The sequence below is a fragment of the Bos indicus x Bos taurus genome, chromosome 2, assembly GCF_003369695.1.
Source record: "Bos indicus x Bos taurus breed Angus x Brahman F1 hybrid chromosome 2, Bos_hybrid_MaternalHap_v2.0, whole genome shotgun sequence".
In the NCBI taxonomy this organism is placed as follows: domain Eukaryota; kingdom Metazoa; phylum Chordata; class Mammalia; order Artiodactyla; family Bovidae; genus Bos; species Bos indicus x Bos taurus.
Genome location: NC_040077.1, coordinates 10,401,975 through 10,690,332, shown reverse-complemented (window position 1 = coordinate 10,690,332; position 288,358 = coordinate 10,401,975). Strand labels below are relative to the sequence as shown.

General features: G+C 36.7%; 1 protein-coding gene across 1 annotated transcript; it reads left to right on the top strand.

Annotated features, from left to right (window-relative positions):
* Window positions 1-113,665: 113,665 nt before the first annotated feature.
* FSIP2 (fibrous sheath interacting protein 2) lies at window positions 113,666-261,431 on the top strand. Its single transcript, XM_027523038.1, is given in 24 exon segments — window positions 113,666-113,764; window positions 114,115-114,240; window positions 121,606-121,767; window positions 122,515-122,604; window positions 123,564-123,703; window positions 128,243-128,384; window positions 132,559-132,669; window positions 149,921-150,047; window positions 162,091-162,093; window positions 165,256-165,368; window positions 166,292-166,337; window positions 167,534-167,640; window positions 175,185-175,245; window positions 204,910-204,967; window positions 210,702-210,738; window positions 214,005-222,948; window positions 224,837-233,494; window positions 233,497-234,308; window positions 237,043-237,543; window positions 239,103-239,203; window positions 246,606-246,649; window positions 253,302-253,345; window positions 258,108-258,177; window positions 261,292-261,431. Coding segments are annotated over 24 exon segments (20,736 nt in total).
* The last annotated feature ends 26,927 nt before the right edge of the window (window positions 261,432-288,358 follow it).

The window sequence follows — 288,358 nt, the reverse complement described above, 5'->3', positions numbered from 1 at the left end:
TCAGCTTACTGGAAAGGAAATAGTGACTACTACACCAGGCAACTCCCCTTGGCTCACATGTTATTCAGGACACTACCTCATGGACTTATTACTTTTGCTATTCTACACACAAGTACGATGTAAACAGTTCACATATTGCTGAAGCCAAGCTGGTTTTAGAAAAGGCAGAGGAACCAGAGATCAAATTGCCAACATTTGCTGGATCATTGAAAAAGCAAGACCGTTCCAGAAAAACTTCTATTTCTGCTTTATTGATTATGCCAAAGCCTTTGACTGTGTGGATCACAATAAACTGTGGGAAATTCTTACAGAGTTGGGAATACCAAACCACCTGATCTGCCTCTTGAGAAACCTGTATGCAGGTCAGAAAGCAACAGTTAGAACTGGACATAGAACAACAGACTGGTTCCAAATGGGGAAAGGAGTATGTCAAGGCTGTATATTGTCACCCTGCTTATTTAACTTCTATGCAGAGTACATCATGAGAAACACTGCACTGGAATAAACACAAGCTGGAATCAAGACTGCCAGGAGAAATATCAATGACCTCAGATATGCAGATGACACCACCCTTATGGCAGAAAGTGAAGAGGAACTAAAAAGCCTCATGATGAAAGTGAAAGAGGAGAGTGAAAAAGTTGGCTTAAAGCTCAACATTCAGAAAACGAACATCATGGCATCTGGTCCTATCACTTCATGGGAAATAGATGGGAAAACAGTGGAAACAGTGTCAGACTTTATTTGTTTGGGCTCCAAAATCACTGCAGATGGTGACTGCAGCCATTAAATTAAAAGACGCTTACTCCTTGGGAGGAAAGTTATGACCAACCTAGACAGCGTATTGAAAAGCAGAGATATTACTTTGCCAACAAAGGTCTGTCTTGTCAAGGCTATGGTTTTTCCTGTCATGTATGGATGTTAGAGTTAGACTGTGAAGAAAACTGAGTGCCAAATAATTGATGCTTTTGAACTGTGGTGTTGGAGAAGACTCTTGAGAGTCCCTTGGGCTACAAGGAGATCCAGTCAGTCCATCTTAAAGGAGATCAGTCCTGGGTGTTCTTTGGAAGGACTGATGCTAAAGCTGAAACTCCAATACTTTGGCCACCTCATGTGAACAGTTGACTCATTGGAAAAGACCCTGATGCTGGGAGGGATTGGGGGCAAGAGGAGAAGAGGACGACAGAGGATGAGATGGCTGGATGGCATCACCAACTCGGTGAACATAAGTTTGGGTGAACTCCAGGAGTTGGTGATGGACAGGAAGGCCTGGCATGCTGCAATTTATGGGGTTGCAAAGAGTCGGACACGACTGAGTGACTGAACTGAAATGAGGATCTAAATATTTCATTAGTGACTTCTGTTATATACAATAACACATAAATATTTATTTTGTGAATACTTAAATGATGACTCATAAATCTTTCTCCACTTGTTTATCTGCATTTGATCATATTAAAATTAAAAATAATAATACTCATTATATTCCATACTCTATGCTAAATATTTGATATGTATAAGTTGGTATAAAACATGGTTCATGCTTTTAAAAATATCTTAATAGGAAAAGTAAAGCATGAGATGAAATAGAATTTAAATAAATGTTGAGTAACTTACATAATAGCATAAAAACCTTGACATACAAAAGATATGAAGTTAGGAAAATTTTTATTCTGAGTATAGGGGCCAAGGTAGGGTTAGAAAGGTAAGTGGGACCTAAAAGAATAGACATGATTTTAAGAGACAGTGAGGAAAGATTAGAGCTAGTCAGGGTTTTGTACAGGTTGAGTTATAGGTATTTCTAGAATACTCATAAAATTATGTGAATTAGGAATATGACATTTAAGCCTGGATCTTAGAGATTGAGAGGGGTCAATATGAGGTGCTAACAAAAGAAATGGGAATAAGGTATACTAGAGAACAAGAAAATGTAGATAAAATTTAGTCTTTGGGAAGACCTTTCAATGACCATGGGAAGGATGCTGACAACAGATGGAAATTCAAAAATCATAAAGAGAAGAGGAAAGTCTGGAGATGAGATGGAAGTTTCATGGGATGAATGCAGGCAAATCAAGGTAGACTGCACAAACAGTGAAGCAGGGCCAACAAAGATGTATAAAGATTTTGATAATTAGGAGAGCATGTTTGATTTATAAAAGAGTGAAGTCAGAGAACAAGCAATTAAGAGATAACAATACCACTGTTTAACCTGTTCAACATCTTATTGTTTGATAACCTCCTATGCATAAGAATGGTGATGATTCTTAAAACTAATTCAAATCCAAGAAGATTCAAGAGACTGTAACAGAAATTAGGGTTAGGGTTATAATAATTTGCACATACTGACATTTGTTTTCTAAGTGTTGCTCGTAAAGCCCTACGCATATCAACTTATTCATTCCTCCCAAATCATTATTAACACCATTATCAGATAGGTAAACGGAGGAACAGAGGCATTAGGTAACTTGCCTAATATCAGAAAAATAGTAAACAAAAAAGCCAGGAGAGTCAAACCCTCTGATTCCAGAAATCTATGAATTTAAGCAATAAATTGTGGCTTTTGTTGTTGCTATTGTTTTTTTTTATTTTACCTGTTTTTCATAATTTTATTGTTGATTAGTTCACAAAATTCAGTTTAGTTCAGTGACTCAGTCATGTCCGAGTTTTTGCAACGCCATGAACCTCAGCACACTAGGCCTCCCTGTCCATCACCAACTCCCGGAGTCCACCCAAACCCATGTCCATTGTGTCGGTGATGCCATCTAACCATCTCATCCTCTGTCGTCCCCTTCTTCTCCTGCCCCCAATCCCTCCCAGCATCAGAGTCTTTTCCAATGAGTCAACTCTTCGCATGAGGTGGCCAAAGTACTGGAGTTTCAGCTTTAGCATCATTCCTTCCAAAGAAATCCCAGGGCTGATCTCCTTCAGGATGGACTGGTTGGATCTCCTTGCAGTCCAAGCAACTCTCAAGAGTCTTCTCCAACACCACAGTTCAAAAGCATCAATTCTTCGCACTCAGCCTTCTTCCACAGTCCAACTCTCACATCCATACATGACCACAGAAAAAACCATAGCCTTGACTAGACGAACCTATGTTGGCAAAGTAATGTCTCTGCTTTTGAATATGCTATCTAGGTTAGTCATAACTTTCCTTCCAAGGAGTAAGCGTCTTTTAATTTCATGGCTACAGTCACCATCTGTAGTGATTTTGGAGCCCAGAAAAATAAATCTGACACTACACAATAAGAATAGTATTCCTGCATTCTAGGTTAAGTTCCTTAAAAACATGCTAAAGTACATCTATTTCTTATGTTGCTTAGACTAAACCTCCATTTTACCACCAAAATTCTCTTTGATAAACTGGAAGTTGAAATTTACATATAGAAGACCAAAAAAAAAAAAAGAAAGAAATTTACATATAGAAGAATGAAATTATAGTTTCAAAATTATAAAACAACTTGTCATTCTCATAAATTGATATTAATAACATATGAAGACAATTTAATTGAATTCAACTGACCTTGTTTATGAAACATTATTCTGGTAAAATCTATCATATTTTACAATGGAACATCTGGCAGGCTACAGGACTTTTATTAAATTTGGCTTTATCTAATACAAGGCATGCCAAATCTTCAACTTAATGAACATGGATGGCTGATGCCAATCATTTGTTCCATGAGAGCTGAGATATACACATTTATTTGGATGATCTGTGGCTATATGTCATCCAAAGAAAACAAGCAATGTCACTGAAGTGAAAATTGAATAAACTTATACATGTATATGTATGTATGTATAGATATCATTTGGAACTGATCTTATTGATATAATCTCATTCTATGTGTAATGAAAGGTACCAGAATAGTGAGAGAGTCAATTCCTAGGCAGGTTGATAAGAAGTCTGGGGTTCCCCAAGGGGAGAGGGGTCTGGAATTCTCAAGGAGGAGGAAAGGACAAACTTTTTTCCCTCTGCATTCCTTAGGATTGTATAACAATAATGTATCCTGCTTGAGGATAGTTTATAGAAAAAACCTTCTGGCTAATACTGTTATCTTAAAATGTAAATTACAGGAGTAGGTCTAGTAAGGTCTTTACAACCTCCAGACATCCTTTTGATTTGCTGTAATAAGTAATTAAAAAGTATATAACTCCATTGCTAACACTAGCAAGGGGGCACTCTTTCTGCCCCCTTCTGATGTCTCTGTCAGAAGCTTTCTCTATCCTTTTTATACTTTAATAAAACTCTATTGCACAAAAGCTCTGAGTGATCAAGCCTCATCTCTGGCCCCAGATTGATTTCTTCTCCTCCAGAGGCCAAGAATCCCAGCTTCTTTTGTGGTTCAGCAACAAACTTTCAGTAGGAAAATAGGAAGCAAATAATTGACAGAGGAAGTCCCTATGTAATTATAAATTGAGGAATTCTAGCCCTGGCACTGCTTGGCATTCTTCTGACATTCTGGAACAGAAAAAGAATGTATAGAGTGACAGTCATTCTGTCTGTGCCTTTCACCTTTGCCAATCTCAGAATGTTATCTCCTTATCCTAATATCCTACACATATTCCTCAACATAATATCTTTATGCCCTTTTAAGGCCATTGGAGTGTTCTTCTTTGTACAAACAAATTAGACCTCCAAATTATATTTTCTCCATAATCTTGCCTTCACTGAGTGCAGATTATTTTCCTTGAGACCAATATTGTAACAATATCAAGGAACAAGATCAGGGATGACTTGAGAAATCTTGAGGTTCAAGGCATTCTTCCTTTAGAGTTTTCATTTTCTTTCATATCAAGCATGAAGACCAATATGGATCACATACCAAATTAAATGTTTTTGTAATTTTAAACATGATTATAATACTGTTTTAAAATTATTTGCTATAATTTACTCATTTAATTTAAAATAATACAAGGCTTCCTTTTAGCAATCAGCTAGCATGCTCATAAATTCTTCCAAAATTTAAAAATCTAAACTTCAATATGCCTTAGAAAGTTGGATCATCAAACAAGCTTGAAAGTTCCAGAAAAACATCTATTTATACTTTATTGACTATGCCAAAGCCTTTGGCTATGTGGATCACAACAAACTGTGAAACATTCTTCAAGAGATGGGAATACCAGACCACCTGACCAGCCTCCTGAGAAATCTGTATGCAGGTCAAGAAGCAACAGTTAGAATTGGACATGGAGCAACAGACTGGTTCCAAATTGGGAAAGGAGCATGTCAAGACTGTATATTGTCACTCTGCTTATTTAACTTCTATGCAGAGTACATCATAAGAAATGCTGGGCTGGATGAAGCACAAGCTGGAATCAAGATTGCTGGAAGAAATATCATTAACCTCAGATATGCAGATGACACCACGCTTATGGCAGAAAGTGAAGAACTAAAGAGGCACTTGATGAAAGTGAAAGAGGAGAGTGAAAAAGCTGGTTTAAATCTCAACAATCAAAAAACTGAGATCACGGCATCTGGTCCCATCACTTCATGGCCAATAGATGGGGAAACAATGGAAACAGTGACAGAATTTATTTTCTTGGGCTCCAAAATCACTGCAGATGGTGACTGCAGCCATGAAACTAAAAGACGCTTGCTCCTTGGAAGAAAACCTATGACCAACCTAGACAGCATACTAAAAAGCAGAGAAATTACTTTGCTGACAAAGGTCCATCTAGTCAAAGCTATGGTTTTTCTACTAGTCATGTGTGAATTAGAAAGTTGGACTATAAAGAAAGCTGAGCACTGAAGAACTGATGCTTTTGAACTGTGGTATTGGAGAAGACTCTTGAGAGATCCTTGGACTGCAAGGAGAATAAACCAGTCAATCCTAAAGGAAATCAGTCCTGAATATCCATTGGAAGGACTGATGCTGAAGCTGAAACTCCAATACTCTGACCACCTGATGTGAAGAACTGACTCGTTGGAAAAGACACTGATGCTGGGAAAGATTGAAGGCAAGAGGAGAAGGGGAAAACAGAGGATGAGATGGTTGGAAGGCATGACTGACTCGATGGACATGAGTTTTAACAAGCTTAGGGAGCTGTGATGGACAGGAAAGCCTGGTACCCTGCAATTCATGGGGTCACAAAGAGTCGGACATGACTGAGCAATTGAACTGAACTGAAAACTTCAATATATTATTTTCAAATATGATATTCAGCCTCAGGAGCTATTTTCTGCTTTCTTTCTTGGTGTGACTCCCTTTTCTTAGTTTTGACCATTTTTCAGCCCAAACTCTTACGCTGACATCCTCAATATTGTAATTTTGCATCAAAGGACTTTTTCAGTAAACTTGGAACTGTAAAAGTTGTTCACAGCAAGAAATCTAAAATAAATGAGGTTTTTGTTGATGTTTCCCTTTTTGAAATATTGAATCCCTTAAACTTGATTTAAACTGATGATCTTTCAATGTCTTTAAATAATGTTTTGTTAAAAATCTGCCCAATACTTTGCTTCAAAAGAAGGGTTAGCCCCCAATGTGGTGTGTTTGTGCCTTTCTATTCAGGAATTTTAATTTTTCCTTTACATACACAAAACACTAATACAGTCAGGATCCACTCTGCATATCATGTTACATATAAATTTCTAAGTAATTAAGGCAGTTCTGAATACTGTCCTATTTTTACTACCATCATTGACTTTCCCACACAATGTTGTTTCTCTTTCACATGTATGTTTATTTGATTTTAGAGAATATACTAAACCTAGTATCATTTGCAACTCAGTTCCCAGAAGAAGGTAGATGATCATAACGATCTTGAATAAATAAGAGAATGTCTGCACATTCATCTTTAGTATAATTATCAAAATCTTAGGCTATTTGAGAGAAGTTTCCTTATCCATTCTCAGCAGATCAGATCAGATCAGTCACTCAGTCGTGTCCAGCTCTTTGCGACTCCATGAATCGCAGCATGCCAGGCCTCCCTGTCCATCACCAACTCCCGGAGTTCACTCAGACTCATGTCCATCGAGTCAGTGATGCCATCCAGCCATCTCATCCTCTGTCGTCCCCTTCTCCTCCTGCACCCAATCCCTCCCAGCATGAGGGTCTTTTCCAATGAGTCAACTCTTCGCATGAGGTGGCCAAAGTACTGGAGTTTCAGCTTTAGCATCATTCCTTCCAAAGAAATCCCAGGGCTGATCTCCTTCAGGATGGACTGGTTGGATCTCCTTGCAGTCCAAGCGACTCTCAAGAGTCTTTCCAACACCACAGTTCAAAAGCATCAATTCTTCAGCGCTCAGCCTTCTTCACAGTCCAACTCTCACATCCATACATGACCACAGGAAAAACCATAGCCTTGACTAGACGAACCTTTGTTGGCAAAGTAATGTCTCTGCTTTTCAATATGCTATCTAGGGTGGTCATAACTTTCCTTCCAAGGAGTAAGCGTCTTTTAATTTCATGGCTGCAGTCACCATCTGTAGTGATTTTGGAGCCCAGAAAAATTAAGTCTGACACTGTTTCCACTGTTTCCCCATGTATTTCCCATGAAGTGGTGGGACCGGATGCCATGATCTTCGTTTTCTGAATGTTGAGCTTTAAGCCAACTTTTTCACTCTCCACTTTCACTTTCATCAAGAGGCTTTTGAGTTCCACTTCACTTTCTGCCATAAGGGTGGTGTCATCTGCATATCTGAGGTTATTGATATATCTCCTGGTAATCTTGATTCCAGCTTGTGTTTCTTCCAGTCCAGCATTTCTCATGATGTACTCTGCATATAAGTTAAATAAGCAGAGTGACAATATACAGCCTTGACGAACTCCTTTTCTTATTTGGAACCAGTCTGTTGTTCCATGTCCAGATCTAACTGTTGCTTCCTGACCTGCATACAGGTTTCTCAAGAGGCAGGTCAGGTGGTCTGCTATTCTCATCTCTTGAAGAATTTTCCACAGCTTATTGTGATCCACACAGTCAAAGGCTTTGGCATAATCAATAAAGCAGAAATAGATGTTTTTCTGGAACTCTCTTGCTTTTTCTATGATCCAGCCGATGTTGGCCATTTGATCTCTGGTTCCTCTGCCTTTTCTAAAACCAGCTTGAACATCAGGAAGTTCATGGTTCACATACTGCTGAAGCCTGGCTTTTAGAATTTTGAGCATTACTTTACTAGCTTGTGAGATGAGTGCAATTGTGCAGTACTTTGAGCATTTTTTGGCATTGCCTGTCTTTGGGATTGGAATGAAAACTGACCTTTTCCAGTCCTGTGGCCACTGCTGAGTTTTCCAAATTTGCTGGCATATGGAGTGCAGCACTTTCACAGCATCATCTTTCAAGATATGTAATAGCTCAACTGGAATAACATTACCTCCACTAGCTTTGTTCATAGTGATGCTTTCTAAGGCCCACTTGACTTCACATTCCAGGATGTCTGGCTCTAGGTCAGTGATCACACCATCGTGATTATCTGGGTCATGAAGATCTCTTTTGTACAGTTCTTCTGTGTATTCCTGCCACCTCCTCTTAATATCTTCTGCTTCTGTTAGGTCCATACCATGTCTGTCCTTTATCGAGCTCATCTTTGCATGAAATATTCCTTTGGTATCTCTGATTTTCTTGAAGAGATCCCTAGTCTTTCCCATTCTGTTGTTTTCCTCTATTTCTTTGCATTGATCACTGAAGAAGGCTTTCTTATCTCTTCTTGCTATTTTTGGGAACTCTCCATTCAGATGTTTATATCTTTCCTTTTCTCTTCTCTTCTTTTCACAGCTATTTGTAAGGCCTCCCCAGACAGCCATTTTGCTTTTTTGCATTTCTTTTTTATGGGAATGATCTTGATCCCTGTCTCCTGTACAATGTCACGAACCTCATTCCATAGTTCATCAGGCACTCTATCTATCAGATCTAGGCCCTTAAATCTATTTCTCACTTCCACTGTATAATCATAAGGGATTTGAGGAGCTATCCCACATTGAAGGTCAGGAAGGGCGGCGGTGAGGAGATACCCCTCGTCCAAGGTAAGGAGCAATGGCTGAGCTTTGCTGGAGCAGCCGTGAAGAGATACCCCACGCCCAAGGTAAGAGAAACCCAAGTAAGACAGTAGGTGTTGCAAGAAGGCATCAGAAGGCAAACACACTGAAACCATACTCACAGAAAACTAGTCAATCTAATAACACTAGGACCACAGCTTTGTCTAACTCAATGAAACTAAGCTTTGCCCATGGGGCAACCCAAGACTGGCGGATCATGGTGGAGAGTTTTGACAGAATGTGGTCCACTGGAGAAGGGAATGGCAAACCACTTCAGTATTCTTGCCTTGAGGACCCCATGAACAGTATGAAAAGGCAAAATGATAGGATACTGAAAGAGAAACTCCCCAGGTCAGTAGGTGCCCAATATGCTACTGGAGATCAGTGGAGAAATAACTCCAGAAAGAATGAAGTGATGGAGCCAAAGCAAAAACAATACCCAGCTGTGGATGTGACTGGTGATAGAAGCAGGGTCTGATGCTGTAAAGAGCAATATTGCATAGGAACTTGGAATGTCAGGTCCATGAATCAAGGCAAATTGGAAGTGGTCAAACAAGAGATGGCAAGAGTGAATGTGGACATTCTAGGAATCAGTGAACTGAAATGGACTGGAAAGGGTGAATTTAACTCAGATGACCATTATATCCACTACTTGGGCAGGAATCCCTCAGAAGAAATGGAGTGGTCATAATGGTAAACAAAAGAGTCCAAAATGCAGTACTTGGATGCAGTCTCAAAAATGACAGAATAATCTCTGTTCGTTTCCAAGGCAAACCATTCAATATCACAGTAATCCAAGTCTATGCCCCAACCAGTAACGCTGAAGAAGCTGAAGTTGAACGATTCTGTGAAGACCTACAAGACCTTTTAGAACTAACACCCAAAAAAGATGTCCTTTTCATTATGGGGGACTGGAATGCAAAAGTAGGAAGTCAAGAAACACCTGGAATAACAGGCAAATTTGGCCTTGGAATATGCAATGAAGCAGGGGAAAGACTAATAGAGTTTTGCTAAGAAAATGCACTGGTCATAACAAACACCCTCTTCCAACAACACAAGAGAAGACTCTATACATGAACATCACCAGATGGTCAACACCAAAATCAGATTGATTGTATTCTTTGCAGCCAAAGATGGAGAAGCTCTATACAGTCAGCAAAAACAAGACCAGGAGCTGACTGTGGCTCAGACCATGAACTCCTTATTGCCAAATTCAGAAGTAAATTGAAGAAAGTAGGGAAAACCACTAGACCATTCAGGTATGACCTAAATCAAATTCCTTATCCATTCTAGAATTGAGTAATTTTCAGCTCATTGTCACACTAGGCAGAACAGCTATATTGATAACCTAGTTGAAATAAATTTTGCATTTAAAATGCCTCATTTTAAGAGATTTTTAAATTGTAATTTAGGGTTATGTCATAAACTCCAGGAGCTTCCCACATAAGTCAGTCAGTAAAAAATCTGCCTGCAGGGCAAGAGACATGGGTTCAATTCCTGGGTCGGGAAATTCCCCTGGATAAGAAAATGGCAACCCATTCCAATATTCTTGCCTAGAGAATCCCATGGACAGAGGAGCCTGGCAGGCTGCAATTTATGGGATCGCAAGAGTAGGACATGACTTAGTGCTTTCTTCTTCTTCTTCATAGACTCCAAAATATTTCTTAAATGCAGTTTAAAAAAAATTTACTTTAGGGTACCATTTACCAAATATTTTAAGAATACAATAATATATCAAATAATCAGGATGTAAGAAAAAGGATAGATATTTTTATAATCCTAGCAAAGTATTGTTTCTATGCTATATTTAGTAACAATAGAAATACTGTCAGATGTTTCTGAAAATATTTTAAGTATTTAATATATGTAAGTATTTAAAATATGTCAGATTCAGTATGACATAAAGTTATTTAGTGCTTTGGTATTTAAATGAGTAGCATTATTCTGTTTTGGTAATCAACAACTCATGCATTTTGTTAGGCTAAATTGATGCTAATAGAAAACAAAATCATTTGAACATATATAACTGACTGGCCCTAAAGAGAGAGAAAATGCTTAGTGAAATCATCATGGTTTAAAAAAAAATGATATTTAAGGAAACAAGAAGATAAATATAACTTTCACTGTAGGAGAGGGAGTAAATGATATTACATTCAGAGAAAAACATATAACAAAGCAAGCCCATGTTAAATACAAGTACACACATTTGAAAGAGTGGAGAGGAAAAAAAGGCTGAAAGTGGACATAAATTATATTTGCCATCTGAAGAGTTTTGATTTTTGAATTTTATAATGTTATGTAAGAGAAGTTACCAAAGTATTTTAAACCAGATGGCTGACATGATCTGATAAAATTTGAGAATTATTACTCTGACAACTATACATGAAGGGATGGCATTAAGAGAAAAAGAGGAAAGTCCAATTCAGATCTCATTTCAATAATCCAGTAAGCAGGAGCAGTAGAAATGGAAAGGAGTAGATGGAAGCAATTTGACTTGGTTCACTGCCAATATATGGGTGGAGGAAGAGAAAGATTCAGTAATGACTCAATTTTTCTGACAGGCAATTGAATACAAAATGGTACCATGCACTAAAATAGTAAAGCACTTGTAGCTATAGTTTTAAAATATAACCATTAGAGTTTGATTTATTAATTGGCAGAATAGGTTTTCAGATAGTTATATATTTTCAGGAACTGATTTTATGAGCCCAATTCTTTCATCTCCTCATATCTAGAAAAGCACTAAATTATTTCATAGTGATATCTGCTCCTCATTACTAGCAGAAACCTGCAAAAATATGTGCTTGATGGCATGAACCTCCCCTTCACTGAAATCACATATATACTGACCTTCTCCTCTCCAGTTGTTTGGAGCAATTTCTCAGAGCTATCTGAAATGCTGTCTCCCAGGTCACAGTCCTCATTTTTCTCCAAATAAAACTTAACTTGAAACTCTCACATTTTGCATTTTTTAAGTCAGAAATTATTACATAAAATTTATTTTCTAAAAGATTAGGAACACCAGATCCACAGATAATAAAATGCAACACAAACTTATTGTAAAATAACATATTTGGCAATAATTACATAAAGGTTAGATATTTGTTTTCAACATTTAATTCTGTATTACATACAAATTATGGAAGACCTCGCTATTTCAATACAAAGCTGATACCATAAATGCTGCTGCTGCTGCTAAGTCGCTTCAGCCATGTCCGACTCTGTGCGACCCCATAGACGGCAGCCCACCAGGCTCTCCCGTCCCTGAAATTCTCCAGGCAAGAACACTGGATTGGGGTGCCATTGCCTTCTCCAATGCATGAAAATGAAAAGTGAAAGTGAAGTCGCTCAGTCGTGTCCGACTCTTAGCGACCCCATGGACTGTAGCCTACCAGACTCCTCCGTCCATGGGATTTTCAAGGCAAGAGTACTGGAGTGGGGTGCCACTGCCTTTTCTCATACCATAAATGACCTTATCTTATTTCATTTTACCATGAGAAATAACATCATGCAAATGCCAGAACAACTCTAGAATATGACTACTGTTTGCATATGTACTTGTATAGTACATATACACACTATATGTACTATATGTCTGTTAGTTTTCCTTGACAGATTAACATAATGTCTCCAGCATATTCTGTTATGTGGCATAATGATTCTGGCATTCATAATCAAAGACCCAACTATGTACATATTTCCTTTGATTAAAAGCAAACAAAATCTACCTGTCAAAGCATTCCAGCAATATACTAATTGAATACTAAAATACTTGTAAATATCTTCCAATAATTTTTATAGTTATCTTGGCAACCCACTCCAGTAGTCTTGCCTGGAGAGTCCCATGGACGGAGGAGCCTAGTGGACTATAGTCCATGGGGTCACAAAGAGTCGGACACAACTGAGCGACTTCACCTTCACTTTCATTAATAAAACAGCTTTTCAGTTCCAGAAAAGTATATAGTTGTAGTCAGACTATAGTCTAGAATAATTGTTCAGTACATTTGTCTCATTATCTTAGAGTTTTAACCCATATTTTGTTACCTATATACCAACAATTGATTTGTCATAAACAGAAGAGTAATTGCAACATTGGTTTTTCTTGGCAATTCTTCATCGAAACATACCAAGATCAGCATGTTTTTCTTTAGCTCATAGCACAAATAGTTGACAAGTAGGGTATCTGTACAGAACTTCTTGCTAAATTTCATTATTTGATCTGATTTGACATAGGAAAAGTTGTTAAACCAGTGTGCTGACAAACCCTGCTTATGCTGTTGCAACTTTTAATCAACATCATAGTTAATATTCATCTGGTGTTCCTCAACTGTGTACCACAGGAGGGCATACAAATCATTATAGTTAACTGAAATCAGTTGATGACTTGGACAAATATTAGAAGTGATGCTTCTTATGGTGGTAATTTATGACTTGATCCACATTAAGAAACTTTTGAGTAATATTTTTCACTTGTGCAATGTGTGTGTGGCAAAAATTATTTGGTTATTTGTCATAGTACTTCTTCACTGCTTACCATTTTTCTGTTGTATATAATTTTTTTCACCTTTTAAATTCATTATTCAGTTCAGTTCAGTCACACAGTCGTGTCCGACTCTTTGCGACCCATGAATCACAGCACGCCAGGCCTCCCTGTGCATCCATCACCAACTCCCGGAGTTCACTCAGACTCACGTCCATCGAGTCAGTGATGCCATCCGGCCATCTCATCCTCTGTCGTCCCCTTCTCCTCTTGCACCCAATCCCTCCCAGCATCAGAGTCTTTTCCAATGAGTCAACTCTTCGCATGAGGTGGTCAAAATACTGGAGTTTCAGCTTTAGCATCATTCCTTCCAAAGAAATCCCAGGGCTGATCTCCTTCAGAATGCACTGGTTGGATCTCCTTGCAGTCCAAGGGACTCTCAAGAGTCTCCTCCAACACCACAGTTCAAAACCATCAATTCTTCAGCGCTCAGCCTTCTTCACAGTCCAACTCTCACATCCATACATGACCACAGGAAAAAACAGAGCCTTGACTAGACGAACCTTTGTCAGCAAAGTAATGTCTCTGCTTTTGAATATGCTATCTAGGTTGGTCATAACTTTCCTTCCAAGGAGTAAGCATCTTTTAATTTCATGGCTGCAGTCACCATCTGCAGTGATTTTGGAGCCCAGAAAAATAAAGTCTGACACTGTTTCCCCGTCTATTTCCCATGAAGTGATAGGACCAGATGCCATGGTCTTCATTTTCTGAATGTTGAACTTTAAGCCAACTTTTTCACTCTCCACTTTCACTTTCATCAAGTGGCTCTTTAATTCTTCACTTTCTGCCATAAGGGTGGTGTCATCTGCATATCTGAGGTTATTGATATTTCTCCCAGCAATCTTGATTCCAGCTTGTGTTTCTTCCAGTCCAGCGTTTCTCGTGATGTACTCTTCATATAATTTAAATAAGCAGGGTGACAATATAAAGCCTTGACATACTCCTTTTCCTATTTGGAACCAGTCTGTTGTTCCATGTCCAGTTCTAACTGTTGCTTCCTGACCTGAATACAAATTTCTCAAAGGCAGATCAGGTGGTCTGGTATTCCCATCTCTTTCAGAATTTTCCACACTCAATATGCCAGCAAATTTGGAAAACTCAGTAGTGGCCACAGGACTGGAAAAGGTCAGTTTTCATTCCAATCCCAAAGAAAGGCAATGCCAAAGAATGCTCAAACTACCGCACAATTGCACTCATCTCACACGCTAGTAAAGTAATGCTCAAAATTCTCCAAGCCAGGCTTCAGCAATATGTGAACCGTGAACTTCCTGATGCTCAAGCTGGTTTTAGAAAAGGCAGAGGAATCAGAGATCAAATTGCCAACATCCACTGGATCATGCAAAAAGCAAGAGAGCTCCAGAAAAACATCTATTTCTGCTTTATTGACTATGCCAAAGCCTTTGACTGTGTGGATCACAAAAAAATGTGGAAAATTCATTATTACTGCATTTAAATTTGTATTAATATTTGCATTATTATATTCCATTGTTATCTTTAGATGCATTATTATTACAATTTTATATTGAAATGCCAAAATAATGAAACAAATTAAGGAAAATACAGGTAAAAATGTTTAGATAATAGGAATGAAAATTAAATAGCCCTATGGTATTTCACCCATTCTACCTATGCAAATAAACTTGGTGAGGCAGTGAAAGTTTCTACATGTAGACTTCACAAAGACAACATTTATCTGAGAAGACATGTCCTAGGAACAAGGAGTAAGTATAAATGTGAAAAATGCATCATTTTCATGTTTCAATTCAGTTCAATTGCTTGGTTGTGTCCAACTCTTTGCCACCCCATGAGTCACAGCATGCCAGGCCTCCCTGTCCATCACCAATTCCCAGAGTTCACTCAAACTCATGTCCATCGAGTTGGTGATGCCATCCAGCCATCTCATCCTCTGTCACCCCCTTCTCGTCCTGCCCTCAATCTTTTCCAGCATCAGAGCCGTCTCAAATGAGTTAGGTCTTCGCATGAGGTGGCCAAATTATTGGAGTTTCAGCTTCAGCATCAGTCCTTCCAATGAACACCCAGGACTGGCCTCCTTTAGGATGGACTGGTTGGATCTCCTTGCAATCCAAGGGATTCTCAGGAGTCTTCTCCAACACCACAGTTCAAAAGCATCAATTCTTCAGTGCTCAGCTTTCTTCACAGTCCAACTTTCACATCCATACATGACCACTGGAAAAACCACAGCCTTGACTAGACAGACCTTTGTTAGCAAAGTAATATCCTATCTAGGTTGGTCATAACTTTACTTCCAAGGAGTCTTTAATTTTATGGCTGCAATCACCATCTGAAGTGATTTTGGAGCCCAAAAAAATAAAGTCTGACACTGTTTCCACTGTTTCCCCATCTATTTCTCATGAAGTGATGGGATCAGATGCCATGATCTTCGTTTTCTGAATGTTGAGCTTTAAGCCAACTTTTTCACTCTCCACTTTCACTTTCATCAAGAGGCTTTTTAGTTCCTCTTCACTTTCTGCCATAAGGGTTGAGTCATCTGCATATCTGAGTTTACTGATATTTCTCCCAGCAATCTTGATTCCAGCTTGTGCTTCTTCCAGCCCAGCGTTTCTCATGATGTACTCTGCATATAAGTTAAATAAGCAGAGTGACAATATACAGCCTTGACATACTCCTTTTCCTATTTGAAACCAGTCTGTTGTTCCATGTCCAGTTCTAACTATTGCTTCCTGACCTGCATATAGGTTTCTCAAAAGCAGGTCAGGTGGTCTGGTATTCCCATTTCTTTCAGAATTTTCCACAGTTTATTGTGATCCACACAGTCAAAGGCTTTCATGTTTAGGTTGTGTAAATCTAACCATGTCTTCATAACTGGCTATTTACTTCTGATTCTTGGCACTTGGGTTTTCCTAGAGCCAGTTTTTTGTTTGTTTGTTTGTTTGTTTCAAGCCAGAGATTTCTAGCTACATGTGATACACTAATTAACTTTAAATTAAATGTTTAACAATGTCATGGATTGAATAAAATGATATGACGATTTACAACAGACATTACTGTCTTGTCAGGAGAAATGAAGTTATGAACAACAGTTGTGAGCAGCAGTTTTTGGACTGTCCACCAAAGGTAAAGTCAGTCTGCCATAAATGCTTAAAATTTAAGTTAAAAAGATAAAGTGAAATAAGTTAAGCTCATGTTTAAGTATGAAGTATTAACTTTAATATGTCACCAACATATTTTTATTATATACAATCAACACACCCATAACTTTCACTTCAAGTTCAGGAGAAATAGATAACTTCTTAGCATGTAACAGCTTTTTCATATATATTCCAAATGTCACCTTTCAGGAAAGCAAAATATTCTCAATCCAATTTCAGAATAGCTATAAACACTGTAAAGACATTTCACTTTACAAAGTTGTAGAAAAGACTGACATGTCATTCTCAAGTCTGCTTAAGATTTTATGTTCCATGGGGTTTTCTCTTGTCTCTATGTGTGCACAGATCTCCATTGGCCAAGAACATGTGGGTAGCTTGGGCCCACTATAGTCTCTGATATGTATATACACAGTTTCTGGTCAACTCAGGATATGAGAATAACATCAATTTTGGCTAAGATATGGCTCTCTCACTTCTAGAACTCCCTATTAAATTTCCTAACAAATTCACTTGTCCACTGCTTGAGCCTAACAGAATCACAACCACAGGCTAGTGAAACCTACAGGTGTCCTGTTTGCTTGCCACTAAGATCACACTTTCGGAGAAGGCAATGGCACCCCACTCCTGTACTCTTGCCTGGAAAATCCTATGGACGGAGGAGCCTGGTGGGCTGCAATCCATGGGGTCGCTAAGAGTCGGATATGACTGAGCAACTTCACTTTCACGTTTCACTTTCATGCATTGGAGAAGGAAATGGCACCCAACTCCAGTGTTCTTGCCTGGAGAATCCCCGGGATGGGGGAGCCTGGTGGGCTGCTGTCTATGGGGTCGCACAGAGTCGGACACGACTGAAGTGACTTAGCAGCAGCAGCAGCAAGATCACACTTTAACAATGCTTCACATCAACTGAGCCTCTCCTAGCCGCAAAAGCAAGACAGTTGAAATGGTTTCACAGCCTGCCCCACCCCTGTCAAATAATTAGGCTGACAGGGACAGGTTGGGGTGGGAGCCACTGCTTTTACTGAACTTTACAAAGACAACCTAGATTTCAGCAGAGATTTGATGGCCAGCAAAATAGTTCAGATCATGCAAAATAAAGCTTACATTTGAAGTCAGATGTCAATGTAAACATATTTCCTTTATATTCAAAGCCATAATGGATATAACAGTTATAAAAGAATCAGTATATCCCTCATAAAATGGACAGAAACTAACAAACCATTTGTTTACTGTATGACTAGCACTTGACTCCTCCAAGCTACAGTCTTTTCATCTGTGAAACAGGCTTAGTATAAGCACATGGATTAAATATACAAATGCAATATTAATGAAAGACAGTATTTATTTAAAGTACTCTATCATGTCAAACTATAAACTGTAATCTCTCCTCAGAAAATTGTTTCCCCTAACTTCTAATCAGTTGTTTTCACTCTTCAGTTTCTATGTTGTCCATCATGACAATAAAATTTCAATAAAGACCTGATCAACAGTAATCATAGTAGATTACTCTGCAAGCCCTATAAACCATAGACTTATGTTACCTTTCTATTCTGCTATTCATTTGACATATGACATCATAGACAAAAATAGAAAATATATTAATAAATAGATTTTCTTTAACTGTTTCATTATGTAAATTTTCCCACATTTATTTAAAATAATACTTTCTGAATATGTACAGAATAAACTCTAATACAAAATTTTGAAACATCAGAAAATAATTGAAAATAACAAGCATCCCAAAACATATATCTGCAATAGAAATTATGAACATTATTTTGTTTTTAAACACTTGAGTTTTACACTGTGTTATTTTACAGTATCATAGTTTATTCTGATATTTTAGTTACTGTCTGGTAAAATTTTCTTTTCCATTTGCTTAAAATCTGCTTGCCATTCCTTTTTAAAAAAAATACTTTTAGGATTCTTCATCAGTTGTTTGTCAAATACCATATTTTTTGTTTAGAATAAAGTTCCATCAAAAATATGCTTAACTAGTGTATAAAGAAACCAGTAGTACAGTAAACCCCTTCAAAAGGAACTAGATAAAAGGAAGTATTTAGAGCACACCTCATTTCATTTTGTTTAATATACTGCACTTTGAAAATATTGGTTTTACAATGTGAAGGTTTGTAGCAACCCTACTTAGAGTAAACCTATTGGAGCCATTTTTTTTTTCCCACAGCATTTGCTCACTTAGTATCTTAATATCTTAATATCTCTATATCACTTAATATCTCTATATCACAAATTGGTAATTCTAACACTATTTCAAACTTTTACTTGTATGGTGATCTGTGATCAGTAATCTTTGATTTTACTACTATGACACTGAAGGTTCAGATGATGGCTAGCATATTTTAGCAATAAAGTATTTTTAATTAAGGTATAAACTTGTTTAAGACATAACTCAATTACATACTTTGTAGGCTATAATATAATCAGAACTTTTATATACATTGGAAAATTAGAAAAAAAAAATTGTGGGTCTCACTTTATTGTGATATTCGCTCTTTACTGGTGGTCTGCAAAGAGGTCCAAAGTATCTCCAAGGTATGCCTATGTAAAGGTTGAGGAACGAGTATTCAAGATTTTTAATTTACATTCAAAATAAAACCGTAAGTTTGAGGTTGTAATTTTCTATATTGAACAAAATCCAGAAATATTAACATCTCTGTGCTTCCCTGATAACTCAGCTGGTAAAGAGTCTGCCTGCAATACAGGAGATCCCAATTCGATTCCTGGGTCAAGAAGTTCCCTTGGAGAAGGGATAGACTATCCATTCCAGTATTCTTGGGCATGTTTCTTAATGGTAGGCTTGCCATACTTATCAAATAATATCTATTTTCAGTTTCCTTCTAAAACTGACATGCAACAAAATTAATTTCAAAAGATTAAAATACAATAGATGTATTCTTCGATCATCATGTAATCAATTAGAAATAAAAAACAAAGCATCTATAAAGGCACTATCTATAAATCTAACAATTTAATTCTATACAGCCAATTGTTAAGGAAAAATCTGCAAGTGAAGTGAAATCTCTCAGTCGTGTCTGACTCTTTGCAACCCCATGGACTGACTGTAGTCTATCAGGCTCCTCCGTACATGGGATTTTCCAGGCAAGAATACCGGAGTGGGTTGCCGTTTCCTTCTCCAGGGGATCTTCCTGACCCAGGGATTGAACCCCGGTCTCCCGCATTGTAGGCAGATGCTTTACCATCTGAGCCACCAAGGAAAATCTGCAAAGGACATTATAAAACTGTAGAAATTCAAAGATAATGAAAGCACAGCATACTACAAATTTTGGGACCATCTTAACCTGCACTTAGGAGAAAATTTATAGCTTTAACATACATTAAGGAAGTTTTGAAATAAAAAATATATATAATCTTTCATTATGGGAAGCTAGAACAATAAAAATTTAACTCCAAAATACAAATATATGCTGTCAACAAAATAAACAAACAAAAAAATCTCACTTTATATTTAAGATTGCATATAAACTGAAAGTTAAAGGGTAAAACAATATATTCTATGCAATGTCAATGAAAATAGAGCAGAGGTGGTTATACTTACATGAGACAAAATATATTTTAAGGCAATGATCATCACAAGAGAAAAAAAGAACTTTATATAATGATTAAGAGACCAACAGTATTGCTGTTGTTCAGTTGGTAAGTCAAGTCTGACTGTTTCATGAAACCATGGATTGTAGCCTAATGGGTTCCTTTGTCCACAGGATTCTGTAGGTAAGAATATTTCCTTCTCCAGGTGATCTTTCCAACCCAGAGATTGAATCGTGTCTCCTGAACTGGAAGGTGGATTCTTTACTGGCAGCCATCAGGGAGGCCCAATTCAACAGTAGTATATATCAAAAATAATCATAAAGATATGTGCACCCAACATCAGAGCATTTAAATATATAAAGCAAACATTGACAGAACTGAAGAAAAAACAGACAGAAGTAGATTAATAGTAGGGGATTTCAATATCTCATTTTAAATAGTGGACAGATCAATTGTTTTTAATTGCTTGATATCACTTTTGATTTCTCTCATTCACCAAGTCAATCTCCTGTACTTCTTTCTTTAGAATACTTTGATTATAACTGTGTGTGTGGAAGTGTGTGTATATGTCCCATTATTTCTGTAACTACCTGCTTGATGTGCTTGATATCCTCCCTCTAGAACACAGGCAGAAATCACCCCTAACAAGAAGTCAACACAAACCACTCAACCAACCTTTCCTTCCAGGGGCAAAAGCAGAAGGAAGAAGGAATGTAACCCTAAAGTTTGGGAAAAGGATAACTCAATTGGAGCAAGTTTGGAAAAAATGAAAAGACAGATAAACACAGCACAAATGAAAGAATAAGGTAGAAACTCACACGATCAAATAAATGATGAGGAAATAAACAATCTACTTGAAAGAGAATTCAGAATAATGGTAGTAAAGATGCTCCAAAGACTTGAAAATAGAACAGAGAAACAAGAAACAATTAACACAGTTAATACATTCACCAAGGACATAGAAAAAATAAAGAAACAGCAAACAGAGATGAATAACATAATTAATGAAATTAAAAATACTCTAGAAGGAACCAATAGTAGAATAACAAAAGAATATTAACACAAAGAAAGAATAATAACACAAAGAAAGAATATTAAAAGCAGCAAGGGAAAAGCAACAAGTAACATACAAGGGAAAACCCATATGATTAACAGGATCTTTCAGTAGAAACTCTGTAGACTAGAAGGGAATGGTAGGATATATTTAAAGTACTGAAAAAAAAAAATCTACAACCAAGATTAGTATACCCAGCAAAGATCTCATTCAAAATGTATGGAGAAATCAAAAGCTTTACAGACAAGCAAAAGTTAGAATTTAGCATCACCAAACCAATCTTACAACAAATACTAAATGGACTTATATAGCCAGTAAAAACAAGAGAAATGGAAGACCTACAAAAACAAACCAAAAACTATTAAGAAAATGCCAAAATGGACATATATGTCAATAATTACCTTAAATGTAAACAGATCAAATACACCAACCAAAAGATACTGACTGACTGAATGGATACAAAAACAAGATCCATAAAAATGCAGCTTACAAGAGACCCACTTCAGACCTATAAGAGACACATTCAAACTGAAAGTAAAAGGATGGAAAAAGATATTCCATATGAATGGAAACCAAAAGAAAGGCAGAGTGGCAATCCTTATTTCAGACAAAATAGACTTTAAAATAAAGAAATTATAAGAGAAAAAGAAGGACACTATATAAGGATCAAAGGATCAATCCAAGAACAAGACATTACAATTGTAAATATTTATGCACCCAACATAGGAATACCTCAATACATAAGGCAAACACTAACAGGCATAAAAGGGGAAATCGACAGTAACACGGTAATAGTAGGGGGGACTTTAACACACTACTTATACCTTTGGATAGATCATAAAAACAGAAAATCAATAAGGAAACATAAACCTAAATGAAACATTAAACCAAATGTACCTAATTGATATCTTCAGGACTTTCCATCCAAATGCAGAAAAATACACTCTCTTCTCAAGTGCACATGGAACATTCTCCAGGATAGACCACATCTTGGGTCACAAATCAAGGCTCAGTAAATTAAAAAAAATTAAAATCATATCAAGTTCTTCTCTGACCACAATGCTATGAGAATAGTTATCAACCAGAGGCAAAAACAGCAAAAAACACAAACTCATGGAGATTAAACAATATACTACCAAATAACGAAAAGATTACTGAAGAAATAAGAATGGAAATCAAAAAAAATTCTGAAACAAACAACAACAAAAACACAATGACCCAAAACCTATGGGATTCAGAAAATCAGTTCTAAGGGAGAAGTTTATAGCAATACAATCCTACCTCAAGAAAAGCATCAAATAGACACCCTAAATCTACATCTAAAGCAGCTGCAAAAAGAACAAAAAAAACCCCAAAGTCAGCAGAAGGAAACAAATCATAAAGATAAGAGAAGAAATAAATGAAAAAGAAATGAAGGAAACAGTTGCAAAGATTAATAAAACTAAAAGCTGTTTCTTTGAGAAGATAAACAAAATTGACAAACCACTAGCCAGACTCATCAAGAAAAAAAGGGACAAAGAACAAATCAACAAAATTAAAAATGAAAAAGGTACAGGTTACAACAGACAACACAGAAATACAAAGGATCATAAGAGAATATTATGAGCAATTATATGCTAATAAAATGGGCAACCGAGAGGAAATGGACATATTCTTAGAACAGTTCAACCTCCTAAGACTGAACCAGCCAGAAATAGAAATTGTGGACAAGCCAGTTACAAACACTCAAATCTAAACTGTGATTTAAAAAAAAAAAAAAGTCTCCCCCCAAACAAAAGCCCAGGTCCAAATGGCTTCACAGGGGAATTCTATCAAATATTTGCTGCTGCTGCTGCTAAGTCGCTCAGTCGTGTACAACTCTGTGCGACCCCATAGACAGCAGCCCACCAGGCTCCCCCGTCCCTGGGATTCTCCAGGCAAGAACACTGGAGTGGGTTGCCATTTCCTTCTCCAATGCATGAAAGTGAAAAGTGAAAGTGAAGTCACTCAGTCACGTCTGACTCTTAGCAACCCCATGGACTGCAGCCCACCAGGTTCCTCCATCCATGGGATTTTCCAGGCAAGAGTACTGGAGTGGGGTGACATTGCCTTTCCGATCAAACATTTAGAGAAGAGTTATATTCAAAAGCAGAGACATTACTTTGCCAACAAGTGTCTGTCTAGTCAACGCTATGGTTTTTCCTGGGTCATGTATGGATGTGAGAGTAGGACTGTGAAGAAGGTTGGGTGCCGAAGAATTGATGCTTTTGAATTGTGGTGTTGGAGAAGACTCTTGAGAGTCCCTTGGACTGCAAGGAGATTCAACCAGTCCATTCTGAAGGACATCAGCCCTGGGATTTCTTTAGAAGGAATGATGCTAAGGCTGAAACTCCAGTACTTTGGCCACCTCATGCGAAGAGTTGACTCATTGGAAAAGACTCTGATGCTGGGAGGAATTGGGGGCAGGAGGAGAAGGGAATGACAGAGGGTGAGATGACTGGATGGCATCACTGACTCTATGGACATGAGTCTGAGTGAATTCCGGGAGTTGTTGATGGACAGGGAGGCCTGGTGTGCTGCTATTCATGGGGTGGCAAAGAGTTGGACACGACTGAGCAACTAAACTGATCTGAACTGAATTGTCTATGTTCCTGAAACTCTTCCTAAAATTTCAGACTAAGGAACACTTCCAAACTCATTCCACATGGCCATCATCACCCTGATAACAAAACCAGGCAAAGACAAAGCAAAAAAAAAAAAAAAAAATTATAGGCCAAGGTCACTGATGAACATAGATGCAAAAATCCTCAACAAAATTCTGGCAAACAGAATTCAACAATACATTATAAACCTCATACATCACGATCAAGTTGGGTTTATTCCAGGGATGCAAGGATTCTTCAGTATACGCAAATCAATCATTGTGACACCATATTAACAAACTGAAAGATGAAAAGTATATGATCCTAGTAGATGCAGAAAAAGCCTTTGACAAATTTTAGCAACCATTTATAATTAAAACACTTCAAAAAAAATTGGGCAAAGAAGGAACCTACCTCAAGATAGTAATGGACATATATGATAAGCCCACAGCAAACATTATTCTCAATGGTGAAAAACTAAAAGCATTCTGTCTAAGATCAGGAACAAGACAAGAGTGTCCATTTTCATCACTATTATTCAACATAGTTTTGTAAGTCCTAGCTATGGCACTTAGAGAAGAAAAGGACAAATAAGAGGAATTCAGATTGACAAAGAAGGAAAACCCTTACTGTTTGCAGATAACATGATACTATACATAGAAAACCCAAAAGATACTATCAGAAATTACTAGAACTAATCAGTGAATTCAGCAAAGTCATAGATACAAGGTCAATACACAGAAATCACTTGCATTCCTATATAATAACAATGTAAAATCAGAAAGAGAAATTAAGGAATCAATCCCATTCACCATTGCAACAGAAAGAATAAAATATCTAGGGATAAACCTAACTCAGGAGAAAAAAAAAAAAAAAACTGTATAAGGAAAATTATTCACTAATGAAAGAAATAAAAAAAAAAACACATAAATGGAGAGATATTCCATGTTCCTGGGTAGGAAGAATCAATATTGTGAAAATGACTATACTATTAAACGCAATCTACAGATTCAATGTAATCCCTATCAAACACGAATGACGTTTTTCACAGAAGAAGAATAAAATTTTCACAATTCATATGGAAACACAAAAGACCCCAAATAGCCAAAGCAGTCTTGAGAAAGAAGAATGGAACTGGAAGAATCAACCTTCCTAACTTCAGACTATACTACAAAGCTACAGTCATCAAGACAGTATGGTATTGGCACAAAAACAGAAATATGGACCAATGGAACAAGATAGAGAACCCAGAACAAGAGAGGGAAACCAAGGTACCTATTGATACCTTATTTTTGACAAAAGATGCAAGAATATACAATGGGGCAAATACAGCCTCTTCAATAAGTGGTGCTGGGAAAACTGGACAGCCACATGCAAAAGAATGAAGTTAGAACATTTCCTAATGCCATACACAAAGATATGGATTACTCAAAATGGATTAAAGACCTAAATATAAGACCAGAAACTATAAAATTCTTATAGGAAAACACAGGCAGAACATTTGATGACATAAATCAAAGCAAGATCCTCTATGACCCACTTATGAGAGTAATGGGAATAAAAATAAAAATAAACATGTGGGACCTAATTAAACTTAAAAGCTTTTGCACAGCAAAAAAAAAAAAAAAAAATAATACAATCAAAGTGAAAAGACAACCCTCAGAATGGTAGACAATAATAGCAAAGCGTACAACTGACAAAGGATAAATTTTCAAAATATATAAGCAGCTCATACAACTCAGTGCCAGAAAAACAAACAACCCAGTCAAAAAGTGGGGAAAAGACCTAAACAGACATTTCTCCAAAGAAGACATACAAATGGCTAACAAACACATGAAATGATGCCCAACATCACTCTTTATTAGAGAGATGCAAGTCAAAATGAGGTACCACCTCACACCAGTCCGAATTGGCCATCATCAAAAAGTCTACAAACAATAAATGCTGGAGAGGGTGTGGGGAAAAGGGAACCCTCTTGCATTGCTTGTGGGAATGTAAAATAAATTGATACAGCCACTATGGAAGACGGCATGGAGATTCCTTAGAGAACTAGGAGTAATACCACCATATGACTTAGCAATCCCACTCCTAGGCATGTACCCTGAGGAAACCAAAACTGGAAAAGACACGTGTACCCCAATGTTCATTGCAGCAATATTGCAACAGCTAGAACATGGAAGCAACCTAGACGTCCATCGATAGATGAATGGATAAAGAAGCTGTGGTACATATATACAATGGGATATTACCCAGCCATAAAAAGGAATGCATTTTAGTCAGTTCTAATGAGGTGGACAAATCTAGAGTGTACTATACAGAATGAAGTAAGTCAGAAAGAGAAATACAAATATCATATACCGATGCATATATATGGAATCTAGAAGTATGGTACTGATGAATTTATTTTAAGGGCAGCAGTGCAGAAACAGACATAGAGAACAGACATATGGACACAGTGGGAGGGGAAGAAATAGAGGGTGAGACATATGGAGAGAGTAACATGGAAACTTACAATACCATATGTAAAATAGATAGCCAATAGGAATTTTCTCTATGCCTCAGGGAACCCAAACAGGGGCTAACAATCTAAAAAGGTGGGATGGGGAGGGAGACGGGAGAGAGTTTTGGGAGGGAAGGGACTTCGGTGTACCTATGGCTGGTTCTTATCAATGTTTGACAGAAAACAACAAAATTCGGTAAAGCAATTAACCTTCAATTAAAACATAATTAATTTTTTTAAATGTCAAAACAAAGAGTGAACAGAAGTCACCCAAATTATAATGAAAAATGGTCACAATTATACATTAGATAGGTAAGAAAAGGCAAAAAATGCTATATTAGTACAGACTTACAATATTATGAAGAAAAATATGTGTGTGCACAAACTTTATTTTAATATATTTGAAAACTAACTTCAATAAAATAACAAATGACTTGAAAGACAAATGTTTTCACATATGTTACAACAAAAAACAAGTTGTTAAAAGCCTGTTATTTAACAGAGAAATTAGAATTGGAAAAAAAAAAAAAAGGCTCTGACAAAGTAAACTCCAAGACTTGAGGAAGTCATCTGTGAATTATTCATAACATCTAATGAAAAAAATACAATATCAATAAAAATTATTTTAGAATACAGAGTAAGAACAATTCTCAAGTTATTTATAAGGATACACAAGTCTGTACAAATCTAATCAAAGACATTCAGTTCAGTTCAGTTCAGTCACTCAGTTGTGTCTGACTCTTTAAGACCCCATGGACTGCAGCACACCAGGCCTCCCTGTCCATCACCAATTCCTGGAGCATACCCAAACTCATGTCCATTGAGACAGTAATGACATCCAACCATCTCATGCTCTGTCATCCCCTTCTCATCCTGCATTCAATTTTTCCCAACATCAGAGGCTTTTCCATTGACTCAGTTCTTTGCATCATGTGGCCAAAGTATTGAAGTTTCAGCTTCAGCATCAGTCCTTCCAATGAATATTCAGGACCAATTTCCTTTAGGATGAACTGGCTTAATTTCCTTGCAGTCCAGGGGACTCTCAAGAGTCTTCTCCAACACCACAGCTTAAAAGCATCAGTTCTTTGGTGCTCAGCTTTTGTTATAGTCCAATTCTCACATCCACACATGACTATTGGAAAAACCATAGCCTTGACTAGATGGACGTTTGTTGGCAAAGTAATGTCCTTGCTTTTTAATACGCTGTCTAGTTTTGTCATAGTTTTTCTTCCAAGGAGCAAGCATCTTTTGATTTCATGGTTGCAGTCACCATCTGAAGTGATTTTGGAGCCCCCCCGAAATAAAGTCTGCCACCATTTCCATTGTTTCCCCACCAAGTTGCCATGAAGTGATGGGACTGGATGCCATGATCTTAGTTTTCTGAATGTTGAGTTTTAAGTCAGCTTTTTCACTCTCTTTTACCCTCATCAGGATCATAAACTATAAATCGATATAATTAATTATATTACCAAAATAGAGAAAAATACATTTGATCATTGCAAATGAAAACATATCTGGGAAAATTATACACCATTCATGGTAAAAACTTTTAGCAAAATAACAATAGAAAGGAATTTTCTCAATTTGATAAATATTACCTAAAAAATTTGCATATGATAGCATAAGTAAAAGTGAATTCCTTGCTCTACAAACAAGTATGTCTACGCCTTGGTGAGCAGTCCATCTTCTGGTTAAAAACCTATCTGCAACTTTTCAGGCCTATTTGTAGGCAATTACAAAGGCTTTTCCAGGTCCAAGAGAAAAGCTGCTCCCCACACAACAGACTATGTTCACAGTCAGCACACTGAAGTATCTGGAGAGAGTTACAGGCAAGGTTTCAGGCATCTCTGGTCAGTTATACTCTTCATATATTGCATTGGGCTTCCCTTGTGGCTCAGCTGGTAAAGAATCCACCTTTAATGCAGGAGACCTGGGTTTGATCCTTGGGTTGGGAAGATCTCCTGGAGAAGGAAAAGGCTACCCCCTCTAGTATTCTTGCCTGGAGAATTCAATGGACTGTATTGTTCATGGGGATGCAAATAGTCAGACATGACTGAGCAATTTTCACTAGCTGAGGCAGCTTCCTTCTAAAGTCTCTTTATCTGAGGAATTGGTCAGAAGTCTTCTTTCAGGCACTTCTGCCAAGATCTCCTTATCAAGAGGAAAAAAACTTGAAGGCACTTTCTCTACTGTGACCCAATACTTCTCTGCACTCCGAGTCCTACCTCTCATCTTTCCATTTATCCCAGAATCCATAAATCTGCCAGAGCTTTTTGCAATTGCTAAATATTTTTGAGACATTTTGGGACAATAATAAGTATCCTGTTCCTCATGATATTTCCACCCATTACTTATCTCATCTATTAATATTTTTTTCTGAAGCCCTTTTTACTTTAATATATCTTCAATATATGCCATGGTAAGTGTTAGTTTCTCAGTCAAGTCCGATTCTTTGCAACCCCATGAAATGTAACCCACCTGGCTCCTCTGTCCATGGAATTCTCCAGAGAACAATACTAGAGTGGATATCCAGGGAATCTTCCAGACCCAGGGAGCAAACCTGGGTCTCCTGCATTGCAGGCATATTCTTTACCATCTGAACCACCAGAGAAGCCCCAACATATGCTATAGTGTTTTTTCTATTTTCTTAATCCATTATGTATTTGTTATACTTTTTCACCTATTAAATGTGATTCTAGTTTTAGAAAAAGTTTATCTATCTTTCCCACTTATTTATTCAATTATTTACACTAATCATTATTTCAGTTCAGTTCAGTTCAGTTCAGTTGCTCAGTCATGTCCGACTCTTTACGACCCCATGAATCGCAGCACGCCAGGGCTCCCTGTCCATCACCAACTCCCGGAGTTCACTGAGACTCACGTCCATCGAGTCAGTGATGCCATCCAGCCATCTCATCCTCTGTCGTCCCCTTCTCCTCCTGCCCCCAATCCCTCCCAGCATCAGAGTCTTTTCCAATGAGTCAACTCTTTTCATGAGGTGGCCAAAGTACTGGAGTTTCCGCTTTAGCATCGTTCCTTCCAAAGAAATCCCAAGGGCTGATCTCCTTCAGAATGGACTGGTTGGATCTCCTTGCAGTCCAAGGGACTCTCAAGAGTCTTCTCCAACACCACAGTTCGAAAGCATCGATTCTTCGGCGCTCAGCGTTCTTCACAGTCCAACTCTCACATCCATACATGACCACAGGAAAAATCATAGCCTCGACTAGATGGACCCTTGTTGGCAAAGCAATGTCTCTGCTTTTCAATATGCTATCTAGGTTGATCATAACTTTCCTTCCAAGGAGTAAGCGTCTTTTAATTTCATGGCTGCAGTCACCAACTGCAGTGATTTTGGAGCCCAGAAAAATAAAGTCTGACACTGTTTCCACTGTTTCCCCATCTATTTCCCATGAAGTGATGGGACCAGATGCCATGATCTTCATTTTCCGAATGTTGAGCTTTAAGCCAACTCTTTCACTCTCCTCTTTCACTTTCATCAAGAGGCTTTTGAGTTCCTCTTCACTTTCTGCCATAAGGGTGGTGTCATCTGCATATCTGAGGTTATTGATATTTCTCCTGGCAATCTTGATTCCAGCTCGTGCTTCTTCCAGCCCAGCATTTCTCATGATGTACTCTGCATATAAGTTAAATAAGCAGGGTGACAATATACAGCCTTGATGTACTCCTTTTCCTATTTGGAACCAGTCTGTTGTTCCATGTCCAATTCTAACTGTTGTTTCCTGACCTGCATACAAATTTCTCAAGAGGCAGGTCAGGTGGTTTGGTATTCCCATCTCTTTCAGGATTTTCCACAGTTTATTGTGATCATTATTCCATTATTTATCATTATTTATTTTACATATTATTCAAATTGTTTCAGATTTGGCCCAATTTGAGAGCCACTTCAAGATTATATATGTGTGCATTTTAAATGTCCACATCATAATCCTGATATCTTGATATTAAAAGTCCAAGCATTTTTTCTAAGTCCATTTGTTAGAAAAATTTTAATTTTTACCTTAAAATTTTAAAGTTTTAAATTTGTCTTAAAATTTTAAAATAAAGCTCCATAAAACATTCTTTTACAAAATGACTACATCTTTTAAAAATAGATACACTTTATTGTGGAGAAGGCAATGGCACCCCACTCCAGTACTCTTGCCTGGAAAATCCCATGGACGGAGGAGCCTGGTAGGCTGCAGTCCATAGGGTCGCAAAGAGTTGGACATGACTGAGCGACTTCCCTTTCACTTTTCACTTTCATGCATTGGAGAAGGAAATGGCAACCCACTCCAGTGTTCTTGTCTGGAGAATCCCAGGGACGGGGGAGACTGGTTGGCTGCCGTCTATAGGGTCGCACAGAGTTGGACACGATTGAAGCAACTTAGCAGCAGCAGCAGCAGCTTTATTGTGTAAAAGCCTTTACTTTTTTGGCTATGCAACACAGCTTCTGGATCTTAGCTCTCCTTCTAGGGATATAGCAGGGAGTCCTAACTACTGAACCACCAGACAATTCCCCTAACGGTCTTTGTAATCTACTTTATGTGACATCCTGAGAGCAGTTACCTTGCTGAGACCTGTACACAATCATTTCTAAATAATAGAGATTCAATGGATAACTGCATTTTAAGCTAATAAGAATAAATTTATCCATAGCAAACAAATGTTAAAATTTATAAACGTTTCAAAGATTCTCCAAATCCTCATTGAAACTGCTTATCTGTAATTTGTTTCAACAAGATTATTTCTTTTCTCATGTATGTTAGTGCCTGAGTGAGTTTTAATATTACTTATGCTCAGTTTTACTGTTTTAACTTTTATTAAAGAAGCTTAATCAAGTGCAATAAAAAATCCCTGATTGTAGATTTTTTCTTTATTAAAAGCAAAGTGCTGCCAAGAGTCTGGATGAGAACTATGGGGTATTATATCCAACAAGAAATCTATTTTTTAATAAAAAGGAGGCTCTTGATAAACTCTATGCTTGAAGCAAATTTCAAAAGCATTTGCTATAGCCACAGAGCCTTTTAATTCCTTAACACCCACACATAAATCTTAATAATGTCCTTCTTGACTATAAGTTTTAGCCACTTCACTGAAAAGGAAATGGTTTAATATCTACATCATAAACTTAGCAAAAATATATTTAAATATGTAGAATTTAAAATCTTCTAGTTAATAAAATATTAAGCTCATCAAATATTTCAATACTTACAATTCTTAAAATGTCAATTTTTTCTGTTTCCTATGTAGCCAAAGGTGATTGTCATAAAAAATTCTATGGAGAGCAAAAGGAAATGCTTGGATAAAATGAACAATTCTGAAAAACATCTTAAATAATTATGAATCCTCCAAGTATAAATACAGAGCTGTTGATAATTTAACGAAGGCAAACATCAGTTTTAAATTTCCATAAAAAAAATTTTTTTTAAAAGACTGTAATTAAAGCCTTCTCATAATGTACATATTTCAATTCTAACTAGAGAGAGGGCAAGGGAGAGAGAGGGCAAGGGAGAGAGAGGGCAAGGGTCACAATAATGCTGTACATAGTTATCATGCAGGAAGATATTTTGTAGAATTTATTCCAACCCAGTTAATATACTTTGAAAGAACTAGTTCCTGCTTCTATACTTTGCTCTTTCAGTACTTGGTCTGGTCCACAATATGCAATAAATATACTTCTACAAAAATTGTTTTCCTATATTTTATTTGTAAATCAAGTATACTAAACAATGAAAAGAGTGGCTATTATTGATTATTTTAAGTCCATTTAAATAAAATTGAATTTTAGAAACTTTTAATATAAATTCCATCATAACATAGCATTTTACTCTGATTAGCTAACGAATGTTTGCATTTGTTGATATGCAAATAATCTTCTACTTATTTGAAACTTAAAAGATTTGATTTCTGGTTAAAGCAGATATAAAAATGATCTTCATATTCACTGTCCTTTCCAAAAATATGGACACTACATTAAAACATTAAAATCAGAAAAATCGATTCCACTTTCCAAGGAGCAAAGGTATAGTCTTATTGTATTGGCTATTTCCTACCACATAATCCATTAGTCCAAAGTCTAGTAGCTTAAAACAACAAGCATTTATTGTCTCATAGTTTCTGTGGTCAAGGATACAAATACAGCATAGCTGAGTCCATTTCTTCAGGATATCTCAGAAGGCTGCTCAAAATGTAGGCCAGGACCTAAAAAAATTTACATAGGATTAAGCTAGCCCAGTTCTCACCTGGAAAATCCCATGGATGGAGGAGCCTGGTAGGCTACAGTCCATGGGGTCTCACAGTCAGACATGACTGAAGCGACTTAGCAGCAGCAGTAGCAGCAGAATAAAGGAAAATTTTAATTTCCTCAGGAAAACAAAAAGCTGAAAAACAGCCTCAGAAGGGTCAAGTTTGTCAATCATTGGTTAATTAACTGCCAAAACAAAGTCCAACAATTTTTAAAGAAATACTTGTAATATAGAACTTGAAAACATAAAATACATAACAATAAAATTGACCATCTTATTAAAAATAATTGTACATTCAAATAAAGAAATATATCACTAGGAGAAATGAAAAATAAAATGAATCTTAAAAAGTAATTAGAAAAGATTTGAAGTGGATTTTAATACATTTATTTTAAATATGCCCAGGTATTTCAAGTATTTATTAATTTAGTATAAATAGAAATTAAACAAGAACAAATAAATATTTCTACATATGAAATAGATTAAATGGGGGAAAGAGCTTGTTTTACTTAATAGTGGATTACAAACTGTAATACACTAAATTTAAGACATAGCAAACAAAAGGACAAGGAGAAAAGTATCCATTAGCAATTGACCTGTTGTATTACCAAGCAGTCTAACATACAGGTAACTGGTACCTCAGAAAAGGGAGAAGGGAAGTAGAGAAAAATATTTAAAGAAATAATGACCAGCATTTTTTCTCAAATGTGTGAAGCACAATAAAACCATGGACCAAAAGTAAAATCAGGATCTACCACATAAATACATGGAAACTCACAGGAGTTAAACGTCATAAAGTGTAAAAAAGTGACAATCAAGTCTTTAAGTAAATACATTTTTTCTTTTTTAAAAATCATGATAAAAAACACATATGAATACACTTCATGTCAACAATGTTGCTGCATATTACAGGATTTCTCTCTTCTAAAGGCTTAATAATACACCATCGTATGTGGGCTTCTCTGATGGCTCAGCGGTAGAGAATCCACTTGCAATGTGAGAGATGCATATTCGACCCCTGTGTTGGAAAGATTCCCTGGAGGAGGGCATGGCAACTCACTCCATTATTCTTGCCTGGAGAATCCCATGGGCAGAAAAGCCTGGTGAGGTACAGTCCACAGGGTTGCAGAGTCAGACACGGCTGTAGCAACTTAGCATACATGCATATACAACATACTCTTTATCCATTCATCTCTCAGTGGACGTGTAGATTGCTTCCATCTCTTGGCTAGTGTGAATAATGCTGCAATTAACCTGGGAGAGCCAATATCTTTTGGAGATCTTGATTTCAATTCTATGGATATATATTCAGAAGTGAGATTTCTTAGTCATATGATAGTTCTATTTTTAATTTTGGAGGAAGATTTCCATATATTCCCACAAATTATGTACAAGGGTTCTAATTACTCAACATCTTCTCCAAAATTTATTTTGTTTTTCTTTCTGCTTTTGTTTTTGATTTTAGCTATCCTAACAGGTGTGAGGTAATATCACATTCTGGTTTTAATTTGCACTTTCTTATGATTAGTAACTTTGAGCACCTTTTCATATATCTATTAGCTATTTGTGTGTTTTCTTTGGAGAAGTGTCTGTTCAAGTTCTTTGCCTATTTTTTTTTTTAAATTCAACTTTCCATTTTATTCAAAGACATTAGTCCTTTTATTCTAGACATATATGATCTGTTCTTCATTATCTATCACCTTATCTCGCTGCTTTCTAATCATATCTTCCATTAGGTCAAGCCTATTTTCGTGTCATTTCTGTCAGAGGACTTGCTGGTTTAAGGTTTTGGTTGTGCCCTGTCTTGGATCCTGGAATTTTTTCTTCTCTATTTCCAACCAGTGTGAAGTTCTGTGATGATCTATACAAGGTCAGCCTTGCTCACCCTTGTATTCCCAGTGACTACTGCAGTCCCTGGCATACACGAGGTGTTCACCAAATGAGTTAGCATACTGGCCTTTACTAATATACTTCTCTGTTGTGGATTGTATATCTCTTCTTTGACTGTCTCCTTTCTACAGTAAACTTTTTTTTTTTCTCCCAAATCTTCCCACCCTCTCCCTCTCCCACAGAGTCCATAAGCCTGTTCTATACATCAGTGTCTCTTTTGCTGTCTCGTATACAGGGTTATCATTACCATCTTTCTAAATTCCATATATATGCATTAGTATACTGTATTGGTGTTTTTCCTTCTGGCTTACTTCACTCTGTATAATAGGCTCCAGTTTCATCCACCTCATTAGAACTGATTCAAATGTATTCTTTTTAATGGCTGAGTAATACTCCATTGTGTATATGTACCACTGCTTTCTTATCCATTCATCTGCTGATGGACATCTAGGTTGCTTCCATGTCCTGGCTATTATAAACAGTGCTGCGATGAACATTGGGGTACACGTGTCTCTTTCCCTTCTGGTTTCCTCAGTGTGTATGCCCAGCAGTGGGATTGCTGGATCATAAGGCAGTTCTATTTCCAGTTTTTTAAGGAATCTCCACACTGTTCTCCATAGTGGCTGTACTAGTTTGCATTCCCACCAACAGTGTAAGAGGGTTCCCTTTTCTCCACACCCTCTCCAGCATTTATTATTTGTAGACTTTTGGATCGCAGCCATTCTGACTGGTGTGAAATGGTATCTCATAGTGGTTTTGATTTGCATTTCTCTGATAATGAGTGATGTTGAGCATCTTTTCATGTGTTTGTTAGCCATCTGTATGTCTTCTTTGGAGAAATGTCTATTTAGATCTTTGGCCCATTTTTTGATTGGGTCATTTATTTTTCTGGAGTTGAGCTGTAGGAGTTGCTTGTATATTTTTGAGATTAGTTGTTTGTCGGTTGCTTCATTTGCTATTATTTTCTCCCATTCTGAAGGCTGTCTTTTCACCTTGCTAATAGTTTCCTTTGATGTGCAGAAGCTTTTAAGGTTAATTAGGTCCCATTTGTTTATTTTTGCTTTTATTTCCAATATTCTGGGAGGTGGGTCATAGAGGATCCTGCTGTGATGTATGTCAGAGAGTGTTTTGCCTATGTTCTCCTCTAGGAGTTTTATAGTTTCTGGTCTTACATTGAGATCTTTAATCCATTTTGAGTTTATTTTTGGATATGGTGTTAGAAAGTGTTCTAATTTCATTCTTTTACAAGTGGTTGACCAGATTTCCCAGCACCACTTGTTAAAGAGATTGTCTTTAATCCATTGTATATTCTTGCCTCCTTTGTCAAAGATAAGGTGTCCATATGTGCGTGGATTTATCTCTGGGCTTTCTATTTTGTTCCATTGATCTATATTTCTGTCTTTGTGCCAGTACCATACTGTCTTGATAACTGTGGCTTTATAGTAGAGCCTGAAGTCAGGTAGGTTGATTCCTCCAGTTCCATTTTTCTTTCTCAAGATCGCTTTAGCTATTTGAGGTTTTTTGTATTTCCATACAAATTGTAAAATTATTTGTTCTAGCTCTGTGAAGAATACTGTTGGTAGCTTGATAGGGATTGCATTGAATCTATACATTGCTTTGGGTTGTATACTCATTTTCACTATATTGATTCTTCCAATCCATGAACATGGTATATTTCTCCATCTATTAATGTCCTCTTTGATTTCTTTCACCAGTGTTTTATAGTTTTCTATATATCGGTCTTTAGTTTCTTTAGGTAGATATATTCCTAAGTATTTTATTCTTTTCGTTGCAATGGTGAATGGAATTGTTTCCTTAATTTCTCTTTCTGTTTTCTCCTTATTAGTGTATAGGAATGCAAGGGATTTCTGTGTGTTGATTTTATATCCTGCAACTTTACTATAATCATTGATTAGTTCTAGTAATTTTCTGGTGGAGTCTTTAGGGTTTTCTATGTAGAGGATCATGTCATCTGCAAATAGTGAGAGTTTTACTTCTTCTTTTCCAATTTGGATTCCTTTTATTTCTTTTTCTGCTCTGATTGCTGTGGCCAAAACTTCCAAAACTATGTTGAATAGTAATGGTGAAAGTGGGCACCCTTGTCTTGTTCCTGACTTTAGAGGAAATGCTTTCAATTTTTCACCATTGAGAATAATGTTTGCTGTGGGTTTGTCATATATAGCTTTTATTATGTTGAGGTATGTTCCTTCTATTCCTGCTTTCTGGAGAGTTTTTATCATAAATGGGTGTTGAATTTTGTCAAAGGCTTTCTCTGCATCTATTGAGATAATCATATGGTTTTTGTTTTTCAATTTGTTAATGTGGTGTATTACATTGATTGATTTGCGGATATTGAAGAATCCTTGCATCCCTGTTTTTAATGGGTTATTTGATTTTCTGCTATAGAGTTGTTGTTCAGTAGCTAAGTCATGTAACTCTTTGCAACTCCATTGACTGTAGCATGCCAACTCCTCTGTCCTCCACTACCTCCCAGAGTTTGCTCAAATTCAGGCCCATTGAGTCGGTGATGCTATCTAACCATCTCATCCTCTATAGAGTTGCATGCCTTACGTATTTTGTATATTATTATCTTAATAGATACATGATAGCAGTTTAGTTGCTAAGTTATGTCCAACTCTTGCAACCCTGTGGACTGTAGCCTGCCAAGTTCCTCTGTCCATGGGATTTCTCAGGCAAAAATGCTGGAGTGGGTTGCTATTTCCTTCTCCAGGGGATCTCCCCAACCTAGGGATCAAACCCAGGTCTTTTGCATTGCAGGTGGATTCTTTACCACTAAGCCATTAGGGAAGCCAACAGATATGCAGTTTACGAATGTTTTCTCCTATTCTGAGGTTTGCATTTTCACCCCTTGACTGGTTTCCTTTACTAGGCAGAAGATGTTTTTTGATATGATGCAACCCCACCTGTCCATTTTTTGCTTCTTTTGACTGTGCTTTTGATTTCATATCTAAGAAATCACTGCCAAGACGAATGACATGGAGTTTTGCTCCTGTTTTCTCTTAGGAATTTTATAGCTTCAGATTGTGTGTTTAAGTATTTGATTCATTTTGAGAATTTTTTGTATGATGAAAGATAAGGATCCAATTCTATTCTTTCATACATGCATATCCAATTATGAAAATGCTATTTGTTGAAGAGACAATTCATTGCCCATTGTATATTCTTGACAATTTTGTTGAAGATGGTTGACTGTGTATGTGAGGATTTTTTTTTTCTATTATGCTATCTGTTATGTTCCATTGGTTGGTCTGTATAGTAGTACTATACCGTCTTGCTTACTGTAGCTTTATAATGAGTTTTTAAATCAGGAAGTGTGAAATGTCTGACAACTGTGTTCTCCTTGCTCAAGATTTTTCTGACTGTTGATGATTTTTGTGGTTATATATGACTTTTAGAATTGTCTTATATATATTTTAAAATTCCATTGAAATTCTGATAGGAATTGCATTGAATCTATAGATCACTTTGGAAATTTTAACAATGTTAAATCTTCTATTCCATAAACATGGGATATTTCAATTTATTTGTGTTTCAGCAATGTTTTGAAGTTTTGAATGTATAAATCTTATACTACCCTGGTTAGGTTTATTCCTAAGTATTCATTCTGTTTGGTGCTAGTGTGAATAAAACATTTTTTTTCTCATTTTCCTTTTTGAATGTTCATTGTTAGTGCATAGAAACAAAATTGAATTTTTACATTGATTTTGTAACCTACCAGTTTATTGAATTCATTTATCAATTCTAATGAGTTTTTTTTTTTTTTGATAAAGGTTTTACAGTTTTCTTTACAAATAATTGTATCATCTATGAATAATATTAATATTATTTCTTTTCCAGTATGGACCAATTTTATTTTTATTTTTCTTGCCTAATTTCTCTGGCTTCTATGGTTAAAAGAAAAAAAAAAAAAAAAACCTGGTAAGTATACATATCTTTGCTTTGTTCCTGAGCTTAGAGGAAAAGCTTTTAGTCATTAATCATTGAGTGTAATAACAGCTGTGAGGTTTTCATATGTATCCTTTATTATGATGGAATTTACTTCTAATTTGGTATTTTTATAATGAAAGGGTATTAAATTTTGTTAAGTGCTTTTTGTGCATTTATTGAGATGCACTGTGATTTTTGCCTTAGCACTTTAAGGCAAAACATATGTATCTAATTGATCACATATGTTCAACCATCCTTTCTTCTCATGGATAAGACACACTAGATTGTGATGTGTGATCCTTTAAATGTGCTACTGAATTTGTTTATTAATATTTTATTGAGGATTTTTATATCTATACAAATCAAGAATATTGTTTTTTGGTTTTCTTGTGATATCTTTTCTGGTTTTGGTAGTAGTAATTCTGGCTATATAAAATGAATTTTTAAGAGCTTCTCCCTCTTCAATTTTCTGAAAAAGTCTGAGAAAGACTGTCATTATATCTTTAAATGTTTTCTAAAATTTACCAGTGAAAACATATGGTCCTGGGCTTCTCACTTTTGTGGAGGTTTTTCACCAATGACTCAGTATAAAAATAATATCATTAAAATAGCCTAAATAAAAATCACAGTGCATAGAGAAAAATAGCTTGTATGTCTCACTAATAAAATAATAACCACGACAACAATGGAGTGAAATTGTTTAAGAATTAGAAGAAAAAACTCTATAATTCTATGTCCATGGAAAATACTGCACTAAAATAAGGGCAAATTTTCAACAACACAAAGCTGACACTATTTTGCTGGCAAAAAAAGCACTTCAAGAAATGTAGTAGGACAAAAATAAAAAAGACATCAGATGAAAACATGAAATTACACAAAGAAAAGGAGAATAATTAAATCATAAATATGTTGGTCAATATATTTTTAAATTCTCCTCATTTAACAGACTCAGAATATATTTCACTATATTTTAAAGAATTTGGAATCATATAGAGTATCTCAGATGACCATGAAACTAAATGAGAATTTAAAATCAGAAAGTATGTTAAAAATATTCAAATGTTTGCATGATAAACTATATATCATGTGTCAAAAAATAAACCTGAAGGAAAAATAGATTTTTTTTTTCAAAATGAGTGAAAATCAAAACCTGAGAAAATTTGTGGAATGCTAATAAAGCACTTCTTAGTGCAAAATTTATAGCTCTAACAATTTAAATAGAAAAAAAAAAAAAAACCCTCAGACCAATACCTAGGAGTCTACCTAAGAAAACTATAATAAAGAAGACTAAATAAAGCCCAAAGTAGAAAGTAAAATAAAGATGAGTCAAAATTAGTGAAAAAAAGTTAAATGGTAGAAAATATTCATAAAATCAAAAGATTTTGCTTAATTAGATCAACATAATTTATAAAACTCTAGCTGGACTAATAAAAAGTATAAAAATACAGATTTTAAAATTCAGATTAAAAATAAGCAATACTAGATATAATTCAGATATCAAAAATATACTAAGGGAACATTTGAACAATAATATGACAATAAATTTGATGATCTCATCAAAGATTTTGAGCTCATAATTTGTATCTTCTGTAAAACAATCCCAAGCCAAGATGCTAATTCCCTCAAACTAATTCCCTCAAACATTTAAAAATAAAAGTAATGTCAATCCAGTGTAAAATGTTTCAGAATACTGAATAGGAGCAATGTTTCCCAATTTATAAGACTAATTTTTTATTTAAACATAAATATATATGTGTATATATATATATATATATATATATATATATCCATTATAATACCAAAAACCTGCATCTCTCTTTAATGCATGTATAAAAAGTATTTAAGTACATATGAGTGAATTGATGGAGAAGGCAATGGCGAGCCACTCCAGTACTCTTGCCTAGAAAATCCCATGGATGGAGGAGCCTAATAGGCTGCAGTCCATGGGGTCGCTACGAGTCAAATGAGACGGAGTGACTTCACTTTCATTTTTCACTTTCATGCAATGGAGAAGGAAATGGCAACCCACTCCAGTGTTCTTGGCTGGAGAATCCCAGGGACGGCAGAGCCTGGTGGGCTGCTGTCTATGGGGTCGCACAGAGTCGGACACGACTGAAGCGACGCAGCAGCAGCAGCAGCAGAGTGAATTGAATCTAATAATATATAAAAATGATTATAAATGATGAACAAATGGAGTTTACCCAAGGTATTTGAGTTTCATTCAGTAATACTCAACAAGAACAAGTGATCATCCAATAAGGCAGATAGCATTCATAAGTCCAAGACAACCCAAATCGATGAATAATGTAATTTGAAATATATAAACAACATTCAGAGTTTGAAAGTTGTAAGCAATCACCAGAAATTTTGAACATTAAATGCCAGAGTTTAGCCATATCTCCAACAATTCATTAAGAAGACCCTTTCATCTAATCAGCAGTTAGAAGACAGAATTCCTTTATCAAATTTTACACAAAGAAAGAAAAACCTTAATTGATAATTAGTCAAATGCATTTGCAGAATTTAGTTCTTAATGCTATTTTTTGCTTTTTAACAGCTAAATGAGAAATAATCTACAAGCCTTAAAAATCCATCTACATAAACTGTAAAATTTAGAGTTTTAGTAGATTCACAGAGTTATGCACACATCATCTCAATCTAATCTTAGAATATTTTTAACATCTCCAAAGAAACACCATACTAATTTGCAATCACTCTTCATTCCTTTCCTCTCTACAACATAGGCCTAGGCAACCAGTAATTACTTTTCTATCTTTATACATTTGAGTATTCTGGACATTTTCTAGAAACACATCAGATAATGCATAGATTTTAGTGACTGGCTTTTTCACTAAGCATAATGTTTTCCAGGTTTACCCTGTGGTCTAACTCACTATGTCATTCCTTGTTATGGTCAAACACTATTTCGTTGTATGGATATATCACATGATGTTTATCTCTTCAATAGTTGATAAATTACTGAATTTCAATTGTTTCAACTATTTTTGCTTTATGAATACTGCTATGAACATTCATCCTAAGCTTCTGTGTGGATTTAGGTTTTAACTTATCTTGTGTAAACATGTAGAAATAATATTACTGGTTGATAGAGAAAGCAATGGCACCCCACTCCAGTACTCTTGCCTAGAAATTCCCATGGACGGAGGAGCCTGGTAGGCCACAGACCATGGGGTTGCGAAGAGTCGGATACGACTGAGCGACTTCACTTTCACTTTTCACTTTCATGCACTGGAGAAGGAAATGGCAACCCACTCCAGTGTTCTTGCCTGGAGAATCCCAGGGATGGGGGAGCCTGGTGGGCTGCCGTCTATGGGGTCGCACAGAGTCGGACACAACTGAAGCGACTTGGCAGCAGCAGCATAGTAACTATGACTATCATTTTAAGGGACCACCAAATTATTTTTGAAAGGAACTGCACCATTTTAAATCACCACCAACAATACATGAGGATTTCAAATTCTTCACATCCTCACCAACTCTTGTTAGTCTCTCATTTTAATTATAGCTATCATGGTGGCTAGGAAGTAGCCTTTTGTAGTTTTGATTTGCATTTCCCTAGTGATTAATCATATTGATCATTTTCATGTGTTATTAGTAATTCTTACTTTTTAAAAAAATATGTATACAATTTATTGTGGACAAAAGGACATTTTTTATGAATTCAGTTTTTCTAGATTTATTGAGACTTGTTTTGTGGACTAGAGTATGGTCTAGCCTGCAGAATGTTCCATGTGCACTTTAAAAAATGTGTATTTGTTGGGGGTGGGGGTAAGTTTTCTATTCATGTTTAGAAAACATATACATTGTTCAAGTCTAATATTTCCTTACTAATCTTATGTCTAGAAATTCAATCCATTACTAAAATGTGGTAATGGAAACTATTATTTTAGAATTCTCTTTCTCTTTTCAATTCTGTGAATGTTTGCCTCATATATTTGGGGCTCTGTTGTTTGGTGCATGTATTTTTATAACATATAATTTTGATGAATTGACCCTTTTATAAAAATGTTATATATGACTTAGTCTCTTGTAAAAGTTTTTGACTTAAAGCCTATTTTGTCTGACATTAGTATAGTCATTACTACTCTCATTTTGTTACTATTTGCATACTATTTTTCACTTTTTCATCTTGAATCTATTTGTGTCTTTGGTTATAAAGTTAATCTCTTGTAGATAGTATGGAATTGCATAGTTGTTTTTTTTTTTTTTTAATCTATCCAATCAATTTCTGCTTCTGGACTGGAGGTTTAATCAATTTAACTTAAAAATAATTACTATTAAGAAAGAATTTATTTCTGTCATTCTGCTATTTGTTTTCAACATGTCTTTCAACTTTTTTGTTCTTGCTTTACTCCATTAGTGACTTCCTTTTCTAAGAGTTTTATGGTGTAAAATTTACCTTCCCTCTCATTTCCTTTGGTGTTACTGTTTAGATAATTTCTTAACAGAGAACATGGAAAGTGGAATTCATAACTTAAATTTATTAAAACTAGTTTTAATTGATACGTAGCTTCAGTCAGTCAGTCAGTTCAGTTATTCAGTCATGTTTGACTCTTTGTGACCCCATGGACTGCAGTTTGCTAGGCCTCCCCGTCCATCACCAATTGCCAGTCCTTGCTCAAACTCATGTCCATTGAGTCAGTAATGCCATCCAACCATCTCATAATCTGTCATCCCCTTCTCATCCTACCTTCAATCTTTCCCGACATCAGGGTCTTTTCCAATGAGTCAGATCTTTACAACAGGCCAAAGTATTGAAGCTTCAGCCTCAGCATCAGTCCTTCCAATAAATATTCAAGACTGATTTCCTTTAAGATGGACTGTTTGGATCTGCTTGCAGTCCAAGGGACTCTCAAGAGTCTTCTCCAACACCACAGTTCTAAAGCATCAATTTTTCAGTGCTCAGCTTTCTTTATAGTCCAACTGTCACAACCATACATGACCACTGGAAAAACCATAGCTCTGACTCAAACCATTACTTTGCCAACATGGACCTTTGTTGGCAAAGTAATGTCTGTGTTTTTAATATGCTATGTATGTTGGTCATAGCTTTTCTTCCAAGGAGTAAGCATCTTTTAATTTCATGGCTGCAGTCACCATCTGCAGTGATTTTGGAGCCCAATAAAATGAAGTCTGTCAGTGTTTCCATTGTTTCCCCATCTATTAGCCATGAAGTGACGGGACTGGATGCCATGATCTTAGTTTTCTGAATGTTGAGTTTTAAGCCAACTTTTTCACTCTCCTCTTTCACTTTCACCAAGAGGCTCTTTAGTTCTTTGCTCTCTGCCATAAGGGTGGTGTTACTGCATAGCTGAGGTTATTGATATTTCTCCTGGCAATCTTGATTGCAGCTTGTGCTTCATCAAGCCCAGCATTTTTCATGATGTACTCTGCATATAAGTTAAATAAGCAGGGTGACAATAAGCCATACCTCTACAGGATACACTCAAACATTCAAAGGCAGGACTGGCTCAGTCTCTGTGAGGTCTCCTGGTGCACACAAAGTTTTGTTTGAGCCCTCCAAGTGTCTCTGCCAGGTAGGGGTTTGATTCTAAACACAATTTCACCCCTCCTAGCATCTTGCTGGGGTTTCTCCTTTGCCTTTGAATATGGGATATCTTTTTTTGGTGGGCTCCAACATTCTGCTGTTGATGTTTGTTCAGCTGTGAGTTGTAATTTTGGAGTTCTTACAGAAGTAGATAAACACATGTCTTCCTACTCCATCTTGTAAACACGTAGCTTCAATAGCATTCAAATATGTTTCCTATACAGTTCCACCTCCCATTTATTGTGATATTCACAAATTACACAAATATTCACAAATTCACAATTACAGTGGTAAAAAATCCACCTGCCAATAACTGGAAAATTCCATGGACAGAGGAGCCTGGCTGGCTACAGTCCATGAGGTCACAAAGTATTGGACACAATTGAGCAACTGAGCATGCATGCGTAGTGTGTGTGTATATACACTTTACAATTGTTGTTTCATGCATTTCCTTTAAAATAATATAGGGACTATAAACAGGAGTTAAAAAAACAAAATAACAACAATACTGGATTTTATATTTACCTATGCAGCTACTTTTTATCAGGTTTCTCTTTTATGGTTTTGATTTACTTTATAGTATCCTTTTATTTCAGCCTGAAGGACTCTTTTTAGTGTTTACTAGTACCAAACTCTTTCAGCTTTTCTTTTTAAAGTATCTTAATTACTTCTTCATTCCTTAAGGACAGTTTTTTCAAATATAAAATTCTTGGTTGACAATTTTTTTTCTTTTATGATTTAAAAAATATCATCCACTCCTTTCTGGTTGCCATGTTTATCATGAGAAATCTGCTATTCTATTGAAGATACACTGTACCTTTTTTCAAAGATTTTCCCTTTGTCTAACTGTAATGTGTTTTTGTGTGGATTTCTTTGGGTTTATTTTTCTCTGAAAGAGGGAGGAGAAGGGGATGATAGAGGACAAGATGGCAGGATGGCATCACCAGCTCAATGGACATGAGTTTGAGCCAGCTCCAGGCAATTGAGCAGGACAGGGAAGCCTGGTGTGCTACAGTCCATGGGGTCACAGAATCAGGCACGACTGAGTGGCTGAACATTTTTCTCTGATTTTTTTGAACTTCTTTATTGTGTAGATTAATATCCTTTATAAAATTCAGAAAGCTTCAGCTATTATATATTCATGATTTTTTTTCTGCTCCAATGCCTATTTTACACTTGGGATTCCCATTACACATATGTTGTCATGAGTAGCATGTATGCTCAATTGTGATCCACTTTTTGCAACCCCATGGACTGCAGCCTACCAGGCCACTCCGTCCATGGGATTTTCCAGGTAAGAATACTGGAGTGGGTTGCCATTTCCTTCTCCAGGGTTCTCCCTGACCCAAGGATTAAATCTGTGTTTCTCGCATCAGCAGACAGATTCTTTACCAACTGTGTGTCACCTGGGAAGCCCCTATGTTGGTATGCTTCATCATAATCCATAGGTCTCTTAGTCTCTGTTTAACTTTCCTTATTCTTTATGCTTTCCATTCCTCAGAAGAAATAATTTCAATTACCTATCCTCAAGTTCATTGATCCTGTATTATTCTATTAAGTCTATCCTTTTCCTGCTCAAATATGCTATTGAGATGCTCTAATACATTATTTTAGCTATTGTAATTTAAGGTCATTAATTAGTTTACTCCTTTTTACAATTTCTCTTTATTGACATTCTCAAAAGTTTATACATCATTCCCCTAATTTCCATTACATCTTGCCTATAGTTTTCTTTAACTTTTTGAACATATTTAGAAGTCAATTTATAGCCTGTAGTTTGTAAATCCAATCAGGGATAGTTTTTGTTACTTTCCTCTGTAATTTGGTCACATACTGCTTCTTTAAACATGTTTTATAAAATATTGTTTAAAAAACCAATATTTTCAACATTTTAATGTGTTATCCACGGAAAGCAAATTGTTTCTCTTCCTAAGGGTTTTCATTTATTTCTCTAGCTATTTGTTTAGTGATTCTTAAAGACTATTTCTCTAAATGTATGACCCTTGCCATGTATAATCTCTGAATTTTCTGCTACTTCAGCTTGTGTTCAGTTAATGGTTTGATAGATATTTCACAGAATGATAAAATGGAGAGAGAGAGAGGGAGAGGGAGGGAGAGGGGGAACTCTCAGTCATTGCAGATTGGCTCTGTACTGTGGGACTCCTTTGATTCTTAGCTGGGCTATTTATAACTCTGCTGCTGCTGCTGCTAAGTCGCTTCAGTTGTGTCCGACTCTGTACGACCCCATAGACAGCAGCCCACCAGGCTCCCCCGTCCCTGGGATTCTCCAGGCAAGAACACTGGAGTGGGTTGCCATTTCCTTCTCCAATGCATGAAGCTGAAAAGTGAAAGTGAAGTCACTCATTCGTGTCCTACTCTTAGCGACCCCATGGACTGCAGCCTACCAGGCTCCTCTGTCCATGAGATTTTCCAGGCAAGAGTACTGGAGTGGGTTGCCATTGCCTTCTCTGATTTATAACTCTACCATTGCTTTTACTTCTTAAGTGCTAGGCACTGAGACTAGCAAACAGGTAAAATCTTAAGATCCCCTCAAGTTTTTTATGAGTATGTGCATTGTCCCAGGCATGCACATGATTTTCCAAATTTCCCAGTGGACATGGGCACTTTTGAATTCTCTAATTTTCCAAAGAAACTCTTTCCTCTAGTTTATTTCTTGAGGACAACAAATTTTAGTTGTTCCATTGTTTGATTCAACTGTAATATTTTGCTCCAAGAAACTGTATGTTTTTATGTTGTTTGTTTACCTTAAACTATTTTTAAGAATCCCCATGACTTTTCTACACTGAGTGAGTTTTGATTTAGGCCAAAAAAAAAAAAAAAAAGATAAGCAACTTGAATCAGTCTTTTAGGAAGCCCCATATAGAATAAATAATTCTTTGATAATCAATTCTGCTCTGCTCCCTCTGTTTTCAAGAACCAGAGTTCTACATTAGAAACAAAAGGTACTATCTCCAAGCCATTATGATGAAGAGAAGGTAGGTAGGGCAACAGCAAGTAAAAGCACTACATTATTCTACCCTTTAAAGTTCCCTTTTTCTTGATTCAGCTATATACCTTTGACTATTTTCCAGAGTTCTAACAAAATTGGTCTACATATCTTGATTTTTCTTTTATGTTCTGGCAAGATGGCTTCTTGGAGTGTTCTACTCTGCTATTTTTACTGACATCTTCACTTTATTTATTTTTATTTTATTTTATTTTTTAACTTTACAATATTGTATTGATTTTGCCTTATATCAACATGCATCTGCCACAGGTATACATGTGTTCCCCTTCCTGAACCCTCCTCCTTCCTCCCTCTCCATACCATCACTCTGGGTCATCCCAGTGCACCAGCCCCAAGCATTCAGTATTGTGCATCGAACCTGGACTGGCGACACGTTTCATATATGATATTATACATGTTTCAATGCCATTCTCCCAAATCACCCCACCCTCTCCCTCTCCCACAGAGTCCAAAAGACTGTTGTATACATCAGTGTCTCTTTTGCTGTCTCGTATACAGGGTTATTGTTACCATCTTTCTAAATTCCATATATATGCGTTAGTATACTGTATTGGTGTTTTTCTTTCTGGCTTACTTCACTCTGTATAATAGGCTCCAGTTTCATCCACCTCATTAGAACTGATTCAAATGTATTCTTTTTAATGGCTGAGTAATACTCCATTGTGTATATGTACCACTGCTTTCTTATCCATTCATCTGCTGATGGACATCTAGGTTGCTTCCATGTCCTGGCTATTATAAACAGTGCTGTGATGAACATTGGGGTACACATGTCTCTTTCCCTTCTGGCTTCCTCAGTGTGTATGCCCAGCAGTGGGATTGCTGGATCATAAGGCAGTTCTATTTCCAGTTTTTTAAGGAATCTGCACACTGTTCTCCATAGTGGCTGTACTATAAGTGATAGGCTTGCGAGAAACAAATTCTCTTAGTTTTCCTTCATATACCAATTTCTCTATTTCATATTTATCAATAAAGGGTATTTTCACTAGATATACATTTAAAAATATTTTCTACTTTTTCTATCTTATTATATATATATTTATGTTGTTGTTTAGTTGCTAAGTCATGTCTGACTCTTTGCTACCCCATGGACTGCAGGCCATCAAGCTCCTGTGTCCATTGCATTTCCCAGGCAAGAATACTGGAGTGGGTTGACATTTCTTTCTTCATATAATATATATTATATAATAAATATATTGTGTATATATAGATACACACACACATATATTTCACTTGACAAGTTTTTTCTTTGAGTACTTTTGGCTCCCATGGTTTCAAATGTAAATTCACTGTATTACACTGAATTCACTGTAAACTGGGATTCTCATATAAGAAATTTGATATTTGTCAAAACTAATACAATTATGTAAAGTTTAAAAATAAAATAAAATTTAAAAAAAAAAAAAAAGAAATATATCCTTTCTTTTGGGGTGTTTTCAGAAACTTTTGTTTTTTAGTTTTCAGAAATTTAATTGTGATTTATTTCTGTGTGGATTTCCTTGAGTATAGTATTTGGGGTGTGTTCAGTTATTAAATCTCTAGACTGAAGTCATTTCCAAATATTGATTTGTCCTTAAGTTCACTGACTTCATCCTCTATAATCTATATTTTGCCATTGAGCCCAACCTGTGAGTTTTTATTTCAATTACTGTATTTTTCAGTTCTACTATTTCTGTTTGGTTATTTTTATTTAATTTATATTTTTTGAGAGATTTTCTATGTTTTATTTTGTTTCACTAAAATCCAGAGTTGTTTGTTGTAGCATTTTTATGAAAGCTGCTTTAAAATATTTGTAAGATAATTCCAACATCTGATTAAAATCAGTATTGATATCTATGGATTGTCTTTTGTCATTCATGCTGTCATTTTCCTGATTCTTGGTATAATGAATGATTTTCAAATGCATCCTTAATACTTTAGCCATTAGGATACTCTGTTTCTTATTTTTCTTGTTTTTATAGCAGGACATCCCCTTGGTGAGGTATAGCACACTGGCCTGGTGGTTGTGCATATTCAGATCCCTCTTAGATCTCACCAACTCTACTTCATCAAAAGTGAAGCACTTACCCATACTGTTGCATTGCTGATGGATAAGATGAAATTTCAGCTCCCTTTGAGTCAGCTGGATACCTTCCTGGTGAGAGAAGACACTAACTCATATATTATTGCCTTCTAGTTGAGATGTAATACCACTATCAACAAGGAAGGTGGAAGTGAAAAGATTACTCAACTGTTCTGTTGTTGCAGGTTGAAAGCAAAGTTTTTACCTCCTTTTTTGACCAGCTGACAGCTGGAGAAAATGGCAACTAGACCTTCCTCTCTCCTCATTTTTCTACTTCACTGATGTTAGTTGGTTGTGGAACCTCAGATATATACTGGATCCCAATTATACCAAAGGACTAGAGTATTGACTATTTCAATTTAAATAACTTTGTTCTGATCACTGACATCAAGTGTGTGTGTGTGGAAGCTCAGCTTGCCACTTGACTTATTGACATCACCATCAAGAATTGATCATTGCACCTTGAATAATTACAATGCCCCATGCTGTCTCTCTCTACTGCGCAATGAATTTTATATTATCTTGGGTATGGATCTGATGTTATATATGTATATTCATGTGTGTGTGTGTGTGTGAAACACTTATTACTCACAATAACATGTATATTGTGGTAGAGAAATACTTCCATAAAATTATCCTTCATTTGTCCTAATTTTGTCATCTAAATAACCAAAAATATCAACAGCTGAAATTTCAAATTTAGTCAATTAAAATATATATCTTAGGAGATCTCCATAATGCAAATATATTACTATAACTATATAGATAATGAATAAAATGAATTAAAACATTTATTACTTGCATATTACGGAAAATTCTTTAAAAACATCATGTACTATACAGCCACATGGGGGCAGTGAGAATCACTTCCCATATATTATTATGCACATTATATATTGAACACAAATACAGATAAAATCAAATGTGCATCATGCTGCACGGGCATAGCTGACTGCCTATATTACCATCACGGATGGTGAACTTTCCCTTTACTGTCAAATTAGTTTCAGGTATTAGATGTTATTAGTATCTCCAATAGTTCTGACTGGTCTAAAATTGAACTGCCTTTGGATGTAAATCTGTATCACTGTTTTGTTGTGATGTGATATTCCAGTATTAATACAAAATTTTGATAAATATAAACTCAAGTGTCATTTGATTACTAAAGACTCTCCCGTTTACAAGGTCACATTATAGTGGAAATAAATGTAATCATGTAGATGTATAATATGATAATTTTAATTTTGGTCAAAGAGGACAAATGTAGAACATCTGGATTTTATGTTTTATAATTCCCATCAGTCAATTATAGTACAGTGATCTGAAAACAGATGCCACTGAAGTCAGGCAGATTTCTCCAGCACTGAGTATTAACATGTAGGAATTTTAGCAATATAGAGTGTCAATCAAAAAGTAAATTCTGTATGATATTTGTCATTGTGCTACTACATAACAATTTTTAAGAACAGTTAACCTGATATTGCATTATGCCATATCAGTGACTGATATGCATTATATATATAACCAATTTTATATCCTAGTAGCTACATTCCCTGGAGAGAAAGAATAGTTATGTTTTCAGTGATTTTTTTTTTTTTTTGGCCAGATGGCAATTAAACGGTCAGAGTTTTTGGATGACTACAGAAACATCTGTTCTCATTATCGTCCTGCTTTCAACAATTCAGCTTGTTAGTAGATGGAGAAAAGTCCCATGTCTATGAGTTGTCTTCCATAATTGAGACTGTTAGGATTACATTTTCTAGGAATAATGTAAGAGAATCGGTAGCACCCATATTAAAAATGTATAGATTCATTAGATACAATTTTCATACCACACTACAAATGCTCATTGAATTAAATCCCTTATGCAAAATGACAATTGATCATTTTACAGCCTATAGAATGTGAATGCTAAAGTATATGATATTCATTGTAAGCAAATTATATATTGCAACAGAGACTAAAAAAGCAGAGTTGTACTGCTGCTACCATTTACCAACTAAGTTCAGTGTAATAAAAGATGCAACTCTTGAGCTAAATAATTAAGAAAATAAGCAAAACGCTTCCCTTACGAGACAGTTCAAGATATAATTCTCAATATTTCAGTGACATAAGTACTAATAAAACAAACAAAAAAAAAACCCTGCAATATTACTGGAGGATTTCATATTCTACCAAGATAGAATTGTTCCTTCCAATCCCTGTACAATTAAAACACCCTTGCCACAAACAAGCATAAGAAGACTATGATAGATGGAAAAAAGAAAATCAGTCTAGAGACCTCTAAGCATGGTGAATAACACAATGATGAGTTCCATGGATTTTCTCATCCTTTATACATATTCTGATAAAGCATCACAGACTATAGCATGTACAGGACAACAATAACAATTCTAGATAGGAATAGGATAATATCTTCCTAATGGCACCCCACTCCAGTACTCTTGCCTGGAAAATTCCATGGACAGAGAAGCCTGGTAGGCTGCAGTCCATGGGGTTACTAGAGTCGGACATGACTGAGCGACTTCACTTTCACTTTTCACTTTCATGCATTGGAGAAGGAAATGGCAACCCACTCCAGTGTTCTTGCCTGGAGAGTCCCAGGGACAGGAAGGCCTGGTGGGCTGCTGTCTCAGGGGTCACACAGAGTCGGACATGACTGAAGTGACTTAGCAGCAGTAGCAGCAGCAAACCTAAGGTAGCTAAAGGTTGTTTTTCAAATAGAACATGAAGGGGATTAATCTCAAAGTAAAAATGAAATTTCTAATTACCAAAAATAGTGCTGAGAGTGAAGAGGAAAGGTATAAACTTTGAAAATATATCTACAGAGCATAAGAAGTATAAATGACTTGTACTCAGAATATATGTCAAATCACTTTTTAATATAAAGAACTGCATAGAAACTTGGTTAAAATTTTGAATGAGTATGCCACAAAAGAACATATTGACTAAATAAATATATATATAAGGTATTAAATATCATAGTAATTAGAGATATGAAATTAAAATTAATACATTATATATCTACCAGAATGGCAGACTCACAACCAGTAGTTTGAAAATAATTTTACTAGATTTAACTAAAGATCTGAACAACAACAAATTATTTATATCTGAATGCAATATATTCATTTTCTATAAAGCTATGTGATGTTCCTCTTAAGTTGAACTCCTGAAACAAAGTTATTATTAAATGGGTTCTGATAAAACAGCTGTTATTAGAGCTAAAAATGACACCTTTACTTTGGATGCAATGCATGGCAGAAGTAAACTTTAAAATCATAAATATTTTCTTTCCTAAAGCAATTGCAACTGAATATCTGTAGCTTTCAATTAGTAATATAGTTTCAAAATAGAAAATCAGTCGATTGTACTGAACTCAAAGTATCATTTGCCTACAAGCTCTCCCTGAAAGTTTTTTTTTTTTTTTTTTCAATAAAGGGTGCCATATATAATCAAATATCACAGTCAAGGGAAAAAGTATTTTAAATGCTTTTGTTAGCATTCTAACTATACATTTTCAAAAAGAATACAATATCAAGCTTTGTAGTAACATTTTTGTTTTCTCCCTCTCAGAACAGCACTGTCAAATTATAGTTAATGATCCATTTTAAATCCCTCAAATTATAGAGTGAATGAAATGAGTTAATGTGCTCCATTACTTTTTTTTAACATCTCTTAAGTATTTTTCAAAGTTTTTTAAAAAGAAAATATGCTTCAGTCATATCAAAACTTATGCTCAACTTTTCCAGACAAGGGAGAGAGTTTGTTTTTTTTTTTTAATTTTATTTCTTTTACAGAAGATTTGAAAGCATAGATTATACATATCTATAAACATATCACTTGTTTTACCTCATTTGAATAAAGTTTATGTCAAAGAAATAAATCAAAATATCACATTTTGGAAATTAAAATGTTTTATAATAGGAAGTGATGTTGAATTTTATATGATTCTTTCAATATTCACTCTACTTAATTAAATATTAGGTTTATCATAAGACAACACTTCTCTAGTTTCATAGTAATTTCTATTGCAGATGAGTAGGTCTTTTGGTACTTGCCTAACACTGTCTGCAATATGGCAGAATTATGCATTCATAGGTATCAATTCACATTTTAAGAAAATGTTTAAGAGAATAGGAGCTCACTCATGGTTCTTAGGAGCTTCCTTCGTCACTCAGACAGTAAAGAATCTGTCTGTAATGCATGATACCCAAGTTCAGACCCTGGGTTGGGAAAATCCCCTGGAGAAAGGCATGGCAACCCACTCCAATAGTCTTGTATGGAGAATTCCATGGACAGGGGACCCTAGTAGGCTACAGTGCATAGGGTCACAAAGAGTCAGACAGGAGTGAGTGGCTAACATTTTCACTTTTCATGGTCCTTAGACAGTAGGAAGCTTCTGGTAGAAGCTTCTTCCTGGAAATTTAACGGCAGTTGCTTGGGAATGTGACTTCCAAAATTACAGGGTGATACCCTTTATGTCTACAAGATATGAAGGTGGAAGAACTGATTAATAAAAGGTAACACTGAATATTGTCACCATGTCATATATAATAGCCACACAATAAGCAATTTTTTAGAACTATTTAGGATCATAAAGCATATACCTATGGTGTCCTTTCTTTATTTAATAAATTGTTACTGTCAGTAAATTTGGTGAGGTGATGGATGTGTTAATTAACTTGACTTTGATAATTATTTCACAGTGTGTGTATATATATATATATATATACATATACATATATATTAAATCATCATATTGTGCATCTTAAATTATGTTGTACAACCTAAATACCAACAAGTTTTATTTATCAAGCATACCTCAATAAAGCTAGACAAATAAAAATTAAGTGAATAAATAAAACAAACACCGTTGATTCTTATAAAAAATAAATATATATTTAAAAAGTGCTTACAATCTGCCATTGCCGAGAACTAGCAAGGTATGTAACTGGAGTGATTTTAAAAAATGAAATACTTTTTGAAGTCTAGAAACAGAATTTTCAATAATGATTTAATGGAATTTTTCCCTTTTTTTCTGTGAATTAAAACTTGTGAAATATCTCTTATTTGAACAAAGCAGAAAACTTTTCTGAACTGTTTAAAAAAGAGACTAATATGTAGAATATTTTGGGGTTATTGTTAAGACAGTAAACTAAAGAAATTTAAGTATTCTCCTGCCATGAACATCTGGAAATCATACGTAAATCCTAACAAACATATTTTAAATTTGAATCTGATCTCACATTAAAGAAAAAGAAATTTTCGGTTTCCAGATATAAGGTGGAAGAATAGAATCTAGTGATGAAAGTAACTGACCTGAGGCTGCTCCTGTGTGAAGTCTCAGAGGATAGCAGTACACAGGACGAGAGGGTTCCATCCACATAAATACAGGACATTAGGCCTTGTGCACATGTAGGCAGAGGGTAGAAAATAAGATAGCTAAAGATAAGACTCCACTAGAAAATTACTAGAACTAATCAATGACTATAGTAAAGTTGCAGGATATAAAATCAACACACAGAAATCCCTTGCATTCCTATACACTAATAAGGAGAAAACAGAAAGAGAAATTAAGGAAACAATTCCATTCACCATTGCAACGGAAAGAATAAAATACTTAGGAATATATCTACCTAAAGAAACTAAAGACCTATATATAGAAAACTATAAAACACTGGTGAAATAAATCAAAGAGGACACTAATAGATGGAGAAATATACCATGTTCATGGATTGGAAGAATCAATATAGTGAAAATGAGTATGCTACCCAAAGCAATGTATAGATTCAATGCAATCCCTATCAAGCTACCAACGGTATTCTTCACAGAGCTAGAACAAATAATTTCACAATTTGTATGGAAATACAAAAAACCTCGAATAGCCAAAGCTATCTTGAGAAAGAAGAACGGAACTGGAGGAATCAACCTACCTGACTTCGGGCTCTACTACAAAGCCACAGTTATCAAGACAGTATGATACTAGCACAAAGACAGAAATATAGATCAGTGGAACAAAATAGAAAGCCCAGAGATAAATCCACGCACATATGGACACCTTATCTTTGACAAAGGAGGCAAGAATATACAATGGATTAAAGACAATCTCTTTAACAAGTGGTGCTGGGAAATCTGGTCAACCACTTGTAAAAGAATGAAACTAGAACACTTTCTAACACCATACACAAAAATAAACTCAAAATGGATTAAAGATCTCAATGTAAGACCAGAAACTATAAAACTCCTAGAAGAGAACGTAGGCAAAACACTCTCCAACATACATCACAGCAGGATCCTCTATGACCCACCTCCAAGAATATTGGAAATAAAAGCAAAAATAAGTGGGGAATAAAGCAATGAAAACAAAACTAACAAATATGTTGAGAGGACAGGAAAGAAAGAAAAAGAATAAATATGCAACATTAAATAGAGGTAGATAAAGAAGATTTATATACATTTAAGTTTAACTGTAAGGGGAAAAGAACAGTAGAAAAGCAAACAAAGGAATAAATGTAGAAAATATAATACTAGGTTTAAAAAAATAAAACTTAAAATTAAAGAGAAAAGGAAAAAACAAGGAATAAGAAAGAAAAAAAAAGTGGGGGAGAACTCCACATAACTGCAAAAGCTCAATGTAGAGGCAGAAGTTTATAACAAGAGTAAAAAATACAACTGAGAAAAAAATGCTCAAAAGCTTTGTTAGATTTCATAATGCCAATAAAATCAACAACTACAACGTGGGGTGGGGGAAGGAAAAGGGAAAAAAAAGAAAAACAATCGAAAAGAATCTACAAAACCAGTCAAAACATAACAATAATAAATATTTTTCTTGAGTCAAAAAAAAAAAAAATAAACAAATGGGACCTAATTAAACTTAAAAGCTTCTGCACAACAAAGAAAAGTATTAGCAAGATGAAAAGGCAGCCTTCAGAATGGGAGAAAATAATAGCAAATGAAGCAACTGACAAACAACTAATCTCAAAAATATACAAGCAACTCCTACAGCTCAACTCCAGAAAAATAAATGACCCAATCAAAAAATGGGCCAAAGAACTAAATAGACATTTCTCCAAAGAAGACATGCAGAGGGCTAACAAACACATGAAAAGATGCTCAACATCACTCATTATCAGAGAAATGCAAATCAAAACCACTATGAGGTACCATTTCACGCCAGTCAGAATGGCTGCTATCCAAAAGTCTACAAGCAATAAATGCTGGAGAAGGTGTGGAGAAAAGGGAACCCTCTTACACTGTTAGTGGGAATGCAAACTAGTACAGCCACTATGGAGAACAGTGTGGAGATTCCTTAAAAAACTGGAAATAGAACTGCCTTATGTTCCAGCAATCCCACTGCTGGGCATACACACTGAGGAAACCAGAAGGGAAAGAGACACGTGTACCCCAGTGCTCATCACAGCACTGTTTGTAATAGCCAGGACATGGAAGCAACCTAGATGTCCATCAGCAGATGAATGGATAAGAAAGCAGTGGTACATATATACAATGGAATATTACTCAGCCATTAAAAAGAATACATTTGAATCAGTTCTAATGAGGTGGATGAAACTGGAGCCTATTATACAGAGTGAAGTAAGCCAAAAGGAAAAACACCAATACAGTATACTAACACATATATATGGAATTTAGAAAGATGGTAACAATAACCCTGTGTACGAGACAGCAAAAGAGACGCTAATGTATAGAACAGTCTTATGGACTCTGTTGGAGAGGGAGAGGGTGGGAAAATTTGGGAGAATGGCATTGAAACATGTAAAATATCATGTATGAAATGAGTTGCCAGTCCAGGTTCGATGCATGAACTGGATGCTTGGGGCTAGTGCACTGGGACGACCCAGAGGGATGGTATGGGGAGGGAGGAGGGTTCAGGATGGGGAACACATGTATACCTGTGGTGGATTCATTTTGATATTTGGCAAAACTAATACAATTATGTAAAGTTTAAAAATAAAATTAAATTAAAAAAAAAAGAAATATAAACACACACACACAAAAAAAGAAATCCTAAGAAGAGTGGGTAGATAGAGAAATGTGGAAACTATTACAAGCTTCTCTATATCTGCATGAGCTATAGGTGAAAAGAAATAAATAGGATTGTCAGTTCACACCAGACATGCCCTGGACATAAAAGTTGGTCACTGAGGTTTGAATTCCTAATATGTCTGATGAAAGCAAACCAAAACCTACTATGGAGATACACTCCAACTCAGAGATAAAATTTACCAGAATAGAAGATTAATGTTTTCCAATGCAAAGAAGTATAAAATTTCAAGTAGGATAAATGAATAAAAATTCACAGCTGAACATATCTTATTGAAACTCCTTAACTTTTATTTCTGCCTTATTGACTATGCCAAAGCCTTTGACTGTGTGGATCACAATAAACTGCAGAAAGTTCTGAAAGAGATGAGAATACCAAACCTCCCTCTTGAGAAATCTGTATGCAGGTCAGGAAGCAACAGTTAGAACTGGACATGGAATAGCAGACTGATTCCAAATAGGAAAAGGAGTACTTCAAGGCTGTATATTGTCACCCTGCTTATTTAAATTATATGCAGAGTACATCATGAGTAACACTGGGCTGGAGGAAGCACAAGCTGGAATCAAGGTTTTTGGGAGAAATATCAATAACCTCAGATATGCAGATGACATCACCCTTATGGCAGAAAGTGAAGAGGAACTAAAGAGCCTCTTGATGAAAGTGAAAGAGGAGAGTGAAAAAGCTGGCTTAAAGCTCAACATTCAGAAAACTAAGATCATGGCATCCAGTTCCATAACTTCATGGCTAGTAGATGGGGAAACACTGGAAACAGTGCCTGACTTTATTTTGGGGGGCTCCAAAATCACTGCAGCCATGAAAGTAAAAGACTCTTACTCCTTGGAAGGAAAGTTATGACCAACCTAGACAGCATATTAGAAAACAGAGACATCCTTTTGCCAACAAAGGTCCACCTAGTCAAGGCTATGATTTTTCCAGTAGTCATGTATGGATGTGAGAGTTGGACTATAAAGAAAGCTGAGCACCAAAGAATTGATGCTTTTGAACTGTGGTGTTAGAGAAGACTCTTGAGAGTCTGTTGCACTGCAAGGAGATCCAACCAGTCCATCCTAAAGGAGATCAGTCCTGGGTGTTCATTGGAAAGACTGATGTTGAAGCTGAAACTTCAATACTTTGGCCATCTGATTCGAAAAGCTGACTCATTGGAAAAGACCCTGATGCTGGGAAAGATTGAGGGCAGGAGGAGAAGGGGACGACAGAGGATGAGATGGTTGGATGGCATCACAGACTCAATGTACATGAGTTTCAGTAAACTCTGGGAGTTGGTGATGGACAGGGAGGCCTGGCGTGCAGTGGTACATGTGGTCGCAAAGAGTCAGACATGACTGAGTGACTGAAATGAACAGAATTGAAAAATAATCATATAACAGGCAAGAGACAGAAAACCAGATAAAACACAGGCAAAAATTTTATCTAGAGAAAAAATTTTTGAGCATTATGAAGCCAAATATCTTTAAAATACTAAGATAGTCATCAAATCAAAAGAGAAAAGATCAAAATAAGGAGAAAAAATATACAAAAATAAATCCAAAACGATTAACAAAATGGCAATAGGAACAGACATATAAATATAAACAATTATCATAAATGTAAGCAGAGTAAGTCTCCAACCAAAAGACACAGACTGGATAATTGGATAGCAAAAAAAAAAAAAAGACCTGTATATAGGCTGCTTATAAGAGACTCACTTAAGATCTAGTGATGTATACATACTGAAAGTGAGAAAATGGAAAAATATATTCTACATAAAAGGAAATTAAAAGAAAGCAAGGGTTGTAGCACTTATATCAGACAACAGAGACTTTAAAATCCATACAGTTACAAGAGACAAATAGGACACTATATAATTATCAAAGAATCAATCCAAGAAGATACAACAATTGTAAATATATATGCACCCAACAGAGGAGCACCTCAGTATATGAGGCAAATGCTAACAAACATAAAAGGAGAAATTAACAGTAACAAAATAATAGTGGGGGACTTGAACACCACACTTACATCAATGGATAGGTCATCCAGACATAAAGTCAATAAGAACAGATGCCTTAAATGACACATTGGGCCAGATGAACTTAAATGATATTTATAAAGCATTCCACTCAAAAGCAACAGAAAACATATTCTTGTCAAGTGAACATGGAATATTCTCCAGGAGAAATTGCATGCGAGGCCACAAGGCAAGCCTCCATACATTTAAGAAGTTTGAATCATATCAAGTGTCTTTTCTGATCACAAACTATGAGATCAGAAATTAATTATAAGAAAAAAACCTGCAAAAATCATAAATATGAGCAGTTAAAAAAACATGTTACTAAACAGTCAATGGATCACTGAAAAAATCATACAGGAAATTAAAAAATATTAGAGACAAATTAGGACATAAACATGATGATGCAAAGTCCATGGGATGCAACAAAAGCAATTCTAAGAGGGCATTTTAGAGAAACAGAAGCTTACCTCGGGAAGTAAGAAAAATCTTGCAGAACAAATCACCTAATCTTATGCCTAAAGCAATAAGGAAGAGCAAAAAAACCCTCAAAGTTAATAGAAGGGAAGAAATCATAAAGACCAGAGCAAAAATAGATGAAATACAGAATAAAAAAAATTATACCAGAGATCAATGAAACTAAAAGCTGGTTCTTTGAAAAAATAAGCAAAATTGATAAACCTTTAGCCAGACTCATCACAAAAGAAAGGGACTGGTTTCAAATCAATAAAATCAGAAATGATAAAGCTACAACTTAAATCACAGAAATACAAAGACTCATAGAAGACTACTGTGCGTGCTAAGTCACTTCAGTCCTGTCTGACTCTTTGTGACCCTATAGAACATGGCCTAACAAGGTCTTTTGTCCACAGAATTCTCCAGGAAAGAGTAGTGGAGTGGATTGCTGTTTCCTACTCCAGGAGATCTTCCTAGTCCAGAAATTGAACCTACATCTCTTAAGTCTCCTTAATTGGCAGGCAACTTCTTTATCACTACCGCCACCTCGGAAGCCAAAAGACTACTAGATGCCAATCAAATGGACAATCTACAAGAAATTAAGAAATTCTTACAAAGTAACAATTTCCCAAGACTAAATCAGGAAGAAATAGAAAATATGTAGGGACCAATTATAAGTACTAAAATTTTGAATTTGTGATTAAATAACTAATAAGAAATAAATGTGCAAGATCAACTGGCTTAACACATGAATTCTAACAAACATTGAGAGAAGAGTTAACCACTATCCTTCTCAAACTATTCCAAAAAATTGCAGAGGAAGACATTTCTGAACTCATTCTATGAAGCCACCATCACTCAGGTAACAAAACCGGACAAATACATATCACACAATAACAAAAAATTAGAGGACAATTTCAATTATGAACATGGATGCAAAAATCCTCAACAAACTACTAGCAAACCAATTCCAATAACACATTAAAAGGATCACATACCATGATCAGGGGAGTTTACCCCAGGAATGCAAGGAGTTTTTAATATCTGCAAGTCCATCAATGAGATACACTATATTAACAAACGGAAGAATAAAAACCACATGATCATCTCAATAGATGCAGAAGTTTTTGACAAAATTCATTACCCATTTATAGTATAAACTCTCCACAAAGTGGGCATAGAGAGAACCTTCTTCAACGTGAATGTTAGTTGTTCAGTCCTGTCCTACTTTTTGCGACCCCATGGACTGTAGCCCATTAGGCTCCTCTTTCCATGAAGGCCATATTTGAAAAACTCACAGCAAACATCATTCTCAACAGTGAAAAATGAAAGCATTTCTGCTAAGATCAGGAAGAAGACAAGGATGCCTATTATTACCACTTTTATTCAACATAGTTTTGAAAATCTTAGACACAGAAATCAGTAGGCTTCCCAGGTGGCACAGTGGTAAAGAATCGGCCAGCCAATGTAGGAGACATGAGTTTGATCTCTGAGTTGGGAAGATCCCCTGGAGGAAGAAAAAGCAACCCACTCCAATATTGTTGCCTGAAGATTCGCGTGGACAGAGGAGCCTGGCAGGCTTATATAGTCCATAGGGTCACAAAGAGTCAGATGTGCCTGAGCACAAACACACATGGACAAAGAAATCAGAGAAGAAAAAGAAATAAAAGGAGTCCAAATTGGAAAAAAAAATGTAAAACTGTCACTGTTTGCAGATAACAAATGATAGTATACACAGAGAATCCTAAAGATGCTGCCCAAAACTACTAGAGCTCGTAAATGATTTAATAAACTTGCGGGGTAGGAAATGAACATACATGAATCTGTTGCATTCCTATACACTGAAAGCAAAATGACAAAAAGAGAAATTAAGAAAACAATTCCATTTACCATCATATGAAAAAGAATAAAATACCTCAGATTAAACCTACCTACCAGTTTCCTACCAGTTAGAACTGGACATGGAATGACAGACTGGTTCCAAATCAGGAAAGGAGTACATGAAGGCTGTATATTGTTACCCTGTTTATTTAACTTATATGCAGAATACATCATGAGAAATGCTGGGCTGGATGAGGCACAAGCTGGAATCAAGACTGGTGGGAGAAATATCAATAACCTCAGATGTGATGACATCACCCTTATGGCAGAAAGTGAAGAAGAACTAAAGAGCCTCTTGATGAAAGTGAAAGAGGAGAGTGAAGAAGTTGGCTTAAAACTCAACATTCAGAAAACTAAGAACATGGCATCCACTCCCATCACTTCATGGCAAATAGATGGGGAAACAGTGTAAATAGATACAGACTTTATTTTCTTGGGCTCCTAAATCACTGAGATGGTGACTGAAGCCATGAAATTAAAAGATGCTTGTTCCTTAGAAGAAAAGCTATGGCCAAACTAGATGGCATATTAAAAAGCAGAGACATTATCCTGCCAACAAAGGTCCATCTAGTCAGAGCTATGGTTTTTCCTGTAATCATGTATGGATGTGAGAGTTGGACTATAAAGAAAGCTGAGCACCAAAGAATTGATGCTTTGGAACTGTGGTGTTGGAGAATGCTCTTGAGAGTCTCTTGGACTGCAAGGGGATCCAACTAGTCCATTCTAAAGGAAACCAGTCCTGAATATTCATTGGAAGGACTGATGCTGAAGCTGAAATCCCAATACTTTGGCCACCTGATGCGAACTGACTCACTGGAAAAGACCCTGATGCTGGGAAAGATTGAACGCAGGAGGAGAAGGGGACGACAGAGGATGAGATGTTTGGATGGCATCACCAACTCTATGAACATGAGTTTGGGATGGACAGGGAAGCCTAGCGTGCTGCAGTCCATGGGGTCACAAGGAGTTGCACACGACTGAGAGATTGAATGAATTGAACTGAAACCTACCTAAGGGGGCAAAAGCATATCCCTGGTTGCTCAGTGGTAAAGAATCCACCTGCAATGTAGGCATCTCAGGAGACACAGGTTCAGTTCATGGGTCGGGAAGATCCCCTGGAGGAGGACATGGCAACCCACTCTAGTATTCTTGTCTGGAGAACCCCATAGACAGGGGAGCCTCGCTGGCTACAGACCACAGAGTTGCAGAGTTGGACACCATTGAGCAACTGAGCAGGCAAGAGCTGAGAAAACAAAAAATAAAAATAAGAGAAATATAAGTAAAGGAATGAAACTTTTGCCTGAATTATTTCCTTACTTTCAAGGAAGAAAAAAATTGTAACCAATTTTGTGTTCTACTTAATTGAAATATCTTAATGTCTTTATGTTTTTGTCTCACTTAAATATAGAACAATTGTTCTTTGACATATAAATATTATCCCTTTCTACACTAAAAGATCACTTATCAATAAGTATATATTGCTTTCATATGTTGCTCATTTATTTAGGAGAAGTGTCAGATTGTGTCTTGGTCTATAAAGGTAGTAAAAAATGCACTCTTCAGAAATTATTGCGTACCAGGTTTCATACTCATGGTGTGCTGGCATGCTTTGTTCATGTAAAATAGAACTAGTTTCTATTTTATTTCTTAACTGTCAGCAGGTGACAGTAATGTAAGAAAAATTTTAAGAAAAAGAACTTTCTTACTTCTTTTCTTGTAGGAGCCACAGTGATTACATATCATAGTGCAAAATTATATTAGTGGTATAAAATGTCACTCAACATTTAGCTGTAAACCACACAAGAGTTGGTGGGTCAACCCAGAGCCCAGAATTCATTTTCCTTTCTCCTTAGCAATGCAAGGATAAAAATATTAACTGTCACACAAATAAGAATGACAGAAGAAACTCTGATGTAATTTTTTGGTGATTAAAATTTCCCTTCTTAATAATCAATAGCCAGAAAAAGATAACAAAAAATAATGTATGTAAAAGTCCTTCTAATGCTCCATGAAACAACAGAGAATAACTTAGATTCTTAAAGGCAATAGAAAAGAGTTACTTATTTAGAATAGAAATATAGTCAAGTCGCTCAGTCATGCCTGACTCTTTGAGATCCCATGAATTGCAGCATTCCAGGCCTCCCTGTCCATCACCAACTCCCAGAGTTTACCCAAACTCATGTCCATCGAGTTGGTGATGCCATCCAGCCATCTCATCCTCTGTCCTCCCCTTCTCCTCCTGCCATCAATCCTTCCCAGCATCAGGGTCTTTTCCAATGAGTCAACTCTTCACATGAGGTGGCCAAAGTACCAGAGTTTCAGCTGCAGCATCAGTCCTTCAAATGAACACCCAGGACTGATCTCCTTTAGGATGGACTGGTTGGATCTCCTTGCAGTCCATGGGACTCTCAAGAGTCGTCTCCAACACCACACTTTAAAAGCATCAATTCTTTGGCACTCAGATTTCTTCACAGTCCAACTCTCACATCCATACATGACCACTGGAAAAACCATAGCCTTGACTAGATGGACCTTTGGTTTAGGCAGGGTTAATGTCCTTTACTTAAATACATATGTAAAAGAATCATTCACTTTTTTTGTTTGTTTGTTTGTTTTTAATTTTATTTTGTTTTTAAACTTTACAATATTGTATTAGTTTTGCCAAATATCGAAATGAATCTGCCACAGGTATACATGTGTTCCCCATCCTGAACCCTCCTCCCTCCTCCCTCCCCATACCATCCCTCTAGGTCGTCCCAGTGCACCAGCCCCAAGCATCCAGTATCGTGCATCGAACCTGGACTGGCAACTCATTTCATACAGGATATTATACATGTTTCAATGCTATTCTCCCAAATCTTCCCACCCTCTCCCTCTCCAACAGAGTCCATAAGACTGTTCTATACATCAGTGTCTCTTTAGCTGTCTCGTACATAGGGTTATTGTTACCATCTTTCTAAATTCCATATATATGCATTAGTATACTGTATTGGTGTTTTTCCTTCTGGCTTACTTCACTCTGTATAATAGGCTCCAGTTTCATCCACCTCATTAGAACTGATTCAAATGTTTTCTTTTTAATGGCTGAGTAATATTCCATTGTATATATGTACCACTGCTTTCTTATCCATTCATCTGCTGATGGACATCTAGGTTGCTTCCATGTCCTAGCTATTATAAACAGTGCTGTGATGAGCATTGGGGTACCCGTGTCTCTTTCCCTTCTGGCTTCCTCAGTGTGTATGCCCAGCAGTGGGATTGCTGGAACATAAGGCAGTTCTATTTCCAGTTTTTTAAGGAATCTCCACACTGTTCTCCATAGTGGCTGTACTAGTTTGCATTCCCACTAACAGTGTAAGAGGGTTCCCTTTTCTCCACACCTTCTCCAGCATTTATTGCTTGTAGACTTTTGGATAGCAGCCATTCTGACTGGCGTGAAATGGTACCTCATAGTGGTTTTGATTTGCATTTCTCTGATAATGAGTGATGTTGAGCATCTTTTCATGTGTTTGTTAGCCCTCTGTATGTCTTCTTTGGAGAAATGTCTGTTTAGTTCTTTGGCCCATTTTTTGATTGGGTCATTTATTTTTCTGGAGTTGAGCTGTAGGAGTTGCTTGTGTATTTTTGAGATTAGTTGTTTGTCAGTTGCTTCATTTGCTATTATTTTCTCCCATTCTGAAGGCTGCCTTTTCATCTTGCTAATACTTTTCTTTGTTGTGCAGAAGCTTTTAAGTTTAATTAGGTTCCATTTGTTTATTTTTCCTTTTATTTCCAATATTCTGGGAGGTGGGTCATAGAGGATCCTGCTGTGATGTGTGTCAGAGAATGTTTTGCCTATGTTCTCTTCTAGGAGTTTTATAGTTTCTGGTCTTACTTTTAGATCTTTAATCCATTTTGAGTTTATTTTTGTGTGTGATGATAGAAAGTGCTCTATTTTCATTCTTTTACAAGTGGTTGACCAGATTTCCCAGCACCACTTGTTAAAGAGATTGTCTTTAATCCATTGTATATTCTTGCCTCCTTTGTCAAAGATAAGGTGTCCAAAAAAAAAAAAAAAAGATAAGGTGTCCATATGTGCGTGGATTTATCTCTGGGCTTTCTATTTTGTTCCACTGATCTATATTTCTGTCTTTGTGCCAGTACCATACTGTCTTGATAACTGTGGCTTTGTAGTAGAGCCTGAAGTCAGGTAGGTTGATTCCTCCAGTTCCATTCTTCTTTCTCAAGATAGCTTTGGCTATTCGAGGTTTTTTGTATTTCCATACAAATTGTAAAATTATTTGTTCTAGCTCTGTGAAGAATACCGTTGGTAGCTTGATAGGGATTGCATTGAATCTATACATTGCTTTGGGTAGCATACTCATTTTCACTATATTGATTCTTCCAATCCATGAACATGGTATATTTCTCCATCTATTAGTGTCCTCTTTGATTTATTTCACCAGTGTTTTATAGTTTTCTATATATAGGTCTTTAGTTTCTTTAGGTAGATATATTCCTAAGTATTTTATTCTTTCTGTTGCAATGGTGAATGGAATTGTTTCCTTAATTTCTCTTTCTGTTTTCTCCTTATTAGTGTATAGGAATGCAAGGGATTTCTGTGTGTTGGTTTTATATCCTGCAACTTTACTATATTCATTGATTAGCTCTAGTAATTTTCTGGTGGAGTCTTTAGGGTTTTCTATGTAGAGGGTCATGTCATCTGCAAATAGTGAGAGTTTTACTTCTTCTTTTCCAATTTGGATTCCTTTTATTTCTTTTTCTGCTCTGATTGCTGTGGCCTAAACTTCCAAAACTATGTTGAATAGTAATGGTGAAAGTGGGCACCCTTGTCTTGTTCCTGACTTTAGAGGAAATGCTTTCAATTTTTCACCATTGAGGATGTTTGCTGTGGGTTTGTCATATATAGCTTTTATTATGTTGAGGTATGTTCCTTCTATTCCTGCTTTCTGGAGAGGTTTTATCATAAATGGGTGTTGAATTTTGTCAAAGGCTTTCTCTGCATCTATTGAGATAATCATATGGTTTTTATTTTTCAATTTGTTAATGTGGTATATTACATTGATTGATTTGCAGATATTGAAGAATTCTTGCATCCCTGGGATAAAGCCTACTTAGTCATGGCGTATGATCTTTTTAATGTGTTGTTGGATTCTGATTGCTAGAATTTTGTTAAGGATTTTTGCATCTATGTTCATCAGTGATATTGGCCTGTAGTTTTCTTTTTTTGTGGGATCTTTGTCAGGTTTTGGTATTAGGGTGATGGTGGCCTCATAGAATGAATTTGGAAGTTTACCTTCCTCTGCAATTTTCTGGAAGAGTTTGAGCAGGATAGGTCTTAGCTCTTCTCTAAATTTTTGGTAGAATTCAGCTGTGAAGCTGTCTGGACCTGGGCTTTTGTTTGCTGGAAGATTTTTGATTACAGTTTCAATTTCCGTGCTTGTGATGGGTCTGTTAAGATTTTCTATGTCTTCCTGGTCCAGTTTTGGAAAGTTGTACTTTTCTAAGAATTTGTCCATTTCTTCCACGTTGTCCATTTTATTGGCATATAATTGTTGATAGTAGTCTCTTATGATCCTTTGTATTTCCGTGTTGTCTGTTGTGATCTCTCCATTTTCATTTCTAATTTTATTGATTTGATTTTTCTCCCTTTGTTTCTTGATGAGTCTGCCTAATGGTTTGTCAACTTTATTTATCCTTTCAAAGATCCAGCTTTTGGCTTTGTTGATTTTTGCTATGGTCTCTTTTGTTTCTGTTGCATTTATTTCTGCCCTAATTTTTAAGATTTCTTTCCTTCTACTAACCCTGGGGTTCTTCATTTCTTCCTTTTCTAGTTGCTTTAGGTGTAGAGTTAGGTTATTTATTTTACTTTTTTCTTGTTTCCAGAGGTATGCCTGTTTGCTATGAACTTTCCCCTTAAGACTGCTTTTACAGTGTCCCACAGGTTTTGGGTTGCTGTGTTTTCATTTTCATTCGTTTCTATGCAAATTTTGATTTCTTTTTTTATTTCTTCTGTGATTTGTTGGTTATTCAGCAGGGTGTTGTTCAGCCTCCATATGTTGGAATTTTTAATAGTTTTTCTCCTGTAATTGAGATGTAATCTTACTGCATTGTGGTCAGAAAAGATGCTTGGAATGATTTCAATTTTTTTGAATTTACCAAAGCTAGATTTATGGCCCAGATGTGATCTATCCTGGAGAAGGTTACATGTGCACTTGAGAAAAAGGTGAAATTCGTTGTTTTGGGATGATATGTCCTATAGATACCAATTCACTTTGTACCAAAATTTTCACCTCTGTAATTCTAGTCTTTAGCCTTCTTCCAGCTGTTACCTCTGCTAAACTGACACAGATACTTGGAATGAGCAAGTTATATTAATATAGAAATAATACTTTATTAAATTTTGATGCATTATTTTTAATTACAATTAAATAAAAGAATATTTTTCTCTTTTTCATTTGAGGCCATGACCTTACTATGTCCCATTCCTTTTTCTAAGTCACAATACACTTACACAAAGTAATAATATAATATATATATAATATATAATAATATAATATATATATATAATAATATATATCCTTCTTGCCCCACACTTCCTTTATGATTTCTTTCTCTGCTAGCCAAGATATAAGAATAGAAAAAGATAAACATGGATAGCTTTCAGTAATGTAAAAAGTATTTTAACTACAAGTGGAAATTAATCTATTGAAATAAATTATTTACATTAGTCTAATTTTTCCAATTCACAGATATCATAACCTCCCTTGAGATAGAGAACTTAATGTGAGTGATCTACCTATACACTCATTTGTTTCCCATAAGCTTACTTTTCTCAAGAATATTTTTGTATGTATATAGTTCTAATAACATTTATTGTGGTTCAAGTTTCAGAGAATTACTCTAAGCTAATAGTACAGTCTAAGCTATTACATTAAAATTTTAATTGTACAATTTGATACTGTTATTTTGTCAAAATGTATGTTGCAACATAATTGTCCAAAATATTACTTTTAATGTTTAATTATTTCATGTACCATTTATTTTTGCAAATATGCTAAATAGATATATAATCAGAGTATGTACTACTATGTACCCTGCTTTGGCACTCAGTATTTTTCTAAAAATCTTTCAACCCTGCCACATAATCTGGATGATTATTTTAATGATCCTTTAGTTGTCCACTGATTTTTGACATAACTTTGATTGTCTCCTGGTGGCCCCAGCTATGATATAATTCATACTTGGTGATTTAGCACCACATTACAGTACCTCTGTGTTCACAGATTAAATATCATCATACTTCCCTATTTGTTGTTGTTTGGTCGCTAGATCAAGTCTGCCTCTTTGCGACAACATGGGCTGCAGCATGCCAGGCCTCCTTGTCCTTCATTATCTTCCAGAGTTTGCCCAAATCGATGGCAATTGAGTCAGTGATGCCAACCGACTATCTTGTCCTCTGCCACACACTTATCCTTCTGCCTTCAATCTTTCCCAGCATCAGGGTCTTTTCCAGTGAGTCAGCTCATCACATCAGGTAGCCAAAGTATCTGAGCTTCACCTTCAGCATCAGTCCTTCTAATGAATATTTAGGATTGTTTTCCTTTAGGACTGACTGGATTGACCTCCTTGCTGCCCAAGGGACTCTCAAGAGTCTTCTCCAGCACTGCAATTCAAAAGCATCAATTTTTTGGCACTTGGCCAACTTTATGGTCCAACTGTCACATCCATAATGACTACTGAAAAACCTGTAGTTTTGACTATATGGACCTTATCAGCAAAGTGATGTTTGTGCTTTTTAAACACTGCCTAGGTATGTCATAGCTTTTCTTCCAAGGAGCAAGCATCTTTTAATTTCATGGATGCAATCACCATCTGCAGTGATTTTGGAGCCCAAGGGGAAAAAAAAGTTGTCACTGCTTCCATTTTTTTCCCATCTATTTGCCACAAACTGATGGGACCAGATGCCATGATCTTAGTTTTTTGAATGTTGAGTTTGAAGCCAGCTTTTTCACTCTCCTCTTTTACCTTCATCAAGAGGCTCTTTAGTTCCTCTTTGCTTTTTTCCATTATAGTGGTATCATCTGTATATGTGAGGTTGTTCATGTTACTCTACACCATCTTGATTCCAGCCTTTGATAGTTCCCCATGACTTCAGGTTATTTAGACAATGCATTCATTCTGATTCTGCTGTCTTCAATTCTGTCAGTCTACACTCAGCCACTTACATTGGTTCCTTCCTATGCCCTATCACCAGAAAAAATCTGGAGAAATGCCTAGGTTCTTTCTTCCTAAAAAGTCAATGACTTGCCACAGAGTTGCAGATAGTAAGAAAGAACAAAGTCTTTCTCTCTCTTCTTACATGTAAAAAAAATTCTGGAGCTTTTTGTGTATCCAACTTGGGCTACTCTGCCTATGGGATTTTCCTGGCAAGAATATTGGAATGGGTTGCCATGCATTCCTCCAGGGAATCTTCCAGACCCAGGGATCAAATCTGGGACTCCTGCATCTTCTGTGCTGTAGGTATGCTCTTTACCTGATGAGCCATTGGGAAGCCCAGGTGCTTTTTCTTACTTTCTAGATTTTGACATGAGCAAGATAAGAGTGGAGTTAGCTGAGAGGAACTTTATGACAAGGATGGATAGATATATAACTGTCAACTGGTAGAAACTAAAAAAAAAAAAAAATCATTTAGACTAATTTACGGGGACTTTTAATGTCTTAGCCAAGTTGTATTGCAATTCTAACTTCATAAAAGTCTGTGACATCTGTGACCTGTGGCAATTGTGTCACTGCAGCAACCATAAGAAAAGACACATGACCTTTCATCCCCTTCATAAAGCTGTATTGAGAAATGAAAGCATTCACTTAAATTTGATACACAGATATAAAGTTTAACTGTCTAATAAACCAATAAAATCAGTATTTGTCATAAATTTCTTCATCATTGGAAGATTAAACTTGTCACAGATATTTCATTAGGGGATAAGGTCCGCAATACATTAGTCCCATTGTTTTATTTCTTAATCTTACTTTCCAAGTAGTGCTTTTTTTTTTTTTTTTCCAAGAAGTAATTCAGACTTTAACCATAAGGCCAAAGAGATCAAGCAATATTTCTTTTTTTTTTCTCGGTTGCAGAAAGTTCATTGACATTTATACATTTTAAAATATTACTCACCTTGCAATATCATTTAATAACAGTAAATCAAAGTACAGTTAGAAAGAGTGGGTTTATTTATAAGCTAGTGGTAGTAAACATATGTCCTTGAGAACATATTTTCAAAGGCCACCAATTACCAATCACTTTCAAAATTGCCTCGTACTATAATAATATGCCAAAACTTAATTTTGTTATTAAGATATTTCTAAAAAAAAGTAAATAGAAGTGAAAATGTGGAAGTGTCAGTCACATAGTCGTGTCCAACTCTTTGTGACCCCATGGACTGAAGCCCACCAGGCTCCTCTGTCCATGAGATTCTCCAGGCAAGAATACTGGCATGGGCTGACATTCCCTTCTCCAAAATAGAAGTGGACTGGAAATATTTTTAATTACATTTTTAAAATATTCACTGTGTTACTTATATTCTAAAACAGAAATAATCCTAGGGGAAGATTTAGAAACACCACATTTTGTAATTGCCAATCTCTTTTGGAATTGATACAAAATCAACAATATAATACCTGTAAGCAAGTCATTCATTGGTTTAACAAATACTTTTTGAATGATATTGTGCAACAGGTTCTGTTCTAGGTGCTATAAAGCAATAACAAACATGATAGATAGGGCTATGATCTCATTTATTTAAAGTAGACAATAAAGAAATTTATAGATAAATAAAATTGATCAGATTATAAACTTTCAATTATAGCTAATGTAAAGTAAGTCCCTACAATATTCAGCTGAATGTCATAGGGACTTTTAAGCAAGCAGATGTATAATAGTGATGTAAAGTATGATTACTCTAATTGCACAGATGAAAAAACAGAGGTATAGATATACTAAAAATATCAAGATGCTAACAAGCAATTGAGTCCTTTTTAAAACCTTCTCTTGTTTCTCCAAAACCCATAGGTGCTCTTTCTCTTAATGTTGTTCATGGCTGCACTCCCCAAAATTATAACCTTCTTTAAAGAAGATTAGCTGCCAGTTAGATGGGACAGCTAGTTCTATACCTGTTAATGGATTGAGGCCTTTAGAAGTGGCCTATAAAAAAATTAAAATGGTTAGCATTTGTAGCAGCTGTAAGAAGTTTTGTTGAAAAATTCCCTAAATTGCAAGAAATGAAACACCTTTTTCTCTATGGTCATTCAATACCCTTAAAGGTTGCTCATATCTGGATAATAGAAAGATAATAGGCTTAAAAAAGAATAATCTGGCCCAAAATACTGTCATTTGCTCCATAGAAGTTGTATAGGTAGCCCTCTATGAGCAAACCACATCACACCTTAGATCAGTGGTTAATTAACCATCTGAGTGATCCCCAGTAAAAACTAAAACTTACTTGCCCCCACCAAAAATTGTAAGTGCCCTTGATAACCTACTTTATGGAATATTAGTAGATTTCTGGCTCTACTATATGTATTATACAAAAAGGAGAAAGTCTAATTGCTAGTTCAGTTCAGTTCAGTTCAGTCACTCAGTAGTGTCTGACTCTTTGTGACCCCATGGACTGCAGCACGCCAGGCCTCCCTGTCCATCACCAACTTCCAGAGTTTACTCAAACTCATGTCCATTGAGTCGGTGATGCCATCCAACTATCTTGCCCTCTGTCATCCCTTTCTCCTGCCCTCAATCTTTCCCAGCATCAGGGTCTTTTCAAATGAGTCAGCTCTTTGCATCAGGTGGCCAAAGTAATAATTGCTATCCTTTTCTTAATTACATCCGTGTGAGTCAGAGTTCATATAAATGAGAAAAGCACTGCTAACAAATAGGTAAACACCCATGATTTTAATGGTACATGAGAAGTGATGACTGAAATATAATTCTGATCTTGAATTTACTGTATGGAAAATTGTAACAGAATAGCCAATAAAGTATATACAAGAATTTATAATAAACTAAGGACATATAAAGGTAAGTAAATTCAGTAATTCTACATAATTTTCAAGTTCACCATTGAATAATCCACCAATTAATGCAAACACTAGGTCAAGAAATAAACAACAAAACTACCCTGATTACTTATGCCATCATCACTTTCTAATTGCTTCATTTTATAGAAATCAGTCACAAAAAATACAGTCAGAACAAAAACCTGTTAAAAAGTTTACATAATTTTATATATGTATGTGTATATATATATATACACATATAAACACATGTACACATATACATATATATAATAAGTTTCACTTCACTCACAGTCCTTTTCACTTTAGATTTTTTTTTAAAGTAAGATTGACCCCAAACTGACATATTGAATGTCTAGATGCCATGGAGTTGAAGAAAATATACACATAAAATAGCTTAATTTTAGTAATTTTTTTTTCTTAAGCAGAAAGAAAACAAACTTTTTCATATTGACTTACCTGATTTTTCTAGTCCAGAAATAACTGCACATCTACCAGACACAAGAGAAAAGGAATGCTTTTCTTTCATATATCTGTTTATTGTAGACTTTAACTATGTTAAAAGACCTTTCAAATCTCAAACAGAGTGAAGCAAACAAAACATTGGTGCTGAGTTCATTAGCATTTAATGAATAACAAATTAGCTTGCCTGGGCTAGTAATCTGAATTAGTTTTCCTCCTGAGTTTTTCATTTATGTTATCTTCTTTCATGCAAATTAAGGAACTACACAAACACAATTAGATGTGGCAGCAATCTCTGTAGCAAGTAACAGGAAATGGGCTTTGCAAAATAAATTACAGATATATTTCCTCTTATAGCGCAATAATCAAATACTACATTTCAGGCACATTTCAGACTTTTTTCATTTCACCATCTCCTATGAATTAGAAAGTAGGTTAATACAAAGTAAATGTTTTTAAGAACATGAATTAAGTTGCTTTCCCTGGTCTATTTTTCCTTACAAATAGCTGATTTCATGAAGTCTTGGGGAAGAGGCGTGTTAAAAGTATTGCTGCTGAATCCATGGTTGCCCTCTTCCTGTAATTCACACGTTCACCAAGCCCAGGCTTGAGAATAACCACATCCATTCCCACTTGTCCATCTGATTTGGCTGCATACCCTCAATAGCAAAAGTTGGGTTCTTTAAACAAAAATGAAATTTGATTCCAGTTCTTCAGCAATAACCTTTTCAGACATAAATCGTGACTGCCTCATGGCACAACTGGGTCCAGGTGAAACTGCAGAGTAAGCAACATTTGCTACAGTTGCTGTAATATTGTTCCACTTCTGCAAAAACATTCAAGGTATTAAATTTACCTTAGTTGAACATTAACTCATTTACATGTGTTAAACAATTTAATCCTCCCTGTAACTCTGTGAATTAAAATGAACTAAATTTTAATTCAGAAGAGCTAAGTGAAAACAAATTACAGGAAGTAAATGATAGATCTAGTGCTTAAACACAAGTCTGAATAACTCCAAAAGAAGTACTCTTAACTCCTTATCCCATCGCCTGCCAGAAAATTGGGTTTTTCACAATTTCTTGAACATGGTAATTAGGACTGAAGGCTCACCTCATGACGTCCAATTCTTTAACTAGGTCAATGCTCTGGGTCTACTTCTTGATTTCTCCCTTAAGCCTAATATGCCTGTGACAACCAACATTAAGTCCTTCATTGCTGTAGTCACTCATTTTTAAGCTCCTAGTATAAGTAGGTTATTATTTTAGTACCAAAGGGCATGGCTTCTGTGCTAAAGTAGTTTGAAGTCCAGTGGGACAATAGATAGGTGATAAAGTTCTGGAAAATGATTAGTGTTAAGGCAAAACTATGCAGGGAGGCTTATGAAAAAAAGAATCTAATGTTTTCTACAAGTTTCTGCAACTTTCTAAGGGAGAAACATTTACATGGTGATCTGGGTCATTTCTTGGTTCAGCACCTTGCAAGTGTTATTTTCTTCAGTGACACAAGTGCAGAGCTCAATTCTTTTCTTTATATCAATACACACAAATCAAAATTAAAAAAAAAAAAACAAAAAACTGCTGACCTAATCCTGAATGTGAAGCTATGTAACTTGGTAAGAGAGAAGAAAGAGATAAGAATTAACTTAAAATAAAATGAACATTAATCAAACATTACATAACTTTGTCCTTGAGCGTTCTTCAACTAGTCTATATTGTCCTTACTATACCCCACTCTTTTTCTCTCTCTCTTTTCTTCTATTTTCCCACCACTCCCAGTTTCCTGTTCATTCTGTCAATTAGAAATCTAATAATATTTGAGTGTGCGTGTCTCCATAAAAGGCACTCACTCACCTTTTATCCTAAGTGAATATCAATTGTGTTTTCCAAAACAAAAGTTCTTTGGAATAAAACTGGTAACAGCTCCAGAAAATACGCAGGTAGGTAAAGTGTCTCAAAGGAGAGTAGAAAAACAAGACCAAGAGTAAATTTATAAGAGTTAATCTGTGTAAGGCTTATCTAAGTAAGAGGAGTTATCTAGGTAAGAAAAGGATAAAAAAATAAGCTTATAATCACTGATAAGTAATTTCTAATATGGTGGGTTTCACAGACCCCAAGATAGAAAAAAATTTCATGAAGGACAGGATGAATGAGCAAACTGTCACAGATGCTAGACAAATGAAAGACAAGAGACAAAATAGGCCATTGCCTCTGGCAATGTGACAGTTATTGCTGACTTCTGCAAGAAGAGTTTCAGTATTGTATGTAATGCGAGACAACTTTTATACAAAATTCAACCTAAAGATAAGTATTATTCTCAATGGAAAGGTCTTCCTTAAAAGCTCAGCTAAAATAAAAGAGCTCGGATAAATAATTTAACATAAATATATCTTAGTTTATTTAGTGTATTACAATTTTAAAGATCTCCATGTGTCAGATGTAAACAATCTCCTATTCCAAATACTCAGATAGTTTTTACTGATGGGTCAGCAAACGGTAAAGCCTCCATAGTTACTAAAAATCACCAAAATGTTTTAGAAACACAGAAAACTTCGGCTCAAAGAGCTGAAATAACAGCAGTCATAGAGGCTTTTGCTGTGTTTGGAGATGAGGAATTTAACCTTTATTCTGATTCTCAGTATATTGTCAGGTTGTTTCCACACATTGAAACTGCGTTTTTTGTCTAAAAATAAAACTACCATATTTCATTTGTTAACTAAATTACAGCAACGAATTTGGAAAAGAAATAAAATATTTTTCATTGGACACATTCGGGCTCATTCCGGATTGCCCGGCCCTTTAAATGCCTTTAATGATTTGGCTGACTTAACCAGAAATACAGTGGCTACTGTGAGGAGGCCAGAGCCTCTCACTCACTTCATCATCAATATGCTACTGCCTTAAGATATCAATTCCAAATTCCCAGAGAAACTGCTAGGGAGATTGTGCGTTCTTACTTATATTGCCCCACTGTTTATAATAGTCTACCTATGGGAGTTAACCCTCGCGGTCTCAAACCTAATGTACTCTGGCAGATGGATGTAACTCATGTCTCTTCATTTGGAAAACTGTCCTTTGTTATACCTTTTCTCATGTCATTATTGCAACTTCTCGTACCGGAGAGGCAGTTAAAGGACGTTATACAACATCTCTTTACTTGTTTTTCATATTTGGGCCTACCAAAAGCTCTGAAAACTGACAATGCTCCTGCTTACACTTCCAAGTCTTTTCAGGAATTTTGTTTACAGTTTCAAATTAAACACAATACAGGCAACCCTTACAATCCCCGGGGACAAGCCATTGTGGAAAGAGCACATCAAACATTAAAGCTTCAAATTCAAAAATTAAAAGAAGGGGAGTTTAAGTATAGCTCTCCCCATCAAATCTTGCAACATGCTCTTTTTGTAATAAATATGTTAAATGACGATTCAGCTGGAACTACTGCAATGCTTCGTCATTGGTGCCTGGAGCAATTAAATGCAAAACCATTAGTCAAATGGAAGGACCTCCTCTCCGGACAATGGAAGGGTCCTGACCCATTATTAATTAGCGGTCGAGGATGTGCTTGTATTTTTCCACAGGACGCAGATTCACCAATTTGGGTTCCAGACAGGCCAGGTTCGCGGCGCGCACTCGCTCGCCCCGCCCACCAGGCAGCCCTCGCCTCTGCGCCTCCAGCCTCGCCCCGCACCCTCCTCGCTGCACCCCGCGACCTAGAGCAAAGAAGTTTGTGCAGCGAGTGAGGGCCAGAGAGGAGAGCGCACCCGCAAAGTGCCGACCAGACCAGCGCGACGCCCGCCAGCAGGGGAGACAAGATAAACATCGAGATCCCGGCGAGACTGACAGGGCTGCTGCAGCATGAACTCCAACCAGAAAATAATTCTACTTATTCTGTTTTAGCTTGTCCACCCTCGCCTTATGTTTTCCTTTTTACTAATGACTCCAACAAACTTAATGTAGGCATGAATTATTCAGGTGGACCTAACGTAGTGACTTGTGAACAATGTATGCTTTCATCTTATTTAAACCCTCAATGTAATGTTTGCTCCTTTGTGGTGTTACAATGCCCATCCTATCTTATGGTGCCTATATGATAGCTATGGTCTTACTGTGTTACAACAACTGCAGGATTTAATGCGATCGTGACAGTTTGTGGTCTTACTTATTTTAAGAATATCAGCTTTAATAGCAGCAATTAGTTCTGTTACTGCGGCAGCAATATCATTGACTCAACAAGTGCATACTGCCCAATATGTTGATACCATGTCTAAAAATGTTTATTTAACTCTAGCAACACAGGAAGCTATAGATAGGAAATTAGAGATGAGAGTAGACGCCTTAGAAGAAGCAATTATGCATATTGGGATTGAGTTACAGGCTTTAAAGGTGAAGATGGCTTTGACATGCCACGCTGATTACAGGTGGATATGCGTGACATCTTTGAAGGTAAACGAGACAGATTATGAATGGGAAAAGATTAAAAATCATATCTCAGGTGTTTGTAACAGTTCTGATATTGGCCTGGACTTAGGGAAACTTCATAATCAAATACAGACCTTGGAACACTCTCAACTGGATTTTACCGCCGCTGGAGCAGCTAATGACTTTTTTCACACCATCTCTAACTTTATTTCTGGAAAAAATATTCTGTCTAATATCCCTAGTCTCTAATCCTACTTCTCATAATCATTCTTCCTTGTATTGTCAGGATTCTCCGGCAGAGCATTTGGAGGCTCGCGACTGAGCTGCATCTGGCTGTTTTAAGAAATAAAAAAGGGAGAGATGTTGGGGGCCAGAGTGAGGTACTCCGCCCATGGCAAAGGTCATGAGGAAGGAGGCTCGACATACGCAAAGGCGGGATCGAGCCTCAGGAGTCCCCCTGGAACTCCTCGAGCATCTACCCCCATAACCAGAGCCTGCCTACTTTACTACTTTGTGCTCTTACCTACACCTCTGACTTTACGGGGGGCTGTCCCCCACCACCTCTTTCGGAGAAGGAGTTAACCTAGAGCTCCAGTCAATAAAAACTCTTGGGTGTGACAAGAGTGTTTTAACCTACAAACTCCTCTGAAGGTTCTCTAGCCTGCCTGACAGGCTCGTCCGGCCACATGTGATTGCTCACAGCCTCCCAACCGTGAGAGGCACAAGATGCTTTAAACCCTCTAAAAACAGGTTCTTTAGAGAAGTTAGAAAACTATTAGTATAAATATAATGGGCTAATTAGAAATTGTGTTGGTGAAGGGTTTTTCATTTGTTGAGCCAATGTTTGTTGCTAAGTCTCCACATCCCCTGCCCTTACACACATTAATGAATATATAGAAGAAATAAGTATTAACCTTTGATATTAATCACGTTAGACCTTAGGCTAAGTAAATTCTTTCCTTAGCTAAAACCCACTACACCCTCACCCTGTAGGAATGTAACTTTATTTGGGTGGCGTCTGTTTTGAGAATAATCAGCCCTGGAGAAATAAGTGTCCTGATTGACTGACCGCTGTCACAAGGAGAGGGTCGTAAATTGTCAGCAGGCCCCCCTGGCCAGAAGATGATGTAACACCCCTAAGACCTCTGTATACATTTGTGTGAAGCACCTGACTTTAATAAAAGTCAGGACTGCTGTCCCCACGTGACTTTTGTATAACATCTTAGTGTATAAAAACAGACTCTGGAAAATAAAGAATTGGGATCAGTTTCTCGAAATACTGGTCTCCCCATGTCGCTCTCTCTCTCACTCTGGTTGAGTCTCCATCTGGAGCGCGGAACCCACCATGCTTACTAATTATGCCTGGGCTTCTAAGATCCAACTGGGGAGGCCTCAGTGTCTCCTCTCCTTCGGGAGAACGGAAGGACGCCTGCGGCCTACGTAAGTGGTGCAAACTTCTTGTCTTGAAGTTTTATTGGTCTCCCGCGTAAACCAAGCTACTCAGCCTCTTTTCTCCACTGAATTTTCCTACTGAGCTATCCTTATTCTATTACTCTTTATATCTTTAATTAATATCTAATTGAAGCTATTGTATCCTGATCCTGGCCTATGCCGTCTCTCCTTCGAATACCCTGGATCAGCTGGGGCTGGTCCCCGGCATGTAATAGTTTTCACTGTTTGTAGGTTGTACACCAGACAAGGGCACAAAAAATATTCTCTTCATCTGAAATAAAGAAATAATTTAATTCCCATATATAATTCCAATTGCTATTTTTAGAATAAAAACATCTTATGTACAATTGAAGCCGGGAAACTGTAATAAAAATTCCAATCATAAATACAAATGAAAAGAGGATAATTTATATATGTCAAATGATGAGTTAGTAATATTATGCACAATTGCTTTTCAGTCACTCAATCATGACTGAGTCCATCCTTTGCAACCCATAATTTGCAGCATGACAGGCTTCCCTGTCCTTCACCATATTCCAGTTTTCTCAAACTCGTGCTCATTGATTTGGTGATGCCATCCATCAATCTCATCCTCAGTCCTTGCCTTCTCCTCCTGCCTTCAGTCTTTCTTAGCACCAGGGACTTGTCCAATGAGTCGGTTCTTTCCATCAGATGATCAAAGTATTGGAGATTCAGCTTCAGCATTAGTCCTTCCAGTGAAAATTCAGGATTGATTTCTTTAGGAATGACTGGTTTGATTTCCTTGCTGTCTAAGGAATCCTCAAGAGTCTTCTCCAACACGACAGTTCAAAAACCAACAATGCTTCTGAGCTCAACCTTCTTTATGGTCCAACTTGCACATCAGTACATGACTACTGAAAAAAACATAGCTTTGATTATACAGACCTTTGTCAGCAAAGTTTTGTCTCTGCTTTTTAATACACTGTCCAGGTTTTTCATAGTGTTTCTTCCAAGGAGCAAGGTTCTTTTAATTTCATGGCTGCAGTCATCATCCACAGTGATTTTGGAGCCCCAGAAAATAACATCTGTCACTGTTTCCACTGTTTCTCCATCTATTTCCCATGAAGTGATGGTACCAGATGCCATGATCATTTTTGAATGTTGAGTTTTAAGACAGCTTTTTCATTCTCCTCTTTCATCTTCATCAAGAGGCACTTTAGTTCCTCTTCACTTTCTGTCATGAGAGTGTTTTCATTTGCATATCTAAGGTTAGTGATATTTCTCCCTGCAATCTTGATTCCAGCTTGTTAGAATTTTGCATGATGCAGTCTGCATATAAGTTAAATAAGATGACAATATACAACCTTGATGTACTCTTTTCCCAATTTGGAGCCAGTCTGTTGTTCCATATACAGTTCTAACTGTTGTTTTTTGATCTGCATACAGGTTTCTCAGGAGACAGGGTAAGGTGGTCTGGTAGTCTTATCTTTTTAAGACTTTTCCACAGTTTGGTGTGATCCACATAGTCAAAGACTTTCAAGTAGTCAGTGAAGCAGAAGTAGATGTTTTTCTGGAATTCCTTTGATTTTTCTATGATCCAACAGATGTTGGCAATTTGATCTCTGGTTTTTCTGCCTTTTCTAAACCCAGCTTGTACATCTGGAACTTCTTGGTTCAACAATTTTGGTTGAAACCTAGATTGAAGGATTTTGAGCATTACCTTGCCAGCATATTAAATGAGTGCAACTGGGTGTTAGTTTGAACATTCTTTGGCCTTGCCCTTCTTTGAGATTGGAATGAAAACTGACCTTTTCCAGGCCTGTGGTCACTGCTGAGTTTTCCAAATTTGCTGGCATATTGAGTGCAGCACTTTCACAGCATCAACTTTTAGGATTTGAAATAGCTTAGCTGGAATTCCATCATCTCCACTAGCTTTGTTTATAGTAATGCTTCCTAAGACCCACTTGACTTTACACTCCAGGATGTCTGGCTCTAAGTGACTGATCACACCATTGTGGTTATCCAGATCATTAAGATATTTTTGGTATAGTTATTCTATATATTCTTTCCACCTCTTATTAACCTCTCCTGCTTCTCTTAGATCTATACTATTTCTTTTATTATGCCCATTTTGCATGAAATGTTCCCTTGGTATCTCTAATTTTCTTGAAGAGATCTTTCCCATTCAATTGTTTTCCTCTATTTCCTTCATTGTTCACTTAAGAAGGCTTTCTTATATCTTCTCACTATTCTTTGAACTCTGCATTCAGATGGGTATATCTTTCCTTTTCTCCTTTGCCTTTTACTTCTCTACTTCTCTCAGCTATTTGTAAGGCCTCATCAGACAATCATTGTGCATTTCTTTTTCTTGGGAATGGTTTTGATCATTGCCTCTGGTACAATGTTACGAACCTCTGTCCATAGTTCTTCAGGCTTTCTCTCAGGTCTAATCCCGTGAATCTGTTTGCCACTTACACCGTATAATCATAAGGGGTTTGATTTAGGTCATATTTGAATGGCCTGGTATTCTTTTCCAATTTAAGTCTGAATTTTGCAATAAGGAGTTCACGGTCTGAGCCACAGTTAGGTCCTGGTCTTGTTTTTGGTAACTTCATGGAGCTTTTCCATCTTCAGCTGCAAAGAATATAATCAATCTCATTTTGGAACTGACCATCTGATGATGTCCCTGTGTAGAGTTGTCTCTTGTGTTGTTGGAAGAGGGTCTTTGCTATAGCTAGTGCATTCTCTTGGCAAAATACTGTTAGCCTTTGCCCTGCTTCATTTTGTACTCAAGGCCAAACTTGCCTGTTACTCCATGAACTTGACTTTCTACTTTTGCATTCTAGTCCCCTGTGATGAAAAGGACATCTTTTTCTGATGTTAGTTCTAGAAGGTCTTGTAGGTCTTCACAGAACCATTCAACTTCAGCTTCTTCAGCATTACTGGTTGGGGCATAGACTTGGATTACTGTGATATTGAATGGTTTGCCTCAAATTGAACAGAGATCATTCTGTAGTTTTTGAGACTGCACCCAAGTACTGAATTTCAGACTCTTTTGTTGACTTTGAAGGCTATTTCCTTCCTTTTAAGGGGTTCTTGCCCACAGTAATGGATATAATGGTCATCTGAATTAAATTCACCCATTCCCATTCATTTTAGTTCCCTGATTCCTAAAATGCTGATATACACTTTTTGTCATCTCCTGTCTGACCACTTCCAATTTAGCTTAATTCATGGACCCAACATTCCAGTTTCCAATTAAATATTGTTCTTTACAGCATCGGACTTTACTTCCACCAACAGACACATCCTCAACTGAGCGTTGTTTCTGCTTTGGCTCAGCCTCTCCATTCCTTCTGGAGCCATCTCTCCACTCTTCTCCAATAGTATATTGGGTACCTACTGATCTGGGGAGCTCATCTTCCTGTGTCATATATTTTTCCTTTTCATACTATTCATGTGGTTCTCAAGGCAAGAATGCTAAAGTGGTCTGCCACCCAGTGGACAATATTATGATTATATTTGTAATATAACATATTAATAATATTCATGATCATACCTGTTTATTAAGTGTTAATATAGATTATAAAAAGTATAACTAACAGAGGCTCTAATTCAACACCTATGTTTATTATCCATATATACCTCTGAGGGCCAGGAAGGGAAGCACATCCAAAGGAATCACTGTGGTCCATCCAAAGTGTCTAAGACCACTCTGGTTCTCCCAAGGAAGATTTATTTATTCTTTTCCGAACCTAGTTGTATAGGTGTCCTATCCTATTCTCCAGGATCTCATATGACTAGATGGAAAAGAATCCTGCAGGTGTTCTTTTAATTGTATCCCCTAGATTTGACCTATATATACTGGCATAAGTGGGTGTTTGAACCAAGAGTGGAAGATGACTGTAATAGGGTTGGGGCAGGAAGCAAGGGAAGGCACATTTATGTTGTCAGTTTCTTGAATATCCATACCTTTTATTTCTAACATGATTGCATTTATTATTAGAATATTTTAAAATTGTTATTCATGATTATTAATTTGAATAATTATTATATTTTATACAATATTAGGCTGCAATGGCACATAAGCTCCAGTGGCTGCGATGGCCTACAAGCACGGCCGAGAGGAGCTACCCCACGTCCGAGGTCAGGGGCAGATGCCAGGAGGACCCCATGCTCGAGGGGCAGCAGCCAAAAGGAACTACACCACATCCGAGGTCAGGGGAGGCAGACTAGAGGAGCTACCCTGCGTACGAGGTCAGGGGCAGCGGGCAAGAGTGCCAGGTTGCAACAGCTCAGGAGCAGCTGGGAGGAGCTACCCCACGCCAGAGGCCAGGGGCAGCAGCCGGGAGGAGCTACCCCAGGTCCAAGAAGCAGCAGTTGCCTGGGCACAGGAGGGCCGAGAGGAGCTACTCCACGTTCAAGGTCAGGAGGGGCGGCGGTGAGGAGATACCCCTCATCCAAGTTAAGAGAAACCCAAGTAAGATGGTAGGGTGTTGCAAGAGGGCATATGAGGGCAGACACACTGAAACCATACTCACAGAAAACTAGTCAATCTAATCACACTAGGACCACAGCCTTGTCTAACTCAATGAAACTAAGCCATGCCCTGTGGGGCCACCTAAGACAGGCGGGTCATGGTGGAGAGATCTGACAGAATGTGGTCCACTGGAGAAGGGAATGGCAAACCACTTCAGTATTCTTGCCTTGAGAACACCATGAACAGTATGAAAAGGCAAAATGATAGGATACTGAAAGAGGAACTCCCCAGGTCAGTAGGTGCCCAATATGCTACTGGAGATCAGTGGAGAAATAACTCCAGAAAGAATGAAGGGATGGAGCCAAAGCAAAAACAATACCCAGTTGTGGATGTGACTGGTGATAGAATCAAGGTCCGATGATGTAAAGAGCAATATTGCATAGGAACCTAGAATGTTAGGTCCATGAATCAAGGCAAATTGGAAGTGGTCAAACAGGAGATGGCAAGAGTGAACATTGACATTCTAGGAATCAGCCAACTAAAATGGACTGGAATGGGTAAATTTAACTCAGATGACCATTATATCTACTACTGCAGGCAGGAATCCCTTAGAAGAAATGGAGTAGCCATCATGGTCAACAAAAGAGTCCAAAATGCAGTACTTGGATGCAATCTCAAAAACGACAGAATATTTGTTCCTTTCCAAGGCAAACCATTCAATACCACAGTAATCCAAGTCTATGCCCCAACCAGTAACGCTGAAGAAGCTGAAGTTGAATGGTTCTATGAAGACCTATAAGACCTTTTAGAACTAACACCCCCAAAAAAGATGTCCTTTTCATGACTGGAATGCAAAAGTAGGAAGTCAAGAAACACCTGGAGTAATAAGAAAATTTGGCCTTGGAATATGGAATGAAGCAGGGCAAAGGCTAATAAAATTTTGCCAAGAGAATGCACTGGTCATAGCAAACACCCTCTTCCAACAACACAAGCGAAGACTCTACACATGGACATCACCAGATGGTCAACACCAAAATCAGATTGATTATATTCTTTGCAGTCAAAGATAGAGAAGCTCTATACAGTCAGCAAAAACAAGACCAGGGCTGACTGTGGCTCAGATCATGAACTCCTTATTGCCAAATTCAGAAGTAAATTGAAGAAAGTAGGCAAAACCACTAGACCATTCAGGTATGACCTAAATCAAATCCCTTATGATTATGCAGTGGAAGTGAGAAATAGATTTAAGGGACTAGATCTGATAGATAGAGTGCCTGATGAGCTATGGAATGAGGTTCATGACATTGTAGAGGAGACAGGGATCAAGACCATCCCCATGGAAAAGAAATGCAAAATAGCAAAATGGTTGTCTGGGGAGGCCTTACAAATAGCTGTGAAAAGAAGAGAAGTGAAAAGCAAAGGAGAAAAGGAAAGATATAAACATCTGAATGCAGAGTTCCAAAGAATAGCAAGAAGAGATAAGAAAGCCTTCTTCAGTGATCAATGCAAAGAAATAGAGGAAAACAACAGAATGGGAAGACTACGGATCTCTTCAAGAAAATCAGAGATACCAAAGAAACATTTCATGCAAAGATGAGCTCGATAAAGGACAGACATGGTATGGACCTAACAGAAGCAGAAGATATTAAGAAGAAATAGCAAGAATACACAGAAGAACTGTACAAAAAAGATCTTCACGACCCAGATAATCACAATGGTGTTATCACTCACCTAGAGCCAGACATCCTGGAATGTGAAGTCAAGTGGGCCTTAGAAAGCATCACTACAAACAAAGCTAGTGGAGGTGATGGAATTCCAGTTGAGCTATTTCAAATCCTGAAAGATGTGGCTGTGAAAGTGCTGCACTCAATATGCCAGCAAATTTGGAAAACTCAGCAGTGGCCACAAGACTGGAAAAGGTCAGTTTTCATTTCAATCCCAAAGAAAGGCAATGCCAAAGAATGCTCAAACTACCTCACAATTGCACTCATCTCACACGCTAGTAAAGTAATGCTCAAAATTCTCCAAGCCAGGCTTCAGCAGTACATGAGCCATGAACTTCCAGATGTTCAAGCTGGTTTTAGAAAAGGCTGAGGAACCAGAGATCAAATTGCCAACATCCACTGGATCATGGAAAAAGCAAGAGAGTTTCAGAAAAACATCTATTTCTGCTTTATTGACTATGCCAAAGCCTTTGACTGTGTGGATCACAATAAACTGAGGAAACTTCTGAAAGAGATGGGAATATCATACCACCCGACCTGCATCTTGATAACCTATATGCAGGTCAGGAAGCAACAGAACTGGACATGGAACAACAAACTGGTTCCAAATAAGAAAAGGAGTATGTGAAGGCTGTATATTGTTACCCTGCTTATTTAACTTCTATGCAGAGTACATCATGAAAAACGCTGGGCTGGAAGAAACACAAGCTGGAATCAAGATTGCCAGGAGAAATCTCAATAACCTCAGATATGAAGATGACACTACCCTTATGGCAGAAAGTGAAGAGGAACTCAAAAGCCTCTTGATGAAAGTGAAAGAGGAGAGTGAAAAAGTTGGCTTAAAGCTCAACATTCAGAAAACGAAGATCATGGCACCTGATCCCATCACTTCATGGGAAATAGATGCGGAAACAGTGAAAACAGTGTCAGACATTTATCTTTTGGGGCTCCAAAAGCACTGCAGATGGTGACTGCAGCCATGAAATTAAAAGACGCTTACTCCTTGGAAGGAAAGTTATGACCAACCTAGATAGCATATTCAAAAGCAGAGACATTACTTTGCCAACAAGGTCCATTTAGTCAAGGCTATAGTTTTTCCAGTGGTCATGTATTGATGTGAGAGTTGGACTGTGATCCAACTGAACTGAACTGAGGCATTTCAAATGAGGAACCTATATGCCAAAGGGTATACTGACATTCTCTCATCATATGTTGAAATACTAACCCTTAATATTAGGAGGTAGGGATTCTGGGAGATATTTAATCATGAGGGTTGAACCTTCATTATGAGGTTAGTGCCCTTACAAAAAGACACATGTAAGAAGTCATCTCTTTTTCCACCATGTGAAAATACGAGTAGATGTCATATATAAACTAGGAAGGGGATCTTCACCAAACACACTATTAGTCTAATATTAGACTCTTAGCCACAGAACTGTGAAAAATCAACTTTTGTTGTTTAAGCTACACAATCTATGCTATTCTACTGTAGTACTCTTAAGACATTCAGTATTATGAAAAAGACACATTGCTTAATTCTTTCCTTCTTATTTTTGTGTTTGACCAAATTCTCCTCAAACACCTGCAACCTTGATTTGACCATATTTTAGTCAGGCTTCTATCCTCTTACTAGACCCCTGAACTTTGTCCCACACTTGAGCTTAAGCACTGTAATGAAGATCAGTATCCTGTTAATGACACCTTCTGAAAATCAGATGACCACAAAGACTTGTTTTTTGTTCAGCTCTTTGATCATGCTACCTGCTCACCCTACTTCTCCATACCTAGTCTTTTCTTTTACGTTGTTTTGCTTCTCCCTATAAGAAAAGGGAATTCCCTTCTTTCTTTACTCTGAGACATTTGTAGATTTGCTCAGAGCATTCTCCCATTATCATAGTCTTTCTGAATACAATCTTTCCTTATTTAAATTTGGGCTTATTTTATTATGATATGCTAAAATATTCTGTACATTTTGTTGACCTTGGGCAAAGTTAAAAGAAATATTTTGAGGATATAAAAATGGTTTTATTGAAGAAAGCTTTCATTACTAAACTGAAATATTTAAAAAGATAATGGAATTCCCTGGCAGTCCAGTGGTTAAGACATTGCTTTCATGGCCAAGGGTGCAAGTTCGATTCCTGTCTATGAAACACAAATCCAACAAGCCAAGTGGTATGGCAAAACAAAACAAACAACAAAAAATAGGAATTTTAGAGTGTAAATCAGCATTTTAATGTTGATAAAAATACAACTAAATAATTCATTTGAACTATTATTGAGTATTTGCAATGAGACAGAAAATGTATTGCATGCGTCCAAATACTTTATTGCCTTCATGTTTCCCATTAACTCCATGCAAGTTTAACTCATTTTCTGAAAGAAGGAAATGAAGATCATGGATACAGGAATGATATATTTTGGCCAAGGTCACACACATAGCAGGAATATGGACAGTTGTCATTTGAATGCAAGTCTCATGATGCCAAACCAAATGTTGTTTACACACAACAGCTGCAGCACAAAACCTGTACACTATTTGATTATAAATGAAAAGAAAAAAATACTCTCGGCGTAATATTGAAAACTGAACACTTTCAAAGTCACCAAGAATATTACAGATTTTTTTTTTCATTATTAAACAAACCAACAAAAAAACAGTAAGGACACAGGGAATTCTCTTACCATATATATAAGATGAGGTTACTTATGGATATTTTGCAATTTTTCCATTTCCTAATGGTATTCAAGAGAACTGAGAATCTTACCTTAAGAGTATGAAGTGTGTGTGTTTTTTTTAATATTTATATATTTTAATTGGAGGCTAATAATTTTACAATATTGTGGTAGTTTTTGCCATACATTGACATGAATCAGCCATGGGTGTACATGTGTCCCCCATCCCGACCCCCATCCCACCTCCCTCCCCATCCCATCCCTCTGGGTTGTCCCAGTGCACCAGCTTTGAGTGCCCTGTTTCATGCATCAAACTTGGACTGGTCATCTATTTCACATATGGTAATATACATGTTTCAGTGCTATTCCCTCAAATCATCCCACCCTTGCCTTCTCCCACACAGTGCAAAAGTCTTCTTTATATCTGTGTCTCTTTTCCTGTCTCATGTATAGGGTCATTGTTACCATCTTTCTAAATTCCATATATATGCGTTAATATACTATATTGGTGCTTTTCTTTCTGACTTACTTTGCTCTGTATAAAAGGCCCTTGTTTCATCCACCTCATTAGAACTGATTCAAATGTGTTCTTTTTAACAGTTTAGTAATATTCCATTGTGTATATGGACCACAGCTTTCTTATCCATTCACCTGCCGATGGACATCTAGGTTGCTTCCATGTCCTAGCTATTGTAAACAGTGCTGCAGTGAACTTTGGGGTACATGTGTCTCTTTCAATTGTGATTTCCTCAGTGTGTATGACCAGCAGTGGGATTTCTGGGTCATATGGGAGTTCTATTTCCAGTTTTTTAAGGAATCTCTACATTGTTCTCCATAGTGGCTGTACTAGTTTGCATTCCCACCAACAATGTAAGAGGGTTCCCTTTTCTCTGCACCCTCTCCAGCATTTATTGTTTGTAGACTTTTTGATAGCAGCCATTCTGAACAGCATGAGATGGTACCTCATTGTAGTTTTGATTTGCATTTCTCTGATAATAAGTGATGTCGAGCATCTTTTCATGTGTTTGTTAGCCACATGTATGTTTTCTTGGGGAAATGTATATTTAGTTCCTTGGCCCAGCTTTTGATTGGGTCATTTATTTTTCTGGTATTTAGCTGCATGAGCTGCTTGTATATTTTTGAGATTAATTGTCAGTTGCTTCGTTTGCTATTATTTTCTCCCATTCTGAAGACTGTCTTTTCACCTTGTTTATAGTCTCCTTCATTGTGAAAAAGGTTTTACATTTAATTTAGTTCAGTTCAGTTGACTTGCTCAGTCGTGTCCGACTCTTTGCAACCACATGAATCGCAGCACGCCAGGCCTCCCTGTCCATCACCAACTCCCGGAGTTCACTCAGACGCACGTCCATCGAGTCAGTGATGCTATCCAGCCATCTCATCCTCTGTTGTCCCCTTCTCCTCCTGCCCCCAATCCCTCCCAGCATCAAAGTCTTTTCCAATGAGTCAGCTCTTCACTAGAGGTGGCCAAAGTACTGGAGTTTCAGCTTCAGTATCATTCCCTCCGAAGAAATCCCAGGACTTATCTCCTTCAGAATGGACTGGTTGGATCTCCTTGCAGTCCAAGGGACTCTCAAGAGTCTTCTCCAACACCACAGTTCAAAAGCATCAATTCTTTGCCTCTCAGACTTTTTCACAATCCAACTCTCATATCCATACATGACCACAGGAAAAACCATAGCCTTGACTGGACAGACCTTTGTTGGCAAAGTAATGTCTCTGCTTTTGAATATGCTATCTAGGTGAGTCATAACTTTCCTTCCAAGGAGTAAGCGTCTTTTAATTTCATGGCTGCAGTCACCATCTGCAGTGATTTTGGAGCCCAGAAAAATAAAGTCTGACACTGTTTCCACTGTTTCCACATCTATTTCCCATGAAGTGATGGGACTGGATGCCATGATCTTTGTTTTCTGAACGTTGAGCTTTAAGCCAACTTTTTCACTCTCCACTTTCACTTTCATCAAGAGGCTTTTTAGTTCCTCTTCACTTTCTGCCATAGGGTGGTGTCATCTGCATACCTGAGGTTATTGAGATTTCTCCTGGCAATCTTGATTCCAGCTTGTACTTCTTCCAGCCCAGCGTTTCTCATGATGTACTCTGCATAGAAGTTAAATAAGCAGGGTAACAATATACAGCCTTGACGTACTCCTTTTCCTATTTGGAACCAGTCTGTTGTTCCATGTCCAGTTCTAACTGTTGCTTCCTGACCTGCATACAGATTTCTTTGAAGGCAGGTCAGGTGGTCTGGTATTCCCATCTCTTTCAGAATTTTCCTCAGTTTATTGTGATCCACACAGTCAAAGGCTTTGGCATAGTCAATAAAGCAGAAATAGATGTTTTACTGGAACTCTCTTGCTTTTACCATGATCCAGCGGATGTTGGCAATTTGATCTCTGGTTCCTCTGCCTTTTCTAAAACCAGCTTGAACATCAGGAAGTTCACGGTTCACATATTGCTGAAGCCTGGCTTGGAGATTTTTGAGCATTACTTTACTAGCATGTGAGATGAGTGCAATTGTGAGGTAGTTTGAGCATTCTTTGGCATTGCCTTTCTTTGGGATTGGAATGAAAACTGACCTTAGGTCCCATTTATTTTTGCTTTCATTTCCACTACTCTGGGAGATGGGTCATAGAGGATCCTGCTGTGATTTATGTTAGAGAGTGTTTTGCCTATGTTTTCTTCTAGGAGTTTTATAGTTTCTGACCTTACATTTAGATTTTTAATCCATTTTGAATTTATTTTTGTGTATGGTGTTAGAAAGTGGTCTAGTTTCATTCTTTTACAGGTGATTGACCAGTTTTCCCATCACCACTTGTTAAAGAGATTGTCTTTTCTCCATTGTATATTCTTGCCTCCTTTGTCAAAGATAAGGTGTCTATAGTTGTGTGGACTTTATCTCTGAGCTTTATGTTTTATTCCATTGATCTATATTTCTGTCTTTGTGTCAGTACCATACTGTCTTGTGACTGTGGCTTTGTAGTAGAGCCTGAAGTCAGGCAGGTTGTTTTATCCAGTTCCTTTCTTCTTTCTCAAGACTGCTTTGGCTATTTGAGTTTTTTTTTTTTTTTTGTATTTCCATATAAATTGTGAAATTATTTATTCTAGTTCTGTGAATAATACCATTGGTAGCTTTATAAGGATTGCATTTAATCTATAGATTGCTTTGAGTAGTATACTCATTTTCACTATACTGATTCTTCCAAACAATGAACATGGTATATTTCTCCACCTATTTGTGTCATCTTTGATTTCTTTCACCAGTGTTTTATAATTTTCTATATACAGGTCTTTTGTTTCTTTAGGTAGATTTATTCCCAAGTATTTTATTCTTTTAATCACAATGGTGAATGGGATTGTTTCCTAAATTTCTCTTTCTGTTTTTTCATTGTTAGTGTATAAGGATGCAAGGGATTTCTGTGTGTTGATTTTATATCCTGCAACTTTACTATATTCATTGATTAGCTCTAGTAATTTACTGGTGGAGTCTTTAGGGTTTTCTATGCAGATAATCATGCCATCTGCAAACAGTGAGAGTTTTACTGCTTCTTTTCCAATCTGGATTCCTTTTGTTTGTTTTTCTCCTCTGATCCTTGGCTAAAACTTCCAAAATTATGTTGAATAGTAGTGGTAAGAGTGGACACCCGTGTCCTGTTCCTGACTTTAATGGAAATGCTTTCAAATTTTCACAATTGAGAATGTTTGCTGTGGGGCTGTCAAATATGGCTTTTATTATGTTGAGGTATATTCCTTCTATTGCTGGTTTCTGGAGGGTTTTTATCATAAATGGATGTTGAATCTTGTCAAAGGTTTTCTTTTCATCTATTGAGATAATCATGATTTTTACCTTTTAATTTGTCAATGTGGTATATCACATGGATTGATTTGCAAGTACTGAAGAATACTTTCATCCTTGGGATAAAGCCTGCTTCATCATGATGTATGATCTTTGTAATATATTGTTGGATTCTGTTGGCTAGAATTTTGTTGAGGATTTTTGCATCCATGTTCATCAGTAATATTGGGCTGTAATTTTCTTTTTTTATGGCATCTTTGTCTGTTTTTTCCAGTAGTCATGCATGGATGTGAGAGTTGGACTGTGAAGAAAGCTGAGTGCTGAAGAATTGATGCTTTTGAACTGTGGTGTTGGAGAAGATGCTTGAGAGTCCCTTGGACTGCAAGGAAATCCAACCAGTCCATTCTAAAGGAGGTCAGTCCTGGGTGTTCTTTGGAAGGATTGATTCTGAAGCTGAAGCTCCAATACTTTGGCCACCTCATGCGAAGAGTTGACTCATTGGAAAAGACTCTGATGTTGGGAGGGATTGGGGGCAGGAGGAGAAGGGGATGACAGAGGATGAGATGGCTGGATGGCATCACCAGCTCAATGGACATGAGTTTGAGTGAACTCTGGGAGTTGGTGATGGATAGTGAGGCCTGGCATGCTGCAACTCATGGGGTTGCAAAGAGTCAGACATGACTGAGCGACTGAAATGAACTGAACTGAACTGTCTGGTTTTGGTATTAGGGTGTTGGTGGCCTCATAGAATGAATTTAGAAGTTTACCTTCCTCTGCAATTTTCTGGAAGAGTTTGAGTAGGATAGGTGCTAGCTCTTCTATAGATTTTTGGTAGAATTCACCTGTGAAGTCATCTGGTCCTGGGCTTTTGTTTGTTGGAAGATTTTTGATTACAGTTTCTATTTCCATGCTTGTGATGGGTTTGTTAAGATTTTCTATTTCTTTTTGGTTCAGTTTTGGAAAGTTCTACTTTTCTAAGAATTCGTCCATTTCTTCCAAGTTGTCCATTTGATTGTCATATAGTTGCTGTTAGTAGTCTTATGATCCTTTGAATTTCTGTGTTGTCTATTGTGATTTCTCCATTTTCATTTCTAATATTGTTGATTTGATTTTTCTCCCTTTTTTTCTTTATGAGTCTGGCTAATGGTTTGTCTATGTTATTTTTCTTCTCAAAGAACCAGCTTTTAGTTTTGTTGATTTTTGCTGTAGTCTCTTTTGTTTCTTTTTCATTCATTTCTGACCTAATTTTTATGATTTCTTTCCTTCTACTAACCCTGGGGTTCTTCATTTCTTCTAGGTGTAAAGTTAGGTTATTTATTTGATTTTTTTCTTGTTTCTTGAGGTAAACTTGTATTGCTATGAACTTTCCTCTTAGCACTGCTTTTACTGAATCCCATAAGTTTTGAGTTGTTGTGTTTTCATTTTCATTTGTTTGTATGCATATTTTGATTTCTTTTTTTATGTCTTCTGTGATTTGTTGGTTATTCAGAAGTGTGTTTAGTCTCCATGTTTGTATTTTTAATTTTTTTTCCTGTAGTTTACATCTAATCTTACTGCACTCTGATCAGAAAAAGATGCTTGAAATGATTTCATTTTTTTTTTTTAATTTAAGAGTACAGCATATTTTGGATGTTTGCCATGTAACTATTCTTTCTGATTTGTGAGGAATTGAGCTTTATATACTGCCACTATTTGAAAAAATATATGAAATAGTTCAAAATGATTTGAAAATCAGTGACGGTTATGTTTTATTATTATTAAAAATTATTTGGGATAGACAGAAAGGACTGAAGAAATTTTTTTCTGTATTACTGTCTCCTGATATTCTTAAAGTTGGTTTCTATACTTGATAAAAGGAGTAATGCTTGGGTCTAGGAAATGAAAAGACATTTATTGTGACAAGACTCTAAATAAGCTTTCTTACATTTCAAGGTCATGGATGGTATATCCCATTAAGACAATATCTCCAGCCTGTGTGGGATGGACATTAATAAGTCTATTAAAACACAGATATTGCACTCTGAATCTGGTTCTGCTGCATGTCCAATTAAAAAGGAAAGTTGTGCCTACAAAGATTGAATTGTGGTAAATTCTGATTTATATAATCACCCTTCCTTTCCTCCTTTCTTTTCATTTCTTCCTTCCTTTCTTTCAGGTACATTCTATTTAGAACTTGCTTTACTCATGATGCATGACTCATGATGCATGAAGGAAACACAACTTGGAAAGTTCCAAGTATCAAGGTTCAAATACTTCCTGCACATTGCAATAAAGAGATTCTCTGATATCTTTAAGTAGGGTAACTATTCACTCTTAGAAATTATACTTCTTTGAAGAAAACCCAGCTCTTTTTATATTTCCACCTATTTACCACTTCATTGAGTCTTAATCATGTCTTTTTTATTCTATATCAACCCTAGAGCTTTCTCTGCTGCTGCTAAGTCGCTTCAGTCGTGTCCGATTCTGTGCGACCCCATAGATGGCAGCCCACCAGGCTCCTCTGTCCATGGGATTCTCCAGGCAAGAGTACTGGAGCGGGTTGCCATTTCCTTCTCCAATTCATCTAAGTGAAAAGTCAAAGTGAAGTCGCTCAGTCGTGTCTGACTCTTAGCGACCCCATGGACTGCAGCCTACCAGGCTCCTCCATCCATGGGATTTTCCAGGCAAGAGTACTGAAGTGGGGGTGCCATTGCCTTCTCCTAAGTCTTGTTATAAAAGTATCCTTCCAAATCCTTGGCAAACCCATTCACTCCTTCATTGAAAAAATATTTCTTAAGTATCTACTGTATAAAATGAACAATTCTAATTAGATTCAATGGTATGGGGGGAGAAAAACACAGTGCCCACAGTGCCCATTCTCTTGAAACTTACAGTATATTGACAGGAAACACAAGACATTAAGAAACAAACATTCAATGTACTATCACATGCTTAACCGTTCAGTCATGTCAAACTCTTTGTGACCCCATGGACTGTAGCCCACCAGACTTCTCTGTCCATGGAATTTTTCAGACAAGAATACTGGAGTGGGTTGCCATTTCCTCCTCCAGGAGATATTCCCAATCCAGGGATCGAATTCATGTGTCCTGCGTCTCCTGCACTGCAGGCAGATTGTTCATCACTAAGCCACCTAGGAAGCCCCCAGTGTACTATTAGGTCATAATAAATACTATGCTGAAAAATAAGCAGGAAGCAGACACAGAGAGTTTGGGTAGTGGTGAGGGGGTAGGAAATATTTTAGGTAGGTAAGGTAGGGAAAGCTTCAGAGCCAAGACATTTGCACATGGATCTGGAGTAAAAGCAGTGGAAGAGAAGTATCCCAGACAGAGAGAACAGAGGGTGTGAGATTTCTGAGGTGGAAATATTCTTGAACTAATCAATGAACAATAAGCCAGCTTGGTAAATGTTAGAACATTGAGCAATGGAAAGAATAAAGGGGCTGAAGTTGATAAAGCAGCCTGGGTTAGAATTTTGTTTTGAATTATATTGATATTAAGAATATGATCAAGGAGAAAATGAGCAGTGTCAGAAAGTTCATGAGATTTCCTAAGAATAAATCAGAGGGTTCCTATGCATAAATCTAAAATCAAGGATGTTCTATGATATTAAATAGGCATGGATTTTCCCTTAGCTTTGTTTGGGATTTCAAAGGTCTGAATATGTAAAATATATAACTACAAATACAAAATGGAGGCTACCTTCAACAAAAGTACAAAAGAAATATTTGAAAGTGTTTCCATTAAAATCTTGCCAATAAAGAAACAAACAAAAAAGGGAAAAATTGAGGAGGCAAAGTCTGATTCTCAACAAGTATTAGCAAGAAAAGGTTAATGAAGATATTTCACAAAACAGAACTGAGTCAGTGTATCTCCACTCTTAAAATTACAACACTAATGAGTATACACAGCTGACCCTAAATATATATCTAAATATTTTATTCTTGTTTAAACCTTTATTTTTCTATATTTAAAGTAATAAAATGTTATTTTGATATAACCTAGAAAAATATAGAAAGTCATATCTTGGCATATAAATGACATTTCTAGGAACGTTTTTCTGCTGGCAATTTTCTTATGGCAGACGCAACTTAAGCTGCTGATAATTTCAGTGGGTGGGGGAGGCAAGGCATCAGGAGGTGGGTGAGTGAATTATCACAGTAACTACTAGGAATGACACTATAAATACAGAAATATCATGAATAAGTTATAACTTAACTTATATTAACTTAAATTTAACTTTAAATTTAACCAGTTAAAATTTAAAAATACTGGGCTAAAGTAATAAGAATTAACATAATTTCACATACTAAAATATGTCACTCTTTTATGTAATGAAGTACCTAAACTTCAAATCTGAACTAAAAATCTGTTTTATTCAAAAGCTATATAAGTTCAACCAGGATCATCTTTATCACTCTACCTTAAGCCATTAAATTCCTAGACCTGGTTGTAGCTCTAACAATGCACAGTTCTACTGGTAGCCAAAACATGATGATATTCACTTTGGGGCTATGGATATAAAACTGAGGTCTTCCAAATTTCCACTCATGACATTTCCTAGCATCAAGTATGATTTAGCAGGGTGGGAAATTAATATGTAAGATAGCCGGATATATGTATTATCAAGTTCTTCTGATTATAAAAATTAGTCCAATTTTCTGAGGAAATAAAGCAGTTACTGAAAACAAGTAGCTGAGACTCCAAGCCACAGGGAGAGCAGAAACTAAATTTATTCAAGATGATGGCCACTTCTTAACTTTTCTCTTTCATGGCCCTTCAGTTTTACATTATTCTGTTTCCCATCTCACCTAACTGACTTTTGAGTTAGCTTCCCTTTTTCTCAACATTTCTCGAATGTTTTCTGAACATTCCCTTTTTCTCTATGTCTTAAATTCCTCTGACATAGCAGGAAGTTCTCACTTACTCAGTTTCAGTAGCGTGGCCAGCTATATAATTTGAAAGACCCAGTGAAAAGTGAAAGCAAGGGGCCCCATCTTCAAAAATTATTAAGAATTTCAAAAGGCAGAATATTGAACCAGGGAAGGAGTATTTCTAAGTGAGGACTATAAGGGTCACATACTTATGAAACTGGCCCTACTCAGGAATAAAACTAAATTACTCAAGTTCTTTTTTTTCCCAACCAAATCACAGCTTTTGTCAAGTTGGTGGATGAACTACCTCTGCATCAAATCTAGTGCTTGTACCAATATGAGTTATAACTTAGAAAGAGTATGGATACGTAGTGTATTTCTTATAGCAAAGCTAGCTGTAGAAGCTTTGTAAAATGTAAAACACAGTAGAAGATTCTTGTTATTTATATGAAAATAAAAACCTGCATTCCTTCTATGGTATTGCCCAATTATCTCTTATGGCCTCATTGCCACTATATTTAGCCAGTAAAAAGATAAGAGTTAATAAAGAAGTAGCACTTCATCTCTTAACAATATCAGCCAAAACTGCACACAGGATTTCTTCTCACATCTGATTGGCTGGAATGAGTCACACTGGCATGCCTAACTGCAAGGAGATTAGAGGATACAGTCTGGCATGGTTTACACAAAGAAAAGGAAATGCATTTCTGATAAACAGTTACTATTTTCTTCCATACACAGCATATAACAAGCTGCCTGGGCCATCTTTGTTACCATGAAGTGAATTTTACAGAAGGATTTCTTCTAGTCCAAGTCAGCTTCCTTTACTATGTCCTCATATAAACTCTTTTATTTTCTTTCAGTGTGCTCCTTTCCAATAATATATCTATTTAACAGTAATCTAGTTAATATCTGACTCTTCTACTAAATTCACAAGTAAGCACACAATGTGTGTCTTAATCATCTTATCCACTACCCTGTACTCGTAGCATAGCTGACCAAATCTGAGTGTACGTTTGAACCTTGGATTTGGTGGGACCTAAATTCCCATGACATTCTTTCAATAGTTTGTATAGCTTAACCCTCTTCGGTTTTCCTTTTTTTTTTTTTTTTTGTGACCCAGGATTATGACCCAGAATCCCATCCAGTTCTTGGTCAGATTTGCCTTAGATCCATATTAGAGAGAAATGTTATAATTTTACCACAAAACCAAAATTATCAGCCAGTACTATTGCCACCATGTAAGAGTCAGAAATTACTGAAAATAATTAAATTTCCAAACCCTTTGAAATAGTGAGGGTATAATAGGCTCTTGGTTGCAAAAATTAAGAAAAAAATCTAGTAGTCCTTTAAAATCTTTATAGCACTTAAATAACATAAGAAAATTAAGAATTCCTGATGAATGTGGGGGTCAAAGATGGCAAATTATCTTCCAGTAGAAAGTCTTTCCCTCTATTCTTTAGGAATAGAACTCCCTAAGCTTTCACCAAGCCCATGCCTTCCACCTAGAGATATATTTCCCAGCTCATCTCACAAATTCATTTGGTTATGTAACTAAGTTTTTACCAATGAAACAGGAGCACAAACAATTTGCCTGTAAAATGATTAGATGAGTATTTCTTTTAGTATTTATTTTTCATTTATAATTTCACAAAGCTGCAATATAAGATTGCTAGTGAGACAGATTCTAATTCTCACGGACTATACAGATGACAGAGAAGATAGGTAACCTAGCAGATGGCAGACCAAGAAAATTGAAGTAACCTGGGTATTTGGGTAACCATGGGAACAGATCAGCATATCAGTATGTCTGCATTCAGTTATTCAATATTCCTCAGCTAAAAAGTAAGAATTAATCAAGCTTTGTACTAGCTTGATAGAGATTTATAAAGTTTTGGTATAGCAGTTTAGCCTGTAATGTTTTTACCAATATAGAGGTGTTATGCTTGATGAAGTACAAACACAAGGCCAGAATACCAGCCTGAACCAGAAACACTTCCAAGATTTCTTTCTTTTAAACTGATTGGATAAGAAATGCCAAAATAGAAGCATGAAGTATCTCAATGAGGCATATTTTCGAAAACAAGGAGACTATAGCAATCATACTTGATATTTGCCCCAATTGAGTCAAACTACTTATAACACATTTCTAAACCCATACAAAATATTCAAACTATTTTTAATACCCAAACCCATGGAAAGTAATAAATCTCAGTTAAATTTTAGAACCATAGCAACCCCAGAATGTCAGGAGAGTTATGGTCATGGAAGAGATATAGAAACAATAACAATACTCTTTATTCTTGTTCCAGATAAATTTTTGTTTGCAATGCAGCAGATATAGGAGACACGGGTTCAACAGCAGAGTCAGGAAGATCCCTTGGAGAAGAAAATGGCAACCCACTCCAGTATACTTGCCTGGAAAATCCCATAGACAGAGGAGCCTTGTAAGGTACAGTCCAAAGGGTCACAAAGAGTCAGACATGACTGATGACTAAACACAGCACATGGAAACACTGGGAAATAACAGAAAAGCTAAGCAAAAAGCACTTGATATAATAATGTAAGCCAAAAATTTCTGAGGAGATATTTTTAATAAATCAAGAGACCTGTGCATAAGTGTTTATATGCTACTTCAAGTGGCAAATGTCCGGTAATGCATCCATAACCCAACCCACTTTACTTCTCTATAGGTGAGAAAACAAGGGGTAGATAGTCCTTTGGCTCCTAACTTTAGTCTTCCCAAAATTTGTCTACAGCATATGAGATGAATGAGCAGCATAGTTCAAGGAACACCTGGTTGTGATGACTCGGACATGAATTTATTTTCTTTTCTCCCATGTCATACTTTCTCCCCCCTCTGCTTGAGGACGTTCCACTCAGACCCTGCACTCTTCAAAACTCTCTGTGCTCAGAAACATTTTTTCTTCAGACAACCATTCATCCTAATTTCAATATATGATGGAATATCATGTAAGCAGGACAATGCTCAGATCAAGAACAGCAATGATATATATATTTTTAATATTTATTAACTAAAATTTTTAGTTTAAAAGAATCAAAGAACTACAAATGCATCAGGGCTTGAAGGGCCAAGATCTTGACAAGACGAGGTCTTTTTCTGGGCAAACCTAATTTTCTGTGTCCAACTTTTCTCTTTAGGAATTTCTGGCAGCAGATTTCACTAAAATGATAAGAGAATAAATAGATCAGGTGATTGTCAATGTTAAGGAACCAGGAAATAAGAGATCAAGAACTTGAAAAGGAAAGAGGTCTGATCTCTGAGAAAATGGAGGTGAATAGAAGTAAGCATGGCACTTAGCAGTTTTTCCCTTGAGGCTTTTGCTGACTTCTTATTAAGCAGAAGAAGAGGCTAATAAGTCGAGAAAAAGACACTGAATAGCAGAACAGTTTTTGACATTCTTGTGATACTGAGGAGAAAGATTGTAGTTTAGGATCCGTCAAGAAAGAAGGCCACTGGTAAGCTTTCCAAGCTTGCAGTTTGTATGCTTGTAGACTTACACACTAGGGATTATAACTAACGAGGGATAGACTGAGATTTCTAAAAGTGCAATGCCACCTGGTACAATCACTGCAACTTGTGAATTGTTTTCCTCATTCTAATTCTTTGAAGAATAGGCTAAATACTCTCTAACAAAAAATCAAATAAGTCACAGTCTGCAAGGTTTGTATAGACAAATCTGAGTTTAATGAAGGCCTTTTTCCTGTGGATGTTTACGTGGCATCTCAAATAGGAAAAAAGGCCCATTTTCCAAGTATTTGCTGCTTATTAAATATGTCTGATATGGAACATGGAAGTTTACCACTATACCTGAAATGTCATGATGATGTTTAACATATTGTAGTAATTCTGAGATGTTAATAAGAATTGAATTATGAAGAAAAAAAGTTCTATGTGAGTTTAAGGTCTATGTAGAGAACAGTTATATGCCTGGATGCATTTTCTCAGATCCTGGAAGACAAATACTATTATTTTCTAACTCTGTAATGAGTTGATTTTTTTTTCAAAGCTTCTAAATCAAACATATTCTGGACTTAAAAACTTTGAATACAATAGTAGTCAGGGTGCTGAATTGAAAAAAAGGTGACTATAAGATAAAAACCCCATCGTCCTTGCCCATAATCTCCCTTTTCTATCTTAGTCCAAAAAGGAGAGCTACACTATGTACTCCCACTAGAAGTGTGCAGAATTTCTCTCTGCAGAAACTGACTGGCCTAAGAGAAAGGATCTATACTTATTGACAATAGGATTCTCCATCAAAATACCTTTATCCCATACTTGATCACTCTGCAGTGAAAGTCACTAATTGATTAGGCCTTCCCATACACTTTTGTCCCTCATTGTAAAATTTAAATGGATAGTCATGGACCAGACATTTCAACAAGGCCTTCAACTTGAGAAAAAACTAAAATGAAAACCAAGCAAAAATGCTCTTACAACAATCAAATAAGGGGAAAAAAAGGAAGAGACTAAAAGGTGAAAAAGGCTTAAGCATAAAATCCAAGAAATGTGTCCTTTTCTATACTATTGAATATTGTTTGTGACTATATATTATTTTAATAATATAATAAATATATTTCAAATTATAGGCATTTAACAAGTGGAATAATTATATGAAAAAATAACTTGATATTGGCATATGGACAAACTTAAATATATAAATAAATAAAACCCAAGAAAAATTTAATGACCTTTAATTAATAATCTCAGAATTAAAAGAAGATAAGGAATCTCTAAAATATAAAATGGCATGATATACTTAAAGTGATGAAAGAAAATAACGTACAGCCCAGATTATTGTACCCAGCAAGGATCTCATTCAAATATGAAGGAGAAATCAAAAGCTTTACAGACAAGCAAAAGCTGAGAGAATTCAGCACCACCAAACCAGCTCTCCAACAAATACTAAAGGATATTCTCTAGACAGGAAACACAAAAAAGGTGTATAAATTCGAACCCAAAACAATAAAGTAAATGGCAACGGGATCATACTTATCAATAATTACCTTAAACGTAAATGGGTTGAATGTCCCAACCAAAAAACAGAGACTGGCTGAATGGATACAAAAACAAGACCCCTTCATATGCTGTCTACAAGAGACCCACCTCAAAACAGGGGACACATACAGACTGAAAATGAATGGCTGGATAAAGATTTTCCATGCAAATAGGGACCAAAAGAAAGCAGGAGTAGCAATACTCATATCAGATAAAATAGGCTTTAAAACAAAGGCTGTGAAAAGAGACAAAGATGGCCACTACATAATGATCAAAGGATCATTCCAAGATGAAGATATAACAATTATAAATATATATGCACCCAACACGGGAGCACCGCAATATGTAAGACAAATGCTAACAAGTATGAAAGGAGAAATTAACATTAACACAATAATAGTGGGAGACTTTAATACCCCACTCACACCTATGGATAGATAAACTAAACAGAAAATCAACAAGGAAACACAAACGTTAAACGATACAATAGACCAGTTAGACCTAATTGATATCTATAGGACATTCCATCCCAAAACAATGAATTTCACCTTTTTCTCAAGCGCACATGGAACCTTCTCCAGGATAGATCACATCCTGGGCCATAAATCTAGCCTTGGTAAATTCAAAAAAATTGAAATCATTCCAAGCATCTTTTCTGACCACAATGCAGTAAGATTAGATCTCAATTACAGGAGAAAAACTATTAAAAATTCCAACATATGGAAGCTGAACAACACTCTGCTGGATAACCAACAAATCACAGAAGAAATAAAAAAAGAAATCAAAATTTGCATAGAAATGAATGAAAATGAAAACACAACAACCCAAAACCTGTGGGACACTGTAAAAGAAGTCCTAAGGGGAAAGTTCATAGCAATACAGGCATACCTCAAGAAACAAGAAAAAAGTCAAATAAATAACCTAACCCTACACCTAAAGCAACTAGAAAGGGAAGAAATGAAGAACCCCAGGGTTAGTAGAAGGAAAGAAATCTTTAAAATTAGGGCAGAAATAAATGCAACAGAAACAAAAGAGACCATAGCAAAAATCAACAAAGCCAAAAGCTGGTTCTTTGAAAGGATAAATAAAATTGACAAACCATTAGGCAGACACATCAAGAAACAAAGGGAGAAAAATCAAATCAATAAAATTAGAAATGAAAATGGAGAGATCACAACAGACAACACAGAAATACAAAGGACCATAAGAGACTACTATCAACAATTATATGACAATAAAATGGACAACGTGGAAGAAATGGACAAATTCTTAGAAAAGTACAACTTTCCACTACTGGATCAGGAAGAAATACAAATCTTAACAGACCCATTACAAGCACGGAAATTGAAACTGTAATCAAAAATCTTCCAGCAAACAAAAGCCCAAGTCCAGACGGCTTCACAGCTGAATTCTACCAAAAATTTAGAGAAGAGCTAACACCTATCCTACTCAAACTCTTCCAGAAAATTGCAGAGGAAGGTAAACTTCCAAACTCATTCTATGAGGCCACCATCACCCTAATACCAAAACCTGACAAAGATCCCACAAAAAAAGAAAACTACAGGCCAATATCACTGATGAACATAGATGCAAAAATCCTTAACAAAATTCTAGCAATCAGAATCCAACAACACATTAAAAAGATCATACACCATGACCAAGTGGGCTTTATCCCAGGGATGCAAGGATTCTTCAATAACTATAAATCAATCAGTGTAATACACCACATTAACAAATTGAAAAATAAAAACCATATGATTATCTAAATAGATGCAGAGAAAGCCTTTGACAAAATTCAACATCCATTTATGATAAGAACTCTCCAGAAAGCAGGAATAGAAGAAACATACCTCAACATAATAAAAGCTATATATGACAAACCCACAGCAAACATTATCCTCAATGGTAAAAACTGAAAGCATTTCCTCTAAAGTCAGGAACAAGACAAGGGTGCCCACTTTCACCATTACTATTCAACATAGTTTTGGAAGTTTTGGCCACAGCAATCAGAGCAGAAAAAGAAATAAAAGGAATCCAAATTGGAAAAGAAGAAGTAAAACTCACTATTTGCAGATGACATGATCCTCTACATAGAAAACCTAAAGACTCCACCAGAAAATTACTAGAACTAATCAATGATTATAGTAAAGTTGCAGGATATAAAATCAACACACAGAAATCCCTTGCATTCCTATACACTAATAAGGAGAAAACAGAAAGAGAAATTAAGGAAACAATTTCATTCACCATTGCAACGGAAAGAATAAAATACTTAGGAATATATCTACCTAAAGAAACTAAAGACCGATATATAGAAAACTATAAAACACTGGTGAAAGAAATCAAAGAGGACACTAATAGATGGAGAAGTATACCATGTTCATGGATTGGAAGAATCAATATAGTGAAAATGAGTATACTACCCAAAGCAATGTATAGATTCAATGCAATCCCTATCAAGCTACCAACAGTATTCTTCACAGAGCTAGAACAAATAATTTCACAATTTGTATGGAAATACAAAAACCTCAAATAGCCAAAGCTATCCTGAAAAAGAAGAATGGAACTGGAGGAATCAACCTCCCTGACTTCAGGCTGTACTACAAAGCCACAGTCATCAAGACAATATGGTACTGGCACAAAGACAGAAATATAGATCAATGGAACAAAATAGAAAGCCCAGAGATAAATCCATGCACATATGGACACCTTATCTTTGACAAAGGAGGCAAGAATATACAACGGATTAAAGATAATCTCTTTAACAAGTGGTGCTGGGAAAACTGGTCAACCACTTGTAAAAGAATGAAACTAGAGCACTTTATAACACCATACACAAAAATAAACTCAAAGTGGATTAAAGATCTAAATGTAAGACCAGAAACTATAGAACTCCTAGAGGAGAACATAGGCAAAACACTCTCCGACATACATCACAGCAGGATCCTCTATGACGCACCTCCCAGAATATTGGAAGTAAAAGCAAAAATAAACAAATGGGACCTAATTAAACTTAAAAGCTTCTGCACAACAAAGAAAAGTATTAGCAAGGTGAAAAGACAGCCTTCAGAATGGGAGAAAATTATAGCAAATGAAGCAACTGACAGACAACTAATCTCAAAAATGTACAAGCAACTCCTACAGCTCAATCCAGAAAAATAAATGACCCAATCAAAAAATGGGCCAAAGAACTAGACATTCCTCCAAAGAAGACATACAGAAGGCTAACAAACACATGAAAAGATGCTCAACATCCTTCATTATCAGACAAATGTAAATCAAAACCACTGTGAAGTACCATTTCATGCCAGTCAGAATGGCTGCGATCCAAATGTCTACAAGCAATAAATGCTGCAGAGTGTGTGGAGAAAAGGGAACCCTCTTACACTGTTGGTGGGGATGCAAACTAGTATGGCCACTATGGAGAACAGTGTGGAGATTCCTTAAAAAACTGGAAATAGAACTGCCTTATGACCCAGCAATCCCACTGCTGGGCATACACAATGAGGAAACCAGAATTGAAAGAGACACGTGTACCCCAATGTTCATCGCAGCACTGTTTATAATAGCCAGGACATGGAAGCAACCTAGATGTCCATCAGCAGATGAATGGATAAGAAAGCAGTGGTACATATACACAATGGAGTATTACTCAGCCATTAAAAAGAATACATTTGAATCAGTTCTAATGAGGTGGATGAAACCGGAGCCTATTATACAGAGTGAAGTAAGCCAAAAAGAAAAACACCGATACAGTATACTAACGCATATATATGGAATTTAGAAAAATGGTAACAATAACCGTGTATACGAGACAGCAAAAGAGACACCAATGTATAGAACAGTCTTTTGGACTCTGTGGGAGAGGGAGAGGGTGGGATGATTTGGGAGAATGGCATTAAAATACGTATAATATCATATATGAAACGAGTCACCAGTCCAGGTTCGATGCATGATACTGGATGCTTGGGGCTGGTGCACTGGGATGACCCAGAGGAAGGGCAGGGGAGGGAGGAGGGTTCAGGATGGGCAACACATGTATACCTGTGGCGGATTCATTTCGATATTTGGCAAAACCAATAAAATATTGTAAAGTTTAAAAATAAAATTAAATTAAAAAAATAAAAAATAAATTAAAAAAATAAAAGGGCATGATAAAATATAACATCTGTGAAGCTATGATGGCATATAATTAGAAAGAATACATTATTTATATGAAAAAATAAATTTTTAAATTTAAATAAATTTAAAAACAAAAGTTCGTTGAAAACTGCACTTCTCAAAAAGAATCATTTTGAAATAGACCTAAATTTCCAAGTTTCTGAATTTTATTTTAATATTAAATATTTAAAGTGCTTTTATGATTCAAACAATACATTGTAGATCTGGGAATATTTGCTGTAGTTTCTGAAAATATATATAAATATATCTTCATATATAAACATCTTTAGAACAATGTTCTTGGTCTTTTTTTTTTTTGGAGGTAATGAAAAATATGGAACAGTGGATCCTCAAAAAACACATAAGCAACCAAATATGCACTAATTCCAGGTCTTTTCCCCGATTTCCACCTTGCCATCCATCTACACTCTCCCAACTACATCCTCACTTCCTCTATACCAGATTAACTGGGTATTCAGACAAAGTTAAACCCTCTGAAAGAGATATTGGGTGGCATCTCTCTCTCAATTTAAACTTTTTATTTTATATTGGGATATAGCTGTTCAAAGCACTTTGAGTCAGATAGTAAAAAAATCTGCCTGCAATGCAGGAGACCCGGGTTTAATGACTGGGTTGGGCAGATCTCCTGGAGAAGGAAATGGCCACCCACTCCAGTATTCTTGCCTGGAGAATCCCATAGACAGAGAAGCCTGGTGGGCTACAGTACATGCAATTGCAAAGCATCAGATGTGCCTTAGTAACTAACATTTTCAGTTTCATAGCAGATTAACAATGTTGCAATAGCTTCAGAACAAAGGAAGGGACTCAGCCATATATATACATGTGTTCCTTCTCCTCCAAAGTCCCCTCCCAAGCAGGCTGCCACATAACATTGAGCAGAGCTCCATGTGCCATACAGTAAGTCCCTGTTTGTTATTCATTTTAAATATAGCAGTGTGTACATGAAGTAAGCTTCCTATTGAAATGTTTAATTTCACACTTTTCTGACCTTTTACATGTCCTTGCTTTTTGACTCCTTGTGTTATTGATAAATTTTTTCCCTCTTTCTGTGCCCATTGCATTGTACCAGCAACTTTCACTACAATTTTCCTTATTTGAGAAAAAGCAAGCATTTTTGTAAAAAGCCTTTGACTCCTGGGGGGAAGATACTTGGTATGAATTTAGTGTGTTTGATCAATCATAGATAATTTTAACATTTTCAGAACACATTGATTTTTACTGCTAACATAAAAGATCAAAATTAAATTTCCACAGGGATTCTTAACTGCTATATTAAGATGTATAAAATTATATATTTTTAACAATAAAGACAGCAAAACTGAAGTCTGATTTCATTTTGATTATGGCGGATGTCATAGAAACAAAAGAAAATTCTAAATTAGTCTTTTGATATTTTCATTATACTTTCATCTGTCACAGTACTTGAAATGCACATAGAGTAGATATTAGAGAATGAACATATATTTACTACAAATATCTACATAAACATATTTTTCTAAATATGTTTTCAAAGCCCACTTTACTCCCTGCTGGCTTGATTGAGTTTCTTAACCAGCAAAATAAAACAGTAAAATGGATACACATACAATTACATTTTAGAATCAACTATTTATTAACCAACATGAACATTTATTTATGAATCAATATGAACTTACTGAATGCAATATGAATAATTCATTGTATGGTTTTTAATCAAAGGAGTCTTTCATGATTTGGTGCAAATCCAGAAGGGGCATCCATTTGACTCACATTTTTCTGAAATCTTAACCTTACTCCCACTTAACATTTGGTTTACTGTGTATTTTTCATCTTTTTCATCAGGAATTCCTCTGGTAAAGTAATAGAAATGTTGATGAATTATTGAGACAGTCTATTCAACCACTAAAAATTATCAGCATGTTTGTAAGTACTCCAGTCACCTCTGAAAACAAGGATTCCCAGCTGTTTTATGCCCTTAAGAAAATTTGTTGTTGTTAAGTCTCTCAGTTGTGTCCTACTCTTCGGAATCCCATGGACTGCAGCATGCCAGACTTCCCTGTCCTTCACTGTCTTCGGAGTTTACTCAAACTCATGTCCACTGAGTTGGTGATGCCATCCAAGCATCTCACCCTTTGTCGCCCCCTTCTTCTCCTGCCCTCAATCTTTCCAACCATCAGGGACTTTTTCAGTGAGTCAGTTCTTCACATTGGGTGGCCAAAGTACTGGAGCTTCAGCTTCAGTATCAGTTCTTCTGATGAATATTCAGGATTGGTTTCCTTTAGGATTGCCTGGATTGATCTCCTTGATGTCCAAGGGACTCTCAAGAGTATTCTCCAGCACCCCAGTTTGAAAGCATCAATTCTTTGGGGCTCAGCCTTCTTTAAGGTCCAACTCTCACATCCTAAGACAAATTTCAAAAACACCTGATTTTGATTCAACTGCCTCTATGACTGTTGATTTGTGTGTGTGTGTGTGTGTGTGTGTGTGTAAGAAACTTTTCAGATGATACCACATCAATATTGCAGCCACAAGTAAAACAGATGGCACAAAAAGTGTTTTAAACTAAAAAAAAAAAAAGCAACAATATTCAGTATATATGTAATGTAGGTTAGTTATTCTTCAAATTCTATATTGAAAAGTACCTGGCAGAATAAATTAGGAGTTATGGATTAATAGATACATACTGCTGCTGCTGCTTCAGCCGTGTCCGACTCTGTGTGACCCCTCAGACAGCAGCCCACCAGGCTCCGCTGTCCCTGGTATTCTCCAGGCAAGAACACTGGAGTGGGTTGCCATTTCCTTCTCCAAGATACACACTACTATATATAAAATAATCAACAAAGATCTACTCTATAGCACAGGGAATTATATTCAATATCCTATACTAACCTATAATGGGAAAGAATCTGAAAAAGAAGATGCATATATAATTTTGCTGTACATCTGAAACTAACACAAAATTGTAAATTAAAGTATTAGGTGATGGTTTTATATCTATATCTATATTTACATATATACATAAATATATATATTTATGTATTCTAAATATAGTTTATTAAATAAACTAGAAATATGAATGCTAATAAAGAGTTATAATAAAGCCAAATTTTATTAGTATTTAACTTATATCTATCTCTCCTTCCCCCAAAGATAGAAAAACAAACATATTCTTCTTTTAATAACATTTGATCTCTACTCAAATATTCCCTATTCCTTAATAGAAATTTTCAGCTCTGCATGCATGATTTATGTTTTCTAATGTAGATAGGTAGGGCATATTTTATTATAACTTCTTAGCATTAGTTTATGTTTAAATGCATTTTTAAATTACCTGATTAAGGAAAACAGTTTAGCAGAAACAATATTTATTTTATTGCATTCTAATAACTCAAAATGATAGAAAGTTAAAGTGTGCTTTTCTTCTTTTTTATTTTGGTTTATTTTCTTTTAAAATCGCAAGGTTTATTTCTTTTAAAATATGATTCACATATTTGCATTTCATTTTCTGATATAAAAGTCAGCTTTGCAACTGGAATATTTATGTAACTCTGTTTTCCATCTAGACCATTAAAATTTACTCTGAACCTGGCATGTGTTTCTAAACTTTTCTCTGGTAGGACGTTTTAAAAATTAATAAATTAGATGTAAAAATGGAAATAAAATGGGAACTTAGAGTTAGGAAGCAGAAGGAACTAGAACAAAACCAATAACTTATTACCAGCTATCTGAAATGCATAAATCAAAAGACTGAATATTCAAACTCAGAAGGCAGAAGGTAAAAATGTAATCTTGCTACAATGTTCCTGAAACTGTAATTGGGGCATGGTATTTCAAAGCTGTGGAAGTCAAACATTTTCTGCAACATTATTAATTGGCCCCAATAGCAAAGCATTCCAGTATTTTAGACTGGTAAATCCCATGGACAGAGGAGTGTTCAGATTTTTACCCACACATGTTAAGACTTTACCAAGACAAAATTCTGCTTCTTATGTCTTCTTAGGGACACTAAATGATTAAATCAATTAATAGGATGAACTTTGAGAAGGGCTGTCATAGAAATCGATACCTCTTGGAATTTAAGGTAACATAAACGGTTGGATTGATAATTAAGATTCAAAGGACTCAGATCTTACCCAGTATCAACCTTCACTAATGCTTTCAGGGATATATGTAATCATAACACACAGGCGAAAAAACAAAGGTCCATGACCTCTAGTGCAGTTCCCCAAGTCCTATTATACATGAGACGCTCTCTGGCTCAAGGTAACAGACAAGTTTTTTTGTGAGAAATGCTTTACTTTCACAGAAGGAGCCAGTTAAATTAAGAGATACGTTTTACACTGAGAGGATTACACAGATTACATAATTTTCCAACCAATCATTACCCAAAAATCTCTATATTCCAGTTTGTTTACCGTGAGCAATTCTAGACAATTTAGGAAGATTGTTGCTAAATGCTTGCTAGGCACTATACTGGGCTTCCCTCATGGCTCAGCTGGTAAAGAATCCATCTATAGTGTGGGAGACCTGGGTTCAATCCCTGGGTTGGGAAGATCCTCTGAAGAAGGGAAAGGCTACCCATTTCAGTATTCTGGCCTAGATAATTTCATGGACTGTATAGTCCATGGGTTCACAAAGAGTCAGACACGACTGAGCAACTTTCACTTTCAGGCATTATACTATGTACTGTGCACATAAAGTTGAATAAGGAAATACCTGCTTTCAATAATGAACTTTCTATTTCATTAAAGGGGAATGACAGGTAAAGAGATATCCTTTTTTTAACTTTTTATTTTGTACTTGGGTATAGGCCATTAGCAGTGTTATGATAGTTTCACATGAACAACAAAGGGACTCAACCATACACATGTATGTATCCAATCTCCCCCAATCAAGATTTCAGGGAGAAATACCAATAACCTTAGATATGCAGATGACACCACCCTTATGCCACAAAGTGAAGAGGAACTAAAGAGGCTCTTGATGAAAGTGAAAGAGGAGAGTGAAAAAAGCTGGTTTAAACTCAATGTTCAAAAAACTAAGATCATGGCTTCTGGTCCCAGCACTTCATGGCATATGGATGGGGAAACAACGAAAACAGCGATAGACATTATTTTCTTGCATTCCAAAATCACTGCAGATGGTGATTGCAGCCATGAAATGAAAAGATGCTTGCTCCTTGAAAGAAAAGCTATGACAAACCTAGAGAGCATATTAGAAAGCAGAGCCATTGTTTTACTCACAAAGGTCCATCTAGTCAAAGTTATTGTTTTTCCAGTAGTCAGGTATGGATGTGAGAGTTAGACCATTAAAGAAAGCTGAGAGCAAAAGAAATGATGCTTTCAAATGGGGGTGTTAGAGAAGACTCTTGAGAATCTCTTGGACTGCAAAGAGATCAAACCAGGCAATCCTTAAGGAAATCAGTCCTGAATATTCACTGGGAAGGACGGATGCTGAAGCTGAAGCTCCAGTGCTTTGGCTATCTGATGGGAAGAGCTGACTCATTTGAAAAGACCCTGATGCTAGGAAAGATTGAAGGCAGGAGGAGAAAGGGACAACAGAGGATGAGATGATTGGATGGCATCACCAACTCAATGGCCATGAGTTTGAGCAAGCTTCAGGAGTTGATAATGGACAGGGAAGCCTGGTGTGCTGCAGTCCATGGGAGTCACAGAGTTGGACACAACTAAGCAACTGAACTCAACTGATTCTCCCCCAAGTAGAGAGAGATTTTGATATTGTGAAAAGTGCTAAAATGGAGGGAAGCACAGAGGAAGCAAAGAATTGGTGCTTTTGAATCATGGTGCCAGAGACTTGAGAGTCCCTCGACCTGCAAAAATATCAAACCAGTCATTCCTAAAGGAAATCAACCCTAAATATTCTCTTGAACAAGTCCTACTGAAGCTGAAGCTCCAATATTTGGTCACCTGATGCAAAGAGCCAACTCACTGGAAAAGACTCTGAAAATGGGAAAGACTGAAGGCAAAAGGAGAAGGCAGAAGCAGAGGATGAGATGATGGAATAGCATCACCAACTCAATGGACATGAATTTGAACAAACTAGGAGATGGTGAAGGACAGAAGAGCCTGGTGTGCTGCAGTCTATGCAGTGGCAAAGAGCTGAATGTAGTTCAGTGATTGAACAACTACAACAGAGGAAGATAATTTGACAAAAGCTTAAAATGTCAGAAAGGCTTCCTAGAGGTGAGAATACTTAAGCAGTCTTAAAGGTTGACTGAAACTATCCAAGCAAGAAAGTGGGAAGGGCTGTCAGGAAGAGGAAACAGCACAGTAATACAGAGAGTTTTGAGTCAGGGGGCTCAGAAGGGGAAGTAGGTCTAAGAGGATTTCTCATCTTCTGGTTTGGGTAGACACTGGTACTGTTATTGAGATGGGAAGTGCAGGAAGAATGGGGCTTTTGTTTTGTCCTGTGGTGAAAATTGTGGGTTGAGATTTGAATATATTGAATCTGAGTTGATTGTAAGAAATCCCTGTGGATTATAACCAAAGTTTAGATTTCAAATTTCAAAGTCCTAAGCATATGGGTGATGTTAAGACAAATAAAGCAGATGCAAAAGAAGAGTGTAATGATTAAGAAACTGTCTCTTGGGCCACTATTTAATACTGACCTTCTTTAATCTTTGAAAAAAATGGGATAATTGACAAGGGTGTTAAAAACATTAATGCACAAAGTGTTTAGCACAGTACCTAGAGTTAGAGGATTCTCAATAAATAGTAGGTATTATTATTAAATGGCCCAAAAAATAAAAGGATAAGAATAGATCAAGGAATCTAAGGGGCTAAGTCCAAGCTCCTAACATCAGATACAGTTTCTGCTTTCAAAGTTCTCACATCCTTGTTAGCTCCCTGAAGGAAGGACCATATTTTTCTCATCATTGTATCCTTAAATTCCTAGCTCAGATGACTGGCCCAAAGGAGCCAGGCACTTGATAAATTTTCGCTGGAAGACTGAGAGGATGAAAAAGAGGCCCACAGGAAGACACAGGAGAGGCAGTCAATAGGGACAGGAAGAAAGAAAAAAGAAAGAGCTAGAAATGAAAGAGGGCGACTAGAAGAGGAGGGAGGACAATAAGTTATGTGGGACCTGGAGTGGATTGGGAAGAGGTTATGGACACCTGGGGGTGGGGTGTGGTCACAGTTTACAAGGGAGCCATGTGTATTCATCAGTCCTGAGTGCAGAAGAATTGATGCTTTTGAACTGTGCTGTTGGAGAAGACTCTTGAGAGTCCCTTGGACTGCAAGGAGATCCAACCAGTCCATCCTAAAGGAGATCAGTCCTGGGTGTTCATTGGAAGGACTAATGTTGAAGCTGAAACTCCAGTACTGTGGCCACCTGATGCGAAGAGCTGACTCACTGGAAAAGACCCTGATGCTGGGAAAGATTGAGTGCAGGAGGAGAAGGGGACAGACAGACAGAGGATGAGATGGTTGGATGGCATCACCGACTCAATGGGCATGGGTTTGGGTGGACTCCGGGAGTTGGTGATGGACAGGGAGGCCTGGGGTGCTGCGGTTCATGAGGTCGCAAAGAGTCAGACATGACTGAGCGACTGAACTGAACTGAACTGGCTCTAGAATGGGCTGCACAATCATTCTTGTTTGTTTTCTGCATAGAACCAAACCTTCTTGGAGAAGAGGAGAAATTAGCCAGCTAACGTGCCAGCAAAGTTCTGTAAGTTTTGATTTTGGTTTGGTGTGGCTGAGGGCTGTAGGGCTCGTAGAGAAATATGTCTCCCTCGGCACGCAGGGACCAGGCCCCGCGTCCTGATTTCCCGGCTCTGAGGCTCCCAAGCCAGCGCGCGAGGGGCTCGCCCTCGGGAGGGCGCTCTGCTCTTCATAGTTGAACACCCGCACGTTCGGAGCCTGGAACGCTGAGAGGGAGGGCCTCTGACACGCAGGATACTGGTCATTCAGTCCGGTGGGGACGGAGGGACGACGACAGGGACGGGGTGTGAGGGGAGGTGAGAGAGGGGGACAGCGAGGGCACAGAGGGGCCCAGGCCGGCTATGGAGCTGTACATCAGCGCCTGCTCCAAGGCTGCCGACGTCGCAGCCACCAAGACGGCCACCAGCGGCCTCACCACAGAAAGCCAGCAGTGTGGAGACGTGAGTGGCCCCCAGGCTGGTCAGCTCTGTCCTCCTCTGCCGTGCCTCCAGCCTGGGAGGGCGGGGAGGGGAGGGCGGCGAACGGTCACGTGCCCTCGGTGAGGCCCGTAACCGTCCGGCTTTCAGGGCCCACAAGCAGGGCCGCCGCAGGAGGCAGGGCTGGGCGGGTGCTGGCGCAACCGGCTGTGGCGCTGCCTAGGGAGCTGGTAACTGGAAGCCAAGGTCTTCCAGGCTGCCTGGCAGGGCGGGACCTTTCTGTTCCTTCCTTCCTCAGGATTGGAGTAGCAGTTAAGTTGGCCTAAACTAACATACCTAAAGGAACGACAAAACTCTCCAATTGTATCCGACAGGGTGAGCACAAAACTCAATTTTCGGGGGTCGGAGCAGCTCAGCTACTGGATCTGCCTCTTGGGGTCAAGCTGCCTGTGATCCCAGGAAGCAATAGTTTATACTATACCACAAAATTAAATGAGAAGGTAAGGTGATGTTTAATTTTCTTACATTGACTTCATTCTTTTATGAAAATTGTTAGTTGCTCAGTTGTGTCTGACTCTTTATGACCCCATGGACTGTAGCCTGTCAGGCTCCTTTGTCTATAGAATTCTCCAGACAAGAATAGTGGAGTGGGTTGCCATTTTCTTCTACAACAGGTCTTACCCACACAGAGATATAACCCTCAGGTGGCTCCGATGGAATGAATCCACCTGCAATTCAGGACCCAGTCCTATACTTTGCTCTTCTCCCAGCTATGAACTTGGACCATCTTTCAAGATTTCTTTTCAACTGTTACAGCCTTTATTTCCTTAGAATTTGCATTGTCCTTGGTTTGTATAAGTCTACCCCATACTATAATTTTATAATTTAAATCTTACTAGGTTATAGTGTGTATGCCCCTCAAACTCTTCCATGTTTTTAGTCCTCAATGTAATGTGAAAGTGAAAGTGAAGTTGCTCGGTTGTGTCCGACTCTTTGTGATCCCATGGACTGTAGCCTACCAGGCTCCTCCTTCAATGGGATTCTCCAGGCAAGAGTACTGGAGTGGGTTGCCATGTATGCCCCTCAAACCCTTCCATGTTTTTAGTCCTCAGTGTAATACCCTCCCTCAAACCTTCCCACTCCTTGATTCAGTAATTAACAGGGCAGGAAGTGCAATGCAGTCTTTTTAACCAGTTGCTTTGATCAATACGGCAAAAAATTCTACTGGAAAGATTTTTCAGTTAACCGCTATGTGTGCATACTAAGTTGTTTCAGTCATGTCCGACTCTTTGCGACTGCATGGGCTGTAGCCCACCAGGTTCCCTGAAGACTGACTTTGTGATAGCTTTCTTTTTCTTTCAGTAAAATCTCCTTGATGAAGTACTGCCTTATATTTACACTTTTTTTTTTTCACCCAGTTGTTTTAACTGACAGCAGAAGGATTACCTGACACTAAGGAATGGGTTTGTATAAAAGATGTTCTTTGTTTAGAGATCAGTAGCCCAGGATTGATTTTGAGAAACACAGACCATCAGAGGAACCAGAGATCAAATTGTCAACATCCACTGAATCATTGAAAAAGCAAGAGAGTTCCAGAAAAATATCTACTTCTACTTTACTGACCATGTCAAAGCCTTTGCCTGTGTGGATCACAACAAACTATGGAAAATTCTTAAACAGATGGGACTAGCAGACCACCTAACCTGCCTCCTGAGAAATCTGTATATAGGTCAAGAAGCAACAGTTAGAAACGGACATGGAACAACAGATGGTTCCAAATTGGGAAAGAAGTACATCAAGGCTGTATATGGTCACCCTGCTTGTTTAACTTATATGCAGAATACATCGTGAGAAATGCTGGGCTGGATGAAGCACAAGCTGGAATCAAGATTACTGGGAGAAAAAAAAATCAATAATCACAGATATGCAGATGACACCACCCTTATGGCAGAAAGCGAAGAACTATTGGTGAAAGTGAAAGAGGAGAGTGAAAAAGGTGGCTTGAAACTCAACATTCCTAAAATGAAGATCATGGCATCAGATCCCATCACTTCATAGCAAATTAATGGGGAAACAATAAAAACAGGGAGATATTTTATTTTCTTGGGCTCAAAAATCCCTCAAGATGGTGACTGCAGCCATAAAATTAAAAGACGCTTGCTCCTTGGAAGAAAAGCTAAGACCAACCTAGCCAGCATATTAAAAAGCAGAGACATTACTTTGCCAACAAAGTTCTGTCTAGTCAAAGCTATGGTTTTTCCAGTAGTCATGTATGAATGTGAGAGTTGGACTCTAAAGAAAGCTGAGTGCCAAAGAATTGATGCTTTTGAACTGTGGTGTTTGAGAAGACTCTTGAGAGTCCCTTGGATTGCAAGGAGATCCAACCAGTCCATCCTAAAGGAAATGAGTCCTGAATATTCATTGGAAGGACTGAAGTTGAAACTAAATCTCCATTACTTTGGCCATCTGATGCGAAGAACTGACTCATTGGAAAAGACCCTGATGCTTTGAAAGATTGAAGGGAGGAGGAGAAGGGGAAGACAGAGGATGATATGGTTGGATGGCATCACGGACTTGCTGGACATGAGTTTAAGTAAGCTCCAGGAGTTGGTGATGGACAGAGAAGCCTGTCCTGCTGCAGTCCATGGGGTCGCAAAGGGTCAAAAATGACTGAGCAACTGAACTGAGCTGAGACCATCAAAGCTAAAATTCAGTATCTAAAATACAGTGGAAGTGACAAATAGATTCAAGGGATTAGACTGATAGACAGTGTGTCCGAAGAACTATGGATAGAGGTTCGTGACATTGTACAGGAGGTAGTGATGAAGAGCCTCCCCAATGAAAAGAAAAAGGAAAAATGGTTGTCTGTGGAGGCCTTGCAAATACCTGAGGAAAAAGAGAAGCTAAAGGCCAAGGAGAAAAGGAAAGATATACCCATCTGAATTCAGAGTTGCACAGAATAGCAAGGAGAGATAAGAAAGCCTTCCTCAGTGATCAATGCAAAGAAATAGAGGGAAACAATAGAATGGGAAAGACTAGTGATCTCTTCAAGAAAATTAGAGATACCAAGGGAATGTTTCATGCAAAGATGGGCACAATAAAGGTCAGAAATGGTATGGAACTAACAGAAGCAGAAGATTATTAAGAAGAAGTGGCAAGAATACACAGAAGAACTGTACAAAAAAGATCTTCATGACCCAGATAACCACAATGCTATGATCACTCACCTACAGCCAGACATCCTGGAATGCAAAGTCAAGTGGGCCTTAGGAAGCATCACTATGAACAAAGCTAGTGTAGGTGATAGAATTCCAGCTGAGCTATTTCAAGTCCTAAAAGTTGATGCTGTGAAAGTGCTGCACTCAACATGCTAGCAAATTTGGAAAACCCTGCAGTGGCCACAGGACTGAAAAAGGTCAGTTTTTATTCCAGTCCCAAAGAAGGTCAATGCCAAGGAATGTTCAATCCACTGCACAATTGCACTCATCTCACACGCTAGTAAAGTAATGCTCAAAATTTTCCAAGCCAAGCTTCAGCAATACATGAACCGTGAACTTCCAGATGTTCAAGCTGGTTTTAGAAAAGGCAGAGGAACCAGAGATCAAATTGCCAACATCCATTGGATATAGAAGAAGAAAGAAAATACCAGAAAAACATCTACTTCTGCTTTATTCATTACACCAAAGCCTCTGACTGTGTAGATGACAACAAACTGTGCAAAATTCTTAGAGATGGGAATACCAGACCACCTTACCTGCCTCCTGAGAAATCTGTATGCAGGTCAAGAAGCAACAGTTAGAATTGAACATGGAACAACAGACTTGATCCAAATAGGGAAAGGAGTACTTCAGGGCTGTATATTGGCACCCTGGTAATTTAATTTCTATGCAGAGTACATCATGTGAAATGCTAGGCTGAATGAAGCACAAGCTGGAATCAAGAATGCTGGGAGAAATATCTATAACCTCAGATACACAGATGACACCACCCTATGGCAGAAATTGAAAAGGAACTAAAGAGCCTCTTGATGAAAGTAAAAGAGGAGAGTGAAAAAGGTAGTGTAAAATTCAACATTCAAAAAACGAAGATCATGGCATCCAGTCCTATCACTTCATGGCAAATAGATGGGGATACAATGGAAACAGTGATGGACTTTATTTGGGGGGGCTCCAAAATCACTGTGGATAGTGACTATAGCCATGAATTAAAAAACACTTGCTCCTTGGAAGAAAAACTATGACCCACCTAGAGAGCGTATTAAAAAGCAGAGACATTACTTTACTGACAACGGCCCGTCTAGTCAAAGCTGTGGTTTTTCCAGTAGTTATGTATAGATGTGACAGTTGGACTATGAAGAAAACTGAGCACTGATAAATTGATGCTTTTCAATTGTGGTGTTGCAGAAGACTCTTGAGAGTCCCTTGGACTGCAAGGAGATCCAACCAGTCCATCCTAAAGGAGATGAGTCCTGAATATTCACTGGAAGAACTTATGCTGTAGCCGAAACTCCAATACTTTAGCCACCTGATGCAAAGAATTGACTCCTTAAAAAAAACCCTGATGCTGGAAAGATTGAAGGGAGGAGGAGAAGGGGACAACAGAGGATAAGATGGGTGGATGGCATTATCAGCTCACACATGAGTTTGAGCAAGCTCCGGTAGTCGGTGATCGACAGAGAAGCCTGGCCTTCTGCAGTTCCCGGGGTCTCAAAGAATCGGACATGACTGAGCAACTGAACTGAACTGAATATCTAAAAGTTCTCAACTAAAAATCAACTAAATATCAACATCTAAAAGAAACAATCCATTTCTGAGTGACTCACAACTCAAGATTGTTGATTGTTTTCCTTAGAGAAAGATACGGATTTCACTTCTGGTCTCACTGAATTTATGACATTGCCCTATGGAATTCCTTTTTTTTTTTTTTCCCCTTTCTTAGGGAATCTATGGTAATTAGGGAATTCTGCTTTATAACCTAGATGCATTGGAATAGAGTAAAGTCTAGTATTAAGCATTGTCAGAAATTTATCAAGGAAACTTTTAAATGGATAAGGCATCCTAGCATCCTATCAGCTCCCCAATCTCCCTCTTTTTTCACATAAGCATCCTCAACTTAACTTGAGGGAGTTCTTTTTAGGGTCCCACCCAAGCCAGGCTCTTTAGTGTTCAGAATCTGACTGAGGAGGCTACTGCCAGACAAAACACAGGCTGAACACAAATTGGTACCTGCAGACAGATCAGTTCAGTTCAGCTCAGTTTGGTCGCTCAGTCGTGTCTGACTCTTTGCTACCCCATGAATTGCAGCACACCAGGCCTCCCTGTCCATTACCATCCTCCGGAATTCACTCAAACTCACATCCATCAAGTTGGTGATGCCATCCAGCTATCTCATCCTGTGTCGTCCCCTTTTCCTCCTGCCCCCAATCCCTGTCAGCATCAGAGTCTTTTCCAATGAGTCACCTCTTCTCATGAGGTAGCCAAAGTACTTCAGTTTCAACGTTAGCATCATTCCTTCCAAAGAACACCCAGGACTGATCTCCTTTAGAATGGACTGGTTGGATCTCCTTGCAGTCCAAGGGACTCTCAAGAGTCTTCTCCAACATCACAGTTCAAAAGCATCAATTCCTCAGCGCTCAGCTTTCTTCACAGTCCAGCTCTCACATCGATACATGACCACTGGAAAAACCATAGCCTTGACTAGACGGACCTTTGTTGGCAAAGTAATGTCTATGCTTTTCAATATGCTATCTAGGTTGGTCATAACTTTTCTTCCAAGGAGTAAATGTCTTTTAATTTCATGGCTGCAATCACCATCTGCAGTGATTTTGGAGCCCAGAAACATAAAGTCTGACACTGTTTCCCCATCTATTTCCCATGAAGTGGCGTGACCAGATACCATGAACTTCATTTTCTGAATGTTGAGCTTTAAGCCAACTTTTTCACTCTCCTCTTTCACTTTCATCAAGAAGCTCTTTAAGTCTTCTTCACTTTCTGCCATAAGGGTGGTGTCATCTGCATATCTGAGGTTATTGAGATTTCTCCTGGCAATCTTGATTCCAGCTTCTGCTTCTTCCAGCCTAGCATTTCTCATGATGTACTCTGCATAGAAGTTAAATAAGCTGGGTGACAATATACAGCCTTGACGTACTCCTTTTCCTATTTGGAACCAGTCATTGTTCCATGTCCAGTTCTAACTGTTGCTTCCTGACCTGCATATAGGTTTCTCAAGAGGCAGGTCAGGTGGTCTGATATTCCCATCTCTTTCAGAATCTTCCACAGTTTATTGTGATCCACACAGTCAAAGGCTTTGGCATAGTCAATAAAGCAGAAATAGATGTTTTTCTGGAACTCTCTTGTTTTTTCCATGGTCCAGCGGATGTTGGCAATTTGATCTCTGGTTCCTCTGCCTTTTCTAAAACCAGCTTGAACATCAGGAAGTTCATGGTTTACGTATTGCTGAAGCTTGTCTTGGAGAATTTTGAGCATTACTTTACTAGCGTGTGAGATGAGTGCAGTTGGGTGGTAGTTTGAGCATTCTTTGGCATTGCCTTTCTTTGGGCAGACAGATACCAGTGTGCAAAGATGTATAGATCACAGAATTTGAATAGCATGCCTGCACAGGGCATGGTGTGCTCTCAGGTTTGCCACATCTCCCACACATTCCAGTTGCTTTTCACTTGAGACAGTTCCTACTTTAACTTTAGACTAAAAATTTCTGTTGTCTGGCTAAGACAATCTAAAGGATAGTATAAATATAGGATACAAAGACAACATTTGGATGACTTCCGCACCTACTTCTAGCCTCTCCTTTTCCCCTTTCAGAGGTTCTCCCATTACCTATTATCACTATCCTGCTATTGAAAAATTTTTGAAAAATGAACGAAGTACTGATGTCCCCCCTGGCAGATTTTAAAGTGCCTCGTCTTGGTAATGTTTTAACTTACAAATGAGATGAAATTATTCATGTTTCTTCTAAAGTAACAGATAAACTAACATGACTATTAGTTATTTTCCTTCTTTGATACAGTAATAGCTATTTAATAAGGTTGTATTTGGTATGGAGAAATCTCAATCCCTAGCATTATTCTTTATAATTGATTCTTCAATATATTGAACTTTATAATATAAAGTGGTAACTTTTCCCTGACTGTAGCACTCAGAAATCATTGCATTTCTTAGATAAGAGTTCAAAATACAATAACTCTTTAATTCATCATCTTTTAACATCTGAGTTTTACTTTTTTTTTTTTTTCAAAGTTGTTTCAGTGAATCTTTGTGGAAGATTTTCTGTTTTTCTTTATTGTTAGAATATGAGATACAGAGCATGAGCTGGCTGGATGGCATCACCTACTGGATGGACGTGAATTTGAGTGAACTCCGGCAGTTGGTAATAGGGAGGCCTGGCGTGCTGCAATTCATGGGGTCCCAAAGAGTTGGACATGACTGAGCGACTGAACTGAACTGAACTGAATGATATTGATATTGAATGCAGTTTCTGGATCTGGAGGAGGGAAGAGGAAAAGAGAAAGTCTTAGTTTTGGCTTTATACATTAAAACAAAGTTTATACTTTCCTCTTTCTTTTCATTTCCTCCTCCCTTTTCTAGCTTTGGGCTAGGGACTGATAAAGATGGGGGAATTAATTGAGTGAGGGTGGGGTTTTAGGATAATTCAGGTTAGTGAAGAAAAAAGGTTAGGGATAAGCAATTAACACTGCCCATTCCAAATTCTTTTTCTGATTTTGTCCCACTTCACATTCTTACATGTTTTATTTTCTATGAATAGTCTGGTCATTTTAATAGATTGATATTTAAAAGAAAAATTGATTAATTGTACATTTATAATATGCTTAAATTTCTTGTTTGCAGCTTTTTCGACCTTCTTATGGTTTTAACCTGACTGATCCATACTGTCGACTTTTGGAAAACCAGTATAAAAGTCTCCATGATCCACATTTAAGAGCCTACCATCAGCGTAAAGACATCTTGAGAAGATTAAAGAAAGGTGGTTACATCACCAGCAATAATAAAGTGAGTTGAAAATAACTTTTTTTAAATTTAAATTTATTTTAATTGGAGGCTAATTACTTTACAATATTGTATTTGTTCTGCCACACATCAATCATTGAAAACCTCTAAGATTTGATAAAAGCTTGCTTCTGTTCCTCTCTGGGGGGCCTGGATCACCTTTAGTTTGGTCAGAAGAGATACTTACTGGAAAATTCCATTAAATCAATCAGTATTTGGGTCAAAGAAAATCAGACAGTAGTTGTTTTCCAAGTGAAACTACTTCTTCCTTTAACTTTTTTTCCTTGAAATATCAAAAGATGACTACTAAATAATTTGAAGATGTAAAAAGAATTTTCCCAACTGTATCATAGTTTTCTTTGTCTCTAATGGCACTGTATGCTTGTCAAGGGTTATGTCCCATGTACTTTTTAAAAAATTAAGAAAAAATAAGAACCTAGAAAAATCAGCTTAATACAGTCCTAATACACTCTGTTCTTATTGAGGTTGAACATTATTATTAAATTGGTATTTTATTTTAATAACTTTATGTACTCAATTCCTTACCATGGCATAAGTCATATAAATAAAGTAATGCTATTTGAATAGCAATTTCCTGTTGATTAAAAATTCTAGAGAGATATTACTTACAAAATTGTTAGCAGTTTTTTACTTGGTTAACAGAGTATTATTTTACTTCTATAAAGTAATTGCTTTGATTTTTAGATATTTTTATTTATATATTTTTCTAATTATTTTGTGTTTTTTTAGGTTGTATGTACCTTGAGGGAATTGAATAAGTACAGGCAATATCTTACCAGTTTAAAATTAGACTTTGAAAGAAACTATATAAGAGAACAAGTAAGTTAAATATTTAAATTTGGTTTCTGTACATGGGGTTTGGAACAAAGGTTTACTTGTGGGCAGAGTATTTTCTTATAATATTCTACCTTTAATTTTGGCAACCTAAATAATTTCTCCAAGTAAAAATTTAGAGCAGAAGAAAATATTTTGAGATTGCTATTTTGGGCCAAGAAAGGGAAAGGGACCAGGTCATCTATTAATATGCCAGTGGTAGCTGGCAAAATTTAATAATAAAATTGTTACTAGGATATGCCCCATCTACCTGATTTGGGACCAATTGGAAGAGTCTGTTGTGGCAGCAAGATTCTTAGGCTGGAGACCAAAACAACTTAAGTAACAGGAGAGGAGCCATATGAATTGTTATAACATCCTAAAAATGCAAAGAACACGTACACTGTATGTTTGTACACATGTGGCTGTGTTCATCCACTAAAACATGTGAGCCTCTTCTCATGTGTGTGTAAGTGAATTCAGACTTTAGAGTCACAAGTTGGATAAAAATGAAAAAGCTGCACATATGTGAATTTTACAGATTTATGTTCCAAGGTCAAGAGTTGTATAGAAATGAAGATGATTCCCCTATACTTTAAAGTGTTCTCTATTTCCCCTCATCTACTCCTTTGTGCTGGGAGTTTCTCCTCCACTTCTTCCATTTTTTTAAATTAATTTCTTTAGAATGGATAGAAAAAAAGCTGAAATATTTTTTATTTTCAGAAACAGAAATCTTTGAGTCAATTGTCCATATCTACAGTGGATTCAAAATAGATTTAAATGCAGTTAAAAGGAATTAGTTATTTACAAAGTATGGGAATTTCACTAAACATTAAATATAAAAAAAGCAGATCAAAAGACATTTTTATTTCTGGGAAATGTTAAAAAATTGTATATACATATATATATATACATCCATATATATATGTGTATATATATGTTACACACACACTTTTTTTTAATAGAAAATGCTTGCAAAACAAGTAAATAAACTACAGGAAGACAATCAAATACCTGGACGTTCTGATGTTACACAGTTCCAAAATTGGTTGTTACAGGAAGGCACCCCATCTATTAAGGACCAAGAACGATTAATAAGGCACAGGTGAGATTGAAGTTAATGAATGTTTTATATATATATTGTGGATCCAAATAAGTTACAAAATGCTAGAAATAATTGAAGCTAAGAGTTTTTTTAAAGTATGGGATGCTATTTAACTTCACTATTTCAGTATGGAGAGGAAGGGAGAGCAAAAGGTCCAGGAATTGGGAATTCTGGTACCAAGGCTATAAACATGAATTTCTGCTAGAAAAGATACAGTTTCTGGGAGTCCAGGAGGTAATCCAAGCTGTTAACTGAATAAATAATCAAATACAAAATCCATCCTGTAGTTGGAAATGGAGGGAAAGTATCTTTAGCACATGATTTTAATAATAATTTTTTATTGGGTCATCTTTAAGAGCTGGCAGCATTGTTTGAGGAAATTAATGCAAATTCAAAAAAGGAGGGTAGATATAGCTTCAATACTGATAAAACATGTGTGATTGCTTAAAAAACCTGCAAGCTCCTTGTTGTTGTTGCGGCTGTTCAGTTGCCTAGTCGTGTCTGACTCTTCACGACCCCATGGACTAAAGCATGTTAGGCTTCCCTGTCCTTCACCATCTCCTGGAGTTTGCCCAAGTTCATGTCCATTGCATTGGTGATGCCATCCAACTGTCTCATCCTCTGTCACCTTCTCCTTCTGCCAACAGTTTTTCCCAGCATCAGGGTCTTTTCCAATGAGTCAGCTGTTTGAATCAGGTGGCCAATATAATCGAGCTTCAGCATCACTCATTCTAATGAATGTTCAGGGCTTGCTTCCTTTAATATTGACTGGTTTGATCTCCTTGCTTTCTAAGAGATGCTCAAGAGTCTTTTCCAGCATCACAATTTGAAAGATTCAATTCTTCAGCACTCTGCCTTCTATATTGTCCAGTTCTAACATCTGTACATGATTACTGGAAAGACCATAGCCTTGACTATATGGGCCTTTGTTGGCAAAGGGATGTTTTTGCTTTTTAACTTACTATCTAGGTTTTTCATAGCTTTCTTGCCAAGAAGTAATCATCCTCTAATTTCATGGTTTCAGTCACCATCAGCAGTGGTTTTAGAGCCCAGGAAAAGGGAACATGTCACTGTTCCACCTTTTCATCTTCTATTTGCCATGAAGTAATGGGACTGGATGCCAGAATCTTAGTTTTATTAATACTGAGTTTTAAGTTGGTGTATTCGTTCTCCTTCACCCTCATCACGAGGCTTTTTACTTCCTCTTTGCTTTCTGCCATTAGAGTGGTATTATCTGTATATCAGAGGTTGATATTTCTCCCAGAAATCTTGATTTCAGCTTGTAACTCATCCAGCCTGGCATTTCTCATGATATGCTCTGCGTGTAAGTTAAATAAACACGGTAACAATAAACAGCCTAAAGGAGAAATCATACTCCTTTCTCAGTCCTGAACCAGTCAGCTGTGCCATACAGGGTTCTAACTTTTGCTTCTTGACCTGCATACAGGTTCCTCAGGAGACAGATTAAAATGGTCTTGGTATTCCCATTTCTTTAAGGGTTTTCAACAGTTTTGTTATGATCCACACAGTTAAAGGCTTTAGCATAGTCAATGAAACAGAGGTAGATGTTTTTTTCTGGAATTCCCTTGCTTTCTCTATGATTCAGCAAATGTTGGCAATTTGATCTCTGGTTCCTCTTGCCTTTTCTAAACCAAATTTGAACATCTGGAAGTTCCTCGGTTCATGTAATGTTGAAGCTTGCTACTGCTAAGTCACTTCAGTCGTGTCCGACTCTGTGCGACCCCATAGACGGCAGCCCACCAGGCTCCCCCGTCTCTGGGATTCTCCAGGCAAGAACACTGGAGCAGGTTGCCATTTCCTTCTCCAATGCATGAAAATGAAAAGTGAAAGTGAAGTCACTCAGTCGTGTCCAACCCTCAGCAACCCCATGGACTGCAGCCCACCAGGCTCCTCCATCCATGGGATTTTCCAGGCAAGAGTACTGGAGCGGGCTGCCATTGCCTTCTCCGATGTTGAAGCTTAGCTTGGAGGATTTTGAGCATACACTTAGTGGCATGGGAGATATGTGCCAGTTGTCTGGTGGTTTGAACATTCTTTAGTACTTCGTTTCTTGGGAATTGGGAGGAGGATTGACCCTTTCTATTCCTGGGGCCACTGCTGGGTTTTCCAAATTTGTTGCCCTAAAGAGTGCAGCACTTTAAAAGCATCATCTTTCAGGATTTTAAAAAGCTCTGCTGGAATTCCATCACCTTCACTAGCTTTATTGGCAGCAGTGTCTTCTAAGGCTGACTTGACTTCACACTCCAGATGGTCTGGCTCTGAGGGAGAGACTGCACCATTGTGGTTATCTGGGTCATTAAGATCTTTTTTTGTACAGTTCTTCTGTGTATTCTTTCCATCTCTTCTTGATCTCTTCTGCTTCTGTTTTGTCTGTACTGTTTCTGTCCTTTTTTATGCCCATCTTTGGATGAAATGTTCCTTTGATAATTTCCAGTTTTCTTGAAGAGATCTTCTAGTCTTAAACCCTTTCTGTTGTTTTCCTCTAATTCTTTGCATTGTTCATTGAAGAATGCCCTCTTGTCTTCCCTTGCTATTATCTGGTACTCTGCATTTAGTTGAGTATACCTTTTCCATTTCTCCCTTGATTTTTGCTTCTCTTCTTTCCTCAGCTATGTGTAAAGCCTTCTCAGATAACCACTTTGCCTTCTTGCATTTCTTTTCCTTGGCATGGTTTTGTTCTCTGCCTTCTGTACTGTATTACAGATCTCTGTCCCTAGTTCTTCAGGAACTCTGGTTGCTAGATCCAATCCCTTGAATCTATTCATCACCTCCACTGTATATTCATAGGGAATGTAATTTATGTTGTTCCTGCCTGGCCTAGTTGTTTCCCCACTTTCTTTAATCCAGAATTTTGCTATGACGGACTGATTATCTGAGCCACAGTCAGCTCCAGTTCTTGTTTTTTCTTATTGAATACAGCTTTTTCATTATCGGCTCCAGAAAATGTAATCAACCTGATTTCAGTATTGACCATTGGTAATGTCCATGTGTAAAGTCATCTCTTGTGTTGTTAACAAAGGGTGGTTGCTATGACCAGTGTGTTTTCTTGACAGAATTCTGTTAGCCTTTGCTCTGCTTCATTTTGTATTTTAAGGCCAAACTTGCCTGTTATTCCAGGAATCTTTTGTCTTCCTACTTTTGCATTCCAATCCCCTATAATGAACATAATATCTTTTGGAGGAGGATTGTTAATTCTAGGAGGTCTTCTAGGTCTTCATAGACTGGTCAACTTCAGTTTATTTGGCATCAGTGGTTGGGGCATAGACTTGGATTACTGTGATGTTGAATGGTTTGCTTTGAAAACGAACCAAGATCATTCTATTGTTTTTAAGCCTGCATCCAAGTACTGCATTTCAGACACTTTTGTTGATTATGAGGGCTACTCCATTTTTTTCTATGGTATTCTTTCCCTCAGTAGTGGAAATAATGGTCAACTGAATTAAATTCACCCATTCTTGTCCATTTCAGTTCACTGATTCCTAAGATGTCAGTGTTCACTCTTGCCATCTCCTGCTTGACCATATCCAATTTACCTTGATTCATGGACCTAACATTCCATGTTCCTATGCAATACTTTACTTTACAACACTGGAGTTTACTTTCATCACCAGACACATCCACAACTGAGCTTTGCTTTGGCCTAGCTGCTTCATTCTTTCTGGAGCTATTAGTAGTCGTCCTCCTCTCTTCCCCAGTAGCATATTGGTAACCTTCCAACATGAGGACCTCATCTTTTGGTGTCATATTTTTTGGCCCTTTTATACAGTTCTTGGAGTTCTCATGGCTAGTATACTGGAGTGGTTTGCCATTGCCTCCTCCAGTAGATCACATTTTGTCAGAACTCTCCACTATGATCTGTCCATTTTAGGTGGCCCTACATGGCATGGCTCATAGCTTCATTGAGTTATGCAAGCCCCTCGATCATGACAAGGCAGTGATCCATGAAGGGGCAAGCTCTTTAGATGCCATCTATTCATGTTCAATCATTACCTTTCCATGGTCAAGACCATCTCTTAGGAAGTGAAAATATATATATTTTCCCCTCCTCCTTCATTAAGCTGTGGAATTAAGCTGCATTTCCTAACTGCTATGTTCCATAGTAATTTTGTAACACAGAGACATACCAGAGACCCAGACTATACATGGAAGATGTGTTCAAGGCCTTTTAAATTACAAGGGAATCAACATACATCTTTTCTTAGAAAATCTAAATCATTTTTCCAAATTTGAAGTCACTGTTTCAGTTATTTCAACCTTCTTTGCAAACATATATTCCTAAATCTATTGTGAATAGGTACTATGCAAAATGTTTTTAATAATATGCCTCACATTTATCCTTTTCTTGGCTACAATAACAGATATATATATATCTATATATATATATATATATATAAGCTTATATATATATAAGCTCAAGAAATAAAGCAAGCAAGGAGGTAGTTTTGGAATATCAAAGCAGATGATGTCATTGTAAGCAAAACTCCTAGTTCACCATGACTTACATTTGCTTTTACTTAGATATCTGGATATGATAAGGAGGGAATTAGAACATCTTGAGCACACAGCTGAAGAGCAACGCCTGCTCCGAATGGATAGAGAAGAAAGACGACAGCGAGAACATGCAAGAAGAAAACTTAGTCTTCGTAGAAAAATTGAAGAGGTGAGAGACAGCAAATTTAAACCAGAGAAAAATTGTGTACAGTTATTCATTTGTAAATAAGTTGAGCTGTCCATCATGCTTCTTCAGGTAATGTCAGGTCTAAACATTTTACCCACATTGAGCTTTCTCCACAGCTGTAATCATAAGTTGTTACATAAAATAAGGATGACACCACACACTGTGTGTATGAGCCAGTATCTGCTCTTAAAGTGATGATGGGGAAAGTTACTAGATACTGTTTTAGTCCATTATAGCCCTCAGTGTGGAGAGGAAAACATTTTAAATTTAGATTTAGTTAAACACCCCTGCATTCCTAATAGGAGTGCAGTAAAGTAAAGAAAGCCCATTCTAGAGCCAATGAATGATTTTATTAGGTTAGTGCAAAAGTAATTGCAATTTTGCATTGCTGAATGTTGCTATTTGATATTGGAATGCATTCTTAAGTAAATGTGGTTATGTTATATATCATTTTAATGTACATTTCTTCCTTTTATGTTTTTTGCTAATGACTTATTACTTGTTTATTTTTTATTTATTTTTTTAGATTGTTTTTATTTTTTTTTTCCAACTACAATTTTATTTTATTTTTAAACTTCACAAAATTGTATTAGTTTTGTCAAATATCGAAATGAATCCACCACAGGTATACATGTGTTCCCCATCCTGAACCCTCCTCCGTCTTCCCTCCCCATACCATCCCTCTGGGTTGTCCCAGTGCACCAGCCCCAAGCATCCAGTATCGTGCATCGAACCTGGACTGGAAACTCATTTCATACAGGATATTTTACATGTTTCAATGCCATTCTCCCAAATCTTCCCACCCTCTCCCTCTCCCACAGAGTCCATAAGACTGTTCTATACACCAGTGTCTCTTTTGCTGTCTCATATACAGAGTTATTGTTACCATCTTTCTAAATTCCATATATATGCGTTAGTATACTGTATTGGTGTTTTTCTTTCTGGCTTACTTCACTCTGTATAATAGGCTCCAGTTTCATCCACCTCATTAGAACTGATTCAAATGTATTCTTTTTAATGGCTGAGTAATACTCCATTGTGTATATGTACCACTGCTTTCTTATCTAGTCATCTGCTGATGGACATCTAGGTTGCTTCCATGTCCTGGCTATTATAAACAGTGCTGTGATGAACATTGGGGTACACGTGTCTCTTTCCCTTCTGGTTTCCTCAGTGTGTATACCTGGCAGATTTATTTTAGACTAGGGAAATGATTGGAAGAGGTCAATCCTAATCCCAGTTCCCAAGAAGGGCAGTACTAAAGAATGTTCAAATCACCAGACAATTGCACTCATGCTAGTAAGGCTCTGCTCAAATTCCTGCATGCTAGGCTTCAGTATTATGTGAACCAAGAACTTCCAGATGTTCAAACTGGGTTTAGAAAAGGCAAAAGAACTAGAGATCTAAATGTCAACATTTGCTGGATCATAGAGAATTTGCTGGTAACAAATAGGGAAAGGAGTACATCAAGGGTGTATATTGTCACCCTGCTTATTTGACTTATATGCAGAGTACATCATGAAAAATGCTCAAGGGTGTATATTGTCACCCTGCTTATTTGACTTATATGCAGAATACATCATGAAAAATGCTGGGCTGGATGAAACACAAGTTGGAATCAAGATTGTCAGGAGAAATATCAGTAACCTCAGATATGTAGATGACATCACCCTTATGGCAGAAAGTGAAGAACTGAAGAGCCTCTTGAAAGTGAAAGAGGAGAGTGAAAAAGTTGGCTTAAAACTCAACATTCAGAAAACTAAGATCATGGCATCTGGTCCCAGCACTTCATGGCAAATAGATGGGGAAACAATGGAAATGGTGACAGACTTTTCTTTTTTGGGGGGGGGGGCTCCAAAATCACTGCAGATGGTGACTGCAGCCAAGAAATTAAAAGATGCTTGCTCCTTGGAAGAAAAGCTAGGACCAACCTAGACAGCATATTAAAAAGCAGAGACATTACTTTGGCAACAAAGGTTCATTTAGTCAAAGCTATGGTTTCCCAGTAGTCATGTATGGATGTGAGAGTTTGACTATAAAGAAAGCTGAGTGCTGAAGAATTGATGCTTTTGAACTGTGGTGTTGGAGAAAACTCTTGAGAGTCCCTTGGACTGCAGGGAGTTCAAACAAATCAAACCTAAAGGAAATCAGTCCATCCTAAAGGAAAGCATGATGGGCAGCTGAATATTCATCAGAAGGATGGATGCTGAAGCGGAAACCCCAATACTTTGGCCATCTGATGCAAAGAACTAATTCATTGGAAAAGACCTTGATGGTGGACAAGATCAAAGGCAGGAGAAGAAGGGGACAACAGAGGATAAGATGGTTGGATGGCATCATCAACTCAATAGACATGAGTTTGAGCAAGTTTCAGGAGTTGGTGATGGACAGGGAAGCCTGTCATGTTGCAGGCCATTTGTTCACACAGAGTTGGACTCGACTTAGCGACTAAACTGACTGAACTGTTTCTTGGCAGGAAAGCTATGACAAACCTAGACAGTGTGTTAAAAAGCAAAAAATCCCTTTTCCAACAAAGGTCCATATAGTTAAGGCTATGGCCTTTCCAGTAGTCAGGTATAGTTGTGAGAGCTGGACAATAAAGAAGGGAGAATGCTGAGAAATTAATGCTTTTGAACTCTGGTGCTGGAGGTGACTCTTGAGAGTCCCTTGGACAGGAAGGAAAACAAACCAATCAATCTTAAAGGAAATCAACCCTAAATATTCATTAGAATGACTGATGCTGAAGCTCCAATGCCTTGGCCACCTGATTTGAACAGCTGACTCATTGGAAAACACTCTGATGCTGAGAAATATTGTTGGCAGAAGAAGCAGGTGACAAGGGATGAGATGGTTTATTGAATCACCAATACAATACATGATCATGGGCAAGCTCTGGGAGATGGTGAAGGACAGGGAAGCCTAACATGCTATGGGGTCATGAAGAGTCAGACATGACTTGGCGACTGAACAACAACAGCAAACAGATATGTTAGACAAAGAGCAAGTTTGAGCACTTTTCTTATTCAACTTCAAAATGGGTCGTAAAGCAGTGGAGACAACTCACAACATCATTGATGCATTTGGCCCAGGAACTGCTAATGAACCTGTAGTGTAGTGGCTGTTAAGTTTTGCAAAGGAAACGAGAGCCTTGAAGATGACGAGCACAGTGGATGGCCTTTGAAAGCTGACACCAACCAATTGAGATCATCGAAGCTGATCTTCCATCAAAGCTGATAGAAGAACTACCTGAGAAGTTGCCAAAGAACTGAACTTTGACTATTCTATGGTCATTTGGCTTTTGAAGCAAATTGGAAAGGTAAAAAAGCTTGTTAAGTGGATACCTAATGTGCTGACTGCAAATTAAAAAATCGTTGAAGTGTCATCTTATTCTACACAACAACAATGAACCATTTCTCAATCAAATTGTGATGTATGGCGAAAAGTTGATTTTATGTGACAACTAGCAATGAGATGACCAGCTCAGTTGTCGGACCAAGAAAAAGCTCCAAAATACTTCCTAAAGCAAACTTGCACCAATAAAATGTCATGGTCACTATTTGGTCATCTGCTATCAGCTTAACCCACTATAGCTTTCTGAATCCCCATCAAAACCATTATATCTGAGAAGTATGCTCAGCAAATCAATGAGATGCACCGAAAACTGCAATGCCTGCAGCTGGCACTGGTCATGAAAATGTGTCCACTTCTTGATAATGCCCAACCATACATCGTACGACTAGTGCTTCAAAAGTTGAATGAATTTCACTTTGAAATTTTGCCTCATCTGCCATATTCAACTGATCTCTCACCAACTGACTATCACTTCTTCAGGCATCTTGACAACTTTTTGCTTGGAAAGCACTTCCACAACCAGCAGGAAGCAGAAAATGGTTTCCAAGAGTTCAGTGAATCACGAAGCACAGATTTTTATGCTACAGCAAACTTATTTCTCAGTGGCCAAAATGCATTGATTGTAACAGTGCCTATTTTGATTAATAAAGATGTGCTTAAGCCTATTTTTAATGGTTTAAAATTCACAGAACTGCAATTACTTTTTCACCTTGACTTGTTCTAAATAACTTGCTTTTTGGTAGTGGAAAAAATATAGAGGTTAATTGTGTATGCATACTGAATATGGTAACATGGTGCTCTTTAGGAATGGAAGACAAAAGAGATGTTACTTCTGACAAGGATTGGAGAAGATGTGAAAAGAGAAGCTAGGATAGAGGAACAACGGCGTAAAAGCAGAGAAGAGAGTGACAAGAAGGTAGGGTGAGATTTAACCTCTGATTGGGGCTGATTGAGGATGTGCTTTTGATAGTTTTCATTTTTGAATGTAGTCCACTTTGTGAGATGGCAATAGAACAGTTACCCCAAATGATTTGTATTATACCAAGTGAAAGTTATAAAATTTTTATTGTATTTTGGTTGTATTTTATTGTGGCTGTAATATAAAAAGTACTTCACTATTATTTGATAAAGCTACTTTTGACTTTATCTCACACCATAAACTATACTTGTAATTCCTGTAGAAAAAATTTATATAACTGATTGTTTTTATTAGAATTTTGAAGCAAGTTCTCAGTTTTTCCCCACCAGTTAATCTTCTCAGAATACTTGTTTTGAACTTTAAATAATATGTAATATTTTATGATTTAGAGTATAAATCAGTATAAAGAGAAATAAAATTCATTTGTAATTCCATCACCACCATATTTATTTATTGGTATATATACACACACCACTGTATTCTTACACATTGTATAATACTTCTGTAAATGTTTATATGTTTGAATTAACACATACATTCATGTTATTATTCCTTACAGATTCTTCACTTTTTTAATAACAAAACAACATTGACAACTCTATGTCAATAAATGTTATCTAAAATAATCTAATCTAAATAATTATTTTAGGTAATTTCTTGTTGACAAACCTATGTGTAAGTGTAAGATTTACATAGTTTGGTTATACTGATATACACTGCTATATAATTTTTTAAATATTGAAATTGAAATATATTAATATTTTATTCTACCATTGCGGTGGTGGTGTTTAGTTGCTAAGTCATGTCTGACTCTTGCGACCCCTAGGGAAGCCCTCTAGACTTCCTACATGTACATTTTAGTATTGTTAGTGACTCGTTGTTCATATGGAAATCTCAGCTTACTTGAATTTACTATAATTATTATTTTCTAATATTTAATTTTTCACCAGTTTTTTATTGGAATGCAGTGCAGGAGACTTGAGTTTGATCCATAGGTTGGAAAGATCCCCTGGAGGAGACCGTGGCAGTTCACTCCAGTATTCTTGCCTGGAGAATCTCCATGGACAGAGCAGCCTGGTGGGCTACAGTCCATGAGGTCACAGAGTTGGACATGACTGAGCGACTAAGCATAGCACATAGTTGATTTACAGTGTTGAGTTAGGTTCAGGTGTATAGAAAAGTGATTCAGTAATACATGTATTCATTCCATTTTAGATTCTTTTCTCATGTAGGTTATCACAGAACACTGAGTAGAGTTTACTGTGCTATGCAGTAGGTCCTTGTTGGTTATCTGTCATATATATAGTAGTGTTTTGTGTGTGTTATCACAGGCTTCTGATTTATTCCTCCACCCCCTCACATTTCCTCTTTTGTAACCGTAAGTTTGTTTTCCATATCTGTAAGTCTGTTTCTGTTTTGTGAATAAGTTCATTTTTTTTTAAATTTTATTTTACATATGAGTGATATCATAAAATATTTGTCTTTTCTACCTGACTTAGTGTGATAATCTCTATCCAGGTCATCTATGTTACTACAAATGGCATTATTTCATTTTTCATGGCTGAGTACTTTTCTGTTATATATATGTACCACATCTTCTTTATCCATTCCTCTATCAATGGACATTTAAATTGTTTCCATGTTTTGGCTATTGTGAATAATGCTGCAGTGAACACTGGAGTGTGTGTATCCTTTTGGATTATAGTTTTCTCTGGATACGTGGCCAGGAGTGGGGTTACTAGGTCATGTATAGTAGTTCTATTTTTAGTTTTTTAAGGAATCTCCATGTTATTCTGCACTAATTATCAGATAAATGCAAATCAAAACTACAATATGGTATCACCTCATACTGGTCAAAATGATCATCATCAAAAAGTCTACAAACAAACAATGCTGGAGAAGGTGTAGAGGCAAAAAGGGAACCCTTCTACACTGTTATGACAATGTAATGGTACAACCACTATGGAGAATAGTATGGAGATTCCTTAAAAAACTAAAAATAGAACTACTGTCTTTTCATATATTTTGGCCATCTGTATGCCTTTGGAGAAATGTCTGTTTAGATCTTCTGCTTATTTTTGATTGGGCTGTGTATTTTTCTGTCTGAGCTGAAGGGGCTGTTTGTAAATTTTGGAGACTAATTCCTTTTCTGTCTCATTTGCAAATATATCTCTCTTTTTGTTTATGGTTTCTTTTGCTGTGCAGAAGCTTTTAAGTTTAATTAGGTCCTTTTTTCTTTCCCTTTTTCTTTTCATTACTCTAGGAGGTGGATCAAAAAAAGATATAGTTGTAATTTATGTCAAAGAGTGTTCTGGCTATACTTTCCTCTTAAGAGTCTTATAACATTTGGCCTTACATTTAGGTCTTTGATCCATTTTGAGTTTATTTTTGTGTATGGTGTTAGTGAATATTCTAATTTCATTCTTTTATGTGTAGCAACAGAGTGCCCCAGGTTTCCTCTTAATTTTCACCTGATGACATTTACTGTGTCTCCATAAACTTTAGTCTCAATCAAATTCTGGCACTGGGCGTGCCCATTAAACATGAACATTCATGGTAGGCATGGTAATACCACAGGCTGCTTGAGGAATCTTAATGGCAGAGCAGTTTGAATTGTTGGTATTTCCAGTGCAACTATTCTAAATTGGGTTTTTGAATTATGTTTTAATATAAAAGCTTTTCAATTCATTTTTGTTTCTTAGTATAATCTATATTTTCTTTTAGATTTGACATTACCTGTATTTTTACTCAAAGTATGTGTTTGTTGCAGAGTTATCAAAAACTTAAGATAAGAGATTTATCTTAGCTTCTTTGTCAAAAATGAGTTTCAGGAGAAGGCAGTGGCACCCCACTCCAGTACTCTTGCCTGGAAAATCCCATGGATGGAGGAGCCTGGTAGGCTGCAGTCCATGGGGTCGCTAAGAGTCGGACACGACTGAGCAGCTTCACTTTGACTTTTCACTTTTATGCATTGGAGAAGGAAATGGCAACCCACTGCAGTGTTCTTGCCTGGAGAATCCCAGGGACGGGGGAGCCTGGTGGGCTGCTGTCTATGGGGTCGCACAGAGTCGGACACGACTGAAGCAACTTAGCAGCAGCAGCAGTTTACTAACTTTACTCCTTTTTTCTGTTTTTTGACCTGTTTGTCTTATCTTGATTATACATTTAATAATTCTTTAAATAAGTCATTTTAGTTTTCCAAGTTTGTTTTTCTGTTTCAGAGTTGTTTTGGTTAATCTATATTTACATTTATATTTCTATATATATTTTAAAACCATGTTGTACATGTTTGCCAGGAAATTTTGCTGAGATTTTGATGGGAATTGTATTGACTGTATAGGTCATTTTGGGCAGAATTGATCTCTTGATTATATTGGATCTTCCAACTCATGAACCAAACACCTCTATTTATTTATGTCTTCTTAATTTTTCTTATCATGTACTTATATAATTTGAAGTGTACAGCTTTTACACATATTTTGCTAGATTTATTCCTATATATTTCATAATTTATTGTAATTTGTATTTTAAATTCCAATTATTTTATGTTGGGATATAGGAAATCAATTTTTAATATTCATCTTATATCTTATATGGATAAAAACACTTACTAGCTCTATTAGTTTTATTGTAGGTGCCAACTGATGTTCGACATAATGATCATGGTTCTACAAATGATCTTGGTGCTCATTAAACATGGATGAGTTTTTAGTTCCTTCTCTTGCCTGATTGCATTGGCTAGAACCTCCAGTATAATGTTTAATAGAAGTGATTATCATGGACATTATTGTCAAATATTTATTTTGTCCTGCTTGCCTCTCTACAGAGCTATTAGGCTGCTTGACATTGCACCAGACCTTAATGATGTTTTTCATTTTGTGGTTCTTTAATTGAAATATAGTCAGTGTATAGTATTACAATGTACAATGTCAGCTTCGGGTGTATTATATAATGATTTTACACATCCATACATTATAAAATGATCACCACAATAAGTCTAGTAAACTTTGTTATACAAGCTGATTTATATTATTGACTGTATTCCAGACGCTGTATATTTTGTCCCTCTAATTCGTTAGATAACTTGAGATTTGTACCTCTTAATACCCTACATCTGCTTCCCACCAAACTCCTTTCTGGAAACCACCTGTTTCTTGTCTGTATCTGAATTTGTTAGTTTTATTTTTTAGCTTCTACATTTGATATATGTTGCATTTGTCTTAATGTGAATTATTTCACTTAGCAGAATACTTTTAGATTGTCCATGTTGTCACAAATGGCAAGATTTAGTATTTTTAATGGCTAAATAATATTCCAATGTGTGTGACCACATCTTAGTTATCCATTTGACTATGGATGAACACTTGGGTTGCTTCCTTTTCCTGGTTATTGTTAATACTACTGCAGTGAATACTTGAATGCCTGCATCTTTTGTATTAGTGTTTGTATTTCCTTTGATTAAATATCCAGAAGTGAAATTGCTGTGTCATATGGTAGCTCTATTTTTTTTTTTTTTTTTTAGGATTTTACGTACTGTTTTCTGTGGTGGCTTCTACCAGCTTATAATTTATAATCCAGACAACAGTGCCTTGAGGGTTCCATTTTCTCCTCATCCTGAAGTTCAGTTCAGTTCATTCGCTCAGTCATGTCCGACTCTGTTCAGCCCCATGGACTATAGCATGTCCACCACCAACTCCCGGAGTCTACCCAAACTCATGTCCATTGAGTTGGTGATGCCATCCAACCATGTATTCCTCTGTTGTCCTCTTCTCCTCCAGCCTTCAATCTTTCACAGCATCAGGGTCTTTTCCAATGAGTCAGCTCATCACATCAGGTGGCTAAAGTATTGGAATTTCAGCTTCAACATCAGTCCTTCCAATGAATGTTTAGGACTGATTTCCTTTAGGATGGACTAGTTAGATCTCCTTCCATTCCAAGGGACTCTCAAGCGTCTTCTCTAACACCACAGTTCAAAAGCATCAATTCTTCTGTGCTCAGCTTTCTTTATAATCCAATTCACATCCATACATGACCACTGGAAAAACCATAGCCTTGACCAGATGAACCTTTGTTGACAAAGTAATGTCTCTGCTTTTAATATGCTGTCTAGGTTGGTCATTGCTTTTCTTCCAAGGAGTAAAGGTCCTGGACGCCATCACCATCTGGACACCATCACCATCTGCAGTGATTTTGGAGTTCAGAAAAATAAAGTCAGCCACTGTTTCCACTGTTTCCCCATCTATTTGCCATGAAGTGATGGGACTGGATGGGGAAACAGTGGAAACAGTGTCAGACTTTATTTTGGGGGGCTCCAAAATTACTGCAGATGGTGACAGCAGCCATGAAATTAAGAGACGCTTACTTCTTGGAAGAAAAGTTATGACCAACCTAGATAGCATATTGAAAAGCAGAGACATTACTTTTCCAACAAAAGTCTGTCTGGTCAAGGCTATGGTTTTTCCAGTGGTCATGTGTGGATGTGAGAGTTGGACTGTGAAGAAAGCTGAGTGCCAAAGGATTGATGCTTTTGAACTGTGATGTTGGAGAAGACTCTTGAGAGTCCCTTGGACTGCAAGGAGTTCCAACCAGTCCATTCTGAAGGATATCAGCCCTGGGATTTCTTTGGAAGCAATGATGCTAAAGCTGAAACTCCAGTACTTTGGCCACCTCATGCGAAGAGTGGACTCATTGGAAAAGACTCTGATGCTGGGAGGGATTGGGGGTGGGAGGAGAAGGGGATGACAGAGGATGAGATGGCTGGATGGCATCACTGACTCGATGGACGTGAGTCTGAATGAACTCTGGGAGTTGGTGATGGACAGGGAGGCCTGGCGTGCTGCAATTCATGTGGTCGCAAAGAGTCAGACACGACTGAGTGACTGAACTGAACTGATGGGAATGGATGCCATGATCTTAGTTTTATGAATATTGGGCTTTAAACCAATTTTTTCACTGTCCACATCCTTACCATTTGTTATTAGTTGTGTTTTTAATGATAGCCATTCTGGCAGAGGTGTGGTGGTACTGATTCTGTTTTTGATTTGCATTTTCCTGAAGACTTATGATGTTGAGCATCTTTTCATGTATTTTTTGGCCATAAGTATGTTTTTTAGAAAAATGTTCATTCAAGTCCTCTGCCCATTTTTGGTTGGGTTATTTATTTATTTGTTTTTGATAAGTTATATGATTCCATTTTATATTTTGGATACTAACCTTTTATTGGGTATATCATTAACAAATATCTTCTCCCATTCAGTAAACTGCCTTTTTATTTTGCCAAGAATCTACGTGTCCAAAAAAGTTTTAGTTTTTTGCAGTCTCATTTGTTTATTTTTGCTTTTTGCCTAAAGAGCCAGATCAGACTAGTAATAATATGCTAAAATTTATGTCAAAGATCATGATACCTGTTTTCTCTAGGAGTTTTTTTATTTGAAATCTTAAACATTTAAATTCTTAATCCATTTTTAATTTGGTTTTGTATATGGTATGAGAAAGTAAATCTGTTTTTTCTTTTCCCTTTAGCTCTCCAGTTTTCCCAACACCATTTATTGAAGAAGCTATATTTTTCCTATTGTATATTTATGCCTCCTTTGTTGTACATTAATTGACCATAAAAGTGCAGGTTTATTTCTGGGCTGTCTCTTCTGTTGTAATGATATATGTGTCTGCTTCTGTGCCACCTACATACTGTTTTGATTACTGTAGCTTTGTCGTATAGTTTGAAACCAGGGATTATGATTTTGAACATCTTTCTCAAGATTATTTTGAGAAAAGACCCTCATCTATCTCAAAAACTTTTATGTTTTCATACCAATTTTAGAATTATTTGTTCTGGTTCTGTAAATGCCATTGGTATTTTAATAGGGTTTACATTAAATCTGTACATTGCCTTGGGAAATATGGTCATTTTAACAGTATTCTTCCAATTTGTGAGCATGGTATATCTTTCCAATTTTTTGTGTTGTTTTAAATTTATTTCATTAATGTCTTACAGTTTGTGATTTTAAGTCTTTTATCTCCTTTGTTAGAATTATTCCTAGGTAATGTATTCTTTTTGATGCAATTGTAAATGACATTGATCCTTAATTTCTCTTTCTGTTAGTTCATTGTTGGTTTGTAGAAATATGACTTGTGATTATTAATTTTGTATCCTGCAATCTTACTGAATTCATTTATTAGTTCTAATAAATTTGGGGGCATCTTTAGGATTTTCTGTGTATAATATCATGTCATCTGCAAACAGTTTTACATCTTCTTTTCCAAGTTGGATACAGTTCATTTCTTTACTTGTCTGACTGTTATGGCTAGGACTTCCAGTGTTCAGTTGCTGAGTTATGTCTGACTCTTTGCTTTTTCCTGAACTCTAGCTCACCAGGCTCCTCTGTCCTCCACTATCTCTTGGAGTTTGCTCTAATTCATGTCCCTTGAGTAAGTGATGCTATCAAACCATTTTATCCTCTGTTGCCCCCTTCTCCATTTGCTTTCTGTCTATACAGCCTCAAGGTCTTTTCCAGTGAGTCAGTTCTTTGCATCAAGAGGCAAAAGTATTGGAGCTTCAGCATCAGTCCTTCCAATGAATATTCAGGGTTGATTTCCTTTAGGATTGATTGTTTTGATCTCCATGCTGTCCAAGGGACTCTCAAGAGTCTTCTGTGAACAGCACCACAGTTCAAAAGCATTAAATTGTACTCAGCCTTCTTTATGGTACAATTCTCAAGTCTGTACATAACTACTGGAAAAGCCATAACTTTGACTATATGGACTTTTGTCAGCAAAGTGATACCTCTGCTTTTTGAATACTTGTCTAGATTTGCCATAGCTTTTCTTCCAAGGAGCATGTGTCTTAAATTCATGATTGCAGTCACCATCTTCAGTAATTTTAGAGCCCAAGAAAATAAAATCTGTCACTGCTTCCACTTTTTCCCCTTCTATTTGCCATGAAGTGATGGGACCAGATGCCATGTTCTTTGTTTTTTGAATGCTGTGTTTCAAGCCAGCTCACTCACCTCTTTCACCCTCATCAAGAGGCTCTTTAGTTCATCTTCACTTTCTGCCATTAAAGTGGTATCATCTTCATATCTGAGGTTGTTGATATTTCTTCCAGCAATCTTGATTCCAGCTTGTGATTCATCCAGTCTAGTGTTTTGTGTGATGTACTCTGCATTTAAGTTAAATAAGCAAGGTGACAGTATACAGTCTTGTCAAACTCCTTTCCCAATTTGGAACCAGTCAATTTTTCCATGTCCATTCTAGCTGGTGCTTCTTGACCTGCATTTAACTTTCTCAGGAGACAAGTAAGGTGGTCTGGTACTCCCACATCTATAAGAATTTTCCAGTTTGTTGTGATCCAGATAGTCAAAGGTTTTAGTGTAGTAAACGAAGCAGAAGTAGATTTTTTTTTTTTTTAACTCCCTTGCTTTCTCCATGAGCCAACAGATGTTGGCACTTTTATCTCTGGTTCCTCTACCTCTTCAAAACGACTTCCAATACTGTATTCAATAAAAGTAGTGGGATGGGGCATCCTTGTCTTATTCCTTATCTTAGAGGAAATGCTTTCAATTTTTCACCATTAACTATGATGTTGGCTGTAGGTTTATCACATATGACCTTTATTATGTTGGGGTATGCTTCCCCTGTCACCTACTTTGTGGAGAGTTTTTTGTTTTTTTTTTTTAACTTTTTGATTTATTTTTTTATTGAGGGATAAATGCTTTACAGAATTGTGTTGATTTCTGCCAAACATCAACATGAGCCAGCCATAGGAAGGTGTTTATCATAAATAGATATTGAACTTTGTCAACACCTTTTTCTACACTGATTGAGATAATTGTATGATTTCTGTTTTTCACACTGTTAATATGTATCATATTGATTTCTTTGCAGGTACTGAAACATACTTTTCAGACAAATCCCACTTGATCATGGTGTGTGATCTCAAATTCTGACTTTTAATATTTTGAGGATATTTACATCCGTGTCCACCTTTGATAATGACCTGTAATTTCCTTTTTTGAGTGGTGTTTTTGTCTTGTTTCAGGGTGATGTTGGTCTCATAGAATGAGTTTGGAAGACTCTCCCTTCCTCTTTGATATTTTGGAATTGTTTGAGAGGGATAGGTAGTAAATCTTCTTTAAATATTGGTAGTATTCTTCAGTAAAGACTTCTGGTCCTGTTGATTAAATTTCATTACTGGTAATTTCTTTTTTCATCTTTCATCTTCTTCTCAATTCAGTCTTGGGAGATTATACATTTCTAGGAATGTATATTTCTTCTAGCTTGTATATTTTATTGGGATATAATTGTTCATCATAATCTTTTATGATATTTTGTATTTTTATGATGTTGATTATAACTTCTTTTTCACTTCTAATTTTATTTGGGCCCTCTCTTTCTTGATGAGCCTGGCTAAAGATTTTTCAATTTTGTTTATCTTTTCAAAGAACCAGATCTTATCTTCATTGATATTTTACAACTTTTTTTTAGTCTTTGTTCCATTTATTCTGCTCTGATCTGTATGACTTCTTCCCTTCTACTAACTCTGAGTTTGTTTGTTCTTTTTCTAGTTCCTTTGGGTGTAGATTAGGTGGTTTATTTGAGAATTTTGTTCCCTGATATAAGCTTCTATTGCTGTAAACTTCCCTCTCAGAACTTCTTTTAAGTTCCCTCTTAGAAAAGTTGCTTCCCATAGATTTTGGATCATTGTGTTTCCATTTTCTTTTGTCTCCAGATAGTTTTAGTTTGATTTCTTCAGTGACCCGTTGGTTGTTTAGTAGCATATTGTCTAGCCTCCACATACACATATTTTTATTTTTTTACAATTTTCTCGTGGTGATTTTATTGTGCTAGGAAGAAATGCTTGATATGATTTCAGTCATCTTAAATTTATTTAGACTTGTTTTCTGGCCTAACATGTGATTGATCTGTCCTTGAGAATGTCACATGTGTACTGGAGTGTGTACTCTGTTGCTTTTTGATGCGATATTGTATATATCCACCATTTAATTTGTTGTTTAAGGCTAGTGTTTCTGTATCGATCTTCTGTCTAAATGATCTGTCAGTTAATGTAAGTGAAGTTATTATTGTCCCCTACTGTTATTGTGTTACTGTCAATTTCTCCCTTTATCTATGTTAGTATTTGCTTTGTGTACTTAGGTGCTCCTATGTTGGGTACATAGGTATTTACAATTGTTATATCTTCCTAGATCAATCCTTTCTTCATTATGTAATATCCCTCTTTGTTTTTTGTTAGAGTCTATGTTTGAAAGTCTATTTTGTCTGATAAAAGTATTGCTACCACCAATTTTGTATGGAATACTTTCTCCATCCCCTTACTTTCAGTTTGTGTGTCTTTATTTTTTTTTAATTAATTTTATTTTATTTTTAAACTTTACATAATTGTATTAGTTTTGTCAAATATCAAAATGAATCCACCACAGGTATACATGTGTTCCCCATCCTGAACCCTCCTCCCTCCTCCCTCCCCATACCATCCCTCTGGGTCGTCCCAGTGCACTAGCCCCAAGCATCCAGTATCGTGCATTGAACCTGGACTGGCATCTCGTTTCATACATGATATTTTACATGTTTCAATGCCATTCTCCCAAATCTTCCCACCCTCTCCCTCTCCCACAAAGTCCATAACACTGTTCTATATGTCAGTGTCTCTTTTGCTGTCTCGTATACAGGGTTATCGTTACCATCTTTCTAAATTCCATATATATGCGTTAGTATACTGTATTGGTGTTTTTCTTTCTGGCTTACTTCACTCTGTATAATAGGCTCCAGTTTCATCCACCTCATTAGAACTGATTCAAATGTATTCTTTTTAATGGCTGAGTAATTGTGTGTCTTTAGATCAACCTGCAGGCGGCATATGTATGGCTTATTTTTTTATATTCATTCCGCCATTCTGTCATTTGATTGAAACATTTAATCCATTTAGATATAAAGTATTGATAATTACTGATATCTATGTACTTGTTTACATTTTGTTCATTGATTTCTGGTTGTTCTATAGGTTCTTTTTCATTCATTTAATCATTTGCTCTCTTCCATTGTGATTTTATGAATATCTTTAATATTATTCTTGAGTTTGTTTCTTTTCTTTTGTGTTGTACTACATGTTTTTGGTTTGTGGTTACTGTAAAAATGTATGTGCATGCTCAGTAGCTCAGTTTTGTCTTTATGACCACAAGGACTGCAGCCTGTCAAGCTCCTCTGTCCACAGAATTCTCTAGGCAATAGTACTGGAGTGGATTGCTATTTACACTTCCAGGTGCTCTTCCCAACTCATGGGTCAAACCTGCATCTCCTGGGTCCTCTGCATTGGCAGGCAAATTCTTTACCACTGAGCAACCTGGGAAGCATAAAATGTGTGTGTGTCTGTGTGTGTGTTTAAAATCATATATATATATATATAAATATATATATATATATATATATATATATATATATATATTACATATGATTGATTTAGTTGATTATCTCTTAGATTCAAATACTTCCTAACAACCCTACAGTTTTATTCTCCTCTCCATTTTTAATGTTTTTACATATTATATTTTAAATATTTTGGGGCATCCCTTAACTACCTTTTGTGCATCCCTTAACTACTCAACTACACTCACAGTCAAGTGTAACTCAGTCTCTTGTCAGGGCACTGCTCCTTTCTCCTGGCTCCTGGTGTGCACAAGGTTTTGTTTGTGCCCTCCAAGAGTCTGTTTCCCCAGTCCCGTGGAAGTTCTGTAATCAAATCCCACTGGCCTCCAAAGTCAAATTCCCTAGGGGTTCTGAGTTCCTTTGTTGGACCCCCAGCTTGGGCTTCCCTAGTAGCTCAGTTGGTAAAGAATCTGCCTGCAATGCAGGAGAACCACGTTTAAGCCCTGGGTTGGGAAGATCCCCTGAAGAAGGAAATGGCAACCCACTCCAGTACTTGTGCCTGGAGAACTTCATGGACAGAGGAGCCTGATAGGCTACAGTCCGTGGGATCACAGAGTTGGATACGGCCATGCAACCAATTTTCATTTTGACTTTACTTACTGTGGATATGATTTTACTACTTTTGTGTTTTAACTTTCCTACTAGTTTTATAAGTGCTTGATCCACTGCCTTTACTGTGTGTGTGCCTTTACCAATGAGATTTTTCCTTTTGTGTTTTCCATATTTCTAGTTGTGCTCTTTTCTGCTTAGAGCAGTCCTTTTCAGGTTTCTTATAAAACTTTTCAGTGGTCTTTTCAGTTCAGTTCAGTCCAGTTCAGTCATTCAGTCATGTCTGACTCTTTGCGACCCCATGAATTGCAGCACGCCAGGCCTCCCTGTCCATCACCAACTCCCAGAGTTTACACAAACTCATGTCCATTGAGTCCGTGATGCCATCTAACTATTTTGTCCTCTGTTGTCCCCTTCTCCTCTTGCCTTCAATCTTTCCCAACATCAGGATCTTTTCAAATGAGTCAGCTCTTCACATCAAGTGGCCAAAATATTGGAATTTCAGCTTCAACATCAGTTCTTCCAGTAAACACTCAGGACTGATCTCCAGTCCCCTACAATGAAAAGGACTTTTTTTTTTTTTTTTTTGAGTGTTAGTTCTAAAAGTTCTTGTAGGTCTTCATAGAACCATTCAACTTCAGCTTCTTCAGCATTCCTGGCCGGATTACTGTGATATTGAATGGTTTGCCTTGGAAATGAACAGAGATCATTCTGTCATTTTTGAGATTGCATTCAGGTACTGCATTTCAGACTCTTTTGTTGACTATGATGGCTACTCCATTTCTTCTAAGGGATTCTGGCCACAGACGTAGATATAATGGTCATCTGGTTAAATTCACCCATTCCAGTCCATCTTAGTTCGCTGATTCCTAGAATGTCGACGTTCACTCTTGCCGTCTCCTGTTTGACCACTTCCATTTTGACTTGATTCATGGACCTAACATTACAGGTTCCTATGCAATATTGCTCTTTACAGCATCGGACCTTACTTCTATCACCAGTCACATCCACAACTGGATGTGTTTTTGCTTTAGCTCCATCCCTTCATTCTTTCTGGAGTTACTTCTCCACTGATCTCCAGTAGCATATTGGGTACCTAACTACAAAATTCATGGGCTGACCTTCAAATTTGAATGACAGCCTTGGCAAATATTCTTAGTTGTAACTTTTCCTTTTGTCACTTTGAAATATTGTATCACTCTTTTCTGGAGTGCAAAATTTCTGCTGAAAAGTTAGCTCAGAGTCTTATGGATACATAACTATTTGCTTTTCCCCTGCTGCTTTCAAGATTCCTTCTCTTCTTTACTTTTTGCCAAAAATTGGTGTGAACCTCTTTGGTTGATCTTGATTGTGATTCTTTGTGCTCCGTGGACATGGATGGCTGTTTTCTTTCCCACTTTAGACAAGTTTTCATCTATTTTTTCTTCATTTAAGTCCTCAGCCACTTTCCTTCTCTCTTCTCCTCCTTCTGTGACCATTGTAATGCAAATTATGGTATGATTGATGTCTAGAATTGTCTTAAACTCATTTTGTTTGACTTTTATGTCTTTTTTTCAGTTAGGCTTAGGTAATTCGGACTACTTTGTCTTCCAGTTCACTGATCCCTTCCTCTGTATCAGCTAATTTGTTGACTCCTTCTAGTGTTTTGTTTGTTTGTTTTGTTTTTTTAGCTATTTTATTAGTTCCGTTTGATTCCTCTCTATGTTCTAATGCTTGTTAAACTTCTCACTGGTTCATCCATCTTCTTCTGTGTTCCTTGAGCATCTTATGCCCATAATCTTGAACTCTTTTATTAGGTAGATTGCTTGTCTCCCCTTATTTAGTTATTTTCTGAAGTTTTATGTTTGGAACATATTTCTCTCATTTTGCCTAATTCTTTTTGTTTATTTCTATGTATTAGATACATTGGTTACATTTTCAAGTCCTGAAGATGTGGACTTATGTGGGGTATATCCTTTGAGACCCAGCATCTCCTCTGGTCATGAGAATTACGTGCTCGAAAGGTGTCCCATATCAGATCTACATGGCCTGGTTGACTGCCAAGTGCTGCCTCACGTGATGGCTGCCTGCCCACTGGTGGACAGAGCTGGGTCCTGGTGCAGCTGGTTGAAAGGTCCAAGGGTCCCATGCCTCAGCCAGCTGGTAGACAGTGTATATCCTAGTAAGACTGGCTGTGGGACCTCTGGTGAATGGAGCAAGGACCAGGCCCCTGTTGCAAGATGATGGGTCCCAATGAGGCTGGGTGTATAGCCCAGATGGGTCCCAGGACTGTTGCCAGCTCCCTTGTGAGCAGGTCATCCCTTAGTGCTAACAACCTAAAAGGAGGACTCCAAAATGGTACTTGCCATCCTTGTAGTAAAACAGGCCTCCAAAAGTGGCTGCCACCCTCATCCCCATCCCCAAAGGGAATGCCAGTTGCCTCCTGTCTCTCCAAGAATCTCTCCAAGATGAACAAGCTGGTCTGATGCTTCTTTCATCTTACTGCCTCTGCAGTGGGCCTCAGAACATATATTTGCATGTGCCTTTTTAGAGCAAAGTCATTATTTCCTACCACCCTCTGGTTCTTCCATATGTAAGCCCTGCTAACTTCCAAAGCCAGATATTCTTGAGGTTTGTCTTCTTGGTGCAGGACCTTTCTGGTTGGGAAGCCTAATGTTGAGCTTGGACCTTTTTCTCCTTGGGAAGAACCTTTGCAGTTGTGATTATCCTGTTGTTTATGGGCCACTGACCCCAAGGTGAGGCTCTAGACTATATTACATCTCTTTGTCTCCTACCCATCTCATTGTGGCTACTTCTTTCTGTCTTTAGTTATTAAAGTGTTTTCTGCTAGTCTTCCTGTCATTCTCTTAGTTACCCTGAAAATAGTTTTAATTTTGGTGTGTCTATGATCAAGGAAGGAAGCCTGGGGTCTCCCTTCTCTACCATCTTAGCCACATTCCCTAATTTTGCTTTTTTTTTTTTTTCCCCTCAGTGTTTCTCTTTGGATGGTTTCTTTTTCTGAATATATATTAATATCTTCCCCTTCAATGTGAACTCTACCATTAATGCACCAAATGCATTGCTTACCTCACACATTTAAAATTGACTGGGCACTGTTTATATCTTCTGTGTCTCTTGTTTATCTTATAAATATTTGGAATTCAGTTATTTTATGCTTTTAATTCAAGTGTAGTTAGTTTATAATGATGTATTAGTTCTATGTGTATAGAAGTGATTCAGTTGTATATATATATATATATATATATATATATATATATTCATGTGTATATATAAAGTCTTTTCCAAATTCTTTTCCACTATAGATAATAAGAAAATACTGAATATAGTTCCCTGTGCTATGCAGTAGGTCCTTTTTTACTTATTTTATACATAGAAGTGTGTATATGTTAATATCAAACTCTTAATTTGTCTCTCTACCCATTGCCTGCTACCCTCTTTGGCAGTCTTCAATTTTTTTTCTCTGCCTGTGAGTCTATTTCTGCTTTGTAAATAAGTTCATCTGCATTATTTTTCAGATCTCACATATAAGTGATATATATATATTTGTCTCTGACTTATTTCACTTAGTATGATAATCTCTAGTTCCATCCATGTTGCTGCAAGTAGCATTGTCATTCTTTATATGGCTGAGTAATATTCCATTGTGTGTGTATACACACATATTGTATCCTCTTTATCCATTCACCTGTCAATGGACATTTACATTACTTCCTTGTTTTGGCTATTATAAATAGTGCTGCAGTGAATGTTGAAGTGAGTGCATCTTTGTGAATTAGTTTTCTCTATATATATGCCCAAGAATAGGATTGCAGGATCATATGGTAACTCTATTTTCAGCTTATTTATTTCAGTGTTATCATTAAGTCTAACATCTGTATCATTTCTGGGTTATTTTTGATTGATTACTCTCTTTATGGGTCATATTTCTGTGCTTCTTTATATGCTCGGTATTCCTTGATTGGATGCCAAATATTGTGAACTTTTTATTGTGTGTGCTGAGTATTTTCATCTTTATATAATACTCCTTAGCTCTTTTTTCTTGGATGTAGATAGGTTATTTGGAAATAAGTCTTGCTTTTTAATATTTGTTAGATGGGAATAGAACCACATTGAATCTGGGACAGGTTATTCATCACTGCAGAAGCAAGACCCATTTTAGTACTCTACTCAATGCTCTATGACTTAATGAATTTTTTCTGGGTAGCCTCATGAGAATAAGTATCATAGATTGGTACCAGATATTTTTTCCTTGATTCATTTGGGATGGGCCTGTCTTTGGTCTTAGGTGAAGTGAAGTCGCTCAGTCGTGTCCGTCTCTTTGTGACCCCATGGACTGTAGTCTACCAGGCTCCTCAGTCCATGGTATTTTCCAGGCAAGAGTACTGGAGTGGGTTGCCATTTCCTTCTCCAGGGGATCTTCCCAACCCAGGGATTGAACCTGGGTCTCCCACATTGCAGTCAGACGCTTTACCATCTGAGCCACCAGGGAAGCCCTTGGTCTTGGGTAGTTTCTCACATAGAAGTCCTATAAGTACTAATCCATTATCTTGCTGACTACTCCTCTAGGGAATTCTCTGAGGATTACTGGGGCTCTTTCTCTGTGCAGCTGTCTCTTTTCTGGTATATCCAGTGTCAATATTAGTCCAGAGATAGACAAAAAGAAGCCAGATTTCATGTACGATATTCTGTTTATATGTGTTTGACCTGACATTTGGTAAAGGAATTGTCCAACTGAAGATGATTTAGAAATTGCCTAAAATCACAGGAGAGCAATACATTGAGAAGATGTCTGATCTGAAACTGGATACCCTGAAGGTGTGCAATGAGAAAAACTGCATCTAAGGGTTAAATGGTTTCCCTGGTGGCTCAGAGGTTAAAGCATCTGCCTCCAATGTGGGAGACCTGGGTTCGATCCCTGGGTTGGGAAGATCCCCTGGAGAAGGAAATGGTAACCCACTCCAGTACTCTTGCCTGGAGAATCCCATGGACCAAGAAGCCTGGTAGGCTACAGTCCATGGGGTCGCAAAGAGTTGGACATGACTGAGCGACTTCACATTCAAGGGTTAAATATATTCTTCCTGTTTGACAACATATGGAAATTTACCCATTACCACCCTCCCAAATTTATGTTCAGAATAACCTTACAAGTCACAGGACAGGAATGACTGCTGATTTCCAACAGACTGTAACATTTTAAATATTTATTTGTATCTTTAAACAGCAAGTTGAAGTTAACCAATATACTTGTTTGATATTTTAGAAACAAGCTCTTCTAGAGAAAAAAATGGCTTATCATTTACAAAAAATGCAAGAAAGTGGCATTAAAAAGGAAGATATGAGGAAAAATACAAATGATTACGGAGAACAAGATGGACTACATTATGAATGTGAGAATATTAATATCTAATGTAGCTATGTAGAAAGTGCTTGACTATATATTTATGTAAAAAATTCTTTTGCAAAACAATTGCTCATGCTTGCTATCTGCTTTGTACCAGGGCAGGATTCTAGGAATTTCCCTATCACAGTTCAAGTTGAAATGTAGACATATATATATATATATATATATAAATTAAACAAACTAAAATAGCCTTATCAAGTGATTCAGCAGAGAGTCATGCCTAGACTGCAGTTCTAGTCAACTTCCTTATACTTATATATTTTGTGCTCAGTTCAGTTTAGTCACTCAGCCATGTCCATTTCTTTGCGAACCCATGGACTACAGCATGCCAGGCTTCCCTGTCCATCACCAGCTCCCAGAGCTTACTCAAACTCATGTCCATTGAGTCAGTGATGCCATTCAAACATTTCATCCTCTGTCATCCCCTTCTCCTCCCACCTTCAATCTTTACTAGGATCAGGGTCTTTTCCAAGGAGTTAGTTCTTTGCATCAGGTGGCCAAAGTATTGGAGTTTTCAGCTTCAGCATCCATCCTTCCAATGAATATTCAGGACTGACTTCCTTTAGAATACACTGGTTGGAGCTCCTTGCAGTCCAAGGGACTCTCACAAGTCTACTCCAACACCAAAGTTCAGAAGCATCAATTTTTCAATGCTCAGCTGTCTTCACAGTCCAACTCTCACATCCATACATGACTACTGGAAAAACCATAGCCTTGACTAGACAGAACTTTGTTGGCAAAGTAATGTCTCTGCTTTTTAATATGCTGTCTAGGTTGGTCATAGATTTCCTTCCAAGGAGCAAGCATCTTTTAACTTCGTAGCTGCAGCCACCATCTGCAGTGGTTTTGGAGCCCCCCAAAAATAGTCTTTCACTGTTTCCATTGTTTCCCCATCTATTGGCCATGAAGTGATGCCATGATCTTGGTTTTCAGAATGTTGAGTTTTAAGCCAACTTTTTCACTCTCCTCTTTCACTTTTATCAAGAGGCTCTTTAGTTTTTCTTCACTTTCTGCCATAAGCGTGGTGTCATGTGCATATCTGAGGTTATTGATATTCCTCCTGGCAATCTTGATTCTAGCTTGTGCTTTATCCAGCCTGGCTTTTTGCATGATGTATTCTGCAAATAAGTTAAATAAGCAGAGTGCCAGTATGTAGCCTTGACATACTCCTTACCAGATTTGGAACCAATCTTTTGTTCCATGTCCAGTTCTAACTGTTGTTCTTGACAGGCACACAGATTTATTAGGAGGCAGGTCAGGTGGTCTGTTATTTTCATTTCATTAACAATTTTCCACCATTTGTCGTGATCCACACAGTCAAAGGCTTTGGCATAGTCATTAAGCATAAATAGATGTTTTCCTGGAACCCTCTTGCTTTTCCGAGGATCCAACAGATTTAGTCTCTGTTTCCTCTGCCTTTTCTAAATCCAGCTTGAACATCTGGAAGTTCATGGTTCATGTATTGTTGAAGCCTGGCTTGGAGAATTTTGAACATTACTTTACTAGTGTGTGAGATGAGTGCAATTGTGTAGTAGTTTGAGCATATTTTGGCATTGCCTTTCTTTGGGATTGGAATGAAAATTGACCTTTTCCAGTCCTGTGGCCACTGCTGATTTTTCCAAATTTGCTGGCATATTGAGTGCAGCCCTTTCATAGCATCTTCTTTCAGGATTTGAACTAGCTCAACTGAATTCCATCACCTCCACTAGCTTTGTTCATACTAATGTTTCCTAAGGCCCACTTGACTTCACATTCCAGGATGTCTGGCTCTAGGTGATTGATTACACCATTGTGGTTATCTGGGTCATGAAGATCCTTTTTGTATAGTTCTTCTGTGTATTGTTGCAGCCTCTTCTTAATATCTTCTGCTTCTGTTAGGTCCATACCATTTCTGTTCTTTATTATGCCCATATTTGCATGAAATGATCCTTTAGTATCTATAATTTTCTTGTAGAGATTTCTATTCTTTCCTGTTCTATTGTTTTCCTCTATTTTTTTTGCATTGATTGCTGAGGAAGTCTTTCTTATCTCTCCTTACTATTCTTTGGAACTCTGCATTCAAATGGCTATATCTTTCCTTTTGTCCTTTGCCTTTCACTTCTCTTTTTTTCTCAGCTGTTTGTAAGGCCTCTTCAGACAACCATTTTCCCTGTTTGCATTTCTTTTTCTTTGGGATGGTCTTGATCACTGCCTCCTGTACAGTGTTATGAACCTCCGTCCATAGTTCTTCAAGCACTCTATCAGATCAATCCCTTGAGTCTTTGTCATTTCCACTGTATAATCATAAGGGATTTGATTTAGGTCATACCTGAATAGTCTGGTATTTTCCCCTACTGTCTCCAGTTTACTTCGGAATTTGGCAGTAGGGAGTTCGTGATCTGAGCCAGCTCCCGGTCTTATTTTTTCTGACTGTATAGAGTTTCTCCATCTTTGACTGTAAAGAATATAATCAATCTGATGGGCCCCGCCCATTAGAACAAGACCTAGTTTCCTCCTCAGTCATTCTCTCCTTTCAGGAAGCTTCCATAAGCCTGTTATCCATCAGAGGTCAGACAGAATGAAAACCACAATCACAGGAAACAAACCAAACTGATCACATGGATCACAGCCTTGTCTGACTCAATTGAAATTATGAGTATGCTGTGTAGGGCCACTTAGGACAGACTGGTCATGTTGGAGAGTTCTGACAAAAAGTAGTCCACTGGAGAAGGGAAGGGAGAAGGCAATGGCACCCTACTCCAGTACTGTTGCCAGGAAAATCCCATGGATGAAGGAGCCTGGTGGGCTGTAGTCCATGGGGTTGCTAAGAGTCAGACATGACTGAGTGACTTCACTTTCACTTTCCACTTTCATGCATTGGAGAAGGAAATGGCAACCCACTCCAGTGTTCTTGCCTGGAGAATTCCATGGACAGAGAACCCTGGTAGGCTGCAGTCCGTGGGGTCGCACAGAGTCGGACACGACTGAAGCGACTTGGCAGCAGGCAGGAGAAGGGAATGGCAAACTACTTCAGTATTCTTGCCTTGAGAATCCCATGAACTGTGTGAAAAGGCGAAAAGATAGGACACTAATGATAAACTCCCCAGGTCGGTAGGTGCCCAATATGCTACTAGAGATTGGTGAAGAAATAACTCCAGAATGAAGAGACGGAGCCAAAGCAAAAACAGCAACCACTGGTGATGGAAGTACACTTCGATGCTGTAAAGAGCAATATTTCATAGGAACCTGTAATATTTTGTGCCACTGAAATTAAAATATGTAAATAATTGCTATTACCTACCAACATGATGTTCTACTGTTTTGTCAGCCATAAAGAATAGACAGTACCAGAAAAAAAAAAAAAAAGATGAAGGAAAGGAGGAAGTAGAAAAAGAGGGAAAGGAAGAAAAAGGAAAAAACAAAGAAAATTTAAAGGAAGGACTTCAGGTCATTACTTTGTTATGCCCAATATCTACCAGCTTCCTCTTATTTCTAACATTATAAGACTATAGAAGTATTTGTTAAAATTAATGATATTAAAATTTCTTGGACAGAATAAAAGTATGTAGGTTTTTGTAAATTATCTGTGAGTATATGTATCAGGGAAAAACATAATAATCTTCCATAAGTTATCACAGCACGCCATCAATCCTGTCTCTGTCCCATCAATGCTGTTTCTTGGTGAGAGTCTCCCTTTGTCTGTCCAGTAGATTCCTAACTAGTCTCCATTGGCTCTTATTTTTACCTGCCTCAAATCCATTTTTTATGCTGTTACATAATTATATGTAAAGGTCTGCTCTGATAGTTTCTTCTCCTGGCCCCCAAACTTAAAGATTTCCATTAACTCTTAAATGAAGCTCAGACTTCTTAAGCAACCATTCATCACCATTGAGGGTCAAACTTAAACCTAACTTTACTTCACATTACCTCCTTGAAGAAGGTGGATATGATCTAGGAGGTGATATGCACCCAAACGGGAGCCAAACTGCTGAAGTTCAAGTCCTGCTTTATCATTTTATAGCCTTTAAATAGGTTATACAAATTATTTAACATCTTTGAATCAGTTTGATCATCTGAGAAGATAATACTTCTAAATTCCATAAAGAGCCCAAAAGTTCTAGCCCTTAGCAAGCATTTAGTTAATTGTCTAATCTAATGAGACTACTGACCTTTCCTAAAACACAAGTTACCATTTATACTTCTGTGCTGCTCTTTATCCAGGTGTCTAGCCTGGAATGCCATGTTTACTGTTCATCTATTCAAATCCTACAATTCTTTAAATCTTCACAATAAATGACACAATAAAAAATCTTTCTTGATGTCTGTAATTGGAAGATACCTCTCCTTTGAACTCTCTAATACTTTGTGCTATTCTTAATCCATGTATTCCATATTTCCCACCATCTTAATTACCCCTAATATTGAAACTCCCACCTTTGTGTTTCACAGAGTACTAAGTACTGTGTGTGTGCATGTGTGTCTGTGTGTGTGTGTGTGTGTCTGTGAATGTGGTCAAGAATACATTTTAAACAAATTGTTACGTCAAATCTCCTCTTTTGAGGAAGTAGTATATAAATTATTTTATCTAGGTGACAAATTGAGTTATAGCTCTATAGTGATGTTGTCATCTTCCAAATAGCTTCCAGAGGGACAGAGAGAATAAGAAAGGAAAGGAATATTGGGTGAACCTGGTCTAGTTAGAGGAAAGATCACTCTCATATGTGACAATTTTACTGAAAAAACATTGAGCACACATGCTATGAAGTTCCTTTGTCCTCCTAATTGGTTAGAAGCACGAATTATAATTTCCTTTTTTATAGAGAAGGAATATGTATATGGTTACTTATGCTAATTTGTGAGGCACATTCAAGAGTTGCAGTTGTCACTGTGGGCTAGTGGGTCTCCAGCCAGTAGTTCTATTGGTATCCCATCTCTATAAAAAAGAAATAGTATCATCCACCTCATTAGAACTGATTCAAATGGATTCTTCTTAATGGCTGAGTAATACTCCATTGTGTATATGTACCACAGCTTTCTTATCCATTCATCTGCTGATGGACATCTAGGTTGCTTCCATGTCCTGGCTATTATAAACAGTGCTACAATTGGACACTGTGGGAGAGGGAGAGGGTGGGATGATTTGGGAGAATGGCATTGAAATATGTATAATATCATATATGAAACGAGTCGCCAGTCCAGGTTCGATGCACGATACTGGATGCTTGGGGCTGGTGCACTGGGACGACCCAGAGGGATGGTATGGGGAGGGAGGAAGGAGGAGGGTTCAGGATGGGGAACACATGTATACCTGAGGCAGATTCATTTCGATATTTGGCAAAACCAATGCAGTATTGTAAAGTTAAAACAAAATTAAAAAAATAGAAAAAAAGGAAATAGTAAATTATAGTTAATAAACCAGATACAGCTTTTCTGTCAGAAGAAAATTCTGTCCCTTCAAATATATATTTTAACCTTAAGGGATAATATTTGAAGAGTAATTCCATTTCACATTTCTTCTTGTTCTCCAATACCTCCCCAAAATGCTGAATATAATTAGCATGTAGGCTCACTTCCTATTATGGTATGATAAGAGAGTCTATCTTGGGTAATTCTGTCATCACTACTATTAAAAATAAATGTTTTGTTGCATTTTAAAGCTATTTATCCAAAGAAGAAAAAGAAGAAGAATGATGACATAAAGGTAGTTTATGCTGTTGCTGACCAGAAACCAAACAGAGGAGCAGATGGTAATTTAATATTATAATAAGAAATATTAAATAGTATTTTTAGGGAAGACTAAATTTGGATGACTTTTTTTTTTTTTTTTTTTGGCTTAAATGCAGACAATTCCTCTATTCCTTTTTGTCAAATGACAAAATTTGGGTGATGCTTACAAGCAATAATACAACTCTATTGCTTCCAGAATTTTATCTCTAATTGCTAATTTAGTATTCTGGCCTTATATCATCATTTTAGAGAAATTAAATGGTCTATTGCTGCTGAATGAACAGTATATGAAACAAAAAATTGCAAGATAATTTTTATATTGCTCAAAATGATTTTTGAAAATTCTGAAGTGGATCAGAAATTAAGTACATTAATTCAGTCCATCATGGACTCCATATCACTTTATTATTTCTATCATTCTGTGTCACTTCATGTTGTATGTTAGAATTAGACCAGGAACCCAAATAACAGCATAAATATCCTCCAAGTAATACACTATCAAAACTATAAGACTGTTTTAAATTGAGCAATATGAATTCTTCTCCAATATTAAATTTCCAAAGAAAAATTTAGTATAAAAATTAAATCCATTTGTATTTATCAGTTAAATTCTAAGTAAAAAGTTTAAAATCTTTCTTATCCGAGGGTGTAATTTGATTACTCTCATAAAGTCTCTAGGATGAAACAGGATTGAGCTAAGGCTGTCTTCCACTCAGAACTACTGTAGTTTACTTAATTCAGCTCTAAACTTTGTGGGCACCATTTGTAACCCATTTGTAACATTTGTAACCCAGTTCAGTTCAGTCACTTAGGCATGTCCGACTCTTTGCAACCCCATGAATCACAGCATGCCAGGCCTCCCTGTCCATCACCAACTCCCGGAGTTCACTCAGACTCAACGTCCATCGAGTCAGTGATGCCATCCAGCCATCTCATCCTCTGTCATCCCCTTCTCCTCCTGCCCCCAATCCCTCCCAGCGTCAGAGTCTTTTCCAATGAGTCAGTTCTTCTCATGAGGTGGCCAAAGTACTGGAGTTTCAGCTTTAGCATCATTCCTCCCATGTGGGTCCCAAAAAGTTTTTTTTGTTGTTGTTGTGTTTTTTTTCTTTAATAAAACACCAAGTAATTACTTACAACATATACAATTATGACAACACAAGCCACATATCCACTAAATAGAGACAATAAAACTAAATTCTCAGTTTCTGAAGCAGTTATCCTATGCAGAATGGTTTTCTAAAACTCTAGTGTTTAATGAAGGTCAGAATTGTCTTAGAAAAGAAAGTCATTTAGTCATGTCCGACTCTCTGTGATCCAATGGACTGTAGCCCACCAGGCTCCTCTGTTCATGGAATTATCCAGGCAAGAATACTGGAGTGGGTTGCTATTTACTTCTCACTGATGTCAAAATCAGTGCCTCTTGAGAAACCTATATGCAGGTCATGAAGCAACAGTTAGAACTGGACATGGAACAACAGACTGGTTCCAAATAGGAAAAGGAGTACGTCAAGGCCGTATATTGTCACCCTGCTTATTTAACTTATATGCAGAGTACATCATGAGAAATGCTGGACTGGAAGAAGTACAAGCTGGAATCAAGATTGCCAGGAGAAATATCAATAACCTCAGATATGCAGATGACACCACCCTTGAGGCAAAAAGTGAAGAAGACCTAAAAAGCCTCTTGATGAAAATGAAAGAGGAGAGTGAAAAAGTTGGCTTAAAGCTCAACATTTAGAAAACGAAGATCGTGGCATCTTGTCCCATCACTTCATGGGAAATAGATGGGGAAACAATGGAAACAGTGTCAGACTTTATTTTTCTGGGCTCCAAAATCACTGCAGGTGGTGATTGCAGCCATGAAATTAAAATACGCTTATTCCTTGGAAGGAAAGTTATGACCAACCTAGATAGCCTATTGAAAAGCAGAGACATTACTTTGCCAACAAAGGTCTGTCTAGTCAAGGCTATGGTTTTTCCTGTGGTCATGTGTGGATGTGAGAGTTGGACTGTGAAGACAGCCGAACACTGAAGAATTGATGCTTTTGAACTGTGGTGTTGGAGAAGACTCTTGAGAGTCCCTTGGGCTGCAAGGACATCCAACCAGTCCATTCCAAAGGAGATCAGTCCTTGGTGTTCTTTGGAAGGAATGATGCTAAAGCTGAAACTCCAGTACTTTGGCCACCTCATGTGAAGAGTTGACTCATTGGAGAAAACTCTGATGCTGGGAGGGATTGGGGGCAGGAGGAGAAGGGGATGACAGAGGATGAGATGGCTGGATGGCATCACCGATTCGATGGACGTGAGTTTGAGTGAACTCCGGGAGTTGGTGATTGACAGGAAGGCCTGGTGTGCTGCAATTCATGGGGTCGAAAAGAATCAGACACGACTGAGCGACTGAACTGAACTGAACTGATGTCAAAATATCTCAGTGATATTGGAGGAAAGAATGGTAAATGGAAAGTACTATTTTAAGCCTCACCAGGTTACCAGTCTATCTGTGACGGTTCTCCAGGTATCAAAATTATAAATTTAATTAAGTATAACTGAAAGACAAAAATGAATTCTCAAACTGTATTAATTCTTTATCTGGGGGTGGTGGGGAGGTACTGTTTCTACTTTCCACTCCTAGAGATTGGCATGTGAGTCATTCTTTTTTTATGAACTTTAGAAATGTACAGTAGTGATATCACAATTATATATTAAAAGTGTTCCTCTCTCTCATTCACCATAATCAAACCTCCTAAATTTGCCTCTCACCGTTGCACTGAGTATGAACTCCATATGGTGTAACAGCCTATCCACCATTATGGGCAGTTTTCTCAACATTTTGTAATTGGCAACAATCCAAGTAGAGTTCAGAGGTCAGAATTCTCTACAGTTCCTGCTTCTTGTCTCTATATTTTTACATTCTCAAAAAAAGATCTGGAGGTAATTTATTTTGGTTTTTAAATTACTTTAAAGCAAAATGGAATGGTTTTATGTAATTACATGAGTTTTAACACATATGAAATTGTGTGACTTCTATCAAAATCATAACATTTTCAACATTCCAAAAATGTTCTTTGGCAGTCATGCATTCCTTCCTCCAACTGATAAGCCCAGGCAACCACTGATATGTTGTCCAGCACTACAGTTCTTTTTCCTTTGGAAAATGTCTTATAAATGGACATTTTGATAATTGTTCCTTTCATTCAACATAGTGCCTTTGAAATTCATTCAAATTATTTCATTTGTCAGTAGTTTACTCCTTATTATTTCCTTTGTGTGTATGCAATGGATTTACCTCTGCATATATCAGTTGAAGAAAATTTGGTTGTTTCCAGATTTGGATGATTATGAATAGAAAGATCAGAAGTATACACTAAGTATACATTAAGCTTTTTGTGTGAACAAGGGATTATTATTGTGTATGTCGAAGTTTATAAAGAATTGCCTATTTCTCAGAGCAGCTATAACATTTTGTATCCCCCATTAGTAATGCATGAGAGATCTATTTGCTGTGCATCCTTGCAACCGTTGATGTTATCAGTATTTTTTATTTTAGCTATTTATATAGATGTAATGGTATATCACTGTGGCTTTCATTTGTATTTTTCTGATGTCTAATGATGATGAGTATTTTTTCATATGCCTTTTGCCTTTTGTAAATCCTGCTTAGTGAAGTAGCTGTTGAAGCCTTTTCCTCATTTTTATTTGGACAGTTTTCTTACTATTGAATTTTGAAAGTTACTAATATATTCTGAATATAAGTCTTTTTCAGGTATGTGATTTGAAAATATTTTAATCTGTGACTTGCCTTTCAATTTTCCATTTCTAATTATTCAGTATGTCTATCCTTTTGCACATATTGCACTACCTTTGATTATTGTAGCTTGTTATTCTTAAAATGAAGTAGTATAATTTCCAGCAAGTTTATTTTTCTTCCCAGTTTTTATGGACATTTTAATTCATTTGCCTGAGTATTAGTTTTATACTCAGCTTTACATCAAAAAATATGCCAGGGTTTTTGAATGAAAGAGAAATAAATCTTTACAGGGTCTTCCAATCCGTAAACATTGTATTTCTTCCTATTTGTTTAGGTCACCCTTGATTTCTTTCATAAGTGTTTTGTAGTTTTCAGCTTAGAAATCTTGTATATGTTCTGATGAATAAGTGCTTCATTTTTGTACATGTACATGGTATTTTAAAAATTTGATTCCCAGTTGTCTGTGGCTATTGTTTTTACTATATCTCTTTGTACAGATATTTTAGGGGTTTTGTTCAAGGTAATAGCATACTTACTTAGCTTATCACAATCAACTCTGACTAGACATTCTTACCTCTTTATGTTAAATGTAAAGTGTAAAATGTGTAAATCTTACCAGTATATATGTTTCCTTATTCCTCTCCCCTTTGTTATTAGGTACCTTATATATTACATCTACATACACCAAACACGCACTCAGACAATGTAATCATTATTTAAATAACTAAACAGAGGTAGACAGTCTATTATATTTAGTCAAATAATTTACATTTTGGTTGCCTTTTAACTCCTGATGTTTCTGGTTATTTTTATTCTTTTTATCTTAACTTTTTTTCTATTGGAGTATAGCTGATTAACAATTCTGTGTTAGTTTCAGGTGTACAGAAAAGTAACATATACATATATCTATTCTTTTTCAAATATCTTTTGATGTGAAGGAATTCTTAATTCAGTACAATAAAATTTCACATATTTTCATTATAGTTTGTATATTTTGTTACTTTTTCAGGCTCATTTGTATGAATTCTCTTTGATATTGAAAAATTATTAATCTTTTACCTTATTTGTGGGAAATATTTTCATCATTTTGTTAATGGCATTTTTAGCCTTTCTTATTAAACATTTCAAACATAAGCAAAAACCAACAGAATACTTATGTGCCTCTCTTTCAATTTCAACAATTCATAGACTATTTTGTTTTGTCTGTGCCCTCAACTTCTCCCTGGTGCCCTATTGTTTTAAAGCACGTCACACACATTATTTCATCCATCAGTATATTATTATGTACCTAAAAGATAAGGATTATTTTTAATGCATAACCACAATATCATGATCGCATTACACAAATGAATAAGTCATTAATGTAAAGTGAAAGAAAGTGAAGCCGCTCAGTTGTGTTCAACTCTTTGCGACCCCATGGAATGTAGCCTACCAGGCTCCTCCGTCCATGGGATTTTCCAGGCAAGCGTACTGGAATGGGTTGCCATTTCCTTCTCCAGGGGATATTCCCAACCCAGGGATCGAACCCAGGTCTCCCGAATTGCAGGCAAACGCTTTACCGTCTGAGCCACCAGGGAAGCCCTTAAGGGAAGTCCTTAATATAATCAGACATTAAATCACTATTCAGCTTTCCAGTAATCTCATAAATATCACAAAAATATTTGGAAGTTACTTTGAATCTACATTGACAAATATTGCAATGGTTTGTATATCTTCTGAGTCTCTTTTAATCTGTGGATTCTCCTTCCATATATCCCTCTTCTTCCCTCCTTCCCTTCCTCCTCTTTTTTCAAACTATAGTTTGTTTGTTTCAGAAATTGAATTGCTTGCCTGGTTGAGCTCCTCAGTGACTGAACTTTTGCTGATTGTATCTATATGGTGTATGTTATTTCTTTTGTATTTCTAGTAAAGTATCAGTTTATTTACTTTCAGGTTCAGGTTCTTTAGCAAGGTTGATTCATAGATGGTAGTGTATCTTTCTATCAGGAAGCACCATAATATTGCACTGTTTTTCTCTTTGTGATATTAACAGCCATTTGTGCTCAAGGACTGATCCATGAATTAATTATAGGTTTCAAAATTGGGTTAATTCCATCATCTCTTCTTTATAAATTAGAATGATCTAATAAAAAGAAATTTACCCTCAACTTCTGATTGGTTACATTGTGATACAGATATTTAAGAATAGCAGACGGATGCTTAATACTTTAACATCATTTATTAGTTTTCAAAATAATGAATTATTTCAGTAGCATCTTCCATGCATGTGTGCTATGTCGCTTCAGTCATGTCCAACTCTTTGTAACGCTATGGACTGTAGCCCACCAGGATCCTCTGTCAATGGGATTGTCCAGGCAAGAATACTGGAGTGTGTTGCTATGCCCCCCTCCAGGGGATCTTGCCGACCCAGAGATCAAACCTGACTCTCTTGCATTACTGGCAGTTTCCTGCATTCAGTGAGATTCTTTATGCAGTGACCTACCAGGGAAACTGTCCATAATGCTATTACTGTGCTTGTTTATGCTGAAATAAACAAGCACAGTAATTATATACTGTGCTTGTTTGTACTTTGTAGCAGGTGAGAGCCCCTTCAAGATAACTCTTGAGTCCCTTTTGACACAACCCTATCGATTTTTGTTAGCTTTCTTGTTAACTGAGAAGCTTATTCTGTACACATTCAGTTGTTTTCAACCAATGAATTTCATTGGCATCTTTGAAAAGATGAAGTGATATATATAGTTGGACCTATTTCTGGACATGCTGTTTTGTTTCATTCGTCTGTTTACCCTTATGTGAAAACAGTATTCTATTAATTACTTTAGCCTTATAATGAGTCTTGAAATTTGGCAGTTTGAGTTCTCCAACATTAATTGCTTTTCTAGGTTAACTTAGTTGTTCTAGGGCCATTGCATTTCCATAGAAATTTTAATTTTTAATTGAAGTATAGTTTATTTACAATATTATGTTAGTTTCAGGTGTAAAAATTATTCAGGGTTTTTTGTAAATTATATTCCATTATATGTTATTACAAGCTATTGAATATAATTCCTTGTGCTATACATCAAATCCTTGTTGTTTTATCTATTTTATGAATATAGTTTGTATCCATTAATCCTATACTAATTTGTCTCTCCCTTACTCCATCTCCCCTACATAACCATCTTTGTTTTCTAAGTCTGTAAGTCTGGTTCCGTTTTGTAGAGATTCACTTGTATTACCTTTTCGATTCCACATATAAGTGATATCATAAAGTATTTGTCTCTCTCTGTAGCATTTACTGGTGGCTCAGAGGTTAAAGTGTCTGCCTGCAATGTGGGAGACCCAGGTTCGATCCCTGGGTCAGGAAGATCCCCTGGAGAAGGAAATGGTAACCCACTCTAGTATTCTTGCCTGAAGAATCCCATGGACGGAGAAGCCTGGTAGGCTACAGTCCACGGGGTCACAAAGAGTTGGACACGACTGAGCGACTTCACTTTCACTTTCATATGACTGACTTCACTAAGCATAATATTCTCTCTAGGTCCATCCATGTTACTGCAAATGGCAATATCTCATTCTTTTTATGGCCACATAATATTCCATTTTGTGTGTATGTATGTATATCTTAAGCCAATCATTTTCTGATGGGCACTTGAATTATTTCCATATCTTGACTACTGTAAATAGCAGTGCTTTGAACATTGGCATGCATGTATCTTTTCAGCTCTCTAGTTTCTACAACTGTCATTTGGAAATTTTGTGGGTTCACCTTTCATTTCTTTTTCTTGCTGGCCAGGACTTCCAGAACAATGTTGAACAAAAAGGTGATTGTCTACATCCTGATCTTGTTCTAAAATTTAAGGCTAAGTGATCAATATAAACTAAAATATTAGCTCTAGAGATTTGAAGATAACTTTTAACAAAGGAAAGACATATCCTCTCATACTCCCATTCACTAAGAAGTTTCATCATGAATGGGTGTTGTTTTCCCATGTTTTTCCTTGCATCTTGGAGATAATCATCTAAATTTCCTTCTTTTTGCTCCTACTGTGGTAAGTTACTTTGACATATTTTTGAATAATAAACCACCTTATGTTCTTGGGATAAACATCACTTATTCATTGTGTATTATTTTCTAGTATATATTGTCGCTGCTGCTAAGTCGCTTCAGTCGTGTCTGACTCTGTGCAACCCCATAGACGGCAGCCCACCAGGCTCCCCCGTCCCTGAGATTCTCCAGGCAAGAACACTGGAGTGGGTTGCCATTTCCTTCTCCAATGCATGAAAGTGAAAAGTAAAAGTCAAGCCGCTCAGTCATGTCCGACTCTTAGCGATCCCATGGACTGCAGCCTACCAGGCTCCTCTGTCCATGGGATTTTCCAGGCGAGAGTACTGGAGTGGGGTGCCATTGCCTTCTCCAGTATATAGTGTTAGATTCAGTTTATTTATAATTTTTACATCTTTTGACATGGGAGGATATTGACTGAGTTTTTCTTATAATGTCTTGTAATTTTTATATGATTTTTATATGTGAGTGATTCTGATCTCAAAGTATGAGTTAGGAGATGAGTTCACTCCTCTTCGTTTTTCTGGATGAATTTGTGTAGAATTAGTGTAAATTCTTCCTTTGGTATGTTGTATAATTCAGAAGGAAAGTCATTTGAGCCTAGAGTTTTCTTTGTGGAAATGTTTTAAAGTACACATTCCATTTATTAAATAGATATGTTCTTCATATTTTCTATTTGTTCATGAATGTGATTTGGTCATTTTTTGTTTTTGATGGAATATATATCTCATTTTATAAGTTATTGCTATACCTTTTCATAATTTATTATTTTTAGCATCATGGAAATGGCAACCCACTCCAGTGTCCTTGCCTGGAGAATCCCAGGGACAGGGGAGCCTGGTGGGCTGCCATCTATGGGGTCGCACAGAGTCGGACATGACTGAAGCAACTTAGCAGCAGCAGCATAGACTCTGTTATGCCATTATCTCTGTGTCTTCTCTTTTTCCTGATCAGTCTGACTTATCAGTTTTATTTAAACTGTTTATTTTCTCTTGTTTTTCTATTTCCTTTTCACTTAGATCTTATTTCTTTTCTTCTGCCTATTAAGTGTGACAAGGTTGCGGAAGAATTAAAATTTTGATACACTGCTGAATAGTATGATATGGTACAACCACTTTGGAAAACAGTCTGACATTTCTTAAAACTAGACATACACCTACCATATGACCTAGCCATCCACTACTATGTATTTACTCAATAAAAATGAAAACATATACTCACAAAAACTTGTGCAGGTAAATTCCTAAATATTTGTAAGTTGCCAAAACTGTAAATCTCAAACAACAGGGGAGTAGATAAAAATAATTGTGACAAATCCATTGAATGGAATAATTTTTAGAAATAAAATGAATGAATTTTTAAAACATACAATATTATGTTGAGTGAAAGAAGCCAGGCAGAAAAACAGAATACATACTATATGATACCATTCCTATCAAAATTCTAGAAAATGCAAATAAATCTTGTGTTAGAAGTACAGAGCAGTGTTGTCAGAGAGTGGGAATAAAGAGATAGATGGATTACAGGTGAATGAGAGAACCTTCAGGGGGTATTATAAATTTTATTTTGGTTGTAGTGATGGCTTCACAGTTATGAGCATATTTTTAAATTCAGGAAACCATACAGTTAAAATAAGTACAGTTTTTGTTACTTCAATTATACTTAATATGCTGTTTCTCTTTCATTTACTTTTAGGACCCTATGTAAACACTCTTCAGAGATCTCTAAGTAGTTCAAAGAATGTTGCCAAAAAACCTGTACCTGCTGTTGTTTGCCGGCTAGATGCACAAGATGATACAGAACAAAAGGTATAAAATTATGTCTCAAACTTTTGTATGCTGATTATTAATTTATCTAGTTAACTGTTGCTTCTATGAACCACCTCCTTCTCTAGCATGTTAACTTATCTGTTAGGTATATTAGGGTCTATTCCTGAGAACTGATCCTTTCCCCTATATGTATTGATTTACCTTTGTGCTAAATTCACTATGTAATTTAGCAGAAACTAATCCAAATAATCATTTAGCAACTGCAATGATAATATCTAATATCTATTGAGCATCTGTTGGGCAAAGCCCTGTGGCTTTTTCCAGAAGGAAGAGAAAATGAATAAACTGGTCACATAGGATACATAATCTTCCCTCCTGAGGACTTATTATTTAGGGAAGCAGATAGACACACAAAAAAATGTTTTACAGTAAGTAAAGAATATGGAATGATACATTTTATTTTGATTCTAAGCAATGTGTTTTTAAAACATTAATTGGATTAGAATAGTTTGGATTGTACTTCCCTGAAACAAAGCAAATGACTAAAGTTTTTAGAATCAGCCATTAAATAGATTATCATGAATTTAAACAAAGTATGGAATACTGGAAGAAGTGAAGTCGCTCAGTCGTGTCTGACTCTTTGTGACCCCATGGACTGTAGCCTACAAGGCTCCTCTGTCCATGAAATTTTCCAGGCAAGAGTACTGGAGTGGGTTGCCATTTCCTTCTCCAGGGGATCTTCCCCACTGGCCACATACTAAACTCAATTTTGAACTAGTGAAATACCTATAGAACTAGTACCTACCTGTAGAAGGTACCCTAGGAAGCTGGTATTAAGTATTACCCCTGAGACAGTTGGAAGATTAAAGACAAGAAAATCTGTATTAATTTGGTTGACTGATGGAAGGCAAATCTCTTTAAGAAGTAAAGTTACTAACTATCTTTAATGTTGTGCCATTTAGAAAGATGGAGAGACAAGTGAAAAACCAAGTGTTTTTGATGATAGAGGTAAGAAAATAAAAAACATTTCATAATTGTTCTCTTATTTGTTAAGTACCTAATTATGGTTTCACCATATAGTTTCTCAAGTTGTTTTATTTGATTATAAAAGTCATGGTTATTTTGGAAAATAAAGCATGATATGAAACTATGAATTTTGATTTGTAAATTAGCCTATATATTTGAATGATTGCTTGATGAGGATGGTTTTTGAAAATTGTGAGGTGTGGGCAAGTTAGAATACCTGCTGTAACTGTTCCAGTGATAAATAGAGTAAGGTACTGACATACTATGGTTCAGTAGGTTACAATACAGAGCACTTCCCAGGAAGGCCCTCGTGTCCCACTGCCATATATTCCTCATAGGCAATATATCCTAATTTGTATCTCCTCTTGAATGGAATATACAAAAGCTAAGTTTTTATGCATGTTGTTAGATTTCTGGAAGTCACCCAAAGCACTTCCATGCATATCCTACAGTATACACACATAGAACATGCTAGAACCCTCCATGTAGTACCCAATGACCAGCTCAGATTCAATACAAAAATCAAATTCTTCATCCTCCTGTTTTTACCCAGGCACAAAACTTGACTAATCTTTGACTCTTCCTCCTTCTTAAATTTTGTATCCCAACATTACCAGTCTCTGTCTAACCTACCTCCTTAATTCCTCTTCCCCTCTCCTCTTTTCCATTCCCACAACTGCTGACTTTGTTTTGTCCATCCTTGAATATTTCAGTAATCTTTCCCCAACCTCTTCCTCTTCTTTTTAATTTACTATATATTTTGGTATAAAAGCAATTTTCCTAAAACACAGTTTTGGTTATTCCCCTATTCAAGTTGTGAATGGTTTTCCATTGCAGACTGAATGAAATGCAAATATCCAGTTAAATCTGCCAGTGGTTTGTGACTATAGGAATTAAATTGGCATAGTAGTATATGAATTAGGATCAGAGGTTAAGGATCTCAGACTTGGTTTTGAGGGCAGTGGTGAGCCACTGGAAATTTGTAGGCACTGAACATCAACAAAGCACATGTTATTCTTGGTGATACTGCCTTAACTCAGGTGAATCCCTGATTGATGTAACCCACTGATTGAGCTCAGTCAGCAGGGAGAACATTGAATCAGTTCTTTTCATGAACATTCATCCTGAATCCAGCAATATTATCTTTTTGTATGTAATTGTTTCTCTTCTTTGTCCAGGGCAGCCATGTGTCTCAACTCAAGATTCAATGATTTCACCTCAGAATTCAGCTACAAGAAATTTTTCCAGATCTTCAATGACTTATTTGAATCATTCAAAAGTTGAGGTATATAATATTTCCTTTGCTCCAAATGTGAATAATAAATGAAGTACCATTTTATGATCATCATTGGTTAAAAAAATTCATTCATGAAACTACTATACAGAACAACTTTGCTGCTGCTACTGCTGCTGCTAAGTCACCTCATTCATGCCCGACTCTGTGCGACCCCATAGACAGCAGCCCACCAGGCTCCCCCGTCCCTGGGATTCTCCAGGCAAGAACACTGGACTGGGTTGCCATTTCCTTCTCCAATGTGTGAAAGTTAAAAGTGGAAGTGAAGTCGCTCAGTCGTGTCTGACCCTCAGCGACCCCATGGACTGCAGCCTAGGCTCCTCTGTCTGTGGGATTTTCCAGGCAAGAGTACTGGAGTGGAGTGCCATTGCCTTCTTCGAGAACAACTTTACTCGCTGAAATTAATCATATCATAAAATTTCCCCAAAATAGGCTGCAACATATAGTTCATGGTACATACCTGTAACCTTCAGAGAAAGTATCAAATTAGGCTTATTTGATTGGGCTTTGGATAGTGCTGATAGATTGTTCTGAGACAGATCATTTCTTCCCATTGCCTTTTGACTAATGATTAGTTAATTGCTTTTGAAAAGTTACCAGCAAAAGTTCAGGGTGTGACATCTGGATATAACATAGATACATAGATACCTTTCTCTGTGGGTTGCCAACTTCCTATCACAGGAGTCAAAAAACACATCTTCCATTACGTTAGCAGCACAGTGTTAACTGGTTGAAAGAGATTTCAGTATACTCAAAATTTATTAAAATTTTTCTAAATGAATTCTATTTGATTACGGTAGAAAGTAACATCATTTTCTGTGTCCTCTAACGCATAACTTTTGAAAGAGTCCATTATATAAATTCATAAATGTGTGATTAATATAATATGCTTTTCTGTAGCACAGTTTTATTATGAACAAGCAGTTTACGTTTCAATGTTCTGCTGTGTTAATAACCACATTAAGCATGAAAAAGAAATTTTTTACTAACTCTTAACATCTAAAGTCCTCATATTGCCCAACAAATATTAAAGACTATGTCATTTACTAACAACCAAAAAAATGAAAAACTTCTTTAAATACATTTTATTATTGACCTTTTTTGAGTAATGTGTGTATTCTTAAATTTGCCATCTGTATTTCTTGAAAACGAATATGAAATGTCCACAAATACCGAGTTTATTATAGGCAATACCATTAGAATTTTATTATGAAAAGTATTACATCCTGTTTCCAACATGTACAAAGATTACCACTGTCAGAAAATGTATGTCTGATGGTCTGTGTTCAACTCTTAGATCTGGGAATTTAAAAAGTCTATTGTGAATTCACTGATTAGCTCTAGTAATCAACAAATTCAACAAAGTTGCAGGATACAAGGTCAACACAGAGAAATCACTTACACTCCTATATACTAGCATTGAAAAACCAGAAAGGAATTAAGGAATCAATACCATTCACCACTGCAACAAAAAGAATAAAATATCTAGGAATAAACCTACCTGAGAAGACATAGAAGCAAGGTCCTATGCTGTAAAGAGCAATATTGCATAGGAACCTGGAATGTTAGGTCCATGAATCAAGGCAAATTGGAAGTGGTCAACAAGAGATGGCAAGAGTGAATGTCAACATTCTAGGAATCAGCAAACTGAAATGGACTGGAATGGGTGACTTTAACTCAGATGACCATTATATCTACTACTGTGGGCAGGAATCCCTCAGAAGAAATGGAGTAGCCATCATGGTCAACAAAAGAGTCTGAAATGCAGTACTCGGATGCAATCTCAAAAACGACAGAATGATCTCTGTTCGTTTCCAAGGCAAACCATTCAATATCACAGTAATCCAAGTCTATGCCCCAACGAGGAACACTGAAGAAGCTGGAGTTGAACGGTTCTATGAAGACCTACAAGACCTTTTAGAACTAACACCCACAAAAGATGTCCTTTTCATTATAGGGGACTGGAATGCAAAAGTAAGAAGTCAAGAAACACCTGGAGTAACAGGCAAATTTGGCTTTGGAATACGTAATGAAGCTGGGCAAAGACTAATAGAGTTTTGCCAAGAAAATGCACTGATCATAACAAACACCCACTTCCAACAACACAAGAGAAGACTCTACACAAGGACATCACCAGATGATCAACACCGAAATCAGATTGATTATATTCTTTGCAGCCAAAGATGGAGAAGCTCTATACAGTCAGCAAAAACAAGACCAGGGCTGACTGTGGCTCAGATCATGAACTCCTTATTGCCAAATTCAGAACTAAATTGAAGAAAGTAGGGAAAACCACTAGACCATACAGATATGACCTAAATCATATCCGTTATGAATATACACTGGAAGTGAGAAATAGATTTAAGGGCCTAGATCTGATATATAGAATGCCTGATAAACTGTGGAATGGGGTTGGTGACATTGCACAGGAGACAGGGATCAAGACCATCCCCATGGAAAATAAATGCAAAAAAGCAAAATGGCTGTCTGGGGAGGCCTTACAAATAGCTGTGAAAAGAAGAGAAGCAAAAAACAAAGGAGAAAAGGAAAGATACAAGCATCTGAATGCAGAGTTCCAAAGAATAGCAAAGAGATAAGAAAGCCTTCTTCAGCAATCAATGCAGAGAAATAGAGGAAAACAACAGAATGGGAAAGACTAGACATCTCTTCAAGAAAATTAGAGATACCAAGGGAACATTTCATGCAAAGATGGGCACAATAAAGGAGAGAAATGGTATGGACCTAACAGAACCAGAAGATATTAAGAAGAGATGGCAAGAATACACAGAACTGTACAAAAAAGATCTTCACGACCCAGATAATCACGATGGTGTGATCACTCACCTAGAGCCAGACATCCTGGAATGTGAAGTCAAGTGGGCCTTAGGAAGCATCACTAAGAACAAAGCTAGTGGAGGTGATGGAATTCCAGTTGAGCTATTTCAAATCCTGAAAGATGATGCTGTGAAAGTGCTGCACTCAATATGCCAACAAATTTGGAAAACTCAACAGTGGCCACAGGACTGGAAAAGGTCAGTTTTAATTCCAATCCCAAAGAAAGGCAATGCCAAAGAATGCTCAGACTACCACAGAATTGCACTTATCTCACACACTAGTAAAGTAATGCTCAAAATTCTCCAAGCCAGGCTTCAGCAATACATGAACCGTGAACTTCCTGATGTTCAAGCTGGTTTTAGAAAAGGCAAAGAAACCAGAGATCAAATTGCCAATATCCGCTGGATCATGGAAAAAGCAAGAGAGTTCCAGAAAAACATCTATTTCTGCTTTATTGACTATGCCACAGCTTTTGACTGTGTGGATCACAATAAACTGTGGAAAATTCTGAAAGAGATAGGAATACCAGACCACCTGACCTGCCTCTTGAGAAACCTGTATGCAGGTCAGAAAGCAACAGTTAGAACCAGACATGGAACAACAGACTGGTTCCAAATAGGAAAAGGAGTACGTCAGGGCTGTATATTGTCACCCTGTTTATTTAACTTATATGCAGAGTACATCATGAGAAACACTGGACTGGAAGAAACACAAGCTGGAATCAAGATTGCCAGGAGAAATCTCAATAACCTCAGATATGCAGCTGACACCACCCTTATGGCAGAATGTGAAGAGGAACTCAAAAGCCTCTTGATGAAAGTGAAAGTGGAGAGTGAAAAAGTTGGCTTAAAGCTCAACATTCAGAAAACGAAGATCATGGCATCTGGTCCCATCACTTCATGGGAAATAGATGGGGAAACAATGGAAACAGTGTCAGACTTTATTTTTTTGGGCTCCAAAATCACTGCAGATGGTGACTGCAGCCATGAAATTAAAAGACGCTTACTCCTTGGAAGGAAAGTTATGACCAACCTAGATAGCATATTCAAAAGCAGAGACATTACTTTGCCTACAAAGGTCTGTCTAGTCGAGGCTATGGTTTTCCTGTGGTCATGTATGGATGTGAGAGTTGGACTATGAAGAAGGCTGAGTGCCAAAAAATTGATGCCTTTGAACTGTGGTGTTGGAGAAAACTCTTGAGAGTCCCTTGGACTGCAAGGAGATCCAACCAGTCCATTCTGAAGGACATCAGCCCTGGGATTTCTTTGGAAAGAATGATGCTAAAGCTGAAACTTCAGGACTTTGGCCACCTCATGCGAAGAGTTGACTCATTGGAAAAGACTCTGATGCTGGGAGGGATTGGGGGCAGGAGGAGAAGGGGATGACAGAGGATGAGATGGCTGGATGGCATCACTGACTCGATGGAGGTGAGTCTGTTTGAACTCTGGGAGTTGGTGATGGACAGGGAGGCCTGGCGTGCTGCAATTCATGGGGTCGCAAAGAGTCGGACACGACTGAGCGACGGAACTTAACTGAACTGAAGAAGACAAATGACCTGTATACAGAAAGCTGTGACACTGATGAAAGAAGTCAAAGATGACATAAAGAGATGGAGAGATATTCCATGTTCCTGGGTAGGATGAATCAGTATTGTGAAAATACTATACTACTGAATGCAATCTGCAGATTCAGTGTGATCCCTATCAAATTACCAATGGCTTTTTTCATAGAACTAGAACAAAAAATTTCATGATTCATATGAAATAGCCAGAGCAGTGTTGAGAAAGAAGGATGGAACTGGAAGAATCAACCTTCCTGACTTCAGACTATACTTAAATGCTACAGATATCAAGACAGTACAGTACTGGCACAAAAACAGAAATATTGATCATTGGAACAAAATAGAGAACCCAGAGATAAACCTACATACCTAAGGGTACCTTATTCTTGACAGAGGATGCAAGAATTTACAATGGGGCAAGACAGCCTCTTCAATAAGTGGTGCTAGGAAAACTGGTCAGCTACATGCAAAAAATGAAATTAGAACACTTCCTAATGCCATACACAAAGATGTGGATTACTCAAAATGGATTAAAGACCTAAATGTAAGACCAGAAACTATTAAACTCTTATAGGCAGAACAGTCAATGACATAAATCAAAGCAAGATCTTCTGTGATCCACATCCTAGAGTAATGGAAATAAAAACAAAAGTAAACAAGAGGGACATAATAAAACTTAAAAGCTTTTCCACAGCAAAGGAAACTACAAACAAGGTGAAAAAACAACCCTTGGAATGAAAGAAAATGATAACAAAGGGAACAATGATAAAGAATTAATTTCAAAATGTACAAGCAGCTCATACAACTCAATACCAGGAAAGCAAACAACCCAGTCAAAAAGTGGGAAAGGAACCTGAAGAGACATTTCTCCAAAGAAGACATACAGATGGCTAACAACCACATGAAAAGATGCTCAACATCATTCATTATTAGATAAGTGCAAGTCAAAACTAAAGTGAGATACCACCTCACACCAGTCAGAATGCCCATCATTGAAAAGTCTACAAACAATAAATGCTGGAGAGGGTGTGGAGAAAAGGGAACCCTCTCGCATTGCTGGCGGGAATGTAAACTGATATAGCCACTACGGAAGACAGTATGGAGACTCCTTAAAAAGCTAGGAATAAAACCATCATATGACCCAGCAATCCTATTCCTAGACATATACCCTGAGGAAATCAAAATTGAAAAAGACACATGTCCCCCAATGTTCATTGCTACACTTTATACAATATCTAAAACATGGAAGCAACCTAGATGTCCATCAATGGATGAATGGATAAAGAAGTTATGCTATATATATACAATGGAATACTACTCAGCCATAAAAAGGAACACATCTGAATCTATTCAATGAGGTGGATAAAACTGGAACCTATTATACAGAGTGAAGTAAGTCAGAAAGAGAAATGTAAATATAGCATGCTGCTGCTGCTTCTGTTAAGTCGCTTCAGTCATGTCCGACTCTTTGCGACCCCATAGACTGCAGCCCACCAGGCTCCCCGATCCCTGGGATTCTCCAGGCAAGAATACTGGAGTGGGTTGCCATTTCCTTCTCCAATGCATGAAAGTGAAAAGTGAAAGTGAACTCGCTCAGTCGTGTCTGACTCTTCGCGACCCCATGGACTACAGCCCACCAGGCTCCTCCGTCCATGGGATTTTTCAGGCAAGAGTACTGGAGTGGGGTGCCACTGCCTTCTCCAAATATAGCATACTGACACATATATATGGAGTCTGAAGAGATAGCACTGATGAATTTATGTTCAGAGCAGCAGTAGAGAAACAGACATAGAGAACAGACCTATGGACATGGTGGGATGAGAGGAGGGAGAAGGGGAAATATGAAGAGAGTAACATAGAAATTTATAATACCATATGTAAAAGAGATAGCCAATGGGAATTTGATGTCTGACTCAGGCAACTCAAACAGGGGCTCTGTGACAGGCTGAAGGGTGGGATGGGAGGGAGGAGACATGGGTGTACCTATGGCTGATTCTTGTCGATATATGACAGAAAACCACAAAATTCTGTAAAGCAATTTTCCTTCAATTTAAAAAAAATTATTTTTAAAGCCTATTGTGGAATTCCCTGGCACTCCAGTGGTTAGGACTTGGCATTTCGCTGTTGGAGGTCTGGGTTTCATACCTGGTTTGGAACTTATGATCCTGCAAGCTACACAGTGTAGCCCCCCAAAAAGAAAAAGTCTGTTGCACCTGATTCACTGCTCTCAAAGTTTCATATATTCAGAGAATCTGCAGTCTGCCTTCCAGCTCTATTTAAACGTTTATTCTTTTAGTGTTAAAAAAAAAAAAATGTACCTGTTCATTTATTCCATTGAGTTAGCTTCCTTACTAATCAGTGCACTCCAAAGATAGTTAATTTAACAGTAAATGATATTGTGCAGAAAAGAACAGGCTTGAGACTGCTGACTTTGTAGTGGCTTGCTTGCAAGACTGGCCTGTGGCTAGTGTTTGGGAACTTGGTTTTTCTAACATTCTCTAACTGATATGAAAATTCCCTAACTGAACAGGTACATACATGTACCTAGACTCTGCAGAAAATGTGATTTTTGTTGAACATATGATTTCCTTTTGGAAAGCTAGAATTTCAGATATGCATTAGGCAGAGGATGTCTTCATGATGAACCTTCAATAAAACCTTAAATGCTGAGTTTCTAATGGATTTCTGAGGCCAAAACATTACACACATGTACTTTTATTGCTGGAGAAAAGAGCATGTTCAAATGTGTCCTTTCACAGGAGGGGTAAAGCAACTGTGCTTATATTTTCCCAGACTCCTGCTGTCTTTTCCCTTTACTTATCCTATAGTGTATCCTTTTACAATTAATATAATAAATATTAGATATGAATACACTATATTCTGAGTCCCCTGAGTCTTTGCAAATTACCACGTGTGCATAGTCTTGTGGTCCTCCTATAATATACCTATAAACTTGTTTAGTTCTGTAAATAATAGATGTAATATAGCCATCAAAATGTGTGCATTTCTTTAAAAAATTACAGTTAAGAGAAAGTCTCAAAAATCATAAATCTTTGTGTTTTAAATATATAAATAATAGTTGGTCAGATCCTGGAAAAAAATATTTGAAGATATTTGTTTTGTTGTTTGTATTATGTAGAAGGAGATAAATGTTGACTGGAATGGAAGATCAAAGAGACCAAGCCTCTTATGCAAACCAGGTAAATATCAACAGCTCTTAAGTAAATCATGCAGTCTGTTAATTCATTTTTTCAACTAACATTTATTGAGCTCCTGATTCATGCCAAGTATAATGCTAAAGACTGAAAAAAGAAAATCCAAAGTTCAGTTATAGTGTAGTAAGAAGATAGACATGCCAATAACCACAACCCAATAAGGTAAGTACAATAAAGAAAGTAGTGTGCATACATATCACATATAAATATAAATATATGTAATATATATGTAAAATATAAAGAAGACATATAAATATATGTGCATACATATCACATATAAATATAAATATATGTAATATATATATATGTAAAATATAAAGAAGACAGTGCGTAGGTCTACCTAGGGTCCTCAGAGAAGCCTTTACAGAATAGGCCATAATTATGACATGAAGGAGGAGAAGGAATTTTCTATTTTAATTTTGAGAAAATTGATACTTAATATTAATTGTTCTTTCTCTAAATATTGAGTGCCTTTTCAATGGAGAAGTTGCCTTGAATATTGTTTTATTATGTACATATATGAAACATAAATATGTGAAACATGATATAGATTGGTTCTGTACATGAGTTTATTCCTAAGTAATTTGATCATTTTTATAAATATTTTTCTACATTCATGTATAAATAGGTTCCTAATGCTAGAGAAACACAGTAAAGTTTTTCCTTATTATTGAATTACCTCATGAAAATCTCTTGTTAATTTTAATATTTTTGCTCATATCTCTTTATTCTTAATAAATAATTATGTGACAAAATTCTTAAAAATTCCCAAGTGTTTGTGCTCATTTTAATATCCTTTCTAAATATAATTACTGGAACTTCCAATATAAGTGGCATGGTAGTTAACAGTATGCCTGTTAAATTTGGGGTTTTACCTGAAATAGTTTTGTTGTTTCACCATTTAGGATATTTGCCTTTGCTTTTGGTAAATATACCTTTATTATCTTTAAATAATGTTTTTCCTATCTTATTAGGAATATTACAGCTGAAATTATGAATTTATTTTATGAAATAAAGTCATTTTAAAAATCTTGTAATTAGCCTCCAATTAAAATAAATAAATTTATATTTTAAAAAATCTTTTCTAGTACCTATTGATAGAATCATGTGATATTTTCTCCTTTGATTTATAAGGATCATATTGACAGATTCTATCATATACTATTTTCCTATTTCAGAAATAAATTGCACTCATGTTTTACTTTTGTATATTCTTTAAATTGAAGTAAAACATAATCAGAAAAGATTACAGAACAATATACAGCTTAATGAATTAACAAAGGAAAACACCCATGAAACCACAACATAGGAGAAATAGAACATTGCAAATCTAGTAGAAGGAAAGCCTAGTTATACTCACTCCCAATCAATATTCTCTCTTCTCACCAAATACTGTCATTATCTTGATTTCCGATATAGTTTATATATATATATTTGTATATATTAGTGCAGTTCCCTACCATCTTCTTATCAAACCAATACTCCACTGTCCTAATTCCAAAAGCCTTGTAACATATCTTGATATCCAGTAGAGCAAGTAGAGTATCTTGGCCCTTTGCCTTTCCATATAAATTTTCCAAGAATATATTTAAGTTTCCTTTAATTTCTCTCAATAATATTTATGCTTTTGTGTCTTAAATATATCTATTGGATTTATTCCTGGGAGCTTGATTTTTTAATGATATTTTAAAGAGTATCTTTTATATTTGTATTTTTATATTTATCAATAGTCTAATGAAATAAAATTGTTTTCTATATTAGTCAGAAACCTGGGTAACCTCAATTATTATTCCTAGTAATTCATTTGCAGATTATTTTAGACTTTCTGTGTATATTATTGTTTCTTACAAGTGTCAGTATTTCTTCCTTTTCAACCCTTTATCTATTTTTTTTTTAAATTTTAACTGTCTAGTAGCATTAGTGTGTGTTGAACAAGGCAGTTTTTTATTCCCAGGCTGAGAGTGAAAACTTAACAAAAATGTCTGCTTATTTTTTTTTTCTTTTTAGATCTTAGCATATTAAGGATGTTGTCTTAAAGCCTTAAACTACTAAGTAAGATCTTTCATTATGATTGGATGTTGAGTTTTTTCCACCTGGATTTTGCTTTTGTTTTACATCTATTGAGATGGTTATATGATTTTTTTCCTTTATCTGGTTAATGAATTATGTTGATTTTTCAAATGTTGTTCCAAACTTTTCTTGAAAGAAAGTGCAAGTGTTAGTCACTCAGTCGAGTCCATCTCTTGGTGACCTCATGGATTGTAGCTTGCCAGGCTCCCAAATCCATGGAATTCTCCAAGCAAGAATACCGAAGTAGAGTGGGTTGCCATTCTCTTTTCCAGGGAATCTTCCCAACCTATGGATTGAATCCAGGTCTCCTGCATTGCAAGCAGATTTTCTACCATCTGAGCTACCAGGGAAGCCCAATCTTTTCTTACTTCAAATAATAATCATATGATCATTATGTATTATTTTTCTCTGCACCTGGATTCAGTCTACTTAAGTTTGTTTTTAATTTCTTGCTTCTGTAGTGGTAACAGTGATTAGCTTATAATTTTCACTTCTCATACCGTTTTGACATGGTTGTGCTATTCTCATTAGTGTTTCATCCTTTATTTTCTTCTGGAAGAGCTAGGTAGAATATTGGGATGATTTTTTATTTCCCTTAAACATTGTATCGAATTTATTTGTGAGGCTGTCTAGGCTAGGAGTTACTTTGTTAGGTAGTTCTTAATTACAATTAAAAAATTGTTTTTTTCATTTTTAAAGTCTGTTGAATTTGTTTTTTAATTTATTTTTAAATGAAAATGAATATTTTTAATGGTAAAAGGTACAATTCACAAAGAATATAGATATCATAAACCATTAGATACCTAACAACAAAGATATATAAAACAAAAATCAGAAGAAATAAAAGGGAAATGAAAAAAGTATATAATCATGGTGAGACATATTAACATTTCTCTGAGAATATTTTATCTAGTGCAGAGAAGAATAAGAATAGTAGCATTTTGAATGATGTCATTAATAAATAAAATATAATAGATTTATACTTATATTAATCTTATATCCTACACAAATATGTTTAAATTTTGTGTTTCATATATTGTTATTAGAAGTCCATAGGATATTTAGGAAAACTGGCAAAAAGATAAACATTACTAAATTTCTAAAAGTAGAAATATTTTTTGTGTGTGATTCAGTTATAATATACACATATATTATTTTTAAATTATTTTCCATTATAGGTTATTACAAGATATTGACTGTAGTTCCCTGTGCTATACAATAAGCCTTTGTTGCTTGTTACATATCTATTTTTTTTAATTAGAAATCTAGTATTCTATTTACAGTAAGCCAAACAAGTAGAATCAAAATGTCATAAATGTTTTAGTTAGGCAGAAATTCATAAGTTTTCTAAAATATATATTATATGTATTATTTATATATATATGTATACAAGAGGTTTTCTACTACACGTGATAAAGGCTTGAGAAAGAACATAAAAAAAAGAGGTGGAAAAATTGGAAATCATAAACTAAATGAAATGGGAGCACTGAATATGAAATAAAAAAAGTGAAACAAACTAGATAAAAGTAAAATATCTTCATATAGTCCAGTTGTTTTTAAACATGACTGCTCATTAGAAACATATCTGAAGCCCTGACAAAAGGAAAAGCCATACCTGGGCATTTTTATTTTTCAAAAAATTCCAAGATACTTCTGATTAGCATCTGGGTTTTAAAAAGTTATTACAGGTTTTTCTATTAAATGGTAGTTTTGGTGATACAGAATTCTGTTATTTTTCTGTTAACCAGTCATGATACAGTGGTATTGAGTGATAGTTACATAATTGCTGTAGTGAAAACGTTGATCAGTTTTCACAATCAATAGCCAGCCAAAAAATAAAGATAAGAACAATCACAAGCCATAATGGGAACATCATTAACCTAACAATATAAAATAATTACATACACTTTGGGGGGATCAAGCAGAGTGAAATGGAAGTGAATACATGCACATGTTTTCATCTCCTTAGCCAATCTATGTCTTTTGATTGGTGTACTTAATCCATTTACATTTAAGGTAATTATGGATATATATATGGGCTTCCCTGGTAGCTCAGCTGGTAAAGAATCTGTGTGCAATGCAGGAGATCCCAGCTCGGTTCCTGGATAGGGAAGATCCCCTGGAGAAGAGATAGGCTACCCACTCCAGTATTCTTGGGATTCCTTGGTGGCTCAGACAGTAAAGAATCTGCCTGTAACGTGGGAATCCTGTGTTTGATCCCTGGATTTGGAAGATCCCTGGAAGAGGGCATAGCAATCCACTCCAGTATTCTTGCCTGGAAAATCCCCATGGACAGAAGAGCCTGGTGGGCTATAGTCCATGGGGTCACAAAGAGTCAGACATTACTGAGCGATTAAGAACAGCATATGGATATGTATGATCCTATTATCATCCCCTTAATTGTTTTAGGTTTATTTTCTGTAGATAAGTCTTTTCCTTGTTTCCTGCCTAGAGAAATTCTTTTAGCATTTGTTGTAAGGCTGGTTTGGTGGTGCTGAATTATTTTCACATTTGCTTGTCTGGAAAGCTTTTGATTGATTCCTCCATCAGATCTGAAAGAGAGTCTTGCTCAGTAGAGTATTCTTGGTTGTAGGTTCTTCCCTTTCATCACTTTAAATATATCATGCCATTCCATTCTGGCTTGTAGAGTTTCTGTTGAGAAATCAGCTTGATGTGAGTTCCCTTGTATGTTATTTGTCATTTTTCCTTTATTGCTTTTAATATTTTATCTTTGTCTTTAATTCTTGTCATTTTGAATACTGTGTGTCTCAGTGTGTTCCTCCTTTTATTTATCCTGCCTGGGACTCTGTGTTTCCTGGACTTGGTTGACTATTTCCTTTCCCATGTTAGGGGAGTTTTCAGCTATTACCTCTTCAAGTATTTTCTCAGGTCCTTTCTCTTTCCTTCAGGGACCCCTATAATGCAAATGTTGGTGCATTTAATGTCCCAGGTCTCTTAGGCTGTTTTCATTTCTTTTCATTCTTTTTTTCTCTATTCTGTTCTGTGGCACTGATTTCAGCCATTCTGTGCTCCAGGGCATTTATCTGTTCTTCTGCCTCAGTTGTTGTTCTGCTACTAATTCCTTCTAGTGTATTATTCATCTGTTTGTTCTTTAGTTCCTCTAGGTCTTTGATAAACATTTCTTTCATCTTCTCAATATTTGCCTCGATTCTGTTTCTGAGATTCTAAGTCATCTTCATTATCATTATTCTGAATTCTTTTTCTGGAAGGTTGCCTATATCCATTTCATTTAGTTGTTTTTCTAGGGTTTTATCTTGTCCCTTCATCTGGGACATAACTTTCTGCTTTTTCACACTGATTAACTTTCTGTAATGTGCTTTTTGCTTTAGTCACTGTGGGGATGTGGTTCTTCTTCTGTCTGCCCTCTGATGGAAGAGGTTAAGAGGTTTGTGTAAGCTTCCTGATGGGAGAGACTGGTGGTGGGAAAAACTGGGTCTTGCTCTGGTGGGCAGGGCCTTGCTCAGTAAAACTTTAATTCAATTATTTGCTGATGGGTGGGGTTTGTGCTCCTTCCTGGGTTTTTTGGCTTGAGGCAACCCAAGGCTTTATGGTTGGGTTAAGCTTCCCTGGTGGCTCAGAGCCTGCAATGCAGGAGACCTGGGTTCGATCCCTGGGTCAGGAAGATCCCTTGGAGAATGAAATGGCAACCCACTCTGGTATTCTTGCCTGGAAAATCTCATGGATAGAGAAGCTGGGTAGGCTACAGTCCATGAGATCGCAAAGAGTCCTACATGACTGAGCGATTTCACTTTCTTTTCAATGGTGACCTCCAAGAGGGTTTACACCATGGGAGACCTTTCCAGACTGGTGCCCCTGTTCCTGTGGTGAGCTCCTGCTGAACCACACCTCCACAGGAGACTGTCCAACACCAGCAGGTAGTTTTGGTTCAGTCTTCTGTGGGGTCACTGCTCCTTTCTTCTGAGTCTTGGTATCACAAAGTTTTGTTTGTGCCCTCCAAGACTGGAGTCTCTGTTTCCCCCAGTCCTGTGAAAGTCTTGTAATCAAATCCCTCTGGCTTTCAAGGTCAGTTTCCCTGGGGAGTCCCAGTCATTGTGGAACCCCAAAGCTTGGATGCCTGATGTGGGGTTCAGAACCTTTACAAAGTGGGAGAACTTCTTTGGTATTATTGTTCCCAATTTGTGGGTCACCCACCTGGTGGGTATGGATTTGATTTTATCATGATTGTGCCCCTCATGCTGTCTCACTGATATCTCTTCTTTGTCTTTGGATATAGGGTATCATTTTTTGGTAGGTTCCAGCATCTTCCTGTCAATGGTTGTTCAATAGCTAGTTCTACAATTTAAAAATTTTAAATATAGGATCATTTAGCTGTTTGTCTTGGTGGTAAGTTTTCTTTTTCTAGAAATTGAAGTAAGGAAAGCATAAAATTATCGATAGTGTATCATACACACACACACACACACACACACACACACACACACACACGGTGCTCTGCCGCAGGCATAGGGGCTCTGGGTGCAGCAGACTTGGGTATGACATAAGCCCTCTTGGAGGAGGTTGCCATTAACCCCACTATAGAGCTGCCAGAACTAACACCAGCCTGGGAAATGGACTCTTGGAGGGCGCAACAGAACCTTGTACACCAGGACCCAGGAGGAAGGAGCAAAGGAGCAGTGACCCCACAAGAGACTATCGCAGACTTGCCTGTGTCCAGGAGTCTCCAGCGGAGGCATGGGTCTGTGGTGGCCTGCTGCAGGGTTGGGGGCACTGAATGTAGCAGTACATGAGTGAGATCTTTTGAGGGATGTCACCATTATCTTCATTACCTTCACCGTAGTTTGGCCCCAGGTAAATAGCAGGCAGGGAACACAGCTCCACCCATCAATAGAAAATTGGATTAAAGCTTTATTGAGCATGATCCTGCCCATCAGAGGAAGACCCAGTTTTCCCTTCAGTCAGTCTATCCCATCAGGAGCTTCCATAAGCATCTTATACTTCTCCATCAGAGGGCAGACACTCTGTAAATCACAGTCACAAAAAACTAACCAATCTAATCACATGGACCACAACCTTGTCTAACTCAGTGAAACTATGAACCACACCTTATAGGCCACTCAAGATAGACAGTTCATGGTGGAGAGTTCTGAGAAAACGTGGTCCACTAGAGAAGGGAATGGTAAACCACTTCAGTATTCTTGCCTTGAGAACCCCATGAACAGTATGAAAAGGCAAAAAGATAGGATACTGAAATATGAACTCTCCAGGTTGGTAGGTGCCCAATATGCTACTGGAGGTCAGTAATGAAACAACTCCAGAAAGAATGAAGAGATGGAGCCAAAGGAAAAAAAAAACACCAAGCTGTGGATGTGACTCATGATAGAAGCAAGGTCCAATGCTGTAAAGAGCAATATTGCATAGGAACCTGGAGTGTTAGGTCCAAGAATCAAGGCAAATTAGAAGTGGTCAAACAGGAGATGGCAAGAGTAAATGTTGACATTTTAGGAATCAGCTAACTAAAATGGACTGGAATGGGTGAATTTAACTCAGATGACCATTATATATATCTACAACTGTGGGCAGGAACTTTTTAGAAGAAATGGAATAGCCATCACAGTCAACAAAAGAGTCTGAAAGACAGTACTTGGATGCAATCTCAAAAATGACAGAATTATCTCTGTTCACTGCCAAGGCCAACGATTCAATATCACAGTAATCCAAGTCTATGCCAAGACTAGTAATGCTGAAGAAGCTAAAGTTGAATGGTTCTGTGAAGATCTACAAGACCTTCTAGAAAGTAAAAGTCCCTCAGTCGTGTCCGACTCTGTGCGACCCCATGGACTGTACAATCCATAGAATTCTCCAGGCCAGAATACTGGAGTCAGTAGACTATCCCTTCTCCAGGGTATCTTCTCAACCCAGGGATCAAACCCAGGACTCGTGCATTTCAGGCAGATTCTTTACCAGCTGAGCCTAGAACTAACACCCCAAAATGATGTCCTTTTCATTATAAGGGACTGGAATGCAAAAGTGGGAAGTCAAGAAACACCTGGAGTAACAGGCACATTTGGCCTTGGAGTACAGAATGAAGTAGGGCAAAGGCTAATAGAGTTTTGCCAAGAGAATGCACTGGTCATAGCAAACACCCTCTTCCAACAACACAAGAAAATACTCTACACATGGACATCACCAGATGGCCAACACTGAAATCAGGTTGATTATATTCTTTGCAGCCAAAGATGGAAAAGATCTATACAGTCAGCAAAAAACAAGATGGGGAGCCAACTGTGGCTCAGATCATGAATTCCTTATCACCAAATTCAGACTTAAATTGAAGGAAGTAGGGAAAACCACTAGACCATTCAGGTATGACCTAAATCAAATCCCTTATGACTATACAGTGGAAGTAACAAATAGATTCAAGGGATTAGATCTGATAGAGTGCCTAAAGAACTATGGATGGTGGTTCATGACATTGTAATAGAGACAGTAATCAAAACTATCCCCCCAAAAAAGGAAGGCAAAATGGTCGTCTGAGGAGGCCTTAGAAGTAGCTGAGAAAAGAGAAGTGAAAGGCAAAGGAGAAAAGGAAAGATATATCCATCTGAAAGCAGAGTTTCAAAGAATAGCAAGGATAGCTAAGAAAACCTTCCTCAGTGATCAGTGCAAAGAAATGGAGGAAAACAATAGAATGAGAAAGACTAGAGATCTCTTCAAGAAAATTAGAGATACCAAGGGAACACTTCATGCAAAGATAGGCACAATAAAGGTCAAAAACTGTATGGACCTAACAAAAGGAGAAGATATTGAGAAAAGGTGACAAGAATACACAGAAGAACTCTACCAAAAAAATCTTCATGACCTAGATAACCACAAAGGTGTGATCACTCACCTAGAGCCAGATATCCTGGAATGCAAAGTCAAGTGGGCCCTAGGAAGCATCACTATGAACAAAGCTAGTGGAAGTGATGAAATTCCAGCTGAGCTATTTCAAGTCCTAAAAGATGATGCTGTGAAAGTGCTATATTCAATATGCCAGCGAATTTGGAAAACTCAATAGTGGCCACAGGACTTGAAAATGTCAGTTTTCATTTCAATCCCAAAGAAAAGCCATGCCAAAAAGTGTTTAAACTACCTCACAATTGCACTCATCTCATACGCTAGCAAATTAATGCTCAAAATTCTCAAAGCTAGGCTTCAAATGTTTGTGAACCAAGAACTTCCAGATGGTAAAGCTGGGTTTAGAAAAGGCAGAGGAACCAAAGATCAAATTACCAACATCCGTTGAATCATAGAAAAAGCAAGAGAGTTCCAGAAAAGCATCTATTTCTTCTTCATTGACTATGCTAAAGCCTATGACTGTGTGGATTACAGTAAACTGTAGAAAAATCTTAAAGAGATGAAAATATCAGACCACCTCACCTGCCTCTGAGAAAGTTATATGCCTGTCAAGAAGCAACAGTTAGAACTGGACATGGAACAACAGACTGGTTCCAAATTGGGAAAGGAGTACGTCAAGGCTGTATATTGTCACCTTTCTTATTTAACTTATATGCAGAGTACATCCTGCGAAATGCCAGGCTGGATCAAGCACAAGCTGGAATGAAGATTGCTAAGAGAGCTATCAATAACCTCAGATATGCAGATGACAACCACCCTTATTGCAGAAAGTGAAGAGAAACAAAAGAGCCTCTTGCTAAAAGTGAAAGAGGAGAGCGGAAAACCTGGCTTAACACTCAACATTCAAAACACGAAGATCATGGCATCCGGTCCCATCATTTCATGGCAAATAGATGGGGAAACAATGGAAAGATAGATTTTATTTTCCTGGGCTCTTTTTCTGATATTTATTAGTATACAGACACATAACTGATTTTTATATACTGATTTTGTATGCTATATCTTTACTAAATTTGATTATTATCTCCAAAATTTTGGGTCCATTCTTTATGATTTTATCTATATAATATTATGTCATCTGAAAATAGAGATTATATTACTTCTTTCTTTCTTTCTGTTTTAGCCATATTTTCTTTTTCTTTACTAATGGCTAGGACTTCCAGTACTATGTAAATAAAAGTGCCCAGTTTGCACACCCTTGTTTTGTGCCTAATGTAGAGGGAAAGCTCTCAGATCTTCACTATTGAATATGATGTTAGCTGTGGACTTATCATGTGATGTTTTTATTATGTTGAGGAACATTCCTTCTGTGCTGTTTGTTGAGAATTTCTATCATGAAATGGTGTAAATTTCTATCAAATGCTTTTCATGCATCCAGAGATCATATAGTTTTTAATTTTCATGTAATTAATATGGTGTATCACCGGTAACCACTTGGATATGTTGAACCATTCTTGCATCACAGGGACAAATCACACTTGATCCTGGTGTATGTTCCTTTTAATGTACTATTGAATCACTGGCTAATGCTTTGTTTTGAATTCTTCCATCCATGTTCATCAGAGATGGGCTTCCCTGTAACTCAGATGGTAAAGAATCTGCCTGCAATTCAGGAGACCCAGGTTTGGTTCAATCCCTGGATCAGGAAGATCCCTTGGAGAAGGGAATGGCTACCCACTCCTGTATTCTTGCCTGGAGAATTCCATGGACAGAGGATCTTGAAAGGCTATAGTCCATGGGGCCATAAAGAGTCAGACATGACTGAGTGACTTTCACTTTCATCAGGATATTTGCCTACAGTTCTTTTTTTCTTGTGTATTCTTGTCTGCCATTCATATCTCAGTAATGCTGGCCTTTTATAATGAATTTATAAGCTTCTGGTTTTTTCCAAAAGAGTTTGATAAGGATTAGTATTAATTCTTATAGTCAAAGCTATGGTTTTTCCAGTAGTCATGTATGGATGTGAGAGTTGGACCATAAAGAAGGCTGAGGGCAGAAGAATTGATGCTTTTGAACTGTGGTGTTGGAAAAGACTCTTGAGAGTCCCTTGGACTGCAAAGAGATCAAACCAGTCAATCCTAAAGGAAATTAACCATGAATATTCATTGGAAGGACTGATGCTGAAGGTGAAGCTCTGGACCGCCTGATGCAAAGAGCTGACTCATTAGAAAAGACCTTGATGCTCGTATAGATTGAAGGCAGGAGGAAAAGCGGATGACAGAGAACGGGATGGTTGGATGGCATCACCAACTCAGTAAACATGAGTTTGAACAAGCTCTGGGAGATGGTCAAGGACAGGGAAGCCTAGTGTGGTGCATTCCATTGACTACAAACAGTCAGACACGGCAACTAAACAATTATTAATTCGTCTTTAGATGTTTGGTCAATTTACCAGTGAAACTATCTGGTCCTGGACTTTTCTTTGCTGGAATGTATTTTGATTACAGATTCAATCTCCTTGCTAGTAATCTCAAAGATTTTCTGTTTTTTGTTTGTTTGTTTGTTTTGTTTTTTAATAATTCCACCTTGGCATGTTGAATGTTTGTAAGAATTTATCCTTTTTTCCCCCTAGGTTATCTAATTTGTTGGGATATAATTATTCATGATAGTTTATTATCCTTTGACTTTATGTGGTATTAATTTTAATATTTCCTTTGTCATTTCTGATTTTGAGTCTTTTATCCTTTTTTTTCTGTTAAGTCTAGCTAAATGTTTGTCTATTTTGTTAATTTTTAAGACAGAGTATTTACTAAGCTTTCCTATTTTCTTTTGAGACTCTGTTTCCACACTGATATTTGTCATTTCACCTGTTGTGCTTAGGTTGTTCTTCTTTAATTTGTTCCTTGACATGTTAAAACTAGATTATTTAATTCACATATTTTTTTCTTCTCAGAATATCAAATAAGGCAACAGACATGACACAATAGATAGGTTTGACTTAACTGACATCTACAGGTTACTACATTACAAAAAAAAAAAAAAGTAAATAGACATTCTTTCCAATCATGTATGGAACACTCCCTAGGATAGACCATACACTAAGGTAACCAAATAATATTCAACAAATTTGAGAGAATAGATATTATTTTAAGCATATTTTCTGACCACAATGACATGAAGCCAGACCTCAACCACAGAAAGAAAAATGGGAAAAGAATGACTACTAGTGGAAACTAAACAGCATCATACTAAAAAATCAGTGGATCAATGATAAAATCAAAGAAGAAATCAGAAAATACTTTGAGACAAAAATGAAATCAAAACCATACAAAATCTATGGGATCCAGCAAAAGCAGTTCTATGTACAAAACAGCAACCGTCTCACAGATGTAGAAAATATATTTATGGTTTTCAAAGGGGAGAGGGAGGGAGGAGGGACAAATTAAAAGTATGAGATAAACAGATACAAACAATTATACATAAAATAAGCAACAAGGATTTCCTGTATGGCACAGTGAATTTTATTCACTGTTTTGTAATGTAGAATGGAATATAATCTGAAGAAATATATATATAGCTGAATTACTTTACTGTATACCTGAAACTAATGGAATATTATAAATCAATTATACTTCAATAAAAAGAAATAAGGAAAATTTAAATTTAATAGGCTAAAGAAGTCAAACATTAATTTTTCCACAGAGATAAAGACAGAACATTCTTAACCAAGTTTTTAACTCTGTCTTACAAGATTTTGTTTTGTAATTCCATTATAATAATAGCCTCTATGATTGACATTTTCTTTTTGTACAACTCAATACTATTATTATGCTGTAAATTGTTCTGCTTTTTATTGGTTTATATATATATATATATATATATATTTTACTTTCCCTCACATTATTTTTCTTTTTTTTTTATTTTTATTTTATTTTTAAACTTTACATAATTGTATTAGTTTTGCCAAATATCAAAATGAATCCGCCACAGGTATACATGTGTTCCCCATCCTGAACCCTCCTCCCTCCTCCCTCCCCATACCATTCCTCTGGGTCGTCCCAGTGCACTAGCCCCAAGCATCCAGTATCGTGTATCGAACCTGGACTGGCAACTCGTTTCTTACATGATATTTTACATGTTTCAATGTCATTCTCCCAAATCTTCCCACCCTCTCCCTCTCCCACAGAGTCAATAAGACTGTTCTATACATCAGTGTGTCTTTTGCTGTCTCGTATACAGGGTTATTGTTTCCATCTTTCTAAATTCCATATATATGCGTTAGTATACTGTATTTATGTTTTTCCTTCTGGCTTACTTCACTCTGTATAATAGGCTCCAGTTTCATCCACCTCATTAGAACTGATTCAAATGTATTCTTTTTAATGGCTGAGTAATACTCCATTGTGTATATGTACCACTGCTTTCTTATCCAGTCATCTGCTGATGGACATCTAGGTTGCTTCCATGTCCTGGCTATTATAAACAGTGCTGCGATGAACATTGGGGTACACGTGTCTCTTTCCCTTCTGGTTTCCTCAGTGTGTATGCCCAGCAGTGGGATTGCTGGATCATAAGGCAGTTCTATTTCCAGTTTTTTAAGGAATCTCCACACTGTTCTCCATAGTGGCTGTACTAGTTTGCATTCCCACCAACAGTGTAAGAGGGTTCCCTTTTCTCCACACCCTCTCCAGCATTTATTTGTAGACTTTTGGATCGCAGCCATTCTGACTGGTGTGAAATGGTACCTCATAGTGGTTTTGATTTGCATTTCTCTGATAATGAGTGATGTTGAGCATCTTTTCATGTGTTTGTTAGCCCTCTGTATGTCTTCTTTGGAGGAATGTCTATTTAGTTCTTTGGCCCATTATTTTATTGGGTAGTTTATTTTTCTGGAGTTGAGCTGTAGGAGTTGCTTGTATATTTTTGAGATTAGTTGTTTGTCGGTTGCTTCATTTGCTATTATTTTCTCCCATTCTGAAGGCTGTCTTTTCACCTTGCTAATAGTTTCCTTTGATGTGCAGAAGCTTTTAAGGTTAATTATGTCCCATTTGTTTATTTTTGATTTTATTTCCAATATTCTGGGAGGTGGGTCATAGAGGATCCTGCTGTGATGTATGTCAGAGAGTGTTTTGCCTATGTTCTCCTCTAGGAGTTTTATAGTTTCTGGTCTTACGTTTAGATCTTTAATCCATTTTGAGTTTATTTTGGTGTATGGTGTTAGAAAGTGGTCTAGTTTCATTCTTTTACAAGTGGTTGACCAGATTTCCCAGCACCACTTGTTAAAGAGATTGTCTTTAATCCATTGCATATTCTTGCCTCCTTTGTCAAAGATAAGGTGTCCATATGTGCGTGGATATATCTCTGGGCTTTCTATTTTATTCCACTGATCTATATTTCTGTCTTTGTGCCAGTACCATACTGTCTTGATAACTGTGGCTTTGTAGTAGAGCCTGAAGTCAGGTAGGTTGATTCCTCCAGTTCCATTCTTCTTTCTCAAGATCGCTTTGGCTATTCGAGGTTTTTTGTATTTCCATACAAATTGTGAAATTATTTGTTCTAGCTCTGTGAAGAATACTGTTGGTAGCTTGATAGGAATTGCGTTGAATCTATAAATTGCTTTGGGTAGTATACTCATTTTCACTATATTGATTCTTCCAATCCATGAATATGGTATATTTCTCCATCTATTAGTGTCCTCTTTGATTTCTTTCACCAGTGTTTTATAGTTTTCTATATATAGGTCTTTAGTTTCTTTAGGTAGATATATTCCTAAGTATTTTATTCTTTCCGTTGCAATGGTGAATGGAATTGTTTCCTTAATTTCTCTTTCTGTTTTCTCCTTATTAGTGTATAGGAATGCAAGGGATTTCTGTGTGTTGATTTTATATCCTGCAACTTTACTATAGTCATTGATTATTTCTAGTAATTTTCTGGTGGAATCTTTAGGGTTTTCTATGTAGAGGATCATGTCATCTGCAAATAGTGAGAGTTTTACTTCTTCTTTTCCAATTTGGATTCCTTTTATTTCTTTTTCTGCTCTGATTGCTGTGGCCAAAACTTCCAAAACTATGTTGAATAGTAATGGTGAAAGTGGGCACCCTTGTCTTGTTCCTGACTTTAGAGGAAATGCTTTCAATTTTTCACCATTGAGGATAATGTTTGCTGTGGGTTTGTCATATATAGCTTTTATTATGTTGAGGTATGTTCCTTCTATTCTTGCTTTCTGGAGAGTTTTTATCATAAATGGATGTTGAATTTTGTCAAAGGCTTTCTCTGCATCTATTGAGTTAATTATATGGTTTTTATTTTTCAGTTTGTTAATGTGGTGTATTACATTGATTGATTTGCTGATATTGAAGAATCCTTGCATCCCTGGGATAAAGCCCACTTGATCATGGTGTATGATCTTTTTAATGTGTTGTTGGATTCTGATTGCTAGAATTTTGTTAAGGATTTTTGCATCTATGTTCATCAGTGATATTGGCCTGTAGTTTTCTTTTTTTGTGGGATCTTTGTCAGGTTTTGGTATTAGGGTGATGGTGGCCTCATAGAATGAATTTGGAAGTTTACCTTCCTCTGCAATTTTTTGGAAGAGTTTGAGCAGGATAGGTGTCAGCTCTTCTCTAAATTTTTGGTAGAATTCAGCTGTGAAGCCGTCTGGACCGGGGCTTTTGTTTGCTGGAAGATTTCTGATTACAGTTTCAATTTCCATGCTTGTGATGGGTCTGTTAAGATTTTCTATTTCTTCCTGGTCGAGTTTTGGAAAGTTGTACTTTTCTAAGAATTTGTCCATTTCTTCCACGTTGTCCATTTTACTGGCATATAATTGTTGATAGTAGTCTCTTATGATCCTTTGTATTTCTGTGTTGTCTGTTGTGATCTCTCCATTTTCGTTTCTAATTTTGTTGATTTGATTTTTCTCCCTTTGTTTCTTGATGAGTCTGGCTAATGGTTTGTCAATTTTATGTATCCTTTCAAAGAACCACCTTTTGGTTTTGTTGATTTTTGCTATGGTCTCTTTTGTTTCTTTTGCATTTATTTCTGCTCTAATTTTTAAGATTTCTTTTCTTCTACTAACCCTGGGGTTCTTCATTTCTTCCTTTTCTAGTTGCTTTAGGTGTAGAGTTAGGTTATTTATTTGACTTTTTTCTTGTTTCTTGAGGTATGCCTGTATTGCTATGAACTTTCCCCTGAGGACTGCTTTTACAGTGTCCCACAGGTTTTGGGTTGTTGTGTTTTCATTTTCATTCATTTCTATGCAAATTTTGATTTCTTTTTTTATTTCTTCTGTGATTTGTTGGTTATTCAGCAGTGTGTTGTTCAGCCTCCATATGTTGGAATTTTTAATAGTTTTTCTCCTGTAATTGAGATCTAATCTTACTGCATTGTGGTCAGAAAAAATGCTTGGAATGATTTCTATTTTTTTGAATTTACCAAGGCTAGCTTTATGGCCCAGGATGTGATCTATCCTGGAGAAGGTTCCATGTGCACTTGAGAAAAAGGTGAAATTCATTGTTTTGGGATGAAATGTCCTATAGATATCAATTAGGTCTAACTGGCCTATTGTATCGTTTAAAGTTTGTGTTTCCTTGTTAATTTTCTCTTTAGTTGATCTATCCATAGGTGTAAGTGGGATATTAAAGTCTCCCACTATTATTGTGTTATTGTTAATTTCTCCTTTCATACTTGTTAGCATTTGTCTTATGTACTGTGGTGCTCCTGTGTTGGGTGCATATATATTTATAATTGTTATATCTTCTTCTTGGATTGATCCTTTGATCATTATGTAGTGACCTTCTTTGTCTCTTTTCACAGCCTTTGTTTTAAAGTCTGTTTTATCTGATATGAGTATTGCTACTCCTGCTTACTTTTGGTTCCTATTTGCATGGAAAATCTTTTTCCAGCCCTTCATTTTCAGTCTGTATGTGTCCCCTGTTTTGAGGTGGGTCTCTTGTAGACAACATATGTAGGGGTCTTGTTTTTGTATCCATTCAGCCAGTCTTTGTCTTTTGGTTGGGGCATTCAACCCATTTATGTTTAAGGTAATTACTGATAAGTATGATCTTGTTGCCATTTACTTTATTGTTTTGGGTTCGAGTTTATACACTGTTTTTGTGTTTCCTGTCTAGAGAATATCCTTTAGTATTTGTTGGAGAGCTGGTTTGGTGGTGCAGAATTCTCTCAGCTTTTGCTTGTCTGAAAAGCTTTTGATTTCTCCTTCATACTTGAATGAGATCCTTGCTGGGTACAATAATCTGAGCTGTAGGTTATTTTCTTTCATCATTTTAAGTATGTCTTGCCATTCCCTCCTGGCTTGAAGAGTTTCTATTGAAAGATCAGCTGTTATCCTTATGGGAATTCCCTTGTGTGTTATTTGTTGTTTTTCCCTTGCTGCTTTTAATATTTGTTCTTTGTGTTTGATCTTTGTTAATTTGATTAATATGTGTCTTGGGGTGTTTCTCCTTGGGTTTATCCTGTTTGGGACTCTCTGGGTTTCTTGGACTTGGGTGATTATTTCCTTCCCCATTTTAGGGAAGTTTTCCACTGTTATCTCCTCAAGTATTTTCTCATGGTCTTTCTTTTTGTCTTCTTCTTCTGGAACCCCTATGATTCGAATGTTGTAGCGTTTAATATTGTCCTGGAGGTCTCTGAGGTTGTCCTCATTTCTTTTAATTTGTTTTTCTTTTATCCTCTCTGATTCATTTATTTCTACCATTCTATCTTCTAATTCACTAATCCTATCTTCTGCCTCTGTTATTCTACTATTTGTTGCCTCCAGAGTGTTTTTAATTTCATTTATTGCATTATTCATTATATATTGACTCTTTTTTATTTCTTCTAGGTCCTTGTTAAACCTTTCTTGCATCTTCTCAATCCTTGTCTCCAGGCTATTTATCTGTGATTCCATTTTAGTTTCAAGATTTTGGATCAATTTCACTATCATTATTCGGAATTCTTTATCAGGTAGATTCCCTATCTCTTCCTCTTTTGTTTGGTTTGGTGGGCATTTATCCTGTTCCTTTATCTGCTGAGTATTCCTCTGTCTCTTCATCTTGTTTAAGTTGCTGAGTTTGGGGTGTCCTTTCTGTATTCTGGCAGTTTGTGGAGTTCTCTTTATTGTGGCATTTCCTCACTGTGTGTGGGTTTGTACAGGTGGCTTGTCAAGGTTTCCCGGTTAGGGAAGCTTGTGTCGGTGTTCTGGTGGGTGGAGCTGTATTTCTTCTCTCTCCTTTCGAAGAGTTGGGTTGCTTTTCTGGGTGCCTGATGTCCTCTGCCGGCATTCAGAAGTTGTTTTGTGGAATTTACTCGACGTTTAAATGCTCTTTTAATGAATTTGTGGGGGAGAAAGTGTTCTCCCCGTCCTACTCCTCCACCATCTTGGCTCCTCCCCCCCACATTATTTTTCAATAAAGCATCTATATGTGTGTATATTTTTAGATTTCTAGTAAATAATTTGGGTATTTATTATTTTTATTTTCCTTAAATTAATATCAGAAAAATATAGCCCTTGAATCTCTCTTCTTTGAAGTTCAGTTTTCTTCATGGCCAAATATGCATCACTGTATTTTTTTGTAACAATTTTATTTATGTATTCATCTTTGGCTGTGCTGGCTCTTCATTGCTGCATGGGCTTTTCTCTAGTTGTGCAATGAGGTGGTACTCTCTGGTCTCAGTTCACAACCTTCTCATTGCAGTGGCTTCTCTTGTTGCAGAGCTTGGGCTCTAGGTTACACAGGCTTTGGTAGCTCCAGTATATGGACTCAGTAGTTCCTGGGCTCTAGAGCACATGCTTAATAGTCATGGCACATGGGCTTAGTTGCTCCATGACATGTGGAATCTGACCAGGGGTCAAACCCATGTCTCCTGCATTGGTGGGTGTATTCTTTACCATTGGGCCACCAGGGAAGCCCACATCATTGTTTTTAAATGTTTCACAAATATATCAAAAAACATTCTGTGAGAGATGTAATGTTTTAATTCATGTGTTGGCAGTCATAATGTCTCTCTTGGAAAAATTCAACTCTGCCAATTAGGCTGGAAATCAGTCATAGGCAATATGAGTGAATAGACATAACTTGAGTCTTTCATCAGTTTTGCTTTTGAGAATGTCACATGTAGTTCTTAGCCCAGTTATTGCTGAGTTCTTATTGAGTTTTAAAATTTTCTCTTCCGCTTCATACTTTATGTTCTCAGCTGTTATTGTTCAGTTGCTAAGTCATGTCCAACTCTGCTCCGACCCATGAACTGCAGCACGCCAGTCTTCCCTGTCCTTCACTATCTCCCTGAGTTTGAGTCGGTGATGCCATCCAACCATCACATCCTCTGTAGCCCCTTTCTGCTCTTGCCCTCATTATTTCCCAGCATCAGGGTCTTTTCCAATGAATCATCTCTTCACATCAGGTGGCTAAAGTATTGGGTCTTCAGCTTCAGCATCAGTCCTTCCAGTGAATATTAGGGTTGATTTCCTTAGGATTGACTGATGTGATCTCCTTGCTGTCCAAGGGACTTTCAAGAGCCTTCTCCAGCACCACAGTTCAAAAGCATCAATTTTTCAGCACTCAGCCTTCTTTATGGTCCAACTCTTAACATCCATACATGACTATCAGAAAAACTGTAACTTTGACTATATAGACCTTTGTCGGACAAGTGATGTCCCTGCTTTTTTAATACACTGTCTAGGTTTGCCATAGCTATTCTTCCAACGAGCAAGTTTAATTTCACGGCTGCAGTCACTGTCTGCATTGATTTTGGAGACCAAGAAAATGAAATCTGACACTATTTCCACATTTTCCCCATATATTTTCCATGATATGGCAAATATAGTTCAGTTCAGTCGCTTAGTCGTGTCCGACTCTGCAACCCCAAGAATTGCAGCACGCCAGGCCTCCCTGTCCATCACCAACTCCCGGAGTTCACTCAGATACATCCATAGAGTCAGTGATGCCATCCAGCCATCTCATCCTCTGTCATCCCCTTCTCCTCCTGCCCCCAATCCCTCCCAGCATCAGAGTCTTTTCCAATGAGTCAACCCTTTGCATGAGGTGGCCAAAGAACTGGAGTTTCAGCTTTAGCATCATTCCTTCCAAAGAAATCCCAGGGCTGATCTCCTTCAGAATGGACTGGTTGGATCTCCTTGCAGTCCAGGGGAATCTCAAGAGTCTTCTCCAACACCACAGTTCAAAAGCATAAATTATTTGGTGCTCAGCTTTCTTCACAGTCCAACTCTCGCATCCATACAGGACCACAGGAAAAACCATAGCCTTGACTAGACGGACCTTTGTTGGCAAAGTAATGTCTCTGCTTTTGAATATGCTATCTAGGTTGGTCATAACTTTCCTTCCAAGGAGTAAGTGTCTTTTAATTTCATGGCTGCAGTCACCATCTGCAGTGATTTTGGAGCCCCAAAAAATAAAGTCAGCCACTGTTTCCACTGTTTCCCCATCTATTTCCCATGAAGTGATAGGACCAGATGCCGTGATCTTCGTTTTCTGAATGTTGAGCTTTAAGCCAACTTTTTCACTCTCCACTTTCACTTTCATCAAGAGGCTTTTGAGTTCCTCTTCACTTTCTGCCATAAGGCTGGTGTCATCTGCATATCTGAGGTTATTGATATTTCTCCTGGAAATCTTGATTCCAGCTTGTGCTTCTTCCAGCCCAGCATTTCTCATGATGTACTCTGCATAGAAGTTAAATAAGCAGGGTGACAATATACAGCCTTGACATACTCCTTTCCCTATTTGGAACCAGTCCGTTGTTCCATGTCCAGTTCTAACTGTTGCTTCCTGTCCTGCATATAGGTTTCTCAAGAGGCAGGTCAGGTGGTCTGGTATCCCCATCTCTTTCAGAACTTTCCACAGTTGATTGTGATCCACACAGTCAAAGGCTTTGGCGTAGTCAATAAAGCAGAAATAGATGTATTTCTGGAACTCTTTTGCTTTTTTGATGATCCAGCAGATGTTGGCAATTTGATCTCTGGTTCCTCTGCCTTTTCTAAAACCTGCTTGAATGTCTGGAAATTCGTGGTTCACGTATTACTGAAGCCTGGCTTGGAGAATTTTGAGCATTACTTTACTAGCGTGTAAAAATTGTCAGAGACATTTACTAACATATATGGGAGATTTTACAGTCAGGTCTAATTATCCTAACATGGAAGTCATTTGCTCTTCTTGTTTAATATTTTCAGACCATGTGACAATGAAAGTTTTCATTTGAGCTTTTGCATCCCTGGCATTGCTGAGTGAAGAGCAGTGGCTGGGTTCGGGTTTACCTTTCCTTTTGTTCAGCAGACAAAATATCCTTTCAGGGTGTGCTTTCTTTGGAGTATTTACACCTTTTGTCAGCATAGCAAACTTTTAGAAAACTTTATTGAAAATGTTTGCCTGATCCTGTTGTATTTTGTCTGTGCTGCTTTGTGTTGGAATGATTGTGTGCTACAAATGAGACTTACTGTGGACTGCATTTGGAATCTCCTAGAGGTAATTCGTGGCTCATAGGATCTTTTGCAACTTTATATATGTAAATGTACCCTGGCTTATGTATATGCATATATATATGACATGTATCATGTGTATCGTGTGTATTGCTCATTTTACGTATTTATACACACAACCCAATTAGTAGTTGTTTAAAATCTATAATAATGAAAAGTATTAAATTTACAATAACATGAAAGATGCAGGGATGCATGAGAGAACATTTTGTAAATCATGCCCTTTGGAGAAACTACTCAAGTGAAGAATTAAAAGGAAAATAAGGACACTAGTATTTTTAAAGAGTAAAGGTATTTTCTTTTAAACATCTTTGGTAACTGAAAAATAGAACTTAAGAAGTTTCTACATAGAATGTTTTCATATAACTTCAGCTTCATGCCTTTATATTTTTCTGAAAAGCTAATGAGTATCCAGATATATACTCCCTCAGTTCTCTCTGAGAAGCCCGTGAGGGGACTCTGTTGTCATCAAGTGAGGGGACTAAGGAAGCAGCAGTTCCATGTACCACAGAATGGGTGCTAATTATGACTTCCACTTGGCAAGTTGAGACTGCTCGTTACTTCTCCGTTAGAGCTAGCAGCCTTTCAAAAACGTAACACTCACGTTGTCTTTGACTAGAAAGTAAAGGTGTATTCTCAGTGCATGAGAAAATTTTGAGGCCTTATTTGGAATATCACCAAGTCTTTCACAGTTGTGTTTTTCTTTAGCAGTTAACTTTTTTTTTTTTTTTTTTTAACAAATAGATATGATTCAGGGTCATAAATACATAGAATGTACTTGGTTACTTAGAATTTGGTTAAGGTGAATTTTGGAGAACAGAAAATAGGTTTTGGGGTCTCACTTTCCTGGTGGCTCAGAGGTTAAAGTGTCTCCCTGCAATGCGGGAGACCTGGGTTTGATCCCTGAGTCGGGAAGATCCCCTGGAGAAGGAAATGGCAACCCACTCCAGTACTCTTGCCTGGAGAATCCCATGGATGGAGGAGCCTGGTGGGCTACAGTCCATGGGGTCGCAAAGAGTCGAACATGACTGAGCGAATCCTTAGTAGTGAGTTAGTAGTTAGTTAGTTAGTAGTTACCTTTTCCAGTCCTGTGGCCATGGCTGAGTTTTCCAAATTTGCTGGCATATTGAGTACAGCACTTCCACACCATCATCTTTCAGGATTTGGAATAGCTCAACTGGAATTCCATCACCTCCATTAGCTTTGTTTGTAGTGATGCTTTCTAAGGCCCACTTGACTCCACATGCCAGGATGTCTGGCTCTAGGTGAGTGATCACACCATCTTGATCATCTGAGTTTTGAAGATCTTTTTTGCACAGTTCTTCTGTGTATTCCTGCCACCTCTTCTGAATATCTTCTGTTTCTGTTAGGTCCATACCATTTCTGTCCTTTATCGAGCCCATCTTTGCATAAAATGTTCCCTTGGTATCTCTAATTTTCTTGAAGAGATCTCTAGTCTTTCCCATTCTGTTGTTTTCTTCTATTTCTTTGCATTGATAGCTGAGGAAGGCTTTCTTATCTTTCCTTGCTAGTCTTTGTAACTCTGCATTCAGATGCTTATATCTTTCCTTTTCTCCTTTGCTTTTCACTTCTCTTCTTTTCACAGCTATTTGTAAGGCCTCCCCAGACAGCCATTTTGCTTTTTTGCATTTCTTTTCCATGGGGATGGTCTTGATCCATGTCTCCCGTACAATGTCACGAACCTCCGTCCATAGTTCATCAGGTACTCTGTCTATCAGATCTAGTCCCTTAAATCTATTTCTCACTTCCACTGTATAATCATAAGGGATTTGATTTAGGTCATACCTGAATGGTCTAGTGGTTTACCCCACTTTCTTCAATTAACTCTGATTTTGGCAATCAGGAGTTCATGATTTGAGCTGCAGTCAGCTCCCGGTCTTGTTTTTGCTGACTATATAGAGCTTCTCCATCTTTGGCTGCAAAGAATATAATCAATCTGATTTTGGTTGACCTTCTGGTGATGTCCATGTCAAGATTCACTCTTTCCATCTCCTGTTTGACCACTTCTAATTTGCCTTGATTCATGGTTCCTTTGCAATATTGCTCTTTATAGCATCGGCCCTTGCTTCTATCACCAGTCATATTTACAACTGGGTGTTGTTTTTGCTTTGGCCACATCCCTTCATTCTTTCTGGAGTTATTTCTCCACTGATCTTCAGTAGCATATTGGGCACCTACTGACCCGGGAGTTCATCTTTCAGTGTCCTATCTTTTTGCCTTTTCATACTGTTCATGGGGTTCTCAAGGCAAGAATACTGAGTGGTTTGCCATTCCCTTCTCCAGTGGACCACACTCTGTCAGACCTCTCCACCATGACTCATGTGTCTTGGCTGGCTCCACACGGCATGGCTTAGTTTCACTGAGTTAGACAAGCTGTGGTCCGTATGATCAGATTGGCTAGTTGTCTGTAATTGTAGTTGCTTCTTTACCTGCATACAGATTTCTCAGGAGGCAGGGAATGTGGTCTGGTATTCCCAACTCTATAAGAATTTTCCAGTTTTGTTGTGATCCACACAGTCAAATACTTTGGCCAAGTCAATTAAACAGAAGTAGATGTTTTTCTGGAACTCTCTTGCTTTTTCAGTGATCCAACGAATGTTGGCAATTTGATCTCTGGTTCCTCTGACCTTTCTAAACCTAGTTTAAACATCTGGGCCATATCCAGGTTTACCTTGGTAAACTGAGTCTCTTATATTATGTAGTGACCTTTATCATGAGTCATACTTTCTGTTTTAAATTTACCTGGTCTAATGTTAATATAGTTGTATACACTTTCAATCTTTAGTGTTTAGATGTAGCTCTTAAAAATATTTCTGGGTTTTCCTTCATGGTATTCAGTATTAGCATTTCTGATTTTTAACTGTAGTAAACTAGTTATATTTATGTTAATTATAGATCTTTGGGAGATTTTTCCTTCCTTTGCTTGAAGCTGATTCTCCTTTTTAATACATACATAATATATTTGTTTAAATTAAGCATATTATATATTTTTTTAACTTCTTATTTCTTCCTTTCATTTAGAATATTAAATGTATTTTAAATACAGTTTTCCCTCTACTGTTTTGGAAATTATATACTATATTTCTGTTGACAATTATCCTTAAATTTTAACATGCATACTTAAAGTTAGAATATTTCAAAGTAGGTACATTTTACTTATAATCACAATCCTATATTTATCTAATAGTTTATCTGGTAAAACATTCAAAATTAAACTACTCTCCTCTTTTTCATACAGTCAAGTTTTATTTATATTTACTCAGATACTTATTATTTTGTTGTTGTTCATAATTCCTTTTTGCACTTCATACTTTATGGAATCACCTTCATTCTTCCTAAAGTATATCAATTCTTTAGAAATGTCATTAATGATTTTTTTTTTTTTTTAGTAAACTCTGATTTTATTTGATAGAACTATATTTTATTTGTTATAGGATTTAATTAATTGTGGCTGGGTATACCAGTTCTCAGTTATTTTTTTTTAGCACTTTAAAGAGATTGTTCTACTTAAATTATCTACAGTCCATCCTACTTAATTTCATGTAAGTGATCATCTATCTCCCTGACCTTCCCACCCCCTGCCACACACATACACCACAGGCTGCTTTTAAGATCTTGTTTCACTTTAGTATCACTATGATGAGCAGTTCCAGATATGTATCAGCTATATTCCTCTCCTATATTGCCTCTTCTCATTTTATTTTTTTCTCCTAAAATTCCAAATACGTATGTATGTGTATGCATGTGTCTCTGTCTGTTTATTTCCCTTTCTACTTATACATACTCTAAAAACCACTGTATTTTCCATTTTTCTATAGAATTCTGGTTATTTCTTAGTCTCTCTTCCATTTAAACCATTCTCTCTTCAGTTATATCTATCTTACTATTGTATTAATTCAATGCACTTTTATTTTATTAGAATAAACATATACATTGTATATTATAAATATGTGTTTTATATTTATTTAATAAACTATATTTATTAATATATAAAATATATTTCTCATTTTCCAGATTTGACTGGATTTTTTGATAGGTTCTATGATTTCCAAATACTTCTTTATGTATTTAAACATATGAAATGCATATATTTTATATATCTGATAATTCAGATATATGAAATTTCTGAGATCTAATTTTAATATTTCTTATTCGTGATAACAGGCACATTAATTTTTTTTATATTTGTCTATGTGTATGACAGGGATGTGTTTTATATGTTAGTTCATTTATGACAGAATTCTATACTTTGATATGATGTATTACTATGTAGAAACTCAAATTGAACACATTAAATATGTAGAGTTCTAGGAATATTATACTTCAATAAAGCTGTTAGTTTTTTAATATGCTTCTGCTAGGCATCTGGGACAGCTATAAATATAGGTTCATTTAAATTTCTCATTTGGAGTTTTATGGCCCATACAGTGAATTTGCACCTGAAAATCACATAGGAGATAACCTGTGGTTGTGAATTATTAAGATATTTTTTTTTCTCCTTTTCTCCCTCTTCCACACTGATACCAAGGCATAACGTGTTTGTGCCTTGGCATCATGTGCATCTCTGTGCCATGATTTTTTTTTAAAGACAACTCTTTCACCAAGAGTGTAGCTCTGTGGGATCCAATATGTTTTTACAAGCTCTAAGTTTCAATTTCCCATATGACTTGAGCCTGCTTTATTTTAATTCTCTGGCTCTCCATTAAGTTTACAGTTTTGGCCGATGGGCAGAGAGTAGGCATCAGCTTCAACATGTCCTTATAGTTCTATATTTACGTTCCCCCAGTTTTTTACTCTAAAAGACTTGTCTTTCCTCTTTGAAACCTTAGCTTTTTAAAGAAGATAGCTATAATGTTTTATACAGAATTCTAGGAAAATATTTCTATTTACTACAGCATATTAATGAAAACCATAGAAGAGGTTTTTATTTTGCTTTTAAAACTGTATTATCCTCACACTTAGTTTCTTAGTTCTTTGAAATCTTAAATTGAAGTACTACTTCTCAAAATATGAACACGCACAACAAATATATCTACACAAACTCAAAAAGGTCCATAGGATTTAAGTAAGACTTTTTATATACACCATTGTTACCTATTTGTTACTCATTCATTGGAAGAAACAAGAATTACCTCTTAAACTTGACTTTGGACAGGCTCTAATTTCTAATACTTTTCTGTATCCGACACATTCTTTTTGTCTAAAGTTTTTATTCATTTCTACATTTGTGTAATTAACAAACACTAAATCCACTGTACCTGTAGCTGCTGCTGCTGCTAAGTCTCTTCAGTCGTGTCCGACTCTGTGCGACCTCATAGACGGCAGCCCACTAGGCTCCCCCATCCCTGGGATTCTCCAGGCAAGAATACTGGAGTGGGTTGCCATTTCCTTCTACAATGCATTAAAGTGAAAGTGAAGTCGCTCATGTCCAACTCCTAGCCACCCAATGGACTGCAGCCTACCAGGCTCCTCCGTCCATGGGATTTGCCAGGGAAGAGATGTATGTAAAAACTTCCTGTCACCTGTGTCCAGAATCTTTACTATTCAGTTCAGTTCAGTTCAGTTGCTCAGTTGTGTCTGACTCTTTGAAACCCCATGAACTGCAGCACGCCAGGCCTCCCTGTTCATCACCAAGTCCCGGAGTTTACCCAAACTCATGTCCATCGAGTCGGTGATGACATCCGGCCATCTCATCCTCTGTCATCCCCTTCTCCTCCTGCCCCCAGTCCCTCCCAGCATCAGGGTCTTTTCCAATGAGTCAACTCTTCGCATGATGTGGTACAAAAGCAATTGTGGTTTCAGACCATGAAATTTAAATCATTATAATTAGTCTCAAGTACATTTTTATTAATCAAAATAGGAGCCATTATAATCAACATGCTTTTGCCAATAAGAAATAAGTTGGTTTATTTCTGTAGTGCAAAAATCCATGCTCCAGGATTCAGTGAACTCTTAGAAAGCATTTTCTGTTTCCTACCGGTTATGGAAGCATTTTCCCTGCAAAAAGTTGTTGAGATGCTTGAAGTGGTAGTCAGTTGGCAGGAGGTCAGGTAAATATGGCAGATGAGGCAAAACTTCATAGCCTAATTCATTCAACTTTTGAAGTATTGGTTGTGTGTTGTGCAGTAGGGCATTGTTGTGGAGAATAATTGCAGCTGGGTGTTGTTGTGAATAAGAATTGGGCCTATTCTGTTCACCAATACCAGTTACAGGTGTTGCAGTCTTTGGTGCATCTCACCAATTTCCTGTGGAGAAGACAATGGAACCCCATTCCAGTATTCTTTCCTGGAAAATCCCATGGATGGAGGAGCCAGGTAGGCTGCAGTCCATGGGGTCGCTAAGAGTCGGACACGACTGAGTGACTTCACTTTCACTTTTCACTTTCATGCATTGGAGAAGGAAATGGCAACCCACTCCAGTGTTCTTGCCTGGAGAATCCCAGGGACGGGGGAGCTTGGTGGGCTGCCATCTACAGGGTTGCACAGAGTCGGACACGACTGAAGCAACTTAGCAGCAGCAGCATCGATTACCTGAGTATACTTCTCAGATGTAATGGTTTTGCTGGGATTCAGAAAGGTTGTCAGACCACCAAACAATGACCATCACTTTTTTTTTTTTTTTTTTTGATGCAAGTTTGACTTTGGGAAGTAGTTCAGAGCTGCTTCTTCATCCAGCCATTGAGCAAGTCATTAACAGTTGTATGAAATCCACTTTTATTCACATGTCACACTCTGATAGAGAAATGGTTCATTGTTTTGTGCAGAATAAGAGAAGATGACACTTCAAAACGATGATCTTTTGATTTGTGGTCAGTTCATGAGGCACTCACTTTTCAAGGTTTTTCACCTTTGCAATTTGCTTCAAATGCCAAATGACTGTAGAATGTAGTTCTTTGGCAATTTCTCATGTAGTTGTAAGAGGGTCAGCTTCGATGATGGCTCTGTATTGGTGGTTGTCAGCTTCCAATGGCCAGCCACTATGCTTCTCATCTTCAAAGCTCTCATCTCCTTTGCAAAACTTGAACCATTACTACCGCAGTGTACATTCGTTAGCATTTCCTGAGCCAAATGTATGTTGCTGTTGCGAATTGTCTCCCCTGCTTTGTGACCCATTTTGAACTCAAATAAGAAAACTGCTCAAATTTGCTTTTTGTCTAAAATCATTTTTATAGTCTAAAATAAGAAGCAATTAACATAATTAGCAAAAAAATAATAATAATAAAGTGAGAAATGTGCATTAAAATGATGTATATCAGTTATAACCACATTTATTTAAGAATGTATTCAAGGATCAAACTGTAAAGTTCAGTGTTAAACCTCAATTATTTTTGCACCAACTTAATAAAACCCAGTAATGGAAACTTACTGGATTACATGCAAGGCAAATTAGATGATACTGGAGTGAGAGAAGATTAGTGGCCAACAAATCAATGAATAAATTTCGAGGAAACATTAATTAAATAGTATTCTCAAAAAATTAATGTTGGGGATATAATGGTAGATTTGTATCATAATCAGGAAGACAGAAGAAAAAACCTTTAATTTCAATATAGCATAAGTTTTATAATAGAAACAGATAGAATACTTTAGGAGCACTAGAGAAGAATATTCATTTGTGCTGTGTGTGCTTAGTCGCTCAGTTATGTCCGACTCTTGAGACCCCATAGACTGTAGCCTGCCAGGCTCCTCTGTCCATGGGATTCTCCAGGCAAGAGTACTGGAGTGGGTTGCCATTTCCTTCTCCAGGGGATCTTCCCAACCCAGGAATTGAACCTGGGTCTCCTGCATTGCAGGCAGACTTTTTAACAACTGAGCTATGAGGAAAGTCCTAATATTCATATACTTAGTTTCAAAGAAGTCTTTCTAGAAGAGTTAACATAAGCTGAATGAGACCAAAAAGGTAAGTTAAAAGAGGGCATAGGGTGCTCCAGACAGAGAAAATGGCAAAACAAGGGCCCAGAGGCATGGAGAATATGATACATTTAGGAAGTAAGTTATTCTGTGCCTCTGATTAATAGAATAAATATGGAGGACTAGTCAGTGAAGACCCTAGAGACCTAAGAAAGAACATCAGATTGTACGGTATATCTTATGCCTTGCTAAGGAATTTAGATTTCATTGTGGAGAGTCTCTGGAGGCTTTTAAACAAGACTGATAACAGAATAAAGACCTATTAAAGGACATTAATTGCCATTTTATAATTTGTTGGGGAAGGATGCAAAGTAATTGTTTTCTTTTTCTGCTAAATAGGACTTCAGGCTTCTGGCACAACCCAGGGTATTTTCCCTTCTTGTGTTTTCTCAAATACGTAAGTATCTAAGAAAATTAATATATATTTATAAATGAATATTCTAAAAAGTACATGAGTGATGTTAAAAAGCAAATAATTGCATGGGATCCTCCATTCTTGTAGTTCTACTTAGATTTAGTGAACTGATGTCTTTTGCAAATTCTCATCACTAAGGTTAAATTGTAAAGTAGACAAAGTGAATATTTTTCCTTTTCCTTCTCGATTTCCTTATCCCACTGTGGTCTACCCTCACCCTATATTTAGAGTCTTCATGCCACATTCAAATATGACCTCTCCTCTTCAGGTAGCTTTCCAGAATCTAGACTTGCCTCTTTGCGTTTATCCCCTTTTAAATATTTACCATTCCTTGAAACTTTTGAGATTACTGGCTTCCTAAGGATGGTAGATTAGTTTTAATTTTTAAATTTTTAATTAGTCATTGTTATCCTAAAATGTGTTTGCCATATAATCCAAAATAATAACCTCTAATGATGGAACTTGCCAGTCTTTGGAAAAGAGATTTGGGGTACCTCTGGGAGTTTTATTCCTCAAACTGGTGATGATCTGTTTCCGTTGGTGTCTAGAATGGCTTTCTCAATGTTAGAGCTGAAAGACTATTATTTTAAACCAAACACTGTTACCTTAAAAAAAAAAATCAATTACCAAAATAAGATCCAGCTTCAGTTCAACTCAGTCGCTCAAGTCATGGCTGACTCTTTGTGACCCTATGAGCCACAGCATGCCAGGCCTTCCTGTCCATCACCAACTCCCAGTTTACCTAAACCCATGTCCATTGAGTTGGTGATGCCATCCAACCATCTCATCCTCTGTCCTTGCCTTCTCCTCCTGCCCTTACTCTTTCCCAGCATCACAGTCTTTTCCAATGAGTCAGCTCTTCGCATCAGTTGGCCAAAGTATTGGAGTTTCAGCTTCAACATCAGTCCTTCCAATGAATACCCAGGACTGATCTCCTTTAGGATGGACTGGTTGGATCTCTTTGAAGTCCAAGGGACTCTCAAGAATCTTCTCCAACACCACAGTTCAAAAGCATCAATATTTCCGCACTCAGCTTTCCTTATAGTCCAACTCTCACTGACCATTGGAAAAACCATAGCTTTGACTGGATGGGCCTTTGTTGGCAAAGTAATGTCTCTGCTTTTTAATATGCTCTCTAGGTTGGTCATAACTTTCCTTCCAAGGAGTAAGCGTCTTTTAATTTCATGGCTGCAGTCACCATCTGCAGTGATTTTGGAGCCCCAAAAAATAAAGTCAGCCACTGTTTCCACTGTTTCCCCATCTATTTCCCATGAAGTGATGGGACCAGATGCCATGATCTTAGTTTTATGAATGTTGGGCTTTAAGACAACTTTTTCCACTCTCCTCTTTCACTTTCCTCAAGAGGCTCTTTAGTTCTTCTTCACTTTCTGCCATAAGGGTGATGTCATCTGCATAACTGAGGTTATTGATATTTCTCCCAGCATTCTTTATTCCAGCTTGTGCTTCTTCCAGCCCAGAGTTTCTCATGATGTACTCTGCATGTAAGTTAAATAAGTAGGGTAACAATATACAGCCTTGATGTACTCCTTTTCCTATTTGGAACCAGTCTGTTGTTCCATGTCCAGTTCTAACTGTTGCTTCCTGACCTGCATACAGGTTTCTCAAGAGGCAGGTCAGGTGGTCTGGTATTCCCATCTCTTTCAGAATTTTCCACAGTTGATTGTGATCCACACAGTCAAAGACTTTGGCATAGTCAATAAAGCAGAAATAGATGTTTTTCTGGAACTCTCTTGCTCTTTGATTATCCAGCGGATGTTGGCAATTTGATCTCTGGTTCATCTGCGTTTCCTAAAACCAGCGTGAACACCTGAAAGTTCACGGTTCATGTATTACTCAGTAAGGTGAGTAACTCTGTGCACTATTTGGAGCTTTTTCACCACTCCCTTCCAGATTGACAGGGAAAAATAACTTTTAGCTGCACCCAACCAGCCTAACATCCCATAAGAATACCAACAAAACACAGCTAATAATGTTTTCTCATCTGACTCTACCAATCATACTATTCACATTCTTCTCATTCTGATTTCACTCCAGATTTCATAAGACTTTACTGTGGAATGATTACATGTATTCTACCATCCACCTTCTGTATCCCTCCCTTTCCTCTATTGATTAGTTCTATTTTCTCTAACGTTAATACTAAAAACAGCAAGACTTATAAAATAGACTTGGAAGTTCAAAACCAAGAGAATGAAGACAAAGTAAATATAGCATTGTGGATAAACTTCAATGATTTTTATAATTAAGTTTCAATAATTAAGCATTACACTTAGATAATGAGTACGTTTATATTATTGGGATGGAAGTTGTAAGGAGTAACAGTAAAGAAGACAGTAAGAGTGCTTGCTACTTTGTATACTATCAGAAATTTATAGTTTATCTACCGGGCAACACTGTTTAGGAGGGATAATGGTATGATCAAGTTGGAGTACGTGATGAATACCTAACAGAAATATATAAGAATAATTTATGGAAAGAAAGTAGAAACCAGTGTTAGAAGTCCATTAGTGGCCTGCACAAAGGCTTCATTTTGAATTACATGAGTAGGCCCATATCCAAAAGATTTTAAATAGGAATTTATATTTGAAGCATAATGCTAGATATTAGGTAGATATGACAAGAAGAAAACCATGCCTAAGTGATTGTGAGGTGTTCTTTTTTAAAGATACCTTGTTGCGGCAATTTTTTGGAATAGTTTCAGAAGGACAGGTATTAATTCTTCTCTAAATATTTTTTAGAATTCGCCAGTGAAGCCGTTTGATCCTGGATGTTTGTCTGTTGGAAGTTCTTAAATCATAGTTTTGATCATTATTCCCTTCACAATTGCTTATTTTGATATCATATTTGTGTGCAAATGATTTCCTACCTTTAGGTTTGCCTTTGCTGGTGAGCTTTTCCATTCATTCATAGTTTCCTTGTTTCTAGGTGTGGCCTTATCCTCTCCACCTCGAGAAGTTCCTCTAGCATTGTTGTAAAGCTTGTTAGGTGGTACTGAATTATGTTAGCTTTTGCTTGTCTGTAAAGCTCTTGACTTCTCCTTCAAATCTGAACAAGGGCCTTGTTGGGTAGAGTATTCTTGTTGGTAGGTTTTTCCCATTTCTCACTTTAAATATATCATGCCACTCCCTTCTGACTGCAGAGTTTCTTCTGACAAATCAGCTGATAACCTTATGCAGATTCCCTTGTATGTTATTTGTTGCTTTTCCCTTGCTGCTTTAATTATTTTCTCTGTCTTAAAGTTTTATCAGTTTGGTATGTGTCTCTGTGCATTCCTCCTTGGCTTATTCTGTATGGGACTCTGCACTTCCTGGACTTGAGTGTTTCCTTTCCCGTGTTAGGGATTTTTCTAGCTATCGTCTCCCAGGCCCTTTCTCCTCTTCCTGGGACCCCTATAATTGGAATGTTGATGTATTTAATGTCCCAGAAATCACTTAGACTGTCATTTCATTCTTTTTTCTTTATTGTTCTGCAGCAGTGATTTCCAACAGTCTGTCTTCCAATTTACTTATTCATCCTTTTGCCTTATTTATTCTGCTATTGGTTCCTTCTAGTGTATTTTTTATTTTAGTTATTTTATCTCTGTTCTTTAAATCTTCTAGCACTTTCTAAACATTTCTTATATCTTCTCAGTCTATACCCTCATTCTTTTTCCAAGCTCTTGGATCATCTTTGTTAACATTATTCTGAATTTTCTTTCAGGTAGATTATCTATCTCTACATCACTTACTTTTCTTCTGGGGTTTCATCTTGTTTCTTCATCTAGAACATATTTCTCTGATGGCTCATTTTGTTTCACTTTCTGTGTTAGTGGTTTGTGTTCCACAGGCTGTAGGATCATACTTCTTGCTTCTGTTGTCTGTCCCTGGTGGGTGAGGTTAGTCTAGGGGCTTATGCAGGCTTCCTGTTGGGAGGGTCTGGTAAGTGCTCACTGGTGGGTGGTGCTGGATTTTATGCCTGTGGTGGACAGGGCTGTGCCAGGGGCCTCAGGACAACTTTAGCCAACCTCTCTGTTGATGAGTGGGGCTGTGTTCCCATTTTGTTGGTTGTTTGGCCTGAGGTATCCCAGCACTGAAGCCTGCAGGCTGTTGGATAGGGCCAACTCTCAGTGCCAAAATGGTGACCTCCTGGAGAGCTCACACTGAGGACTTCCCTGGGACTTCCGCCAACTCCAGGGAGACCTTTAAAAACCCACAGGTAGGTTTGGCCCAGATTCCTATGGAGATTCTGCCTTGTTCTGGGTCCTAGTGCATGTGAAACCTTGCATGCATGCTCCAAGAGTGGAGTCTCTGTTTCCCCTAGTCCTAGGAGCTTCTGCAGTTAAGCCTTGTTGGCCTTTAAACCAAATTCTGTGGGGGCTTCTACTTGTGATGCCAGACCCCTAGGCAGGGAAGCCTGATGTGGGGCTCAGAATTTTCAGACCTCTAGGATAAACTCTGCAATATGTTTCAAGTCTGTGGGTCACCAACCCAGTGGATATGGGATTTGATTATATCACAAAAGCATGCTTACTGTCTCGTTGTGGCTTCTTCTATGTCTTTAGATGTAGAATACCTTTTTTTCATAGGATCTAGTCTTTTCTGTGGATGATTATTCAGCAGTTAGTTGCCTCTTTTGTGTTTTTGTGAGAGAAGATGACCGCAAGTCCTTCTACTCTGCCATCTCGTCACCCTTCTGAAAGCATCTATTTAACTGTATACATATTCTCCAGAGATCTTGGGAGAATACAGTTTATGAGCACGCAAACACTGATTTCATTCCAAATCTGTTTCCTTTGCAAGTGGTCTTCCTCCTAGGTCAGCAATGCTCATTGTTGTTGGATCAGGAGTCCATGTCTCATCACTCAACACAAACTCAGTGTCTGGTTTTATAATGTAAAGTACAGGCCTAGAAAAAGTAAAAAATGTGTATCGATTTTATTTTAAGTAATTAGGAAAAAGATAAGCAAAGGACCTATACTGAAATACATGAAAATAAATACCTGAAATATACAAAAATAAATAAGAACTAAAGTCTTAGATTTTGTTTTATTAACAGTTCTATAATTTTCATTGAGTTCTTGTTACCAGTGAGAAAACTGCATTGTTAATTTCATTATCATGATAAAAATATGACTAGAATACATGATACAATATTGTCATACATAGAAAAGGGCTGTGTCTAAATTTGTATTTAAGAGGGCTAGAAATGTATTATTTTAACCCACAGTTATTGAATAGTTATCACATAATTCCTTGCCGTTTGATGAAAGCATGGGTAAAACCATGGGATTTGAAAGAGTAAATTAAGGATTATCCAGAAGCTCTGGTCAGATGTCTTGTCACTTCATGCTGCCTTTTAACAAACATGAAAGACTAGCTCACCTCCCTCCAAGTCTGTGTCCTTTCCCAGCAGACAACACAGCAGGAATGTCTAAGGCGGGTCAGAAGTAGAATTTTCAAATAGACATTTTTATGCAACAGTTATAATTCTGCTTCTGAGTATTAAGGCATATGGGCCAGTATCAAAAAAGGAAGGAGAAGTAGGTGGTGGGGGATAGAAATAAAATTTATTCTTTTGATTTCTGTTTAAAAAAAAAACAAACTTTCAGATATAAAGAGAAAAAAAAATGATTCAGTGATTATAAGTTTTGGAAAAAGCTACATAAATTCTTGATCCTAAATAATAACAAAAGTATCAACCTTTCTTGACTTTACAGACAACAGCATCTCCTACAAAACTGCTTGCAAGAAAAAGTATGTATCATAAAACTCATTGATAAAGCAGCATATTAGTGATAATTTTAAATGTTTCATAGTAGAAAAAAACTATGCAATCATTTGCTGATATTAATGTCCCTCTTTGCCCATTTTTTCTTCTTTAAAGTTCACTTTCAGTTAATTCTTAGATTTTGCACTAAAGTTCTTATCAAAAGATAATTTTGCCCATTCAGGAAGAGGTCTCATGGAGATGGGCAGGAAGTCAGGGGAGGAGCATTAAGGGACCTAGCCCTTATAAGAATAGTGTCAAACAACCATAAACCCATTCTGTCATGGGAAGCTACTACACATCACTTTGCAGATTTGGCTCATGAGTTGGGATGCCTGGACTTGTCCAAAGTCAGTTTTGTGGGAAGGGACCTAGTCACCTAAGAACAAAACATATTATGGATAGCTTTCTTTCATATGTCATACTTAGCCTAAGAATAATAATGTAGTTCTATCATTTATGATCTCTGGTAGTAAGAAAAGCAGAAAGCAATATATATATATATATATATATATATATATATATATTGAATGTCTCAGTTTATATGTCATAGTAGATTAGAATAAATTATTTGTTTTTATTCAAAACATTTCATTTTGGATGTTATATAATGTTTTGGATGTTGTATAATAAATGCAAAACATATGAGAAGATTCAAGGATTAGAGCAGAATAAAATGGCTTTCCCTGGGGTGCCCCCAAACATTCTTTAATGTGTCAAAAGAGAATATGCTGCATAGGTGTTAACTTATCTTTGACTGTTGGCCTAATATGGGTATAATTGTGTGCTTGTTGTTCAGTTGCTAAGTTGTGTCTGACTCTGTGACCCCAGGGATTGCAGCACGCCAGATTTCCCTGTCCTCCACTCTTCCCCAGAGATTGCTCAAACTCATGTTTGTTGAGTCAGTGATGCCACCCAACCATCTTATCCTTTGTCACCCCCTTCTCTTCCTGTCTCAGTCTTTCCCAGTATCAAGGTCTTTTCAAGGAGTCGGCTCTTCACATCAGGTTGGCCAGAATATTGGAGCTTCCTCATTGGTCTTTATAATGAATATTCAGGAATGACTTCCTTTAGGATTGACTGGTTTGATCTCCTTGCTGTCCAAGGGACTCTCCAGCACCACAATTTGAAAGCATCAATTCTTCAGCACTCAGCCTTTTTTATGGTCCAATTCTCACATCCATACATGACTACTGGAAAAGCCATAGCTTTGTCTATACTGACCTATTGGAAAAACTGTAGCTTTGTCTATACTGACCTTTGTCAGCAAAGTGATGTCTCTGCTTTCTGTGCTAACTTAATGCAGTATTTTGGGTGTGAATAGCCCCATTACAGAAATCCTTTTTTTTTTTTTTTTTTTTATTCTCCTGCCTACATGACAGCTTTCCAGGCTTTGCTGCCAGTTACTTATGTTTACTAGTTTTTGTTTTAAGAGTCGTAACAATTTTGAACAGACTGTTAGTTTATTATAGGCAAGAGGATTTTTATTAATACAAATCCAAAGTATGTTTTTAATACATAAGCAGAAGTATATAGAAACAGATGGATTCTGTTAGTGAGGCTCTTAGTCCAACTTTAAGTAAGTAAGTAAGTGAAAGTCACTCAGTCATGTCCGACTCTTTGCGACCCCATGGACTATAGAGTCCATGGTATTCTCCAGGCCAGAATACTGGAGTGGGTAGCTTTTCCCTTCTATAGGGGATCTTCCCAACCCGGGAATCGAACCGAGGTCACCTGCATTGCAGGTGGATTCTTTACCAACTGAGCTATCTGGAAAGCCCAAACTTAAACGTAGGATAGCCCCATTGACCACTAAGGAAATGGTAGTTCAAATCTAGTCCCTGAAGTTTTATATCAAGCTCAAAAGGAGGAATTCTCTAAACCTATCCTTGCTCAGCCCTCTTGACTCTTTGAGACGAAATTCTAGCCTGCCCTTATTTTCTATCTAAGCTCGTTTGTTCACAACTTCACTGTATCACCTTTTTTCTGCCTTCTATGACAGTTTCCATTGATACTATCTTGTTAGATACAAACCCATTCAATCTCCATAAAGCATAAACTTTTTATTTTTGCTTATTAGATTCTTGGAAAGAAAGTTATGACCAACCTAGATAGCATATTCAAAAGCAGAGACATTACTTTGTCAACAAAGGTCCGTCTAGTCAAGGTATGGTTTTTCCCGTGGTCATGTATGGATGTGAGAGTTGGACTGTGAAGAAGGCTGAGCGCCGAAGAATTGATGCTTTTGAACTGTGGTGTTGGAGAAGACTCTTGAGGATCCCTTGAATTGCAAGGAGATCCAACCAGTCCGTTCTGAAGGAGATCAGTCCTGGGTGTTCTTTAGAAGGAATGATGCTAAAGCTGAAACTCCAGTACTTTGGCCACCTCATGCAAGGAGTTGACTCATTGGAAAAGACTGATGCTGGGAGGGATTGGGGGCAGGAGGAGAAGGGGACAACAGAGGATGAGATGGCTGGATGGCATCACCGACCCGATGCACATGAGTTTGAGTGAACTCCGGGAGTTGGTGATGGTCAGGGAGGCCTGGCATGCTGCGATTCATGGGGTCATAAAGAGTCGGACACGACTGACTGACTGAACTGAACTGATTAGATTCTTAACAATTAGCTGTAGTCCTTTCCCTATCAACAAAACACAGGCTCACCTCTGCATCAGGGAATGAGAAGAGAGCTGGGTTCTTTTCCATCCTTACTTTTAGCTAGATGGATGCCTCTGAAGCCACCCAAATGTTTTGACCATATCTGTTTGAGAAATAATTTGTTAGAAATAACCTGGTTCATTTTAAAATAATTTTGCTAGATTGTAGACACTATGTTTCTTCTTGAAAAAATATATGCATGTAATATAATGTGCCTAGATAGCAATTTGGTGATTTTTCATTTTCTTTCTTTTTAACCAAAAATTCTTTTATCCTAGCTATAAATGTTAGGAAAAATAAATAAATAAAAATGTTCTGAAGGAATGAGAGCCAAATGGAAACTTATATATATATATGTGTGTGTGTATATATATATATACACATTTTACTTTAGTATAGAATAAACTAACTCAAAATTAATTTGAAATTCTAAATATATATATATATATATACATATTTACCATGTTCTCTTTATAACCATGATGGTATCAAGCTATGCATTGTTTGATATAAAACATCAAATGTTACCCTCTGTTGCATCATAGAGTAGATAGTTACATGATTTTCTTTTCATTCCTGCTTGCCTCAAACCAGGTAACTTCTGAAGAACTGAATAGCATAATTCAGAATATAATGACCTGGGTTGTGGCTACAGTTACCAGTATATTATACCCAGCCATCACAAAGTATGAAGAAAGGTTGAAAAATAATACATATCCAGTGTCTGATGACTCTGTCCTCTCCTCAGATAGTTCAAGTTTTTGTAGCACATGCAGTGAAGAGTTTACTTACGGAAGCTACACTTCTGCAACAACTAAATCATTTAAGAGAGAGCCCTGTGCATTTGCAGTTGACATATCAGTAAGGAGACCAACCACACCATTAAAGCCATCTGCCCATGTGGAAAAAGCAGTTGTGGGAAAAACATGTCACATTACAGGACAATCTGTAACAAATGAACTAAAACATAATGAAACAAACATGGTATATACATACCCTGACCTCAGAAGTTGTAAATCTGATAGTCATCTTCTAGCATCACTTGAAACAGACACAAAAAAATCAAAGGATGCTACCACTGAAACAGATGGTTTAGAGAATCCACCATTTTCTGATCAAAAAGCAAAAGCCGTGAATGAAATGAAGAATTTAAAGAATGTTTTTGTTAACTTTAAGTGTCACTTAAAAGGAGAAACTGAATTGATTTTGGAAAGCATTTTTCAAGAAATAATGTCTGATTTAACACATGCCATTCCCTCTATTTCTTCTGTTACTGCTGAAGTTTTTGTTGACCAAAGTGAGCCTGTAAGAGGAGACTTGGTTTCCAATACTGATATCTGCTCAGTAGCTTCAGAAATTGTGGAAAATATGCTTGAGAAACTACAGTCTGCAGTTGAGAAAAAATGTGTCCAGATATATTCACAAGAAGATTTACCAGTCAACATTCAACCAAGCCTAACACCCAGTGGAGAATCTCTCACTCTATCATATGGAAAACCTTTAATAGCTTCAGTGCCTTCTACTGCAGAACCCATGTGTGATGTTGCAGAGGATATGGTGCATGCCATTTTAGAAAAGCTGATGACTCTTACAGCTAATAAGCAAAGTAAACTTCCTCATCTTGAAGAGGCAACTAAACTTTCCCATCAGCAACATATGACAGACCCAACATATATGTGTCATATAAAAGCCAACAAAAATAAATGTAATCCTGAACTTGATGCAGCTAATGTAATTGTTAAAGAAAAGATACAGAATTTAATGTCAAATATTCTTTCCCAGTCCTCTTTGGTTGGCTATATAGAGGAAGCAATCAGCACTATACTAGGATATGTACAAACTGAACTTAATAATGAGAGACTTATTGCATCTGAAGAAACAGTAGTACTCCTTAAGTTGCTTGATGATATCTTTACTCAGCTACATCAGGAACCAGTAAAAGCTGGTAATCAAAAATGTAGACATTCTAGACTGAGAAGTCCTTCTAACACTGATGTAAAGTACAGACTCACTGGCACTAGATTTTCTAATGGCCCTAGGTCTGGAAGACCATTTCCACCTATTAATGTTCCTGGCATGGTCCTTTATTCTGAAGATGATAATGAAGAAGTAGACAGAATTGTGGAAAATGTGCTTGATTCATCTTTCAAAGATGAAAAAGCAAAACCACAAGAACAAATTTCTGAGCATTGGTTTACAAAAGGAAGCACTTGTCTAGAATTCCAAAGAAATAGCAAACTACCTACAAAGCCTGCTTCTCCAAGAAGCAAAGCTACATTTCACAGTTGCAGGTTAAGGACTGAGCTACCATTTTTTAAGGATAGAAAAATTTTGAAGGAAAAACCCTGTTTGAATAAAGACATTTTATTTTTCAGCCAAGATCAAAAGCATCAAATACAAAAGGCTTCAGAAAACACAGTTAAAAGTATTTTAACAGAAATGCTCAAGGACATATCTTCAGTTCCTCCTGGTCACTTAGAAAGTAGAACTGACAAAGCTTCAGTTCATGTTTCAGAAAAACCTCAAGAACCATTACATCAAGAATGGATGGACCAGCTGTTTTCTGTGTCAGAAATTAGTACAGTAGCTCAGGAAATAACAGACACTATACTAAACATACTTCAAAAAGCAAGCTGCATTCCCAGTACCACCAAAAGTTCCATTTCATCATCAGTTCATCCAGCTTCTCTAGAGAGTCCTGACACTCTCCACATGGTCAAAGCAGCACCAAATAAAAAGCCACTAAAAATATGGTTCGACAGTGAAAAGAAAATGAAATATTTGTCTTCACTAGATGGAGATATGGCAAAACCTTCCCTGTTAAAATCTAAAGAGAGTGAACCAAAACCTGCAGATGAAATTACTGATAAGATCATTAATGCAGTTTTTAAAAAGCTGAAGTTATTTATTTGTCCAAAATTGCAAATGGGCTTCAAACCTTCACTTGCAGACAAATCTTCATTACAATCTCAACTTAGTACTTACACAGCTAAAGTGGTAAACATCGTTTTGCGTGCTATCCAGAATGAACTAGAACTCAGTGAGAAAAACCTAAATCTTAGGGAAAGAAACTATACCAAATCCCTCACAGGTAAAGGATGTTTTACTGACACTAAGAAATTAGAATCTCTTGTCTCAGATCTCAATGATGACATCATGGAATCACCATTATTAACTTGTATTTGTGAAATATTATCAAGTGGACATCCAGATCAAAGCAATATTTCACTCTCTTCAGATAACTCAAAGCCAACAGCTTCACATGGATCTGATAAAGTTGATAAAGGGAACATTTTGCCAAGCAGACAGGATAAAAAATCTTTTTACAAAATTTTAGCTACTCCATGTGCTCTCCATAGTGTCATTAATGGAAAAGATCTGAAAGAGAATTCCAGATTACAAGTGTTAGATAATATTGGGGAAACACTCTATGAAATGTTATGCAAGCTCATAGGGGCCCACCCTCACTGTCAGCCATCTTGTTCTAAGGTAAGTAGAGAGAAGACAAACAAGAATCAGCAAAGAGCCACTGAATTGCAGTCTAATATTCAGCTCATTTCCACAACAATTTTGGAATATATCATTGCAAAATTATGTAGTGTCGACACAGATACTAGTTCAGTAAGTTCTGGATGTAAAGCTACCTCAGAGTCTCTCGATATTGACAACCTATCACTTACTTCAATTATTGAGGAAATGGCCAAATGCACTGACATAATCTCCAGCATAGTTTCCAGGATGGTTCAAGAGGGTGATAAAGAGATAACTAAAAGCACGGAAAAACCTATTGCTCCCAAGTCTTCCAAAACAGGGAGTGCAAAAGAAATGCATTCAAATAAGCTAAAAGCGGTAGCTTCAGATATTCTTAATATGGTTTTTGCTAAACTGGAAGGCTTTGCCAATGGAAATTTAGAAACTCTGGATTCTACTAATGATGAAAATAAAAAAAGCAGTAAGATGAACGTGGAATGTGAAAGCTTCAGTGTTTTCACAGACACACATGAAGAACTATTGCAGTCAGCTTTATACACAAATGCAAAGAAAGTATCAAGTGCTATTTTGAAAGCTATTCAAACAGAATTAAATATGAACTCGTTAGATTTGAGGACAAGTGTGGAAACACCACCACCTGAGAAACAAATGCTAGAGAATATAGTCAGTTTAATCTTAGATGCAGTATCCTCAGATATGCTTAATGAAACTGAATCTGAAGAGAGAGACAGTGAAACTTATGGATACAGGCCAATCTATGGAAATTTTCTTCCTGGGGGAGCTGAATCAGATTCATTTCTAGAAGATGCTACAAATGCAGAGAAAGAATTCATTGGTGAGGAAATACCACTAAGAGAAGAAACTCAATCAAATTCTCTTCAACAATGGGTTCTAGAAAGAACCTTAAACAAACTTGAAGTAAAGCTCAAAGAACCACAGAAATCTCCAATTGTCCCCATTATAAGAAATATTTTGAATGAGATCTTTCAAAATGCTTTGGTCAGTCAATTAAATATGCTTTTTCTCTCCCATTCTCTTTTAAGCGACATCCCTCCCAATGTTGACAAGCCAATTGCTCAAACGTCTGTTCCATTTATAGATAAAATGATGGTGTCTGAAGCAGATGTAACCATAGTGGCAGATGATGTTGTTACAACTGTATTTGATAAACTTTATACAGCTGCTAAGACAGAGACAATTGCAAGTGAAAATAGCTATAAAACCATCACCTTCTCAGCAAATGTTTCTTTCCATGAACACACCTATGGAAGAGGAAAACCCTCCATCACTGCACTGAACAAGAATCCTTATACTCTTCAGTCCAGATTCAATATTGGCAGACAAGCTAAAGGAAACATAGTTGAAGATATTGTGCAGGCAATATTAACAAGTTTAGAAACTTTTGTAACTTCCAAAGTAGAGTCTCTTTTTTGTCCCCAAATCAACTTCACAGTTCCAATGGCTTTACCTGTTCAACAGGGTAAGAGTACAATAAGCAAAGCTTTGTCAGCCAAAGATTTGTATTCTGAGGGTCAGCTTTCCTCTTGCTCAGTGGATAATGTTATGTCACAAAACACCAACTCATTTTGTCAGGTCTCTTTGAACAAATTAAATATATATGCAACAGAAGTGGCCAGAAAAATTTTAAAAGGAATCAAAAATGAATTAGATAAAGAGAAGGAAACTCCTTTCTTAACCAATAACATTGTGGTTTCTGAAAGTATTACAAGACAAATTGTTAACACAGTGTTAGATATTGTATCATCCAAAGGAAAATGTGACAAGAACAGTTTTGACAAAGAGATCAGTTCAGATCAGCAAGAAGGTATTATTGAAAAGCTGTTTAAGAAGATTGAGTATCGAAAAGTACTTCAGTTTCAAATACAAGATACCATTGAAAGTGTCTTATGTGATATTTATGAAAAAACACTCAACCAGAATAATCTCTCATTTGCCACACCCACTTTGAAATGTACCATAGCTGGCAAACATTCCAGAGCAAATTCTGACACTGAGGGTGTAAATAAAATTCTTCCAAAGTTTTCAGTTCCTAAATCAGATGTTATTTTGATATCCAATGATATAGTAGATGTTGTACTTCATAATCTCAGTTCTGCTGTCATGCTTAGCATAAATGCAAAGGATCCTACTTCTACTAGATTGCCTCTGACCTTTTGTGATACGTTTTCAAAACTACAATGTCAACAGTCTCTTCTTACGGTGTCAGAAAGTGAAAGAAAAACAGAGCATTTTCCATCTTCAAAAATTCTTAAACCAGCTTATGTTAATGATAGCCAGATAACTATAGTAGAGAAAGAAGACCCCAAGAAATCTGTTCCTGACCCATGTGAGGAAAGTGCTAACTTCATTACTCAAAATATTTTTAATTGGTTAGAATCATTTGCCACAGAAAGAATAGATTCATTTATTATGCTTGCTTTCCAGCCTAAAGAAAAGTCATTTGTGAGACCAGAACTGGAAAACTGTAAGCAAGATGGCATCATCTTTCATGAACCAAGCCAGGTGGAATCAAATGTGAATATTCTGAAAATATCAAATGAAACTATTCTCAGCCAAGAGCTCACAGATTCCACTTTTGCCAGTTACAGAGAAAAACTTGGATCTACAATTCATCTATCACAAGCTCATCTTAAGGAATATTCTGACATCATTGCCAGTGCCATTTTGAATTTTATTAAAAATGACTTAGACCTTGAAATCCAAAAGATGCATCCATATCCAAACAATGTTTCATTCCAAGAAATTACCATTGTAAGTGAAATTGTCAATGGTATCTTAAAGAGTTTACATAATAAAAGAGCTGCAAAGGATATCAGTTTTTCCTCAAAAGACAATCCTAATTTATTTTCACAGTTAACCGCATCAAATGAAATATCACTGGGACAAAAAGCTCAGGAAAAAAAGACCAAACTGTCTCTGTTTTCAAAGTATCCATTAGAACAAAACCAAATGGCATTGGAAAGGGAAAGCCAAAGAATTATTTTAGAAGAATTATTTATGAGAAATGAAAACTCAAAACAAAAAGAAAGAACTGCATTATTCAGTGCAGTGGAAGAAGTTTTAAGTAAAGTGTATCAAAAAATAATAGAAATCATAGGCCATTTGCCTTCCTTTAATGAAAAATCCCACTTTAACTCTAAAACATCAGACATAACACAAAATAACTTCTGTCAATCACATATCAACAGTACGGCAAGTGACATAATTGAAAATGTTTTGGGGAACATGTACTCTGTAATCATGACATCATTATATGAAAATAATGAAGGAGAACCAGCTGACAAAAATATTTTACCAAAGAAATCACCATGCATCAAAGAAACTAAAGCAGGAATAGGAAGTAGTGTCACTAGATTTGTGCTACCACAGGTTTATCATTATGCAGACAGTCAAAATATCTCTCTATTGGAAAACACATTTTTACGATATTCACCATCACAGGTGGGGAAAGATTTAATCCAAGTGGTTCTCAGTAAGATCACAAATTTTGCCTCATTTTATCTTGAAGAGACTGTGTCCCATGAAAATTGTTCTGATGAGTTGCAACCTTTAAGACTACACAGTTCTAAAGTGAGCCCTAAACCAAGTGTTAAAACAAGTTTAAAAGCAAGATCAAAAGTTACTCCTTTGCCTAAACTTAGAACAAAACCACACATAGGACCTAGTCGTGCTAAGGCCAAGAGCAGGACCAAATCAAGTCCTGGAGAGAAGACCCCAAAAGATGTCTGGTCCAAGACTGATATTGGGCTGCCACACATCCTGTCAACAGGAGATGCCAAAAACTTACTGGAAATGAAACTGCCTACTTCGCAACTAAAAATGTATGCCAAGGATATAATAAGTAATATCCTGAAAACAACTATTAAAGAATTGGAAAAGGTGACACGAGCTAGAGCAATGGTAAGTAATAGAGCTTTACCATCTGATCAAATCATGGCAGCAAATAAAATAGTTACTACAGTTTTGCAAGGATTATATGCCATCAATAACCACAGTTCAGCTAATCCTGTCAAATTCTCACATCTGGATGAAACCAAACGTTCACGCGGAAATGAAGGTGCAGAGTCTCTTGCCAGACCACAAGCCTGTTTCTACTTGGAAAATGTTTCTTCACAGTTAGAGCAGATTTTTCCTAAAGAAGGTATATTTAAAAAAATGTTTGACAAATGGCAAGCAGAATCAAATGACATGGAAAACGAAAAATGTAAGCTTTTAATGATAGCTGAAAATGATTTGACTGAAATTTCAATAAAAGCAAAAGAATTAGAATATTCTCTTTTGCTTTTAAATCTGCCACATCTTGAGGACTGTGAAAACCGGTTTTATAGTTGTTTTAAGGGCGCTTCTACTAGAGCTGAAAACAACAAAGCACAAATTAATATGTTTGGAAGGGAAATGGTTGAAATGCTGCTTGAAAAATTACAGCTGTGCTTTTTGTCCCAGATGACCACCCCATATGGTAAAGAAACTTCAGCAAATAGGAAAGAACACATTACTACTAAAAGTAAATATGGTTTTCCAGCCAAGGACATCCTCAGCAACGTACCAGTATATAACACTAAAACCAAAGACCAAAGTGCTTTGGGCTCTAGCAACCAAATTGTTCGAGAAATTGTAGAACGGGTTTTAAACATCTTAGAGTCATTTGTGGACTTACAGTTTAAACATATCTCTAAATACGAGTTTTCTGAAATAGTGAAAATGCCTATAGAAAATCTTTTTCCTGTCCAACAAAGACTATTAAGCAAAAAGATGTTGCCAAAGTTACAACCATTGAAAAAATTTTCTGATGAATCCAAGTCAAGTACTATTGTTTCCAAGGAAAATGTACAGAATACCCTTCTACAGGTTCATTCATTCCATTCAGAATTACTTACATATGCTGTTAATATTGTCCACAACATGCTTGGTGTAATTAAGAACAAGCTAGACAAAGAAATAAGCCAAGTGGAACCATCTTCCGTCAGCACATTGAAAGAGAACACTGCAGCAAGTGAGATCATTGGTACACTGATGGACCAGTGTGCTCATTTCAGTGAGTCTCTAATCAAAAACCTTCCCAAGGAAAATTTCTTCCAAGGAGTAGAAAATACTTACATTGTTAACCAGGTTGAATTAGCAACTGATACGAAAATGCCCATGTCAAAGTTAAAGGAAGTAAGTTTTGGGAATAATCTTCCACAAAGCAGTGTTCCAGATTTGGGTTTTTATTCAGAGGAAAACATGAAAAAAAGGTATAAGTCTTCATCAAATTTACCTTCATATTCCAGAGCCTCTGTAGAAGACACAGTTAGAAACTCAGAGCCAATGAGAAGGCCTAATTCAGAAAATAGACCTTCATCTTCTAGAAACAAAGTGCAAGACACTATCCCAAAGGAATCTGACTTGGGCTATTTTGATCAAGCTATGAAAGGAAATAGCTCCCTCCCTGAAGGGAGTGTCTTACAAAAACTGTTAAAGAAAGCAAATGAATCCACAGAAACAGCATTAAAGCAAGTAATGTCATTTATAGAAATGAGAAAAGGTGAAAATCCGAGGGTGTTTCATTATGAGATCTCCAAACCAGTTATTGAGCCTAACCAAATTCAGACAAGTGTTTCTCCACTCAAAATTTGTTTAGCCGCAGAAAATATTGTCAGTACTGTGCTGTCAAGCTATGGATTTCCAAATCAACCACACATTAATGAAAGCACAGAAACAATGAAACCATTTTTCATATCAAAGCAAGACCCTTTGTCTGAAACATCTGGAGGACAAAAGAATGAGGAGAAAAGTCTGCTTAGAATGTGGGATAAAAGAATCAGCTATATACTTGAAGAAGAAAACAAAAAAGCTGAGGTCAAAAGGGAAGATTTTTCTTTATTGCAAAAATGGGAAAATAAGAGTTACCTGAAAATAAAGACGCTGAAGGAAGTTGAAGTCATTGCTTTTGCTGACCATGAACTGGGTCCAAATGAAATTCACCTGGTATCCAGACATGTCACCACATCTGTGGTCACATATTTCAAGAACTTTGAAACTAGAGGTAAGTAAGAGTGGGCTTAATTTACAAAGAAAATAATCAGATATATATAAAAGAGCTCCAGTTCAAGAAGCTTCATTTACTGTTTTTCTGAAAACAGCCTTAGAGGGACGGTGTTTAATCACTTCTTAATATAACAGAATACTAAAAAAAAAAAAGTTAAAAATTCATATGGTTTGAATCTGAAAAGGTGTATTGCTCATTTTTCCATATCTACAGATGAGAGAAAATATGACTATTGAAAAGCGGGAAATATTGGTTTGAACATGAGGTCTGAGTTCTAAACATTTTTAAAGTTGTCATGCATGACTTATTTATAATTATACCAAATGTACAGGTAACTGATTGAAAGTTGTGTTTCAACTTTAAGGTGGACAGTTGAAGTCATTACTATGATTAGTCACAGTTTGTAAGAACAGTGATATTAAACATCTTGTTTTGTTTGTATTACAGTATTATTATATTCCTTTTAGGTATAATACTCTAAACATATCCTTGAAAGCATTTTTTTAAGAAGGTGAAAATATATTTATCTATATGTATATTTAGCTTCTCAGATGGCTCAGTGGTAAAGAATCTGCCTGCCAATGCAGGAGATGTAGATACGTGGGTTTGATCCCTGGGTCAGGAAGGTCTCCCAGAAGAGGAAATGGTATCCCTCTCTTGTATTCTTGCCCAGAAAAATTCCATGGACAGAGGAGCCTGGCAGGCTGCAGTTCACAGGGTTGCAAAAGAGTCAGACACAACTTAGCGACTGAGCATGGATACATCTGTATGTTTGGTTGAACTATATGATAGCCACTTTATGTCAAACCTGGTAATTATTGGCAGTTTCATAAAATTCCATCTAATACTATTATAGCCTTGAGCTGGATCATTAATTCCAGTTGCCAGTAATTAATTGCTACTTTACCAGTCTAGATACATCACTTCACCATCATTGAAATAGTAGAATACATATTATCAGTCCTAACTACTTGTACAATGAGGCCATTTCCTATAATTAAAACTGGTATTATTTCAAGGTGGACAGTTGGGTGTGTCTGCAGTTCCAAGCTTATAAGTATAATTTCTTCAAGTACAGCCTAACTGAACTTAAAGAATAAAGAAAAACAAAGAAAATAGGAGAAGATAAGATTCATAATCCCATCCCATTGGTATTTGACTCTGTGGTGGTGGTTTAGTTGCTAGGTCTCTGACTCTTTTGTGACCCCGTGGACTGTAGCTCCTCTGTAAATGGAATTTTCCAGGTAAGAATTCTGGAGTGGGTTGCCATTTCCTTCTCCAGGGGATCTTCCTGACCCAGGGATCAAACCTGTGTCTACTGTCTTGGGAGATCAGATTCTTTACCACTAGCCCTTTCCTTCTATCACGTCTCTTCTCTATTCCCAGACATGTCTAGGGTTTTTCAGTGATGTCACTCATGCTCCTTCCATGTGGAGCTTCCTTTCCTTACTTCCTTCATCTCAAGATATCTAAACCCATCTAATTGTCAAAGTTCAGCTTAAAGCCTCCACTCGCCACTGGTCTTGCCTGATTCCACAGAGATCACTGTGCACATGTTAAGATATAACACTTGGAAATCATTTCTCTGCCCCAGGAATTCCAGCTCTTTAGAGCACCTTAACCATCTAAGCAAAACAGATACCAGCAGTAGACTTAGATATTTGAATTCTTCAGGGTTATTTTCTCAACTTTATGGCTAAAATTAAGATTCCACAAGTGGGAAATAAGTATCTGAAGAAAACCCAGTATTTTTCTTGACTAGATTTTTTTTTTTTTTTAGTGAGGTGTTCCACAGATGAAATTCATACATAAATAATTATCAAAATACTGAATTTTCCATATGTCCCTTAATGCAAACTAAAATGGTAATGTTTTCTTTTTTAAGTTTCCAGTGAGAAGGTGTCTATTGTTTCCACACTGTCAAGGAAAAAATATGAATCAAAATCGCCTCTAAGAAGCATATATAGTGATTCTTCACTTCATCAATTTTGTGAACATCTCACTGAGTCTGTCATTTGCCATTTAATGTCAAGCATTTCTGGTAGCACCACAGATATTACAGAAAAAGAGAAAACATCGGAAAGACAAAATGCTGCATTTAACACTATTATTTCAATTGATTCTCAAGTATTTGAGAGTAGGTCAATTTCTGTTGGAGAACTTGCCCTAAGTATCTCTGAAATCATCACTGAAATCCTTTTAAATAGTAACATCATAGAGACCGACATTGCACAGCAAATGTTTTCATTAACAAGAAAGTACACTTACTGCCCAGGAGTAAGTGCTGCTGATTTTGATGATCTCTTTCAGGACCTCTTAATAGGTGTGATTCATGTACTCTCCAAAGAAATAGGCTTAAATCATCACCTTGAAAATAGCGGAAGAAACAGACCATTTCCCATGCTCAGAAGTAATAGTATGCCCATTTGCAACAGAAGAAATACAATGCAAAGACAGAAAGGTTCCAGAGACTGGGGATTAGCTACTCACCAAATTGATCATATCATTCAAAAAAATAAATTAAATTATTTGGCACACAAGTTAGATAGTCTGGCTGGTAGCCTAAAAACTCATGAATCCAAAGAAATAGTCAACAGAGTTTTCAGTATTGTTTTAGATTTATTTTTACCAGATGAACAGCCAGATGAGGCTATGGGTTCTGAAATAAAAGCAAGAACATTTTTCTCATCATCGTATGAAGGGCAATATAATAACATACTTGGAAATAACTTAGGGCTCTCCCCTAAATCAGTTTTCCTTCTCAATGTTGTATGTGAGAAACTAATCAGAACACTTTTAGAAAAATGCACAAACTCTGTCTTTCTTGATAATTTCCCTCTTTCTGAAGAGGTATCAGCAGAAGAATGTCAACTTTTAAAAATACTTCAAAGTGTAGATGAAGAATTTGACTACTGTAATGGAACAATGGACTGGGAACAGTTTCAAGGGGATTATACGTCAGACATTTTGGAAAATCTGGCAGAAATGGATCCGGATTTATTGTCAACAGACTCTATGCTTACTATTATTTCCCACAGCTTGGTTAAATCATTGATGGATAAACTACATCACAGTATACAACTCCCCCAAAGTCCACCTTTTGCAAACAAGCATTTGAAGTGTGGAACAAGAGAAATACAGCCTAGTTGTATAAAAGCAAAAAGGCCAGAATTAACAGAATTGGAACAAGGTAGAGGCTCTTTAGGATGCATGAGTTATTATGGCCATGCTTTGACAGGACCCCTGAATAATCCCAGTGTAGTTAGCTCCAAAATACAAGCACCGTTTGGCAAGAAATATTCAGTAAATTTTGCTAATGTGCCACCTCTTAAAAGACAGGGAGCAAAGGATATGAATACAATAGCCATCCATAATACGCTTTATCCAGGAGATATGAACACAGGTGTTTATTCAGCCACATTTTTAGAGGACATAATTTCAGAACTGTTTTTTAATCTCTCTATTTCACTGTTGGGCAAAAATGAAAACATCATGGATGCCCAGCTCAATGAGATGAATACATTATTTGTCAACAGTATAGTGAATGAGTTTAATAAGGCAAGGGTCACTGTTTTACGGAATTCTGAAGAAAGGCTATGTTTTCCACCAATCCATAAAGAAACCGTTAGTAGGATTGTTGACTCAGTTTATTATGGTGTTTTACAACAATATAAATCAAAAGTGACCTGTGGTGGTAATCTGGCATGTGACAGTACTTCAATAGCAGAACAAATAACTAATAGCATATTGTTAGAGATTTTGGACTACCAACTCCCATCTTGCTTCAGGGAAAAGCTCTTACACAATTCATATTACCCTCTCAATGCTGAAATTATATTACAGAAACTTCAAAATAACCTGAGGGAATTTACTTCCAAACCTAGGTCTTTAACAGACTATAGCACCATGTTATCACAATCATTTTTAGAAGATATCATCAGAAGACTTTTAACTCAACTCATTCCTCCACCCAGTAAAGCTTCCTCTTTGGAAAACAAATATTTCGTGAGTTCAGATTTTAATGAAATGTCTACCTGTATAATAAATAAGGTTATATCAGCTATTTCAAAACATAAAATTTGGTTCACTATATATGATAATCAATATCTGTGTACAGGAAAAAACCTCCAGAAGATGGTGGATTCTGTTTATAGAAATATTATGCAAACCTATGACTCTCTTATTTCAATACAGAAAAGTATACTCAGCCGAAGCCCGATTTTGGTTGACCGAATAGCCAGTTTTATTATCCAAGAGATTGTTGAAAATCACCTTCAGCCATTTTTGTGTGGAGAAGGTTTACCTCGTCCAAAAACTCCTTCAGATGCAATATCGAATATGGTTAAACAAGTTCTCAATGAAGTCATAGAGTCACACAGACCCCAGACGCCAGCAGCCGCAGGTATTTACACTGAGACATTTGTAAGGGAAATTGTTGCCAGACTTTTATCAAAAATTTTCAGTCCAAAGCATAACACGGAAATTGAGCTGGAAAACATGACCCAAAAAATTGTAAACTCAGTAAATAACCATTTTGACAAAGCTAAAGTTCACCTTCTATGTAATGACAAAGAACAGTCTTACCCTTCTGTGGATACAGATATTGTGGACGAATTGGTCACCTCAGTTTATAGAAATGTTTTAAAACAGTATGGATTAGATCCTGAGTTTGATAAAGAGTCTGAAGACAGCAGTATTTTTGTGGAAAAAATTACCAACTTAGTTGTAGCAGCTATTTCAGATTACCTTTTTCATCCACTGTTTTCTGGGAATTTGTCATCTTCATATTCTCTTTCAACAACTGACAATATTGTTCAAGACATTCTTAGTAACATCAGTGGATCTACCATGCCAAGTCAGAGTTTATCTCCATATAACACCTTGCTGCCATACACATTTTTAGAAGACATGATCAGAGTACTATTATCTAGAATTTTTCCCTCTGCACATAGCATTGTTGCAAACAGAGAAATTCCGAAAGATAGATCAAAAGCTAATTTCAATGAAATTGCTTCAGATATAATCAGTGATATTAGAAGGAAAATTTCCCAACATGAAATTCGATTCTCAAAAGATGAAGAAGGAACCAAGTTTATTTATTCAGAAGATGATATCCACCATCTCGTGGACTCAGTATTCAAAAATATTCTAAACTCTGAGTCTCAAGAATTAGTTGAGCCAAGTGTCACAAGTAGTAATGATGTTCTTATTGACAGGATAGCAGGTTTTATCATTAAATATGTCTGTCAACAACATCTTCAGCCATTTGTGGATGGAAAGTCATTACCTTCTTCATCATACACATATTTGGGATATGAGAGAAGGCAGTGGTTTTATGCCAGTGTTTATTCCTCAGCTTTTTTGGAGGATGTGATTTCTGGGGTTTTAAGCAAAATATTCCACAGGGGGTTAGGCATCGTACAAACAAAATCAGTAAGAGATTCAGAAGATGAACTATTTGATAAAGCTGAAAAACTTGTACATTTCATAACAGAGGAATTCTCAAGAGCTAAAGTTAGCATTTTAGAGAATGCAGAGAAAAATTTATGTTTGCCTCCAGTAGAGAGAGATGTGGTCAAGAACATTATTGACACGGTGTACAGCAAAGTTGTGCAAGAATATGAAATGGAAATAATGCCTGATAAAAATTTTCTAAATGACACGAAGACACTGGCTGCAAAGATAACTGAAATCATCCTGGCTGAAACCTCTGATTTCCAAATTCATCCAAATCTTACAGAAAAGCTTCCATTTGGGTCACAATCCAAACTTAGTAGTGATATTTTGATAAAGAAAGTTCACCATGACATTACTAAATCAAGATCCCAAAGACAGGCTTCGACAATATATACTACTATGTTATCACATACTCATTTGGAAAAAATTGTGTCTCAGCTTATATCGCAGATGAGTCCATTGGTCTCCAGTACAGAACACCAAGATACTTCTCAATCAGACTTAAGTAATACAGTCATAAAACTGATAAATGAAATCATGTCAATAATTTCAAAACATGCAGTATGTATTATTAAACATGGAAATGAAAAACATAGTATGATTTCAGAAAAAGACATCCAGTCCATGGTTGATTCCATTTATGCTGCTCTTTCCTGTTCAAGTATATACCAATCTCTTACAAAAGATAAAAAAGATATAAATAATATACCTGTTTCAAAAATAGCAAGTTTTATAATAAAAGAAATCTTTAATCATCATCTTCAGTCATTTTTATCTGGAGATAAAACTCTCCTTTCAGCTGAAGTTGATCAAACTTATAAACAGAAAGTATTAGATCCTAAAGAAAAACAGTTGTCCTTCATCATGAATTCAGCTGTCTTTTTGGAAGAAGTAATTTCTGAACTTTTATGTAAACTCCTTTATGCATTCTCACACAATGTCTTGGCTGCTGAAAACCCAGATATAGTAAAAGCCAAAGTTACTGGCATTGTTACAACATTAGTAAAATCAATTGTTCTGGAGTTCACCACATCAGAGATTTTCCTTGCAGATAGCTTTGATGCTGATATGTGTTTTTCAGAAGGATATAAAGAAATGGTTCAAAGAACAGTCAGCTGTACTTATGAAAAAATATTAGATGAATATAAATCTCTGATTCAAATATATAGGGCTATGCAAAGTGACACTGCTTGTTTTGGAAGAAAAATATATAATTTCCTTTTGGAAGAAATTTATGACTGCCAGGTAAAGTCATTAATTTCAGGAGAATTAATATCTTCTTCCTCTTCTTCTCCTCAAGCTGATAAAATCATCAGAAATGTACTCAATGTCATCATGAGAGATAGCCATGCCTTGCCATCATGTATTACTGTGTTGCCATGTTCTCTTTTAGAAGATATGATTTACAAGCTGCTAGTGCATATCTTCCCTTTGACTGATACTGAAAGTGAACTAAAAGAGGAAGAGGTTTCAGATTATGAGTTCGTGGATGCAGCATCAAAACTAACTGATGAAATCATCAAAGAAATTTCTGAACATGAGATCTGTCTTGCTACAGCAGAGGAGAATGCAGAAAGTGTGCAATTAGAAGTGATTCAAGATTTGATTAACTCTATATGTAATAATATTTTGAAAAAATCTGAATTTCAAGCTGAAGTCCAGAAAGATGCAAACAAAAATGGAGGCTCATTCCTCAGTAAAATAGCTGGTTTCATTATGAAGGAAATCATGGATCATCATCTGCAGCCATTTTTACATGGTGAAGAATCATCCTCCAATAGCTTATCTAATTATGACCATGTCTCTGTACATACTATACCTGGTAAAAAAAAGACACAGCCTTCTCTATATTCGGCTACATTTTTGGAAGATGTAATTGTTGACCTTGTTCACAAATTTTATTCTCTTCCAAGTATCACTGAAGAGATTAAGGAAAAAGAAAAACCAGAGCCAGATGTTGTGAGCTTGGCTATAAAATTTGCAAACTCTCTGATAGGAGAATTTAGGAAAAGTGAAATTAAAGTTCTACCAAATGCTGAAGAAATGTTTTCCTTTCCACCAATTGATAAAGAGACAGTTGATAAGATATCTGATTTTGTGTATGATCAGTTCATAGAAACTTATGGATCTAATGATATTCAGAAGAATGGTAAAAATAACATTGTTACAGAAATGATTGCTACTTTAGCCCAGAAGGCAATCTCTGCTTTCAAGATTCAACCACTTTTTTCAGGAGACTGGTCTTCTACTTTCTTTTCGTTTCTAAATCCAGATAACATCACTCAAAGGGTTAAACACCTTCCACAGCAAACTTCTACACAGATAAACAGATGCTTAAAAGAGAATCAACTTACTTTATCAGAACAGTCATATAAACACACGTCTCTAACTTCAGACCAGAAAAATGTGTTGGATACTTTGGAAGTAGATAGAGGTGCAATGAGCAAAAGGAAAAGTTTGGAAACTAAGGAGACATCAATGAAAACAGGTGATATCCAAGACCCAGTGGTTACCTCTGTAACTAGTATTATGAAAAGCAATGTAGTTAACCTGTTATCAGGACCAGGTGTGGCCAATAAAGAGAATAAAAACAAAATGGGAATTCCAGTTCAAAAATACAATGTATCAAAAGTTACTTGTCCAACTACAAAAACTAAAGATAAACAGGAGCCATATTTGAAGGGAACACTCAAAAATAATGAAACTGACAAGAAAAGAATATCAGCTTCAGATAAGGAGGGGCAAGGTAAGGAGGTACACACACAAATTCTAGTAGCTACTGATGGTGAAAGGGAAATCTTTCAACTAGATTTTAAAATAGGCAATGAGAAGAAGGTTGACAAAACAAGAGAAAGTTCATTAAAAACAGAAGACAACCCCCTTCAGTTATCTTCTTTGATAGCCAAAGTGAGAAATACAGAGAACACAATCGAGAAACCTTCAGAAGCAGTTACCCAGAAGCCAAACGACGAGGAGAGGAAAGACTCTTCAGCTCAAATAGACATAAAGGAAGGAGAGTACTCAGATTATGAATTAGTCCAAAATGTCACTGAGAATATTTATGACAGTATCTTTGGAATGTACCATTCTCAAGAATCAGCTGATTATTTAAGACAACAAAGTCTTCCTAGTCATACAGCATCACCTATAACTCAAGCATTGCCTGTAACTCAAGAGATTGGCAAGGATTTTGCACAGTCTGTTTTAACAAAGGGTTTATCCCTCTCAGCCAACAAAAATCTCGGGGCCAAAGAGAAAGAAGAAAAAGAGAATGCAAGCAAAATAGAAAAAGAGAGGGAAAAGAAGAGAGGGGGTGAAAGAGAAAATGACAGCGTGAAAGTTAAGGATATTAAAAAGGAACCTAGTAAACCAGACAGTCCTCAGTACCCTCCAGAACCTGCGGTTTTCCCTGCTAAATTTTTAGAAGATGTTATTACTGAAATGGTTAACAAATTGGTATTTTCTTCCTCACCAGAAACACAAACATATGATAGATGTCAAAATGTATGTGATGATGAAAATCAAGATGAACTCTATGACACAGCTATGAGACTTATTGATTCACTGTTAAAGGAGTTTTCTGATGCTCAAGTTAAGGTATTTAGGCCAGATAAAGAATATCAGGTTTTTCCTCCTGCAGATAAAGTGTCATCAGTTCCTAAGGAATATCCCAGGCATAAAGAATCAAATATAGATGAAGCACCATGCAACGTTAAGACAATAACTATGGATAAGAGTCACACAATGACTGAAAAACCCTCTTCAAATAAGATACTTTTTTTAGATAAAATGTCATCAATTGATAAAACATTGGTCAACAAAGTTGTCCATGCCTCTGTGTGCAATATTTTGAAGGAATATAAATCTCAAGACTCCATTTGTAAGAATATAAAGAATAATGGGGGACATTTAGCAAGAAGATTAGCTAGTGCAATGATAAATGAAATTTTTCAACATAAGCTTAATTTGATATTGTGTGATGAGTTTCCAGTTTCATCATGTTTGCCTCTGGAAACTAAGGATGTTGTTAAAAAGGTCCAAAAAGTGGCTCAAACAGCCAGCAAAGAATGTCAGACATCATCACCATATACCATCATGCTGCCTCATGAATTTTTAGAGAATGTGATTTCTACTCTTTTATCTAAAATTTTCTCAACCGTATCAAACACCATAGCAGAAACATATGAAAGCAGCTGGTTTACAGAACTGGATTTCCTTCAAATGAAGTTATTAAGTACAGTTACAACAGAGATCTCCAAAGATGAAGATATGATTATACAGTATGTGGAATCCTTACATCCCAGTGATGATGAAACTATTCAATTAGTGGTTCAATCACTCTATAATAATCTCTTGTCACAATTTGGGTCACAAGAGAGTATACAAAATTGTGCAGCCAGTGGATGTAGAATTCTTTCAGAAACCATAGTTGACTTAATTCGACGAGAAGTGACTGGCAATCAGTTGCAGAACTACTTTTCTGGAGAGCTAACACCGTATCAGTGTGCAGAAGTTGACAATGTTGTTGAAAATATTCTTAAAGATGTGATCCAAATGGCTGACATTCCCCAGCCTCATCCATCACAGGCGTGTATACTGCCTTATAACATAATAGAAGAAATTGCTGTAAAATTTTTATCGAAGCTTTTATCTGCGTTTCCAAAGGTCAATAAGGAAAGACCCAAATCCCTAGAAACTGAAATGCAAAAAATAACATCAAAAATATTAAATTCAATACAAGAAATTATCTCCAAAAATAAGATTAAAGTTGTATCACCGGCAAAGGAAATACCTACTGCACCTTTGGCTGACAATGAAGCTATTGAAAAAGTAGTTAATTCTGTTTATACCAGTATTTTAAAACACTCTGGCTCACTCAATTCTATATTTAAAGATTTAATGGGTAAGAGTAATATCCTCTCTGATATAATAGGGTTTTTAATGGTGAAAGAAATTTCCAAATCCAAATTTCAACCTCAAGTACAGGAAGAATTATCAGGTCCAGAATTAGCTCTGGAAGCTGTTAAAATTATGGAAAAAGTAGTCAAAATGGTTGATGAATTTAAGTCCCAGGAAAAGTCTTCATCCAAAAAGGTTCTATGTTAGATGCCACGTTTTTAGAGGAAGCACTAGCCTTGTTCTTGGCTAAAATAGTAAGGTTGCCAAGTGACTCAAGCAAACATGCAAAAAACTTATCAAAGCCTGAATTAAATAAAATTGCATCTCAACTGACAAAATCTGTGACGGCTGAAATTTCAAAGAGTAATATTAATCTTGTTGCTGCTGATTCTGAAGAACACTTTCTAAATCCAGAAAGTATAGAAATGGTTTCTCAGGTTATTGATTCTATTTATAGTAATGTACTACAACAATCTGGAACCCAAAAGGATCTTTATCATGATATAAAAAGTACAAACGGAGTTTTCCCTAAAAAAGTGGCTAATTTAATTATTAATGAAGTTTCAAATTTTCCCTTCGATTCAGCTAGTCCAAAGAATTCAAATGCTTGTTTCTTTGGAGATCTAGACATTAACAGAATTGTTGAAAAGGCACAAGAGCATGCTGTTAACATGATTCCTGACTTAAATAAAGAATCAACTAAAGATTCAATTGTAGAGGACTCTGCAATTAAAATAGTTCCACATGTTGGGAATAAACCCCTCAAAATAGATCCAAACATTATCTCAGAACACTTAGCAGTAATTTCTATAAAAACTCAACCCCTTGAGAAACTTCAGACGGAATGTTTAAAGAATACTGGACATAGCATAGCAGAACTGAGAAGAGCATCAATAGGTGGAAGAAGTTATCCCTCAGACACATGTACTATAAGAGAGTTGAAGAGAGAAAGACGGACCTCATTGAGCAAGACAGGACGACTAGATATAAAACCCTTTGAGGTAAGTATAAAAAGAATAGCAAAAAAAAGTGAGAAATGGTTGTTCTGTTCTGTTCCTCAGATGGATATATGAGAATGTGTTTTTTTGTTGTTGTTATTGTCCAACCCAATAGGAAAATTGGTGGCATAAGTTTATCTGTATAGTTATATGACTTACTGGGACTTGCCATTCCAGCTCTGAGGCTCATTCTAAAAGTCTCAGGCTAGTTTTCCTAAGACAATCAATTTAAACTTTAAGAAAAAAATAATGAGAATACAGGGATATACCCTTGACTGGCCTTCCCAGGTGGCTCAGAGGATAAAGAATCTGCCTGCAAATCAAGAGATCGGGTTTCAGTCCCTGGGTCAGGAAGATCCCCTAGAGAAGGGCATGGCAACTCACCCCAATATTCTTGCCTGAAGAATTCCATGGACAGAGGAGCCTGGCAGGCTATAGTCCATGGGGTCGCGAAGAGTTGGACACGACTGAACAACTCTCATACAAACACATACACACACACATACACACCCTTGACAGCAGAATTGTGCTGACTGAAATAATAATAAAACTATCTAAAATACATTTCTTATATACGGCTCTACAGCAGTAATACTACTCTTTTTACTTTTAGCAACATTTGTCAACACACATCAGAATACAAACTCTTAGATTATGCTAGTTTCTTATTTCACTTTAATAGTCTTCCTCAGGTTCTTCTATAATCTCAAGAAGTGTTAAGTTTCTTCTTATCCTTCTTCTAGATTTAGCTGCTTTAATGTTTCCATATTTATGAATCTGTTTCCTCTGTTTTAGTCCCTAATTCTGCTCTGCAGTTCCATATTTAGGCCCCCAATATATTAACCTAGTGGAGACTTTAAAATGCAAAAATGATGTCCTTGTTACAAGGAAACTGTACAACTGAGGACAAAGGATGGTCTGGCCAATGGAATCACACTAATCTACACATTTTTATCAGAGCCCCTTGTACTGATCGTGTTCTCTCATAAGAGGACTGAGTGTGCTGAGGGTATAATCTGTTTGGAGAATGAGCCAAGTTTTATAGAACTATTCTCCCTGGAGCAGACACTTGAAGTAAATTTTCTCCAGCACTGTCCTGTAACCCATTGAACTAGGTATCAGGGCTGTTAAATATGTTAATTGGCACTTATGTTTTCATACCCAAGAACTGAAATTATTATGGGAAGACATACTAATTTAATCTTTGCCTTAACTTTTTTGAACCAGATGACAGTCTTTTCAAGCTCTAAAAGTTATTCCTTACATGGATTCTCATCATTTTCATCAGCATATTTTTTGGTAGTCTTCATTCATATATATATGTAACCCCTTAGGAGTAAAATTTGTGTTCAAAGACATAGAATAACATTGCTCAAAGGTAGTTTTTAATTATATGTAGAATTGTCTGTCACAAATCTCACTCTTGGTCACCATTCTCTTTCATTAAGTCATTTATAGACCACAGAAAGCAGGAAGAGAATATTTAAATGAAAATAATGGCCATTTTTCTCTTAAGGGGGAGAAAATTCATCCAAAAAATAAAGTACAAATGAAGCAGACCTAGACAACTCTGGTAAGACATGATTTGAACCAGTCTGGGTATCAATGTTATCAATCTCCTGCACAGGGACAAAAAGACTAAAGAATAGTAGATTAGAACAGAGAATCTAGGTATTTGTTGGCTGTGCCCCAGGGCTTTATTTCCTGTTTTGAGATACCATAAATTCCTAACACACTAGCCATGTACATATTAAAATTATATATATTAACAAAGCCAGATAGAATGATTTTGGATTTTCTAAACCACTGCCTGCCCTGCACGCCCCCCGCCCAACCCCACCAATAACACAGAAAATCAAAACTGATTGTGTTTTAAGTTCTTAAGGAGACTGTTTGTATATTTTGTTTCCATAGAAAATATTCTCTTCTGGTACCAATATTTTAAAAATTGCCTTGCAGTGTTCCAAAGGAATGTTGATGTCTAGGATTAGGAACAATTTGGAGGTTCTGTGGCATCATCAAAGGCTACTGAAATGGGGATGTTATATTACTCAATAATAATTGTCTTTTCTTTAGACATTTAGATCTGTCTTTAGACATTGAAAATGAAAGGTGAGATTTGCCTAGGGAGGTGAGGAAAAAATGAAGACTTATGTTTTGAAGAGTCTTTTGGAAAATATATCCAGAGAATCAAGAGTGGAATGATAGAGATTAAAGAGTCAGAGACCTTCACAATCTTGGTCATTCATCATTTTTAAAAATCAAGAGCAGATAATACACTGCTTTTCTATTGAAAATATGTACATTTCAGTTTCTCTTTGATAACCTATCTACAGTTTTAGAAAAATATATCATCATGTCTACTTCTCTCACCAACTTCCAAAGTAAAAGAATAAAAAAAAATACATAATGCAACAAGATACAAAGTTTAAGCAAAAAAAGAAAAAGAAGAACCTGTGTTAGTCCTTCATTAAACTCCGGAGTAAATTATGGTAGATTATTTAAATGGTATGATAGATTACATACAATCCCTGAATGTAAAAGACATGATACCAACAAATATTTCTTACAATTTTCATGTTTCTTTTTTAAAATATTGCTAATGTAAACATAGCATCTGAAGATATTATTTTACATTAAAACTAGAAATCAAACTGAAATAGCTCTTTTGTAATAGAATCACAGGAAAAGTGATTGAGGCATTTGTTTCTGATATTCATTATACCTTCAATTCTAGGCTGTTTGCAGAAATTCATTTCAGAATATAAGAAAGCCTGATATCACCAAAGTGGAGCTTTTAAAAGATGTTCAGAACAAAAAAGAACTTATCCTTCGGTTAGTAGCTCATGATATTGAGCAGGAAATCTCAGAAAGTACCATAGAAGAGGAACTAACTTCATCTGATGAAGATGAAGTTGTTTTAAGAGAGATTGTACAAGAACACTCAGGAGAAAATATTGAAGATCAAGTAAAACATTCCACAAAGCCAGTAGAAAGCAAAGTCGTTTCTCCCAAGCCAACACAAAGCACAAGCAGTCTGAAAAAGTTTTTTTCACTAAGTAAATGTTGTCAGGCCACATCCAATGCAAATGTTGAAAATACTGGAACAGTGTCAAATCATGTAATAGAAGCTAAGAATGGACAAATTAAAAGAACTGTTGCTGAACTTGACATGTCCCCCTGCTCAGGAACCTTCACTGAAACAGATTCTACTTGGGAGGAAAAGTCACAGAGTAAGGTGAGTGAGAAACATGACTCTCAATAACCAGATGTCTGTGGAAAGAGTAGAGGTCTTCAGAGATTCTGTCCAAGTATGCACCTTAATTGAGTAGAAAGGAATACTGAAAAGGTTCCAGATATAGTCTCTTCCTAAATCTGGCAACATTTACAGTATGCAAGAAATGCATACAGTATGCAAGAAAAATTTACAATATGAAAGAAACTTTCTAAAAAAATTTACAACATGCATAGAACACAATTGTGCGCATAGAACACAATTGCATATAGAACACAAAACAGATAATGGAAAGAGACGTAGAATAATTAGAAAGCCAAGGATGACAGAAAAGGAAGCTACTTAAGAGAAATGAAAGTTAATTATTTACATATTTTAGAAGATTTCATCCCTTTTATATTTTGACTGGTAAATACATTTTCAACAAGTAGGGCAGGACCAGAAGATGGGTCGAGGTAGGAGGTAATTTAAAAAAAAAAAAAAAAAACTTCAGATTGGGTTTCAATCCCAACTCTGTCTTTAATAGCTATGCATCTTTTGGGCAAGTTACATAGCTTTTTTTTTTAATATGTTGCTTAACCAACTTGACCAAAGTTAACAAGTTAATAAAAATATTTTAAATATCATCCTTGCAATCAGCCCATAAACCCCTCTATATTCATGGAGAACAACTTTCATCCCTAGTACCAAGTGCCTCACATAGCATAATGGTTTGGATTTCAGTGACTCTTTGGGTGGTCCTTGTTCAAAAATGTATACCAAAGTATGTTTTTGAAAAGTGTATATGATTTAGGGTTTCCTGGTGGGATAATCCTATTGATTATTCTTTTGACATGATTCCCAAATTAACACAAAAGCTGAGATGAACCAGAAACAACAGATACAACTCTGTTCAGTTCAAAAGCTTCCCAGGCAAATCATCTTAACACATACTCTAAACTATTTGCTGGGAATCTATGTGATTACATGACTAGATGCAGTCTGCAGAATAGTTTTCTTGAGCCTCATTCAGAAGTACTGACTTCATAGACAACTAAAGAATTGTTATAACATTAACAAAAGTAAAAACGGATTGTATGAACAGTAATCCCAGTAATAGTAGTCTATTTTTTCAAGATTATAATAGACACAACACTAAACGTATTCTTATAAAAGTTATGGCCTTAAAATCACACATGACTTCCCAACCAGATCAGAGTACAGGTTCACATGATTGAGTTGACAGTCTTCTGAACTGACCAGAGTTATATCTCTGTTCTTTTTGAACTGTTTCCATAAAACACCTGTAAAGTACAGAATTGGAAAATCATATACATCAAACTTTGTGCTACGTTTATCTTTAGCATTTACTCAAACTTCAGTGTTATTGTCTAGAACCTTTCACTAGCTATTTCCTAAAAACTATATTGGAAAAAGACATTTTACTTAGAACTATAGGTTCCATCCATTTTTAAGTAACCTCTGAAACTTTTTCTAATTATAGTGTATGTTAAGAGGGGAGAATATGCCAAGTATATGGTGAAGTGCATATCAAATGTAATACATGGCTTGCATTTTTCCAGAAAGAAGAAAAAATCCTTACTACTGAGCCTACACATTACTTCATACACAGAATTATGAGTTCATCTTCATACAACCAAGAAGATCTGATTTCATATGCCAGGTATATGAAATTAAAGCAATATAAAATAGCAATCTGAGATGAGGGTAATGCTTCTGGGAAGACTGAAGTCCCTGGTAAAACTTGATTGGGCAAGTATTCAATCCTATAACTTCCTTCACTCCTTCTTATCCTTTCCTCCCCTACCTCTCCACTGTGCTTCTCTAAGGCCTTTTCATTCTGTCTGATGCCCCATTCCTAGTTACTTGCCCTCTACATTCTTCCTAGTCTAACAGTGTCTTGAATTAAGAATTCGCTAATGTGTTATAGTTTTGTTTTGTTTTTTAATCTGGAAGATAGTGATATGAATGCAACCCAGTGTCTTTCAGCCCAAAGGGTTCCTACTCAAATCTCTTTAAGTAATTCAATGTTCCAGTATGTATGAAGAGAGGGAACAGTTGGAGCATTCAGAGATGAATTCTAGGAAACAATGTAGTTTGATGTGGGTCTGTATATATAGACAGCATTTACATGAGAAGGCAACCCAAGTTTGTATGATTATCAGAGCAAAGTCTGAACTGTTTAGCTGTGAGATCAGATTGCCAACATTTACTGAACCATAGAGAAAGCAAGGGAATTCCAGAAAAAACATCTACCTCTGTTTTGACTACACTAAAGCCTTTGACTGTGTGGATCATAACAAACTGTGGAAAACTCTTAAAGAGATTGGAATACCAGACTATTTTACCTATCTCCTGAGAAACCTGTATGTGAGTCAAGATGCAACAGTGAGAGCCCTGTATGAAACAGCTGATTGGTTCAGGACTGAGAAAGGAGTACAACAGGGCTGTCTGTTGTCACCTTGCTTGTTAACTTATACACTGAGCACATCATAAGAAATGCCAGGCTGGATGAGTTACACAGTGGAATCAAGATAGGCGGGAGAAACATCAACAACCTCAGATACACAGATGATTCCACTCTAATGGCAGAAAGCAAGGAGGAACTAAAGAACTTCTTGATGAGGACGAAGGAAGAAAGTGAAAGAGTCAGCTCAAAACTAAATATTAAAAAACTAAGATCGTGGCATCAAGCCCCATTACTTTATGGCAAATAGAAGGGGAAAAAGTGGAAGCAGTGACAGATTTACTCTTCTTGGGCTCTAAAATCACCATGGATGGTTACTACAGCCATGAAATCAGAAGATGATTGGTTCTCAGCAGGAAAGCTTTGACAAACATAGACAGTGTGTTGAAAAGCAGAGACATTACTCTGCCAACAAAGGTCTATATGTCAAAGCTATGGTCTTCCCAGTGGTCCCATATGGTTATAAGAACTGAGCCACAAAGAAGGCAGAGCGCCAAAAGATTGATGCCTTCAAACTGTGGTGCTGGAGAAGACTCCTGAAAGTCCCTTGTACAGCAAGTTGATCAAACTAGTTGATCTTAAAGGAAATCAACCCTGAGTACTAATTGAAAGAACTGATGGCTGAAACTGAAGCTCCAGTATTTTGGTCACCTGATGTGAAGAGCCAATACTTTGGAAAAATCCCTGATGCTGGGAAATACCAAGGGCAAAAGAAGGGGGTGTCAGACAATGAGATGGCTGGATGGCGTCATCGATCCAATGGACATGAACTTGGGCAAACTCCAGGAGATGGTGGGGAACAGGAGGGTCTGACGTGCTGCAGTCCACTGGGTTGCAAAGAATGAGAAACATCTGGGTGACTAAACAACAGCAACAGACTTGAAATCTAATTAGATTTCTAATCTAATTATATCTAGAACAGAAGTTGCCTAAAATTATTCTTAAGTTTATAAGAGTATTCATAACCTAGAAACGGAAGTATCTCTATTGTGGGAGAAGCAATAGGTATAAATAGAAAAATCTACCTGGTTATAATTTTTCCCCACACAGCATGATGCAATTCTTTTGACATACTATTTTGGAACATTTGTTCCTGGCCAAATTATTGCCTCTTGTTCCTAAATAATGATTGATTGTATTAACAGACAAAATTAGTAATGCAGGTACCCCTCTATTATTTATATCAGTGAAGACAGAGGGCACAGTTGATACCAAATAAAAGTCAATTTAGAGTGAGGTAGGAGAAGGCAATGGCACCCCACTCCAGTACTCTTGCCTGGAAAATCCCATGGATGGAGGAGCCTGGTGGGCTGCAGTCCATGGGGTCGCTGAGGGTCGGAAATGACTGAGCGACTTCACTTTCACTTTCCCCTTTCATGCATTGGAGAAGGAAATGGCAACCCACTCCAGTGTTCTTGCCTGGAGAATCCCATGGATGGGGGAGCCTGGTGGGCTTCCATCTATGGAGTCGCACAGAGTCGGACACGACTGAAGCAACTTAGCAGCAGTAGCAGCAGCAGCAGGCCAAAAAAATGCAAACCCTTATTTTCTTGTAGAAACAAAAATAACTAGAGACTGATAAAACAACTTCACAAGAGCTCTAGAAACCGATCAAGTAATAGCATCAACCAAGGGAATGCCCAAAGAAAGGCCACATTCAAAGTGGCAGAAAATTCCACAGACTTTTCTTATCATTACCTAAGCCCCTTCTGCAACATGATGTGGCATAGTTGGGAAGAAATGGCCCAATTCTCAGTTTTTTCTCTTGAAGTGGAAAGAGCAGATTGGAACTTATTTGCAATGTTCAGATCTATCTGTGGACTACCTGAGAGACTATTTCTGTCTCACCTGAAGAAGCACAGATTGGGAATGATGGCATAGTTTGGATCTAAGCCTGGAAGCCACAGAAGTCAGTAGATGGATGCCATGGTGTATGGAAATCACAAGGGACTACAGATGCACAGACACCTGAAAGCAAGAGATTACAGACACAGGGAAACCACAGAACAGCTAAGGCCCTGAGACGAAACCTCGGATATGCAGATGATCACCCTTATGGCAGAAAGTGAAGAGGAACTAAACAGCCTCTTGATGAAAGTGAAAGAGGAGAGTGAAAAAGCTGGCTTAAAACTCAACATTCAGAAAACTAAGATCATGGCATCTGGTCCCATTACTTCATGGCAGATAGATGGGGAAACAATGGAAATAGTGACAGACTTTATTTTCTTTGTCTCCAAAATCACTGCAGATGGTGACTGCAGCCATGAAATTAAAAGATGCTGCTCTTTGGAAGGAAAGTTATGACCAACTTAGACAGCATATTAAAAAGCAGAGACATTGCTTTGCCAACAAAAGTCCGTCTAGTCAAAGCTATGGTTTTTCCAGTAGTCATGTATGGATGTGAGAGTTGAACTATAAAGAAAGCTGAGCGCAGAAGAATTGACGCTTTTGAACTGTGATGTTGGAGACAACTCTCAAGAGCCCCTTGGACTGCAAGGAGATCAAACCAGTCAATCATAAAGAAATCAGTCCTGAACATTCATTGGAAGGACTGATGCTGAAGGTGAAACTCCAATACTTTGGCCACCTGAAGCAAAGAACTGACTCGTTGGAAAAGACCCTGATGCTGGGAAAGATTGAGGGCAGGAGGAGAGAAGGGGATGACAGAGGATGAGATAGTTGGATGGCATCACTGAGTTGATGGACATGAGTTTGAGTATGCTCCAGGAGTTGATGATGGACAGGGAGGCCTAGCATGCTGCAGTCCATGGGGTCGCAAAGTGTCAGACACGGCTGAGCAACTGAACTAAACTGAGAAGAAATATGATGATACTCTTAGCAAACAAAACATTTAACAGCAGGTCGGGAAAAGTGAAAAAGGAAAAGCAAAAGTACATACATAGGCCCAGAAGGACATAGGCCCGGAACAAAATGAACACCTGAAGGCTTTACCTCCGTCTGTTCCCAAGGTTCCCTGTTCTGCTAGTTAGTGAAGGGTTTCTACACCAATCTCCAAAAGCTGGAAGAGATAACTGTTTCTTTAAATGCTCAAATTCCATCATAAGATCACAATGTATATTAAGAAACAAGAAAATTTGGCACATTTTTAAGAAACCAAATAAATCCTCAGAAAATGTCCATGGAGAAGCACACCAAATGGACATATATGACAAAGAGTTTAAATAACTGAAACACAAAGACCCAAAGGAAGTCAAAGGAAAAGTATACGAAAAAAAAATCATACAAATAAAAAGAGATTAAAAGCTGTAAAAAGGAACCGGTCAGAACTAACAAATTCTGTAACTGAAAAATATAGCAACTAAATTGTAAGATTCACTAGATGGGCTCAAAAGCAGTCACAATCAAGCAGAAGAAATAATCAGTGAATTTGAACACAAGTCACTTGAAATTATTGAGTCTGACAAGCAAAAAGAAGAGGCTGAAAAAGTGAACAGATTCTATAGAACTTAAGGGATATCAGCAAGCATACCAATACACACACACCCACACACACTATGGTGAATTCCAGAGAAATGAGAGAAAAAGGGCAAGGGGATTATTTTAGGAAATATGGCTAAAACCTCCTCAAATTTGTAAAAGCATGAATATACAAATAATAAATTCAGTGAATTTTAAGTAACATAAGTGCACAGAGATTACCTGAGACATAATCACAACCATCAAAAGACAAAAAGAGATTCTTCAAGTGGCGCCGTAGAAATTGCTTGTACAAGAGATCTCCATAAAACTGTCAGTAAAACTTTTAGAGGGAACCTTGCAGGATGGAAGGCAGTAGATTATATATTTAAAGGGCTAAAAGAGAAAACTGTCATGTGACAACTCTTATTACCAGTAAAAAATACCCTTCAAAGTGAAAGAGAAATCAGAACATTCTAAATTAGAAAATGAAATGCAAGAAATGTTAACACAAGTTCTTCAAATTGAAACTAAAGGATGTTGGATGGTAACTCAAAGCCGTATGAAAATTTTAAATTCTCTAGTAAAGTTAAATATATGGACAAATGTAAAACCAGTATTATAATAATTTTATGTGGATTCTTTACTATTTGAGCCACCAGGGAAGCCCAAAGACTAAATGGAATTTATATAAAGCCATAATTTGGGATAGCAGTAACAAAGGGATGGCGGTTGATCTATCGAGGAGTAGAGTTTTTGTATGCAACTGAGGTTAAATTGGTATCAGTTTAATTATCATAACTTTAAGATGTCATATGTACTCTCTGTGTTAACAACAAAGAAAATAACTATAAAATATACATGAAAGGAAACAAAAAGGGAATCAAAATGTGTCTCTGTAAAACCTCAACTAATAGGAAGGAAGCAGCAGTGGAGCAAATGAGGGATTTCATTCTTCAACATAATAAAGGTAGTATCTGACAAACTTATAGCTAACATTATGTATAACCATGAAAAGCTGAAAGCATTTCCTTTAATATCAGAAAGAAGACAAGGATGTCTACTCTGTCCAGTTTTATTCAATGATAGTTGACACTCTCATCACTTCTATTCAATATATTACCAGAAGTCCTAGTCAAAACAATTAGGCAAGAAATAAAAGGTATCTAAATTGGAAGAGAATTAAAATGAGTTCTGTTCATAGATGATATTATCTTATATGTAGAAAACCAATGATGCCATACAAAAAAAAATACTTTTAAGAGAAATATATGAGTTAATCAAAGTTGCTAGATATAGAATTACCCAGAAGAAAACCATTGCATTTCTATACTCCAGTGAAAACTGAAAAACATACCTGGAAGAAATTTAAAAAGACACAAATTAACAGAAATATTCTGTTAAGATTTTAAAATAATACCCGAAGGATTGTGCTCATTAAATGGAATCCTTATAAAAATTCTGACTTTTTACAGCAAAAGAAAAAATACATCTGAATATTTATATGGTATCTCAAAGGACTTCCAGTAGCCAAAACAATCCTGAAAAGAAAGAACAAACTTGGACTCCTTGTTACAAAACTTATTACAGAATCATGGTAATCAAAGCAATGTGGTGCTGACATAAAGACAGATATGTAGACCAATGGAATAAAATAAATAACCCAGAACAGATCTTTAATATATCAAATACTTTTTGATAAGCATCCCAAGACCATTAAATGGAGAAAAATGTCTTTTCAACAGATGGCGTTGGGAAAACTAGATAACCACACACAAAAATGAAGTTAGACCTTTACCTTATACTATGTAGAAAAACTAATTCAAAATGGGTCAAAGACACCTAAGTAAACTATAGAATTCTTGTAAGAAAACATAGAGGGAAAGCCCATGACATTGGATTTAGCAATAATTTCTTGGATATGATACTAGAAGTACAAGCAGTAAGAAAAAAATTAGATAAGTTTGACTGTATCAAAATTAGAAATGTTTGTGCTTCAAAGGAGAGTAAAAAGTCAGCACATAGAATGGGAGAATATAATTGCAAGTCATATATCTGATAACGAAGTACTATCCAGAATATATAAAGAACTCCTATAACTCAACAAAAACAAAAAACAACCTGATTAAAAAATTAGGCAAAGGGCAGCTTGAATAGATACTTCCTCAAAGAGGATATATAAATGGGCAATAAGCTTGTAAAAAGATCCCCAGCATCACTGATCATTAGGGAAATGCAAATCAAAACCACAATGAGATGCTATTTCACACCCATGAGAATAGCTATAATCAAAAAACAAATTTGTTTTTTCATAAAATAACATGTTGGCAAGAATGTAAAGAAATCAGAACCCTCGCACAATGCACTGGGAATTTAAAATGGTATAGGCACTATTGAAAACAGTATGAGAGTTTGTGAAGAAAAAAAAAATTTAAGAGTTACCATATGATCCAGCAATTCTACTTCTGGGTATATACTCCAAAGAATTGAAAACATGGACTCAAACAAATATTTTTATATTTATATTCATAGCATCATTATTCACAATAACCAAATCTTGGAAGCAACACAAGAGTCCACTGATGGATGAATGGATCAGCAAAATATGGTACATAATTTCAACAGAATATTTCTCAGTTTTAGAAAGGAAGGGCATCCTGACAAGGACACGTCACCTTGAAGACACTATGCTAAATGAATAAGTCAGTCACAAAGTAGCAAATTTATGATTCCACTTATATGAGATACCTAACTAGTCAGATCACATAGGCATAAGGTAAAATATGGGTTCCAGGGGATGGAGAGAGAGGGATGTACAGTGTTAGTATTTATGAATAAGGATTTATGAGTACAAAGTTTCAGTTTCAGGGGGAAATGAAGAAGTTCCAGAGATGGATGGTGGTGATAGTTGCACAGTAATGTGAATGTACTCAAGTATAAAACTGTACACTTAAAAATGGTAAAGATGATAAATTTTATGTGTATTTAACCAGATTTTTAAAATTGGGAAGAAAGTCAATTTAAAAATAATCTGCATTTGATTTGGAAATTCAGTGATACATTATTCCAGGTTTACCTCTGTATGGAGAATGAGGACAGATTGTGATTTTACTTAACCAGTAATTTCTTGATTCATTAAATACATTAAAAAATGAAATGTTCTTTTTCTCTTCTGTTTTAGTGAAACTGAAGATTATACTGCAGAGAGAACTAAAATTTTGGAAGGTTGGATTTATTCTTTTTCTTAATTTAAAGTAGAAACTATTCAGAAGGATACTCTACTACTCTGATCAGTTTTTTTAAGTTATCAAGCCTGAAGTTGATACAACTTTTTCCTATGAGCTTATCTACTTTTAGAAAGGATCTAGTACTATATCATGCAGATGTTAAAATAAGTGAACTAGTTTATGTTATTATTAATGATGTTGGTCAAGAATATGATGTGATAAATGAATTTATGTTTACCATGCTCCTGTGAGAAATATCCACAAAATCAGGGTGTATATCATAGATTCTAGCTGAACCAGAAACCATGATACTAGGATTTAACAATTTATTTGAGAACTTATCCTATCTTTGTGCTTAACCAAATCAAAATGTACCCGTAAAAAAGGCCTTTAGAGCTAAATTCATATGTTTACATTTAAATGTGGCTAGTATGGACCTCACATTTTTTTTTTTAACCTATAATAATATTGAGTGCTTAGAACATTTGTGTGAGGACTATCCAGCACTGTATTTGTTGAAACCTCCGGTAATTGATATGGTTCTAACAGTGGTAGCATGTCCAAGAATTTGAGTTTGTGCCTACTATATGAAGTGGCCTTTAAATCTGAACCACAAGTTTACCCTGGGTATTTTGAACATACAGCTCACTCAAGGTGTTACTTAAGAAACATTCTCTCAACTTGAGGGAGGAAATCATTTTTATTAAGATGGTTCATAAAATAACAGTAAGTACACCAGAATTCTGTAAACATACTATCAGATCAGATCAGATCAGTTGCTCAGTCATGTCCGACTCTTGGCGACCCCATGAATCACAGCATGCCAGGCCTCCCTGTCCATCACCAACTCCTGGAGTTCACTCAGACTCATGTCCATCAAGTCAGTGATGCCATCCAGCCATCTCATCCTCTGTCTTCCCCTTCTCCCCCTGCCCCCAATCCCTCCCAGCATCAGAGCCTTTTCCAATGAGTCAACTCTTCACATGAGGTGGCCAAAGTACTGAAGTTTCAGCTTTAGCATCATTCCTTTCAAAGAACACCCAGGGCTGATCTCCTTCAGAATGGACTGGTTGGATCTCCTTACAGTCCAAGGGACTCTCAAGAGTCTTCTTCAACACCACAGTTCAAAACCATCAATTCTTCGGTGCTCAGCCTTCTTCACAGTTCAACTCTCACATCCATACATGACCACAGGAAAAACCATAGCCTTAACTAGACGGACCTTTGTTGGCAAAGTAATGTCTATGCTTTTGAATATGCTATCTAGGTTGGTCATACTTTTCTTCCAAGGAGTAAGCGTCTTTTAATTTCATGGCTGCAGTCACCATCTGGAGTGATTTTGGAGCCTAGAAAAATAAAGTTTGACACTGTTTCCACTGTTTCCCTATTTCCCATGAAGTGATGGGACCGGATGCCATGATCTTCATTTTCTGAATGTTGAGCTTTAAGCCAACTTTTTCACTCTCCACTTTCACTTTCATCAAGAGGCTTTTTAGTTCCTCTTCACTTTCTGCCATAAGGGTGGTGTCAGCTGCATTACTGAGGTTATTGAGGTTTCTCCCGGAAATCTTGATTCCAGCTTGTGTTTCTTCCAGTCCAGCGTTTCTCATGATGTACTCTGCATAGAAGTTAAATAAACAGGGTGACAATATACAGCCTTGACGAACTCCTTTTCCTATTTGGAACCAGTCTGTTGTTCCATGTCCAGTTCTAACTGTTGCTTCCTGACCTGCATACAAATTTCTCAAGAGGCAGATTAGGTGGTCTGTATTCCCATCTCTTTCAGAATTTTCCACAGTTTATTGTGATCCACACAGTCAAAGGCATTGGCATAGTCAATAAAGCAGAAATAGATGTTTTTCTGGAACTCTCTTGCTTTTTCTATGATCCAGCGGATGTTGGCAATTTGATCTCTGGTTCCTCTGCCTTTTCTAAAAGCAGCTTGAACATCAGGAAGTTCACAGTTCACATATTGCTGAAGCATGGCTTGGAGAATTTTGAGCATTACTTTACTAGCATGTGAGATGAGTGCAATTGTGCGGTAGTTTGAGCATTCTTTGGAATTGCCTTTCTTTAGGATTGGAATGAAAACTGAAATTTTCCAGTCCTGTGGCCACTGCTGAGTTGTCCAAATTTGCTGGCATATTGAGTGCAGCACTTTCACAGCATCATCTTTCAGGATTTGAAATAGCTCCACTGGAATTCCATCACCTCCACTAGCTTTGTTCATAGTGATGCTTTCTAAGGCCCACTTGACTTCACATTCCAGGATGTCTGGCTCTAGGTCAGTGATCACACCATCATGATTATCTGGGTCGTGAAGATCTTTTTTGTACAGTTCTTCTGTGTATTCTTGCCATCTCTTCTTAATATCTTCTGCTTCTATTAGGTCCATACCATTTCTGTCCTTTATCGAGCTCATCTTTGCATGAATTGTTCCTTTGGTGTCTCTGATTTTCTTGAAGAGATCCCTAGTCTTTCCTTGGCTTCCTTGGTGGCTCAGATGGTAAAGCCTCTGTCTACAATGTGGGAAACCTGGGTTCAATCCCTGGGTTGGGAATATTCTCTGGAGAAAGAAATGGCAACCCACTCCAGTATTCTTGCCTGAAAATTCCCAGGCTACTGCGTCCATGGGTCGCAAAGAGTCGGACACAACTGAGCGACTTCACTTTAGACTTCCCTGGTGGCCTAGACGGTAGGTAAAGTGTCTGCCTACAATGCAGGAGACCTGGGTCATTCCCTGGGTGGGGAAGATCTCCTGGAGAAGGAAATGGCAACCCATTCCAGTATTCTTGCTTGGAGAATCTACAAGAAAGCTACATGAGGATCAGCAAGTACAGAGATGCTGAATTCCTGGAATGTTTAAGGACTAGACCAAGGAAGCCTTCCTCCTGTATCTACATTGCTTATTCTTTACCTTCAGAAACTGAGATGTCACCTGCTCAGTGAAGTCTTCTTGGACCACACTCTTTTAAATTGTAACCTCATTGTCAAGTTCAGTTCAGTCGCTCAGTCTTATCCAACTCTTTGCGACCCCATGAATAGCAGCACGCCAGGCCTCCCTGTCCATCACCAACTCCTGGAGTTCACTCAGACTCATGTCCATCGAGTCGGTGATGCCATCCAGCCATCTCATCCTCTGTCATCCCCTTCTCCTCCTGCCCCCAATCCCTCCCAGCATCAGAGTCTTTTCCAATGAGTCAGCTCTTTGCATCAGGTGGCCAGAGTATTGGAGTTTCAGCTTTAGCATCATTCCTTCCAAAGAACACCCAGGGCTGATCTCTTTCAGAATGGACTGGTTGGATCTCCTTGCAGTCCAAGGGACTCTCAAGAGTCTTCTTCAATACCACAGTTCAAAACCATCAATTCTTCGGCACTCAGCTTTCTTCGCAGTCCAACTCTCACATCCATACATGACCACTGGAAAAACCATACCCTTGACTAGATGGAGCTTTGTTGGCAAAGTAATGTCTCTACTTTTCAATATGCTGTCTAGGTTGGTCATAACTTTCCTTCCAAGGAGTAAGTGTCTTTTAATTTCATGGCTGCAATCACCATCTGCAGTGATTTTGGAGCCCAAGAAAATAAAGTTTGATATGGTTTCCCCATCTATTTCCCATGACGTGATGGGACCAGATGCCATGATCTTCGTTTTCTAAATGTTGAGCTTTAAACCAACTTTTTCACTCTCCACTTTCACTTTCATCAAGAGGCTTTTTAGTTCCTCTTCACTTTCTGCCATAAGGCTGGTGTCATCTGCATATCTGAGGTTATTGAGATTTCTCCCGGCAATCTTGATTCCAGCTTGTGCTTCTTCCAGCCCAGCATTTCTCATGATGTACTCTGCATATAAGTCAAATAAGCAGGGTGACAGTATACAGCCTTGATGTACTCCTTTTCCTATTTGAAACCAGTCTGTTGTTCCATGTCCAGTTCTAACTGTTGCCTCCTGAACTGCATATAGGTTTCTCAAGAGGCAGGTCAGGTGGTCTGGTATTCCCATCTCTTGAAGACTTTTCCGCAGTTTATTGTGATCCACACAGTCACAGGCTTTGACATAGTCAATAAAGCAGAAATAGATGTTTTTCTGGAACTCTCTTGCTTTTTGGATGATCCAGCAGATGTTGGCAATTTGATCTCTGGTTACTCTGCCTTTTCTAAAACTAGCTTGAACATCTGGAAGTTCACAGTTCATGTATTGCTGAAACATGGCTTGGAGAATTTTGAGCATTACTTTACTAGCATGTGACATGAGTGCAATTGTGTTGTAGTTTCTGCATTCTTTGGCATTGCCTTTCTTTGGGATTGGAATGAAAACTGAAATTTTCCAGTCCTGTGGCCACTGCTGAGTTGTCCAAATTTGCTGGCATATTGAGTGCAGCACTTTCACAGCATCATTTTTCAGGATTTGAAATCGCTCAAATGGAACTCATCACCTCCACTAGCTTTGTTCATAGTGATGCTTTCTAAGGCCCACTTGACTTCACATTCCAGGATGTCTGGCTCTAGGTCAGTCATCATACCATCGTGATTATCTTGGTCGTGAAGATTTTTTTTGTACAGTTCTTCTGTGTATTCTTACCACCTCTTCTTAATATCTTCTGCTTCTGTTAGGTCCATACCATTTCTGTCCTTTATTGAGACCATGTTTGCATGAAATGTTCCTTTGGTATCTCTAATTTTCTTGAAGAGATCTCTAGTCTTTCCCATTCTGTTGTTTTCCTCTATTTCTTTGCATTGATCACGGAGGAAGGCTTTCTTATCTCTTCTTGCTATTCTTTGGAACTCTGCATTCAGATGCTTATATCTTTCCTTTTCTCCTTTGTTTTTTGCTTCTCTTCTTTTCACAGCTATTTGTAAGGCCTCTGCAGACAGCCTTTTTGCTTTTTTGCATTTCTTTTCTATGGGAATGGTCTTGATCCCTGTCTCCTGTACAATGTCACGAACCTCCGTCCATAGTTCATCAGGAACTCTATCTATCAGATCTAGTCCTTTAAATCTATTTCTCACTTCCACTGTATAATCATAAGGGATTTGATTCATTGTCAAGATGGCAGTGCATATTCCGCTTCTTTGCTTTTTTTTCTCCCTAGCTCTTATTACTGTATGACAGACTTCATATTTTTTTTTCACTATCTCCTTCTAGAATATAAGCTCAATGAAGATCAAATCTATATCCCAAAGGGTCTAAAACAAGCTTATAATAGGTGGAAGCAGTAAATAAGGGAGACTATGGGAATAACTAAAGAGAGAGCACAAGAATTCTGTTTTGAATATGTTAAGATATTAGATATTTAAGTTGAGATGTCACATAAGCCGTAGGATATTTAAATCTTGAGTTGAATGACAAGATTAAGGTTGAACGTTTTAGTTTATAGTTTTATATACACTATAAAATATTCCTAATTTTAGTTTATAGTTTTATATAGAATATAGAAGAAAATCTCAAATAACTTGTATCTGAATATCCTAGGATCCTAAACTAGCAGGAATTTTTCTGTGACTTTTCATCAAAACAAATTCTAGTACATCCTGGAAAGTTGATAGTCACCTAACCTAGAAACATAAAAACCTGTGTTTGGAATGACAGCCATGGTAGTAAATCCAAATGTCCTCAGTCATTTAAATGTAAGTTCAATTATGTGCAGTATAGAGTTAGGGACTTTAGTAATATTATTAACCAACAATGAAATTTTGCCAACCTTGTCAGGTAAGTCAGATAATTAGCTCTTCTCTTGAGTTAACTGAGGTCTTGCTACTGTTTTGTTTTTCCAGAACCTAAATTGATCCTAACAAACATGTATTGACTCTTGATGAGTACATGTCTATAAAATGCATAGTTTTTTATACATGAGATATCCCATTAAGTCTTCTTCAGACAGAGACAGGAAAATAGTCTCATTCACAGTCTACAAAGGGGAGGAAACTGGGAGAGAAGTCAGATTAAATTCAACAATATCCTCACAGCTCTAAGTAGTAAAGCTAAGACTTAAACTCAGGTTTTCTGATGCCCCAGCAGGTGAACTGCCTTCTTAGTGATGGGTCTTTGTGAAACGTATTTCCTAGTATCATTTCTACCTCCTTGGGTTGATTTTTTTTACTGGTGTCGACTTCCCCTGAAATTTAGGCAACTTTTAGTTGTGCAGCAACTCCACCAGGTTTCCTCTTGGTATTGTCTCAAAATTCTCCTGATTCTCACTCAGAATATTTCATAAGACTAGCTCTTTGTTCCAATTGTCTGCTTTTAATTAGCTATGTAGAATCAAAGAGTGCTAAAGCTGGAAAGGCCCTTAGGAATCACATATAGGGTAATTTCTTATTTTACATGTAAAATAAATAATAAAGAGGCACATAGGGATTGAGTGGTCATTCTTAGATTTATAGTTATTAAGTTATAGAACCTGTCTTTCCTATGACATCACACTTCATCTTTCATAATTCCTAAAAGAAGGGCTAAAATATGCCACATACATCTGGGGATCTCACCTATTTCAGTTTTATTCACATTGTCTGTGCACTGAAACAAGTGCTTCTATTAACCTAATTCTATGACTTTTCGGTGAAAAACAATAAGATCAGGTTTGTGTCAATGTTATTTGTGCCTCAGAAAGAATACTATTTTTTTCCTGTTTTTTTCTTCTTCTCCACAGCAAGTTCTCAGGAACAAAAGCCAGAAAATTCAAACAGTGTTAAGGTAAGTATTTTTTCTATACCTTATAATTAGAATATATGAGGCCATTTGAGTATATTCTGTTTTAATCAATAACCATATGGTGCTGTTTGAGGGGCATCAGGAAGTATTCCCCTATTTGCAATTTCTTCATGCTCAAATCTCTCCTCCAGGCTAAGACTTGTCCATGGTACCCAAGAAATCTGTCAATTCTTACCTTAGGGTTAAGCTATCATTCCTTGCTTAAGTGCACAGGATAAGCCACTATTCCTCCTTAGCACCTGAAAACAATTCCATTCCTTAACTCTGTTACTGCAGTCACTAGAGGAAATCTGAGAAGGAATGGGTCATTTGGCCCTTCAGTGCAGATGGTGACTGCAGCCATGAAATTAAAAGACGCTTACTCCTTGGAAGGAAAGTTGTGACCAACCTAGATAGCATATTCAAAAGCAGAGACATTACTTTGCCAACAAAGGTCCGTCTAGTTAAGGCTATGGTTTTTCCAGTAGTCATGTATGTATGTGAGAGTTGGACTGTGAAGAAGGCTGAGTGCCGAAGAACTGATGCTTTTGAACTGTGGTATTGGAGAAGACTCTTGAGAGTCCCTTGGACTACAAGGAGATCCAGCCAGTCCATTCTGAAGATCAGCCCTGGGATTTCTTTGGAAGGAACGATGCTAAAGCTGAAACTCCAGTACTTTGGCCACCTCATGCAAAGAGCTGACTCATTGGAAAAGACTCTGATTCTGGGAAGGATTGGGGGCAGGAGGAGAAAGGGATGACAGAGGATGAGATGGCTGGATGGCATCACTGACTCGATGGACGTGAGTCTCAGTGAACTCCGGGAGTTGGTGATGGACAAGGAGGCCTGGTGTGCTGCGATTCATGGGGTTGCAAAGAGTCAGACACGACTGAGCGACTGAACTGAACTGAAGGCAAGTAGACCCAAGTGAGGGATTTGGTGGAGGGAGAGAAGAAACAGAAGCTTCAAAAATGGAAGAGAGCAGGTTTTAAGAAATAAATGCTGATTCCATTTATTTATCTGCATTCCTAAGGACTGACTGCCTGAAGACAATTTTCCGAAAGACTCAGCCAGCTAGGCTCCACTGTAAACTCAGAAAGTGTCCTCCTTCCTAATCCTCTTTAGAAAGTTTTCAATGAGTCCCCAAGCTACAAATCCTCTTATGTTGTGGTTGTTTCTTGGCTCAATTTAATCCTCTTTTTAAGCAAATCTCCCTAACTCCATGACACCCAATCCATTGATTATCCAGTCACTTCTTATTACCAGAGTAATTTTCAGAGTCAAATCTTACAACTCATACTTAAGATAACTTTTACCACATCTCTAAAGATGTTGGGTTAGTTCCTCACTCAACCTAATCTTCATTTTTAAACTAAAATATCTGTTTGACAACCTCAGGCTTCACTTAGGCCATGTTTTCCAAGTAATATCAAATGTCACTAAAATGGAGACAATCTTTAGTCTAAGGACCTGATTAACAGGCTATTCCTTGTGCCAATCTGAACTGCTGGCTAATCTGCACACTTTTGGCTCCTGTCCTTTTTCTTCACTTAACTGTTTTTCCATGGTAAAATTGTGCTTACAGTTTTTATTCAGCCCAGTTCTGAGAAAGGTAAAGTAAAGCACATTCCAGTTGTGCCTCTCACTGATTAAACTCTCTAGACAACTACCAAGGGCCATGAAAAGCAACTGATTGAGTAGCTTGGGGCAGGAAATCAGAACTCCAAAACCCTTATGAGTTTCGTGGGTTTTTTCCTCTCACATCTCCTAGCATAGACCCAGGGCAGTTAAAATCCTGTAATTACATAGAGGGAATGGATAAAATAAGAAAGCTCCAAGAGAAACCATGGCTATCTTACGACAATTAGGAAGGAGTACCTATGAAATGGAAAGTAGGGAGGCTCACTTTTCACCACCATTTCCCCTCTTCTGCCCTCTCTCAAGGCAAGATTTAGCCATGAACCTGTACAACAGTGGCAACGAAGCTGTGAGGCACTTAAGACTGAGAGAAAATCCTTCTCTCTGACCAGAGGAATTAGTCTCCAGCAGCAGCAACATGAAGAACACTAGGGGGAAACCTGCCACGTTTTTCTCTGCCTTCTTTTGTTACTTTACCCTGGACATCAATACCGTCATGGGATGTGTGAGACGGCACCCAGGAAGGCTAGAGCCATAGCATTCTAAACATAGAATCAGAATAGGGGACTGTTGAGAATCAGAGACACTGAAATCAAAGAGAAGAGGGACATGAAAAAGGAACCCCTCCAAATCTGTTTTTATAAAGTGTCTCCTGAGATGTGCATGCAAGGAACTGACTTGATGTTCTATAGACAAAAGGTTATAGAAACTGAACTACAGTCTTAATAGAGATACACACTAAAAAATACTGCCAAGACTCTGAAAACTAAATTTACATTGGAACCACTGTCACAGAAGGCGGGGTAGGATGTGTGTTCTGAACTTTAAAGGGTTAATTAGCTACTTTAAAAACAAATCAACCCTCTACAGAGGATTTTAACAGTTCTTAGAATCATATAAATTGTTCAAAAAGGTCAGGATACAATACAATATTACTCAACATACAAAGAACTAAGACAGTGTCTATAACTTTAAGGCAAAGGAAAAAGATGCCAACTCCAACACAGGCAATATTTTTAAATTTTCAAATAAAAATTTTAAGTGATATTAAATTTAATCAGGCTTCATTGGTTTATTTTTGTTTTCATTTTCTTTATTCTAGGAGGTTAGTCAAAAAGATCAAATAGAACCTAACTAAATTTAAAAGCTTTTGCACAGCAAAGGAAACCATAAGTAAGACAAAAAACAACCCTCAGAATGAAAGAAAATATTTGCAAAGCAATCGACAAAGGATTAACCTCCTAAATATACAAACAGTTCATGAAGCTCAATATCAAAGAAATAATGCAACCAAAAAATTGACAGAAGACATAAATAGACATTTCTCCAAAGAAGACATACAGATGGCCAACAAACACATGAAAAGATGCTCAACATCACTAATTATTAGAGAAATGCAAATCAAATCCATGAGATATCACCTCACACCAGTCAGAATGGCCATGATCAGAAGACACATGCATCCCAATGTTCCTTGCAGCACTGTTTAAAATAGATGTGACATGGAATTAACCTAAATGTCCCAGAGAGATGGACGAAGACAATGTAGAACATACATACAATGAAATATTACTCAGCCATCTAAAGGAATGGAACTGGGTCATTTGTAGAGACATGGATAGACCTAGAGATTGTCATACAGAGTGAAGTAAATCTGAGAGAAAAACAAATATTGTATAATGTCACTTACATGTGGAATCTAGAAGAATGGTACAGATGAACTTATCTGCAGAGCAGAAATAGAGACACAGATGTAGAGAACAGATTTATGGTTACCAAGGGTGGTGGGGAAAGTGAGGGTTGAGATGAGTTGGGAGATTTGGACTGCCGTACATACACTGCCATGTACAAAACAGATAACTAATGAGCCCCTGCTGTATAGCACAGGGAACTCAGTGTTCTCTGGTGACCTAAATGGGGAAAAGTCCAAAGAAGAGGGGATCCAGGCACAGCTGATTCTCTTAGCTACATAGCAAAATCTAACACAACATTGTAAAACAACTACAAGAATTTTTTTTTAAAAAGAACCTATAAATTTTTATTAATAAGGTTATTTTAACAATGTTCCATGAAGTAGCAGCAAATATTCTTGAATCTCATGTAATGCTGGAAGTTCTTAAGTATATTTATTCATCTGAGACACATGGCACCATCAGCTTCCTTCTTATAGAATAGGTATTATCAACTCTGATTCTCACACAATAGAGTCATGTGTTTTTCTTTAGTATCAATATCTTCCCCACCTTCAGGGACTTCAATTCCATGGTGTTATGGGCCCAGGGATTCATATTTAAAAAAAAAAAAAAAGATTTCATAGATAATTCTACTGTGCAGCCAATGCTGAGAATATGTTCTTTACACAGTCTCTGCTCCATTTCATTCTTCAAGTATCTTGTTCAAAATATCTCAAACTCTGCCTCAAATCCTCTTGGAGGAACTGTGGTAGAACTCATTAATATCTGGTGGTCTTTTCATAATCTATACACATGGCATTTTGTGGTGCATATATTTAGCCTTACTTCATTGACTTATTTCCTTTTTAAATTACTAGCATTCTAGAATAGCTACAGTGAAATCTTGCTACCTGTCCCAGGCTATTTCATGCCTTTCTGGGGAAATTGCTTCTTTTGCATTCAAAGACATGATAAAGTCCTATGGAATAAAGCTAGTATCTGAGCCATGTTCCCTGCTCTAGATCCACACAGCCACTTGACTTCTCTTTGGAAACAGCTAAGATTTCCATAAAAGGAAGAGTTTATGTAGTAAACATCTATTTCCTTCTCTTATCTTTATTATCAGAAAATAATCTATAACTTACTACTCATTGCAGTTTATCCCAAAGAGGAGGAGGGAGAGACACAGCTGACATTTTTTTTTTTTTTGTCTGTTATGATACCTGAGCCTTCAATTATTTGGTAGTCAAGCTTGGTTCATATCTATGATAAGGGTCAATCCTAGCCATATAATTGGCAAAACGTATGAGTCTCAGATAATAATTGTTACTGCAGAACACAGAAGTCATATAAAATGCTATAATGATTATGCTACATCTCTTGAGGATTTCTAGGTATCTCTAGTATGTAGTATCTAACAAAAGGTTGAATCAGTACTTTGCTTTGTCTTGCAGTTTATCACCATTTTTGAAGGAAACAAGAATATTCTTCACAGTATGAATCCCTCAAAAGAAGTCATTTCAGGTATAAAATATGTTATGCTTTTAACATTACTTCTAGAATGAGTACATTACTTCTCCTTTGCAGTTTTGATGCACGTTATCAATATGAGATTGCTATATATTAAAATACAAATATTATATATAAATATTAAGATATTATTTCCACTTGCAGTTTACTATGCAATTCTTAAACCAAAGAGGTAATAGGTAATGGAACTAACATTGATTAGGTATCAGCTATCTTCATTTTACTAAAGAAAAAGTGAGAATAACTTATTCAAGGCCACCCCAAGCTAGTAAGCTACAGCGCTGGGGTTCAAATACAGATCTGCCAGACTTCAAAGCCTGAGCTCATTCAGCATGACCATAGCTGACATACTCAAATGATCACAGGAGCTAAGTAGGTGACAAACAAGAGCAGTATTTGAGCAGGGGTCCATGGCATGCCCCATCTGAAGAAAGGAGCTGTTACTCATGTCCAGTCATTGGCATGCTGGCTTGTTGCCAGGCCTTCTAATTCAGGTCTTAGCATTTTTCAGAAGAAAGTAGAGACAGTTTTGTGTGAAAAATCCTGACTTTCAGATTTTATGACGTAATTTCAAAACACCTGATGAATGAAATAAAACTTGTTTATATCTCCTACACCATATAGTATTCCCTCTGCAAGTCTTAGAACCCTAATTTACAAATGAGAAATGGAGGTAAATAACTATCAGAGGTTATACAGCCAACAAATGGAGAGCTTTTAGGGTTCAAAAACATATCTTCTTTCTTTTATCTTACATTCTTTCTTCCCTCTACACTGTGGATCCATATAGTTGCCATTGCGTCCCAGAACTAGGTCCTTAGTGGGTAATGACCAAAGATACCTTATAGTTTTGTTGTGAAAAGAACTATTAATTGATAAACACAAGAGTTCACTGTTCACTCTGGGAATAATGCTATTAACCTAGTACACCAGCCACCCCCCAGTCTTCTAATAGTGAATATGGATTTGGGCAGTCTTTGGTGTGTTTCTAGGAACTGCTTTACAACACTGGAACCACCCAGAATACCTTTTTGACTCTGAAGATTCCCAGACCCTCTATAGCCTGGCTAAGTTAGTATCTTGGAGTAATGATGCCCAGAAATCTGCATTTTTAACAAGACCACCAAGTTTTCAGAACATTAACCCTTACCTCTCCAATGAGAATTTCAGAAGCCTTGTCATAATGCCTCAGTCATGTTAGAAAAATTTTTATCTTTCCTTTTCAGAATGTACATTTTTCTCTTTCATCCATACTTCTGTCTTTTTGCTACAGATTTTGGCTTTTTCCTTTTTAAGTTTTAGATAATTTAAAAAACAATAGCACAGGAAAAATCTAAACAGAGGCTTCCCAGGTGGCTCAGTGGTAAAGAAGCTGCCTGCCAATACAGGAGACTCAGGAGACAGATTCAATCCCTGGGTTGGTAAGATCCACTGGAGAAGGAAATGGTAACACACTCCACTATTCTTGCCTGAACAAAAAATCCCACAGACAGAAGAGCCTGGTGGGCCATAGTCCATAGGGTTGTAAAGAGCCGGACATGACTGACAAACGGGGCATGCACTAAAAACCTAAACATAGTTTTGTTTTTTTTTTTTTTTTATTCTTTATTGTGTTGGCTTTCTTGGACTTCCCTGATGATTCAGATGATAAAGAATCTGCCTGAAATGCAGGAGACCCAGGTTTGAACCCTGGGTCAGGAAGAGCCCCTGGAGAAGGGAATGGCAACCCACTCCAGTATTTTTGCCTGGAGAATTACATGAATAGAGGAGCCTACCAGGCTACAGTCCATGGATCACAAAGAGCTGGACACAGCTGAGCAACTAACACTTTCACTTTTCACATCTGACAGCTTTAAATTTGCTGTTAGCTGTGTTAGCTTTTCAGGGGCTTCCCAGGTGGGTCAGATGTAAAGAACCTGTCTGCCAGTGCAGGAGACACAGGAGACCTGGGTTTGATCCCTGAGCCAGAAAGATACCCTGGAGAGGGAAATGCCAATCCATTCCAGTATTCTTGTCTGGAGGATCCCATGGACAGATGAGCCTGGCAGGTTACAGTCCATGGGATCACAGAAGAGTCAGACGTGACTTAGTGACTAAACAACATTTTTGCTTAACCATAGAAGATCACCTTGCTAGAAAAAACAAATGTAGTAACTATAAGAGGTATAGTCATGAATTCTGGCGTGAAGTGGAAATAAGAAAAGATGGGCTTTTACTATCATGTGTGCTTTCATGTCCTGTCACATCCTATCATAAGTTTTCATAAAAGTACATAAATATTCACCTCTGTCTTTACATGTAAAATACTCATTTTGTTAAATTTTAATATGATATTCTCTAAGAGTCCACGCCCTGAAGAAGTGATAAGTGAAAGTGAAGTTGCTCAGTCATGTCCGACTCTTAGCAACCCCATGGACTGCAGCCCACCAGGCTCCTCCGTCCATGGGATTTTCCAGGCAAGAGTACTGGAGTGGGTTGCCATTTCCTTCTCCAAATCCCATGTGATACAGAACAATAATTCCAAATGGAAACTTTTATTATCCATACAGTCTCCTTTCACACGACAAAAGAAATCACATGAAGTCAGTCAACTAAAAATTTACCCGAAGTCATGAGAAATAATAGCAGTTTTAATGCACTTCTGTTTTCAACTGAGCACTCTGAAATTGTCTCGCTGTGTTGAGTTGAAAGTTATCAGTACTCTCTATGTGAGTTTAACTCATTACCTTTTAGGAGGTTCTTCTGCTAGAAAAAGAAAGGTATTCTTTAAACACCTGATTAGAGAAGTATCAGAGTAGAGCAGGTATAATGATGCCATGAAAGGCAGAAAGCTGGACCCTATGGAAGTGAGATGACTTTCTACTAATGTGACCTTAGGCAGGGTTTCTGACTTCATCAAGATTCATATCCAAAAATGAGGATATCATTCTGTTTCCTTCACAGGGGTGTTAGAAGGATCAAATCAACAGAATCTTTGTGAATATTTTTTAAATCCCATAATTTATTTTATAAATGTCAATTTCTGAATTCTAAATCATTAATCCTATGGTATTACTGTCTCAACTAGAATGTCTAATAAATATCTATACTGCTTTGCTTTGTCCACAGAAACTTCCAGGTCTGATGTTCCCAAACAAGGATCTAAAATGCTGGCAAAGGTATCTTCAGCTCTGTCAAAGGTGTTTTCTCGAAATATTAACACCAATATTTCCAAATCTTCCTCACCACCTCACCAGAATGAGCATTGAAGTTTTTATACCTGATATTACTATGCTTACTTCCCTTATAAAATAAAATGTTTTTTAAAACATTAACATAGTGTCCAATAAGATGATTCCTATAACTCTGAGCAAAAAATTAAGAGCAAGAAAAATAGAGACCTGAGTAACAAAATTTTGACAATGCTTCTGATTAGAATTTTGGTATAAGGAGATGCTGAGTTCTGGTATTACATACATGCCATGAAGATAAAGAGACAAAAAGTATATCAAGTAAATCAATCAGCCCTCATTACCCAGCAGAAAATGAACTTGAATTTTTTCCTATTAAATTTCCAGAGGGTATGTTCACCAAAATAGTCAGCAAGCTGAGATAAAACTCAAGCTGAATTCTCTGACACAGATACGAAACTGATTGGTTCACTAGAAAAGATGTATTTGTATGTTCAAATAAGAAGTATCTCTAACCAACTACAGGTAAAATTTCATCAGTTTATAAAACACCTGCCAAATAGAAATATGTAACTATTGATAAGAACTATCAAGAATAATAACTATCAAGAAGAATCACTGTGGAAAAAATATTATATATACATAAGATAACCCCTCTCCTTAAAAACCCTTTTCAGACAAGGTACCTTTTTGGATAAAATACCATCAATAAACAAATTGTTGGTCAGTAAAGTTATTAAATTCTTTATATAGACACCTTATATGAGCATAGATCTCAAGATTCTATTTGTAAAAACATAAAAAGTACTGAGGAAAACTTAACAAGATGGATCATTAGTACAGTGATAAAGGAATTTTTTTAATATCAGTTAACTTGCTACTTTGTGATATGGATCCAAATTTATTCAGAATATTTGCTCCTTGGTTTTAAAAGTCTTTTGAAAAGATCCAAAAGGTGGACCAAACAGTAAAGAATGTCAGTCATCACCATTATCTATCCCAGTGCCGACTCATAGATTTTCAGAGAATGTGATAGCTTCTCTTTTCTCTATATAATATTCTTGACAGTAGCCAGCATTAAAGCAGAAACATCTGAGAAAATTTTGTTTTACACTATTGGATTTCCTTTAATAAATTTAGTCAGTGAGGTTATGACAGATAGTTCCAGAAGAAAAAATGTAATTATAAAGAATTTTTATATTCCAGTGATGATGAAGATACTCAATTAGTAATTTACTCTATAATAATTTCTTATAAATTATTTGATCTAAAAGGTCATAAAAAATCATGTACACTATAGATGTAGATCTTTTAAAAAATGATAGTTGATAAGAAATGATTGGCAGTCCAGATCAAAACTATTTTCAGGAGAACTAATTCTACCAGTGTGCATAAATATCCAACCAAACCACCGGTTGTCCCCAGCTTTAGAAATTCCATGCTTTCAGGTTGTCTTTTAACATAAAAAAGTTTTACCATAAATTATTTTTAATCAAAGCTCCTCATTCATGTTTTCAAAAGTTGATGAGGAAATAAGCAAACCTTTAGCAAATCTGATTCTAAGGTACTCTGATTTACATACTTCTCTAATTAAAGATTTAACATGTAAGAGTAATGTACTCTCTGATAGGTTTTTAATGATGAAAGAAATTTCCAGTTTTCTCCAACTGGAGAAAAAGAACTGGAGGTAGAAAAAGAAGCATAAAGTTCAGAATTCTTGAAGCTGTCAAAATTATGGAAAAAGTGATTTAAATTATTCATAAATTTAAGTTCTAGGAAAAACCTTAATCCAGAAAAGTTTCTATAACATGTCATGTGTTGAATAAACTTTGTAGCTGTTTAGATAGTATTATAAAAGATACTAAAAGTATCAAAGACTGAGATGAAAGAAATGCATATTACCTGATAAAATCTGTAGTAGCCTTAAATTTCTATAAGTAATGAACTTTTGATACTGAAAAATATTTTTTTAAATCCATAAAGCATGGGAATAATTTCTCAGGTTTTTTATTCCATTTCTGCTGTACTAATACAGAGGTTGGCAAATCTTTTCCATAAAGGGCTAGATAGTGAACATCATACTTTTGGAGGGTATAATGGTCTCTGTCAGAACTATTACATTATGGCTTTCTAGCACAGAAGCAACTATAGTTAATGTATGAACAAGTGAATATGGCTGGAAATTCAGTTTATGAAAAGTAAAATTTGAAGTTTAAAATCTTTACATCACAAAACATCTTTCATTTTTTCAGTGATTAAACAGATTATAAAACCATCCTTAGCTCACAGATTTCACAGAACGAGACGGTAGGCCAGGTAGACCCCATGGTGGTAGTGTCCTGACTCATGTACTATGAAAGTTTGGGACCCAGTTAATAAATTAACTGAGTTTGATATTAAAGATACTAATGCTAATCAAAGATACTTTGATATTAAAAATATTAAAAATAGTTCTAAAAACAATGAATTGTGGGAGTTCCCTGGCAGTCCAGTGGTTAGCACTTGGTACTTTCATGGCTGTGGTCTGGGTTCAGTCCCTGGTCAGGGAACTAAAATCGCACAAGTCACGCAGTGTGGCCAAACAAGCAATGAAATTTTACTAAGGAAGTTTCAAAATATATTACAAAAAATGAATACATAAGGTTCAAATATTCATCTTTTTTTGGTAATTTTATTTTTGAATACAGTTCTGAATGAATGAATACATGTACATTCTGCTTCAAGCTACTTTGAATTAGAAAAAGAAAGTTACATCAAGATTTAATTTGAAGTTGAATTTTCGGTAAAAATTTGTTCTTACCTTAGAAACAGCTAGTCAAAACGGATCCAGACATATTTTCAGAACACTTGGTAGTCACATTTGTGAAAACCTCTCATCAGTCTAGATTGCAGCTCCAAGTTCCCATCCCCCTTCAGAAACAACTGACAAGCAAAAACTGTCAAACCCAACTTTTCAGAACTTTGTGAAACAGTTAAATGTTTACAGTAACTAATCAAACACTGAATCAAGAAAAAGGTAACTGGAAAATGGTAGCAAAAATGTATGATGTTTTTACTTGTCCTTGCTCATTCTCTCGCCAGCACAGTGGCATTCCTAAAAGAAAGAAACTTGTATTCCTTGTGTGTAAGTCCTTGGACCCTGCTTCTGGAAGGAGCAGAGCAGACTTGGTTGGAATATTGTTGTTTGTCTGTCACAAACTATCTGGGAGCTGCATGAAATAGTGGCAAAGCACTTGTTCCCAGTTCAACCTAACTGGGAACTCAGAGCAGAAAAGCAATAGACATCACTCAAAAAAAACCTGCAAGCCAAGCTAACAACTCACAGATACTTAGGGGGTAAAATATGATGGAAACATAAAACAGATATTCAAAATCTGAGGAACAAAAGTTAATGTCGTTTCATTAAGAAATTAAGACATTCAGAAGCATCTATGAGAGGAATACAGAAAGCCATGCATATGCCCACAGCAAAACTCATGCTCAGAAAAGATATGAAACACCTTAAGCTTTCACTTCAAGCCAATCATTAGGCTAGCTAAGCCTAGCTAGGTATTTAAAGTAGTTTCCCTCATAGATCCTGCAAAGACTAGGATGTGTGCTTTTGAGCTTCTGGTGTTCAGGGAACCTCTATTAAAACTCTAGCTTAACACAAGGAACAGACTTCAGTGATCACAGAAGACAAGAAATACATCCTTTGAAACTATAGTTTAAGAAATTCACTAAACAAATGGGCTACTATAGCCTTCAACAATCAAAAACAAACAAACAAATAAGAAAAAAACATGGAAAAGATGGAGACTTGATTTCCAAGGTTACCACATTATGAATCACAAATGTCCGGTTTTCAACAACAAAATCAACCCCCCAAAATCCTACAAGGAATGCAAAGAAATAGGGAAACATATCCCCTAGAAGAACAAAATACAAAGACATAGGGAAACATATCCCCTAGGAGAACAAAACAAATATTAAGAAACCCTCCCTCAGGAAGCCCAAACTTTGGAGTAATATATAAAGATCATAGAACAATTATACTAAATATGCTCAAAAAGCCAAAGGAAAACCTGGACAAAGACTGAAGGAAATCAGGAAAACAATGCATGAACTGAATGAGGATATCAATAAAGAAGTAAAAAGTATAAAAGGGACTCCAGCAGCCACCATGGAAAAGGTTGACAGTTCCTGAAGAAGTGAAACATAGAACTGCCACATATTCTATTAATTCCCCTTCTAGGTATATACCTAAAGACATCACTTTGTCAACAAAGGTCCATCTAGTCAAGGCTATGGTTTTTCCAGTGCTCATGTATGGATGTGAGAGTTGGACTGTGAAGAAAGCTGAGTGCTGAAGAACTGATGCTTTTGAACCGTGGTGTTGGAGAAGACTCTTGAGAGTCCCTTGGACTCCAAGGAGATCCAAACAGTCCATCCTAAAGGAGACCAGTCCTGGGTGTTCATCGAAAGGACTGATGCTGAAGCTGAAACTCCAATACTTTGGCCACCTGATGCGAAGAGCTGACTCATTTGAAAAGACCCTGATGCTGGGAAAGATTGAGGGCAGGAGGAGAAGGGGACAACAGAGGATGAAATGGTTGGATGGCATCACCGACTCGATGGACATGGGTTTGGGTGGACTCCGGGAGTCAGTGATGGACAGGGAGGCCTGGTATGTTGCAGTTCGTGAGTTCACAAAGAGTCAGACACGACTGAGTGACTAAACTGAACTGAAGGTTATATTGATACCAGTTCAAATTATATGGTATAAACTTGTAAATGCATTCTCTCCACAGTATCCACAAATAAAACATCTAAAAAATATATATACACAATAAAAAAATAATAAGATAATCAAATGAATCATGACAAAAAAGTAACAATACACAAAGGAAGGCAGTGATGAAGCAAATGAAGGAACAAAAAAGCTGTAAAGCATACCAAAAACAAATAATTAAATGGAAAAATCCCTCTCTGTAATTACTTTGAATGTAAATGGATTAAATTCTCTAATCAAAAGGCACAGTCTTGTAGTAGGAAAAAAATAAAAGCATATTGCCTCAGGAGACTGTTTTAGATCCAAAGAAACAAATAGATTTAAAGGATGGAAAAGGATACTCCATGCCAGTAGTAACCAAAAACAGGTCAGGTGGCTATATTAGTATCAGACAAAATGGATTTTAGGTCAGTGTTACAGACAAAAAATGACATTATATATTGATAAAAGGGTCTTTTATATATATCAAAATATATATATATTTTATATATATATATCTTTAATAATATCAATAATAAAACAATTGTAAACATATCTGCACAAAACAGAGCCCCAAAATATGTAAAGCAAATATTGACAGAGTTCAAAGAGGCAAGAATTGTTGCAATTCACCACGTACTTAATGAATAGAACTTGTATACAGAATATCAATAAGTAAAAGACTAAAACAAAACTACAAATTGATTAAACTTCCCAGTCCATTCTGAAGGAGATCAGCCCTGGGATTTCTTTGGAAGGAATGATGCTGAAGCTGAAACTCCAGTACTTTGGCCACCTCATGCGAAGAGTTGACTCATTGGAAAAGACTCTGATGCTGCCAGGGATTGGGGGCAGGAGGAGAAGGGGATGACAGAGGATGAGATGGCTGGATAGCATCACTGACTCGATGGACATGAGTCTGAGTGAACTCCGGGAGTTGGTGATGGACAGGGAGGCCTGGTGTGCTATGATTCTTGGGGTCACAAAGAGTCGGATACGACTGAGCGACTGAACTGAACTGAACTGAACAGAAATAGAGCACTACACCTAGAAAGTACACACAAGTGCACACAATATTCTTTGGAATAAATCATATTTTAGGCCACAAAACAAATTTCAATAAATTCTAAAAGACTAACTCAAAGTATCTTTTCTGACAACACTGGAGTAATGATAGATATCACTAAGAAAAATTGGAAAATTCATAAAAATGTGGAAATTAAACATCATACTCTTAACCAATGGGTCAAAGAAGAAATCTGAGATTTGAATATACTTATAAGTAAATAAAAAATAATGATGCAACACAGCAAAACTTATGGGATGTAGCAAATGCAGTGCTCAGAAGAAAATTTATAGCTGTAAATATCTACATTAAAAAAGAACGATCAAGTCAATAAGCTTAATTTTACACCTTGAAAAACTAGAAAAAGAAGCTAAATAAACCCAAAGCTAGCAGACACAATGAAGTAATATAGATTAGAATGAAGAAAAGTAAAATATGCACCAGAGAAACAATAAAACCTATGAAATGATATGTTTGTGTTTTTTAAAATGAAAATTTATAAACTTTTAGCTAGGTTGACTGAAAATAGGAAACTCACCATTGAGTATAATGTTATTATCTGTGGGTTTTTAATAAATCCCCTTTATCATGTTGAGGAAGTTCTCTTCTATTATTTTTCTGAACTTTTTTTTTAATCATAAAATAGTGGTAATTATTGTCAAATGCCTTTTTTCTCTGTCATAGGAACGTTAATGTGGTTTTTCCTCTTCAATCTATTAATATAGTCCCAACTAGTTGCTTGCTGCTGCTGCTGCTAAGTCGCTTCAGTTGTGTCCGACTCTGTGTGACCCCATAGACGGCAGCCCACCAGGCTCCCCCGTCCTGGGATTCTCCAGGCAAGAACACTGGAGTGGGTTGCCATTTCCTTCTCCAATGCATGAAAGTGAAAAGTGAAAGTGAAGTCGCTCAGCCGTGTCCGACTCTTAGCGACCCCATGGACTGCAGCCCACCAGGCTCCTCCATCCATGGGATTTTCCAGGCAAGAGTACTGGAGTGGGGTGCCATTGCCTTCTCCGATTAGTTACTTGGGCACTGTAGCACAAACTGAATGTCTTAAACAACAGAAATGCCGCACAGTTCTAGAAGCTTGAATTCTGAGATCAGAGTGTTTTGCAGGACGATGCTCCCTCTGAACGAACTAGAAAAAGATATATCCTAAGCCTGTCTTCTAGCTTCTGGTAGTTCTTTGGCTTTGGGCAATTTAACTCCAATCTTCACGATGGATTTTCCTTGTGTATGCCTGGATTTTTATATGGTATTCCTCTTACAATAACACTCATCATATTGAAGTAAGGTCCCACCATTCTCCAGTACAATTTCATCTGAACACAAAATCCTATTCCAATGATCCTATTTTCAAAAAAAAGGTGACTTTATTTGGTAGAGAGGTTAGAAAATCAATATGAATTTGGAGGAAGCACAATTCAAACAATAACACAGTGTATCACATTGATTAGTTTTTCCATGTTGAACCTTGTTTGCATTCTCTAATCCTTTTAAATTAAATCAGTGTGCTAGTATTTTGTTGAAAATTTTTGCATTTATGTTCATAAGGACTTCCCTGGTGGCTCATACGGTAAAGCGTCTGTCTACAATGCAGGAGACCTGGGTTCAATCCCTGGGTTGGGAAGATTCCCTGGAGAAGGCAATGGCAACCCACTTCAGTACTCTTTCCTAGGAAATCCCATGGACAGAGGAGCCTGGTGCAGGCTCCTCTGTCCATGGGGTCACAAAGAGTCGGACACGACTAAGGGACTTCACTTTCACTCATAAAAAATATTGGTATTTAATTATTTTCTTGTGATGTCCTTATATGGCTTTGTGTCAGGGTAATTCTGGCCTCATAGTATAGATTAGGAAATGTTCCTTCCTCCTCTTGATTTTTGGAAAAGTTTAAGAAATAACTGGTGTTAATTCCCATTTAAGTGCTCAGTATAATTCACTAGGGAAGTCATCTAGTCCTAGGTATTTCTCTGTTGGGAGGTTTTTATTGCCCTGTTTCATTCACTACTATTCAACATCATAGTAGGACTTTTTTACCAAAGCAATTAGGCAATAAATTATAAAAAGCATCCAAGTGAGAGAGAAAAGAGTAAAACTATCTCTGCTTGCAGATATGAATAGAGATCCCCAAAGAAGATCCACAAGAAGGCTACTGGAACTAAAAAGTGAATTCAGCAAGATTATAGGATAGAAGATAAATTTTAAAAAGTCCTTTGTATTTCTATATACGTGAAATAAATACCCCCCTCAAAATTAAGAGCAGTTCCCACAATATCAAGAATCAATCAAGAAAGGAGGTGTAAGACTTATAATAAAACGTTTATAATGTTTCAGAAAGAAATTTTATTTTTTTTCATAAAGAAATTTTAAAAGGACTAAATAAATGGAAAATATGTTCATGATCCTATATTTTTGGCAATGGATTACTGAATATGACACCAAAACCATGAGCAACAAATCTAGACTCAAAAATTAAAAGCTTATCTGCAAAGAATATTATCATGAAAGTGAAGAGACAGCCTGTAGAATGGATGAAAATATTTTCAAATCAAGTATCTGATAAAGGTGTAATGTCTAGAATATACAAAGAACTCATGCAACTCAAAAACAATTAAAATATGGGTGTTGAATAGACATTTCTCCACATAAGATATAAAAATGGCCATAAGATTTGGTAGACATGCAATTCCATTAACTATTAGGAAACTGAAATCAAAACAACACTCATTTACTATTTCATTCATACTAAGATGACTTTTTTATTTTTTAAAGGAAAAAAAATGTTGAGTGGGCCAGGACATAGAGAAAACAGAATACTCATAAATTGTTGTTGGGAATTGCAACTGCTGTGGTAATGGTGGTTTCTCAAAAAGTTAAACCTAGAATTACCATGTGACTCAGCAATTCCACTCCTATATATATGCCAAAAAGGACTGAAAATGGGAACTTAAACACTTATACAATAACACTCATTGCAGTACTATTTGCCAAATGTGGAAACAACTCACCTATTTATCAACAGATGAATGTACCCCAAAAATGTAATATATACATATAGTGGAATATTATTTAGCCATCGAAGAATGAAGCCCTGATACATATGGCAACAGAAACGAACCTCTAGAATGTTATTCTAAATAAGTGAAATAATCCAGACTCAGGACTGGATATTCTACTTAAATTACATATTGTATACAATTGGCAAATGCATAGAGACAAAAGGTAGATTAAACATTACCAGGAACAGGGGTTGGAGATAGGAATGGGGATCACTGCTTACAATTACTGCTTAATTGTGGAAGTTTCTACTTGGACTACTGAGACATTTTTGGAAATAGCAGTGATGATTCCTTAACACTGTGAATGTCATGCTGTTGAATTTTACACTTCAAATATGTATTAAATGTCAAATATTCTATGTTCTATCACAAGAGAAATTTAAAAGCCTCAACTGAAGATGTGATATCGAACTGGAACTGGTCATAGAGTAACTCAACTGAGAAAAGCATCAATAAGTGAGAAGTGTTACTTACTAGGCACATCTAATGCAGAAAGCAGAAAGACCTCATTAGATAAACCTACACAGTGGATGTAATGTTTTTAAAGGTAAGTGAAAAAAAAAAAAAAGCAATAATGAGAAGAAATGAGAGGGCAGTGAGATACAGTCCTTCTGTTACCCTCTTAAACTCTGGGAATGTAAATAGAGTAAAATCGACAGGCTGAAATTGTAATCCTCATTGACAATTCAGAAGAAATGCAATCTTTTACAGTTTATGCAATTCTTTATTATGGATACTCTTTATCATGACACTCAGATCAGATCAGTCGCTCAGTCGTGTCCGACTCTTTGCGACCCATGAATCGCAGCACGCCAGGCCTCCCTGTCCATCACCGACTCCCGGAGTGCACTGAGACGCACGTCCATCGAGTTAGTGATGCCATCTAGCCATCTCATCCTCTGTCGTCCCCTTCTCCTCTTGCCCCCAATCCCTCCCAGCATGAGTCTTTTCCAATGAGTCAACTCTTCACATGAGGTGGCCAAAGTACTGGAGTTTCAGCTTTAGCATCATTCCTTCCAAAGAAATCCCAGGGCTGATCTCTTTCAGAATGGACTGGTTGGATCTCCTTGCAGTCCAAGGGATCCTCAAGAGTCTTCTCCAACACCACAGTTCAAAACCATCAATTCTTCGGTGCTCAGCTTTCTTCACAGTCCAACTCTCACATCCATACATGACCACAGGAAAAACCATAGCCTTGACTAGATGAACCTTTGTTGGCAAAGTAATGTCTCTGCTTTTGAATATGCTATCTAGGTTGGTCATAACTTTCCTTCCAAGGAGTAAGCATCTTTTAATTTCATGGCTGCAGTCACCATCTGTAGTGATTTTGGAGCCCAGAAAAATAAAGTCTGACACTATTTCCACTGTTTCCCCATCTATTTCCCATGGGGATGCAAAAGGGCAAGTAAACAGAATAATAGAAAATTTATCTCTACTAGTCTTTAATCTAGTTCACAATAGTACTGTTATTCAAACAATATTAATAAGACTTCAAATACTAGGTTTCCCCTCATTTTTTCTTATTGTACTTGCATTATATAAACTTCTCATATATTTTCACATCCTCATAATAAAACTGACTTCTTTCCTCTTTTACCTTGTCCTGGATTCCTAGGTGGCGCTAGTGGTAAAGAACCCACTTGCCAATGCAGGAACCTAAAGAGACATGGGTTCGATCCCCCTGGGTCAGGAAGATCCCCTGGAGAAGGGAATAGCAACCCACTCCAGTATTCTTGCCTGGAGAACCCCATGGACACAGGAGCCTGGCAGGCTACAATCCATAGGGTCGCAAAGAGTCAGACACGACTGAAGCAACTTAGCATGCAAAGCTACCTATCTCCGTGCTGCTAATTTTATGCATCAGTTGCAATAAGGAGCTTACCAGGTCAATAGTTTTATCCAGATATCATTACTAAATACAATGTGTAATTTCCCAATATAGCATGGTCAGATTGCTGGCTTATATCATTTCCAAGGAAATTTTGTGGGTTTTTTCCTTAATTTATATCAATTTCTACTATAATACTAGACTTCCTTTTTTCCTACATAACAAAGAAGACCGACTACTGAACTAACACAAAATTATGAGTTCACCCTCACATATCCAAGAGGATCTAATCTCATTTGCTGGTTATATTTAATTAAAGCAACTAAAAACTATGAATCTCAGATATAAGTTAAGCACATGGCAAGATGGGACCCTTGATGAAACTTTGAGGAAAATGGTGATCAACCCTCAATCTTTGTTGACTTCTTGACCATTCCTCCATTCCCTGGGTCAGTTCTTAGATCCCCCTTTTCCATCTGATTTTCTATTCCTATTTCCCTGATTTCTCTTTCTTTTTCTTGAGACCATGTTTGTTGTGCAGTGATACAATGGATCGGATCTTTGGAATGTGTTATTTAATCAGAACACAGGCATGAGTTAACAATAGTACAGTGTCTGTACCATAGGCTCAAAAGTTCACTGATTAATAGCTTGCATTCTTATTTTTAGTGTTCAATTATTCAATTTCTAAATCTAAGTCTCCTTCAACTTGTAACACAACTTACAATCTGTCACAATAATCACTTGTAAATATAGAAATCTGTGTTAAAGGTACTCACTTTTACTTACGTTGTTTGTTCAAATAATACTCAATTAGTTTATCACTTTGAGGGTGGAGAATAACCTTAAATATTTACCATGGTTCACAAATTTCATTATGTAAATTCTGTGAGTTATTTCAAGCTACATGCAAATATCAGTCTATTTTTCTCAAGCATTCAAAACCTCTAAATCTCAATATAGACAACAAAGTCTTCCTGTCACCTACAAAACTCTTTTAAATTGATATATCAGACTTTTAAATTAAAAAAATCAAACAAGTATTTCAAAGTGTGAATAAAAGCATAATGATTAGAAAACTTGTCACCAAACTTCTTAAATATATCAAATAAATTAACAATGCTATGAATTTTTTATAAACATGCACCCATTCAAGTACACCCACACACATATAAATATTTAAATGTTATTATAATTGCAAAGCAGTTTAAGCTTTGTGACCAAAAATGAAATTTGGGGTGAGGAATTTCGTTGGTGGATTAGGGGGCCTGAAACAACTAAAGGTTACCAGAACCACCACAACACTCTAAGGACCAGACCAATCTAAGAGCAATCATCACAGAGGAAACCCACTGACAATGTTTACTCAACTGAAGCTAATGCTGCTACTAAGTCGCTTCAGTTGTGTCCGACTCTGTGCGACCCCATAGAGGGCAGCCCACCAGGCTCCCCCGTCCCTGGGATTCTCCAGGCAAGAACACTGGAGTGGGTTGCCATTTCCTTCTCCAATGCACGAAAGTGAAAGTGAAGTCACTCAGTCGGGTCCGACTCCCAGCGACCCCATGGACTGCAGCCTACCAGGCTCCTCCGTCCATGGGAATTTCCAGGCAAGAGTACTGGAGTGGGTTGCCATTTCCTTCTCCACCCAACTGAAGCAGTTAACCTCAAAAGACTATTTGTCTTCTAATGCTGATGGTGGTTTAGTTGCTAAGTCGTATTTGACTCTTTGCAACCCCATAGACTGTAGCCCACCAGGCTGCTCTGTCCATGGGCTATCCCGGGCATGAATACTGGAGTGGTTGCCATTTACTTCTCCAATTGTCCTCATTGCTTAAATTTACTGGATAGGTAACCAGAAGAATTCATTTAAATAAAAATAACCTAGGATGTTGTCCATTAAGAAGTTTACTTTTTCATTAGCAGTGTGAGATCCCATGAAAAACCAAAGGAAGAAATATTAGAACACTTAGACAAAGAAGAAGAAACTTTTTCTCTACCAAAGTATTATCTGAGTAAATGTGCAAAAGTCATGTCTGAGTCTTTGGGCTATGGCTCAGTAATTTAATGAATCATCCTCCTCAAAAACAAGTATAAAATTAGACAACATTTTCAAAACAAACCATATAAGGAATCTGAAAATAGACCAGTGGCAAACAAAAAATTGGAATGGGATTATTCATAACAACCTTCCAGAATTTCAGGTAAGAACAGAATCTGTTTTGCCCATGTGGAATTGCTCCATTGCTTCTCTCTTCCCATCTTGATCAGGAAGGACAGTTTTCACAGAGCATGGCTGATGACCATAACCAGAAACTTGGTTTCCAGAAAGGAAGACATATTCTTTGAAATGATAGATGTGGCAGTTGAATCCAGAAAAGTTACAAAAAATGTAAAAATAAAGCAGAATTCATACTTGCTACAATATACTAACTAAAATGCAAAATTTTGTTCATTTAAGTTAGGAAATGTGCAAAAAAATCAGGAAACTCTACTCTGGAAGTAAAGCAGGCAAATATAAAGGACCATGAGAGGGCCTAAGTGTCGGACTGAGTAGACAAATGCCTCAACTATATATATGTTTATATATAGAATATATTTGTGCATATATATATGTATACACACACACACACAAGGTGTCAATTATATTCAGTTGATTGTCCTTATTGATTTCTTGACTGCTAAATCTGCCCATTTATAATATGGGGATGTTGAAGTTTCCAGTTATAATAATTGATTTATCTGTTTCTCCTTGCAACTTTATTAGTTTTTGCCTCATGTAGTTTGTCATTCTGTTATTAGGTGCATACATGCTAACCACTGTTATACTTGTTGAATAATTGATCCTTTTATTATTATGTAATACTCTTTATCTCTGATAGACTTCCTTCCTTTGAAGTCCTTACTAAGATTAAGATATCTACTCCTGTTTTCCTTTGATTTGTATTAGCGTGTTATATTTTTCTCCACCTATTAACCTTTATATATGTCTTCAAAATCATGCAGTTTCTTGTAGACAACTTATATTTGAGTCTTTTTTTTTTTTTTAACCCACAGGATAATCTGTCTTTTAATTGGTGAATTTAGACAACTGATATCCAAAGTAATTACCAGTTAAAAATTAAATTAGAGACCAAAACTATTAATCTTCCCAAACTTAATAATTTGTTATCACTTTTATGACAGAGCCATTATTGGCAAAAAAAAGAAAAGAAAAACTGGTAAACATATAGCTATGTACCAAATTAATCATGTTATCACAAATATGTTTTAAAAATAACACTAAATTGTAAATTTTTCAATATCACAAAGAAAACTTGTGTTCTCAAATATTTCTGATACAAGCACTTAGAAGAATGTCATTTAATTTAATACTGTTTAAGCTTTCAAAAGTTGAAAATACTTTTCTGAAGATTATTTTATGATAGTACATATACAAGTCTTTATTTTGATAGAATAAAATCACTACCTTTGGAATTTCTAAGAAAAATCTTATTTCAAAAATTCTCATGGACTTAAATCCAAGAAAGTTGTAGCAGAGAGGTGATAGGATGTAAATGGAAGAGTTATGATGTAAATGATTTGCAGTGTGTAAAGCACTTAAGAGGGCTTCCTAGGTGACTCAGTGGTAAAGAACCTGCCTGCTAATGCAGGGCACCATGAGTTCAATCCCTGGGTCAGGAAGGTCCCCTGGAGAAAGAAATGGAAGCACACTCCATTTTTCTTGCCTGGGAAATCCCATGGACAGAGGAGCCTGGTGAGCTACAGTCCATGGGGTCACAAAAAAAATCGGACATGACTTAATAACTAAAGAACAGCAACAAAGTACTTAGAACAGTCTGACACAAAGTAAATTTAAGAGTGCCCAAATGAAATAATGAACATACATTGCCAACCAACTTCTCATTCCTAATTTTTTCTCCAGAGAATTAAAACAATCCAGGAAATCATATTGAAAGGCACCTAGTTTACTTTCAACCAAAAGCAGAGTTAATGGTTATACAATTTTTTCAAAGGCAATCGGTGACAGTTGTGGGACAGTGGCTCAGAAGATAAAGAATCTATTTGCAATGCAGGAGATCCAAGTTTGATCTCTGGGTCAGGAAGATCCCCTGAAGAAGGGAATGGCAACCCACTCCATTATTCTTGCCTGGAGAATTCCATGGATAGAGGAGCCTGGTGGGCTACAGTCCAAAGTTGCAAAGAGTCAAACATGACTGAACAACTAAAACACATGAGGATCTATGGCCGGAAAATCTTATAATACTTTCATGTGACATAAAATGTTCAATTTAGAGACATGCTAAGAGTTCTAGAGATAAAAAAATAATAATAATATACTTAGGAAGTACTAGTGTCAGTTAAATTTGGTTCTTTTAAGAGTTAACTAACTCTTTTTACCCCAATAAACATGTAAAGATGTTGGTCACAAATTGCTCCTAGTGGGCAGAGTGGCTTCCTTAGAGAACACTGCCACTCATACCCAGAAAGATCTGAGGTAAGAGAGATAATAGGTGGGTATGACTTTTCACCTCAATATGTGCAAACTGCAAGTGCTATGCCTATGATCTTAAAATCCAAATTAAATTGCACACAGGATTTTAGATATACATTGTGAAGAGGGAGAACATCAAATATTTACTAAGCTTCTACTATGTCTTAAGCATTGCTCACATTGGGGAATACAGAAATAAACAGTCTGCAGCCTCTTCCTCAATATAGTGTACAAGGAATATATATTATCTGATAATCACAATAATGTGTAATAAGTAGTAATGGATAATGTAAATAAAACATGAAAGATAGATGAAAAACATAGCTAACTGTACCAAATAGCAGAATTTTAAATCACTGAAATTTCAGTTCCATTGTAAATGACATAAGTAAAAATTTGTAGAAAATGAAAATACACATGTATCTTTTATTTAAAAAATAACTATATAACTGATGGAAATATAAGCAATATGTGCATGCATGCTAAGTCACTTTAATTGTGTCTTATTCTTTGTGACCCTATGGACTGTAGCCCACCAGGCTCCTCTGTCCATGGAATCCTCCAGGCAAGAATACTGGAGTGGGTTACCATTTCCTTCTCCAGGGGATAAAAAAACACATTATATCAACATCATAGAAAAGAATCTGGAAATTAGATTTAAAAACCTGTAGAGAAATATTTATAAATAGGCATGTATATAAGCAGAAGTCTGGAAGGTGTTATAGGAAATGGAAAAAGTTGTGTTAGCTCTGAGGAACATTTTTTTTTAATAAAATATTCTTGGGGTTAAAATCAATAAGTGAAATTAAATGCCTCATAAAGTACAAATATCATTTAACATTTTAATATAAATTTTAACATTAAAAGTAATTTATTTTGTATTTCAATGTCAAAGAATTTCAAGAACATTTAACCATTAAAATGCTTGAAATAATGGTAAGTTTAGCAATGTTATAAAAATAATTATATAAAAATGCATACCTGTAAGTCACCTTTCTCTCACTACCTCAAATGTATATGGGTAGGTAAATTTTAGAACATAAATTTTAATTTTCTATCTTCCACAGAAGTGCTTAGCTCCTAGTTGCATAACCCCTTACCATATTACACACATGATGTGAAGAAAATCAGTTTTTTAATTTTATAAATTTCCAGATTTATAGTCAGAATTTTATCAACTCATTTTTTTCAATAAAATAAACATGAGGAAAAAAGACAAAAATATGACTTCTCTCACAAATATCCATTGAGTAGTGCTTCTTTTAAATACTCGCCTTCCAAACATATTTGTGAACTGCCAAATGTTATGCTTCTCTGTTACATTTTGACTAAGCTGGGAGTCCACATTTAATTATTAATAAAACATATTAGGTAATAAGTGCATTGTTCTGATGCTCAGTATAGCACAGTAATCAATATGTTTAGCTCATTTACACAAGATGAATTAAATTTTCATTGCATTTCACTAAGATTATTAATATTTAAACAAAATGAAATCTGTACAGAGGAATAAAAGGACATTGTCTATTTTCCCTCAATTTCAACTACTCTGTGGGCAAAGATGTTTCAAAACCTATTTCTAATGAATTCCTAATAAATAAGCAAAGGCAACACATTCCCAAAATCCTGTTAACACTGCTGCTGCTGCTGCTGCTGCTAAGTCGCTTCAGTCGTGTCCGACTCTGTGCGACCCCATAGACGGCAGCCCACCCGGCTCCCCTGTCCCTGGGATTCTCCAGGCAAGGACACTGGAGTGGGTTGCCATTTCCTTCTCCAATGCATGAAAGTGAAAAGTGAAAGTGAAGTCATTCAGTCCTGTCCGACTCTCAGCGACCCCGTGGACTGCAGCCCACCAGGCTCCTCCATCCATGGGATTTTCCAGGCAAGAGTACTGGAGTGGGGTGCCATCACCTTCTGTTAACACTAGTCTAATCAAATGTGCAACGTATAAACAATACACTCTCATTGAATTTTGTCATACTATTTGAGGAAAGCACTACATGATTGGAGAATAAGACCTGTCTGTAATAACTGTTCATCTGATGACTTTCCTAAATTAATTCATTTAAAAAACATTACTAAATACCTATTCTAAATTCTTTCCTAAATGTTAGCATATGACCTGGCAAAATTTTAAGTGATTTCATAGGGCCAAAAAATTAACTCATATCATTTGGCTGTGACTAGGAAAAAAAAAAAAAAAAACAAGCAGTTAAATACAAGAAAAAATTATATATATATATATATATATATATATATATATATGTCAGAAAAATAGCTGAAGTAGAACCTTTTATTGAGGATGTTTATAAACCTTTCTATGATACTAAATATTAAATATTAAACACTAAGAAGTGATGTTTCCAAAGGAAGATTTGAAACTCTTCTTCTGCATAATTTTATCAATGAGCAAATACTCCAAAACTAGGAAATACGGCAGCAACTGACCACAAACCAAATAACTTCCCTCTACCCTTACTTGCCAAAACTTGACAAAATAGCCAAAGAAAAAATTACTTATAGAAAACTTTAAACGTATGCTGGAACTAAACAATGGTGACAAAAATCCTAAGATAACTTTAAATGAATACAAGCAATGAAATAATGTGCTTGTGCATGCTCAGTTTCTCACTTGTGTCTGACTCTTTGCAACACTTTGGACTGTAGCCCTCCAGCCTCCTCTGTCCATGGAATTTTCCAGGCCAGAATACTGGAGTGGGTTGATATTTCATCCTCTAGGGAATCTTCCTGACTCAGGGAACAAACCCATTGTCTCCTGCACTGCAGGCGGATTCTTCACCTGCTGAGTCATCGTGGAAGCCAATTAAATTAAATAATGGTCAACTAGCAAGTCTCATTTCTAAAAGATCATTTTAATGTTGTTTGTAGTAGTGCTAGAAAATATCAACTACCTAATTTGATGCAAGATTAAAAAAAAACAAAAAAAACACCTGAATGAGAAAGAACCACTTTCTACCATCTACCCACTCAGTTCAGTAAACACAGAGAGCAAAGATAAAAGAAAAAGGATTCAAACACAAAGCCAAAAGCGTTTGGGAGAATGTTTTCTTAAATTTGAACCAGCCTCTCTATTATTGCTCAAGGGTTCAGGGAAGAAAAGAACATGAAAAACTGTAAACTTCTTTTTTTGGAGTTACATTTTGCCACCACCATGGTTCAAGAATAATTAGAAGAAATTAGACGAAGTCAGCAGACAATGGGGTAATAGAGGGAAAAAAGATGAGTTAGTATTACAAAATTTCTATTTAAAGTTATTCCCTATGGATATGCATGGGCTTCCCAGGTGTCTCAGTGGTAAAGAATTTGTCTATCAATGCAGGAGATGCGGGTTCTATCCCAGAGTCAGGAAGATCCCCTGCAGAAAGAAATGGCAACTCACTGCAGTATTTTTGCCTGGAAAATTCCATGGACAGAGGAGCCTGGCACGCTACAGAGAATCATACAGATTGCAGAGAATTATACACGACCGATTACACAAGCGTGGATATCCATACGACAAAGAAACAAAAAAGAATCAACATCAACTCCTACCTCACATAATACACAAACATTTACTCTAAATGGATCATACATCTAAGTGTAAAAGTTTAAAGTATGAAAGTTCTAGAAGAAATTATTAGGGAACTTCTTTGCCATCTAGCATAGGAAAAAATTTCTTTAGAAGTAGGTAAAATATTTTAACAAACACTTTGCAAAAGAATATTCATGGATGACCAATAAGCACATGATAAGATGCTCAGCAGGTAAGTTGATTAAAAACAATGGTCTATCTGTACAATGACACACAACTCTACAATCAGTAAAATGAATTGCTACTGCTACATGCAACAACATTCATAAATCTAAAAATCACTTTCCTGTGTAAAAATATATTAAAAAATGTAAGTACTATATTTTGTCCCTTAAACTGCAAGGAGATCAAACCAGTCAATCCTAAAGGAAATCAGTCCTGAATATTCATTGGAAGGACTGATGCTGAAGCTGAAACTCCAATATTTTGGCCACCTGAAGTGAAGAACTGACTCATTGGAAAAGACCCTGATGCTGGGCAAGATTGAAGGCAGGAGGAGAAGGGGACAACAGAGGATGAGATGGTTGGATGGCATCACCGATTCAATGGACATGAGTTTGAGCAGGTTCCAGGAGGTGGTGATGGACAGGGACGCCTGGCATACTGCTGTCCATGGGGTCCCAAAGAGTCAGACACGACTGAGCATCTGAACTGACTACATTTTGTAGTAAAATTCCAGAAAATGGAAACATAGTAACAAAGAACATTTACTGATATATGAATCCAGGCACAGATGAATGGATAGGCTGCAAAGGTGCATAAGGAATCTTTTTTGGCATGATGGATATGAACTTTACCTTCAGAATCCACCTGCCAGTACAAGAGACATGGGTTCAATTCTTGGGCTGGAAATATCTCCTGTAGGAGAAAATGGCAACCCATTCCAGTATTCTTGCCTGGAAAATTCCACAAACAGAGGAGCCTGGTGGGCTACAGTCCATGGGGTTGCAGAGTCAGATATGACTAAACACACATGCACATAGAATTTTATACTTTTAGTAAATTATTTTATATAAATAGCTCAAAACTCTTATAAAATATATAAAAGGATATTTGTACCAGGATAAATACTATGCTATAATTTTAAATAGCAAAAAATGAACCATGCTTAATTTTCAATATATGATATATACATAAATTATTATCCAGTGGCTTAATTCCACTAAAAACAGAACTTCTCTTAAATGAGCAAAGGAACATTGCCATAACTCAAGTTTATTGGACTGACAAAATATTTTGGCCCAAGAGATCAGAGTGAATCTTTGTTTTTCATATTTGGCTTTGTAAATATTTAGAATAACTATATTCTTTTTTCTTTTTGTTATTACATTAATTATCTTACTATTTTATATTCCTATCATGGATTACATGTCCAAACAAGTGGTTTTTGGTTAATCCAATATTTAAATATTACAATGTGGTGAACAATGGCAAAGTTGAGAAACAAACATACCTGGGTGCATATTCCCTCTCTGTCATCCACTACTTTGAACAGGTTACTTATTCTCATTGTAAATGGGATACCAAAAATTCCCATTTCACAGAGATGTTATCAAAATTACTGAGGTATGTAAATGATGCTCAACAACATTTATTACTTCCAATTATTATCAACTACTGACTTTGTTTAGCAATTTCACTTTACAGATGAGAAAACAAGAGATAAAGAAAATTAATAGATTTATCCAAGGTCACAGATTATAAAATTTAAAGCCAGATTTACAACTATTTATTCTAAATAACAGCTACTTTGCTACATATTATGTTGATGAATTTTAGTTCAATTTATCATTATCTCAATTTTTTCATTAAATTGACTTGTATAATTCATGGATAATTTTCATTCAAATCAAATATTCTCAATTCCATAATTTAGAACAATGCCCTAATGTTCCTCCACAGGCCAGAAATAGTCACTCTACTACTGAGTCTTGTGTAGATGTTCCATACTTTATAAAACATAAGAAAAAGTAAAAATCTCACCTTCCCCCAGTCCATACTCAGAGGCCCATTTTTCATTGCAGTGAAAACTATTTTCAGGTAATTAGAAAAATTAACAGGATTCATGTTGTTTGTTTTACTTTTCTCAAAGGATCATAGACGTACACTGCATTTTGTCCAATGTCCAAAAATAATTATTTCATATGTTTTGTCTATCTCTAGATTTTGTTTTTGCCTAAGTGGAGAGGGTAAACCTTGTCCATTACTCTGTCATAGATGAAAAGGGAAGTTATTATTTTATTTGTACTCATTTTAAAATTATTTTATTAGAAAGCCCATTAGGCAATTTTAGTTGAAAACTTTCTACCAGCTAGAGTTTAGTCAGTTCAGTTCATGATCAAAAGCCTTTTGTATACATTCCTTGTGGAGCACATCAATTTCCTCTGAGCCTGAAACACCAAATCTAAAGATCCCTGACCTTAGAAAAAAAACTAAGAGTGTATGAAATTAGTTTTTTATTGACTTGAGGAATGTAGTTTAGTTAAATCATTTTTTGATATTCTAAACAGATTCATCATGTTATTCAGAGTAACTATATTTTGTGCTTAAGACTCACATCGCTAATATGTGCCAGACTCTGATATATTTATAAAAATGTTACATCTGATAATGTTTTATAGATGATTACACAAAGGATTCCAAAATTCACAAACTTCAATTTCTTTAAAAGTTTCTAAAATATGGTTATTCTTTGTCTTAACTAAGAAATAAGAGTTACAAAATAACACTATAATACAATCAGATAATTGATCATTATCAATACTTTTTGCTTTAAATGACTCATTTTCTGAAAATTATATATTTCTAACTTGCTGACAGCCTATTTTAAACACTGAATAAACTATTTTACTCTCTAATGTATTTCTCTTATGATTTATTTTTTATTGCAATATAAGGGAAAAAGCAGCTGCATTCTCCAGCTGTGACAAAATGTTTCAATATATGAGGCAAGAACATCAGTAATAAATAAAGCAATTTACTTCTTTACAAAAATGACTATCTTTATTTAATAGCAAAGCTGTTGTTAGTGGTAGAGCCTAGCAGCTGGTATGGCTAAAGTGAATACTCACTGAGAAATTAGGTTGTCACTGTATCAGCTATATCATGCTCCAAGAGCATACTAAGTTTACTGTGGAAAATGTTTAAGCCCTTTCCTTTTGAATTCACTACCAAGAAGCTATCTTGTTTCACTTGCTGCTGCTGCTGCTAAGTCGCTTCAGGTCACTGATAACAACTGAGTGACAGAATGTAGCCCACTGCTGCTGCTGCTGCTGCTGCTGCTGCTAAGTCCGTGTCCAACTCTGTGCGACCCCATAGACGGCAGCCCAACAGGCTCCGCCATCCCTACGATTCTCCAGGCAAGAACACTGGAGTGGGTTGCCATTACCTTCTCCAATGCATGAAAGTGAAAAGTGAAAGGGAAGTCACTCAGTCATGTCCGACTCTTAGCGACCCCATGGGCTGCAGCCTACTAGGCTTCTCCGTCCATGGGATTTTCCAGGCAAGAGTACAAAGCAATTAACTTTAGAACTATTTGTATTTTCCAACAACTATTAGTCTATAAGGATCTATGGTAAGACTGAATTTTTGCATATCACTGCTCTCTAGAGAAACCATGCAACTATCCAATAGTTATCTTTGAACTATCAACCTGCATCACATTCTCACACTAATATTTGGATAATAGAGATCAAGATATCATCTATTCATGAATTCAGGTATGCATCCAGAATGCATATGTCAACAACTAAGAGCCAGAATTTTGTTCATATTTCATTGAAATACTTATAGCTTATATTTGGATATCACCTTACAGTTTACATTATATTTTTGTATGTATTTAATAACTATATAAGATAGAAATGAAAGTATAACAGAGAAAAACAAATCTGTTCACACTGGATTTATGCCTTTGGCTCTAACCCATGTGTCTGTTGCCCATGCTTAGTCATTCTGGCTCTGCACCTTTGTAAGAGAATGTTGCCTATAGCCTGAAATATATATGATAACCCATTCTCAAGGCTCTGACCTTTAAAAAGTATAACATTTTTCAGCTTATATAGAGATAAAAAGTTGCAGAATAAAGAATAATACTTGTCTTGTTGGAGGTTTACAGGAACGTTGTGAACAGCCCCACAAAACAGATACAAGAGCAAAGGATGCCTGTACCAAGTTTGCAACAACCAGCCATACCCTCTCCCCTTTTTGTATAAAAGCACCCTGAATTCTAACTCTAGGTCTATGAAACAGGATGGAAAGATGAAACAGGATGAAACAGAGATAAATCCACACATCTATTGTCACCTAATCTATGGCAAAAGAGGCAAGAATATATAATGGAGAAAAAGCAGTTTATTCAATTAGTAGTGCTGGGAAAACTGAACAGCTAAATGTAAAAGAATGAAATTAGAACACTCTCTAATACCATACACAAAAAATAAACTCAAAAAGAATTAAAGACCTGAGTATAAGGCCAGATGCTATTAATCCCTTAGAGAAAAACATAGGCAAAACACTCTTTGACATAAATCACAAGATTTTTTTGTTCCATCTCCTACAGTAATGAAAATAAAAACAAAAATGGACAAATGGAACCTAATTCAATGTAAAAGCTTTTGTATAGCAAAGGAAACCATAAGTAAGACAAAAATACAACTCTTAGAATGGAAGAAAATATCTGCAAATAAAGCAATTGACAAAGGATTAATCTCCAAAATATACAAGCAGCTCAAGCAGTTCAACATCAGATAAAAAAAAAAGTCAAAAAATGGGCAGAAGAAATAAATATACATTTCTCCAAAAAAAGTCATGCAGATGGCCAAAAAACACATGAGAAGATGTTCAATATCACTAATTATTAGAGAAATGCAATTTACAACTACAGTGAGGTATCACCTCATACCAGTCAGAATGGCCATCACCAAAAAAATCTACAAATGCTGGAGTGTGAAGAAAAGGAAACCCTTGTGTACTATTGGTGGGAATGTAAATTGATAGCAGCTTCTATGGAGAACATTATGGGAGTTCCTCAAAAAACTAAAATTAGAACTACCAAGCATTCTCACTCCTGGGCATATACCCAGAGAAAACCATAATTCAAAAAGATACAGGTACCCCAATGTTCATAGCAGCACTATTTACAACAGCCAGGACATGGAAGTAACCTAAATGTCCATCAGCAGAGGCATGGATAGAGATGATGCAATACATATATACAATGGAATATTACTCAGCCATAACAAGGAATAAAATTTGGTCATTTGTAGAGACATGGAATCGAGAAAAATGATATAAATGATCTTATTTGCAAACCAGAAATACAAAAACATAGAGATCAAATATATGGATAGAGAACACATATATGCATATACAGAGCGGAAGAGGAATTAAGAGATTGTTATTGATACATATACACTATTGATACTATGTATAAAATAGATAATGAGAACATACTATATAGCACAGGGAATTCTACTTAATGCACTATGGTGACCTGACTGGGGAGGAAATTCAGAAGAGAGGGGATATGTGTATATGTATAGCTGACTCATTTTGCTATACAGTAAAAACTAACACAGCATTATAAAGCCACGATACTCCAGTAAAAATTAACTTACAGATAGAACTTACCCACATTAAGGTTCTCCACAATTTTTAAGAATTTTTTTAAGCTTCTGAGAGCAAGTTTTGAGAACCCCTTCCGTAAAATATGTTATAGAGTGTGTTACACCAGGCCCATAGTATATTCATCTTTTCAAATGGGCAGAGAGCTCTGCTTATGCTACATGTAATTTAATGAGTTCTTTTTGTCTGGTCTACTAATTTAAAGTTTAAATTTAAAATATGTTTAAAAATAATTTATTCCAAATTTAAATATTTTAGAATAAATATTTTCCATGGAATATTTTTAAATGTTCATAAATTATCGTTAAACATAGGTAAGTGAAATGTGAGTCAAATTTGTTATTTAATTTGATAGTTTATCACTGTAGGTAAAGAAATTTACTTTTCATTGTCATGACAGTTCATTATTATACTGGTGAATAACTATAAAATTTACCTGTATCAGGAGTCTATTTTGAAGTATAGAGAAAATATGCAAATATTTTGGCTACGGTCAAATTGGATTATTTTAAGTAACTTCAGTAATAGCATTCTCTTCTTTGGCATTAGAAAAAATAGATCTAAAATGTTCCTGACTGTAAATTTTGAGAATCACTCAAAAGCACATGCACATTAGAAATTTTTTTTTTAATGAATGTAATTCTGCTCCCTTATAATGCAAAATATTTAAAATAATCAGAATTTAGAAACAACCTATAGCATGAAAATGCTAATATTTAAACTAAGGTAATTTGAAAGCATTATATAATATGGAAAGTAGATAGGCATATCTGCAAAATTAAGACTTACATTAAAGAAAGTAGCAAAAACCACTAGGCCATTCAGGTATGACCTAAATCAAATCCTGTATGATTATAGTGGAAGTGAAAAATAAGATTCAAGGCCTTAGATGTGATAGACATAGCCTGAAGAACTATGGACAGAGATTCATAACATTGTACAGGAGCCAGTGATCAAAACCATCCCCAAGGGGGAAAAAAAATACAAAGAGCAAAATGGCTGTCTGAAGAAGCCTTACAAATAGCTGAGAAAGGAAGAGAAGTGAAACTCAAAGGAAAAAGGAAAGAAAGGCCCATCTGTATGCAGAGTTCTAAAGAACAGCAATGAGTGATAAGAAAGCCTTTTTAGTGAACAATGCAAAGAAATAGAGGACAACAATAGAATGGGAAAGACTAAAGATCTCTTAAAGAAAATTAAAGATACGAAGGGGATATTATATGCAAAGATGGGCACAATAAAGGACAGAAATGGTATGGCTCTAACAGAAGCAGAAGATATTAAGAAGAGGTGGCAAGAATACACAGAAGAACTATACAAAACAGATCTTCATGACCCATATAACCATGATGGTGTGACCACTCACCTAGAGCCAGACATCCTGGAATGTGAATCAAGTGGGCCTTAGGAAGCATTACTATGAACAAAGCTAGGGGAGGTGATGGAATTCCAGCTAAGCTATTTCAAGTCCTAAAAGATGATGCTGTGAAAGTGCTGCACTCAATATGCCAGCAAATTTGGAAAACCCTGCAGTGGCCACAGGACTGGAAAAGGTCAATTTTCATTCCAATTCCAAAGAAGGACATTGCCAAAGAATGTTCAAATTATTGCACAACTGCACTCATTTCAAACACTAGCAAGGTAATGCTCAAAATCCTTCAAGCTAGGCTTCATCAATATGTGAACTGAGAAATTCCAGATGAACAAGCTGGTTTTAAAAAAGGCATAGGAACCAGAGATCAAAGTGCCAGCATCTGCTGGATCACAGAAAAAGCAAGACAAAAAAAGCAATGCAGAAAACATCTATCTACTTCTGCTTCATTGACGATACTAAAGCCTTTGACTGTGTGGATCACAACAAACTATGGACAATTCTTAAAGAGATGGGAAATTCAGACCACCTTACCTGCCTCCTGAAAATCCTGCATGCAGATGAAGCAATAGAACCAGAAATGGAACAATGGACTGGTTCAAAATTGGGAAAGGAATATGTCAATCCTGCTTATTTAACTTATATGCAGAGTATATCATGCAAAATGCAGGGCTGGATGAAGTACATCCTGGAATCAAGATTGCCAGGAGAAATATCAACAACCTTAAATATGTAGATGACACCACCCTAATGACAGAAAGAGGAACTAAAGAGCCTCTTGATGAAGGTGAAAGAAGAGAGTGAAAAAGTTGGCTTAAAACTCAACACTTAAAAACTAAGATCATGGCATCTGGTCCCATCATTTCATGGCAAATAGATGGGGAAAAAATGGAAACAGTGATAGATTTTATTTTCTTGGGCTCCAAAATCATTGTGGATCATGACTGCAGCCATAAAATTAAAAGACACTTCTTGGAAGAAAAGCTAAGACAAACCTAGTCAGCATATTAAAAAGCAGAAATATCACTTTGCCAACAAAGGTCCATCTAGTCAAAGATATGGTCTTTCCAATAGTCATGTACAGATGTAAGAGTTGAACCATGAAGAAGGCTGAGTGCCACAGAACTGATGCTTTCAAACTGTGGTGCTGGAGAAGACTCATGAAGGAGCCTCATCCAACTCATTAAAGGATTGAATAGACTAAAAATCTGAATAAGAAAA